Here is a 288358-nt window from a genome sequence, read left to right as displayed (position 1 = left end):
AAGGAAAATCTGTAAAAGTTTTGACAGAATGGAATAAGCAGCGGTTTTTAAGTGGAAACATCAAAGTAAGGCTTGGCTTTTTATTTTTTTTATTTTTTCTTATTACTGGACTTCTATCGCAATTTAACATCTGCTAACTGGACTGGCTTCTTTCTTATTACATCTATTTTTTCTTCTCTTTTTTGACTTAGCAATATTTTAGGTTGGAGGCTCCCTTTAGTTACTTTTCATATATATATACTTTTTCTTTTTTCTTTTTTAACTTCTATTACATTTTGCCTGGGAAAGGAGCGGGAAAGTGACAGTAAAAAAACTTTGTAACACTGCCAGCTAGAGGCTTGAAAATATCTTAGATGAAGCTGAGAAAGCTGAGAAAGAAATATCAGAGACTCCCCTTCAAGGACATTGCAACGTGATAAGATAGAGGGAAGAGCACGGGAGAGTGTTATTGCAGGTGTTCTTCTGGATTTCTATCAACAATTGAAGCTTGGTTTTGAAGTTTGTGGAGAAGAGAGTTATAATAAGAGCCTTGGATGATTAAATAAAGTGCAGTGTGTTCTTTTTATTTTATTTTTAAGTTGTGCTACCCCTCCTTACCAGCTTTACTGTAGTTTTTTTTTTAAAGTCTTTATTTTTGTAATATTTCTATTTTTGCTTTTTATTTTAAAGGGAAAGCCTCAAAACTTTTCTTTTTCTTTTCTTCCCCTTCTTCTCTGGGATTTTTTGCTTTTTCCATCCATACTTTTGGTTCATTTTTATTCTTTTATTTTTTAGACCTTTTAATTGGATTAAGGTGGTGAAGAACCTGAAGAATTTCTTTTTTTCTCCTTTTTCTTTTTTTTTAAAAAATTGTTTCTTCATTTCCTTTTCACTTAACTATTGATTGGATTAAGGCTTAGAAGAACCTAAAGAAATTTTCTCTCCTTTTTATTTTTATTATTATTATATTTTATTATTGGGCTTTTTTCCTTCTACTTTTTTCCTTCTATTTTTATTTTTTATCTTGGATTATAATTGGCTACTTCACAATTGGATTAAGGTTCAAAAGAACCTGAAGAAATTTTTTCTCCGCCATTTTTATTTTTTATCTTGGATTATAATTGGCTACTTCATAACTGGATTAAGGTTCAGAAGAATATGAAGATCTTCAATTGTTTAAAATGAGCAGGAAATTTATAGCTTCTGGCTCCTCAACTTCTACTTCCGCCTCCCCACCTGGAGGACAACGTTCAATCCAGACAATGTTGAAGCAAGACAAAGAACAAGAAAAAGTGACCTTACAGATGATCATGCAAGGAATCCAAGAACTTAAAACAAAATCAGACACTATTGAAAAGAGAAAAGAGAATATTGAACAAAGAACAGAGAAAACTGATGAAAAAGTGGAGAATATTCAACAAAGGATGAAACTTCCATTTTTAATGTGAGTCTGTCTGCCAATTACACAGCCACAGAAAGTGTCTGCCACCAAAGATGCCATCGCTTTTGATGCAAATTTTGCAGAGTTTAAGATGGCATCAGCGGTAAACTCTGCTTCAACTATTATTTTATTTATGTCCTTGTGGGACCTGGTATCACCAGGAGGCAAACGATCCTTTAGCTGGTGCAGCTAATGCAGAGAAGACCTTGTAAAGAAGGATGATGCAGTGGAGGCTCGGAATGACCTTGCTGCTGCTGGGTGACCTCTATTCTGACCTCTTATCATCAGTCTTAGGGACATCTTCCAATTCTGTTGGGGTTCCAGATATGGAGACAGAGGCAACCATACGAGCATCCACTGGTGGCACTAGAAGGGCATTGGCCAGGAAAAGGCCTATGTTATAAAAACACCTGTCATGAGATGAAGGGTGGGGCCGATCCTGGGGAGGTGCACTGTTCACACACCAGATCTAAAAATAACCCAGGTGCTGGGAGCACCTCAGCTTGCTCTACTGGTTTTCAAAAATAAAGAGCCACCCTGGGCTGAAGCTTCCCCTGAGGATTCTGATGTCACCCTATCAGGTCCCAGCTGAGCCCCTTTCCTCGTATTCCCCTCAATCAAAATGAGTTGAAGGAAACCTTTGCTTAGAGGGCCTGAAAAACCTTCTCTGTTCCAGAGGGACTACCTGAAGGAAGGTAGGGAAAAAATCTTGCTCATGCCTAGAGGGTTGAAGAAGTTGTTGAAAACTTTCAGCAATCCCCTGTGTTATGGCCACAGAAACCATATCCTTAATATCCTCAGACTGCTATTTAAAGGTGGATCCACTGGGCAGAGGCCAGCAGCTGTAGGTGTAAAGGTAGCCTCAGCCCTTTGCCTATGTCCATCCTGGGATAAATTATCCTGAGGATTGGATGCTTCTGGAACCCACACTGCCTGTCTAAAACTAGGCCCAGATTTACTCAAATCTTAAGGGGAAAAATACCTCAGCTGTTCTTTCTGGGGACCATGCCTGAAGATGACTGGTGGAGCCTAATTCATTTTTTTTAATTGAATTTCTTTCGTTACATCTTAAAACATCATGGTATCAACAGCGTTCTTGGCATCTGTACAGGTTTTTGGTTTAAATATCATAATACATTATATTACATTTGACTAATATTAAATTATAGCTTTAACTATGATTATTATTCTTATATCTTTATATAATTTACAAAATTTTGTTTTACTTTCTTAAGGGTTATTTTGGATAGACTTTTTGTCTCACTTCTTAGTTCTGTTTGTTAGCTATTTATACCAATTGTTCCAAATTAAGAAGAATTCAGAGTCATCTTTTTCTTTCAATTTCATTGTTAACATATTCATCTCAGCACTTTCTTTTACTTTATGTATTATTAGTTCTTCATTAGGAGTATTTGGGGTTTTCCATACCTGCGCAAAGGCTATTCCGGCAGCTGTTGTAAAGTGTAGCAATAGGTATTTTACTTCTTTCAGTAATCTATCTTTGATAGTTCCTAAGAGGAAGGTTTCCGGTCTAGTTCAATCTGATACCCAGTGATCTCTTGTAACCAATTTTTGATTTGGATCCAGTATGTCCTGGTCTTCGGGCACAACCACCACATGGGATAAAATGTACAATCGACTTTTTTACATTTCCAGCATTTGGGACTCATGTTGGGATAAACTTTTGCCAATCTCGTTGGAGCTAAATACCATCTATAAAACATTTCGTACATATTTTCTTTGTATGCTGTGGATAATTTATGTTCCATATTTTTTCCCATTCCTCTAATTCTATAGTGTATCCAAAATTCTGTGCCCATGCAATCATTGTGCCTTTGACTATTTCCTCTTCCATTTTAATCTTTTAATCAATTACTCTTTTTAAAAAAGATAGTACTGCTGCCAAGCATGTACAAATTTTAAATAGACGGAACTGTGTAATTGCCATGATGAAAGACTTTACCTTGTAAATATTTGTATATTTTAGTTATAAGTTTTTGTTCTGGTCCCATTAGTATTTTATCTAATTGGTTATGCCCTTTGTCAAATCCAAAATCTTTTAAATCTTTTTTATATTTATTTTGAATTTGCAAATATGGCCACCAATCAATTATGATTCCATTTTCCTTCAGTTCTTGATTTGATTTTAATTTTCCTTGGTTATCTAATAGTTCTTCATAGCTTGCCATTTTCTGTAGGTCTAATCTATTTGGATGGATTATGACTATCATCATTGACAGCCATCGTGGGATTTTCATATAATGCTTGCCTTTGATTTTTTTTCCAGGTTGTGATCAATGAGTCTCTTGTTAGATGTTGATTAAAATAGGAATGTATGTTGCTTTTGTTTTCCCACAAAAATGCATGCCAATCTATCAGGAGGTCATGTCCTTCTAATGTTAAGATTCTCTTCTCTCTTAATTTAACCCATTCCTTAATCCATCTCAACATGACTGCCTGATTATAGAGCTCCCATTCTGGTAATCCAAGACTGCCTCTGCTCCTATTATCTTGTAATAGTTTCATTTTGATACATGGCCGCTTGCCCAACCAGACAAACTTGGATGTCATTTTATTTAGTTCTATAAAGAAAGATTTCCCTAATTTAATTGGGATCATTTGGAATAAATATATTAGTTTTGGTAAAGTATTCATTTTCAGCGTTGCTATTCTTCCCAATATAGCCAATTTCAATTTGGCCCATAATTCCAATTCTTTTCTGATTTGTTTAATCAGTTTAACATAATTGTCCTCTTTTAGTGATGAGCATCTATGTGATATCCAAATTCCAAAGTATTTCACCTTTTTTACTATTGCAGTCCTATTATGTTTTCTAATTGTACTTTCTATTTTGTTATACAGTTTTTGACTACCATCTCAGTTTTATTTTTATTTATTTTAAATCCTGCCACTTCCCTAAATTTTTCTATTTGTTGCAACAAAATTGGTCCCGAATTCATTGGATCTTCCACTATAAATACCAAATCATCGGCAAATGCCTGAACTTTATATTCCTCATTTCTAATTTTAATTCTATGAATCTCTAGGTTTTGTCTGGTTGCAACTGGCAACACTTCTAAAGACAAGATAAATAGCAAAGGCGATAATGGACGCCCTTGTCTCACTCCTTTTGCAATTTCAAAATCTTCAGTGTGATCTCCATTTAGTAATTCACTTGCTTTTTGATTTGAGTATATTTGTTGTAATGTTTTTTCTATATTGGTGCCAAAATTCAACTTTTTAATTTGATATAACATGAATTTCCAATTGAGGTTATCAAATGCTTTTTGCGCATGTCGGAAGATTAAGTCTGCCTGTTTCTCTGGGTGAGCTTCATAGTATTCAATCAAATTTAGTACTGTCCTAATATTGTTTTTGATTTGTCTGTTTGGCAGGAAACCATTTTGGTCTGTATGTATAAGTTCACTCAAAATTGGTTTCATTCTTTCTGCCAATATTGTCATGAATATCTTATAATCCATATTTAGCAATGAGATTGGCCTATAGTTCACAATTAGTTGTTGATTGGTGCCATCTTTTGCAATTAAGGAGATGTATGCCTCGGACCAGGACCTTGGAAGTCTAGCTTGCATTAATGCCTCATTATATAATTCCAGTAATATTGATTCAAATATTTCAGATAAATTTTTATATAATTCGCCTGGTAGACCATCCAGACCTGGTGCTTTATTATTTTTTTGTTTTTGAATCGCCTTTTGTAACTCTGTTAGTGTTATTTCTTTGTTAAGAATTTCTCTGTTTTCTTCTGAGATTGAGTTCAGACCGTTTCCCTCCAAGTAGTATCTAAGTAGTATGCATCTTCCATTCGTCTCCTTCTCTACTTCATACTTGATAATACACTTCTCATAGATCAAGTTTTGTAAATATGCGACCTTGTGCTAAGGTGGTAAGTAGGTCTTTCATTAATGGCAATGGATATAACGGTTCCACACAGATGGAATTTAACCCTCGATAGTCTACACATAAACATAAGCTGCCATCTTTTTTTTCACAGAATAACACATGCACTGCCACATGTGATCTACTTGGAGTGATGAAACCCCCCTTTATATATATATTTTCTCATTTCTTCTAATTCTTTATGGGACATGGAGTACATTTGTGGCTTAGCTAAAGGTGCACCTGGGATCAACTCTATGGCAAAATCCATCGAGCGGTGTGGTGGTAAACAATCAGTGCCATCTTCTTCAAACACCTTGGCCAAATCTTTATATTCATAAGGGTGGGGGTGTATGGTTGATAATTCCTTTATCAATGCCCGCTGTGCTCCATGATGACTAGATGGATGAGGGCCAATTGCTAGCATCAATTTCTGATACCCTCCTTCCCATTTTATAGTTGGTTCCCATTTATCAAACCAAGCTAAACTCAAGATTACTGCTTTGCTCACATGAGGAACTGCCATGAAAGAAATCCACTCCCAGTATTCACCCATCACCATTTTAAGATATTCAGTTCTATGGGTTGCCAGAACCCCACCTAATATGGACCCGTCCACCTGTTCAAATTTAATGGGTACATCCAATTTAATGATGTTTAAACTTAGTTTGTCCATCAACCCTTTAGTTATCAAACATCTCATGCACCCAGAATCAATTAGTGCCCCCACCTTGATTCCTTGTTCAGTCCGCTTATTCCATAGAAAAACAGGTAAGATAAAAGGATGGATTGTTTTACTCACCATCTGATCATCGGGATCCCACCTTCCAAATCACAGTTGGCTGGAAACGTAGTCGGGATAGTGGAACTGTTATCTTCATCATGGTCCTCCGGTGATTTGCTTCAAACACCCCTCACTTTCTCCTGTCCATGCCACTCACTCCTGGTTGATCTGGTTCAGGCACTTTCTAGACCAACCCGAGGTATTCTCTCTAATGTCAAAGGAGGTATGGGGCATGCTACAGCTCTATGCCCCAGTTTATTACATCAGAAACATTTCATTATTCCTCTACCACTTGGATTAATCACCCCCTTTATTCTGGGGTTTTGTTATTGGATCCATAGTTTTACATGTTTGGGCATCACTTTCAAGTTTAGGTTTCAAGCATCAGAGTCCATCATCTAATTCTATTGATACCTGATACCATTCGGTGAGCCTAACATGTGAGCCCCTGTACAGACAGGCTTGATGCAACTTAGGGTCCAGACCTTCTTGAAATAGATTTATCAATAGACTTTCCGGTAATAATGACAGTTTGCTAATCACCCTTCGAAATTCATTGACATATTCTCTGGCCATTCTTCCTTTCTGTTTTATGGCCAGCAGATATTCTTATGGCCAGCAGCTCGTTTATCAACCGTTGTATCCTCGAATCTAGTTTGTAAGGTAGCCAAAAATTGCCCTATATCTCCTAACTCCTCTGCCCTGTTACAAAACAAATCGGCTGCCCATTCGTATCCCTCTCCCACCAATACTGCAGTGATTGCAAGGATCATTGACCAAGTGGAAGGATAACATTGACCATATAAGTCAAAATGATTCAATACCTGACCTAGAAATACAACTACTTTTTGTGCAGACCCATCAAAAGTAGCAGTCAAGGGATGTGGTCCCCATCTTCCTGGTGCCTGCCCTCCCCAATGAGGCCCATACTCCATCTCTCATCTTTCTATAGAGCCAGATCTTATGGAATAACTTTAGGATCCCACACTCCTCTCATCTAATCCTCTAGTACATAAATCTGACTGTTCAAAGTCCGAGTAAAGCCAACACTGAGAGCATCTGCCTCTGAGTGCTGTTTATATTTCCCATTCACACACACCCCCATTAATTAGCTAACATCTGCCCTTAGCAAAATGCCCAAGTTCCATCTATAGCAATCTCGTGCGCTACCACCCAACCCTCCAAATAACACCTCCCCCCTCGCCGAGTGTCGTCCTTCCACCCCAATCCATTCGATATCCCCTATGTGGAATGCTGACCAGCCAAAATGACACCCCGAGGTATTTCCTGGCTGGTAAGAGTGGGAGGCGCTTTGCTTAGAGCTTTGCAAGACGCCAAACAACTGATAAGGCAGTTTCCCAGCCGGTCGCACCAAAGCGGGGAGGGGTGGTTACGCCTGGCTTCATTGGCTGTCATCAACATCGATTTGGGACCTTCCAGGTAGATAGCTCTCCCCCAACCACAGCGATGTGTTGGGCTTCATTTCAGCAGCAGCGTTGTTGACACCTGTAGGCAAATAATGTTGATGTTTTGTTTTTGAAGTTTTGTCAGTTTGGTTTTTTGGCTGGAGAGTTTGTTCCATTAATGTTAATTGATAGCAACCTAATTTCTTCTTCTATTTTATTGTTTATATGTAATTTTCATTCCTCTCTTTGATCTTTGCTCTCTTTGCAATCTCGTCTTCACCTCTTCTCCTTCCTGGCATTCCATTTCTATCCATTCTCTTACTTCTTGGTCTGATTCTTTTTCTTGTGATTGTTGTTCTTCTTGGCTTTTGCTTTCTATATAATCTCTGCTATCTTGCTCTTCTTCTATGGCTAAATAATGTTCATAAAATTCTTGCACCTTATCCAAAGTGTCAATTCTAAACTTCTTTTCCTGCCAAGATATCAACATACCCTCAGGGATGAGCCATCAGAACATTATCTTATTTTTAACTAACATCTATGTTACATGCACTGATAACCCTATTAATTTTAGATTGCTGTGGACAGAAATTGTCTGTATTAATTAATTCTCTGTTCCCGCTGTTCATTTTAGATGTTTATCCAGAAAATCTGTAATTTAATGCCAAGTAACTCAGTCCCTTTCTTTGATAGATGCAAACAGTGATGAGATTCAGCTGATTTATACCAGTTTGGGAGAACTGGTAGCTAATTTTTTTTGTCTAGTTTGATGAACCTGCTAAATTGCCATTCCTAATCCTGTACCCCTCCCAGCCACTCCTCCCCTTGCCTGGCCTCTCTTGAGGCCATTTAGGCATCTCAGTGCTCCTCTAATTGGTCCCCCTCCCCCTTCCAAGCAAGTGACATCTCTGCAGGGAAAACCCCAAGGAAGCTCTGATAAGGCACCCAAAGGGAGAAGCTGGAGCTACTAAACAGATGGCCAAACTAAGTGCCCAAAGAACCCCATCTCATCACTGGGAGTCCAGGTGCCTTAGTGGATGGCAAATGAGGCCTCACCCAGGCTTCTCAGCAGATGAGGGCTTCTCAGGGGGCCAAACTGGCTCTACCCTAAGGAGCCCAGGGGCATCATTGAGGCTCCTGCAAATAGTAGCTGAAGCCCAGCTCCTGCATGGTGCCATGATCCACAAGCTGCTGCTGCTGCTGCATGATTACCCAAGTGGCGACTTTGTGGGCAGCAGCCTTCAGGTGGGCATGGTGGCAGTGTAGCCCTCCTTCTTGCCTTAAAGTGACAAATTCTAAATTATATGCCATCAAACAGTAGAGTTTGGTCAACCAATTTGGTGGCTGGCCTGAATGCCAGGCTTTGGAAAGTGTGTTGAGCATAAGAAACGGTGAATCTGCTTCCACAGGTCTATGGATCCTTGAAATTTATTGCACTTTCTGGGTGCTAGTGCAGATCTATAGCACAATTATTAGTCTGGGCGGTGGGTCCCAAGGAGAGACGAGACTCAAAGTAGTGACAACAGCTCTTTATTAGGAAACCAGATACTGAGACAAGACTCCCTGCCGAGGCAGCTCCTTTTATAGAGCTGGCTGTGGCTAGGCAGCCTATGACATGCATTTGAGCTTGCTGCACTTGGTTTTACCCAATCGCGGCAGCCGAATAAGAACCAATCAGAATGCTTAGTTCTGTTCAATCACGGCCCGGCTTTTCCGGACCAATAGGAATGCAGGCCTACAAGCCTGCTAGTATGGAACACCCCTCCCCTCTTGGTTCTGTCCAAGGGGTGGGGTAACGTAATCACACAAGTAGGCGGGTCTTCGTACCTGCCTACTAGACTTGCACAGTTCACAGTGTCTTTGTTTACCATCGGGTTCGGACAGGCTCTGTGTTGCTCTCAAGCTGCAAGATGGAACTTCCTGGAAGGGTGAGCTGGTCCTCTGGCAGCAACTCCCACCTGGTGATTCCGGGTCGGTTGAGTCGGTTGCTCTGCTGCTCCCACCTGGGCTCTCTGGGCTGGTGGAGCTTGTCCGGCTGCTGCTTCCAGGCAAAGTGCCCGTCTGCGACGACTCCCTTCTGGCTGGTAAGTATTGTTGGTTTTTGTTTAATGTCTGTGGGGAGTGTTCTACTTGTACAGATGTTCGTTCATTTTCTGAACTTGAGGTTCCCCCCACCTCTGATTTCTTGGCTAGAGTCTATGAGGGGGGAAGCAGCCAGCCTGGATCTTAACTGGTCGATATGACGTTTCCATGACCTCCCATTGGTGATCTCGAGATGGTAGGACTGGGGGCCTGTGACTTGGGTGATTTTCGCAGGGATCCAAAGTGGGTCCCCTGTAAAAATTTTGGCAAATACAGTGTCTCCTACCTTGAAGGCGCAGTGCTTGCTGCTGGAACCAAGGGGTTTTTCTGGAGTGTAAGCAGGGTGCAGGCAGTCTAGAGGTGACCTGGGTCTTCTGGTCATTAATAGCTCTGCTGGGCTCTTGTCAGTGGTGGTATTTGGTGTGATATGTTGTAGAAGAAGCATCCTGGTGATCTTCACGTGGATGTCTCCATGTTCCATTTTGTGCAGAGGTTTTTTTGTAAATTGGACCATGCATTCAGCTCTACCATTCACCACCGGGTGAGCTGGCAATGTCAATGCTTGTCGGATGCCGCGGTCTGCCAAGTATTGTTCAAAAGCTAAGGCGGTAAATTATGGCCCATTGTCAGAAACGATAACATCTGGCAGACCATGCGTTGCAAAGAGTCTATTTAATTTCTTGATGACAGCTTCTGTGGTGGTTGTCTTCATTGTGCTCACCTCAAGCCAATTTGAATACGCGTCAACAGTGATTAAGAAGGTGTGCCCCTTGGTTGGCCCTGCGAAGTCAATATGGATGTGCGACCAAGGGCCTCTGGGTGTTTCCCATTCTAATAGTGGGGCCTTAGGGGGAGCCAAGCGAGTCTCTTGGCATCTGTTACAAGCGGCGACCCAGGTTTCAATTTGCTTGTCCATGCCTGGCCACCAAGCGTAGCTCCTGGCCAGGCTTTCATGCACACAATACCAGGGTGCCCATCATGCAGCAAGTCTAAAACTTTTTTCTGTAGTGTCTCTGGTATTACTATCCAGTCTCCCCACAAGACGCAACCTTTTTGCGAAAAGAGTTCAGTTTGCCAGTTTTTAAACGGTTTAAAAAGTTCGTTTGGCTTGCTTTCTGGCCATCCCCTCTTCACCCAGCTGAGAACTTGCACCAAGCATCTGTCCTTCCTAGTTTCGTGGGCGATGTCTTGCGCGGTTACTGGTGGCATGGGGATCATTTCAATTTGCAAGACTGGTAATGTGGGTGCTGGGTCCTCTTGCAAGTCTGGCAAGGGCGAGTGGCTTAAGGAGTCAGCGTGCAAGATTGTCTTGCCATGGCGATGTATCAATTTGTAATTATAAGCGGCAAGAAATTCAGACCATCTTGTCATTCTAGGTGACAAGATGTGTGGAGTGGGTTTGTCACACGTCAATATGCCAAGTAGGGGCTTATGGTCTGTAATAATGGAAAATGTCCTACCATAAATGTATTCGTGGAATCTCTTTACTACTGAAACGATGGCGAGGGCTTCTTTGTCCAGCTGGCTATAGTTCCTCTCTGGCTTGGACAATGTTCTGAAAAAGAATGCAATGGGGGCTTCCGTTCCATTTGGTAAAATGTGGCTCAGGATGGCACCAACCCCGAAAGGCGATGCGTCGCAAGTAACAGTCAGAGGTAACGTTTCATTGTATTGCATAAGGACTGCATCTGAAGTCAAAAGGTTTTTTATCTGGTGAAAAGCGTGCTCTTCTCACCATCCCCATATCCAGGAAGCCTTTTTATCAAGGAGTCTATGAAGAGGTTCTGCGACAGTTGCTTTCTGGGGTAGGAAAATGTTATAGAAGTTAATGAGTCCGAGGAAGGCTTGGAGGTCCATTTTGTTCTTTGGTCTGGGGGCATTTTAGATGGCTTTCAATTTTTTATCTCTTGGGTGAATTCCTTGTTTGTCAAGGAGGTAGCCAAGAAATTCAGTGCATAATTGGCACTTTTCCTTTTTCACCTTGAGGCCAGCGTCTTTGAATTCCTGTATGACTGCCCTCAGTCATTTTTCCAATTGTTTTTTGGTAGGGGCTGCTATCAGAACGTTGTCGAAATAGGGCACAACTCCTTAAATTCCCTGCAACAATCTCTCCATTAGACTTTGAAAAATGCCTGGTGTGACGCTGACCCCAAACTGGACCCGGTTACATTTGAACGCCCCTCTATGTGTCACTATTATTTGGGCTTCTGCGGTTTCAGCATCGACTGGCAGTTGTTGATAAGCTTGAGCTAGGTCGAGCTTTGCAAAGATCTTGCCACCCCCTAGTGAGTGCAGGAAATGTTGGACTACAGGCACCGGGTAGGCGCTCTGCTGCAATGCGTGGTTGAAGGTGGCCTTGTAGTCACCACAAATTCTCAGGGAGCCATCGGGTTTGATGGGGGTGACAATTGGGGTCTCCCAACGGGCATGATCGATGGGTTCTAACACGCCTTGCACTATTAGTTTGTCTAATTGTTCATCTATTAAATGGACTGCTATCTTTCAGAAATGGTGTAAGGTCTCTTGCTTGGTGGATCTTGGACTAGATGTCCTACAAGATTCCTTCCAACTCTGTTGCCCTCCCTCTGTGGACCAGGCTGAGTGCCCTTCCTCCTCCTCCTCCTTCCCCCCCTGCAGGTCATAAATGTCATGAATAAATGTGAACCCTCCATTAGAGAATGAAAACCTGATGACTTAAGTAACAGAAAATTGTGTTTTCTGCACCTGGTGGTGAATCAGCATTTTCACAGCATGAATTTCAGATGTGTTTTCCATTACAAATCATCAGTTTTACAAAAGGTAATTCCTTCATACAAGAGTTGATAAGCATGTAACCCCAGCCAACAATATACCCCAAATGCCCAGAATTAGAGAAAGCAATTCTATCTTTCTCTGAAAATACATGTTCTGAGGTTTAGCCCTTAACCAGATCTAATATGACTGACAGACAGTAGTAATTACATCCAAGATGTAAAACACTGAAAAATATACTAAAACCAGAAGGTAGCTATGCTGTATAGTATTTTAGAATTAGTGATGGTAAAATCCCTTCTTTTATACTTCGAATTCCAGTCCTAGACCCAGTTTGTGGACACCTGCATTAATATTCTTCCCATCCCATAAAGCTGACAATGTCAATTTGATACCTTGGTTCAGAATTTGAATATATTCTAAACCAATCAGACTGGAATTAGTCACTTTAGCAGAAAAAGATGCATCTGAATCAATCTGATATTTGACTGCTATTCCAAAGTAGGTTTCCAGCTGTCCAAGCAAGATTGACAGCAGTTTCTAATTTTTCAGCGGTTTCATAAGTCAATTATTCTCTGGACCATGTGAGTATTGGAAACTTTCCCAGGATGCAACAAGAGCAGATTTTTGATTTTCAGAGATTAGATTGGCTTTGTGTTTTTATTTTTTTATATATAAAAAGCCCAAACTCCCAATAGAGCAAATTGAGAACCTGCTTGAAATGGACGCAAAGGACTACAAATCTATGCCACTAATTACAGTAGCTTAGGTGATTATTGACAGCAAGGAGCCTGGGTGAGCTGAGCAGCCAGCAGGCTAGGTGAGTGGGAGGCCGGGCAAGCAGGTGGCCAGGAGGAGAGGTGAACAGCTGGGAGAGGTGAGGAATGGCTGGGAGGAGAAGGGCAAAGAGAGGGAAGGCAAGGAGAGAAGAGGTACCCCTCGATGTGATGTTGAGTTGGCCATGACCACCCAGTCCCATGACCATCCAGCCACACCTACGCAGCTGGTCATTAGGGCAGAGAACCAGTTGTTAATTATTTGAATCTCACCACTGGATGCAAACCATCACTTTTGTACAGTTTTTCATTGGACCACTTGCAGACATGATGACCTTTAAGTCCAGCTTGACCTCTGGAAATTATCCAGGCATTTGAAAGAATATGAAAGTCTTAGCTTTAGTTTTTAGAGGACTTTTTTTTTTTTGAAAACAATTTTATTGATTTTTAAAAACAAACAAAACAAACAAAACATAAAAACACCAGCTCTCTTCCATACATATATACAAACAGTGTGTCGGTTGGTTCATCAGTTTTGTGCATTCATTTCGTAGTCTCAATTACAGTTACATTACATAATAACTCCTATTATCAATCCAAACTTATATATCCTATTATCACTATTAGAAAATCATTTGACTATAATTTTATTCATTCATACTTTATGAGATAACTATAATTTAGGTAGTTTATTCTATAACAAATCATATAATCATACCAAATCTATCCTAAAAACATTTTATAGATATGATGTCAAATAACAAAAGAAAAAGAAGAAGCAAAGATATTCCTTGTTATCTAACATTCTAAATATTCTATTATTATATTTTATCATCCAACCATTGATAGAAAAGGTCCCCAATTTTATAGAATTGTTAATCCTCTTGCTCTCTAATTTCAAATGTCAATCTACTCATCTCAGCACATTCCAATATTTTCTTAATATTTTTTTCCTGCAATGATATTTTCTCATTTTTCCAATTTTTAGCAAATACAGCCGCTGTTAATACATTTACAATCAGATATTTCAAATCTTTACTGAATGTATCTGGTAAGATTCCCAATAAAAAAAGCTCCGGTTTCAAATCTATGTGTTTATTTGTCATTTTTTCCAACCACATGCGGATTTTAGTCCAATATTTTCTAGCATCCTCACAAGTCCACCACATATGGTAATATGAGCCAGGTATCTGATGACATTTCCAGAATTTTTCAGATTTATTCTTGAACATTCTTGCTATCCTTGTCGGGGGAAAGTGCCACCTGTAAAACATCTAATACAGATTTTCTTTATAAGCTGTTGACATTGTCATTTTATAATTTTGCGACCATAGTTTTGCCATTTCTCTAAATCAATCCCATATCCAAAATTCTTCCCCCAAACAATCATAGTTTCTTTAACTTGTTCTTCCTCTAGCTTAATTCCCAGTAAATAACCATATAATTTTTTAATCACCTTTTCATCAGTACCTGTCAAAATCTTATCTAGATCAGTCTGTTTATCATAAAATCCCTCTGTTTTAGAATCTTCATCATATCTTGAGTGTATTTGCGCATATGAAAACCAATTCATCTTTATACCTTATTCCTCTAGATTTTGTATCAATTTAAGTTCACCCTTTTCATCCAATAGTTCCCCATATCTAACTGTTTGTTCCTTCTTATAAATTATAGGATAGGAAAATGCTTCAATAGTCGATAACCAAACTGGGATTTTCAAATAACATTGTCTTTTTATCTTCTCCCAATTTAACCACAAAGACTCCCGTATATAATGTCTTCTAAAGTAACCCTGTGGTTTAGTTCCCTTATACCATAAAAAAGCATGCCAACCCAACAGCAAATCATGACCTTCTAGTGTCAACAATCTAGTCTTTCTTAATGTTATCTATTCCTTGACCCACATCAAGTTTGCAGCTTGGTAGTACAACTCCCAATTAGGCAGGCCAAAACCTCCTCTAATTCTAGCATCTTGCAATAGCTTTAGCTTTATTCTCGCTTTCTTACCTTGCCATATATACTTCAGCACAATTTTATTTAAGTCTTCAAAATATCTTTTTTGAGCCTAATTGGTATTGTTTGAAATAAATATAAAATTCTGGGTAAAATATTCATCCTGATTGTTGAAATTCTCCCTATGAATGACAATTGTAAGTTTTCCCATTTCTTCAAATCTAAGGCTATCTGATGTTTAAGTTTAATATAATTATTCTCTTTTAATGTACTACATCTTGATGTCAAGTATATCCTCAAATACTTGACCTTGTTCGTGACTTGGATTTTCAACAGGTTTGCCAGTTCTTCTCTTTGTCTTAGTAGCATGTTCTTTGTCAAGATCTTTATTTTATCTTTATTTATTTTCAGACCAACCACCTCGCCATATGTCTCTATCTTTTCCAATAGCTTTGGACTGGTTTCTAAAGGGTCTTCCAAAATAAAGGCTAAGTCATCCACAAAAGCTTGCAATTTGAATTCTTCCTTTTTAATTTTCATTCCTTTTATGCTTTTATCATCTCTAATATTTCTATTCAACACTTCCAAGGTCAATACAAATAGCAAAGGAGATGGGGACATCCTTGTCTTGTGCCTTTTCTTATATTAATAAAGTCTGTAAGTTCTCCCTCCATCATTAACTTTGCCGTTTGCTTATGATATATGGCTTCTATTGCTTGAATAAATTTTCTGGCAAAACCCATCTGTTCCAGTAGTAGTAACATAAATCTCCAGTTCACATTATCAAATGCCTTTTGAGCATCTAGGAATATCAAAGCCATTTGCTTTACAAGATGTGCCTCATAGTATTCCAAAGTATCCAGGATTACTCTCATATTGTCTCTAACTTGTCTCTTTGGCAGAAATCCATTTTGGTCTGGATGAATGAAATTATTTAAATATTTTTAAAGTCTTTCTGCTAAAATTGAAGCAAAGATTTTATAGTCTGCATTTAATAAAGAAATAGGTCTATAATTCTTAATTTGCAGTGGATCATCCTCTTCTTTTGGAATAAGTGTAATATAAGCCTCTGACCATGTTTTGGGTATCATCTTCTTTGACGTAGCTTCATTCATGACTTCTAACAATGGGATGCTCAATGATTCTTGTAGTGTTTTATAGAATTCTTCCGGAAGCCCATCTGGACCTGGTGCTTCCCCATTATTTTGTTTCTTAAGTGCTTCAGTTAATTCCATCATTGTTATATTGCTTTCTAGCATTTCTTCAGTCTCTTTAGATTTCTTAGGTAGGTTAGCATTCTGTAAATACTGTTTGACTTTTTCCTCATCAATATTCTCTTGCTTATATAGTTGCCCATAGAAGTCTCGAATAATTTCCTTTTTCTCCTTATTACCATGACAAACTTGGCCTTGGTCATCTATTAACTGTGATATTTTCCTTGATTCTTTCTCCTTTCTCAATTTATATGCTAGCCATCTACCTGGTTTATTTGCATCTTCAAAATAATTCTGTTTAGCATTTCTTCTTTCTCTATTAAACCCATTTTATGTTTAGTTATGTCCAATTTCAATTTAATATCTTTTTTCTGTGGCATTTTCTGTAATTCTTTTTCAAGTCTTTTATACTCATCTTCCAAGACTTTAGTGGCTTGCCTTTTCCTGATATTCTTTTTTCTTATGTAATCTATTATCAAACATCTGGCATATGACTTCATTGTATCCCAAACATTCTGCATTGAAGTATATTCTTTTTTGTTTTCTCTAAAAAAAAAAGCCAGTTCTTTCTCAATTCACTGTATAAAATCTTTTTCCTTTAAGATAGTATTATTTAGCGTCCATCTCGATCTTTTTTTTTGTCCCTTCCATTTAATTGTCATTGGGTTATGGTCTGCCCAAGTATTTGTTTCAATATTTGTTTCTTGAATATTAGATATTAATTCTGTTGAGATCCAAATCATATCCAATCTGGACCATGATAAATGTCTATTTGAATAGAAAGTGTATTGTTTAGTTTTAGCATTTCTTTCTCTCCATATATCTTTTAAGGTTAATTCATCTGTCATTTTAAAGAAGGATTTAGGGAGAATCTTTCTATTTTGCTTTGTTGTTGTTGCTATATAGTCCAGTTTATTGCCCACAATTCCATTAAAGTCTCCCTTCATAATTATATTGGCATAGTCCAGTCCAGTTATTTTCATGTGTAGTTTTTTACAGAATTCTTCTTGTTTATCATTCGGAGCATAAATTGCAATCAAGAGTATTTTTATATTGTTGTCCATTATTTCCACCATTAATACTCTTCCATCTTCATCAGTATAAATCAATTTTGCTGGGATAGCCTCTTTAATATATAAAACCACTCCTCTTTTCTTACATTGAGTCAAAGAAGTAAATATTTTCCCTAATTTTGGCTGTACTAACAATTGTTCATGTTGTTTTTTAATATGTACTTCTTGTAAACAAATTATGTCAAACTTTAATTTCCTAATTTATGAAAAAATTTCCTTTTTTTAACAGCTGAATTAAGTCCATTTATATTCATTGTAATCAGTTTTTCTCTTCCATGATTATATTTTGTAGTTAGGTTTGACAGCTCTCGTAGATCTTGGTTCACGTTGTTCTTTGATATCTACCTGGCCACCTACTGCGCCTTCTTCTTTTTCAGTCCCCATTTGTTCCTCTTGGAACTCAATTAATGAGACCTCTTTCTCTGCCTCTTCCTCTCTCCTTCCAAAAAATTCTGCGTAGAAAAGTTCTGCTTTCTCAGTTGAATCAATTCTATGTCTCTGTTCTTGCCACGTAAACATTAGTCCTTCTGGAATCAGCCATCTATAATTCACCTATAATTAGTTTTATAATTATAGTTCATAACTATAATTCAGTTTTTAGAGGACTTTTGGACCTCTCAGTCTAGCTTATAGTTTTAGAAGTTCACATCTACATATTAACCTCTCTTATCCTGCACAGCTTTTAAGATCTGCCAGTGTTGACTCATATGTTCTCAAATGTTGTCATGTACTTTCAGATACTGATATAGGATACAACTGATTTGTCATTTTGCTTCAGGCTACTAAACGTATCTGGTTAATATTTTTTTCAAGCATCTATAAAACAAAAAAAATAACCTAGTTAAACAACATAAAGAATGTAAAACAGCTCAACATATCAGAAGTGTGATTACTTTAATAAAACCTATAAATAAAAATCTGGGTGGGGTCAGTCCCAAGAGATCAGGAAACTACACTGTGGAACAGAGATCAATATATTCAATTTAGTATAGTTCTGTAGATGGCTTACATCTCATCAGTGATTGATCTGCTTTCCCCATTTGTCCAAAAGGAAAACACATATTTTCTTTCTCTCACATATTATCTTTTATGCCTTCACAACCAGAGTACTGAGACAGCTTTGAAAGGAAATGTCAAACAATTACACTGGATTAAAAGGTCATTATATGAATTACGAATCAGTTGATGCTGAATTTTCCACTTCAGTACTACTTGAAAGTGCAGATTCTCCCTTTCTTTTCCTTTCTTTTTTCTCCCTCCCTCCTTTCCTCTCTCCCACCATTTTCTTTTTTACATTCAACTTTGAAGATTTGCATCCATTCTATAAAAAATATGTAAATTAATAAAAGACCTAATCAGAAGGAGAGTCCTTCTCTACCTTGAATGGATTATAATGCCCAAGGGCACAATCAGGATATCTGTGGCAATTAATACAAAACCAAGGGAAGGAGCCAATACTGCTAACTATATGCTACTACCCCCAAGCTCAGAACAATGGTCTTATCATAGTTAAGCAAACAGAACTTAATCTGAAATAAACCTAACAAATCCATGTGAAAAGCTTTCATTTTTATTTTTCCCTTCCATCTATTATGTTCCAAACAAGTTTGTAGCTTGGTCCTTAACCCTTCTGCCTAAATATTATCTTCAAAGAACAAAAAGAATTTTAGGCAGATCCCACTTTTTATTCCAGTTTTATGGTAAAATTTTCTCCTCATTAACTTATTTTCAGGAAACACTGCGTATTCTGTTGTATTTTTGTAAACACTTCTGACAAATGCCATATTTATTTAACCACATCAGTTGTGAGATTCAAACATTTTTACTACCGGTTCTCTGGGCATGGCTTGGTGGGCGTGGTGTGACTTAGTGGGCATGGTTTGGTGGGCATGGAAGGGGAAGGATACTGCAAAATCTCTATTCCCTCCCCACTCCTAGGGAAAAGTTACCCACAGATTCTCCGAACTACTCAAAATTTCTACTACCGATTCTCCAGAACTGGTCAGAACCTGCTGAATACTGCCTCTGAACCACATTTAATACTGACAGAGTGGTTGCATGTAAAACTAAAGCAATGTCTATACTTGTAAAAGAAATAGATTAATTGCAAATTAAGAAGATAATTAACTAATATCACCTTCATGTCTTTGGGGGATAAAAACAATTCTAGGCATTTAATCTTCTATCCATGCAAGTAGTACATTTCACACATTTTATCTTGTCTATATCTCTATCTCTCTATCTCATCTATCGATTGATCAATCTAATCTATATCTACATAATATGATCTTACAAGCCTTAAGGTTATTATATTTGTGCTATCTTCCTCCCTTCTCATAAGCTTTGGTTACCATTTAATTTGCAAAAAAAAAGTTCTGTTCAGTAGGTCTGTTCTGTCCCAGCTTCCCCAAAAAGCACTAAGCAAACTCTGTGTCCCGGCAAAACCTCTTTTATTAAATGAATGTGAATTTACTGCATTCACATTCAGCCAATGGCCTGGCAAACAGTCTTGCAAAGGTATAATTATTAGCTCAGATCTTATCTGTCTTGGAAAGCTGCCTGGTAAATATTTCCACATGCAGTGCTGACAGGGAAGGGCTGGGCATAGTCTCTAGCAGAGGTGGTATTCAGCAGGTTCTGACCAGTTCTGGAGAACCGATAGTGGAAATTTTGAGTAGTTCAGAGAATCAGCAAATACCACCTTTGTCTGGCCCCACCCCCATCTATTCTCTGCCTCCTGAGTCCCAGCTGATCAGCTGGGTCTTCTTTTGTTGCCCTGCATAGGAGAACAGAGCTAGAAAGCAGGTTAGTGGGATGGGGAGGGAATTTTTTTCCGGATTTTGTAGTAACCTTCCCCCAGGAGTGGGGAGGGAATGGAGATTTTATAGTATCCTTCCCCTGGAATGGGGTGGAAATGAAGATTTTATAATATCCTCCCCCTGTCATGCCCACCAAGCCATGCTCACCAAGCCACACCCACAAAACTGGTAGTAAAATTTTTTGAATACCACCACTGGTCTCTAGGTTACACAGACGAGGCTGAAACAAACGAACTAACTAACGGTTTCCTGCAAAAGCCCCTTTCCCTTTTGCTCCTCTTTTAATCTTTTATGGGAGGGGCTATTCAACATCCACCTGTGGCCTTACTTCCATGTTAACTCTGAGTTCTTCAGTGTTCCTTCTTTTTGACAGCTCTGTGCATGCGCAGGCTGGAAACCGGTTCCAAAAGCTCCCCCACTTCACTGCTGCCCGAGCTGATGACTGCCAGTTTGCCCTGGCCCCATCTCTGCCTCTGACGCAGAGCTTTCATCCAAGCCTTCCTTGGCCTCCAGGACTGCCCCAGGTTCTTCCCCAACCTCCTTGCTGTCTGACTCTGCTCCCAGCTCTGTCAACCACCGGTGGGCCACAACATGGTCATTGTTTAATCATTTAAAAAAAACCATTAAATCCAAATAATTATATTAACTATTTTTCATTAACTTAGTTTGAATTAAAAACAAATTCAGTCAAATCTCATTTTTGTTTTGTTCTCTTCCCCCTGCACTACCTCAGAAAAATTATATGTCCCAATAGAATTGAAAGACCAGATTGTTTTCAAAATAGGATACCTGATTCCTAGAATTGCTTGGACTTTTTTTACCCAAGCATTATTTATTTGAAGCATCTGATTTTGCCAGAAGTTCATTCATAAGAACAACAGTTAATAGTTACATTGTCCATCTAAGAAAAGAAAGCCAAAATTCTAGTTCTAATGCAGCTCTGAAACTATTTTTTTCTAGTCGCAATCTCTTCACCTGTCATGTTAAAATGAGAGAGTTCTACTAGGCATGACTGCTTGAACTCCTTGGATAAAAGTAGAATATAAAGACTTTTTCAGCCCTGTCCCCCAAAATTGGACATCCCAGTTATTTAGAATCCCTCAGAGATATATTGATGGCATTTAACTAACTGGTTTAAGTTGCATGTCATTGGAAATTGATTGCTCAACAGGAACATTATGCCTCAAGCTAAATTCCTGAGAACTACTTATGCTTGCATGGCAACAGTTTATTTCTGCTCTGAAATTATTTGCATTTCTGCTGTTATGGCAATTGATGGAAAGGCACTCAAGTTGTATTGTATTTTTTTTTATGTTTAATGGCCAGTCTCTAAGGGAAGGAAAACTACCAAGCTCTGGAGGGTTCTTGTCAAGTTCTATCTCAATAGTTATCCAAATGCTTCCACAAGCTAATTTTCAAGCTCTTGTTCAGTCTGTCTCCCATCTGCAACTAAGCAATATCTATTCTCATCTTAGGATACCTCCAAATTGTCTTCAGGCAGCACACTCAAAATTCCAGATTTCAGTAATATTAATGAACAAGGAAAACATATGTATTTAAACCTAAGGCCACAGACATGCTAGACAGAATAAATAAGAATTCTTCATTCATATGTAACAGAATAACAGAATGACAAAAGAAGACAAATTTCCACTATCTATAATCCTTGATCATGCTAATAAGAAACAATATCTAACAAGTTTTGGAGAATTCAGGTTTCTTATCACTTAAATAATTTATTTTTTGCTCCTTTTTTTTTAAAGCGCCACCCAGACAGTAATCTTAATTCAGAGTTACCTGGCTATTTAAACTTACAATCAGATAGCTGAACATGGCATGCTTTATTTTCTCCATTTTATAACAAATGTGTTGCATTTTCTAAGGAAGGGGATAAATTAAAGGGCTTTAATTATTGTGAGATTCCTTTTAGAATTTGGAATCAAAAGCAAGCAAGAGCGCAAACACAACCACACCCACCCAGCCATTGGGCATTGCTTTGGATAGTGAGATGGGTAGCATATAAATTTAATAAATAAACAAACAAATATTTGGGATTGAGAAAGATTAGAGTGAATTGCGAAATACATTTTGCAAGAACCTCTTATTAGTTGCATTATATAAACTATTTTCGATTAATATTTAAGACTAAAAAGAAACCTGGTCAGAAAGAGAGCATTTGGGTAAGAGAAGTTGGGGAATCTTCCTTATTCATATTTCTCAATTCTTTTTCTTATAGTTGGAATTTTAGATCTAACATTATATCACAAAGTCCTTTAGTGACACCTAGCGGTCTCAGCTGAGATATCCTGCCTATAAATTTGTTGCAGATGCAATATCGCAATTGAAAAGGGCCAGGGTGGGGATTTTATTTTCTGGGTTGTAAAACAAGGAGCAATTAGGCTGAAAAATATAATCTGGGAATCATATAAGAACTTTTTTATTTGCCATATGATTAATATTTCTGATTTGTTCACATCTTTTGTGTTAAACAGATGAAAATAGAATGTAATGTGTTTGTGGGTATTTACCAGAACCAGATTATATCCAAATCACCTTTTTATTCTGAAAGCCACAAAGGTTTCTCACTAGGGATCTTTATATTATCCAATTCCTGATCCTCTTAGCATGAAATTTCAGAGACTGAACCTAAATTGACTGCACTTAAGTATGTAATCTATTCTAAATTACATCCTCCTTGCAATCATGACACCTTGTTTCACATACATACATAAACCTATGTAAATGTTTAAAGAACAAAAGCAATATAAATTTTGAAAGAAAAAAGGAAAGTAATAAGTGAAAAAAGTGCAAAGAAAGAGACAGAAAATAGAAAGTTATACAGTTCTGATCTTCTTAACAGTAATTACGTTTATATTTTATCCTCTCTTTCTCTAAGGTTACAATATAATTTTCTTCTTTCGATAATCTACCCTAATTATCAAACCCATAAGTCATTAGTTTCTTGTTTCTCCATGAGCCTTCAGTAATCAAAATATGTTTTTCATCTTTATTAACAACTGCTTTTTTAAAAAAAACTCCATCCCCTTATTTCTGACTTTACTGGAAAAGACATTGGCATCCCCCAGTCTCAAAAGACTATGGCATCGTGCTCTGAAAAGAGGTCCTAAAACAGCACCTAGTGTGGCTAAAAAGGCCAATTCGAGAGTAGCAATCCCTGTTCTCTACACATGTGTGACTGGTCCGCATAAGTACATTATAACGCCACCTGTATAGTAGTCCAAAGTCATTCACAGGTTAAATCAGTCAGTTTTCAGTCCAGGGATAATCCAATAACAAAGTCCAGTGTCAAAAACAGTTTAGTATCAGACTTACATCAAATCCAAGAATAACAGTCAATTAGAAGGAACGGCAAAACTCTCCAACAGAAGGAAAACAGAGACTCACTGAGACATACTCTCTTCTGAGACTAAGACTAAGACAACCCAGGTTTCTGGCTCCATCTTATGGTCGTTTGAGAAACCACACCCAATTAGAATTTTTTGCATTTTCTTAAAGATACAGTATTAAAATGTTTATCCTGGTTTATATATTTTCAACCCAAATAACTGTTAGGTGACTTACATTCCTAACAGGTACTTATATGGAACTGCAATTGGGGAGCGGATATATCTGTGCATGATATCCAAGATGCATGTGATCATGGATACCCCTTCCAGCTCACTAGATATTGTGACATGCCCTGTCGGCGATGTGAGTCAAGTATTTCATCGATCTCGTAATGATTGTCATGGATCAGTCTTGGTGCAGACAATCTAGGTTCTTGTCTGATTATATCAGCTGGTTTTAGTAAATTGATGTGGAATACTGGATGAATTCATTTAAACTGAGATGGTAGTTGAAGACCCACCGCAACTGAATTTATAATTCATAATATGCGGAATGGTCTAATATATTTCGGTCCCATTTTTTTCTTATTCAGACCCAGGTGTATGTATTTTGTTGACAGAGACACCCATTCTCCCATATTATATGGTTTCTGGTCAGATCATTTTTTGTCGCTTTGAGTTTTCTATGCTTCCTGTGTTTTTTTTAATGTGATTCAAACTGAGTCCCATTGGTTCTGTATATTGGCTGTCCAGACATATTAGATGTCTCCTGGGTTTGTTCATCACGAGGCCACTCCAGTATAGGTACAAATTCCATACCATGGCCTATTTGAAAGGGAGAGTAACTGGTGCTACTATGCACCACATTGTTATATGCAACTTCAGCATATGCTAGTAAAGTTGTCCAGTTGCTTTGTTGATAATTAACATAACAACGGAGATATTGCTTGATGGCCACATTGGCTCTTTTGGATGCTCCATTAGTAGCTGGATGATAAACTGTACTCAATCCCTTTGTTGATCCAATTGCATATATAAATTCTTGCCAGAATTTTGACGTGAATTGCGCTCCTCTATCGGATATAATTCTTTTGGACACTCCATGTAACCGATATATATGTTGGATAAATAACTGTGCTAACTTTCTAGCTGACGGTATTTCTTTGCAAGATACAAAATGTGCCTGTTTTGAGAATAAATCAGTAATAGTCCATATAACTGTGTACCCATTATTATTGGGTAGATTAACTATTAAATCCATCCCAATGTCTTGCCAAGGTTTCATTGGTTCAGAGACAGATTACAATAAACCTGTTGGCTTCCCTATTTTCGTTTTATTTACCATACACACCGGACATGATTTCACATAAGTTTTGATATTCAATTGCATTCCTGGCCACCAAAATTGTCATTCTGCCAAATGTAATGTTTTCAAGAATCCATAATGTCCTGCCTGCTTAACATCATGGCATCGTTTAATACCACTGATCGTAACACTTTCGGTACATCGATTTTGGTTCCACACCAGGCAATATCATGTTTCTAATCCATTTGATGTTTATTATTTGTTAACCATTCATCTTCTGTTAACAATACAGGCAGATCTGGTGCAAGTATAGTGGTTTTTAATGACTCAGTTCAATTGATGATTGGTATAAGTGGTTGTATTGTGTTCTCACTTTGACTACGATATTGAGGAAGTCGAGATAAGGCATCTGCCATAAAATTCCTTCCTGATGGAACATATTTCAACATGAACTTCAACCTTCTAAAAAATAGTGCCCAGCGAACCTGCTTTGGTGATAAGCAATGTGGATTTTGGAGGGCTTCCAGATTCTTATGGTCAGTCCATACCTCAAAAGGTTTTGGACTGCCCTCCAATAAACGTCTCCAGGTCACTAATGCCCAATGAACCGCAAAAGCCTCCTTCTCCCAAATCGCCCAATTACATTCAGATGGGTTAAATTTCCCAAAAGTGAATGCACACAGTTGCAGAATACCATCCACATTCTTTTGCAATAGAACAGCTCCCACTGCCATGTCACTGGCATCCACCTGGACAACAAATGGTGAATTGATGACTGGATGTTTCAACATGGATTATTTTGCAAATAAGTCCTTTAGGTTATTAAATGCCTTTTGACATATATCTGTCCATGATAATATAGTACTTGAGTTTGGATTTTTAATTCCAACAGATTTGGTTTTTAACAAATCTGTTAAAGGAAAAATGATATCAGCAATCCATGGAATGAATTGTCAATAAAAGTTGGCAAACCCTAAGAAACTTTGCAACTGTTTCCTGTGGTAGGGGGTTTGCAATTTTAATACAGTTTCTACTTTCTTGAGGTCCATCTCAATACCTCATTCAGTCACCCAGGTAATCCAGTTTTTGAGTATGAAAGGTAATCCAGTTTTTGAGTATGAAACTTACATTTTGAGAGCTTTACATAAAGCTGAGCATCTAATAATTTTTAAAACACTCGTCTTACTAATTTAATGTGTTCTTGTTCAGATTTTGAATAAATCAAAATATCATCTAAATAAACTAAAATGCCTTTATGTAGATGTTCATGTAACACTTCATTTATCAGCTTCATAAATACAGCTGGAGCCCCTTGTAACCCAAAAGGCATCATGTTATAATAATAACTACCAAGTGGACAATTAAACATTTTCTTCCATTCATCTCCTTTCCAAATTCACACTCTGAAATACACTTCTCATAAGTCCAGTTTTGTAAATATGCGGCCTTGTGCTAATGTGGTAAGCAAGTGTTTTATTAGTGGTAACAGATGTAAAGATTTCACACAGATGGCATTCAAACCTTGATAATCCACACATAGACGTCAGCTACCATCCTTTTTCTCATGAAACAACATAGGTGCTGCCATATGAGACCTACCTGGGGTAATAAAACCCCTCTTTAATTTTTTTTTCAATATATTTCCTCATTTCTTCTAGTTCTTTTTGGGTCATGGAATACATTCGTGGCTTGGGCAAAGGGACTCCTGGAATCAATTCTATGGCACAATCCATGGTACAATATGGTGGCAAACAATCAGTCCCATCTTCTTTAAAAAAATCAGCCAAAATCTTCATATTCTTATTTATAAATAAATTTTATTGAATTTACAATTAAAAACATATCGACATTACATATACAAAAGGGAGAGAAAAAGAAAAAAAGAAAAAAAAACGCTCGGACTTATGAACCAAAAAAAGAAGAGAAAAAGAGATGTAAAAGAAAGAAGAAACAAAGAAGCGGAAGAGAAAAGAAAATACATTTAAAAACAGACAGATATCCTTTTTGACAGTCAGCAAGATCAAATTCTCCTACCTTAATTTAAATACACACATCTTGTCAATATCTATGCTTAAATTACCCATTGTTCATTAAGCAGTTTATCTCTGAAGTAACCAATTATACCAAGAGTTCCAATTATCATAAAATGTTGAAGACTCTTTATTTTTAAGTGCTATAGTTAATTTATCCATTTCTGCACAGCCACATATTTTCTAGATAACCATTTGTTCTGTAGGTATAAAGGGTGATTTCCAACAGTGGGCAAATGCTAATCTGGCCGCAGTTAGGATATGAATTGTTACATATTTCATCTTTTTAGGTAAATGTTTATCAGAGATCCCTAGTAGGAAGAACTCTGGTTTGTATTCGATTTGTTCTTTGGTTATCTCCTCCAACCATTTTCTAATTTTTTGCCAATATTTCTGAGTTTCTTTGCAAGACCACCACATATGAAAGTAGGTTCCTTCTATGCTTTTACATTTCCAGCATTTTGGACTAGTGTTTGGGTTCATTTTTGCTAACCTCGAAGGGGGCAAATGCCATCTATAAAACATTTTGTATGTATTTTCTTTATATGCTGCCGATTTTGTAATCTTAATATTTCTATTCCAAATCTTTTCCCATTCTGATAATGTAATACTTCTTCCAACATTCCTGCTCCAGGCTATCATGTTCCCTTTGACTATCTCCTGTTCTAATTCTACTTCCAGTAAGTATTTATAAAATTTGGATATGTTCTTTTTGTTTGATCCTAGTAAAATTTTATCTAGATTCTGCAGTTTGTTATAAATTCCAAAGTCTTTTATATCTTGTTTGTATCTACTATGAATTTGTATATATAACCACTGATCAATTTTAAATCCCCGTTCTTGTAATTCTTGTCGAGTTTTTAATTTTCCTTGTGGATCTAATAAATCTTTATATTTAATCATTTTTGTTATGTCCAAATTATTGGGATGTACCATTGCCTCCGTTGTTGATAGCCAAATCGGAATTTTTAAATAGTGTTTTTGCATATTTTTTTCCAATTAATTAATAATGACTCCCCAATGAGGTGTCTATGAAAGTAAGACTGCTTGGGTTTCCCCACTTCCCATAAGAAGGCATGCCACCCTCTCTGGAGATCATGCCCTTCTAATGTTAAAGTTCTTTTATTAAGTAGGTTCATCCAATCTTTTAACCATAATAGGATAGCTGCCGAATAATATAATTCCCAATTTGGCAGAGCTAGGCCCCCTCTACTTTTCGCATCTTGTAGGGCCTTTACATTGATCCTAGGTTTTTTCCCCTGCCAAATAAAGTTAAGTGTAATATTATTTACATCTTCAAAAAAGTTTTTTGGCAACTTAATTGGAATTGTCTGGAATAAATAAAGAAATTTTGGTAATATATTCATTTTAATCGAAGCAATCCTGCCCAATAAGGATAGCTGCAGCTTATTCCAGGATTCTAAATCTTTCTTTGTTTGTTGAAGTAGTTTATCATAATTGTTCTCTTTAAGTGATTTACCTTGTGAAGTTAACCAAATTCCTAAATATTTGACCCTTTTTGTTACCTGTATCCACATCATTGCTTCTAATTCTTCCTTCTGATTTTCTGTTAAATTTTTGGTCATTAATTTCATCTTTTTTCTATTAATTTTTAATCCTGCCACTGTGCCAAATCGTTCTAATTCTTTTATTAGATTATATCCTTTTTCCAAGGGTTCCTCCAGAAAGAAAACCATATCGTCAGCAAACGCTTGTAATTTATATTCTTCTGATTTGACCCTTACTCCTCTAATTTCAGAATTTTGCCTCACCCGTGTTAAGAGTGATTCTAGGGCAAAAATGAAAAGGAGAGGTGAGAGAGGGCAGCCCTGTCTGACACCTTTTTCTATATTTATTGGACCTGTTTGTTCGCTATTGATTAGTATATTAGCCTGTTGTGTATTGTAAATTGTTGTTATAATGTTTTCAAATTTAGTGCCAAGGCTCATATTGTAAATTTTTTGAATTAAAAGTGCCAATTTAAGTTGTCAAATGCTTTCTCAGCATCTAAAAACATGAGTGTGGATTGTTTCTCCGGGTGAGCTTCATAATATTCTAGTACATCAATAATGGTTCTTAAATTGTTCTTTATTTGTCGGAACGGAAGAAATCCATTTTGGTCTTCGTGGATATGTGGATTTAAAGCTTGTTTTACTCTATTAGCTATGATAGAAGTAAATAATTTATAATCGGCATTTAAAAGTGAAATCGGTCTATAGTTGTTGATGTATCTATGATCTGCATCCTCCTTCGGGATTAGCGAAATCAGCGCCCCCCTCCACGAGTCCGGCATCTTGGCTGCCCGAAGTACCTCATTAAACACTTCCAGCATCAGTGGTCCTACTAGTTCCAATATTGCTTTATATAGTTCTGCCGGAATCCCATCTGGTCCTGGAGATTTGTTATTACTTTGGTTCTCCGTTGCTGACATCAATTCAGACCATGTAATATCTTTATTCAATAATTCTATCCATTCCTCTCCAATTACCTTGTCATTCGTCTCCTCTAAATAAGTTCTTATTTTATCTTCATTAACTTCCTCCTTTTTATATAATCTTTGAAAATAGTTGTAAATGATATCTTTTTTTTCTTCTCTATCTCATGTTGTAAGATGTCATTTTCATCCATTAATTGGTGTATCGATCTCTTTCCTTTCTCTTTTTTAAGTTTATGGGATAGCCATCTTCCTGGTTTATTTGCATGCTCAAAATAATTTTGTTTGGACCTTTTCAAGTTAATCTCTATTTTATCTTGTTCAAGTAAGTTCAATTTATGTTTAATTGTTATTAACTGATTTTGTGTTCTCTGGTTTTTAGGGGATTTTTGTAGTTGTATTTCTAATTCTTTAATTTGTTGTTGGAATTTATTTTGTTGGGCATGTATTCTTTTATTTCTCATAGCATTATAAGAGATTGTCGTTCCTCTTATAATTGCCTTCATTGTATCCCAAATATTTTGTTTTGTAGTTGCTTCATTATTATTTTCTTTTAGGAAATAATTTAATTCCTCTTTCAGCTTGTTAATGTATTCTTCTTCGTTTATTAACTGGGTATTTAGTGTCTATCTTTTCTTTGTTTTTCTCCTATCTCTCCAAATTAATTGTATTGGGTTGTGGTCGGCCCATTCATTTGGTAGAATTTTAATTTCTTTTATTTCATTGGCCAATTCCCCATCCATCCAGGCCATATCTATTCTAGTCCAGATTCTATGTGGATTTGAATAATATGTGAACTGTTTCTCTTCTGGGTTTAGTTTCCTCCATAAGTCTATTAAGTTTAATTCTCTCATCATGTCCTTGCAGGGCATAGAGAATTCTCTTTTCCCTTTCTTGTTCTTATTCACATTACTATGGTCTTTTTGATGATCAGCAATGGAGTTGAAGTCACCTATCATGCAAATATTCCTTTTTTCGAAGCCTATTATTTTCTGATGAAGATCTTTGAAAAATTTCCCTTGTTCTTCATTTGGCGCATATATTGCTACCAATAAAAATGTGATATGATTAATCCAAATTTGTATAACCAGAGTTCTTCCTTCCGGATCCGACCAGATTAGTTCTGCTTTTACATCATCTTTCACAAATATTGCTATTCCTTTCTTTTTATGTTTGTCTGCTGGTGCTGTAAAGAGTTTTCCAAGTTTTGGGCAAATTAAATATCTTTCATCCTTTTTCGTTATGTGTATTTCTTGTAGGCATATTATGTCAGCGTTTTGTCTAATTAATTTAGTTAATATACTTTTCCTTTTAGGTGTTGAATTTAAACCATTTATATTAATGGAGAGGAGTTTTTTTCCCTATCTCCATTTATCTAGATCTGTTTAGTTTTTTGTCTAGTGATAATTCGGTTTCCTTCTTGTTGTTGTGAGATTGGTTCTTCTCTCTCTGGTTGTGATTTATCATTCTCTAAATTTTGAGGAAGTCCTTCTTTTTGGTTTCTATGGTGATTACGTTCAACCTGTGGCTTCCTTTTAGTTTCCTCCTTGGTGTATTGATCATCCATGCCTGTTAACTGATCATGAAAGTCTTGGGCCTGTTCTATAGAGTCTATTTTGATTTTTCTCTCTTTCCACGTTATTAACATCCCTTCCGGGATTAACCATTTAAAAGGGATTTCTTTTTTATTTAAATAATTGGCCAAAAATTTATAATCCTGTCTTATAACCCTCACTTTCCTAGGGATTTGTTTTAGAATTGTAATCTCTTTGCCTCTATATGTTATTGTTTCTTCTCTGGACATTTTAAGAATTAGGTCTCTCACACACTTCCTTGCGAAACGAATATGAATTTCTCTCGGGCAGTTATGGTGTCTAGCATACCTTGTGCTGACCCTATACACCTCGTCAAATTCTTTGATTAGATCATCTTTTTCTTTCCCTAACCATTCAGCCAATAGTTCTGCCATTAATTGTTCTAGTTCTTCATTTTTCGCTTCTGCTACATTTTGAAACCTTAAATATGTAATTGCTTTATCCATTTCGAGGTGGACCAGGGAGTCTTCGGTTTCTCTAGTTACATTTCTAAATTCCTTCTCTATCCTTTCAAAATTTGTCTCCATCCTTTCTGCCCTACTCTCTATTTCTCTTATCTTAACTTCGTTTTTCTCCATAGCTTGTTGCAAGGACCCTATCTTATCCTCCACCTTGAGTAAATCTGCTTTCATTTCCACTTTAAGCTTTCCCATCTCATCTTTTAATTGACTGATGTCTGCTCTGGTTTCATTGTGATTCTTGATCATTATTTCTTGCATCTTAGATATTGCTTCTTGCAGGGATAGTAGGGTAGCTTGTATATTAACGTTAGAGACATTAGTTTTTCCCCTATTAGAGATTCTTCAATGATTTTTTGGGTTGTTGGTGAAGCAGAAGTTAAAGTAGTTGTTAGGGTCGGGGTGGTCTTCCTTCCTGATTTCAAAGCCATAGTTGTCATGGAGGTCATCTCTCTTAATATTTGTTTTTGCTGTTGCACTATATTGGATATATTGTCCCAGATCACCATTCAGTGTTTAACTCCTAAAATAAAAGTTCTATTCTAATTCTTCAATCAAATATATAGATAGGCAGTCTGTACACCTATATTATAAAGGGTTATCTAATAATATATAATAATCTTTATAATTAATTTATATACTGAATATCAATATTAATCAATATTAATCACCAAAAATACATCAAATCCAACCCAATTACAACTTTAAGAATTAATCTTAAGTATTCTAAGTAATCTAAAAACACTGTTTTTCACTCTTGTTGTTACTATTTAGGACAATCAAATCAATTGTCACTAAAATCTATAATGACAATATACCTTTTTTTTTCCTTTGAGTAGGTAGATTTATCAGACTTTTTTAAGGGGTTAAGATAGAAAGAGGGAAGGCTGAAAGAGTGGGGAAAGAAAAGAGGGAAAAGTTTACCTTAATTTCAGGAAATCAGTAAGCAAGGGGCTAGAGGATCAAGTTGTAAAAATAGTGTCCAAATGGTAATCTTAAAGTATTACCTAATAGAAATTCCAACAAATAAAGGAATATGATAAGAAAAGAAAAACATTATAGTCAATCATCAAGCTAAAGGTTTAAGTTTTGAGTTTCTTGCCAGCACTCCGAGGAGCAAGTGGTATAAAGTGCTGACTAATCGCAATAAAAAGTCGATCCTTCCCAGCTTTCCGTTGGACTCTTCCTCCTTCCTCCTTTCCTTCTTTACCTTTCCCAGTTTTGAGTTCAATGTACAAATCTCCTTCGCTTATTATCCCCTCCAAAATCCATTAGCCATCTCTTCTTGATCGCTTAACAATCTGTCCTCCCAACAGTATTAAATAGAGCCGATGATCTTATTGAGCTCAGTTCAGAGAGATAATAAGTCACTTTCAGTACTATAGTTCTTCCTCCTCTGTCCCCTGCTTCTTCTCAAATATTGTCAAAAAGTTAATCCCAAATACCAAGTCACTCACGAATTCAAGTCTCCAATCTCCTGGTTTCAAATGTTCTTTCTCTCTCCCCAGGGGTTTCCCTTTCAAAAACTGTAGTACACACACTCACTCTAATGATCACGCCTTTCTGCCTTTTGTTTTGCAAGCTGCTTTTCTGGCTGCTTCCCTCTCCTGCTTCCATGAAAGTGCTGCTCACAACCAGGAAAAGAAATCTCTCACGCCACTGTCATTCTTCAATCTTCAGTATTGTATTTATAATCTTTCAACACCTTTTACTGCTCCGATCTTGCAGGCTGTCACTATCTTGCTTAGTCACCTCGGTGGCAGACGGGGCTTTGGAGCCGCCATAGGCTGGCAGCTAACTCTTCGGCGCTGGGCTCAGGAGCTCTTCTCTTCGTTACCAGGGGGTTGCCTACCCCCACCCTGTAACTCGAGATTCTCCTATGCTGACACGAACCTCTCCGGAGTTCGTGTATCCCCTGGGGATCGCTCCAGACGCTAGAGAAGGTAACCGAAAACAGCAACAGTTTTCTCCACCTCTGCACGCCCCTGTCCTGCCACCTCTACTCGCCGGCCATTTTCAAAAATCTTCATATTCAGTTGGATAGGATCATACCGGCAATAGTTGTGAGTCCTCTTTTAAGACATGCTGATGCTCGTTGTACTTCATTATGACGTAGTGTGTGTGGACCAACAGCTAGTTCCAATGTACGATACCATCCTTCCCATTTTATAGTTGGCTCCCATTTATCAAGCGAGGCTAGACCCAAGATTACAGCTTCATTCATATGCAAAACCATATGAACAAAAGAAATCCACTCCCAGTGTTCACCCATCACCATTTTAACATATTCAGTTCTGTGGGTTGTTGGAACCCCACATAATATAGACCCATCCACTTGTTCAAATTTGATAGGGACTCCCAGTTTGATGACAAATAAATTGGATAAGTGGATAAATCCAATTTATCCACCACACCTTTAGTTATCAAACATCTTGTGCACCCAGAATCAATAAGTGCCTCCACCTTAATTCCTTGTTCCATTCGTGTATTCCATAAAGAAATGGGTAAAATAAAAGGATGGATGAGTTTACTTACCATTGGATCATCAGGTGCCTCTCCTTCTAATTCACTGTCACCCAAAACTGTAGTTGGCATCCTGGAACTATACTCTTCTATGCGACTATCTGGCGATTTGCATTTCAGACTCCTCACTTTCTCTTGTCCACACCATTCATTTCTTCCTACTCTGGTTCGATTACTCTCAGGGCCAATGTGAGGCATTCTTTCCAATGTCAAAGGTGGTATGGGATATTACACAGCCCTATGTCCCAGTCTATCACATCAGAAACATTTCAGTATGCCCCTACCACTTGAAATTGGGACCCCTCTGGTTTGGGTTTTGATAACAGGATCCATAGTCTTCCGGGTTTGGACCCCGCTTATGAGTTTTGGTTGTAGATGCCAAAAACTATCATCTAGTTCTATGGATACTTGATACCAATCAGGTAGATTAATATGCAACCCCCTATAGAGGCAGGCTTGGTGTAATTTAGGATCCAGACCCTCTTTGAATAGATGTATTAACAAACTTTCTGGAAATAAAGGGAGCTTACTGATCACCTGTTGGAATTCATTTACATATTCCCTAGCCGTTTGTCCTTTTTGTTTTACTGCCAACAAATCTTTTTCTGCTTATTTGTCTGCAGTTGTATCCTCAAAATGACTTCTTAATGCAGCCAAAAACTGTCCTATATCCCCCAAATCCTCTGCTCTAGTTTGAAATAAATCAGATGCCCATTCGTAGGCCTCCTCTACCAGCACTCCAGTAACAGCAATAATCATAGACCAATTGGATGGGTAACATTGGCCATATAGGTCAAAATGGTTCAATATTTGACCCAAAAATACAGCCACTTTATGCACAGAACCATCAAAAGTAGCTGTTAGGGGAGGGGGTCCCCACCTCTCCTGTGTTTGTCCTTCCCAACGAGGTCCATATTCCATATCTCATCTTTCCATGGACCTAGACCTCATAGAATAACTTTCAGACCCTACATCTCTCTCATCCATTCTCCTACAGTGTAAATCTGAGTATTCCAGGCCTCTTCCAATATCAGAGTCTCGAAACCCCAGTGGGCTAAACATGTTGACAGAGCTACTGTCGGAAGCCAATGCTTGTCTACGACCTATAGACCTGCTATCCATCAGCCCCCTCAATGCCACTTTCCCCAAATTGATAACCTAAAGTTCCATTGTATCACTTCATGGAACCACCCACTGATCATCATCAGCTCCAGGCCACCGTTTGACTTTCCAGTCTAACATTTGTTTCATCGATTGAGGCTTACCCCCTTTAGGAACATGGCTCTGATCACTCAGTTGCACATCACTGGTTATTTTTGGTCTTACAGCTGGCTGCAATGCCACTGGGATAGACTCCTTCTTCTCCCCCATATATGCCTGTTCCTGCCTCTTCTCACTGCTGTCTTCACCATTCTCAGACCTCTCCTTCTCTAACCATTCTTGGTCTTTATGTTCTGCCATGATTCTCAAACAGCAGCCTCAATAATTTGAAAGGTGGTTTTCAGAGCACTGGTTTTCTATCAGCTTCCATTGGAATACAATGAAACTTTACCAATAAACTACTTTACTCACATTCTGTTTGTGGCAAGACTTGTTTATTATGGTCTGTTTCCTCCAACAATCAGCAATAATCGGTAAGTGCCAAGCATAGCCAGCGCTGAGAGCATCTGCCTCTTAGTGCTTTTTATAATCCTTTTCCCTTAATTACTTAATTACCTAACATCCGCCCCGGGAACACATAACATCCGCCCCAGTGACCCTGCGCACCCCCACCCTGCGATAGCCAAGCCACTGTGCAAATCCACAAACACCACCACCCTCCTTGGTATCCCACCCCACTGTTAATGCCACCAGCCCCAGTTCAAACCTCAAAGCCCTTATGTATGCTGCCACGTCAATCCAAAATCTTTCCCGCCTGGTCGTGCCTAAAGGAGGAATGCCAACCGCCAAACAGCTGATGGGTTTTTCGCAAGTGGGCGGTGCACTCAGAGGAATGCACACCACCACACAGCTGACAGGTCCATGATAAGCTTCCCAACTGTTCACGCTGACAGGAGGTGAGGAGTTGCAGCCAGAGCGTCAGGAACCAGGATCATCAGGACCAGCCAAGGTAATGTATCAGGCGATAATGGCGACGTTGTTTAAGCCTGACAATATGGACTTCTTTTGGCAATTTATGCCATCTAGTGTAGCTTGTGCTCACCTTATAGATGTCCATATCATTCAATATTTCATTCTTGTCTCACTCTAGCATTTCTGCTAGGATTTTGGCCATCACTAGCTCCAGGTTTTCTTCCTTGGTTTTCACAACATTTTGGAATCTGAGATATGATGCTGCCTGGTCCATCTCTAGGTGGATCAGGGAATCTTCCATTTCTTTGTTTATTATTTTCATTTGTTGATCGACCATTTTTAATCTTTTTTTCTGTTTGTTCCATTCTTTTTTCAACTTCTTTTATTGTGTGTTCATTCTTTTCTAAGGCCTGCTGGATTGAACCTACATTCTCATCTAATTTTGATATATCTGATTTCATTTCACTTTTTAATTTTCTCAGTTCTTCTTTGACTTCGTTTATATCTGCTCTCATTTCAGTATGGTTCTTCATCATCATTTCCTGCAGCTTTAACATTGATTTCTGTAGAGTTGGTAATGTAGTTTGTATGTTGATATTTGACACTGGTCTCTGTTTCTTTGTATATTCCATCAGCTTCTTATTAAGCCATACTCTCTTTGTAACTCTGGAAAATGTGGTGGCCCCTTCAGCTCAATGTCTAAAGAGACAGTGTTGGAAATAGTTGAGCCTAGGTACACAAAGTCATGGGAGACCTCCAGTTCTTATGCAGAATTTGTAATACAGGGAGGTGGTGAATCATATGTCCTTACCCATAACCTTTTTTTTCAGGCTGATTGTTAGTCCAAAATCTTGGCAGGCCTTGTTAAAACAATCCATAAGTTGTTGAAGATCTTCGGAAGAGTGAGCAGTAACGGCAGCATTGTCAGCGAAGAGGAAATCCTGCAAGCATGTCAGCTGGACTTTGGACTTTGCTCTCAATCTAGAGAGATTAAAGAGTTTTCCATCTAATCTGGTCCAAAGATAAATATCCTCTGTTGCAGTTCCAAAAATGTGTTTCAGCATGACAGCAAAAAAGATCCCAAATAAAGTTGGCACAAAGCCTTGCTTCACTCCACTTCAGATGTCCAAGGAATCTGATGTAAAAGTTTTTGTTAAAACAAAAGCTACCATGCCCTTCACTTTTTCATGAAAGGACCTAATGATGTTGAGGAGTTGAGGTGGACACCCAATCTTAGGGAGAGTTTTATATATGCTGTCCCTACTAACCAAGTCAAAAGCCTTCATAATATCTATGAAGGCTACAAAAAGTGGTGGTCTTTGTTCCCTACACTTCTCCTGCAGCTGTCTAAGGAAAAATACTATGTCAGTAGTGGACTTGTTGGCTTGGAATCAGTGGACTTGTTGGCTTGGAATCCGCACTGATTCTGGATAGACACTCTCTACAAGTACCTGGAGCCTCTTCAGTACAACACGGGCAAGCAGCTTCCCTACAACACTAAAAAGAACGATGTTGTGGTAGTTGTTACAGTCACCCCTCTCACTCCTGTTCTCATACAGTGTGATGATATTTGCATCCTTCATGTCCTGTGGTACTCCACCTTCCCTCCAACAAAGACAGAAGATTTCATGTAGTTCAGTGGGAATGATCTCTTTGCAGCACTTCAGAACTTCAGCAGAGATGTTATATTTCCTGGGTGCTTTCCAGAGGCAAGGAAATCCAGGGCCTTGTTTAGTTCTTCTAGAGTTGGTTCACTGTCAAGCCCCTCCAAGACAGGCAAGCACTCAATGTTATTTAATAGTTCTTCAGTTACAGCAGTAGTGCTGCACCCAGTGTACTATCTGCTGTGCTCAGTCCTGGATGACATTACCTGTAGCTGACTTCGAGGGGCAGATTTCTTCTGGACCTAAGGCTTGCTTGATGCCATCATACATCCCTTGATGTTGCCTGTATCAGCTGCTATCTGGATCCAAGAGCAAAACTGCAGCCAGTAATCATTAGCACATCTCTTGGTGGTCTGTTGGGCTTTATTACAAGCAACTAACAGAACCTGTAGGTTACTCTCACTGGAACAGGCTTTATATACAATTAAAGCTCTCCTCTTTTCGTCAATGGCTGGCATTAGCTCCTCCAAGTGGGCTTCAAACCAATCTGCTGTCTTTCTGGTCTCCTTATCAAATACTAAGGCAGTGTTATAAACAGCATTCTTTTTTTTTGAAAACAATTTTCTTAGTTTTTAAAGACAAACAAAACATAAAAACATCCAGCTTTCTTTCATAAATATACAAACAGTGTGTTGGTTGGTTTACCAATTTTGTGCATCTACTTCGTAGTCTGAATTACAGTTACATTACATAATAACTCATATTATCAATCAGAAATTATATACCCTAGTATCACTATTAAACAATCATTTGACTATGATTTTATTCATTCATACTTTGCGAGATAACTATAATTTACTTAGTTTATTTTATAACAAATCATATAATCATACCAAATCTATCCTGAAAACATTTTATAAATATGGTATCAAATAAAAAAGAAAAAAAATATCTCTTTATATATTCATTATTATCTAAAATTCTAAATATTCTATTATTGTATTTTATCATCCAACCATTGATAGAAAAGGTCCCAAATTTTATAGAATTGTTTATCCTCTTGTTCTCTAATTTCAAACGTCAATCTACTCATTTCAGCACATTCCAATATTTTCTTAATAATTTCTTCCTGCAATGGTATCTTCTCATTTTTCCAGTTTTTAGCAAATACAATCCTAGCCGCTGTTAATACATTTACAATCAGGTATTTCAAATCTTTACTATATGTATCAGGTAAGATTGCCAATAAAAAGATCTCTGGTTTCAAGTCTATGTGTTTCTTTGTCATTTTTTCCAACCACATGCAAAGTTTAGTCCAGTATTTTCTTAGTGTCCTCACAAGTCCACCACATATGGTAATATGAGCCAGGTATCTGATGACATTTCCAGCATTTTTCAGATTTATTCTTGAACATTCTTGCTATCCTTGTCGGGGGAAAGTGCCACCTGTAAAACATCTTATACGAATGTTCTTTATCAGCTGTTGACATTGTCATTTTATAATTTTGAGACCACAATTTTTGCCATTTCTCTAAATCAATCCTATATCCAAAATTCTTCCCCCAAGCAATCATAGTTTCTTTAACTTGTTCTTCCTCTAGTTTAATTTCCAGTAAATAACCGTATAATTTTTTAATCACCTTTTCATCAGTACCTGTTAAGATCTTATCTAAATCAGTCAATTTATCATAAAATCCCTCTGATAAACAGCATTCTTGAAATGTTCCCATTGTTCAGATGTGTTTGTTTCACTTCAGGCCTGGGAGAGTTTCTTTGAGTGCTTGAGCAAAATTTGCCACTCTCTCCTGATTGTGGGTCTTACTGCTGTTGTTTCATGGTCTTCCTTCCTTCTTCAAGTGACCAATCCCTTTGTTTGCAGTTTTATTCTGCTGAACACTAAGGAATGGTCTGTATCACAAACAGCGCCCTGATAGCTGCATGTGATTGTAATACTGGGAAGCTGGGGTGCCTGGTGAGAATCAAGTCGAGCTGGTGCCAATGCTTTGATCTTGGATGTCTCCAGGAGACTCTGGGTGGAGGCCTTGTATTAAAGAATGCATTGCTAACGCAAAAACCGTAATAGCAGCAAAGCTCCAGCAGGCATTGGCCATTTTCATTCATCTTCCCATACCGTACTGACCTAAAGAAGTGGGCCAAGAACTATGGTCAGCTCCAACTCTGGCATTAAAATCACTAAGGATAAACAATGATTCTTTCTTCTTAATAGTGGTAGCCAGATCGTTGTAGAATTCGTCTTTAGATTCTACTGAAGATGATCATGTCAGTGTATATGCACTAATAAGAGTAACCAGCCCTGCTGATGAATGAAACTGCAAGGACAGGATTCTTTCACTTCCTGCAGCAAGTAGAGTAATGTACCCTAATAGGTACATTACTGACTGCAAAGTCACCCTATATTTCCTAGTCTCATTTGATGGTTTCCCCTGCCAGAAGAACAAGAAGTGACTCTCCTTAACAAAGCAATGATGTCTGCTCAGCTCCATGTTGATGACAGCTGTCTTATGTGCATTGTCTATTTCCTGCAGATCATCAGACAGGGTGGGGGTCATTGTCTGAACATTCCAAGTGCCCAACTTTAGGGCTAAAGTTTTCTTATGTTTGTTGTGTGTTGTGTGGATTATCGATCTGCTTGTTGGCTTTCACCCTAAACCCCATGCACCCTGTGAGGTTAACAGACCATGGTTAACAGACCACAGCACCTTACTGGCTGGGGGCTGCCCAGGTTGAGGTTGGTGGAGCTGCCCAATGAAGTATGATGACTTCTCCCACCGTCAAAAGTAGCCCCTTGTGTCACACTCTGCACCAATCAAGCAAAGATTTATAACTGGTAACTGCCACTTCCCGTGTTGTTTCAATGCTGTATGCAAAGCTGGAGTGTCCTCTCCAAAGCATGATGCCTGGGTAATTTAATATGGAGAATAAACTGTTACCCAAGCAGCAGATCCCCACTCTCAATGGCACTGAAATAGTTCAATGGAATGGCAGAGCCAATACAATTAGTTCCAGCTACATCGCAGGAGTTACCAGAAAGTGATTGTACAGTCATGAACTGCTTTCAGCAGACTCTGGCTCTGGATTTTGCCTAGAGGTTGACTTCTGAAGCCTTTTCCTTTAATAGATATAGCCACAAGGCAGTGGAGGTTTGAAATCAGACTTTCCCTTCTCCTTTTATCTGCCGTTGGGGCATAAAGCCCTCTTCTACTTTCAAAACCATTGACCATCTTCTCCTGTAACCTTGGAAAGTGCTACCAGCCAGGCCACCTGGACCAAGGTTTTTTAAGGAGGTATTATTCCTCCAGCAAATAAGTCCTGCAAATAAAGCCACTTGGTCCTCAACCAAAAAGGACAATTGTTCAGCTGGCATTCTTTGGGAACTATCTGTTGATGGTCTTCAAATGGCAAAGGAAATGTTATGTGATTCATTCAATGAATGGCATGAATAAAAGTTATGGAATAGTGAGTGATTCTTCACATGAAAGTGCAAAGCTATAAAATCGAAAACCTAGGCATTGTTGGATATTTTAATTCAAGAGGAGTCCTTGTTAGAGGATGTGTTCCTGAGCATATTTTATCTCTCTCCTCCCTCTCTTTTTTTAAATAAACTTTATTGATCTTTTATAGCTTTAAAATAAGCAAAAATAAATAAAACAAGTAAAAAGTAACAATTTCTTAAATCCGATAATTCAGCAAACTGTGGCAATTTTCTTATACTGCTATGTTGTGCGTTGTTTACAAATATATACAATTGATGTGACCAGAAACATTTAACTTATATATTGTTTATCCTTAATTCATCAACCTTTTAACTATCTTTGTTCGATCCAGTCATACCATTTTCCCCAAATTTTATAGTATTCAGTCTCCTCTTTCTCTTTTAACATCGTTAGTTTGTCCATCTCAGCACATGTCATTTTTTGAATAACCAATTCCTCTGAAAGTATAGATGGGTGTTTCCAGAATTGGGCCAAAGCAATTCTGGCTGCTGTCAGAATATGTAATATTATAGATTTTATATTTCTCCCATATTTTTTCTTAAATATCCCCACTAAAAATAATTCCAGTTCTATTTCTATTTGTGTTTTATTAATCTCTTGCAACCATTTTTTGATTTTTAGCCAATATTTTTGGATCTCTGGGCAAGACCACTACATATGGTAAAATGTACCTTTCTTCTTCCTGCACTTCTAGCATGCCAGATTCATATTAGGATACATCTTCACTAATCTCGGAGGCAAATACCATCTGTAAAACATCTTGTACACGTTCTCTTTGTATACGGCTGATTTCGTTAGCTTATAATTTCGATTCCACAGGCTTTCCCATTCTGTCAAATTTATATTATGCCCTATATTTTGGGCCCAGGCTATAATACAATCCTTTTACAATCTCTTCTTCTAATTCCACCTCCAGCAGGTACTTATAAGTTTTTGTAATTTTTTTTATCTGGGCGTATTAGTATTTTATCTAATTGTTGTGGTTTTAAATATATTCCAAAGTCTTTAATATCTTTTTTTATATCTATTTTGTAGCCCACCAGTCAATATATATCCCTTGTTTGTGTAGATCTTGCATCGATTTCAAATTTCCTTCTGCATCAAGTACATCTTTATATATTATCATCTTAGCTAAGTCTAAATTATTTGGATGGATCATAGCTTCCATTGTAGATAAACTGGTATCTTCATATAGTGTTTCTTCTTGATTTTAGTCCAATTTTGTAAAAGGGTGTCTCCAATTAAATGTCTATGAAAATACTGTTGTTTCTTCATTCCCGTTTCTTACAAAAAGGCATGCCATCCGCTTTTCTAGGTTATGGCCTTCCAGACTTAGTATTCTCTTATTAGTTAAATTGATCCAATCCTTTATCCAAGTTAACACTGCTGCACTTTAACTCCCAATTTGGAAGACCCAATCCTCCTCTGCTTTTTACATCCTGTAATTCTTTTATCTTTATTCTAGGATTTTTGCTTAACCAAATAAATTTCAATGTAATTTTGAGTTCATAAAAAAAAAATTCTCTAGTCTAATAGGGATCATTTAAAATAAATATAACAATTTGGATAAGATTGACATTTTAATAGCTGCTACCCTTCCTAGTAAAGATAATTACAATTTAGCCCATAATTCCAAATCTTTGTTTGTTGTAATGATTTATCATAATTATTCTCCTTTGTTGTTTTACATTGCATGGTCAGCCACATACCTAGATATTTAATTTTCTTTATTGTTTGTAGTCCTATTATTCTTTCTATTTCTATTTGTTGCGATTTTGTTAAGTTTTTAGACAAGAGTTTCATTTTCTGTCTATTAATTTTCAGACCTGCTATTTCCCCATATCTTTCTAATTCATTAATTAGCTCCTTTCCTGTTTCTATTGGATCTTCAATAACAAAGACCATATCATCCGTGAAAGCTTGTAATTTGTTTTCTTCTTTCTTGACTTTTATTCCTTTTATTTCCGAATTTTGCCTAATTCATCTAAGGAGGGTCTCAAGTGATAATATAAAAAGCAGAGGAGAGTGTGAGCAGCCTTGTCTAATTCCTTTTCTTATTTCTAAGCTCTGGGTAGCTTCACCATTCACTATAATATTTGCCTTCTGATTGGAGTATAATGTTATTATGTGCTCAAAATTAGTTCCTAAATTCATGTTATAAACTTGCTGTATCATGAATTGCCAATTCAAATTATCGAATGCTTTCTGAGCATCTAAAAAGACAAGTGATACTTGTTTCTCTTCATAATATTCTAAAATATCTATTACTGTCCTCAAATTGTTCCTAATTTGTCTGCCTAGTAGAAATCTATTATGGTCTATGTGTATATATTCATTCAAAAGTCTCTTCAGTCTATTCGCTGTGATGGTTGTAAATATTTTATAGTTGGAGTTTAATAACGATATTGGTCTATAATTTTGGATTTGTCTTGTATCCGTGCCCTCCTTCAGGATTAGTGAGATGAGCGCATCCCTCCATGTATCCGGCATCTTAGCATCTATCATAACATCATTATAAAGGTCTAGCATCAACGGTGTTAATACATCTTCCATCGTTCTATAGAATTCCCCTGGGAGACCACCTGATCCTGGTGTTTTATTGTTTTTCTGGTTTCTAATTGCTTGATTTAATTCTATTATCGTTATCTCTTTAGTTAAATTTCCCTTCAGATCTTCTGCTATCAATGGACCTTATTCCTCTCTCAAATATTTCATTATGTGTTCTTCATCTATCTCCTCTCTCTTATACAAATTCTTGAAATACTGATGTACAATCTTTTTCTTTCTTTCTATTGTATGCTGATATTCTCCATTTTCATCTTGTAGTTGGTGGATAATTCTTTTTTTCTCTTTCTTAAGTTTATGCGAGAGTCACCTTTCTGGTTTGTTAGCTTGTTCAAAAAATGTTTGTCTAGCTATTTTAAGATTTTTAACCATTTCTTCATGGTCTACTAGGTTAAGTTTGTGTTTAGTTAACATCAATTGTTCTTTTAATTTAGTATTTTGTGGAGCATTTTGTAATTTAGTTTCTAGTTTCTTGACTGTTTCCTGCAAGTTATTTTGTTGAGCAAATTTTTCTTTGTTTCTTTTTGCTGTATATGATATTATGACCCCCCAAGTAACTGCTTTCATGGTATCTCATAGGTTCTGTATCGACATGTGTTGTCTATTATTTTCTTTAAAAAAATGTTAGTTCTCTCAATTTCTGAACAAATTCATTCTCTTTTAATATTTGTGTGTTTAGAGTCCACCTACACCTTGTTTTCTTTCTACCTCGCCAACTTATTTTAACTGGGTTATGGTCAGCCTGGCAATTTGGTAAAATTTTGATATCTTCCACTTCCTCTCCTATTTCTCCTCCTATCCAGGCGATATCAATGTGTGACCATGATTTGTGTGGGTTGGAATAAAAAGCGTTTTTTTTCTTGGTTTTCTCTTCTCCAAACATCTATCAAATTAAGTTCTGTAAACATTTCAAAACATGCTTTTGGTAATTCTCCTTTTTTCTTTCTTCTTTTCACCTTTATAATCCTTTTGATGGTCTGCTATTGCATTGTAGTCTTCTATGATACAGATATTTCTTTGTTCTAGTTCAATAATTTTATTGTGTAACATTTTGTAAAATTCTTGATTTTCATTAGGTGCATAGATTACTACTAATAATAATTTTTTGAGAACTATCCATACTTCTATCATTAAAATTCTTCCATTGGGATCTGTGAACATTAATTTAGCTTTTATCTCCTCTTTAATATATACAGCTAGTCCTTTCTTTTATCTGCTGGGGCCATAAATAATTTCCCTAATTTGGGATATTCTAAATATTTTTCATCCAGTTTTTGAATGTGTCTCCTGTAAACATATTATATCTATTAATATCTTAAATACACAATTTATCTTATCTCTATAAATATATAAAATTATCTAAATGAGTCAGTATATGGATATATAAAAATATACTAAATAATATATCAACTATATATATCAACAATAAATCTAATAAATCACTATAGGACCACCACCCCTTTTTGATTAAGTAAACAAATTAATTTAAGTAAACAATTAATTTTTTTGTTCAAATATTTATGCTATTATGTATCAATAGTTCTTTAATTAATTAAAGTTCTACTGGATAGAGATACAATCTCCTAAATGTTGATATATTTGCTATATTGGCTACAATTAATTACAATTAAATAAATACAATCCAAATTAATATAGAAGCTTATATACCAGTATAATAAAATCTTACTCAGTTTATCTACTCTTAATTTCTCTGGGATAACTTGTAAGAAAAAGGAAAGAAAGAAGAATAGAAAAGCACTCTCCTATCTATTTCTATGAATATAAACACTTCATTAAATCACCTGATTAAATCTCTTAGTTTTGTGATCAGCAGAAAACAGAAAAAGAGGAAAAGAAAAATAGAGACAAGCAAAAAAAGTGTTAGTAATCCAGCAGTTCACCAAATGAAAGTCAAAATGCTGACTAATAATTGTTCTTTCCAATGGATGTCTGCTGTCTCTTTTACTCCAGCCATTCCTTTTATGTTCGTTACTTCCTCAGGGGAGTTCAGTGCTTATTGTCCACACTTAACACGATCACATTTTTTTGTTCTTTTAAGTTGAAGCATTTTTCTTGGATCTTTACTTTCCCTTTTCTTTGCCCCTTTTCAGTTCATTAAGTTTTTAGTGTCTCTCTCAGGCAGACTGTTGCTCTGTTTCTCTCTGATCACTCTCACCTCGCTTATTCACTGCCTCTGTAGCTCCGATCTGTCTTTTCTTATCTCCTTCACCCTCTGCAGTTTTCAAACTTCTTTCCAAACTATTCCAGTTCTCTGTGATCTCTCTCTATGCCATCCAAATTGATCTCTGCCACAACCTGTCTCCTATATTCCCTCTTCCTTACAGCTGAGCTGTCAGGACCTCAGGACTGCCTTTGGTTTTTCTTGCCTAAGTGTAAAACCTTGGTTTTGTCCACATTTTGCCCTTGACCGTAAGTCAATTTGGTTGAGTAAAGCTCCCTTCAAAAGTCTACACATTCCAAATGATGGCAACATTCCATAGCCAGATTTAGTTGTGCATTAACATAAAATGACAGCAATCACTTTGATAAATAGCTCTTCAAATATTTGCTGCAATGTCTATAATTAAAAACTTTAAATATCTGATTGAAAACTTTATATATCCTGGAGTTCTCCAGCATAGTCTACCTCTGTGCACATTTCTGTTGGGATGGTGAATTCATGTTTGGCAGCATCATAGATACACAACTGGTAATTTATGAGCTTTCTCCATTCTTAAAGCAAGAGGTAGAATGATTATATTCTGTAGAATCCCTATACTACTACAGCAACTAGCTACATCATTTGTTATAGAAAAGGGGGAGAAATACATGATCCTTTGGACATTATTAAAGTGAGGTACCATTTAAAAAACCATGATCAATAATGAAAGAATCTGAAGTTGCTTGCTGAATGGCTATTAATATTCCTAGCAGAACATTAAGTGGCTAAAAATTCCTGAACCGGCACAAGAGCATTACATTTAGACTTAAGATTCTCTTCTGAGCACATGTTATCTAGGCAACTGCCATGGTTTGTTTATATTTTAAAAAAATTATAATTTAAAAGAATTGGTAAAATTGGGGTTTTTATTTATCTCCAGGAGATAAATAAGGAGATTCTAAAAGAAAGTTGTTTCCGTCGAATATATAAAATAGCTGCTGTTTTTGCCACTTATTTTCTCCAAAATAACAGGTTAGATAGATGCGCTCTCACAGATAAAAATGAACAGTCCATATATAATTTTGATACAGAGCTTGTTGACAGAGCATAAAAACAACATACTATCCATGTGGATTTAGATATATAGGAGTATTAAATATGTTATGGGGAGATATGGCATTCAGAATATGATCATTCTAAAAACAAAGTTTCACAATTTCCATTAAGTACAAATTGAAACATTGTGAATTTCCTTTTCATTAGAAAAGGCACATGACTTAATTCCCGCGTGAGTAAACTGATCCCTTCCATAGTTAGTCTTCTTGCCTTCCTAAATAAGGCTAGAAATTGATCTAACTCCTATCAGGAACACATTAAAATTTGAGGACTACTTAACAAGTTGATTTGATTTTTCTGCAATTTTTAATGTCATCTGTTTATGTATTTCATTTTTCTACAAAATTAATATAAATATAAGTTTGTATGCATGTTCAAATCATCTTCTTTCAACAGCATTTTTTTTATCCTTCCTCAATTTAGTCTTCAAAATGATTAACTTACCTGAAGCATATAATCAGATACATTTGAAAGGCTACATAGTACTCATTCAGATTTGTTACACTTTCTTCTTTCTAGTTTATTATTTATGTACTTCATTGTAAGAAAAAAAGTTGCCACAATACTTTTTTATAATTCTAATGTGCTAGGACAAGAAAGATTTCTATAACTTGGTATTTACATAATAGGAAGTCTTTCTTGCTAGCACAGGAATTAAGAGCTAACCACAAAAACCCAACAGCTATTGGAAATATAACATGAAGGGTAACATTTCAAAAGAACTAAACGTATGTCCTTAATCAAATTACCAAACTAAGGTTGGTGATGTACAGAATTATTTTTGCCACATGACTGTGTTGGGTGAAGAGAGTGGTATTAGTCAATTTTATGAATCCTCAGTGCTGACATAAATTCTCTAGATGCTCATTTGCTAAAGGACAGTTTTCCTAAGTAAGACCAACAAAGTAGTCTGTAACACATAAACACATTTTTTAATTGTTTATTTCGATACAAGTTCAGTGAGTTTTGTAACTGAACCAATTGCTCATTACAGAAATACAAAATGTCATATATCCAAATTCAAGAAATAAAATCCATGGTCACAATTTAGAGAACCAACCATACTTGCATGCAAAAGGTGGGTGCAAACACAGTAAGGAGTGACTGACCAGCCTCTCTTTCATTCTTGCCCCACCACAATCAATATTGCATTGCTAGCAGTTTTTACTGGAGCACAAAGGGTTTTACATAACACGTGGTTTAATTCACCTCAACATAATTACAGTGTAATGTCATGCCCACCATTTAATATAAAAGTGATAAAACCTTATGACCACATGAAATGATAATGCCAAAATGGGCAAGCTTTTCCAAATTCCACACCATAAAAGAGCCAAGGTTTAAAAACATACTACTTCCCTCTATGAAAAAAATGTTATCTTTGCAGTTACTGTGGGAATCATAAATTGAGGCAAAGATAGAATGAAAATGATCTATTGTGATATACTATCTCACTTGAATCTTTTCTTTCAAACGATCATTTACCTTCACACAGGACACAAGCAGGACAAAGAATTACCAGAACCCTGAATTGGAAATAGTTAAAACTCTCTTGTATCTTGGAAATGAGAGATCACATTGAGTTAGTAGAACAGAGGTTCCCCAAAACATCCCGGAAATAACTTTAAGACATCTCTAGTTTGTAAACAATCAATTAATAGATAATGAGAAACACATCTTCCCAAAGATCCAAAAACAATATTGGCAGCAAGGAAGAAATCATCCATCAACTGGTACTGTATAGATTATTATTGTTTCTATTCAAGCTCTATCTGAACCTTTAAGTTATGGACCTTGGACTATAAAAAGGTACAGCAGACCAATTTATGGTTGACAACATCAAAGGAATGGAGAGAATTACGAGTGAAGAGTAATAATTAAATTTCAATTAAAAGTTCCTTTGAAATTAGATTTGAAGATATCATCTCCAGAGAAATGTGTGGTGGGACAAATGCTAGGAATAAGCAAAATTATGGATAAGCAACAATTCTTATTGTAATGAAAAGTAACTTGGTTATTAAATGAATACACATGCACATGTTAGTGTATGCACATGTGCATGTATGTGTGTACTGAGTTTACCTCATATATGCTACTGGGACAAATCTATAATAAATTATAATGAATAATAAATAACCCTAGTTTTCTTGTTTGCTTCCTAACTACTAGAGTGTCAGATAAATATAATTTCAGTTAATACTTGAAAATGAGTAAGTAGACTTTTCTAATAGTGACTTTTAAAGCTAAATGACCAACTTCAACCTTTTTTAAAAAAATGCTCTTACAAAATGGAATGGAATGGAACCCCACCACCCACCAAGAAATAGTAGAATTAACTTAACTGATCTCAGAAAACTAAGTCGATTCAGATTACAAGGAAGTTAATGGCATACCATTTCAGCAGAGTTACCAAGAAAACTATCTGGATGTATCTGTGAAATTATATCTACGAAATCATAGAAAGAGTTGATTTCTATGTCTTGAACAGTTGCCTCTCATTTTCTTGTGATACAACATGAGGCTTCAAGAAATACTGTGCCTTCTAAACTATTGTTTCCTCATGAAGCTACAGTCCTCCTTAAACTATAGCACACATTCCTTGTGCATTAAGTCAAAATGAGTTCTCTATTCAGGCTTTCATGTACAGAATATGCTGAACAGAAAAGTTTACATTTGTAGTTTTTAGATACATCAAAATGAGTGTCTGCAAATGATGGGGATAATAATCACAAGTATCATGATGCAAATGGCAGAAATTATATAATTTGCATCACTTCCTGACAGCATTATTGGAGCTTATACTGGATACCTAGGTACACTGGCCTTCTCCAACTTACCCTTTTCTAGATGTATCACAAGTCAATTTTAAACCATAAACTGCCTCTGTGACCTTGGCAAGGAGATCAAGGAAGGTCCTCCACAACCAGTTTAAATTGCACGTGGCAACACCAACATTGCGGCATGTCAAGAACTCCCTCTTCATAAGAAACAGACAATTTTAAAAATATTACATAATACTGTTAGTGGGACATTTACATGAAAACACAAGCCATTCACATAGTCCATACAAAATAAGATACTGATATGTAGTACAAGTTCTAATTCTGGAAGAAAATCACATTAATAATCCAGCTTTCTATAAGAAAAAGTCATGGGCCAATTTGCACAGAACAGAATTAATTTCAACCATGCTTTCTAATTTTTTAAAATGAATAATTAGCAGTCATTTTTTTCAAACTTATTATTGATACATTATTCACACCATTCAAAGAATTTAATTCTGTTAATCAATAACTTGAATCTGATTAAAGAATCTCATTGGCTAATAGCACAGAATCCCAAAAAATCTGGGATGACATGTACTATTATTTGATAAATACAGCTCTAGTTATACTGGAATAGTTTTCTCTATTAAATATGCATTGCTAAAACACAGTGCAGTATAAATAGTCCTCCTGCATAACATGAAGTTTTTTTTCCTATAATCATTGTATCAAAATCTTCAATATATAAAATATTTATAGCATACGCTTTAAGAAAAAAGTGTACACTATCTCAGGCAAAAATATTATGGTAAAAGGCAACAGCATTGATAGCAAATAAATAATCCTTTCAATGTTGGAGAATTCCAATTATGCATACTGACACTGGAATTCCCATCCCCTAGAAATCCACTGATTTTAAAATCCATAATCCTGGAAGTCTTAAAGCTTAATGTTGTAGCATGAAACAAATAGAGAAACAAACTGACCAATGCTACAGGATATTAAGCTGCAAGAAGGAACCTTTTCAACTGCGAATTTGGTTATACAGGGCAGAATTCTTCAGCTTATGTTGTAAGATAACATTTTTTACATCCAACACTAGTGCATTTTTAAAAAGTTTAAAAAATACTCTGAGTTTTGATTAGCTGCACTTGATTCAAGTGTTGCTTGTTGTGGAGGTTTCAAAAGTTTTTTTTTCCCTTTTTAAATCAAACCTGTTGCTACACTAAGCAGACAAGTGCACCACAAAAGGGTAGTCCATGGAATAATTCACATTTCCAATCCAGAGGAATTATCTTATTCCAATTCGGGAAGTCATCCATTCTAGCCCTTGGCACAATCTGGGAGAAAAAAATAAAACTCAAGTCTTAATAAACATTTGCTTGTTAATCATTGTAGCACTATTAGTCTCCACTAAGAGATCGTTATTTAAAGACAAAATGACAGGAACCTAAACAAAATGCATTGTTCAAAAAGGGAGGGAGGGAGGGAGGCAGGGAGGCAGGCAATAACTTTTGTACCACTTTAGCATTTTGCCACCCTAGTCTGTTCTAGGCCAAGCCCAGGCACAATAACATAATGGTTTTAGTTAAAGGAAAAAGCAGAAGATTATCTGAGTACATTAAAATTCTCTAATCCAGGTCTCTTCAATTAACAAATACTTCTGAACAGAAAAATCTTGAACTTGTGGAACTTTTAAAGATAGTAAACAATAGTTAAGTCTACTATGGCTCATTTTAATATAACTGCCTTCTATCCATTGGCCCCACAGTTAAAATTATCCTCTAGTATATCATATAAATTTCCATTCTGCCTCATAGCCAAAAATATTTAATCTGAAATATCTGATTAAGTGGGAGAGACTTAGTAAGAGTTATTTAAAAGCTCTTCTTGAAAATTACTCAATCGAATATGTCCATATTTTCTTAAATATTTAGCTTAAGCTTTAAGAAAATAATGTCACTGTAATCATGCCCCTCTTTTCTATTAACAACTTATTTCCTTAATTGAAAAGCTAACATTAATCATGTAGTTTAGAAATATTTACTTAATTTGAATAAAAAATATAGAAGTTGTTAAGTGTCTCTGAAGTAAAATATTTTATCGCAGTACTTACCCTTCTCCTGTTAATGCACAACAGGACTGAATGTGCCATGGGTGATCCTTTATGGAACTAAGGGTTAGATACTTGGAAATTTCAGCAGCTGTCATACAACCTTTCATATCTTGCTTATTTGCAAAAATGAGAACTGCAGCTTTTTGTAAATCCTGTAAATTGCAATATTCAGATGACTCAGATAACTATGGTACTAATTTCTACACATATAAATCATATGTGTATGTATGTTATGTATGTACGTATGTATGCATCTATGTATGTATGTATGAATCAGATATATGCTACTATAACTTTAATTGTGACAATTGCTTTAATGTAAAGTGGTAATGCATTTCACCTGTGTCAGAAAGGGATAATTCTTTTAGGAAGTACTGCACAATAAACTTAGCAAACAACAACAAAAAGTCAACACCTTAAAACATGAAATTTTAGCCATTATTAAGGTTTGCTTCCCCATAAATAGAAATTACTTTTCCACTGCTGGACCTCTTAATATTTGCCAGTGAAATACTTTGTTCTTCCCAGAAGGCTGTTTCAGAGGTTTGACAAATTTTCTGTAATAACTGGGAAATAAAATCAGAACTCTGTTCTGCATTAGTTGGCAGGTTATGCCATCCACTTCTAAGCACTTAAGACACAAACTGAAGTTGACATTCCAGAAATAGAGGTTAAAGTTCTTTTTGTCCAAACTAGGTTAATGCTGACATCAAATTCATTCATAGAATTTTCTCAGCAAGAATCCTCCTTTGGGGATTTTTATGAACTCCCTGGTATAAATCCTGGGAATTCATAAGGAATACAGTCAAGGCTAAATGAAATACCTCATGAGCCAACATGTGGTACAGTTCTTCTTTTGTGACGGACAACCTCTCGCGATCAATACTGTCAACTACAAGGATTATAAACTGTGGAAAAAAGGAAGAGTTGAAGAAAAAACAGAAGGAATATGTTGTAAAACAGGCAGTATTCCAGCAGATGAAACTCCTGATGTACGTGCAACTGCATAAGTCTGTTGCACAAACAAGAGCACCATAGCTTCTGTTTCTACTCTTTCTTAAGTTCCTTCTCTTATCTGAAAGCAAATGGCAAGAGAATCTTATGGTACAACAGGAACAGGCACAATCAAAGCATTTGGCACTGAAACTCTCTAGAAATAATTTTGTTTTCCTCTTCAGGCTTTTCTGAGATCAAAGCCATGTGGTACCACTCATGGGCAAGGTGAAAAGATCCCTTCCTATGTCCTGAAAGCCTTAAAAACACAGATACTCCAAGCAAAATCTTTTTCTATGACTGTCTTTCCAGGAATATTCGGCCTTAAATCTCTCTTATTTGCTAAACTATTGGGCAAAATGGAACTTGGCACCACCCTCTTTTTATTAACAAAAACTATCTCAAAGTGAGATGCAGTATTTATTCTTGTAATCATTTTTCAAACAAATCTCCAACAGCACCAACATAAACAATCAACACTGAGCATATGCAAAGAAACAACCAGAGACTAGACATCATTAACTTGTACCAATTGCAAACTAGCTATAAAGATAGGAACCCAGTTAGTTGTTGCTTAGTTGCCTGTGATCATCTTGTTTCTGAAGATGTGACCAATGTCAGGAAATCTGCTCCCTAAATCCCAGTCCCCAATCTGTGGGCTGCAGCTCACTACCAGGACAAGGCTTATTTGTAACTGGGCTGTGGGAGTTGTGGGTTGGTGTGCACAGCCCCACTCATGTGGGCTGCTGGCACCAGTGCTTGCAGCCCCGTTTGCAAATGAAGCTATGCATGCATCTTCCACCTGCTCCTTGTACTAAACCATCCCCACTTCTCCCCAATGCCAGGCCGCCAACCCTGAAAGGTTGGGGAACATTGCCCCAGACCATGGTCACGAACCTGGAGTCCAACATACCCAACAATTACTGGCTATGAAACAGTGCACCAAAAGACCCCTGACATCATAAAGGGCCAAAAATCATAATAAAAGTCACCTACCTCTGTATTTGAATAATACGTATTCCAGGATGATCTTAGTGACTCTTGTCCACCAATATCCCACATAAGGAAATGTGTGTTTTTTCACTACAATTTCTTCAACATTACTGCCTATGGTAGGAGATGTGTGAACTACCTCATTCATTAAACTAAAAAGAAAAAGAAAAGACAATTATTTAAAAAGATCTGAAATGCAGCTACTAGAAGACTGACCAGAATGATATACAATAATTCTGACTCAAGTATATTTGTTTCTTTAAAAAAAAGGTTCGAAGGGATTTTCATTATGTCCTTATATTGTGCTAAGTTTGCTCATAACACCTTGCAATGTGCTTTTTAATATGTTTGCCATATACTAAATAATTAAAAAAATATTGCTCACCAATTATGGTTCACCATTGTTCAAAGAAGTTTATAAAAGGGATTTGCTATAATTTGGAAATGCATTGGAAAAGAGGTTGATGAATACAAATGTAGCATCTCTATAACTTTTTAAATCAGTCGTGAGTTTTTCTGGCATTGGACAATTACTTTCAACAGCTGCCATGTGATCCTGGCTAGTTTAGAGTTGCAGACAACTGTTACACACACCCTCCATAGCAAAATTGGATTCAAATATGAAGTGTTTCAGAATAGAATATCAGAATATTCTAGGTCATATGCTGAGTACCACTTATGATTACCAGATTTGATAGTTTGGTCTGCAACCAAAAGTCGATCAGAATCAGAAGGGGTTATCAGCTCACACAGTCCTATACAAAATCACATTGTCCTGTCAATGTCTGGAGGACTTTATGTTCAGACAACAGTTAAAAGATTTAGTTCTACTTTCTCATTACACGGTGAGGGTGATTTCTAAGTTCAGTTACATTAGAAGCTTTAACACTGTACTATGCTATGGACTTAATCATATATGAGAAATTTAGCAGTGTAAGGTATTTTCTTAAGAAGGGCTGCAATAAGAAATTCTGTTTGTTATTCTCTCACTCACTTTTTCTCAGCATAAATGATTCAACAACAGTTCCAGAATGTTCTCTTTCTGCATAGACTTCAATACTTGATCTTTGTGCTGATAGCCAGCATATCAATTACCTGCCAATATCCTTTAGAACAACTAATTCTAATCAGCCATAAAGGAATTTGCAATATAGGAAAGAAATATTCTAAAGAAAATTCAGTAGTATATCATATTTGAAATAAGCAGACCAACTAAAAGAGTAATAGGACATTATTCTTTCACCAATAGTAATAAACTGGATTATCAATCAAGTTCGGATACAAAAGGATTAAGAAAATACCTAAGATACTGGAAGAACTAAGCCGAGTTCTTGTTTAAAATGTATGCTCATGCTGAAAAACACATTCAAACTCTCAGACAGAGATATTTGATATTCAGGAATTTAAAATATCTTTCAGTTTTGGGCAGGTTTTATTTCTCAGAAATGTATTAATCTTACAGAAATACTGCAACATTGTCAGCTTTATGGATTGAAAGCTAGAAATATATACTTACAATTGGTACAGAATTGTAGTCTTCCCAGCATTGTCAAGTCCCACAATTATTACTTTGTGTTCTACAATGCATAGAAATGAGCAGTTAAAAAACTCATTAACACTAACAAGTAAGCTACATTTTAATTTAATATGTCCTACAGCTATCTTATTTCATTTATATGCCTCAATGTTATACAATGCTTTCATTATAGTTTGAATGACTGGAAATCTGACTTAAAATGATGTCAGGCAAGTGTTTTCCAGGATAAAAGAGATTTTGCTTCTATATTAATTTCCATACTTGCCAAACACTTCCCCAAGTATTATTTTTTCAAAAAAGTCTGGAGGGCAGATATAGAAAAGCACAGAGTGTTTGTTAGACAACCAACAGCCTCCTAATATTTGTTTTACAAATATCAATAGCTATACTGGAAACTCCTCTATTTACAACCATTTTAGTGTGGTCCTCTATTTACAACCATTTGTTTAGTGTAGTCCTCTATTTACAACAATTTGTTTAGTGAAAATTATAACAGCCCTGAAAAAAGTGACTTACAACTGCTCTTTGCACATGACTGTCACAATATCCCCATCATCATGTGATCAAAATCCAGGCACTTGGCAAATATTTTGGCATATATGGCTACAATACCCAAGGGGGTCACGTGATCACCATTTACAATCTTCCTAGATGGAGTCTGACAAGCAGAGTCAGTGGAGGAAGCCAATTTTTGCTTAACAACTGCATGATTCACTTAAGAACGTACTGATGCACTTAATAACTTTAGTGAAAAGGGTTATAAAATTGGGTGTGATTCATTTAACAACTGCCTTGCTTAGCAATGTAAACTTTGGTTCAATTGTGATCACAAGTTGAGGACTACCTATATACATTACTTTTAAACTTTTAAACTATTTAAACCAATCTATTTACTACTGAGAAAAGTATATACAAAACAAGGGCTCAGGAACTTGAAATTCCATCTCATGAAACATCACCAGATCAAGGTTGTGAGTCATGATTAAATTGAGAAGTCTTCCAACTACAGTATATATATGAAGCCGTATCAGCTTAATGCATAATACATATTCCATGAGCTAGCATCATAAAATCAATGTTATTATCTCACTTTTTCATTTCAATTCTTTATAATAGCTGAAATTATGTGTTCACTCATAAAACAAGGATTTTAACCATGGATCCCCAAGCTAAATCAAAATAGAAGAATTCCCATTTCCTGTAGGCTGAAAACAATCAAATTATATCATTTCTCCATGTTAACTAAGGAGAAGGTCAATCTTCTACTTGAAGCTATTACACAAGTCACCACAAACAATACTGTATTTGATTAATATCTTTGAGCAGCTTCTCATATCAGTATCTCTACTGAATCTTCTGAAGAATGCTCTCCTCTGATGATAAAACTGAGCATGAGAAAATGGTTTCTATACCACTCTCTCAGATCTATGGCCAGGCTGAAGCTTTTTCACACAGTTTAGGCAATCTCCCCCAGGAACATAAAATTTTTTTGAATCAAAGGTCAAATAATTCTTTCTGGGGGACATAACCCCAAAGGAGATAAGAAAAGAAATAAAATTGTTATTTTAATTTAATTTTAAAATTACTGAATATAGTTATAATTACTAAACATATGGGAAGTATTTGTTTGTTTTCTTAATCATGCTATTGATTAAGCAGAATGGCTGTGTGTGTGTGTGTGTGTGTGTGTGTGTGTGTGTGTTTGAATTAAAGAGATCAAAAGCTTATTCTCAAATTTGATATTACCAACATTTAAAAATGGTTCACTACTGTAACAGTATACCGTCAATGTAATTTGACAGATATTTAGCCCTCTGCTTTATAGAATTTTAAAATTTCATAAACAAATATTTGCATTCATTACAGATTAAAAAAAAAAGACTGGTACATTTTCTTAAACATCGGCCAGACTAATTTCAGATACATAAAAATGGAAGAGTGATGGAAAAAGTTCTTATATTTTTACATTTTAATATAGTAAAATTTCTCCCCAAGGAGCCAAAAGCCAAGAAACACAATAGAAGAAACTTTGCCCAGATCTCTGTTCTGCTTTGATTCAGCACCTCAATCTACCCTCACCATCAATGACATATGTCCCAAATACTTGATTACTTTAGATCTGTGTTTATCAATCTTAACAACTTTAAGTTGTGTGGAATTCAGTTCAGTATCAGTTGGTGAACTTTCACTCTGAGAACTCAGCCAGTTTGCATGTTAGCTGGGGAATTCTGGGAACTGAAGTCCACAACACTTAATATTGCTCAGAAACGGTGTTCTAGTTTAATGAGGAGTAGCGTACCGATTAGCTGTTAATGGATTTGAAACGATCTTTTCCAGCCTAGCCACTCACAGGAGGGAACAGGTGGCTGGAGATAGAATAAGTTATGACATTTTTCAGGATAAAACGCAGGCAATAAAAAGCGGGGGGGGGAAGCCCCCCAGTCAAACTCAGCAACGCGAATGTGTTCCTACTAACGCTATCTCAGCAATAACACACAAGGGATTTGTCAATCGTTTTCTCCCACGTCCTCATCTGGCAATGGCTCTGGGATGTGGTCTCCCATCCCAAGTCCACAACAGAGGCGAATCTTACTTAGCCTTCTACGCTACAAACCCGTCCCAGGCGAGTCTCCTCCCGCTGCTTCTTACCGGGATCGGTCTTCCCCGCGAGACCCAAGCCTTTCTTTGCTACCATGCCCGCCACCAAAGCCCAGGCTGCCCATTCGGATCCCGGCTACCCCCGGGGTTCTCCCTTTGCTACTGCCTCGCGGGGAGCAGCGCTGCTGCCGGGCTTTCCTGCTGGATCTAGTCATTCACCTTGCGTACAGAATAGATTCCACAGCTTGGCGAACAGAAGCCCCATCCCGGAACGGGAGCCAAGATCTCCGACAGAGTTGGCGAAGTGCCCCGTCCCGTATTCCCTACCCTACGCGGCCGAAAAAGCAGGCGGGATCGAAACCGCTTCGGCTCCGCCTCCGCCTCCTCCCTCCAGCCACACAGGCAGCAAACGGAGCTGCGCCCCTCCTTCCTGCCTCAGAGCTGACGTCACTACGCTGGGATTCGCGCAAGATGGTAAAGCCCCGGGACTTGCCATGACGTTGCCCCGAAGAGCGAAACAGGGAAGTCTCTTGGCCCTCAAAGAGCTTTCATTTGAGTGCCGCCATATGCGGGGCAACTGAAGGTTGCAAGCGAGAATGATTCTTTGTATTGCCCCGCGCGTTCAATACACAACCGGAAATGTTAGAATATAAATTCAATACTGATTCCGATCAGCGAGGCCGGATGACGGAAGTTCCAGACTATAAACGTCGTCCCTGTCCTCGCTTTAGGTGGCTACGTTTTGTCCTTCCCCTCTCCCCGCCTTTGTTTAATATTCCTGGAGGGGTGGGAACACCATTTCATATGGAGGAGAGTTCTTCCTCGTTTGAAAAGGAGAATACATTTGGGAGATATTTGATTCCCAAATTCCAGTTAACAAAAACAAAAGTTGTTTTTTCTACTTTTTAAAAAAATCTGATTTCTATAAAAGCAAAAGATATATGGGAGTGATCAGCTATCACAGAACATGGAAAGTAGAAACAGCTTTCAATTTATTCCCTTCCAGTCGTGTTAGATTATCCAGTGTTTCTCAAATTTAGCAACTTTTAAGATATGCTGGCTGGGAGTTGGAAGTCCGCATCTTAAAAGTTGTTAAGTTAAAGAAAGACTGAATTAAACTCATTGGTTTTCATCCTGAATGAGAATCCCAATCAAATACATTTGGTGGGGAACAGGCTCGGCGATCTCTATCTATTGTTGAATAAGTAATATGCCTGGTTTTGCCAAACTACACTTTGCAGGCTCCTTCCCTGTGGGCTGTGACTGTTGGGAATTTAGTTCACAACATTTGCAAAGCCATGGTCTACGAATGTACCTCCCTTCCCACCTTTAGATTCAATTTTTAAAATTTAAAGATGTTTTAATGCTCATAAATTCTATTCACTTTGAGTAGTTCAGATTTAGTATGTCTGATTATATATAGAATATATATAGAATAGTGTACTGGTCCATTATTTAATTATCATCTAAAATCTACTTTTATGAAAGTAATATATTTAGAAGAGCAAGAAAACATGTGAGCCATCAAATCAATGCTCTATATTTCTTTGTGTTTAGGGAAAGTATACTTAATAGCAATAGCACTTAGACTTATATCGTATATCACTTCACAGTGCTTTATAGCCAGGTTTGAAGGAGTGTTTTTGGATTCAAACGTTTTTTAAAAATGGATAGAATGAATGGAGGTAAAGATTACACCTAAAGTAGCAGCCATATCAAATTTAGATTTGATTGGTATTATCAAACTTTGCAACTTCTCAAATCCCATACTGGAAATGTATTCTTTAATATTAATGACTTGAATTGATAAATGCATAAACTAAAACTATCATAGAATCTTAGAACTATTTCTGTAATTTGTTTCCAACTGACGTTTTAGTTTGTTAGCTCTGACAAATAACCTACAGAAACTGTTTTGCTACAGAAACAAAAACTCTTGTGAAATCGAAAGATACATATCTTTCATTATACAAGTACTAGCATGACTGGGTTACTTTATCAGACCTAATGGTGTATTAGTCATTGTTACCTTTTTTGGTGCTAATCAACAAACTGTTTCTGTTTTGAAATTCTAGTGATTTAAAATAACCAATTAAAATTGAATTTCCCTTAGATGTACACTTCTATAGATATACTAATGTTCAGATGGAATATATACACATTGATCTAGAGCCTGACTGTATTGTATTTGATTAATTAAAGTACATCAAGATTTAATCAATCACTGTGGGATAAGAAAACACCAAGGACTCCTCCTATATACTCCAATGTCTGCTCCATATACATACAAGTTTTTGAAAAACAGGAAAATTTACTCAGTATTTTTATAATCTTTAGTCTTATTATGGTGACTGGTTGTCTTTCAGATATTAAAACTTTTTTTATCTGCCCTGGCCAACAAATGAGAGTTAGAAGTGTTCAAGGACTTATACATTTGAAGACTAGCAATACCTGGACAACTTCATTTCTACATGAGATATGTGTTTGCCAGATTTAATTGTACAATATAAAGTGTGAAATTGGAGATCCCTTTTTGGGGGGAAAGACTGTAGGCAGTAGGCTGTATAGTGGGGGAAATCGTCACTCAAAATGGTACCGGTGGAATCGGTACCTCTTGTGAAAGTATGCTGCTGCTGTACTAGTTGGAAGTATTAGCAATAGAAATTTGACTTATATACCACAAACATTTTACAGCACTCTCTGGGAGGTTTACAATGTCAGTATATTGCCCCCAATAATCGGGGTCCCCATTTTACTGACCTCAGAAGGATAAAACCTTGAATCCATTAGGATCGAATTCCAGGCTGTGGGCAGAATTTGTCTGCAATATTGCATTATAACCATCAGGGCTCCTTAGTATCTGAAAGAGTATTCTACTTCCACACACACATCATTCAAATGTTATCATTTTTTTCAACAGAAACCTTTATTATGACAAATAACACCCACCACTGAGTCGTAGACATTGATTCTCATAATAATAGTATAATGGAGAAGTGAAATATTGGCCTCTGCTTTAGGAATTAAAATGTATGAGCTGGAGTAGCACTTTATCTATTTCAGGAAGTTGATTATGTTAACCAATGCATGTAAGACTCTAATTGCAAAAAGCTAAAAAATTATGGGCTTGATTCAACAGTTGAGTACAGGAAAGCCAAACCTTCCCATCATCGCTCCTATGCACATTCAATGTTCTGGAGATGTCATTGTGATCACTGGGTGTCAAACCGGATTCCTCAAGGCAGAACCAGGTGCCTAAAACCTGCCTGGAAGGTAACTTGAAGAAACCTGAGAGCCAGGCTTATATATCTGGGATGCAAAAATCCAAAGGACCACGAGATGGGAGAAAAGAACTTTTGCCAGTCTTTTGCTGTCTTCTAGATTTCTGCAGCCCAGATTCAGGATGCCATCAAATTATGGGCAAACATCCTTCTACAACAGATTTATTGATTAGATGTGATGAAGTTACTGACTCCTGACAAGTATGTAGATACTATGTAGATGTTGATCTGTCCCTAATCTGGTCCAGTGGTACATCCATCACCATTGTAATGAAGTGCTGTCAACTTGCTGGTAGTTGATTCTTTCCTTCTAGCAGCAACCGAGCAACCAAACCTCCAATATAAACAGCAAGCTGAAAGGGGTTTGGTTTTTTTTGCAAAATTTACAAGACATACAAATGAGAGAGTTGTGCATAAAAATGGTATGTTAGGCTCTTCTTTCAAAAGCAATCTTTTTAAATCAAGGGTCTTCAAACTTGGAAAGTTTAAAACTTGTGAACTTCAACTCCCAGAATTCCTATGCTAACATGATTGGAGGAAAAATTCTGGGAGTTGAACTCCACAAGTCTTAAAGCTGTCAAGTTTGAAGACCCGTTTTAAATGCACACAACATGAATACTGTTCTGTAGCCTGGTGATTGTTCATCCTAACACTGTGCTTTTGCCTGCTGTCAATCCAACCAGAGAAGAAACAACAGATGCTGGTATTCCTCCAGTTGAAGCACTCCAGAGACCCAATTTCCCAGAATTCCCCATCCGTCTGGCTATTGGGAACACTGCAATTCATAATCCTAATGCATTTCGGGGGCTCCAGGTTCGCAAAACGCCTCATGAGTCTCAGCGCAGCTTGATGCCCAGTCGGCGCATGCCAAGTTGCAGCTACGCCTCTCCCTCCACCTCAGGAGAGAGGCGGCAACAGCGACACTGGCGGGGCTGGGCCGAAGCAGGGTAGGAGTTCCTTTGGTGCCCCGGATGAGGCCGAGCGGGTTGGCCGGAAGAAGGAAAGCAGAAGGTAGGATCGAAGAACGAGGAGGTGAGGAAGAGAAAACGTGTTCTTCGCGCTCGGGCTCTCCGACTACTTTTCCCAAATTCCCAGCTGGGAATTCTGGGAGTTGTAGTTCCGGCGCGTTAGAAGGAAAAAAAAAAAGGGGTCTGGCGCTCGTCAGCAGAGGGCGCCCAGGTTGTTAACATTTCTGAATTGGAACTTGATGGGTCTGGTCACTGAAACCTATTCAAAGATGGCCGCTCTTTTCTTTACGCCCTACCTTCCCTCCCTCCCGAAACTAGGAGACGTTTCCGGTTGTAGTGTTGCGTTAGTTCGGAAGAGCAAACTCTTGCTCTCCGGAAAGGAGAAAAGCAGCTGTACTGGCTTCTCCAATGTATTGGGCTGGATACAACTCGCAAAATACTCCATCCGTCCCTGACCAGATGGATTATATAGGGATGGAAACTCAGCATTCATGATGATGGGTCTTGGCAGTCTCTGTTAATGGGATTAGTCACAGAGTGGATGATCTCTTAAAATAGCATTTTAGGAAGGGTGGGGATTTTAGTCAGCAAAGCTGGAGGACGCCAAGGTCAGCAAGCCTGTACAGAAGAAAGGTGGTTCTAAGTGAAGAGAGGAGAATTGGATTAAAGCATGGGTTCTTCTTAATGACTCTGCATCCTAGAACTGCTATTGGTGAAAAATGAAGAAATGTTTTATTTGAAGCAGAGTGATAGAAATACAGAATCCTTGTATTCTGCATTTGAAATCCCCTAATAAAACTTTTAAAGTAAACTTAATATTTTCATAGTTTCCATGAAACATGTTTCCATGTTATTGATGCTCAGCTATTTATTTAAGTCTGATTCTTCAAAATATACAAGGTTCTTTTGACAAGGCAATGGATTTCTGTAAATGGGCATATAAGAGATGTCAGTATGCTTTATTGATCAAAAGAGACAGGCTCTCGTCTGTAGGCAGATTACCTTGAATAAAAACTGTGGAGTATAATAATGTATAACGTTATAATGTTGTTATCTATATGGAACATTAAGATGGATCCCAATAGATCATAGAAGCAGAATTAAGGTAGTATTCTGAACAGTTTGTTAAACTTTTATACCATTGAGTTTTATAGTGTAATATGTACATAACAAGTAATAAAAATTTAGCAACAGCAATTGGCAATAAAAAGTCTTAATTAAAACACAAATAACTAACACTATAAATGACCCAGCTGGAAATAAGACAAACATTACTTGGTATTGGAACTGGAACTATTTGGATCGTTCCAGTATCAGAATGTGAACCCTTTGAAGTAGGCCAGATCAAGAAACAAACACTGCAGGCATGCCAGAAATACTCCCTTATCATTATAGGAAATATCACTTTGTCAAACATTTTCATTGTCTCCTTTTAAGGATAACAGGTGGGGCTATTCTGAGTTTCTTCCACCCTTTCTACAGTCCCAGAGCCGAACAGTCATTTCATCTTTCTCACCTCTTCAAGGAGCATCACAGAGAAGAAAATATTTTATAGTCCTTCTCTAACCTCTGCAAAGAGCCACTCAGAAAAGGCCCTTGAAAGACAAAAGTTAGAAACCTGGTGAATAATGTACTACAGGTAATCCTCAACTTGTGATCACAATTCAGCCCAAAATTTCTGATGCTAAGCAGAACAGTTGTTAAGTGAGTTTTGCCCCATTTTATGATCTTTCTTGCCACAGTTGTTAAGTGAACCACTGCAGTTAAGTTAGAAAAAGGTTGTTAAGTGAATCTGGCTTTCCCATTGACTACTTGTTAGAAAGTCACAATAGAATAGAATAGAATAGAATAGAATAGAATAGAATAGAATACCCTTATTGTCATTGCATTCCATGAATATAATAAAATTTGAAAGCTCCAGCACAGTGCCCCCAACACCACATCACAGTCACACTACAGAGTAAACAACAATAACAATAATAATAATAATAATAATAATAATAATCAATAATAATAATAATAAAAACCTAGTCTAAAACCTATCTAAAACATTTAGTAAGTCAAATAGTTTAAAAAATGCCACTATATACACTATATACTATAAATCACAAATGCACTGTTTGATTCAAGACAATTACTGCCTCGGAAAAGAAACTCTCAGTCTATTCTCATTTTAAGACATCTATAATGTCTCTCTGATGGTAACAGTTCAAAATATGAATGACCAGGATGAAAACGGTCTGGAGAGTTTTAGTGCTCTAGAGAGGAGTCTGGTCTTTGCAATCTCTCATTTGCAACCAATGATTTTTTTGTGCTGTGTTTATAATTCTATAAACTTTTCTATAATTATCTATAATTCTATAAACTTATCTTCTTATCTACTACAGAGCATCCAGCATCCCACACCATTACATAGTATGCCAAAATGCTCTCGATGGTAGAACGGTAAAAAGTAACCAGCAACTTCTCACCCAGACCACTCTTTTTCAGCAGCCTCAGAAAGTACAGGCGCTGTTGGGCCTTCTTTGCAGTGGCCATAGTGTGGACTGGCCAAGTAAGCTTGTTGGAAATATGACTTCCTAGAAATTTAAAACTATGAACTCTTTCCACACAATCTCCATTGATATATAGTGGAAGAGGCTCTGCTTTGCATCTTCTGAAGTCTATAATCAATTCTTTGGTCTTTTTGATGTTTAGGGTGAGGTTGTGACCAGTCTGAGAACCTCTGACCTATCGTCTCCTCCTGATATGAGTCCCACCAACGTGGTGTTGTCTGCAAATTTTATTATAGAGTTAGTGGGACAAGAGGGAGTGTAGTCATAGGTGTAGAGTAAATACAAAAGGGGGCTCAGCACACAACCCTGTGGAGAGCCTGTGCTGAGAGCAAGAGTGGAGGAAAAATAGCTGCCAGTCCTAACAGTTTGGGGTCTGTTAGTAAGAAATTCCCTTATCCAACAGCAGATGTGAGAGGAGAGGCCCATTTCCAGCAACTGATCATGTGACCCGAGCATCTTGCAGCCATCATAAATATGAGTCAATTGCCAAGTGCCTGAATTTTGATCACATGACCAAGAGGATGCTGTAAATGTCGTAAGTGTGAAAAATGGCATAAGTTATTTTTTCAGTGCCATTATAACTTTGAATAGTCACTAACAAATTGTTTTAAATCAATTATCTGTATTGCTTTCCCAACCTGTTGCCTGTGAGATATGGTATATTGGACTTATCCATGGTCATGTTGGTACAAGCTACAACAATAATAGCTACTGTATAGTAGTATCCATAGTCATGTTGGTGGAAGCTACTGTAATATTCCAACCAAAGAACAATGCCACACTACATGTCATATTCTTGAAAGAGGGACAAATACCAAATCTTGAAATGCAGTCAAATATCATTCAATTTCATTTCAAGAGATGGAACAGGTCCCCTTTGTTATTTATAATTCAGAGTCACTTATATAGCAGTAAAGAGTCTAAACGGTACCTGATTATGACATAGCTTCTGTCATATTCAATCAAAATTCCCAACTTTTCATACTCCACTTCTAGAACTTGAGCTCCTAGTACTGTATACTGAGTAATAATTATGCTGGCTGGAGAATTATGGAACTGAAATCCACAAATCTGGAAGGTTAACAGAGTGGGGAGGAAAGAGAGGGTCATATCTGATTGCTCTAAGCTAAAAGGAGAGCCGTTTGGTCTAGTGGTTAAGGAACCAGGCTTAAAATTTGGAGACCATGAGTTCTACTCTGCCTTAGCCATGAAAGTCAGCTGAGTAATGTTGGTGTCTAACTGAAGAAGCTTCTTGGATGAGAAGCAAAACATTTTCAAAAAAAATATATCCAGTTGCCTTTTGAAAAAAGCACCTTTGGGACTTTATAGGTTTGTTGTGGGGAAAATAGGAGGAGGAAGGTCTGTTGGATATGTTCACTGCCCTGAGTTATTTGTAAAAATGTGGGATACAAATGAATGAAAACATTGAGATATAATTGGAAAGGTTTCTTTTTTCTGCAGAGTTCATAACCAAATACTGCATGTAAAGCTCTTTGAACACCTGAAAGCGCATGGATATTAGGCATTATTTTTAAACACTGTAAGAAGAGTCCTCTTTCAAGCACCCAGGGCATTCATACCCCCCCCCTTTTTTTTGAGCAATAGTTAACCGTAAAACTACAACTACAACTGCAATTGTCCATTCCACACCTAATTTCATGCTATGTGATTTCAGTTGTCATTTTCAGAAATAAAAAGCAAGTAAATCTGCAGTTTAGTAACAAATGATTTGGGGAAATAGGGTTGGGGTTTTGGTTCATCATATATTTCTTTTCAAACTTTCTATCCAGAAGAACTAATGTTATTGGTTAGTCTTAATTTTACCAGTTAGCAGTAAATTCTGTCTTCTGGGATTGTTTGAATAAAAGGCAGGATATAAAATAAATGATTAAATAAAAATGAAGACATTCCATTGAGTCCAACATGCTTCTAGGCATATCAAATAAATTGTAATATTATTTTGAGTGTCTTTGGGTAGGAAATCAAAATATAAATGGAATTAATTTAATAGTAGATTATTATGTTACTCTGTAAATAGTGTGATACCATCCTATATCATATGTAATCATCAGGATGTAATATGAAATAAAAGTTGATTAAATTTTAAAGTGTTTCATCATTCTTTGGTTGAATATTAATTATTCAATTCAATTCATATTGAGTTTAATCATGGTTTATTGAATAAGCATCACTGGATAAATCTACACAATATGCAAAACCATAAATCATGGTTAAAAATACGATAGATATTTGCAGCACGCTAAATTATAATCATACAGCTATATACTGGTTTCATATATGTAAAACAAGACTTATTGATGAAAGAACATTACTGATAGGAAGACATTACATTTCTTCAATAGGTCTCCTGATATAACCATATTTATTTGTGTGAAAAATTTATTAACATCCGATTTTGTTTTAAGCTTATTACATGCACATATCTGATGAAATAATACATTGCTTATTACAGATGTTTCCCTGAGAAAAAAAGAAAATAGACTGGAGCTATGTCTATTTTCTGTAAAATCTTACTGAAACCAGAGGTTGAGGAATATCTCAGGGCTACATTTAAAAATGCTGAGGTAAGTACTACTCTGGTTGATTAAAATACAATGCACCAAGCAAAATTAGGTTGCAGTTATCCGAATGCTGTCCTGTGGAACTTAATTTATAATACTAGCTCATATTCTACTGACACAGTGTTGTTTTCTATTACAATTTTTTATAATTACTGCATTCTTCAGGGCTATCAACAGCTACTGATTTATTGGGTTACCAGGCCATTGCATTGGCAACATGTCATAATGGAGGAAGGATTGATATTGTCCAAATGATGGTATTATAAATCATTAAATCGAGAACCTATATACTGCATGAGTCAAAAAGAGGGCTATGAAAATATTTACATACACCTCATATCCCGGATACAAACTGTTTCAACTCCTATCCTCAAAACGACGTTATAGAGCACTGCACACCAGAATAACTAGACACAAGGAAAGTTTTTTCCCAAATGCCATCACTCTACTAAACAAATAATTCCCTCAACACTGTCCAACTAATTACAAAGTCTGCACTACCACTACTATTAATCTTCTCATCACTCCTTATTGCTCATCCCCTCCCACTTGTGACCGCATGACTGTAACTTTGTTGTTGTATCGTTACAATTTATATTGACTGTTTCCTATTATAATTTGATTGCTTATTGTATCCACTTAACTATTATTAAGTGTTGTACCTTATGATTCTTGATGAATGTATCTTTTCTTTTATGTACACTGAGAGCACATGCACCAAGACAAATTCCTTGTGTGTCCAATCACACTTGGCCAATGAAGAATTCTATTCTGTTCTGTTCTATTCTATTCTAAACATGGACGGTATCTCTGAGTATAGTGATGTTGCTTCTAGAATTAATATATGTCACACTACCCATTTTAAATAATAGTGATTTTATTTTAATGTATTATTTAAGCTGACTTGATCTTGTTACAAAGTGAAATCTAATTATTCGGAATAAATATATAGAATTACTATTGCGTATATGGTAAATGAGGTGGATGTGGAAGAATACCCAAGGCTAATCTAAGGAAGAAAATGTCCGAAAAATTAAGACAATATTTAATGCCAGATACAAAACTGGGAAATAAAATTTTATTTGTCAAAATATAATGAGGTACCTTTTTCTTCAAGCTATTTATATTTTTAGATAAAATATATTGATACTGAAGATGTTTATTAAACAATAATATTATAGGTAGTCCTTGACTTGTGACAGTTCATTTAGTAACTGTTCAAAGTTACATTGGCACTGAAAAAAGTGACTTATGACCATTTTTAAACACTCATGACCAACCACTGAAGCATCCCCCATGGTCACATGACCAAAATTCGGGTGGTTGATAATTGATTCATATTTATGTTTATTGCAATGCCTTATGATCAGTTTTTGCAACTTTCCGACAAGCAAGGTCAATGGGGACACCAGCTTCACTTAACAACCATGTTATAACTTAACAATTGTAATGATTCATTTAATAACAATGGAAAGAAAAGTCAGAAAATGGAACAAAAGTCACTTAAATGTTTCACTTAGCAACATAATTTTTGGACTAAATTGTGTTCATCAGTCAAGGATTACCCATACTTTATGATTTAACTTAGCAAGCATATGGCAGATTTCACTATTACTTTCATGATATCTTTACATGTGTACAACTGGATTTATTTAATTAAATATATTTAAAAGAAAAATATTTCCAATTCTTTTGCCCACACACTCCCATCAAAGCCAGCTCTGTAGTAGTTAGCATTAAGTAATACTAGAATTGTTAATTAAAATGAATATTATCTGTACCTAGCAACAATTAACAATAAAACTATTCTGTCATGATGCAAAACATCAAGTGAACTTCCAGAAGAAAATTGTACTTTATAAATCCTGTCTTTATCTCAAGAAATTTATTTTAACTTGTTTCCAAATCTTGTTTAATTTATAAATAAGTTAACTTGCTTATTTAAATTTATAAGTTAAAGATTTATAAATTAAAATAACTTACAAACCTAAACTACTGTAATTTACCATAAAATGCTGTTGTTATTATTGATTATTATTATTTCTTTATATACTTTTATTTTAAGATTACAACATTTATTGGTTCATTGAAAGCAGAAGAGAAATATGAGTCCTTGTTAACTAACCTAGCACATCCACCAGCTTTTACCAGCGTTCGGGTAAACACACATTTGGGTTCTGTAGAATATATAAGACATCTGCTTTCCAAAGAGATCCAAAAGGTGAGTCATTTACTTCCTTCCTTTATTTCTTTGTTCATCCACTTATTAGTTAGGTGAGGATATAGGTAGTCCTTGAGTTATGCCCACTGAGGCTGGAATTTTGGCCATAAGTGAGTTATTGTGGTTGCAAATCATGTCAGAGCCTATTTTGTGTCATTTTTATGGTTGTTGTTAAGCAAATCATTGTAGTTGTTAAGCAAATCACACAGTCATTAAGTGAATCCAATTTCCCCAATGGGTGGTTTTTGCTATAAATTGGCAAAAGTTGCAAACTGGAATCAAATGACTACAGGAACTGGGCATGGTTAGTCTAGTAAAAAGAAGGGCCGGGGAGACATGATAGCAGTCTTCTAATATTTGAGGGGCTTCCATAGAGAGGAAGGGGGTCAAGCTATTTTCTAAAGCGCCTGTAGGCCAGACAAGGAATAATGGACGGAAACTGAACAAGGAGAGATTTAACCTGGAAATAAGGAGAAACTTTCTGACAGTGAGAACAATCAACCAATGGAACAGCTTGTCCTCGGAAGTTGTGGGAGCACCATCACTTGAGACCTTCAAGGAGAGATTGGACTGCCATTTGCCATTTGCCATTTGGGTGGGGGGGTTGGACTAGATGACCTATAAGATCCCTTTCAATTCTGATTATCTGTTATCAGCTGATCTTAAAGGCAAGCCAAATTGCCAAATGCCCAAATTGTGACCATATTGTGATCATAAATCATTGGGGCAGTGGGACAATTATAAGTAATTTTTTCCCTTTAATTTTGAACCATAGTGAAACAACGACTGTAAGTTGAGCACTACTGGTAACCAAGGGTGCTGCATATAAAATAAAGGCAAATTATAGGATACAACTTTAATAAAAATAATTAAAAATAATTGCAATTGGTTTTTTTAAAGTTTTTATTTTTTACAACAAACATACAGACAAAACAAAAACATAAAACCCTTTTCCAATTATATACATACAGTGTGTCAGTTGGTTACAATCTTTTGTGCTATCCTTTTTTTTTTACCATTACTCACAAGCTATATAAATTCTCACCTTATCAATCTAACTTGTGCTTATGTAATAACAATTATTAATCATTCATTTGACTAAACTATTTTTCCATCATTCTATATGAGATATTCTAAATTTCATTATAGTTCAATCTTATTTATCCAATGGTTATATATTTTATATTGTATTATATATCAATCTATTAACTTTTATTATAAAGCTTGCTAATCTATTTCTTTGTCATGTCTTTTTATCTAACCATTGATAAAATAAATCCCATATCATATAAAATTGTTTATCTTCTTGTTCTCTAATTTCAAATGTCAATTGACTCATTTCGGCACAGTCCATGATTTTCTTAATAATTTCCTCCTGCATAGGTATTTTTCATTTTTCCAGTTCTTAGCAAATACAATTGTAGCTGCTGTTAAAACATTTACAATCAAACATTTCAATTCTTTACTGTATATTTCCGGTATCATTCCCAATAAGAATATCTCAGGTTTGAAGTCTATGTGTTATTTTATCATTTTTTCCAACTGTGTGTGGATTATAGTCCAATATCTTTTTGCATCCGAGCATGTCCACCACATATGGTAATTTGAGCCAACTATCGTATGACATTTCCAACATTTATCCGATTTTTTCTTGAACATCCTTGCAATTCTCATCAGGGGTAAGGGCCACCTGGAAAACATCTTATACAAATTTTCTTTATATGCAGTTGACATTGTCATTTTATAATTTTGAGACCACAATTTTTGACATTTATCTATGTCAATCCCATATCCAGAATTTTTCTCCCATGCAATCATTGTTTCTTTTACTTGTTCTTCCTCTAATTTAAACTCCAACAAATGTCCATAAAGTTTTTTAATTACTTTTTCATCAGTACCTGTCAAAATTTTATCTAAGTCAGTCAACTTATCATAGATACTTTCTGTTTTAGCATCTTTATCAAATCTAGATTGTATTTGCAAATATGAAAACCAATTCATTTTTACACCTTGTTCTTCCAACGCTTGCATAGATTTAAGTTTACCCTTTTCATTCAATATCTCACCATATCTAACAGTTTGTTCCTTTTTATATATTATTCGATAGGAAAAAGCTTCAATAGTAGATTACCATAGTGGGATTTTTAAATAATATTGCTTTTTAAAATCTTCTCCCAGTTTAGAAACAATGCTTCTCGAATATAATGTCTTCTAAAATATCCCTGCAGTTTAGTTCCCTTATATGAGAGGAAGGCATGCCACCCTAACAGCAAGTCATGTCCTTCTAAATTCAAAAGTCTAGTATTCTTTATTGATATCCACTCCTTTACCCACATCAAACTCATCGCCTGGTAATATAATTCTCAATTGGGCAAAGCAAATCCTCCTCTTATTCTTGCATCTTGTAGCATTTTAAGTTTTATTGTTGCTTTCTTCCCCTGCCAAATGTATTTTAGCACTATTTTGTTTAAATCTTCAAAAAATTCTTTTCCTAGTCTGATTGATATTGTCTGGAATAAGTATAAGATTCTAGGCAATACATTCATCTTAATTGTAGATATTCTCCCAATCAATGATAATTGTAAATTTTCCCATTTTATCAAGTCTGTCGCAATCTGTTGTTTGAGTTTAAGATAATTGTCCTCCTTAAGTGTGCTACATTTTGGTGTTATGTGTATCCCTAAATACTTAACCTTATTTGTGACCTGGATCCCCAAAACTTCCTCCAATTCTTTCTTTCGTCTTGCTAAAATGTTCTTTGTTAAAATCTTTGTTTTATCTTTATTTATTTTCAGCCCTGCTACTTTCCCATATTCTTCTATCTTTTCTATCAGTTTAGGTGCTGACTCCAATGGATCCTCTAATATGAATACCAAGTCATCTGCAAAAGCTTGCAATTTATACTCTTCTTTTTTAATTTTCATTCTTTTATTTCTTTTTCTTCTCTGATGTTCCTATTCAGCACTTCCAGTGTTAACACAAACAACAGAGGTGACAATGGACAGCCTTGTCTAGTCCCTTTTCTTATATCTATAAAATCTGTTAACTCTCCATTTATCATAGCATTTGTAGTTTGTTTACAATATATCATTTCTACGGCTTGAGTAAATTTTTTACCAAAGCCCATTTGGTCCAACTGTAGCAGCATAAAACGCCAATTCACATTATCAAAAGCTTTTTGTGCATCTAAAAACATCAAAGCCATTTTTTTTTTGGGGGGGATGTGCCTCATGGTATTCCAATGTATCTAAAATTATTCTCATATTGTCTTTAATTTGTCTCTTCGGCAGAAATCCATTTTGATCAGAATGAATGGAATTGTATCTTTTCAGTCTTTCTGCCAGAATTGAAGCAAAAAAATTATAGTGATATAGGTCTGTAATTTTTAACTTGCTGTGGGTCTGTGTCCTCCTTCAGTACAAGTGTAATATATGCTTCTGTCCATGTTTTGGGTATTCTCTCCTTGTCATAACTTCATTCATAACTTCTAATAAGTGAAGATTCAATGTTTCCTGAAATGTCTTATAAAATTCCACTGGTGCTTCCATCAGGACCCGGTGCTTTCCCAATGTTTTGCTTTTTTAAAGCTTCTGTTAATTCCATCATTGTTATGTTACTTTCCAACATTATTTCAATATCTTTGGGTATCTGGGGCAAATTTGCTTCCTGTAGGTATTGTTGAATTTTTTCTTCCTGAACATTCTCTTGATAGTACAATTTTCCATAGTAATCTTGAATAATTTTTTTCTTCTCCGCATTTCCATAGCATACGTGTCCTTGTTCGTTTATCAATTGATTTATCCTTCTCGAATCTCTCTCCTTTCTCAATTTATATGCTAGCCATCTGCCTGGTTGATTTGCATCTTCAAAATAATTCTGCTTAGCATTTTTAATTTTTTGTGCTATTTCCTTTTTTTCCATTAGCCCCATTTTATGTTTAGTTATGTCCATTTTAATTTTAATGTCCTTTTTTGTGGAAATTTCTGTAGTTCTTTTTCCAATCTCTTGTAGTCATCTTCCAATATTTTAAAGGTTTTTCTCTGATTTATGTTTCTTTTCCTTGTATAGTCCATTATACAAGCCTCTTGTATAAGCCTTCATCGTGTCCCAGAGGTTCTGTAATGATGTATCTTCTTTTGTATTTTCTTTAAAGGAAAAAGTCAGTTCTCTCTCAATTTTCTGTTTAAAATCTTTTTCCTTTAATATCGTATTATTTAAAGTCCATCTAGATCTCCTTTTTTGTCCTTTCCATACAAGTGTTATTGGATTATGATCTGCCCGGGTACTTGTTTCTATTTCAAAGTCTTGTTTGTTAGAGAGCAATTCTATTGACATCCATATCTGGACCAAGCTGCATATTTATTTGAATAAAAAGGACATTGTTTATTTTCTGCATTTCTCTCTCTCCATGCATCTTTTAGGTTTATCTCATCTACCATTCGAAAGAAGGATTTTGGCAATGTCTTTCTAGCTTTCTTTGCAGCTTTTTGTGTTTTATAATCCAATTTGTCATTTATTATTCCATTAAAATCTCCCATCAGACAAATATTAGCATAGTCCAGTTCAATTATTTTCTTGTGTAATTTCCTGTAAAAATCTTCTTGATTATCATTTGGAGCAGAGATTGTTATTAAAAGTATCTTTAGATTATTGTCCATTATCTCCACCATCAAAATCCTTCCATCATCATCTGTATATATTTGTTCCGCAGGGATTGTATCTCTAATGTATAATACCACTCCTTTCTTTATACACTGTGTCAACGCTGTAAATAATTTCCCTAATTTTTGTTGTTTCAATATATGGTCGTGTTGTTTTTTAATATGTATTTCTTGTAGGCAGATTATATCAAATTTTAATTTCTCTAACTTATGAAATATTTTTCTTCTTTAGTAGCTGAATTAAATCCATTTATATTAATTGTAATAAATTTTCTCTCATCCATTTTAGACTTTATAAGAAGGATTGGGTTGCTCTAGTAGATCTTGGTTCTCATTGCTCTCTGGGTACACCACCTACAGCTCCTTCTTCTTTTTTCAATGACTGCTATACATTCCTCTTGAAATTCAATTAACGACTCTTCTTTTCTTGTATCTTCCTCCCGTACTCTGAAGTCTTCCAGATAGAATAACTCAGCTTTTTCAACTGTATCAGTTCTGTGTCTTTGTTCCTGCCAGGTAGACATGAGACCTTCTGGTATCAGCCATCTGTAATTTATTCATCTCTTAAGTAACTCTTTGGTCAAAAATAAATATTCTCTTCTTATCTCTCTCACTCTTGTCGGTACCTGTTTCAGTACCACTATATCTTTATCTTTGTACTTTAGTATTTTCTCTCTTGCTGCCTGCAGTATTTGTGATTTAATTATTTTCTTAGTAAATCTGATATGAACTTTTCTTAGCAGTTTATTTCTCATCAGATATCTTGTATAGACACAAAAAACCTCATCCATTCCATCCATCATCTTCTCTTTAGTTATCTCTAATGCTTCTGCCAAGATTTCTGTCATCATTTCAGCAAGGTTTTCACCCTTTTCTTCTTCTATATTTTGAAATCTAAGATGGAATTCTGATCTTCAAGAGTGATCTGCTCTTGTCTCTTTCAGCTTCACTCAGATGGTTATCCATATCTCCAATCTTCTTATCTCTTTGTACATCTTGTTCTTCAATTTTCTTCATTCTGTCCTCATATTGCATCATCATCTGTTGAATATTTTCAATTTTCTCATCTGTCTTTTCAGTTCTTTGCTCAATATTCTCTGTTCTCTTTTCAATGTTTTCCATTCTCTTTTCAATATTATCTGTTTTTGCTTGTATCTTTTGAATTCCTTGCATAATCATCTGCAGTGTCACTTCTTTCTGCTTCTTTTGTTGTAACATCACCTGTATTGATCGTTGTCCTCCAGATGGTGAGGAGGAAGAAGTCGGAATTGAAGAAGCTGAGGCTGGTATCTTTCTGCTCATCTTAGAATACTTAATAGGAAAAATGGGAAGAAAAAGCAAGAACAGCCAACTGCCACTCCAATAAAAAAATAAAAGCAAAAAATAAAAAGGAAAGGAAAAAAATCTTCATGCACTTGAACACCTTAACCCAATTGGTTCCAATTGTGTGGAAGAAAAAGGGAAAAAAAAGAAAAAAATGTAAAATGGAGAAAGGATGAAAAAATAAAAAATTTAGAAAAAATTAAAAAGACAGAAATCTATATATTCCCCTTGCTAAAAGGGTAGAACAAAAGGGTGGGGGGGGGGGAGAAAAAAGTAATCTTATTCCTGCATCAAAAGACTCAAGTCCAAATATAAAAATCCAACTGGGAGGAGGAGTAAAAAAAAAAAGGGAAAGAGAAAATGCAATTCTGTCAGTAAGCAAAGCACTGCCACTAAATTTCGAGGCTCTTTACTAAATCCAAAGCAAAATTTCCAGTTCTCTTTTCAAGGTCATTTCAATCTTCTTTCTTTCAATTTCAACTCCAGACTCCAGCTATCAGTAGTTCCTCAGAAGAGCACCTGCATAAACAATCTACATGCTCTCCCCACTATCTTTTCAATGAAAAACTGAGTCCTTGAATATAACACCAAATGTATCAACAAGAAAGAAAGAAAAACAATGTATCCAAACCTCCAGGTGGCAGCGCTACTTATTTCCCTTTCCTTTCCCTTCCCCTCTAATATTTACGCCAGGAATAAAAAAAAGAGAGTCTAAAATTGTTAAAAAGAAGGGACAAAAAAAAAAAACTTTTCCAAAGAGTTATTTAAAAAGAAAAAAATAAAAGTTAAAAAGGAAAGTTAAAAAATTAAAATTAAAAAGTTTTTACAAAAATCCAAAGTTCCAATAAAAAGGAAAAAAGCCCTTCAGGTTTAATTTGTGCTTAATCTCATTGCTTGACCGCTTTTATCTTCACTTTTAAATTTAACTTTTAGTCTTTTAGGGTGTTCTCTCAGGAAAATAATAAGTAGAAATTTATCTCACTAAACTGACACACTTTCTTTCCCGCTTTCTTCCGTTCCATAGCTGTCCCAGCTTCAGCAGCTTTAATGGCTCCCTTTCTGCCGCAGGAAAAAAGGGCTTTTCCTGGATCTACCAGGGACTTTGCGATGTCCCTGGGATTGACAGGATGTGTCCTCATCGTCTCTACGGGACGGTTTAGGTCCGGTGGGACCATCCCGCAATGGAGATATTAGTGGCGATCTTAGAGGTTCAAGATCGCACACTGTACCACCATGACGCCAACTCCGCCCTCCTAAAAAAATTTCAATTGTTAATGCTTTTATTTAGAATCTTTGTTGAAATATTGTGAGAAGTTTACATATCAAAAAGTCAGGAAGACATTGTGTTGCTGGTGTAACCTGTAAGTAATTAAATAAATTGCATACAAGAGTGAGAGAAAGCAACATCAAGAGAAGGATGTTTTGGACTATCTGCAGCTCTAAAACTCTGCTGTGGTGTGCTGAGGCAGGTAAGAATTGCTGTTAGATTGTACCATTGATTTTTTTTTTTAAAGAAAACTGTTGTTATGGCCCTGTGAAGCAAAATTGGTTTTCCTCAGCTTATTATGCTTGGTAAACCTAAATCAGGGGCTACTCAACAGACCAAAGAGGCATTGAATTTATAATTATTTTTCTCCAGCTCCAGAATACCTTATTTTAAGGCCTAAATCTACTAATAGCACAATGTCTTCTTCTCATTCAAGGATAGGATCTAAAATATTACCTCAGAACTTTTTTCTTTTTTAAAAAATAATTACCCTTATCTTTGTTTCAGAAAACATTTGCTTTATATTATTTGATCTTCAAAGCAGATGGTTAAGTAATTCTACTATATCTGTGTTGGCAAATCCTACTTGTTTCTCTAGAGATAAATAAATAATGGACATTTCAGCATTTAGCCGGAATCAGTGCAAAGCAAGGATATGTTTAGAATCAGCTTATGCTAAAGCTTTCCTTAGTAGGCTAGCATAGAGTGAACAGTGAAAATAATCAGCACTGTGGGTTTTAAAAAAATGCAACTACATTATTGTTTACATTCCATTCCATTATCAAGCAACCCCCAAAGGGATTCCATTGTTCATTTTGCTGTTAGATATATGTGGATCATTAAGTCTATCCTAAACAAAGGTACACAGCAGCATGCTATTTCTATGCTTGCTAATAATGTAAGAGAAAATCATTCCTTCAGCTATTACTATAGAATGTACTGTCAATTGTAAAAGACCTAGAATGTATTACATAACCCAGCTTTCAGATATCCTTTTGTACTTTGTTAATTTCTATAGAGAGAGGGACATAGGTGTTTTCACAAGTGCAGAAAATTTAAGTGCTATGGAACAATGGGCAAATGTCCACAATATTCCAATTCCATTTGGAAGCCTACTTATTTTTGGTAGGATCTGAAGCAGATTAATTTTTGAATTCTAAAAGGAAGCATGTCATTTCAAGTTATATAGTAGTGATATCCACTGTGGGATCAAAATCTGCATGATACTGACTCTCCTGTAGACACTGGTATTATATACAGACTTTACTTATTTGACCATAAATATTTCTGTCTAAATATTAGATACAATATTATAACTATAATGTCCTCGTCTTCAACTTACAGCAGTATGAAAATCTTAGTGTTCCAGTTCTACAACATCCAGAACTTCCTGACATGTTACTTATTCCTGTTCTTGGACCCAGGTTTGTGTGTGTGTGTGTGTGTGTGTGTGTGTGTGTGTGTGTGTCTGTCTGTCTGTCTGTGCGTGTGTGCGCATGTGTGTTCGGGTTTGATTTCATTCTAGGGAATTTCAAGCATTCCTAGACCAATCCTGATTTTGAATATGCAGATGATACATGAAAAATATATGTTCATTTATCACTGCTTATTAACATGGAATTAATAATATTCATTATTAATGAATATTAACATATTCATTTAAAGTCATAATTTGATATGAAGGAGATAAACCAAAGCAAATCTTGAGCTTATGTGTTTGCCTTCCATGGATGATCTCTCACATTTCTTTGATAAAATCTGACAAGCAATTTCAAGCAGGCCAGATTCACACCATGATTTATAAACAGGAGCTTTTACATGCTTGGACAAAAAGATAAACCAAAGATAAGTTCACAATATTTGAAATGTTTTTATTCTATTCAAAACAGCTATTTATCAATAATTTGGGTTTCTTTGATAATTATCTCTCTACTGGAGAATGAAAGCATAACTAAAATCTCTTTCCCTAGAATGTCAGTGTTTTAATATTTAATATTTAATATTATGGTGAAAACATGATGGGTGAAAATTGCAATTACTAGCAATTTGCAGAGTTTTGGATTAGATTATGAAGAAGTGCTTCAGAACACAAAAGAGCATTAATGCAGCACTTTTCTAAAAGTCATTAAAGCACTAAAGCACCTCAGTCTTTTTTTAGGATGGCTTGTCATATAGAGATCCTGCAAACAGATTCAGCTGCTGTAATAAGTTTCAGAGAGTGCTGTGTTTGTTCTACCATGTATTCTGAAGCAGCGGTCCCCAACCATTCCCATGGACTGGCAGTGGTAGCAGCAGGAGGGGGACAGGGGATGTCTTTGCATGCTCAACCTAAATCCCATGCATGTGTAAATGAAGCTTCACACGCTTGTCTGCCGCTTCCATGACTCAGTTCTCAACAGACCATGGGCTGGTACTGATCCACAGCTCAAAAATGGGAGGGGGGGCTGTTTTGAAGCATCTTCACTCAATAAAAACAGGAGCTCTAGTTGGTTATATATTTCAGAAATTTAGAAACACACTATGTGTGTGATTAGCTATCAATAATGTGCCCTCTCTAAATGTTACTACTTTTTAAAGAACTCCTTAGTTTTATGAAAACATATTTACATTTGTTAATGTGACTTTTACATACAATTATTATAAACTGCAACTTTAAAATTGAAAGGCTGCAAATGAAGTTAAAAAGCTAGAAAGCAATTGCACGGTTGGCAAATAGGAAAAAAAATCTAATTGTGAGTGGGAGTGGGAAGTGGTCAAGTTAGTGCTTTTTTAAAAGTAATATTAATAAGCTAATTTTATTTAATATCACTGTTCCATTGCAGAAAGGATCTGCAAAGATTGCCAAATGAAGTAGTTGTTGATGCACAGTGTGGAAGTGCTGTGCTTCGTGGAGCACATGTTTATGCTCCTGGGATTATATCTGCTTCAAAATGTAAGAGTGATTGTGCAAGTTTAATGAATATTTTTTATTATGGTCGTTGTCTAGAATTGCAAACAAAAATGAGTTAATATAAATTAAGAACAAAATAAGATAAAATATTATAATGGGGAGTGGGTTCATTAAAGTCTGCCTAATTTACAGGCAGCATAACAAAATTTAGCTATATTCAAGAAGACTGACACTATTCTGATAATTACTGTGCATAAAAACAAGATTAGAATTTGCTAGCTGTTTAAAGAAGTTATAAGATGGGTCCTTTAGTCCTTATGGAGGGTACAAGTAGCAGGAATGAGTTGTAGTTTCAACATCTCTTGCCCACAGGACCACAGTCTCAAATCATAGAAGATTTTGTCTGTGTTTATAATACATAAATATATATATAGTTGTTTAAGTGTTAACATGCTTTTCTTTTGTTAATACACCTTTCATCTTGTCTTTTTTATATTTGTATCCTGTTGTAGCCATTTTGATAAGTTATAATTTTTTAATGTTAAAACTGAATTTTCAAGAATCTCCCCACCAATACCCATTTCATCATTCTTTCCATATATATTTTCTCATGCCTGTTTAATTGATTATGCATAATCAAGTGGGTTCACATAGACATGTACATTTTCCCTACATTTTCCTAATCTGTCCCTTCAAGTCTTTCAAAATATAGGAGCCATGGTGGCGCTGTGGTTAGAATGTAGCATTGCAAGCTAATTCACTGCTCATGGCCAGGAATTTGATCCTGACTGGCTCAAGGTTGACTCAGCCTTCTATCCTTCCGAGGTTGGTAAAACGAGGACCCAGATTGTTGAGGGACAATGTGCTGACGCTATGAACTTCTTAGAGAGGCTGTAAAGCACTATGGAGTGGCATGTAAGTCTTATTGCTGTTGCTATCCTTCCAAGTTTCCCAGCATGGACCACTCCAGAGATCTAAGTTTTCATGATATGGCTGAAATAGAGTAATTTGAATGTGATCATTGGTACCTTGAGTTGGAATTCTGGATTGATTTATCTTAGGATCCAGATTTGTTTTCTGAACTATACATGTTATTCTTGGGAGTCTTTTCCAATAGTACAGTTGGAACGTGTCAATATACTTTCTAATCCTGCTTCTTCAAAATCCATATGCTTATTTACAACCTGCTTATTTATAGGCAGTAGTGTGATGCATCTTGGACAGCTGGGCCCACAATTTTATTTTCAGAGCTTTATTATGATCTCATTTTCATACTCATTTTCATAGATTTAGATGCTTCAGCCAAAGTATTCTACAGTCCCTCCTTTCCCCTTCCATAATCTGCAAGCCTATAATGTTAGAATATTATTTTTTCTTGAGGATTAAACATTAGGATGTATTCCTTTAAAAGTTATGTAAAATATTGCCAAGTCTGCATCTGGAATAGACATCAGTGATGTTTTTCCAGAGCTTATCTTGACTCAAGTACATTCTTTTGGACACATGGGGTTCAAATATGTGGAGTCACAAAATCCCCAGTGAATGTCTGCATCTTTGTTCTTGAGCCAAGGAGAACAAAAACCCAAAGATATCTTTCCCTCTCTTTTCCCCAGTCATGAAAGCTGGAAGTGTGGTTTCTGTGTACTCTGATATTGAAGGGAAATGCAAAAGAGGAGCCAAAGAGTTTTCCGGCAATAAAGTTTTCATTGGAAATGGGATTTCAGAACTGAGCCGCAATGAAATATTTACTTCTAATGGCCCATTGAAGTAAGTCAGAAGTGTATAACCATGGCTGAAAATCTGCCCCAAATTGCTTATTTTAATAGAAAGCTACAGCTGTTTGTAAGTCATCTCACTATCCAACTAATTTGTATATATACTTTAGCCCAAATTCCTGTTGGGTTTATTTCTCCAATGTTGAGGCTTTTCAACAAAAAATTGAATCTGGATCTTGCTTAGTCAAATAAATTATTCTCAGATATAATTATCAGAAATGGAGAAATCTCATAGGAACTAATCTTTGAAGATGAATTAAAATGATAATGTTTTCTGATACTTCTGATTTATTGGCTCTATGCTTCAGTAATACAGTAGTTCATAGTTAACCACTGAGGGTATTTTTTGCATAATAGTCTGTTGCAGCCTTGATAGTACTATAGGACATGGCTAGATTTAATATTTGTTAACATTGTTTTACTTTTTATATTATTAAAATATTTGTAATTAAAAATAGTGATAGAGTGCAGATGGAGATTTTGTCTACTAGTAAACAAAAAAAATATTCAATATAAGGCCTCAATAAAAGAGTCAGATCATAGCCACTGTAGTAGCAGTGTCATATAAGCTCATGGTAGCAAAAAATTGAAAGACAGTTCATAAAAGCTTGTGCTTTTCAATAAAATGAGTAGGAAAAAGTTCTACTAAATTCCTTCCAAAGGGACCCTATTATTACCTTTGGTTAAATAGTTAAACATTAATAAACATTTATAAAGATTATTAAACATTATATATATATATATATACACAGTAATTATATAGAAAATATATGTATTGAATTTATTCAGATTTTGTTTATCCAGATTTAGCTCTGGAACAATTGTATTGATTTAAAAAGCTTTGGGATATTGTTTACTCGAATCTTTCTATATTTTTCAATTAAATTAATAATTGTACCAGGAATAATATATGCCTCACTGTTGATATAGTCAGATTGCAACAGCTCAGTCTGTCCCTATTTAGTGCTCTAACTATTCTTCCCAGTGTGAAGCATTTATTCATGTTCATTGCAGTTATTTATCAGTTAACAGTACATTTTGATTTATACTCCCCCTCTTTTTTTGCTGTCTTTTAAAAAAATGTTAGAATATTGAAATGTTCAATCAATATTGACTTAAAGCAATTCTGAAGACTTTCTTTGGAATGAGTAGTTAACTTTCTCTCATTTGTTTTCTTGCAGATGTTTCATTACCCAAACTAGGTAACATCATCAGTGCTAATGACTAGCACCAATAATATTATCTAGTTTGGGTAATGAAACATCTGCAAGAAAACAAGCAAGTTCAAAGAACACCAAGAACCCCTCATGTCAACCCTGAGTTACAAATATTCTCTCTCCTTTATTTATTTTCTCTCAGCTATGCTGATAATCTTTAGTCTTGGAATGTGGGACAATTCTGGGTGGTTAGAAATTATAGCATTGATTTAACCTATCTAACACAATTATTTTCATGTTATATTGTTGACTTGGAAAGGATTTCCACTCCTGTCGTATAACAGGAATGTAAAAAGAGGTAGAAACAGTCTACAGAAAATAAGAATTAGGAATTTCCTTAGAGGACCACAAATAGATATTGATCTGGAATTGATATGGACCTTTAAGTTATGATAGTTTCATCATCATCTTCATAACCATTATCATTTGCATCCCACTTTTATCTTAGACTGAAAGTAACTTTCCCAATCTTTTTCCTGATTCTTAATGCTATATGGATCCTGTAGGCTTTATTGGACTCAGGGACTGATTGCAATCAGTTTTACACATTGGATTATTTAACATATAGGAAATAATTTTATGCTTTTAATGGTACAGAAACAACATTTTTAGAAATCTCACAAGAATTTCCCTAGGGTTCTTGAATAATACGTTGATGAGAGCTTTCAATAAAATTATACAAATCAACCAACTTAACTGTAAAGCCACATTCCTATGGAAAACATTATTTCGATATTATTAACAGTGACAGCAATCTGTTTTGAATTAAATCACACCTAACCCGTTTGAGAGAAGAAATTTTATAATAAGTTTAAAATATATGGATTCAAATGGCTTATTCTCTAATTAATGTTCCTGAAAGTAAGAACAGAATGTGTTAAATTAATTACATGTATTATCTGATATCCCCCAATAAGTAATGTACATTTAAATAATGTCAAACTAGAAATGAGGAGCAGACAATTTATTCATGTTCCTTTGTTATGTTTTTCAGAGGTTTGGGAATAAAAATGACTGAACCAATTTACCGTAGTCCCTCATTTGACAATATGTTATCCAGTTATGTATTTTTACAGGTATGTTATATTACTATTTTCTGAACATTAAGATTTCAATACAGATAGTCCTCGACTTACAACAGTTCATTTAGTCAGCATTCAAATGGTATTGAAAAAAGTGACTTATGGCCATATTTCCCACTTATGACCATTGCAGCATTCTCATGGTCACATGATTTTAATTCGAATGCTTGACAGCTGATTCACCTCTATGATGATTGCAGTGTCCTGTGGTCATATGATCCCCTTTTCCAACCTTCTGAAAAGCAGTCAGTGAAGAAACCAGATTCACTTAATAACCATGTTACTAATGTAACAATTCTAGTGATTCACTTAACAAATATGGCAAGAAAAGTTGTAAAATAGGGCAAAATTCACTTAACAAATTTCTCATAGCAACATAAATTTTGTGCTCGATTGTAGTCATAAGGACTATTTATACATTCCTGGGATCAAGTATACTGGCTGGATTTGCATATACTACATAGCCATTGCTTAGATACTATAGTGATATGGCTGAAATCATGGTAAGCCAGAAACAAACAGGCCATGTAAACTAATAAAAACCTTAACTTGAAATCCAAATGTACTTATGACCAGACTGTTTAGAATTTCCTTTCAAGAGTTCAGGGAAGTATATCAGCTCATCATTATGTTTTTTTCCCAAGGTTTGCTTGCAGAAAACATCAGGATTGGGAAGACTGCTTCTCCAATCCTTGCTGTAAAAATCAAACTTTATGGAGAAAAGTAGAATTTAATATTTAATACATTGTTGTGTTATTTGTACATTTAAAGTAACAATGAGACATTTCCCAATTTATTGTGTTTCCATTTAAAGTATTGTATTTCACAAGTCACCTTTTAGCGACCCCATAATCCCTTGCGGGATGGAGTCTGGGCAATTGAATGGAGCTGAGTGTTTACTGACCTTTCCTATCACCAATGCAGAGTTATATTCAGCAGATATATTTTCAACATGCCCAGAGAGAGAACCTCTACCTAGGATCGAACTCACAGCCTCCTGATTGTCAGGCGAGAGTTCTACCTCTAGGCCACTGCACCATTCGTTGTATTTCACAAGTTGCCAGATGTTAATTTTTAAAAAATATTAACCATGCAATATAATCAATTTCAAGTTTACTAAGAAGTTCATTTTCAATATCAGTATAATCTACTAAAGTATTGTTGGTGTAGTGTTTGAGTCTATCAATACTTGGCATCCATCAGGATTTTGTTTCATATAATGTTACTTGTTTTAAATGCTTTTAATTCAAAATGAACCAAAAGGACTCATCCTGCAAAAGATCAAGCATCATTCTTTTACTATTTCTAACAGTGCCTCTGGGTCTCATCTAGCCTCTATAGGCAGGCTTAGAAAATGAAAAAGGGGATGGGTGCATCCCAAGACTTGGTTTGGAAGTATGGCAAGGGAGGGAGAGAGGGAGGAACTGAGGAATGGAAGAGGCTAGAAAATACAATAAGGAACAGCCTTATCAAAAAATTCTCTGTTATGCCTACCCATATTTGATCCACCTGCCATAAGAAAAGTGCTTGACTTTGGAACTTTCAGCCATATATTTGTTTATTAAACTTATATATCACTGAACAACTTACAGCAATTTACAAGTTATAATGTGACAGAGAAACACAGTTACAGTTGCCCAACAAAGAGCAATATAATACATTAAAAGCAATATAATAAGGATAGGAGCTAACCATAGGAGTCATACCAAGTATCACCTACCTATCAAAAACTCCGAGGAAGAGAAAATATTGATTTTAAAGAAATAGCTTCTTCTATCAAAAGAGGCTTGGTTTTCATTATTTACAGTTTTTTCCAGACAACCAAATAACTTCAATTTGGAAGATTTTTTATAGAATTAAAACAAACATTCATGTACAGACAGTTTAGATTCTCAGAAGAAAGGTCAGGGTCAGAAGAAAGGTCAATATTTTTTTCAGAAAAAAATATTCCAGTATTTTTGTGATCTCTGGGTTATTAAAATATTTTTATCACTTCCTTTGTTAGAATTTGCCCTCATCAGTTGTGAGTTACGTTTTAAATCCTCAGTCAGGACAAAGAATCTTGGATATGTGTGCTGCTCCTGGGGGCAAAACTACCCACCTTGCAACTCTAATGCATGATGAGGTGAGTCACCAGACTTCCCTCCCTCCCACCCTCCCTTCCTTCTGTCCGTCCTTCCTTCCTTCCTTCCTCCCTTCCTTTCTTTTTCTTTCTTTTCTTTCTCTCCCTTCCTTCTTTCCTTCTCTCTTTCTGTCTCCCTCCCTTCCTTGCTTGTATTTTATTAGCATAGCGTCTTTCTTTTTTCTTTCTTTCCTTTCCTTTCCCTCTTTCCCTCCCTCCCTTCCACCTCAGAAACTTGCTTGTATTTTATTAGCATAGCTTATTTCACGCCTTGGCTGAAATTCACAGATAATTCAAAATAGCATAGCTTTCATATTTGAAATTTATGTATGTTTTCTAGTCGAATAAGCTACATAGACTTGCTAAAGGGGCATTGATCTTGTTAAGTTATCACAAATCTACTAATTCAAGCAATAAATTGCTAAATGAAAATAGGTGCTTTTTGAACATATGCCCATACATATGTGTGTGTGGGGGTATACATTTAATTAAAATTAAATAGCTTTAAACTCAATTTCTGTTGAATTTGGCTGGTTTGTCCCTCCCCCCCATTTTTGGAATGTGTCCCCATGCTACTAACCATATGCTGCCTATAAGCCATAAACAGCCACGAGTTCTAAAAAAAATTCTGGACTCTTATCTCGGAGAAAGAGTAAGCAGATTTTGACATACTACAAATTTAGCAAAAATATATTGCAGCTAAAAATGTCAGGAAACTAAGAACTTTCAAGCGGGTAGTCCAATGAACTGGGAGTTTATAGACTGATGTATGAGTCTTGGAGTATAATCTGAGTTGAATTGAATTGGTTACTCTTGAAGGCTACCTAGTTGATCCATCTGCTTATTGGGTTGAGGCCCTTCTTAGGTCATTAGCAGGAAAATTATTTGTGCTGTGGTGGTAGAGAAAGGGGGTGGTGCAATTGGCCTTGAAGTCTCCCTCCTCAAGATCATTCCTGGATCCACGCCATTTGGTAATGACCTGTCTCCAATCTTCCCATGTTAGTTGCATATTCCCCTGTAACAAAGATCATCTAACCCCATATCAGTCAGATTTCAGTATTTAATATGGAATCAGCCTCAGTTCGACTTGTATATAATCTGGGCAGGTTTGGATAGGGGTGGTGCATTCTTTCTTGTGCTCCTTGATTTCATGGCAAGTCTTTATGCATTCAATCTTAGTATCCTTCTGGATTGGATTCAAAGAATAGTAGTTTGGAGCCTTGTTTTACATGGTTCTCTTCCTACCTCCAGAGCCATTCTGGTTGGTGTTGGCTGAAGGGGAAAGAATTGTCCCCCAAACCCTCCTTTTTGGGATAATACAGCGTTCAACACTTTCTTCCCTCTTGTTCCAACAACTACACCATTAGTTTTACTGGCCAGTTAGGGTCCAGTATAATCAATCTACTAATGATACCAACTATATCTGTTGACCCCAGGCTGGCCAATTGAGCTGCCAAAGTTCTATGCCAATGCTTAAAGACTGTTTGGCCTGGATATGGAGGGATGGTCAATGAACTTGATTAAAAACTGTCAGAACTGAATGGTTGTGAATATTAGGTCAGCTAGATCTGGGAATTTTCCATTTTTCCTTGGATGGAATCACACTTTCTCATTCAAGGCTGATGTGCAATCTAGGAATCTTTTTGGATTCATAGTTCTTACTTGATGGCAGCTTTGGCTAAGAGGCCCTTTCAACATCTCCATCTAATATACAGTTGCATCCTTTTCATGGATCACATGGGTCTTCAAATATTCGCTCAAACCTTTGTCACTTCACAACTTGATTATTGCAATGCATGTTACATGGGACTGTTCTGGAAGACGACCTGGAAGTTTCAAAATGCAGCATCAGTTTGTGCAGTGAGGAACATTGGTATGCCCATGTGATAACTCTACTTATGTTAGCTGTGCTGTTTGGCACTGTGCTTCCAATTAATTCAGTTCTAATTATAATCCGGATGTTATGCTGTTATGTTCATTGAACCGTTTAGTTTTCCAGTATGGAGAAATTGCCAGCATGCAGAACACAATCCTGAAACACAGAAATAATGTTCTGCTTAAGTGTCTATGTGTGGTGTTGACGTTTTTATCCATTTGCATTCCTAAGTGTGTAGTTTTTAGGGTCCTCGCACAGAGACTATTAACATGGAAAAATTACAGCTTGACCTATGTTACAGTATTTGAATGAAACATACTATTTTGTCTTAGTGAAGTTTGCCATGAGTAAACTGTAACGTATTAAGTCAAGCATTGTTGCTTAAGAAATGAGGAATGGTGTGATGACTCTGAAATACATGGAGAAAGTCACCACGTTTTTCAGATGCAGGCATTGAAGGTGTATACTGAATTGGGGCTCAAACAGATTATATGTTGTGTAAATCTGGTGCTTTATGCATTGCACTTCAGTTATTTGAAATTATGTGTGTCAACTTCTATACTTTAGTAGTTTTAACAGTGGTTTAAAACTTCAAAACTTTTCAAAACTTTTGATTTTTAATTTTTAGGGGGAAGTAATAGCGCTGGACAAGATAGCAGACAGAGTGAAAAAGATTGAACAAAATGCTGCACTACTAAATTTGAATTGTATTAAAGCTTTTTGTTACGATGGTACTAAAGCACTTACTGATAGCAAAATAGATGGACAAGGTAATGTGACTTTTTGCTATTATTGTTCATGGAATAATACAGGTTGATATCAAGGCTAATTTGAATTTGATTTGGATGACACAGTAAGAGGCAGTGAGTAAAATTGTATATGTAATCCTTGCTTAACAAATCTAAGTGGGACTAGACTTTCTGTTCCTAAGTGATGTGGTCATTAAGCAAAGCATCGCATGGCTTCACTGCTTAGCAACAGTAGTTCTGGTTACAATACATTTAGGCTTATATATCGCTCTAAAGGACTTTACAGCACTCTCAGGATGGTTTACAATGTAAAGCATTAGTTGCATATTCCCCCCAACAATTTGGTCCACATTTTACCAATCTCAGAGGAATGGAAGGCTGAATAAACTTTGAGCCCCATCAGGATTGAACTCTAGGCTGTGGGCAGAGTCAGCCACAATACTGCATTAGGGCTCCTGGTAGTATCATGTGTAGTTATTAGACTGAGGACTGTGTGCCATTAGGCAAGGACATTACACTTCTCTGCCGATGGCCTTATGAGACCTAGGTTGGGCACACCTCAGCAGTTGGAGGAAGAATACAAAGGTCAGCTGGAAGGGCAGAAGGCTGCAGAGGTAGGCAGGAGTGCTGGGTAGCCAAAAGGGCAGAGATGGGAAGGCAGGTATAGGCAGGTGGGGGAATTGAAATATATGCTGCAGTAATAAATGCTGATGGGCTGCCAAGCAATCAAATTTTGATCATATGACTGTGGGACTGCTGCCAGCTGTAACTTCGAAGAGCGGTCCTATCTCCCATTTGCTTAGCAACATTATAACTCACTAAATGATCATTAAATGAGGACTACCTGTATGAAAATTTCTGAAGCTTACTAGTTTCATAGGAGCAACTCAGAGCACATAAGATGGGAAAAAATGAGGAAGAAGGATCTACTTTTATTAAAGGTCTATTGTATTTTTCATCATTGTGTAGTGCAGTTTGATGGCTAAAGTAGGAAAATTACTTGTCCAACAGATAGAGCGTCTTTTTAATGAACTTAATCTTTCAACATCAGTTGCTTCATAAACATATTTTGCCTTTCTACAAAGATGTAACTTCAAAATGTTAGTACTTAGATTCATTTTTCATCAATACAAGTGAAGTGTTGGTCTATTACACAGGATTTCAATACACATATTAAATCTTGACTTGACATCATGATACAGGTTTAAGGAGACTGGATCAACTTGTATACCAATTAAACAGGACACATTTTCTTGTTACATAGAAATAGAGTGAAAGGCAGAAACAACCATAATTAAAATTTTGTAAGCCACCTGGAGTCATCTATGCAGCTACAGTATATAAATTTGTTCCATAAATAATAGTGATAAATAAGAATTCCATCCAAATACAATGGCTATTTATAACAGTTAATTAAAAAGACTTTAAACCAATGCCAGTAGGGTTCAACTTGTTAAATTAAACTAGAATCCACTGTATTAACTACATTAAATTGATATGATTCATGGAATTTTAATTAACAATTCTCAGAAATTTTCATTAATAACAATTAGTTATGCAAAACATGTGAACTATAGACTTTGAAATATTTTTCTTTTTTTTTGCAGAAGGACCTCCATTCTTACCTGCGTCATTTGACAGGATACTTCTTGATGCTCCGTGCAGTGGAATGGGACAGAGGCCAAATTTGGCTTATTCGTGGTCTTTAAAAGAAATAACTTCCTATCAGCCTTTACAGCGCAAGCTTTTTAGAGTGGTATGTTTAATAGTAAAAGCTATTAAATAAAATATGAAGAAGATGGTTGGGAGTTGTCAGTTGATTATTGAGTTATTTTAAAAAAATACATTTTATTAAAATTAATACAAGCGATTGTCAAGCCTTTTCTCATATCCTTGTAGGCAGAAATAAGTTTAGTTTCGGGAAACAATTTTGTTAAAGAATTTTACTTTTCTGTACCTTGGTTGTACAACAATTCCTGAAAAAAATTGGGGGAATCAAGATATTTGCTGTATTAGTGAAATTGCAACTTCAACTTTTCATTTATTCAGCTGTCTTCTGCTATCTATTGGAAGACATTGAACCAAAATGAAAGTCTTTCATACAATTCTTTAGAGAAGTTGTCTTCAGGTTCTTCTTTTTCTCCTAAAGGAGAAAGAATTTGGGAATTATTGTATCATCCTCTGAGAATATCTCCTGCTAAATAATATTTACCATTCCATAGCACGGTATTGCTAGAAAAAGTTGGATGCAAATAGAGGCTGGGTTGTGGACGTAGTAAGAGTTCTTCACTTTCTGCAACATTTTTATGCTGGTTCCATTATGATTAGTAGTCATGAATCTTCGAAAACCAATATTAGAATTAATGTGCATTGTGCCACCTGTAGAGAAGCTTTTAAACTACAGGTAATCCTTGACTTACAACCACAATTGAGCCCAAAATTTCCATTGCTAAGTTAAATGGGTTGCATCCAATTATGTGACTTTTTTGCCATTCTTGTTAAGTAACTCATTGCAGTTGTTAAGTAAATCATGCAGTTGTTAAGCTTCCCTCCCTGAACTTGCTAGTCAGAAGCCAGCTGGGAAGGATGCAAATAGTGATCACATGACCCCCGAAATAGTGCAACTGCCACAAATACATGCCAGTTGCCTAGTGCCCCAATTTTGATCATGTGATTATTTGGATGCTGCAATGATTGTGTGAGAATCATTCATAAGTCACTTTTTTCAGCACGACTATAACTTCAAACAGTTCCTAAGTGAATGGTTGCAAGTTGAGGACTATCTGTAATCTATAAAAAATAGTGTTATTTGTGAAATACTACAAAGTGAAAATCTGATTATCATCCTAGGCAGTGCAACTGCTAAAGCCAGGCGGCATCCTAGTATATAGTACATGCACAATTACCCTTTCTGAGAATGAAGAGCAAGTGGCTTGGGCACTAGAAACTTTTCCTTGCCTCCAACTTAAGTCACAAGTAAGAACAAACTTTTTTTTGTAAAATTTGATTGATGTAACTTTGTTTCCCATTTTTATATTACATTGTCACTTGAAAACATCTTGTGGAAGAATTTGCCGTTACAATAATTTTAGTATCTATAAAGATTGAGCTGAGATCAAGAAGTGTCTATCATGTTATCAAGAATCTATCATTTCTTTTGTTTTTTTCTTGTAGTTAACAATTTTATCCAGCTGTCTAGGAAAAATATATTTTGTAATTTTTGAACTCTTTCCCCTATTCTGCTTATATCCATAGAGAGCCAGTTTGGTGCAGTGGTAAAAGCCTCAGGCTAGAAACCAGCAGTTCTACTCTGGTTACCCTGGTAATAATTTCAGGAATGTCACACTCGACTTCATTGAGGGTTGTGTTTGATGTCAGGGGCCAGGGTAGGCAGCTTGACGTCACTCATGCTGGGGGCGCTGTGGTGACCCAAGTGCTCTACCAGCAAAAACGGTCTCCAGAGCTCTGTTTCAGCTGCAATGCCTCCTGTAGCCCTCTGCCAGTGAAAACAGAGCTCCATTTTTGTTGGCAAAGGCCTGTAGGAGGCTATCGTGGTTGAAAACAGAGGCTGGGAGGGCCGCATGCGGCCCTCCCAAGCTCCAGAGGCACCATGGACAGTCCTTTGTTGTTTCCAGGGTGGCACCATGAGCCAGATCTAAGCATCCCACGTGCCAGATCCAGGCCTTGACTTTGACACCCCTTCTTTATTTCAATCCTAGGAAGGAGGCAATAGCAAACCACTTCCGAAAAACCTTGCCAAAAAACCTGAAGGGACCTATCCAGGCAGTCTCCAAGAAATTGAATATTTAAGGGGAAAAAAATAGAAAACATTTGATAAACTAGGATTTATCACAACACATATCAAACAGAACGAGTCTTTTCAGCCTTTTCAACTTCCTGTCCTAAACAGCTAAGAAACGTTCCTCAATTATTATGTGATTTCATTAAAAAACAAACAAACTAGTGTAGCATTTTGTAAAAATTAGAGATTGACTGGGTTTTTAAACAAACTCTGCATGGTTAAGCCAACTTGAACAGAAGTTGGATGGATTTGACTGAATGTTGCATTTATTTTTGAAATTAATTCTGTAAATCGTACAAATGCTAAAATGAAATACTTTAGGAAAGAAAGTAAACATCAATCTACTTTAGAAATGGAAAGCAGACCTCATAATTTCTCGGGATGGTTACATACCTTAGAGAAAAAAATCCACAATACTGCAATAGGCTATATTTTAGGATTAGGTTATCCCAACTCACGATTCAGTGTAGTTGTGGGAAAAATAGGAAGTAGGAGCATTAGGTTCATTGGAGATAAATAAAACAGTAAATGCAGAAGTTAAAAAACCCTAAACCCTGTATCTTCTACCTGCTTGGTGGGGCGTGGATCAGAGCCTGCAAACTGCCCAGTTGCCATAATATTCATAAGAATAGACCTGACAGTTATGTTGCATACCAATTTGCCTCCTGCAAAAGAAATGAAAATAGCAGAAGGGCAACTGAATTCTATGAGGCATATTCCCTTGTGTGTCTCTGAGAGTGAGGCTAAGTTTTAATACAGTTCTGTTACTTAACATAGGAAATGGCTTCCACCTACAACAAAGGAACTCAATTGTTTTAGATGGCAACTTAATATAATCATGTCCCTTTTCATCTATATTTAGTTTTTGCTATTAAGTATAGCAATTTTATGCTTTATTATTTTATTACTATGTTATTTTTTAGCATACTAATAAAATGATGTATATAGATATAAACTGTACCTACTGAGGACACTTTGGTTGGCATTAAATTAGGGTTTTTTATATTATGGCTGAGGAATAGTTTTCATTTTTTATATATATATAATTTTGAATCACTGTTCTTTACAGAGGATTTATAGCAAGACCATTTTCTGCTATAAAAATATTACAATAATGTTATTGCAAAGGTAGAGGACTGACCTTTATAAATATCAGCTTCTATTTTAAGTTGAATAGTGACCAGCCAAATAGCCAACTGTTTCTTTTATTTTCCTCCCTATAAGGAGCCCCATATTGGAGGAGAAGGCATGATGGGAGCTGGACTGTCACCTGAGAAGCTGAAACTGCTACAGAGATTTGATCCATCTGAAATTATTTTGCAGGGAATTGACTGTTATTCTTTGCAAAATGTCAACTACGAAGATTTGATACGTCTAGCAAACAAAGACTGTATAGGATTTTTTATTGCAAAATTTATAAAAGTGCAATGAAAATTACTTTATACATCAATGTAAATAAATATATGCTTTCCTTTTAGCCTTTGGAGTGTTCCAAACTGTGCTTTGTGCTCCAGCTATGTTGCCAAGCCAACAGACTGACGACATAGTTGCCATAGCAGCAGTAAAATCAGCCAGCTGTTTCTCCTGGGAGAAATCCGCAGGTTGGAGAAACAAGTCTACAGAAATGGGCCACTGTAATTTGGAAAGTTTTAAAGTTTCATTTGGTTTTACATTAACAGGTCACTAATTATGGAAAATTGTTTGCTCAGTTTATCCATATAGTTTTGTTTACTATCACACACAGTAGTAATCTTACTTTCAAACTATACCATACTGAGTTCAAAATAAAGTTTGAATGGATTTTAATACACTTTATAACACCTTACAGATTGCTTTTGAAGAACAATTTTATGGTATTAAAGAACATTTAATCAAAATTGGTATTAAGTGAGCATTTGACTGCTCTTTATTATCATTAATTTGAGAGTTTTCTAACTCCTTCTCCACAAAATTAAGTGTTTTGCTTAGCCCTATCAGCACAACAGTGCATGTTCCCTTATATCTCAGGAATGCTGACATTCCAATATCAGATGTGTTTGATTCTGGAGCAGAATCAAAGAAGAAATACTGAGCTGAAGAAGCAAGGGAAATCCTGACTTGTCTTCTGAATACTCATGTCCTTCTTAAATTTAAGTTTCACTTTAAAACCACTTATTGACGATTTTTGCCATGTTGGAGATAAAGCAATTGTACAATTGTGTATGCTTTATGAAAAACTCCCCAACATTTTTGTTTGATTTTAATATGTATATGTGTCAACATTACCCACATCAAGATTGATTTTATTTTTCTTACTATGGTCTCCTTACCTATTTTAACAGCACCCTCCCCTCCAACATAAGGAAGGTCCACTAGTTTCATACTGTATCATTTTGATTATACTTTTCAAGTTCTATGGTACTTTTTTGACACAAGAATAGCAGACCTGCATCTTTTATTGATAATTTAAATATAATGTCCTATTGAAATCTTACTATATCATGTTGGGCAAGGGAATAGAGAGTAATTTTGTAATGTATGCAAGTGATTAAAAAAATGTGGAATTTGGAGTAAAGTTACAAAAACATCTTAAATCTGCAACAAAAATAGGTGTTGGATACTTGTTGAAAAGCGATAGAAAAATAGAACAATTAGAAATATTAATCTGTTTCCATATGGAAGTAAAATGGAAATAAGGGGACAGAATGCTTGGAATAATTTGTTTAGGTTTTAAAATAACGTGGCCTTAGTGACGTTCAACTCATAATGTTTGCTGCATTTTCTCCAGGTAGCATAATCTAGTATGTTATTTATTAATAGTGAGTAGACAATATTAAAAAAAAACCTAAAGGATAATCTGATTTTTGTTAGTTGATATATCTGATATATTCTATTTGTATGCCAAGGAATTCAGACAAATGATTCCAGTTCTGAAAAAAATTGTCTGGGGAATCACAGGCCTTCAAGCAAGATTAGTACTCCAATGTGATTTGGTAAATAAAAGCCCTGTTCAGGAAAGTAGAATTAAAGATTAACAAAGGTAAGAATCAAATAGAATTCATCTTGCTGAAGACATAGAACGCTTTAGTGCTGCTGAGGAAAAATGAACTGGGAATGGTAGCATTTAAGCATCTAAGATTAAGTTACAAAGTGAGCACCTAGCAAAGCTCAACTCAAGAATCTTTTGATGAGATATATGGATATGTTATACAAATTAATATGTTATATAAAGTATTTTTGTTGTCTTTGGAACTACATTTATGATTTGCAAAAAGAAACAAGTATCACAAGTACTACACCAGGAATTTGGAGAGATAGTGTTGTACAGCTCAAATGTTATTATAGAATTCCATTAATTTTGTAATACCTCTTTTTTCAGTCATGGGCAGAAACCTAAAAACATGATCAGCTACTTCTTTGATAACAGAAAGAAGCTGTATTGAAAGGAGATCTGAAGCACTTCATCCTAAAAAAATTACTTAAATTATAAAGTCAAGCTTTTTCAATATGAAAATATAGTAATTTCTGTGTGTCAAAATTTTGAGCAAATAGCTTCCTAGTGGAAAACCCATTATCTCATAAAAAAGGAATGGCTACATAATTCCTTCCACATTTTTGAAGAGTAATTGGGAAAAATATGATCATTAATTGTAGTTAACTCTCAGAAACCTGAACAAGTATAAAATGTTATGGCTAGGTTAATCTCTGGAGGTTCCCTTAACACCTATTTTGAAATCTTTACACTGGTTGTCAGTTTGTTTCTCCTTATTTTGAAAGTCCTCACTCTTTTGTGCTTGAGGGAATGCAAGATTCCTCCCACTCAATCTTCAGAGACCCATCTCCAGCATCTGGCTTGCCTGGCTTTGAATGAATGTTTTATTCATTTTTGTTCCATCTTTGTCTGTGGAAGTCACTTCTCAGTGCAGTTGAGGGGCTCCCACCCACATGGCCTTAAAAACATACAGTACAATACTTCTGTCTACTGTCCTACAGTGAACAGTTGTTTATTTTAAATATTTTACCTCTATCAAAATAATGTATTTTCACCTAAGATTTTATGTATCTTATATTTTAACTTGCTGAGAGAGGCAAAGAAGTTGGTATGATCTCTCATATCTATATAGTTGGTGGGAAAATTATTCCTAAGCTTGTAAAACTTGTTTTTATTCATTTTGAAAGATCCCAGAATATGCGTAAGGGAAGATCTGCATTTTAGTTTTGCTACCAATATACATTTCTATCTTGAAGAACAAGAACCTAGATATTTGGGGGCTTTGAAAGCTTAGTTGGGAAATGACTCCCCCCCTCCCCCCGAACAAACTGAAGTAGCAGTAGAAGTCCAGATTATAGAAGTACTAGCAGTCCAGACTATGGAAAATAATTATTTTTCTCTACTCTGCCTTGGTTAGGTCTCACTTGGGGTATTGCATTCAATTCTGTTCATGCCATTTTTTAAAAAATACAGATTAGTTATTTTCTGTTGTTCATCACCCAGGGTCACTTATTGGTGAGATGGATGGCCATATAAATTTGAAATAAACTGAAGCAAGTCCAGAGAAGGACCACCAAGACAGTGAAAACCAAGTTCTATGAGGAACAATTAAAAGACCTAAGTAAACTTAATTTGAAGAAGAGAAAAATTGAAAAGGTACATGATAGTGGTCTTCAAATATCTTAAATGCTGTTACATTGTAAAGGGTTAAAAATTATTCTGAGTTGCACCAGAAAGTAAAATTAAAACTGATGGAACAAAACTTCAAAGATATAGATTAGACATTAGGAACAGTTTCTTGAAAATAGGAACTATCAATCAGTGAATTAGGTTACTGCATGAAGTACTTTTTACTACTTCACCTGACTTTTCAAACAATCTGGATAATCATCTATCAAAAATGTTCCAGTGCATATTACTGCAGTGTGCAAGGAATTGGACTTGATAACCTCTTACATCTATGGAAATTCTATGATTCTAGAAAAAACATGCAGAGGGCAGCAACGGTAAACCCTTTTATATTTTTGCCAATAAAACTACATGGGTATATCTATTAAATCCCAGGAAGCTGAGTTCAACTCAAAAGAGACATTACTTTTCAGTTTTTTAATTCTGCAATTATATTTCCTGATAATTACTCTTTGGAATTACCAGGTTGCACTTGCTTCTCTTTTCATACTTTAGTTATCTTCCTTTTCATGTATATATATATATATTTGTAGCCACAAGATTCCAATACAAAGTTTGGACTTGTAGCTTGGATAGTTAGAATGAAAAGTATGAAGTCAAATACTAATTTTTTTCTGCAATAGAGATTTTTACATATTAAGACACTATGTACATAATTAATTTACAAATACAACACTGAAATACTACCTGCAGTACATTTTGAAACTATGCCTACATTTGAAGAATTTACCCCAAATATTTCAATATGTTGCATATTTATGAAAGACAAAGTTTTCATACATGTTAAGGAGAATTTTCAGGAGAATTGAATACATGTTTTTAGCAACAATGATGTTTCTCTCCCAAAATAAATAAATCTTATTTACGCTTTGTATGTTAAGTCAATTTGCTTATTCCTTTGTTCTTATTCTTTTCTATAATACTTATTTAATAAAGATGCTGGGCAGAACTAAAGCTAGCCTGTCCATGCACAAGGAATGTATGTATATGTGTGTGTGTGTGTGTGTGTATACATATATATGTTTTCTTAAGTTTTCAGCGGGTACTTACATGTATGGTGCATTCAGCTTCGTTGAGTATTTTCCCGTCATTGTAGTTGTGCTTTTTAAAGTTGTAGCAGAATCTCATCTGCCATCATCAGGCTTCTGTATAGTGTTCATCTGTGAGATGAACACTATAACACTCATCTCACAGATGAACACTATACAGAAGCCTGATGATGGCAGATGAGATTCTGCCGAAACGTTGCTACAACTTTAAAAGCACAACTACAATGACGTGGGAAAATACCCGAACAAAGCTGAATGCCATACATGTAAGTACCTGCGAAACTTAAGAAAATATATATATATATATATTGTTCATGTGTGTGTGTGTATATATATATATATATATATATATATATATATATATATATATATATACACACACACACACATATATACATACACACACACACATACTGTAAATACTACAATTATTTACAGTATCACTTGAAAAATGCAATGACATTTCATTTGTAGTAGTATTTGTTTCTGACAAAAATGTAGAAATTATCATAATGGTTCAGCAACCCTGTAGCAGTAAAGCCCATGAGTAAAAGATAAATGTACAAGTTGATTAGAATAGAAAGATGGTCAAATATAGAAAAAAGCAGAGAAGCTACAAAATTTATTTTCCAACAAAATAACTCTCCACAAGTTGTGTAAACTTGTCTTACTAAAACAAATACTCTAGAACACAATAAGTTTACATTTCCAGTGAAACACTCACAGTCACATTTGCTTGTGTTTTTAACTTTCTGGGATCCTCAAAATATAAAATAAAATAAAAGCCAGCAGATTGATGCTTTCCCAATTACCTGTTAGTCGTAAATTTTCCCATGTCACTTGCCTGCAATCTTGAACTTCTGAGTTAAAAACAGCAAGAAAAAAAATAAAAGCACACAGATTTTAGAATAATCTATACTTGGAGCTAATTGGTGCATTATGATTTAATCCTAGTTTCCTCATTGAGAAGCCAAGATTATGCTTGAAGCAGAAAATGGTATGCTTCTTCTATAAAAAGAATAACCATCCATATCTCCTTCTTGACAAATCTTACACCTAAGCATAAACATATGATAATTATGGCAGATTCATAAGATATGGGATATCCTCAGGTAATTTTAAAAAACTTACTTTCTCTCTCTCTCTCCCTTTCTCATACACAACACAAACATCTTTCATACACACACATGCTTATACATTATGTCAACTATTGTCCGTCAAGCTGATTAAAAACTGCTGTCAAAGCAATTGGTTAAGTAGTGTGCACAGCAGGACCATTTATAGTGTCACATTATTTTTGCCATAGATTTAAAATGCAAAGATGATAGATTTGCAAGAAAAACCCAGCCTGTTATCTAAAGTGGTCAGTCCTATTTACACTAAGTATAAGAAAGTGTGTCTAGAGTGAACAGTGCTACCCATTTCCAGTTGCCCATAATTCAAAAGCAAATCTGCTGACTTGGCATTAGGATTCTAAAATAGTGTGATTAATTTATGGAAGAAGGTGTCTGCAGAAATAACATTTATAAACTATCTATACAGTACACAGTACCAGTATATAGAAAAGAGATTTTGACTTTAAGATCCCCTGTGTATAAGGCAAGACTGAATTCTGTTTCAAAATGTAGTCCACCAGAGGAACAAGCAACAGAAATCAATATGCAAGTCAAGTGCCTATAGATTTGTTTTTTAAAAAGAGCTATTGAGAGCTTCAATTTTAATATGCTGATTTTGGCTTGCTGAAAAATGGGGAAAATATTAAACATCAGCCATATTTTGTCTAAAAACATTACCACCCCCTTGATGGCAACAGATATATGTTCAAATGGCAGCTACAAGAATCAGTTTAGAAAAAAAATAGCATAGCATAACTTCAGAAACTCTGTAGTTGCACTATGCCAGTGAGTTATAGCATTAATCAAAATGAATATCCTATTTTACGCCATCAATTTGAAAGCACCAGCACTTTAAAATCAGCATACAAGGTACTACATTCTGCAGTGGAAAAAAAAATCAAGATTATAATGACCTTTCTCATACCCAATTTCAAAAGAAACACAAAACTGTCAGAGGCAGATGTTACTGATGGATATACACATCTCTCTTCCATTCCACAGTGTCACTACGTTTCTTAGGTACCACTTTTCCATCCCTGTCACAATACTGGTCCCTTGATTTATGGCGGCTACGTTGTTTGTTGCCTTCATTGTGGTCCTGCTCTTTGTCCCTTTCCTTTGATCGATGCCTTGATTCTCGATGTTTAAGCTCACTGACCCCATGGGGTTCATCCTTGTGATTATGATCTCTATGAGAATCATAAGGTTCATGTGAATGGTCCTCTTTTGGTTCTATACATGCTGAATCTTTGTTGTCTTGTGTTTCCGAGTCAACAGTTTCTTGTCGAGATAAACCACGGCTTGTTCCACTACGATGGTTATGATGATGTCCTGAAGAGGAAGAGCGATGCTGAGATTTTCTGGTGATTTCAACTCGTGTTTCTTCTTCTCCCTGTGAACCAGTTCTTTCAGTGATTGATTGTTCATTCCTCTCATCAACCTGCGATCCCTGATCAATATAACAAAATGGTAAATATTAGAAAAAATCCCCTTTTAAATCAGCAATGTCACAGTCTTCAACATTCTTGAGCAAATTTGTATTGAGCAAATATGCTTCAGAATTGTAGGTTTAAGGCAATTATTTATGGCTATCCACTCAGACTAATTTAATAATTCAAATTTTATCATCAGCATTTCTTTATAGAATAAGTGAAATTTCATTCCAAAAAGAAAGCAATCAATCCTTATTTATTTACTGATTTATCCTAACATCTGGCAGTCATGCTAATTTCTGTTTGATCACCTCTCTTAGTCTAGGCACTTCACACAAAAGAAAAAAAGAATCTGGCAATACAAGAATGAACCAGGCATGAAATAAGCCTCAGAACAAACTTAGAGCAGGCATCAATGGAAAAAGATCACTGCAAACAGCGGAACAAGATTTTTGTTGTTAAAGACAGTATTTTGTTGTTAAAATAAGAATTCAAGTATTCAAGCTCTATGTACACCAGCAATTGAAAATGGAAATAAAAAAGGACCAAGCACAATCAAATCTCATGTTTATCATCATAAAGTTTTGAAATTCTTAAAAATGGCAATTCATTACCTTAGCTTAGAGGTGTAGCTTTATCAGTCTTTTACTAATTTCAGCAATAAAATCACTTAAAAGCAAATAAAAAAACCTTTAGTTATTGTGAACATGCTAATATTCAGGTTATCCAGTCTGCATTATCAAACCAAGAGTTAAGTTAAAGCAAGGATAGAACTGTTCACATATATTATAGATTTATAATTTCTAAGAAAATAATTTCTTCTTAACTTTGAAACTGGTACTTGGTCTCCAGAGAATATTACATCTTGTTTAGTAGATGCAAATGGATTGTTAATTGAGAAGCTTGGGTTCAGAGCTGAATTTGAAAATGGCAATTTCCTCCAATTTGTTTCATGAGAGTCGATTTGATTTTTCTTGAAAAGGCCACAATGGATTCTATTATTGTTATTTTTCAAAAATATTTTAGAGAGAAATATTAATAGAATGATTTAAATGGCACTGCATCTGTAATCATTTCATATTTTTATTTCATATTTATTTATTTAGTTCCCAACTTTATTATTAATATGTTTCAGAAAATTCATTTGCCCTTCTGCTATTCTCATTGTCTTTTGCAGAAGGCAAATGGGTATGCAACATAATGGAAAACCTGACAGGTTTCTAGTTTGGTGAGTGTTGTAAGAGTTGGCAGATTTGCAGGGTTTTGATCCACTTCCCATTATACAGGTAGAAGATATGGGGTTGAGATCATTTATATATTTTAAAAAAATTCTGCTTTGTTTTTACAAATAACTTGAGGCAGCTAAGATACGGAGTACTTCTTTCTCCTATTTTTCCCACAGCAACCACCCTATGAGGTGAGTTGGACTAAGAAAGTGTGACTGGCTCAAAGTCACCCAGTTGGCTTTCATGCCTGAAATGGAACTAGAATTCATAGCCTCCTGGTTTCTAAGCTGGGTACCTTAATCACTAGAACAAACTGATTGAAAGCTACAGTTATATTTATAACGTAAATAACCAACCGGTGTATTGCATTTTTAAATGACCATACCTGTAAATTAACATTTGGGCCTGGGTTGATAGGAAGAGTGGCAGATGCCAATGTGCGAGTGAGAAGCTGATTGGCAGGGTGGCTGCTAGTAGGATGTGTGGCCTTCCAGTATGCTTCCAAATAGTCAGCTAGGTGTTCACAAGCATCTTCAAGCTGGTTCTCATCCAGAATCACATCAAACATTTCCTTATCAGAGGAAAAAAGTATGGACAAGACAAAACTCACAAACCACATTAAACAATAAGTGCAAAAGCAGGAAATATATGATTTTAGAATAATGAATTTAATGTTAATATGTGGCTTGTTTTGAGGACAAAACTAAAGCACATTTACCATTTAGGTATTTTATTTATAAATTTAGAAAAGAAAAGGACTGTGTGCTAAATCCTTTGATAAATTTACAGCAATAGTATTGAATGTTCCAGATATATCAAAAGGTAAAAGGGGAAGTTTTCCTTGTACTAGCCATGTCCAACTCTAGTTGGGGTTTGCTCATCTCTGTTTCTTGGTTGAGGGAGCATCATTGTCCAAAAACATTTTACATGGTCATGCGGCTAACATGGCTATATGCAAAAGTGCATGAAATGCTGTTAACTTCCCACCAAGTGGTACCTATTAATCTACTCGCATTAGCACGCTTTCAAATTGCTAGGCCAGAGTTGGTGCAAGGAACAGGAGCTTTCCAGGTGACAAACTTAGCATCTTTAAATGCTGATCCAATGTGCTCCCATATATCTAGACAATTTATATGTAGATTATATTATATTATCATTAACCAAAACCTCTAATTGGTTCGAAAATGGTTTGGAAAAGAATTTCCAACAAGAAATTAAGATTCAGGACAGGATAAATATGAAATGAAAATCAATTTAAAAAATTCATCTTTGATCAAAAATAAAGATTTTCTTAAATTATTCTATACATGGTATACGACTCCATATAAAGTGCCTATATGAATGAAAAAAACCCTTTCTTTGTTGGAATTATTATGAGGAAAAGGAAGCATATTTGCACTTGTCATGATCATGTCCCCTTATTGTTTTCTATCTTACCTGAGATATTTTTTGAAATTGGTAAATCTAAGAATATGTATCCAGAAATTGCTTTCCTAAATATTCTTTTAGTGATTAGGGCAAATATTTGCTCCAAAGAACTTAGTAATTATTTTTATCGACATTCTATGTCACTAGAATGTCCATAGCTAAACACTGCTAAAATAAAATTATGACATTGGGATACCAAAATGTCTGATGTACTGCCATAGCAGAGAAATTGACCTACACTTTATAACTGCAATTAGTCAAGCTAAAATTAAAGTTTTCTCAAATATATGGTCTGGTTTTATCTTATACTAACTGCAGGAACAATAAGTTTTATGTCAGATGAACATAATAGAAATACTAAAGAAATCATATTTGATTGCATGAATCTTTTTTCTTGTCTTCCTTTTTAATTATTTTAAGATTTTTTTAAAAAAAAAAACCCATATTTTTATCATTTTGATTTCATCTACCAAACAAAAGCAGAATGATTTCTCACACTGAAATACATTCAGATTATACACTGATATTCAAAAGTAATTGCATGTGAATACACATGTGTTCTGTACAAGCCTTCTCCTGTACAGTTGACATACTATACTTTGTTTCCCAACAAAAAACAGTATTTCTGTCTTTTAAGACAGGTCTGGCCAGCCTCAAGCCCATATACAGCAGATGGACAAAGAACCTAATCTGAAATCTCCAGGGTAGACAATTCTGATACTTGAGAGCTGGTAGTAGAAAATGTGTACAAGGTTTAGGAGGGAGGTGGGAAACTATGGTCCCTTTATGACCCGTGAACTATAACTCCCAGAATTCCTGAACCAGTTGAAGTCCACAAGTCATAAAGGGACCATAGTTCCTCACCCCGGTTTAGAAGATAATGTTTTCCCTGAAACTCCCAAATGAAAAAGAAAAACTAAGAATGTCAGCGGTACATACCGTATTTCCCCATGTATAAGCCACCCCTTTTTTCCAAAATTTTCAAGCCCAAAAAGTAGGGGGGGTGGCATATACAAAGCAGGTACACTTTTTATACGTGAAAAATGCATAAAATAATAAAGTAGGAATAAACTGGTTTTCCAGCAGTATGCTATACTTTTTGTAAAAATTGTATGTGATGATACGATTACGAGTGCGAGTACGCAATAGAAATGCATACGCTAGGCATCGGCCTGAATGCTTCGTTCCTACTCTCGTTCCGATGCGTAGATTGCTAGCGTCGCCGCACCGCTTTCGGCGTCATGACCGAAGTTGTAGATCTAGACGTCGAATTTTGTTTCTTTGTAAATTTTCTTTCTTCATAACTTGTTTCTCTAATAAAATATTTTTTTCAAAACTTCACAGTCCAAAAATTGGGGGGGTGGCTTATACAAAGGGGGTGCTTATACATGGGGAAATACGGTAATGACGTAATATCCTAAGCAAGATAGAAGGAAGAAATGTAGTCCAGATTAAGATTGCCCATTTAAGAAGAAAACAAAGGAGAGATGCTTGCTATTCTTTACCATACCTATAATTAGCTGATTTGACCATAACTGATTTGATTACTGCTTTTCACACAGGGTACTTCATTCACTGCCTACTATTGCATCCATTACTGAACCAAAGAGATTTTTGTTTTAATAGCAAACATTTTCCACAAAAATGATACAATTATAAAACAAGAAAGCTTGGAAAAATATTTTTTCTACACATGTATTTTAAAAATGACTCACTGGAGGGCACTGAGCCAGTTTATCAGCTGCTACCATTTGAACATTAAGGTGCTTAGCCTGAGATTTGCCTCTGGATTTTATCAGCCTTTGTAAAACCTGTGGAAAAGATACTATAGTTGAAATAGAAATTAATGAGAAAATGAAACAGTATAGGATACGATACTGCATACATACCTTTCATTTTATAATATTCTAATTCTAGTGCCTTAAAGTAATGATGACAACATTCTATGTATTGTTGTATGCATTCAGAAGACCTTTCTCCTTCTCAAATTTTGCTTCTGAACTATGAGGTCATAACTTATAGAAACTTACTCTTTCATCAATTCTTAATATACACCTTTTTCATTTATGTAATATAGAATACTCTATCTTTCAATTAAATAAGAAATGCGAAATTATATTAACAATTCATAAAAAGCTACCAATTAAATTATGATTATTTTCAACATGCAGTGGTTCAAAATGTCAATGTATTTAATAGCAACATTTAAAATCTATGTGTTTTCGTGATATAATTACATGAAAGAAAACAATAAGGGAAACAACAACTAGATGAATTATTTACCTTTGGAGAAGTAATCTTTACATATACTATAATGGGTGCTAGGGAAGTTTTGCTAAGTTGAGCAGGATGATTAATAGTATCAGCATCAAGTACTACCAACTGCAATGTTCTTGCTAATTCAAATATTCGTTCAATTTCACTCTGAACTTCAGCTGCAAAAAATACAGACATACTAGTTAAATAATTTATTATTTAGCAAATAATACAATGCAAATATAATATACATAGGAGGAACATCAAAAAATTTTCTTTGGCTTGTTTGTTGCATATTTTACACAATAGAATTATTCAAAATATTATGCTTCCGTTAATATGTTTTCAACATGTATGTACACTCCTGCATTGCCGATAATCAGTCACAATACCCTTGTTTTTACACATAGTATGAACAATTACCATTAACAGGTTTTTCATTTGGGGTTAGGGTTATTTAGGGTTAGGGTTATTTAGGGTTAGGTCATTTTATTCATTTATGCTGATTCAACATAATTCCTAAGTCACTGATGAACAGTATGTTTTTTCATCAGACTAAGTTTGGGGGCACTAACAAGCCCCTTTCCACCACTTTGGATACTTCTGCACAAACCAAATATTAAAATAAAGCAAAATGGCCTTCACCCCATTTTATCATTATTGTTGTTGTCACTATTTAATATCCAATTTTAGTACTCAATGAAATAACAAAATGCAGCTCTCTGTGTTTTTATCGATAGTCATTTCCTATACGTAGGTTTCCTACAATTTTTCTACAGATTCCTGTCAGCATTTTTGTAATAGTTAATTGTATTGACTGTCTTGACTATGCAACAAAAAGATAAAATATGAATTTAAAAAAACATTCTTATAGTTTGGTATAATGATTAAGACAGCAGGAGAACCCAGGAGAGTACATGTTCTACTCCTGCCTTAGGCACAAAGCCAACTGAGTGACTTTGAGGCAGTCACTTTCAGCCCTAGGAAGAAGACAGTGGACAATGGAAGCCAACTAGTCCCCAAAAAATCTTGTTAAGAAAAAGGACTATCCAGGCAGTCAATACTGATTCGAAGGCACAAAAAATAATTTTAAAAGGAGGCGGATTATATATATTTAAAATATATCTACTCTCAAAGTATTGTTTTGATTACAGATCAGATTTTGCTCATATATCTAAGAGTTTATCAGATGTTGTTCATATGCTAGCCTTGGTTTTTCTAGCATGAGTTTTTCAGGAAAATATTATTTGTATAAATGTGTGAATATAAATTTAAATGTGTGTGTGTATGTGTGAGTGTGTAATGTGTTCATATATGTGTACATTCCTTATATTTTAGGGAAGACCAAATCACACTTGTAAAAATGGGAAAAAATGCTAATAAACTATTATTTATTACTTCAATTGATATAGCCATTCACTCAGCAATTTGTTCCTCTATAATGACAAATTACAGCAAAATGAAAAGAGTCAGGCACAAATCTACATGTAATGGAAAAGGCACATTGCTTTGATTCTTAAATGAGTCCAGACCCTTGTTGATAAACTAGAACAGGGGTCGCCAACCTTTTGGACCTCAGGGGCCACCAAACTCATAATTTTAAATCCCGCGGACCACTAATATGAATCCAGAATGCCGCTTGCTGAAGTGCCTGGACTCACACTGACAGGATGGGGTCCTTCAGGCACTTAGCTTGGCTGCCTGTTTCTGCATCCTTAAATACTCAGAGTGTCATTTGGAACTATTTCCCACAGAAAACAAAACACTGAGATCTCTCATCTCTCTCTTTCCTTCTACTTCTTTCTCCCTTTCTCTTCCTCTCTCCCCTTCTTTCTCCCTCTTCCTCTCCCTCACTCCCTTTCTTCCTCTTTCTTTCTTTCCTTCCCTCCCCCTCTCCCTCTTTCTTTATCTCATTTATCTCCCTCCCCTTCTCTTCATCCCCCTTTCTCCCTTTCTTTCTCCTTCTCTCTCTTTCCCCCCTCTCCCTCTTTCTCTCTTTCTGCCTCTTTCTCTCTCTCTTTCTACCTTTCTCTCTCTTTCTGCTGTCCAGAGGCTGACAAGTCACGTGCTGAAGACTAGATGGTTGGTGGGGAGGTAGGGCAACAGGGGTAATACGGGTGGCAGATGGATCATATGCATGGGAAATTGCAGCATCAGAGCCCTTCTGGGGTGTATGCTGGCCTGAGAGGGGGTGAGGGTAGGAGGAAAGGAACCTCGGACCCTCCTGCTTCCATGTATCAGGGTCAAGCGGCTGCCAGAGATTCTCTCAGGTGAAGATGTTGCAAGGGGGAGGCACAAGCCCATCCCCTCAGGAGCTTCTCTTCCTCCTCACAAATGGGAGGCTCAATCCCCTCCCTTCCGGAGCTTCTCTTCCTCCTCGCCAGAAACCCTCACACTCAAAGTGCTCACCGCCCCTCTGGCACCTGACAAGCCTCCTCCTATCCGTTGGGCGTATGAGCGCATCTGGCGAAGAGGAAGAGGGGGTTGAGTCTCCCCCCCGCAACATCTTCATTTGAGGGCACCGCTGACAGCCGCTTCCTGTGGCTCAGGAGGTCTGCGCTCTTCTCACTGCTGCTCGGCCTCCTTGATGGGCAGGAGGCAGAAGCCACAACACGGGTTTGCTAGGGAACTGCAGGATTGCCCCACCTCCCCACCAGCCACCTGATCTTCAGCATGCTGCGGCTCACCAAAATTTTCTCACAGACCACCAGTGAGCTGCGGCCCACCGGTTGGTGACCACTGAACTAGAACACTGAAACAAACACTTTGGAACAGCAATATCTTCTGCTATCCTTGTTGCTTTATGTAACAAATAAAAACCAGAATATATATTCTACTGATTCCTTTTTTCCCTCTTTTTTTCAAAACAATCTGATTCAGCCCATAAGCTAGTTTAAATGATTTAAGCTTCTGGAGACATTGTAGAAGCTAGGAATATTGAAGATTCATTATCATCTTCTAATGTCTACTTTGTCCAACCTATAGGCCTTCAATTTGGCCTTCTTGGCATCTTAAAGTCTGCTGGAAAAAAAGACCGTAGGGGAAAAAAAAGAAATCCAGCGCTGGATTTTCCATCAAGGTTGGTGCACTCCCCTTAGTTGGGGAAATCTGACTCATTCATAGTCCTGAAATGCTTGATCTAATTTGACTGCTTCCGATCTTCATCTGTAAATATGATTGTTCAGAGAAGTTATGATTATTTTGGTTGTTCAATCTTTTTTTATTAAATACTAAATAAAGTATAGTAAACAAAAAGGAAAAAGAAAGCAAGAAAAAGGAATACAAATGGATAAAACAATATTTACCTATTTCATGGAGCTTATTTAATTTAATCTTTATTATTTTTATAAATAACTCAAGGTGGAGGAGAATACATCTAATCCTCCTTCCTCCTTCTGTTTTCTCCAAAACAACAACTCTGGTGGGAGGTGGGTTGGACTGAGAGTAATTGATTGGTCCAAGGTCACCCAGCTGGCTTTCATGGTTATAGGTTATACCCTCTTCAAGTCTGACCTGGATGACTGGGAATCTCCAAAGACATTATAGGTTATAATTTTTCAAAATATAATCAGATTTTTACAAATGAACAGAGCTGGAAGGGACCTTGTAGATCTCCAACCGCCCACCCAAGCATGAGATGTTACACCATTTCTGACAAATGGCAGTTTAATCTCTTCTTGAGAGCTTCCAGTGATGAATCAATCAAATGTGATTGAAAATGTTGTATCATTTAAAAGATTAAAAATTGTTATTAAGCTCTAAACAAAGCATGAACACAGAACTGTCAGACTATTTTGCTAAGAACCTACACTATCTGTCTTAAAACAAAATTCAATGCAGCAAAAACAAATCATGAATAACAGATACTGATTTAACAGTGAATATCATATAGTACCAGAAAAATATAATCACTGAAAAAATATGAAAAATTTAAATATTTCCCAAAATATCTTATTTCCAGAAAATTACAGATTTTTTTTTCAGTAGTAATGTGGTGTAAGGTGACAAAAGAGTGGAAATTATACAACATTTCATCAAATGTTGTCACTATGATGGCATTAGATATACCTAACTTTCACTGTTTTGTAATTAGACTTAAATGGCAATTGAGTTTCTTTATTGAACCCCACTGCTCTACTTCTTGAGCTTGAAGTACTGTTGTATTTTTCAAGCATAGTAATAAAATGGTGTTGTATTTATTATTTTTTAAATTATTTTTTTCAACAATTTTATTTTATTCAAAAAATTAAAACCCAACAGTAAAAAATTGAATAGAGACAAAGCAAAACTAAACAAAAACATTCTTTAGTTTTGTTTAGCCTCCGTTCAATTTTTTACTGTTGGATTTTAATTTTTTGAATAAAATAAAATTGTTCCTTTACAGAATCCCCCTTTCAGTTAAATTTTCACCCATTATCTCTAAATAGGTCCTGTTTCTTTATATCTTGCTCCGGACCTTTGTAACTTCTTTTCCTTTCCTTCTTCCCTCTCTACCTCTCTCTCCCGTTTTTACCCCTTTGTCTCTCTTCCTCTACTTCCCTCTTCTGTATTCCCCTTTTCTGTTGTTTTCCAGTATTATACTTATTTTTTGAATTATTTTTCTTTTCTTTGGTTGTTTTTTTAAGTCTTAAATTCTCCATCCTCTTCCCCCCCTTTTCTTTTTCTTCCCCACATAGAGTTACTTGTTCATTAAAGATGGCTTCTTCTTTGTCCCAGTCTTCTTGTTTTGCAGTCTTTTCTTGTTGTTTCTCATAGTTCCAAATCTCCATTTCTAAGAATTGAAAAGCGAAGCCAAAGGAACCCTTCTGTTTTTGTGCATCTTCTTTGTACTTTTTAAGCTCCATTTTCAATTCATCGAAAAGTGAAGCCATTGTAAAAAAATTTAAACAACCACTCGATTGATTTTAGTCATTCAAATATAATAGCCAAAAATCCAAAAGTCACCAAGTAATCCAAATACACACAAACTGTTTCTTTTTGCTCTTTTTTTTCCACTTTCTCTTCTTGGGGTTACTATTTAGTTGCAAAGTTTCAGTTAAAATGTATCTTTTAGAAGTCTTATTGAAATTTTACTTTAGATTAGTCCAGGCAGTCTCCTCCCTCTTCCAGATCCTGCCCTTATTTTTTTTTCTCTCCCTTCCTGCTTATAGAAGGAAAAGTTTTTAATGTCCAGAAATCTTTATTGTCCCTTTGGCATTTAGTTATATTTTCAGCTTAATTGCCTATTGATGCCAAAGCAGATTTCCAATTTCCTATTCTTAATTGTCAATATAAGGAAGGAGAGAGAAGAAAAAAAAAGCCAAACCTTTCCCTTTTCACTTTCTTTCGCTGCTTCCGACTCTTCTTTGGGAGCGATGTTATTTCTTGTAAAATTTAAATTCCAGGGTACCTTAGTTATTGCTTTTTCAACTTAGCCCGGTCAGCCAAAACTTTCACTTCTTATCTTCCTCCTGCACATTCTTTTCCAGTTGAGTACTTCTTTGAGGTGGCCATTTCTGACTACCACTCCTACCGCCTTCAAGAAAGGGAGTTTGACCAGCTGAGGAGGAGAGATGCGGCTCTCCTCAACCCTGCTGGCAGTCTCCCCCTTCTTCACCACCTCTACGGGGTGGCTTAGCCCCGAAACCAGCCGGCTCAGGGCGCTCCAGTGGCGAGCCCAGGCAGAAACCGCGCACGATCGCGGATTCCTGTCTGTCGCCGAAGCCCTTCAAACCAGAAGTCTGAATAAAATAAAATTGTTTAAAAATGTTTTTAAAATAAATGTAACATATCATACAGTGTGTCTTCCAATAAACGTGTCTTCTCTTTACTTTTATTTCATTTGAAAATTTGTCATTAAACAAATCCTAAAATTCAAAACACTTCACATTTTTAAAGGAAGAAAATAGTGTTATTCATATGATGCAAACATTAAAATACTTAAGAGACCCAACATTAATTATCTTAACAAGAAAAAAAAATGTCAAGAGGCTACAAAGACGATTTCAGAAGAGGAAAAATTGAATATTTTTAATTATAACAAATTATTTTAAAGTTTTTAAAGAGTGGCCTGATTAATACATCTATCAAACGATGTCTTTTTTTTTTTTCAAATAAGAAAGCTATTTAGTAGCATCTCATAAAGAAAATGACACAGGCTCATCAAGAAATCAGAAATTCTTAGAGAATATAATTCAGGATTGTACTGTGGAGTCTTTGGTGTTCTCTGAGCTTGGTTATTTATATATGTTTCATTTATCATAAGAAATGACAACAAATATAAAGAAATACCACTGGCTGAAAAACTCTGCCCCTGTGATTCTGGACAGTTGAAGCCTCTGGACATGTCTTTCTTCACTGCTGTTTTTATAGAGACATTGGCACAAAATTTATAATTAATAGGTATCCTAGTCATTCTGACACTGTTTATTTTCAGTGGCTACTTAAAGACGGATGAATCATAGTCACAGCACAGGTAGTTAAGATTCTGTGCGGCAGCACGAAGGTTTTCTCAGAACCTGATGAATAAATCTATTATAATTATTTTACACAATTAATGCACTTAATATCTAATGATTAGCCAGAAATATATGAAGTCTATGAGTCATGTTTAGCTCCCACTCCTCTAATCAAGCTGAAAATAAGATACTTTAAATTGCAATAGGCCAAATTGGCTGTAAATAAATAAACTAAAGTGGTTGAAAAATAACATGAAATACAGACTGAATTTTAAACAATTAATTTCCAAGAATGATTCAGTGTGGGTACCAGATTTAATTTGCATGCATATCTTTGACAAAGAAAAAAATCTGGATGAATTTTGACCATCACTTAATTGTGTACTATAAATGTTCTAAAAACTATTTAGAGATCACGGTATAAAAACAATCTACACAGTATAGACAGCAACAAGACAAACACAGCTTCAAAGCTAACATTTTCAAGGCAATGTACCCTTTTTGTGCATGCAACGATGTAGGTACATGTAGCCAAATTCCACAATGGAAAATAGTGACAGCAAACAGCAACATGCACATCTACAGTTTTGGACCAGTGCAATACAGAATTTAAGAATTCTGTTATTTAAAACTCTAATTATCAAATATTTTACACCTATTGCAGACTGATTGCTAGCATTTAAAACTGGAAACATCTTCCAGAAAAAAAATTCAATACAAACTATGATGGCTTATTTTGTCATTACAAAACCTTCTATCAATAGCAGATAGTGATTTTGTGAGATATAATGCGTACTAAACACGCACAAAAAAATAAAAATAACTAGCAATTTTATATACATACCCAAAACATCTGGTAAGGGAGGGCATTAATGAATGGAAAAACCCAAGAGAATCAGGATCTTGTCCAAAACATACAGAATGAGATAAACTTACAAGAGCAACTAGAAATGTGGTGTTCATGGGAGCAAATAAGAAACATGGTTGGATGTGAAACTGACAAAGAAATGAATCAAAAGCCACATATTTGGTTGAGAAGCATTACAGATACTATGGACATACAGAATTGCATTATATAGCTACTGAAATTTAAACAGTATTTTGAATGAAGCATATTTTTTTTCAAAAGAATTACTTTTATACAACTTTTTAAAACCAATCCTTGGTAGTATCTAATATATTTCCATTCAGTACATTAAAAATGCATAATGTCAATCTGTTCAAAATCAATGTATCTAAAAAATGGAAAATTAAGAAAGCAACATGCATTCCGTATTAACAAAGATGTATCTCATGAAAATGGTATATAAAATAAAACTGAGGAGTTTTTTGCCCCGAAAGATTTTCAGAACATAATTCTTGATTTTCTGAGAATACTGGCTGATTTTGGAATATTTCTTATTCACAAATACATTGTATTTTTGGTACACAATGCATCATGCAACAATTTTGATGAAGTTAATGTTCAGGCCCAGTCAGTTCCTAAATGGAATCCAATGTTATCTATGTGGAAAATAGGCGATTTTTAATTCCGCAATGAAAGAAAACAATTTTTCTGGAACTTGTTATGCATCATATACTGTAATATTATAAACAAATATTATGTCTTAGATTAATTACAATGAGCATATTGTAATTAATGGGAAACATAGAAAAAAATGTTGATTCTCCAGCCTAAAAAAACATTGGCAGTAAGACAACAAAATTAATACCACAGCTGAAAACACAATAACTGATCTGACAATAAATAGAAGCTATGCCCACACAGCCTAGCTGATTTCCGTGCCTCACCCGCTCTACTGACTTGGGCTGTCATGCATAGGTAATCATGTTTTTGTAGCTGCGCGCAAATGAAGGGGGCATGCACGTGCACGCTCAGATTTTCAGTTCTGCACTAGGTGAACCCATTGTTACAGTATGTGCAGCCCATCTCTGAGCTGGCTCATATTTAAGTGATTCTCCACTATGATTACAAGACCCCTTCTCACAGTAATTACTGTACTATTAAGCCAAGTACTATCTGTGCTATATCTGTGCATTTGGTTTTTCTTGCTTAAAAGCAGAATTTTATTTTTGTCACCATTGAATTTCATCTTGTTAGATAGTGCCTGATGTTCAAATCTGGCAAGATCCTTCTGTATCTTAAGCTTATCTTCTGGAATGTTGCCTATTCCTGCTTGGTGTCACCTGCAAATTTAATGGTTTCCCTTCTATTCACTTGTCTAAATCATTGACGAAGATATTGAAGAGTACTAGATCTAAGACGGAGTGTGGGGTATCTCACTGCATTCTTCCCTCCATGAAGATGCCATTCCATAAAGTTCTACAAGTTGAATGTGGTTGGTCAGCAAATTATGAATCCATCTAGTAGTGGTAATGCTGTCTATCAACCATTTTTCTATCTGATAGTTTGTTGTGGTCTACTTAATCAGGTAGCTGGTTATGGTCAACTTTATGCCTTACTGAAGGTAGTTGGTTGTGGTACTTGGTTGTGGTCTACTGAATGCCTTACTAAAATCCAAGTAAATTATATCCACAGCATTTGTCTGATCCATTAATTCTGTCACTTTGTCAAAGAATGCAATAAGATTTGCCAGGCATGATTTGATACTCCTTTTTCATTTTCTTTACACACTCAAAATAGTGAGAAATCATACCAGCATTTATTTTTAAGTTTTCCACTTTCTGCACATCTATAGATAAATGCAAGTCAGCAAGTTTGTTTAACAATTTTCAATCTGTGGAACAGTCATGTAGTTTATTATGGATATCCAAAATTGGAATATAATTATTGACTAGGAGAAAACGAAAAATATTATTTGTTAATACTGGTTTGTGATTGTAATAAAAAATGATTGATTGAAATATTATTTGTTTTCCTGGATGAACAATATAGCTTTCCTGGATGAACAATATAGCTTTTAGGTCAAGCTTGTTTGATATATTATTGATATAGGTCAAGCTTGTTTGATATATTATTTAAGAAATATCTACAATGCATAATCACAGATATACAAACTCTCCCTGCAAAAGTCGTTCTTTGATTACAGGTAGGTCTTAATTAATGTTAATAAATCCTACAAATTGGTTGCATTATTTGAATTTTCACTATTCAAAGTGATATCTTATAGAAAATGTGGTAACTGGTTCCAGCTTGATAGAAATAGGCAATGAATATTTAAACATATTTTTATTTTTATATTACTGAAATGTTATAGTAAAACAGAAAACTTATAGTTTAAATTTATAATTAATAAAGCCACAAAGTAGTTCTAGAAAGTAAAAATGTACTGCAGATTCAGGAATTCTAATATCTAGTCCTATTTTAGTAGGAACATCCATATTCGATTACATCAAGTTACTGCCCTAATGCAATATCATAATGAGCCTCTTCTTTATATTATTTTAAAAAATTTAAAAAGAAGTTGAAAACTAATATAAGCCAATACACTGTAAAAAAGAGAAAAGGGAATGACAAGAGAGAGTTAAAGTATAAGAAAGGAAAAAAGGAAAACAAAAAAGAAAGAAAAAAGATAACAAAGTAAAATTATATGTTTGCTCCTTAGTCTGTAGTTACAAGGTAATTTTTCTTTTTCTTCTACTATTTTCTTCGGACAGAATCTTCTTTTTCTGTATTTTGCAGACATGAAGATTAGCAGCATCTAAAACTCCAAACCCAACTGTACATGCACTAGCTTCAATTGTGCATGTGCTAGCCTCACTTTAACTGAATTTTGGGTTGCACTAAACATAACCTTTATCCAGTGGTGGGCTGCTGCCAGTTTGGACTGACCACCAGCTGGGCCCTTCCGACCACCAGCTGGGCCCTCCCACCCGTCCCAGTGCTATCCCTTCCTATGTATCTGTCTTGCTCACCCCACCCATGCAGCCCAGCTGCTTTCCGCACCTCGCCCACTCTACTCACCACAACTGCTATGTGCAGAAAATCCCTGTCTTTTTGCAGCTATGCGCAAAAGGAGGCACACACACACAAGCTCACATTTTCAGTTCTGCACTATACTGTTACAGTAGGTGCAGCCCACCTCTGCCTTTATCAGTCTACAATTTGCATTAACTTAAATCATATTACTACCATTATAAACATTATTAAAATACATACTAATTGTGATTTATCTGTAATCTCAAGAATGTCAAGAGTGATATGAAATCTTTGCTATGTTAGACATGTATTCCAGTACTGTTTAATTATTTATAGAGTATAGGGAACAAATAAATTTAACAAATAATTAATAAATAAATAAATATAAATGTGAAAATAGGCACTTCTTTCAATGAAATTCTAGAAAATATATGTGCTGCTTTTATATTAACAGGATTATGTATGCATAACAGTTTATACACTAGAGTTTATTTTGTAATTTCATCGTTTTCCCATGTTCTTTTCAATGAGTAATTTACATAGTTTTGAAATATATTTAACAGATTTTTAATTGAAAGATTTGAAAAACATGTTACTTTGAAACATGGACATAATTTCATCTCAACAAGCCAAGAAGGTAGTATTATACTGATACTAAAAGTAACTTCAAAAGATAGAAAAGTTAATTTACTGTTTGTATGTAATTTTTTTAATCCAGACCTAGAACTGCTGAAGAATTAATATGCTGGGATTATTACAATGAATATTTTTTTAAAAAATGATTAGGTTATGGCTAGTGATATCGCTATCATTTCATATGCTTACCTAAGCTTGACCTTGTATTGGATCTTTCTATTATCGCATGCTTGCTGGGATTGTTTAATACTGAACGCTTGGCAAGCGAAATGTCTGCTGTGACCCGTGTGATTGAAATACTAAATAAACACACCAAAAGACAATGTTGTGATGATTATTTAAAATTCAAGAGATAAAATTTATGAAAGCAAATGAATCAGATTGCAGCAATTGAATTCAATGTTACACACATATTTAAATTAACTGTTGTAGCTGCTACTGAAAGACAATTGCTTTTGTCTCTAGAGACATTTTTTAAACATCCATTCAGCATATAATTTGACATTTCCTCAATCAATCAATCAGAACAGCAATCTTACTTCTTCCAATCTTAGTTTTGATTTCTGTCCCATTATTATCACCTTTTTTAATCTCTCCATACTTCCAGTTTGAATCCACTGATAACTGAATAAATCTTTCACTATTTTTTAAATTTATTATTTGCCTTATTAACTCCTATCTTTAAAAATTACTTTAGAAATGTTCAAAAAGAAAAATGCTATGGAACACACAGAAACAGCATTTACCATAAAGTTTAATCTGCTGGATTCTGCATTAGATCTCTTTATGATCACACAGTGCTACCACTAGAGTAGGTAGGCAGCAAAGTGACAAAGATGGGAAGATTTGTGGAGGTTAAATGCCTTTTGTAATTTAGACCTATCAGGAGCTCATTTCTATGGGAGAAGATCCTGAACTATTTATAGTATGAATTCTGCCACCAATATGCATTCAACATCTCATCAGAAATTTGATTAAATATCTCTTTGCCATATTATTGATTAATCTTCAACGAAGGAGATTAAGACACTCTTCAGCAGCAGGTTTCACTGAAAGTATATGGCCACTAAAATCATCATGACCAATAATGAGGTGCTTAATCTTCCGCTTATTTATCAAATTTCTTCTTTAAAATATTCCTATTGATAGAAATATCTCATAATACAGGTAATCTTCGACATGACCACAATTGAGGCCAAAATTTCTGTTGTTAAGGAGACATTAGTAAAGTGATGCATTTTCTGCATTTTATACCTTTTTGTCACAGTTGTTAAGTGAATCACTGCAGTTATTAAGTTAATGATACAGTTTTTAAGTGAATCTGGATTCCCCATTGACTGTCTTGTCAAAACATTACAAAAAAATGATCACAGGGGACATTACAATCATCATAATTATGAGGCAGTTGCTAAGTATCTGAATTCTGATCATGTAACCATGGGAATTCTGCAATGGCTATAAGTGGGAAAAACTGTCAGAAGGCACTTTTTTCAGTGCCATTGTAACTTCAAATGGTAACTAAATGAGCTATTGTTAATTCATACACTATCGGTACTAAAATAGTACTAAATTATGTGATTTAAATCTGTGGCAACTAAATCTTATATCATTCAATGCCTAGCAAAATCTCCAACTCTTCATTATGAAGTTGAGGGTGGAAGGGGGATCTCTATACACTTTCTTCCTACCATACAAACTTTACAACATTTTGTTATGTTCCTCAGTGTTTTTTCATAAATGGAATTCTTTCACTCATTTTAAAATCATATCTATGTTTTATTACCATATTTCCTAGCAGATTTAATCTTTCTTAATTGAATATACGTATCCTTTCTCTTCTACACAGTGTCAAATTAGACATGCAGGTAGAATAATTAATGTGCACATTTTTGACACATAGTTACTCCTATATGACAATATACTTCGTTATCTATCTCTGGATCTAATAAATACTGCAAATAACTAACAGAATATCACAACCAGGCTTGAAATTAGGGAAATGCAGATAAAATTGGGCAAAACGTATTAATTTCACTCTGGTTTAGATTATATTCTTAATACTTACCGCCCTTCAAATCTATGTTTTAAAAAATCAAACAATGCTTTTTGCATCATATCTGTCACCTGGAATAAAAAAAATATATGCACATGTCATGACAAATCTGGATAAAAAAATGTAAGACTTTATACTTCTCTATTTTCAGTTTATTCTGATTCATAATGGGAAAAATTGTATTCTTTCATTTTTACTCACAATTTCAACAAGCATAGTTTTAAATAACACAAAAGACATTTATTATATTCCTACCTCATATCCCTTTAAAGAAGGCCCCACTAAAACGACGGGTCGCATAGAAGGCACTACATCATATGGAGGAATGTGCTCTGTCTGATAAAGATCAAAAAGATAATTCCAACATCTAATTTAGAAACAAAGTTTATTCTTCACAAATATTTACTTAATAGAATTGACTGATGTCATCAAAGTCAAAAATCACTTTGCCTGAGACTTTTATCTGAAAACACTGTGAAACTATTATATGAATATTATTGATATTTCCAAGAATGTAAATGTTTCTATCCAACCTTATTTGCAGAGTGAATTTAAATTGTATTTTGAATTGGAATAATTATTTAAGAGGGCCAAGGTAATGACTGTAAAAGGAACATATCAAAAAGTAAATGAAGATTTCATTGAATCTGCAAAAATACGGTTCCATTTATTATTCAAACCTAGGAAATACAATCAAGGATCCCAAACAATATCTTAATAATACTGTGAAGTATGGTCAAGAAACAAACAGAAAATAAAAAAAATAGTTTTCTTTCATCTATTAATATAAAATTGAAATTTATTAAATCCTAACAATACTATTTTGAAATGCCATTGCCTACATGTTGACAGCTAAAAGACTTAGTTCAATGATAATAGGAATCCAGACAAATATCTATAACTGCACTCTAAATATATAAAGAATCCTGTGCAGTACTTTTTTCTCTTCCTAGATGACCCTGGATAATATCAGAAAAGTTTTAAGACAATCCATTCTATTTTATAAATTACATGTTTACAGTTATATACCGCAGAAGTTATATAAGTAATTGATAATTAAATTTACACATTATTATCAATTATATGAAACTGGGAAAAAGGTCGTGTATTTGAAAGGAAATAAAAAAAATAAAAAAAATAACCACCCAGAATGCTCATTTTGAAATTTTGATGCTTTCTTGCAGAGTGCAATATATATCAATTGCAAAACTACCAACCTGAAAAACGCTTCAATATAGATATGCCAGGTTTATTTTTCAAGGGCCAATACAGTATAAATATATAAGTCAACATTACAGAATGATTTAAAATGATTCAATATATCCACAGCAAAACCACAAAAAGTAATAACGTAGAATACAATTATAAGGAATCAAGGACAAACATAATACGGCAACAGCACAAAATGCCACACAAGCAGCAGTCTAAAGCAACCTACCACATAAAACATATATCAATGTTAGAAAATTTTTTCATTCAATTCACCACATAACTGATAATGTGAGTAGAATGATATATAGTGCCCAAGGCATCAAAAGCATGTGAACTTAAGTTTTTAGAGTGCCAAATCTCTCTTAATGGTTAGAAGCAAAGCCTATTAATTCGTTGTGTTATAGAAATGAATTATTCTTGCTAGGTATAATCTTTTGCATGCATTATGTATCAACCTTGAAGTACTATGTCATGACCCTCTTTATATTTAGCAGATCAGTGCCCTGCTGTAATATGTCCATGTCTTATGGTAACTATCTATAAAAGCCTCACGCTAATCATAACCCTTGAAAATTAGGGTAAGTAGGTACAGAAATTACCTTATTTGATGGAATACTGGTACTTGTTAAACTCAATTGTATGCCAGTCTTCAGCTTTTCCCAGTTTTAATTAACTATGCTGTCAGTGGCAATATGTTAAGAGGCTAAAATGGACTACAACAGACATTCCTTTCTATATTACTCTTTCAAATTCATTCTACAAACTAATAAGGGTGATTTTTCCATCTGATGGGTATGCTTTGATTCATCAGTGAATTAATTAGAATGCTGTCCAAATTATGGTGAACAAATGTCAACATATCATAGCAATTACCATTGCACCTGGCAATTTTGTTGAGATTTTTGACAGCCCTCTTACAAAAAAAGAGAGAAGAAATTAACAATAATAAGTGAGTAGTGTTACCACCAATAGACTCCATTCCTCCAATCTTACTGCCTCTACTCAGAAGTCAGCAAATTTTAGAATTTTATAGCATGACTAAGTTTCAGTTAGTTGTGTACATGATTTCTGTGTAAAACCAATACAAGGAATAGAATTATATAAGAGATCTATATATGTAGATCTAAATGCAATAAAGAATATGTTTTATTCATTAAGGTCATACTTTGCCTCTCAGCAAGATTTACCACTGGACACTACTAATCTGATCAATTTTATTTTGCAAAGTAGTGCCAAAGTGTAGATGATATTGCCAAAGAAATTAATGCAACAATGGGTGTTTGTTGAATATTGTATTAAAAAAACAAATAAAGGGAATTTGTTCAGTCTGGACTGAATTTCTGATAAAATATATCTATCAACCTTCTCCAATTTAATACCCTCTCAATATGTTAGATTTCAGCCTCCAATCCTGCAGTTTGAGGCCACATTGGTTAAAAAATTATGAGAGCTGGCACTCACATTTAAAGTGCACTTGTCTAAAAGAGGGCAATGCACACAATAAGCAATGTAAGAATGTATTCGGTGAAAATAAAAATTAAAAATGATTTTATTTAAAAACCCAATTACAATTCAACTGCTTTATGGCAGTTATAATAAAAACTCTATAGGGCTTTTTGGAGTATGTTAAGAATCCCAGGACAGAGGAAAAGATCGTGATGATTTATGTATCTAATACCCTATCTATGGAGTACTTTTGATTAAGAAAGGTGCCACCAAATTCTGCTATGTATTAGGCAAGATACTACAATATGACTGCTGAGAAAAGGCAAGAACAATGGGAAATAATTTATATATGACAATAGGAAAAACTCACAGTAGACCGCCAAAACAAGTCTGCAGTTTTCCACTGGTCTTGCTCATTTGCAGATTTTGCACCTAGTGGATTAGAAGTTTAAATACTGACTAAATTAAAAATTGCAGGTTCTTTTTAAAGAACAAGATGAGTATCTATTTAGATTTAACAAAAATTAGTTATAAAGCTGAATCACAAGTAAAAAAATTCTGGAAAAATGACAAAGAGTAAGCATGCACTATTGTGGTGCATCATCTGGTCTTGAAGATTTACTTCCGTGGATGTTTTAAAATATTCCCTCAGCTGCTTATTATTCCATCAAAAAGGAAAAGTACCATAAGCATTTAGGACTCAGTCACTCACAGGGCCTAGTCTGCTGTGTTATGGGATCAGCCAGCTGTTTGATGAGTTTATTTATTTGTATTAAAATGATTGCATAATATAAACTGTATGTGATGATGCTAATGATGCCAGTGGCAGATTAAACAAAGCTTCTGTCAGCGCAAACTTACCGATTTCTGTTTCTGCTTAGCTACAGCAGCATGAAAAAGAAACAAAGAACAACAAAGGCATGCACGTTATTGTCCTGTCAAGAGACACAGACAGTCAACAGGACTCAAATGTAACACAGTGCAGTTCAGCAGGTGTACAGATGGCATCTTGGAAGTAGGTGTTACCTTCTTAAAGAAGGGCATTCTTTTCTCTTTGGAATGGGGTGATGTGACAGTGTTTGCACTGGGTTTGGGGGAGCGATGGTTTGCTGGAATATCAATTTCTTCTGCCTCTAAACCAGTGGCATCTATATCTATAGCTATATACAGATAAACAATATAAAATTATGAGACAGGAAGGAGACGTTCATATTAAAACAGTAGCGTTGCATGTCAGATCCATCAAACAGAAGGAGAAAAAGGGAATTCTAAAAAATATATTACATCACAATTAAGTATGTACATTCAGAGTAATATACAATATACACGGGCAGATAAACCAAGAATTTTATGTGTCAAAATACACCTCAAAAGTTATCTGCACGTATATATGATAATACTTTTTAAAATTACCTGAATATACTTCTAGATCAACCCTTCCTTGGATAAGCCAAACCTCAGAGTTTTATCCAAAATACCATGAAAAGCCTGCCACCCAAATATGCCAATTGTGAAAATTAAAATATTGTTTTGAGGGTTGACTTAATAACAGAAATGTTATACACGAATATATATGGCAAAAGCATAAATTATATCTAATATTTGCTCATAATTTTTCCAATTTTACTAACAACTCACATTTATAAATATACTTTACTGTAAACTGATCATACGTGTCTAAGAATGTGGAAATATTTGTACTGAACACTGAATTCACAAGCAGGTTCTTACAACCAGTGTTACTAGATGAATTTATGAAATTCCAAAAGCCTTAGAACAGAGATCAATCTTAAAGAATAATATATCTAATAAAGTTTTCTCAACTTTGTCAACTTTAAGATGTCTGGATTTCAAGTCCCAGGATTCCCCAACCACGTACTCGATTGGAAAATCCTGGGAATTGAAGTTCAGACATCTTAAAATTATCAAGCCTGAGAAACACTTATCTAATATATGATTGTCCATGGGCAAATACTATATACTGGAAATCATACGTCCTGCTGGAATCAAAATCAGAGAAGGATTAAGTTTTGGGCCAGGATGAAAACAAAAAAGTTAAGCCTAATTATTTTATTTTCTCAAGAAATGAATGTAGATCAGTATTGCAGATAAAGTAATTATAAATTTAAAAAATTTCTCTTATGTAAATATTAATATATTATATAGAAAGGGAGTTATATATAATAAGTTGGTTTTGTTTTAAACAGCTATAATTTATTTTTTTTAATAAGTGAAAATCTGATATAATATATGGGAAATGAGAAAATTACCTAGATATTTATTTGAACAAACTAAAGCTTTGCTCAAGTTTAAACAAACATATTTCACTTAAATATATTTGCATTATGTACGTATTAAACAAATAAGAACAGACTATCAATTTATTTTAATCCTTGAAAAGCATACAAATGACAAATGAAGTTTTTTTTAAAGAAATATATATAAGGACAATTTGGTCTGAAATTAAGCAGTACAAATTTTTTAAAATCGTGCCATTTTATGTAATATTGCATGATTGATCAGTCAGAAATTAAACTAGTATTATCCATGAATTCAAATAGAAATAATGTGTGTGTTCTATGCTTGAATGACACACAAAACCACTAGGTATGATTCATAAACCACGACCAGAAATTGCATTACACTAGCCACTTTTGAAAGGAATGGCTTCCAACTGAATATGGAATTCAACAGATTTATGACATGGTTTTATAATTAAGTTTGATGTGCAAATGTAAAACTTAGTTATTTGAGAAATTTTAACCAACAAATAACGCAACAGGTTTGAGGAGAGTTGAAATGTCTTTGTTTTTACTTCACCATGAGACATTTGGTTGAAAGAACAGAAGTTGCATCCAAGGTTTAATTCCCACTTTCTGACCTCTAGGAAGGCACACCTTGCCTCACAAAGTTAAAACAGCTTTTTTTAAAAAAAAAACTTATTTAACATATTTTAATATGGTGAATATTTAACATTAAGATTGCAGTAACATTGGATGATATTTTGGGAGTTTGTTATTAAACTATTACTATATTATGTATTATGTAGAAAGGTAGGAAGGGGCTCAGGTTGCATAAAGTTGGGATAAGTGAGTTTGAAAAATTCCCCTTTACTTCATGAAGGCATCCAGGCTCTACCACCACTATTTAAAGCCCCATAAGTTGTCCTTGACTTATGACCACAATTGAGCCCCAAATTTGTTGTTAAGCAAGACATTTGTTAACTGAGTTGTACATCATTTTACAACTTTTCTTGCCATAGTTGTTAAGTGAATCACTGCAATTGATAAGTTAATAACTTACCGGTTGTTCAGTGAATCTGAATTTCCCATTGACTTTGCTTGTCAAAAGGTTGGAAAAGGTGTTCACATGTCCTTGGGACATAGCAACGGTCATAAGTATGAACCAGCTGCCAAACATATGAATTTTGATCACATGATCATGGGGATGCTACAGAGGTCGTAACTGTAAAAAATTTTCATAAGTCACTTTTATCAGTGCCATTGTAACTTTGAAATGTCACTAATTGAACTGTTGTAAGTCGAGGACAACCTGTTTACGCTCTAAAGCTATTAGAAGTGATAGTTGAAGGAGAATTCAAGGACAGGAATAGCACATACCAGTGGTTTGGAATTTTGTTTTTAAAGAAATCAAGTTAGTCTTTTGTAACTAACATTAAAATGACAAATAAAAACCATACTATTCTATCAAAATTTAAGTGTTTAATATTCTATTTCATTATATAGTTTTGACTGGTTTTACTGTGATGAATATATATTTATGAAGCTTCTCTATGGGATTTATTAATTTGTGTTTTACTGCAATGGCTACTTTATTACTTGTTGTTAAGTTCTGTAGAATTCATGTTGATTGGAGACCACCATGTTTTTATCCAAAATATTTATAATATAATATTTTAATATTAATTTATTATTATTATATTATTATTATTATTATTATTATATAGAAATCAAATAATTCTTACAATTATAATAACCTTTTAAGGATACAGGCAAAAAGAATCAAAACCATAAAATATCATTTAAAGTAAGAATAATAAAATAACAATTAAAATCCACATTAAAAATAAATAATACATTTTGCAGTAAAACGAAATCCTGTTAATTATGTTATGTTAAAGGTAAAGATATTTTTCCCATATCTATTCATGTCTGACTACAGAGGATCACAGTTTCTTAGTCAAGGAAACCAGTGTTGTCCAAAGACATTTCTGTGGTCCTGTAGCCAGCAACACTATATACTAAGGTGCATGGAATAGTGTTTCCTTCCCACCAATGTGGTACATACTTATCTATTTGCACTTGCATACTTTAAATGGCTAGGTGTGCAGGGAGCTGGGGCAAGTAACAGGCAGTCTTATCCAGTGGCATTCAGATCTTGAATCCTGGCTGTCTGCTTTCCAGCTGATAACTCACCGTCTTTAACTGCTGAGCCATCATGCCCCCATAAATTATGTTAAAAGTACCTATTACTGCAATCATCTATTACTATAGCATCAAAATTAATTATTTCATGGTAGGAAACCAAAAATGTTTTAACAAAATTTGAAAACATTCAAAACAACACTATCAGGGGCAGTCAATGTTAGCATTTCCATGTTAGAGACAAAGAAAACAAAGAGAGACTCATAATCAAGGCATTAGCTCTACAAGCATATTACAATAAAAGTTATGGAAATGGATGAATTCACTAATTCCTTTTTTTGCATTTCCTAATTTGAATCTCTTCCCAGGAATTTTACTGGACCTTATTTTCTACATTTGCCAGTAAGATCGTAGAATGATATAATGTAAGGGTTGTTAGTAACCTTAGAGATAATAGATAACCTGTGGGAAACCTACAGACAGTACATTACAACAAAGACTTGCATTCCAGATATTATGTAAAAATATTTACATGACTGACCATCAATTCTGCAGTTTACTATATAAGATATAAGAACATGATATTCTGCATAAGAACAGTACAATTTCTCATTATTGATGCTAGTTAGGTTACAGTTAGCCATGCAAAGTTACACCTTTAGTGATTTATCAAACACACTTTCAATTGATACTGGATGTTGTCTAGTTATTCATTCGGTTAAAAAAATCAGTTAAGCAACCTTATGGCTTTATAATATTTTTCTTTCTGTTCAATTGTGAACAATTATTGGACACTGCCTAGATAAATTCCCGCAGTTTCCTTGATAAGGTTTTCCAAAAGTGGTTTGTCATTGTTTCCTTCCTGAGGTTGATGTTTACAGCAAATTGGTCTCACATTACTTTAACACAAACATGTGAATTAACTCTATCAATTCATTATTAAATGTATTTGCTGTCACAATTTTAGCATATACACAAAAATATATTATTTAAACTTTTTGAGACGTGAAGCTTGCTAATAAATTCTTGGGAAAATTAATGGTTGCCACCACTAAGAAGATTTGCCTCCTGACTGAAAAGTATAAAGTATATCAATATAGGCAATTAAGCGGATCACAATAAAGAACATATGACCCCTTACCAGATGATGGAGGTGTAGACTTTCTGGAACTAGGTACTACATCACCCAAACTAGATGATGAATTTCCTCCTGATTTACTAGAGTAAACAAATGAATAAACAGTTCTTCGATTATCTCATAATTTTCTTGAGTCAGCACCAAGAAATAATATGGTAGTTTTCTCCTTGAATCCTTACAGAATTATAATAATATGTATTATAGAATTCCAGTATGACAAACCACAAGGAAAATGTAAATAATCTATCTGTACAAATAATTATATAATAAAATGCTCTAATATATATTTAAATTGTCTCCAAATTTCAAAATCAAAATCACAATCAAGATAGACTTTTATTGCTATGTATCTGACAAAAATTAATCTGTAAATATTAAACTCTAAATATTAAATTGTTTTTCTCTTATTTTTTAATAGTTCTTCTTCAATATGATCAATATCCACAGGTGTCACTTAAGCAGCAACTTTATACGATGAGTAATTGTATTACTGCTGGATGTAGCTTGTATTTTCTACTGGCGATTTGTAAAGTCAAATATGGCTTCTATATCTGAACTAAGAACTTTGGAACTTTCAAGAAAATAAATTAACAGGCTAGGAGACTCAATAAGTTTACTTTGCTGGAAAGGCTTCAGCAAAGACTTATTAACTACAATGAAATTGGACACAGGAATCTTCCCGCTTCCTATCTCCAGAGTTATTACCGTATATACTCGAGTATAAGCCGACCCGAATATAAGCCGAAGCACCTAATTTTACCTCAAAAATTGGGAAAACTTATTGACTCGAGTATAAGCCTAGGGTGGGAAATGCAGCAGCTAGTGGTAAATTTCAAAAATAAAAATAGATACCTCTATGAAAAATAGATACTACTATGAAATATAACTAAAAAGGCATGTTGCTTTCATTAGTGTTAAGATGGCATGAATTAACATGGCATACTCAATTGCAAGTTAATTTCATTCACTCTTGGCATTAAAAAATGCCACCAGGAGGGAATTATTATCTAATTAAAACTTTCACTAGGACAGTTGAGAATAAGTTTGATGTTCACAATTTCCTCTTTGAAAGAGACCAGTAAATAGGGAACAAGAAGATGAAGAAAAAGAAGTGTGTTTTTTCACACTTTTCAAACTGCAGTGAACAAAAATGACATCATAGGAACAGGCTTTTTCTTAGTCCAAAGGTTTGTTTCTGATTTCTTCCCTGATTTAAGGGAAATTTGGGAAATGATCTCACTATCATGAAAGGTTTAATTGATTCACTAACGCAAAAGAAGTTGATGATGATGACATTGGGAGGCAGGAGTCACTCTCTCCCTTGCAAGAAAAAAGCAAGAGCCATTCTTATGATCTCTCTCTCTCTCTCTCCGGAATACAGTCAAGCCCTTTCCAGCACGCGTGATCCGCCGCCGCTGCTTTGCACCTTGCAAATACAAAATCCCGGGGGGGTTGCATTTGCATGGTGCAAAGTGGCGGGGGTGGATCGCGCGCGCTGGAAATGGCTTGACTGTATTCTGGGGGGGGGAAGAGAGAGAGAGAGAGAGAGAGTGCGCTCATAAGAACGGCTTTTGCTTTTTTCTTGCAAGGGAGAGAGTGACTCCTGCCTCCCACTGTCATCATCATCTTCTTCTTTTGGGTTAGTGAATCAATTAATTTGGGAAACGATCTCACTATCATGAAAGTCAGTGTTCTCTGCCCGTGGGGCGTTTGGAAGAAAACGCCCCGCGGCATATCCAAGCATGTGTAAGGGGAATCAGAAATCCCCGCGTTCAACACCTAGCACAGCAGAAGAGAAAACGCAGCTGTGAGCAAATACTGGGAAAACCTGACTGATCAGAAGGAAGGAGGCAAAAGAGGGAGGGGTGGTGGTGGACGGAGGTCCCACTGGTATTTGTGAAACACTCGGTTGGCAGTGCTTAAAGTCAACGTCCTCACTCCCACCCACCCACTCAGTCAAAGCCACGAAGTCCCCCAATCGCACAGCCCAGAATTGCCCTCGCCTCAGGGGCAGCAATGACGCCAGCGTTTCCGAGACAAGAAGCTCTGCCATGCAATGAAAGCACCCTGGCTCTAGGCTCACGGGCTCAGAAAACAACGTGAGCTGAGGTGGCTTCGCTCTGCTTGGCTTCGTTTCCTCAGCCCCAGCTGCTTTCAGTCCGCTCGGAAGGAGGGGAGGAGGTGGTGGTGGCGGCTCGCATTGTTTTCTGAGCTCAGGCTCGCGGGCTCAGAAACAACGTGAGCCGCCACCACCTCCTCCTCCTCCTGAGCGGACTGAAAGCAGCTGGGGCTGAGGAACGGCTGCGAGCTGAAGCCACCTCAGCTCGCGTTGTTTTCTGAGCCCGTGAGCCTAGAGCCAGGGTGCTTTCATGCACGGTGGAGCTTCTTGTCTCGGAAACGCATGCATTGCTGCTCCCTGAGGGGAGGGCGATTCTGGGCTGCGCGATTTGGAGACTTCGTGGCTTTGGGTGGGTGGGTGGGTGGGTGGGAGCGAGGATGGACGGAGTCCGCGAAGTGGGGCTTGCCTGCCCTTGCTGGCTGCCTCTGCTTCCTTAGGAGTAGGGAAGGGGGCTCATCTGGACCAAGGGTGAGTCTCCCCCTCAGTTTCCTTTGAAGGATCTTCCGTCGCTTTTGCCTTCTCCCTCCGTCTTCCCTCTGTTAAAATCCCCACACACACATACACTTATTTTTGGGCGGATAGATTTTGTGTCTGAGCATTCTCACATGACGGTGGGTCTTTTTCCTCCCCTAAAAACAGTTTAAAAAAGAAAGAACAATATATCCTCATGCAAGAACTTTTCTGCTTCTGATTACCACCATGCTTACAAGTTGCAAAGGAAACACGGAAGCAGGGAAGCGGCTGCCCAGCTCTGGAGCTCCACAGCATTTTTTTTTCAGAGGGGAATCTCACTCGAGTATAAGCCGAGGGGTTTTTTTTCAGCACAAAAAATGTGCTGAAAAACTCAGCTTATACTTGAGTATATACGGTATTTACAAGTCAGAAACTTTCTGTTGAATAACTGGAGCCTTTTTATTGATTAAAAATTTAATAGTTCAAGTAAAATTAAATCAACATAAAAAAATCACAAGGACTTTGAACAAATAGTTATGTGATTTCTATACTAAAAGATATACAGTACATTTTAGAGAACTTCTGGAAAAGAATTAAGGATTCTTTTTACACATTCCCCAGAGGCAGAATTTTCACTATAGGATTGTGCATATCATCTCTTGATCATACACATCTGGCTTTAAGGATGGGGTTTTTTTTAGAAGTAAGGATTCTTAAGAAAAAAAAGTTTTGTCAAAGATACATATAGGTCCTGATAGCAGAGAATATTTATATATATTGCAGAAATACAATTTAAAAGTTTGTTTTAAAGGGATTTGTGCTCCCTAATAGAATTATTTCCTACTATATAGTTCCCTACACAAACTATTACATTATATAGTTTAATTAGATACAAACTAATAGACCCAGGGTTTTTACTTGAGGCACAAAGAGTTCAGACTTGAATCAGACACATATAAAGGCATAACTCTCTTGAGAACTCTATAATATCGGGAAGGGTACCATAGAAGGAAAGAGAAGATAAGAACAGCAGCAAGGCAAATGGACTTGATTTGAGTAGCAATTGCTTTACTTTTGTAAATTTTGAAAGACCAGGTTATAGACAAATCATCTAGGAGAAAATTTATGTGGTTACTAAGGATCAAAACCAACTTGATGGCAAATAATCAACAAAGATATACAATATTTCAGAAGGCAATATTGTCAGTATGTTCAGAATATGGGAGGACAAGTCTTAAATTTTATTTTACAACATTCAGAAATATTCCAATGTCTGCCTCCTTCTTGTTTATCTACTGTGTAAATTCAAGATCATTTGAATTCTACAATAACAAAACTATATAGCTAAAGTCATGATTTCTTTTAGTTAGGAGGATATTATTTAAAACATTAAAATGCCAATATATACCACTGATAGAAAAATAGGGAATAAAAATCTGAACACTATCAAAATTAATTCTTTCAAAGTAATCAATGGCAGGCAGTGGGATTATTTAATTACATACTTGAATATTCTTTAATCCCTGACCTAAGTAATTTTGTATGCTTTTTAATAACAATGAAATTATATTGCAATGCCTACTCTAAAATTGCTGCAGCTAAAGACAGAGTGACCACTAAAAGGTGACCAAGGAAAATAAAGAAATAATGCTTTTCATATGATTTTCCATTCTTAAATAAATGATCAGCTAGTTGAAATAATGTGGCTGACTTCCTCTGTTGACAATAGGATGATAATGAAAAGCACGTTCCAATAACACGTCTGTAGTTTCAAATGTAAGAAGGATAGAGAAAATGAAGTACCACCATTGTAACATGAAATATTAACTTTTTCCCTTCGACAGCTTCATTGTTTAACATAAAACCTAAGGAAGGAATTCTGGCCAATCAAGCTTTCTGATTCTGTATTATAAAACAATAAACCAACTTTAGATTCATGCCAAATTTTGTTAACTCAATTATATTGCTGGGACATAGTGTGTTCAAGAGAGAAGAGAACAGAAGTAGTCTTGCATGTTCTTATAGCCGTTTCATGGGCCTGTAAAATGAATAATTCAGTGATGTCATAATGTTTTCCATTTTTCACTCAAGTAAAAATGGTATGTGAACATCAGCAAGATATAGTTGCATAAAGGCACTCAAAACCTTTCCTAGGATTAAAGGATTTAAAAGATCAAAATGAACTTTTTGAGGGCCAGACATGTATGATCAAGAGATACGTACAATCCTATAATGAAAATTCTGCTAAGCTGGAGGGTATGTAAATAGAAGTCCGCTTTCTTAGATTTTTTACTTTTCTCCTTTCAATGAAAGAAAGAAAAACTAATGTTTACATTAAAAGCTCATTTTGTTTGAAAATGACTGAACATTACTATAAACAAATGGATTTTTGTTATAAAACTTGATAACTGATCACAGATAATTTCACAGACATTTTTAATTACCTAGAGTAAAATTTTCCTTGCTTAGCTTTTTGTTCATGCTGTAGCCTCATGTTTTCTAATTTCACTGGACTTGGTATAAATCCTATTTCACAGCCTTCTTTTACCAATCGTCCTATCCACCAGTCATTGTTAAATTTCTGAAAGAAAGAATGTCGGAATTATTTTGCTGGTATTTGTCAGTATTAATGTATTTTTGGGCTGCCTATATAACACAATTTTGTCAAGCAAGATCACTGAGCTCTATTTACTTCATGCTTAAATGTCCACAGAATATAGCCTTATTTACATATGGAAATTAAACTCTATATAAGTAATTGTACAACCAACATATTTTCAAATTTCTGAATTAAATTTCTCCATGATATATAATATGGTGAATGTCACTAATAGATTTGTACATGGAATGTCCAGTTGCTGCATAATTCTGGAAATCAAAATCTACACAGCTTAAAATTACTGAGGTTGAGAAACAGTGGTCTAGATCTTTATAAAATTATTATAAATGCAGGGGATTACTGCAATTCAGATCCTTCCATTATTTTCCAAATAGTTTTTAAAATTTTCATCAGAAAAAAATTGCTACTTAATGTTTTCTGATTGGTAATGCTAACACCCCTGTTTCAGAAAGCACCAAAGTTCAGTTTTATAATCAGTTTGGAGTCAATTCCAGCCTCTAAAAAGGGGGAAATTAACATATTGCAAGGAGCATATCATTATTCTCCATAATACACAAATAGCTTCACCTTTAGGAAAGGACTAATTTTCATTCTTATAAGTACACTCCCCCACTGTAGTTATATGACCTATTTGTATATTTTATGCATATGTTTTGTGTGGGGGAAGGAGAGGGAAGGAGAGAGAGAAGGAGAGAGAGAGAAAGAGGATGCATACTGTCTATCTAAATTTAAATTAAAAATGCAAGTTGTACTAAATTTATATAATAGCAGGGATTAATGATTAAAATATAGAAAAAAATCTGTTAGCTACTTGCATTTTTTACCTTAATAATGCCTTCTCTGTTGCTTTTTTCAGAATTTATAATTTCAGTGCAATGAAAAAGGAGATGAAAGAAACAAGCAGAAAAAAAAATACTCCTAGCACTTAAAGGGTTTAACGCTCTTTCTCCCTTCTTTCTCACCATATACATATTCTCCCCCGCCTCCATTCATTACATAAGATTTATCTTCAAATAACAAGTATTTGCTGCTGCTTTCCTTTCCTAAACCTCACTTTAGAAAAAGGAATATATATTGTTCAGGATTTCACATTGATATTTACAGCTTTCACTTTTGTAAAATCTATAATGGTTTAAGAATGTACACCCACCTAGTCCAGTAGTCTGCTTTTAGAGTGGCAAACAAATTTCTAATAAGACTAATAGTTCGTGATTTGCAGAATTTCCACAAACAGGTTAGCCCCTTTTAAAGTTAACAAAACTGGCAGACAATTCCAAAGTGTTGGGTTAGGGTTCTTTTATCTTTATTGATTCTTCCATACAATCTCATTGGGTAACCTCTGATTCTAATAATTTTAGAGGGAGAAAATAACTTTTCCTTGTCCACTTTATCTATGCCATGATATATCTCAATAATTTCCCCTATCATTTTCACATTGAAAATCTCCAAATATTACAGCCTTTAAGCTGCTCCAGCCCTTTAAGAGCAGAAAGGACTGCCCTTCTTTGACCACTCTCTAGTTCCCCTATATCCTTTTTGAAAATATACCAGTTTTTATATACCAAAACTACATGCAATATTCCAGATGGAGTTACACCACTGATTTATGTAAGGGCATTGGCATTAAATATATCCTGCTCTGACTACTTAGCTTAATCACGTATTAGAAAGTTGAAAAAGGTTAAGGAAGATGGAAGCTCACTTCATTGAAAAAAATATACCTCTACTTAAATAAATGAAATTCCAGTATAGATATTATAATTAATCCACCTTTTAAACATTTACACTAGAATGACTATTGATAAAGTAGTATATGGCCAAAATGATCAGTTCTTTTCAGAAAGAATTAGAAAACTTTTGAAGCTAAGGTGTTACAGGAGCTAACTACATTATGCAGTAGTTCCAGTGTACAAACAGCATGCTTCTATATTTGTAACTGATTATCTGTTATAATGTATGTTGTACAATGCTGAGAATCAAAATTAAAAAGTGATTCATAAAGTGTGGTTGCAAACAAAACAGCTCCTTGCAGTTCTTTAAACACTGGGACTGCTATCCAAAAGTGCACTGAAGCATCTTTTTGGAATTGAAGTATTGTACAGTCCTATCACATATTTAGATTTGTGCTACTTAGTTGCTTCATGTTTAGGAATTACTCTTGGAAGAGAATATTCAAGGAAGGCCCTGCTTAAGCTGCTCCTCTAGACTATCTTCTAACGCACAGAAAAAAAATCACAGTGGAAAGCCACTTCCTAGTCAAGTCTTTGATGTAACAACTTTGTATGTAACAGCTTTTGCAAACTTCACTTTTCTGCCCTCCAAGACATTCTTTTAAGGAAGATCTCATAATCAAATGCACAACTCTAACAGACACTAGTCCAAAAATCCTTTCTTCATTCACTTAAGCCCTCATCTTTGTGTGAAACAGCCTCAGATTTTGACCACTACCATTGAGCTAAACATTATGGCTCTTTCAACTAGCAGAATTCATACCTTTGTACCTTAGTAATTATACCACTGATATTTCCTTTGGAAGTTCAATATTTCCTTTAAAGTTGTCAGTGCTCAGGTTAAGGTCTAATCTTCTTTCAGAAGGTTATCAGCTGCAAACAAATTGGTAGGGTAGCACTTTCTCAAATGTAAATTATTCTCTTTGCTCATGTAGCTATTTTGTGGCTATTTTCTTAGATGATAGGGGACTTAAAATACATGAAGTTACTATTTTAGAAACAATTATAAATGTAAAAGAAAGACTTTATTGTGAAACCATACTATATAGTTTTTCATTGTCCCAAAAATCTTTTAGGACAAAGCAAGAAAGATGATATTTCTCATTCTAATATTCAACATCTAATTTTATGAGTCACCAGAGTCAGGGTTCCTTTGTAAACAATATTCTACCCTCATGTATAGGAAGAACAGATGAATGGACAGTCTCAAATATAAATTAATTCTCTTTGGGAATTTTTCCCTCTGTATTGCCAGCTGTTTATAAAGCAGGAAGTAAATATGTCTCATCAAGCTGCTAATGCAACAGCAGTGAATGTAGTGTCATCCATCACTATGTCATTATATCTTACTCTGCTTCACAGAATTGAGATTTAAAATCTCACTTTAGGCTTTTCCTTTGGTTTAAGTTAGATTTTGCAGAAATAAAAGTGGTAACACACTGTCTTAAGGTTCAGAAATTATGGAGAGCAGTATAAATGTGGGCTATGACAACCCTATTTCCTCTCCTACAACCATCCATGACCCTCTTAAATCTCAGGCAGCACTGCATGCCCAACACAGTAGAACAGTTGGCAGCAGTCTTAATACTCCAAGTAAAATCTTTCATCTTCATGTTTCCTCATACTCACCTCATACTACAAACTGGTTGGCTTTAAATGGTCCTCTATGAAAGCATATAACCCACCCTCTTACCTTGTTTGGTCTCGGGCAACCTTACTGATTTTCTGGATCCCAATATGTCAATCAAAATAACTGAAAGGATTTGATGGGAGTTGCACCTTGTCAGATGTTATGCATGAGCAGTGGGTTTCCTGCCAAATAACTGTGCAAATTGCTCTATTATCTCTGTCACACTTAACAATTTTCTTTATTATATCTAAGGTATATAAAGCAACAAGCTTAATTAACAGTAGTATGTCAGAAGAGTATTGCAATAATTAATAATGTAAACTATTTTACTTCTTTAACATGTAGGAAATCTTTTGCTTCAAATGAGATCGCCATGCCTGGAACAGGGACATCATCATCATGGGCTGCGCTGTAGTTGACATTTGTCCGTACTGCAAATGCAACAGGTTTTGTCTATAGAAAAAAATGAGAGAAAAATGTATTAGTATTTTCTTTTTATCTTATTTATGACTATAAAAATGTAAAGTATTACATAACAGGAATCAAAAGGCAAAATGATTTATTTGTGTAATCAGAGGTGCCTTGCCTATATGCAAGAGAAGAGAAACCTGCTCATGAATTGTACACTTCCAAGGATAATGCTCCAAACTATAAATATCTAAATAGTAGTAATAATTGTATCTCAAGTTTTCACAAATTTTCACAAATATTCTGCAATGTGAATCTGCTCTATTTCTGTCCTTAATGTGTTCCGTTAATTTGTATTCAATTTTAGGCAATCTTTACTTAAGACAAGAAAATAATTTTGATATCTATATTTAGCACTGTAAAAAGTTGCAGTGTACATCTTGAATAATGTTTTGGCAGCTTTAGTGATATCTATGTATTGTTTGTTACAAATTTCTATGTTTCAAATGAAACAACTGGTATTATAAAAACCTGGGAAAAATAGAAATCCTTGAAAAGAAACAGCTATCAAAGTGTATGACAGTCTAAATATAGGCACATAAAGGTTCAAAACTTCTTGCACCCAATGAAATTGGCAAAACAAGTAAAAAATCTATAAAGCATATTAAAGCTGAAAGTTCGACCACCAGTGGAGCAATCTGCAATATTTTACATGCATAACTGTCAGTCAAGAAACGCAGCTGGCCTATACCACAGCAGTACTGCTAATGAGCAATGACTCTTAGATGAAACAATTCAGTGCATATTGGTTTCCTCCCAAGCTAAGAAAGACCTGCCCACTGTAAGCTGCTTATGAGGCTGCCCAAACTCATAAAGTCCATCTATTACTCTTTAATTATCCATGTAAGACACAGTGGACACTTGGTAACTCTCGTTCTTTTGGTAATGGAAAAAAAATTGCTCTGTAGTTTAAACAAGTCCCAACTTTATTATGCCTTAGGAGAGAGGCTTTTTAATGCTACTATTTTAATTTTATCCTATTTTTCATTTAAATTTTAGAGATGTGTCTATCGTATGTTTTCAAGCTACAAGAAACTTCAAAGATATAAATATATAAAATAAATAAATACATTTGGGCAAGTAATTACTGTGACTGGAGTCATATGCATTATTGAAAAAAACATAAAACAATAGAAATAACAATGCAACAATTATAAAAAGAAATGCAATTTTTTAAAAAAATTAGTTGAGTTAAAACCAATGCTAGTTTGGAATTTAAAAAATTATATCTGAATTTGAGAGAGTACAACAAAAGTAGTGACCTGATGCTAACAAACGGAATTGATTCTGCAATAGTTTATTCTTAAAAAATGACAATAAACATTTCCTTATATGTCAATTTACTGAAGAAAAATGCACAGAAAAAGTGTGGTAAAAGGCAGGTTCCTTATTCTAGCTTTGACATGGAAGGATATTCTGAGCTCTTGTGGAAATTATACCTATCTTCATTATTACTTCAATTTATAGATGTGCAAGTTCTCAGTTATACATACCATAATCCAATAATTTTTAAAATGTATATAGGAACCCTTAGACCAAAAGGTATAAGCTGAATGACCTATTGTTATAAGATGATGTTAAACTGAAAGGTCAATTAAAGTGTTTTTTACAAACCACTTTAACTCCTGACATCTTTTTATATACTATATGGGATTCTAATAAAATATTTATGAGAGGACTGTTTATCTCTGGCATCTAATAGAAACAAAGTCATATAAGAACAAAAGGACATTTTTGATAAATGACTTGAAGTAACTGAATCTAATTTGGGACTTAGAACAAAAGATAAAAGTAATTGTAACCAATTCAATCCAGTGGAAGTAACTAAATAAAACCTACAATAAGATAATTTTTTAAGCAAAATTCCTTTAAAAAGGCAATAAAGCACACATTCTGTTGGTTTATCAAACTCTGAAAAACAAAATAAAGAATTTTTACATACAACTAGATGAAAAGAGGAATATATCGACAACAGAAGAGATAATGGTGTATATTTAATATTGTTCTCAACTACACAGCAAAAGATCTTAAATCTGGGGGGAGGGAAGAAACAAATCTGACAGATTATGGAATTTACAGATCAACAAAAGGAAGTCCTTAATAAAGGAACTGTAGAAGATGAGACAAATGAAGCAACAGAAATGAAATTGAGTAAATTCTCAGGAAGTTTTTTAAATAATACATTATAAAATCTTCCAGGAAAATGTGATTAAATTGTTAACTTAATAATGTTCTTGGAGTGGAGTAGAGTAGAATGGAATAGAATAACAGAGTTGGAAGGGACCTTGGAGGTCTTCTAGTCCAACCCCCTGCTCAGGCAGGAAATCCTATACTATTTCAGACAAATGGTTGTCCAAACTCTTCTTTAAAACTTCCAGTGTTGGAACATTCACAACTTTTGGAGGCAAGTTGTTCCACTGATTAATTGTTCTAACTGTCAAGAAATTTCTTCTTAGTTTTAGGTTGCTTCTCTCCTTGATTAGTTTTCACCCAATGCTTCTTGTCCTGTCCTCAAGTGCTTTGAAGAGTAGCTTGACTCCCTCTTCTTTGTGGCAACCCCTGAGATATTGGAACACTGCTATCATGTCACCTCGCCTCTAACCCTTTTTTCATTACACAGACATACCCAATTCCAGCAACCATTCTTTATGCTTTAGCCTCCAGTCCCCTGACAATCATCTTTGTCACTTTTTTCTGAACACTTTCCAGAGTCTTAACGTCTTTTTTTTACATTGTGGCAACCAAAACTAAAGGCAATATTCCAAGTGTGGCTTTACCAAGGCATTATAAAATGGTATTAGCACTTCAGACAGATAATGAGAGTTGGAAGGGACCTTGTAGGTCATCTAGTCCAACCCCCCCACCCAAGCGGGAGATCCTACACCATTTCTGACAAATGGCAGTTCAATCTCTTCTTGAAAGTCTCAAGTGATGGCGCTCCCACAACTTCTGAGGGCAAGCTGTTCCATTGGTTGATTGTTCTCACTGTCAGAAAGTTTCTTCTTATTTCCAGGTTAAATCTCTGCTTGTTCAGTTTCCATCCATTATTCCTTGTCTGGCCTATAGGTGCTTTAGAAAATAGCTTGATCCCTTCCTCCCTGTGGCAGCCCCTCAAATATTGGAAGACCTCTATCATGTCTCCCTTGGTCCTTCCCTTTACTAGACTAGCCAAGCCCAGTTCCTGCAACCATTTGTTGTATATTTTAGCCTCCAATCCCCTAATCATCCTGGTTGCTCTTCTCTGTACTTTTTCTAGAGTCTCAACATCTTTTTTATAGTGTTGAACAAAACTGGATGCAGTACTCTAGATGTGGTCTTACTAAGGCTTTATAGAGTGGTATTAGTACTTCCCTTGATCTTGATTGTATCCCTCTGTTAATACAACTTAGGATTGCATTAGCTTTTTGGCAGCTGCTGCACACTACTGGCTTATATTTAGCTGGTTGTCCACTAAGACTCCAAGATCCCTCTCACAGTTACTGCTTTTGAGCCTGGTTTCACCCAGTCTATAAGTGTACTTTTGGTTTTTCTTGCCTAAGTGTAGGACTTTACTTTTCTCTACACTGAATTTCATTTTGTTAGATATGGCCCAGTGTTCTAGTCTGTCAAGATCCATCTGGATCTTGAGCCTATCTTCTTGGGTGTTAGCTATTCCTGCCAGTTTAGTATCATCTGCAAATTTGGTAAGTTCCCCTTCTATTCCCTCATCTAAGTCGTTAATGAAGATATTGAAGAGTACTGGGCCTAAGAAAGAACCTTGTGGCACACCACTGCTTACTCCCCTCCATATAGACTTAAACCCCTTAAGCACTACTCGTTGAGTACGGTTTGCCAGCCAGTTGCGAGTCCATCTAGTGGTGGTGCTATCTATTCCACTTTTTTCTAGGTTACTAAGTCTACTTTGTCGAATGCCTTGCTGAAATCTAAATATATTATGTCCACATTATTTTGCTGGTCTACTAATTTAGCCACTGTGTTGAAGAATGAAATGAGATTGGTTTGGCATGATCTGTTTTTAACAAACCCGTGCTGACTGGTAGTTACTACTTTACTTGTTTCTAGATGTTGGCAGATCTGTTTTTTTATTATCTTTTCCAGTATCTTCCCAGGTATTGATGTTAGGCTGATTGGTCTATAGTTTCCTGGGTCTGTTTTTTTTCCTTTTTTGAAGATAGGAACCGCATCAGCTCTTTTCCAGTCCTCTGGTAGTTCGCCGGTGCTCCAGAATTTTGAAAGATATGGTGCAGTGGTTCGGAGATGACCTCTGCCAGCTCCTTTAAAACTCCTGGATGCAATCCATCAGGCCCAGTGATTTGTGTTCATCAAGATCAGACAGGTGTTCTCTTACTATTTTTTTTGGCTTATTTTAACTTTTATTTCTGGTCTGTCTTTTACAGTTATGTTTTTGATGGGTGGAGCTATAGTTTCTTTTTGTGTGAAGATGGATGCAAAGAATGAGTTAAGCAGTTCTGCTTTCTCTCTGTTGCCTGTTACTTCCTCGCCATCTTGTCTCTTTAGTGGATCGACTGTTTCCTTGATTTTTTTTTCTTGTTATTTATATGTTGGAAGAAACTTTTTTTATTATCTTTGACTTTTGTTGCAAGTCTTTGTTCATTTTGAGCCTTTGCTATCCTCTTGACTATCCCTCTGTTAATGCACCCTAGAACCACTGAATTTCATTTTGTTAGATAATGTCTAATATTAAAGTCTGTCAAGATCATTCTTTATCTTAAGTTAAATCTAGTGTATTTATTTTATTTGTTTTTATACTTGTATTGCTTATACATTTCTTTAATTAACTTTTTATTATCTGTCTTGTTTCTAAATACTACTAAAGACAAACTGAAGAAAAAAGAATAAGTTATCTAGGTAGAAGTTTTTTCTATTAAATGTTGAAGAGTAAATCTCATGAACTTAGGTGAAGTTAGTGGTGTGGTCCTGTTTTAAACTCTCAACATGTCCCCTTTTGCTAAAGAAATTGGTTAGTGTAAAAAAGGGGGTAGATATTGTAAAATCTACCCTTTTTATTTATTGTAAAATAATAGATGAATTAACAGAGGGATAGAAACAAGATCACATGAAATACTAGTACCATTTTACAAAGCCTTAATAAGACCACACTTAGAATATTGCATTCAGTTTTGGTCACCACACTATAAAAAGATGTTGAAACTTTGGAAAAAATGCAGACAAGAGCAACAAAGATGATTATGAGGCTGGACACTAAAACATGTGATGAACTGTTTCAGGAATTGGGTGTAGCTAGTCTAGTGAAAAGAAGGACCATAAAAGGATGCCAGAAAAAAAGAGGGCCCAAAGCATCTGAATGCAAGACAAAAAACCAACCAATAGAAACTAATCAAAGAGAGATCCAACATAGAATTAAGCAAAAAAAAATTCTAATAGTGAAAACAATCCAGCAGAACAGCTTGCCTTCAGAAGTTATGAGTGCTCCATCCGGAGGTTTTTAAGAAGAGATTGGACAGCCACCTGTCTGAAATGGTATAGGTTTCTTGCTTAAGCAGGGAGTTGGACTAGAAGATTGCCAACTCTGATATTTTATGTTCTAAAAGGAAATAAGCAGTGGTGGGCCGCTGCTGTTCGGGCTGGTTCTAGTGAAACCAGTAGTCCCGACCATCAGCTGGCTCCACCCACCCACCGCTGCCCTATCCTGTCCTATATTTCTGTCTTTCATATCTCAGTTCATTTATGTAGCACAGCAGATTTCTGCGTCTCAGCTATTCTAATTACTGGAGATGCCCTAGAAGGTAAGCTGTTGAGGTTAAAATCGGTGTTTTTTGAGTGCTGCACACACGCTTGCTTACCAGACCACTTGTTAAACTGGTTGCAGCCGACCACTGGAATTAAGCAATATTGAACTTAATTATTTAACTTGGTATGTTCTACTAAACTAAATATGGTTTCTAAATAATATTACATAATACATCACCAATCTTTGCATTTCCATGAGAGAAAATCTGATTGAACTGTATGAGACTAGCATAAGAATGAATCTGAACAGCTGGTAAGGCAGCAAAGCAGACAGTTCTGAAAGTCCTAGGGTGATGTATGTAGTACCACAGTTATGTAAGCTGCATTGGTGGCCCGTTTGCTTTTGGGTCATTTAGGCATGGGAACTGGTTATCTGATAAAAAGTCTTGTCCCAATGGGACTGGCCTGCCCAATTCACACAGGAGAGGATGTGTTCTGTAGAATTGGATAAGGAATTTTAGATAGTGAGGTCCAGGAGAAAAGTCATCTCTGCCTTGGCTCCTTGCCCTCTAGAACAGGGGTCTCCAATCTTTTGGACCTCGTAGACCACCAAATTCATAATTTTAAATCCTACGAACCACTAATATGAATCCAGCATGCTGCTCACTGAAGCGCCTGGACTCCCACTGATGGGATAGGGTCCTTCAAGCACTTAGCTTGGCTGCCTTTTCTGCAACCTTAAATACTCAGAATCATTTGGACTTTTCCCACAAAAAACAAAACACCGGGATCCCTCATCTCCCTCCCTCTCTTTCATCTCTCTCTCTTTCTCCCTCTTTCTCTCTCTCTCTCTGTGTCTTGTCTCCCTTTCTTTTTCTTGTCTTGTCCCTCTCTCTTTCCCTCTCATCCCCCCTCTCTTTCTACCTTTCTCCCTCTATCTCTCTCTGTGTCTTGCTCTCTCTCTCCCCTTCTCTTTCTCCCCCCTCCCTCTCTCTCTCTCTGTTTTGTCTCTCTCTCTCTCCCCCTCCCATCCTGGGGGGGGGGAAGGAACCTCTGAACTGGTGCTTGGTGGTGTGAATCTGATTTCTGGAGGCCGACAAGTTGGTGGGGAGGTGGGGCAATCCAGCTGTCTCCCTGCTGCCTCCTGCTTCCCCTCATCAAGGAGGCTGAGCAGCAGGGGGAAGATCATGGACCTCCTGAGCTGCAGGAAACGGCTGCCAGCGATGCCCTGAGGTGAAGATGTTGCGAGGGGGAGGCTTGACCATTCCCTCAGGAGCCGCAAAGCACTCACCGCCCTTCTGGCACCTGCCAAGCCTTCTCCTTCCTGCTGGGCGTGAGAGTGCTTCTGGTGTGGAGGAAGAGAAGCACAATGGGAGGAGGCTTGGCAGCTGCCAGGGGGCAGCGAGAGGTTTGTGGCTCCTGAGGGCAGGGGTGCGAGAGATCACACCCTCCCTTCGCAGGCCAGGGAACAACTGGTAAGGGCTCCAATGCCATTATCTCCCCCGAGCTACCATCCCTCCTCGCACACATCAATCCAGACACAGGTGCACTGCCGACCACCAAAATTTTCTCACAGACTACCAGTGGTCCGCAGATCATTGGTTGGTGACTTCTGCTCTAGAACATTTTGCCATTGGAGATGAGTTCATGTGTTCACTAGAAGGGCTTGACTTTTGTCTTCCTAGAGGGGCTTGACACCTGGCTCTGTGGTTGGTTTGTTCTGTTATTGATGGAAGTACACAATGCTGGAGATAGTTGATTGAATAAGGGACAAAAGCCCATTCAAAAATCCATGCTCTATGTTGTTAATATTTATTTGTTAATTTTAATGCTTTTAATGTTTTTATATTTCTACATTTATGCCATTATAAGCTGTGAGAGTCACTTTTGATAGTGAGATGGCTGGCATATAAATATAATAAACCAACAATCATGCAAATGTATATAAATTTGATCTATCTCATTGAAAACACTGGAATTTAATTTCTACTATTATTAAAAAGTACAAGTAACTGATTGATTTTAGTTTAATTCCAAGGGTTCAATCCATTATGAAACTAGCTGCAGTTGTAATACATTTATCAAATATTCTGAGTACTATATCTGCATAACTACGTATGGTCTACATCACATGTGGTTATCCAAAGTATTCAGATAAGACTGTCTAGATTTTTTAACTCCACCCACAAAATTCCTGAACTAAAAATAAACTCAGTTAGCTTTTGAATGTTGCAACCTAAATCCATATAAAAAATGCTTGGAGAAGATCAAACCTGGTTGATACCCAGCTACACAACTGCTTCTGAATATGGTAACAGTGATGCCCAGAATATCAATTTCTGTGACTTGATTTAAGAAAAGAGTGGCTGGAATGCAGTATTGCAGGATAACTCACTGCCAAGAGTTTCTGATTGGCTTAAAATTGACTCGGCCTCCATCCTTCCAAGGTTGATAAAATCAGATTGTTGGGGGCAATATGCTGACTCTAAAAAACATTTAGAGAAGACTGTAAAGCACTGTGAAGCGGGATATAAGTCTAAGTGCTATTGCTACAGCCATTGCTAAAAATCTCCTTTTAAAGCACTGAAGCCATAAGCATTGCTATATTGCATAATACTTATTATTTCAACACAACATCCCAATATACTCATCCTATATTTTATTCATATATATTATACACATGAAAACATGTGCAAACTTTATGCATATTCATTTGCTGTATATATTAAACTGAAATGAGCAAGTGAATAAAATGAAATATTTTAAATGCATTTAAAAGATTTCTTTTCATATTTTCCTTGCAAAGGAAGCAAGGAATCAATGGCCACGAAAAAGTATTATTCAAGCCAGCTTTCAAATGTTTTGACATTCTCATTTGTAGAGCTGTACATTTTATTGAAAGTAAATTTGCTTTGGAATTCCTCTTCAGTTTGCATATCATATCACTATCATCTAAATTAATTTATTCTCAGTGATTCTGTTTGCATACAGCTACTGATGAATTATGATAAATTGAGCAACTTAAAAATGTTTTAAAAACCTACATGTTATCTTGGTATTTTATAATCGCTGGAGTGAAATAGGAAAATACCCCTCAAAATTGTGAAGCTCTATGGCAGGAGTTCTCAATCTTCCTAATGTCGTGACCCTTTAATATAGTTCCTCATAAAATTATGACTCGGTTCCTAAGACCATTGAAAATATGTGTTTTCTGATGGTCTTAGGCGACCCCTGTGAAAGGGTCATTTGACCCCCAAAGGGGTCGTGACCCACAGGTTGAGAACCACTGCTCTAGGGTATGTAGGATTCCCCACATACCTTGAACAAACTAGACTCAGAGCCTCCAGGATAATATCAGTCGGCAAGCAAGAGGTAACATCTTTCAATTTTATCTGTACGGATTCAGAAAAAATAACATACAAACATCACAAGTCTTTGAAAGCCAGTTTGGTCCGGGGGCAAGGAACCAGACTAGACACCAGAAAATTATGAATTCTAATTCAGCATTAAAACCAGCTAGTTGAGTTTGTCAATTATTCTCTCTCAGTTCATAATGTCCAGTTCAGGCAGTAAGCCAATTCAATCTCTGATGCAAACATCAATACTTGGTTGATTTGAAGGGGGAGAGGGAGGGGAAGAAGGGGGCGGCAGTTGGATACTCTTAAGAACAAGTGTTGGAAACCAAAAAGTCATTCTTGGAAATATTTGCTTTACGATATACAAGTTCCTCAGATGGAACAGATAACCATGCTAGGAACCTGAATATATAAGGCAATAAAGATTCCTTATATTAAAAAATAGAGATCAGGAATGCACTGTAAAAGAGGCACTTCAAATTCTTAGTATCTCTTCTGCTTAACCTAAGACTCATTTCACAGTCAACTCTATGAAATACATTAGCTGAACGAATTATATTAGACATTCTTGAAATATAAAAACCATTTTCTGCAATCATTCTTTTGTTTCTTTTTTATGAAGGAGTCAACAGAATCTAACTTAAGGTAGAGTTTGGCACTAAATGGCATGCTTGTTCAGAATTACAGGTTTACTTACATTAGCAATGTAAAAGAAATCACACAAGTACTTTTTATCTGAAAGGCAGTGTTCTAATTGAAGGCATTATAGGTAGTCCTTGACCTATGACAATGATGACAATTAAAACTGGAATTTTGATTGCTAAGCAATGTGGTTGTTAAATGAGTCATCAGAGGACTAGAGTCAATTTTACAACCTTTTTTATAGCAGTGTTTAAACAACTCACATAATCATTGTATCCCCAACTGACTTTGCTTATCAGATGCTGTCTGAGAAGATTGTAAATCACAAACAAATGACTGCAAGTTACTGCAACTGTCATAAGAACCAGAACTTCAGTCAAATGACTGCAAAGGAGGGCAGTAACTTTTTCTGAAGCCATCATAATTTTGAACCATCATTAAACAGATATATGTCAAGAACTACCTGTACAAGTAAGACTCTCATTATAGGTCCTACAATAACACTTATGTAATTATTATTATGATTGTCTGCATAGTCAGCCAAATTTTTAGACTAAATTTGTCATTTTTAATCATCTATCAAGTTCATCCCAAGGACCAGGGATAGGCAAATATTATTGTTTGATGGTACTAAAAGTATTGTTGCAGTATATAAGCTGTTCCAAGTTAAAGCTGATTTTTGCAATTGACTGGTGGTGGTTTTATCAATGCTAAAGGGCTTTAAGTGGTGCTCCAGTTATTTCGGAATTGCACTCAAGAAACCTATCACTATTGGTACTATCTTTGCTTTCTTTCACACAGTCACTCTACAGTCACTTATTTGCAGGTCTTTATATTTTGTGATTCCTGCCCCCTCCCCACCCCAGGTCTTATTCTTCTATTTTGTTGACTCTGGGTCCTGCAACATTCACTATCTAGTTTGTTTGCTGTTTTGCTTTTCTTATCACTAATTATTAAGTCTGGGGTGATATATTGCAAGCGCATAGCGCCGATGTGGATGAGCTTTCCCCACTCATAGAGGTTGTCTTTTGCCTGCTGTGAATGGGCATGCTTTTACCACTTGTAGTCAGCCTTTCAAGCTCGCCACTTTGCCTCCTTTGGGTTGGGCAGACCTGGCGCTCTAGGCATTGATGGCCTAATGGACTTGTGCGAGCTACTGGCAGCCTCGGTGGTGCCAAAGTGCATTGGATGAGTGAGAGAAACACACTCCACCCACGGCCAAGGGGGACAAGGAGATGACCAGCAGTGACCTGCTCTCCAACTGCAAGCCAAAAGGGATGGGACAGCGTAGCCCCACACTCTCCTCACCTTGTCTTCACTGGCAGTGGCAACAGTAGCTGAAGGCAGAGGCACAGGGGAGAGGCATGCAGCCCACCCTGCTGGATGCATTGGGTAGCCACCTGCCCTGTCCCAGCAACATGGGATGGAGCAGGCATGTCCGCTGGTCGGCATCACGTGCCTCCCCCCCCACCACTCTGCCTGCTGCCAGTGCTGCCACTGCCATGCCTCTTTCTTGGAGGGCCAGCTGCAGAGTCCCTGATGCTGGACACCTCTCCCCCTGCATATGCATACACACCTAAAAGGCTGGTATGGGCGGCAGTCCTAGAAATGGTAAGGGGCCAGCCAGTGTCGGTTCACTCCTGCCCTCCTATCCCGATGAACGTGTGTGTACTTAACCCAGCATGTTATTCTGGCAGGCACGCATGCACACAGGATGCGGGCGCACGGGTGCACAGACCCATCCCACCCCATCCCGGCATAAGTACATGTGCCTGCTTCCTGTAGGGCCTGGTCTGTGCGCATGTATGCTTGCCTCCTACTGTGTGCATGTGTGTGTACCAGGATGGCATGGGCAGGACCTGTATGTGCATGCACCCACTCCTGTGTGCAAGTGTGCCTGTCGGGATGGTATGGGCCAGGTCTGTGCGCATATGCACCTGCTGCCTCCTGTGCATATGCATACCTGCTGGGATGGGCGGGGTTGGTCCAGGCTGAAGTGATGCAGGTCAGACCCTTACTGTTTCCAGGATGGCCACATGGGCCAGATCCAACCACATTGCGGGCCACATCCAGCCCACAGGCCTTGAGTTTGACACGCCTGCATTAGATCTTAATCCACTAATTTTTTAAACCACTCTCAGTTTGAAGGTGCCAATAATTTTTACTACTTTCAAACCAAATTTCTAGCAAAGTTTCTAATTAATAATTCGGTCAACATGATCATGATATTGCTTCTAGTCAGTTTGTGAAATTTTCCTCTAGCCACTGATCAAATGATGAACTATTTCATCCCTTTACTACAAAGTGGAAATTTGCTGTTTGTTACATGTTGAATTTTTGCCTTCATGCAATTATTGGCAAAGTTTGTTCTGCAGCAGCTAAAATAATATTGTCAATTTCTTTCTGTAATGCTCCAACTCCCAGTAGGTTTTTATCAACTTTTCCTTACATATTCTTCAAGCACTGACTATGTATTGGTTTGTTTTTCCAATTAACAAATAAGATTTTCATTTTTTTAAATTAATTCATTTTTTTAAATTCATTTTTTAAAATTAATTCAATCTTTGTTGTTTTTAACAGCTTTCCTTGATAGATTTCCTTCAGCAAGGATTCCTGGCTTTTCCTAATGTAATCATTCAGACCATGCTTTTCTTTCTCTACAGTTTGTTTCACATTTTCACATTGGCACATTTTCATTAGTTTTCTTCTTTCAGTCCATGTAACCTAGGTCCAGACACCTTTTCAGTCATCTTCAAATGTATGTAAGACTTTAAGCTGGAAAAATACATGTAAAAAAAAAATTCATATGGTGAATTTGGAGACCCAGTTTCATCCAGTGGTAAAGTCTTTGGGCTAGGAATAAGGGAACTAGGTTCTAGTCCTGCATTTGTCATAGAAACTAATTGGATAATATGGGTCAGTCATTACCTTTAGCGCTAGTATTCCTATATTACAGGCAGAACATAATAAAGTCGTTTACTTGAATTCTATTTGTGTGGGGCTTGTTGTTAATGCCTGACAAGAACAGAATCAATGACTAATTCTGGATAAAGTTTTGTCACAAATTTGAGAAGAGAATGAGAAAAAACAAGTTGAATTATTTAAAAAATCCCATTTTCATTAAAAGGGAAAGTGAGAAGGGGAAATGGGAAAGGATTGTTGTGTGGAAGGAAGAGAAATATGCTTTTACTTTTGCAACAAATATGATCTGTGTTTAGCCTCCCAAAAAAAGAATTATGATGCTTTAATTTTCATGTGAAATGTATTTTAAATATTCAAACTATCAAGGCCAATTTGAAACATTTTGCAACAGTCACAAATAAAGCAAAACAGTAAAAAAACCCTCTTTAGATAAATGTATTTTAATGAGCAGCTGAGTTGATATGGATGAAATGCTTACTAATATAGTTTTGACAGGCATGGTTTGCATTATTCTCAGATTATAGTAATTCCAATGGGCAAAACATTTTAGCTTAAGTTTCCAAAGTAAATGATACTTTCCAAAACTGGACACACATTGACCTACTTTCATCATCCAATCTTATCTTATTAATCAGAGATTTGTAAAAGCCTCTTGCTGCATTAGCAATTTCTGTGTTCTCACCTTTCTACAAGCAATAATTAATAACTATTTCCTAATATCTGGGGAAAACAAATATAGTGATACAGCTATAAACCATACTTACTATTCTTATTTATTTTAAATATGATAGTCAAAATATCACTAGTTTGAACTTCCTGGTTTAGATACAGCCAATGTAAAGGGAAAAATAAGGAGTCTGTATGAACGAATGTAAAAGATGCATGTGTATTTTGACTTTACAAAAGAAATAGTCCAAGGCAGTGGTGGAATTCAAATTTTTTTACTACCGGTTCTGTGGGTGTGGCTTATTTGGTGGGTGTGGCTTGGTGGTCTTGTGACTGGGTGGGTGTGGCTTAGTGGTCATGTGACTGGGTGGGCGTGGACAACTCAATGTCACTCACATCAAGGGGTGCCTCACCTGGCCCCTCCCCTCCCACCATTCCTTGTCACCCAGCCTCAACTTATCTATAATTCTGTAAAAATGTTGTTCACCTTTTTTGACTTTATTATCTGCATACTATAGATGTACTTTCATGGACCACTGAAAGGAGAAAATGGCTCACATGCTTTACTCAAGAGTGTGATATAGGCAACAGGCTTTTAAGGGGCTGCCACAAAGCAAGGTGGGGGAATGTATTTTCCAAAGCACCAGGAGGCAAACAGGAAGCAATGGGTGGAAACTGAACTGAACTCTTTCTTTTTTTTTTTTGTAAATTTTGAGTTTTCACAAAAAAATACAAATAAAACATCTTTTTTGAAAGTAGCGTAATCCCGGGTTACATTTCTTCGTACAGACACAAGTTCAATTTCATGCTCATTTTTATGTTCTATTCCATCTCTTATTACTGTTTTACATTTTCTATATAGCTTCTCCCCTCTTTTAATTTTCTCAATTTTATTTTAATTATCTCGTCTCAATTCAAATCATTATATTTATACTTTTTGTCTGTCCTGTTTCAATTTCATATTATCTTTTCTCATTAAACAAAGTTTCTCCTGTAGTTGCTGATTGGAGTATGACACCTTTATATCTTTTCATTTTATCCATTTAACTCTTATTTAAGCTTCAATATATACCTTAAAGTTATAACATTCAATATAATACATAACTTCCATTCAGATTCTGCTTGGTACATTCTTAAAATACACACTATATTCTTTAAAAAAAAAAAAGATTATAAATATAAGTAATTAAAACAACACTTTCCATTCCAATTCAATTCTATCATTAATGTTAATATTAAAATCTTAACGTCTTTAACATTACTTTTCAATTAAATATCATACTTCTATGTGAACAGTTATAAGCTTTCCATAATTAATTCCCCCCCCTATTCAGTTATATTTTATAAAACATTAACTAATTAAAATGTTCCCATCCCTTCCTAATTCAATTCTCTCATTTATTTTATTTCATTTATTTTATTAACAAACATTTCACTAGATTACAGTAACTATTTCATCCCTCATTTTAATCATACATTGTTTTCAATTTTCTAGAATTGTTTCTATTACTAATAAAACAATACAATCTTATGTACCTTTAAAGAATCCCTTTTTCAGTTAAATTTTCACCCATTATCTCTAAATAGACCCTGTTTCTCTATATCTTGTTTCAGTCCTTTATAACTTCTTTTCCTTTCCTTCTTCCCTCTCTTCTTCTCTCTCTCCTTTTTACCCCCTTGTCTCTCTACTTCTATTTCTCTCTGTCTGTATTCCCCTCTTCTGTTGCTTTCCAATATTATACTTATTTTTTGAACTATTTTTCTTTTCTTTGGTTGTTTTTTTAAGTCTTAAATTCTCCATTCTCTTTCCCCCCTTTCCTTGTTAGAATTACTTGTTCATTAAAGATGGCTTCTTCTTTGTCCCAGTCTTCTTGTTTTACAGACGTTTTTTGTTGTTTCTCATAGTTCCAAATCTCCATTTCTAAGAATTGAAAAACAAAGCCAAAAGAACCCCTCCATTCTTGTGCATTTTTTTGTACTTTTAAAGTTCCATTTTCAATTCATCCAGAAGTAATGCCATTGTATAAATTTTTAAACAACCACCCGATTAATTTTAGTCATTCAAATGCAATAACCAAGAGTCCAAAGATCACCAAGTAATCCAAATACGCACAAGCTGTTTCTTTTTGCTTTTTTTCACTTTCTCTTCCTGGGGTTCTACTATTTAGTTGCCAAGTTTCAGTTAAAATGTATCTTTTATAAGTCTTGTTGAAGTTTTACTGTAGATTCCTTTTAATTCCAGGCAGTCTCTTCCCTTTTTTCCAGATCCTGCCCTTTTATTCTTTTTCTCTCCTTTCGGGCTTTCAAAAGCTTTTAAGTATCCAGAAATCTTTATTATCCCTTTGACATTTTGTTTTATTTTCAGCTTAATTGCATGTTGATGTCAAAGCGGATTCTTTTTCCGATTTCTTATTTAAGTCTCTTAGTTGTCAGTATAGAGAAAGGGAGAGAAGAAAAAAAACCCAAACCTTTCCCTTTTCACTTTCCTTCGCTGCTTCAGAATCTTCTTTGGGAACTATGTTATTTTTTTTTAGTTTAAATTCCAGGGTACCTTAGTTGTTGCTTTTGCAATTTAATCTGGTCAGCCAAAACTTTCACTTCTTATCTTCCTCCTGCACATTCTTTTCTGGTTGAGTTCTTCTTTGAGGTGGCCATTTCTGACCACCACTGCAATCGCCTTTGGGAAAGGGAGTAATGGCCAGCTGAGGAGGAGTGATGCGGCTCTCCTCAACCCTGCTGGCAGTCTCCCCCCTCTTTACCACCTCTACGGGGTGGCTTAGCCCTGAAACCAGCTGGCTCAGGGTGCTCCAGCAGTGAGCCCAGACCAAAACCACACATGATCGTGGATTTCTGTCTGTCGCTGAAGAAGCTCAAACCGGAAATTTCTAAACTAAGGAGAAACTTTCTGACAGTGAGAACAATTAACCAGTGGACCTGCTTGTCCCCAGAAGTTCTGGGTGATTGATCACTGGAAATTTTTAAAAGACTGGACAGCCATTTCTTTAAAATGGCATAGGGTTCCCCCAAAAGTCCCTTCTAAATGTTATTCTTTCCCAGTACTCAGAGTTTGGCATCCTCAGTTTTCCTGCCTGAGCAGGGGCTTGGACTAGAAGACCTCCAAACTCCCTTTCAACTCTGTTAAACACACATGTATTTATGCTCTGGACTAGACATTGAATGCATGTAAACCCTGAAAAATATGTGGTAGCCCTGGGCAAAAGAAAGGCAGTAGAATCACTCTAGGAGTAGGGACAGTGTAAAATATTAACACATGATAAATAATGGAACAATTAAAAATAATAGCACAGAGTTTTATCTCTCTCTCCCTTCTTTCTTTCTTTCTTTCTTTCTTTCTTTCTTTCTTTCTTTCTTTCTTTTTCTTTCTTTCTTTCTTTCTCTTTCTTTCTCTCCCTTCCTTTCTTTTTCTTTCTCTCACACACACCACTCTCTCTCTCCCTATTTCTTTCTTTCTTTCTTTCTTTCTTTCTTTCTTTCTTTCTTTCTTTCTTTCTTTCTTTCTTTCTTTCTTTCTTTCTCTCTCTCTCTCTGTCTCTCTCTGTCTCTCTCTCTCTCTCTCTCTCTCTCACACACACACACACACATCCCTGTCAGCCTTCATTCCCTCTCCTCCAGGCACTTTACTCACAAGAGGAAATGAATCCAGCATTAGAGAAGTTCTGCAGGTAAACGGACTTGCATTTGAAGCTCCTGCAAACTTCCCAATGGCTGGATTTCCTCCCCTCCCCCAGTGTTCTTTCCCTCTCGCTCCAGGCACTTTACTCACAAGGGGAAGTGAATCCAGCATTGTAGAAGTTCTGCAGGTAAATGGACCTGCATTTGCAGCTCCTGCAAACTTCCCCATGGCTGGATTTCCCCCTCTCCCCCAGCGTTCTTTCCCTCTCACTCCAGGCACTTTACTCACACGGGGAAGCGATACTTCTAGTGTCCATGAAAAATCCAGCCTTGGAACACTTTTTCAGGTTAACGGACCACTGCTCCATCCACAGTCATGTGTTTTCAAGTGGCTGCTTCAAAATGCATGGCTAGGGCGGGAGAGCAGTCCTCCTTTAAACTGGGGCAGTGAGCAGCGAGTGAGCAGAAACAGGGCGACCGGGTTGGCGGCGTGGCCAGCTAGATGTTGCTACCAGTTCGGCGACCCACGCCAAATTCTTGCTACCGGTTCGCCCGAGTAGGTGCAAACCAGCTGAATAGCACCTCTGGTCCAAGGAAAGAAAATGGTTAATCTCAGTGATTTATGCAAAACACTGGTGATGGATTGCTAAAATAGGCTAGGAGATGGATCATATCCTGTTTTTGGACTTAATTCAATATTAATAGTGCCACTTTAAAAACTTAACAGTATATCATTGGGAAATGTGTGCACCATCTTACCTATGCACAAATATTTTCAATCAAACTCCTGACAAGGCATTTCTGGTGATGCATACTATAAAAAATTTCTACAATGTTTTTTATTATAAAAGTTTTATTTAAGTTTTCACAAAACATATAAATACAAATAAAATTTCCAAAATTTTTATCTTTTTTGTTGTCACTTTGGTGCCAGAGATAAAAAGAAGTTTCTATCCTCTCAGCATTTAAAATCTTTCAAACTTTTAAAGTTCTTTTTTCAATCTATAAACTTCTACTTTTACCAACATATTTTTGCCATTTCCTCTGTTATTATTTTTAATATACTTTTGAAGTACCGTTTTGTTTTGTTGACAGGCAACCCTTAAAATGACAAATAGCACTGAAAGTATCCTGTAGACATCTTAGAAATAAAATATTCGAATAGAAAATGTCTCCAGATAATTATGTGGGTAGAACTGCTTCTTTTATTATTGAACTTTCAACGATTAACTAGAATTACTAAAGTCAGTGTCAAACTGACCTCCTACTTTAGTGTACTATTATATGCATTATAATAAGAATCAATATACTGTCACATCAGTTATGACTAATTACTAAAAGCTGCAAGAACTAGGCTTACAAACTAATTTTCAAGTGACAAGAAAAGTTTCTATCTCCCACTAGCAGATAACAAGAATTTGTATGTATGTATGCATGCATGTATGTATGTAAATATAAAAATAAAAATTTCAAGCAAGATATCTTAATGGTACTATTTTCCAATGACTACTGTATTTTATATGTGCAACATCTTTATGAATTAAAAATCATTTTCATTATGTACAAAAATATATTATATAGAGAAAGGACATAGTTTGAACCTTTGATGAAAACCACAGAACTAGTAAAAGAATATGTAGAACTCCATTTATAGATGGAAAACTAAAAAGCAACAAATATATTATTTTAATCATAGCTTTCCTCTTACATTATTTCTACCTCTTTCATGCGTTTACAATGGAGTGAAAAGAGTGGTTATAGGTGCATTAAATCTCAGCTAGACAATCTTCCAAGGCTCAAATATTTAGAACCTTTGGAATTTTCTGAAATAACCCTTGGCATGCTCTCAAAATAGTTACCATGAGTAACCAACTTATTTTGAAAATGATTAGAACAGTAGATACGTCTAATCCTCTGCCCGCCCCCACAGTCCATAATCAATTTACTAGAAAACATACCGGCAAAAAATGCTAACTGCTAATCCCATTGGTTCTTAGCATGCTCTCTACTATCCAAACATACCTTTTGGGGCAGAGGGAGGGAGAGGCCTGGTATATTTTTTTCGGACACGTGAACGTGCTTCCTAAGAGAACACTATTAATTTCCAAGAATTAATATAATGCTTAAATATAGGCCCAGAAACACTATTAGAAATAAATATGGCAGAATCAGATCTTTATTTTATTGCATGCCAGTTTCTAATTAATGAAAAACTGATTTCATTTAATTAAAAAGGACTGTCCTGTTCTGAAGCATGTAGTAGTACCAAATGGAGTTAAAAGAGCTGCATATCCCTAAGTGTTGTTGTGATTGTAATCATCATCATCATCATCTTATTTTGCTTTTCAGTTTTCTTCAATGATGTCATATAACTTTGATGTTTAATGTCCAGAGCTGAAATTTCTCCATAACTAAAGTATCTGAATAACATTTTGTAAAAAAAGGGGGGAGAAAGATTTTTCTTAAAATATAAATGGCTGAGGAACACTTTTTCTTCGACACCTATTTTGTTTTTTCTATTTTAAGCAAATGCAGTAAGCTGTGCATAGAAAAAGTAAGATTATATTCCTAGTATAATATAGAAACATAACAAACTGATGGCAGAAAAAAACCAGTAATCCATTGATTCTGCCCTTTGAATTTGTTTGTTTGCTTCTTAATTTTTTATTATTTTTATTTATTATTTTTATATTTTTTTATTTTTATTTTATTTTTTAATTTTTGTCACATATATTTATCACAAGCTTATTTAAACTCAGTTACTGATGACTGACTCAACTACCTCCACTGGAAATTGGCTTCGAGCTTCCACTACTCTTCCTGTGAAATAATACTGTCTAACATCAGTTTTAAATTACCCTCCTATCAATTTGTGATTATGCTCCCATATTCTTGTTTTTTGCTTAATATTGAAAATACAATTATTATTTCCCTTTCAATATTATTATTATTATCCCTTTCAATATACTATAATCACAATTGTCTTAATTTGTTAGCTGCTGTAATTGTTGGCCCAATCAACAAGACTTCTATGAATTGTTCTAATATCCAAATCAGAAAACACAACATATATCATTATTCTGCATTTTTAAAAAGTGAAAATGTCCTCAAATAATTAACTAAATATTTTTAAATCTAGAAGAAACAATTCATATATTGTAAAAAAATAAAATAAACAATGCAACAGGATTCAAGTTGAAGTTGAAGTATGTTTACAACTGAAAAAAATAAACAAAAATAGTAATAAAAGCAAGAGAAAGAGCAAAATTCAGAAATGATTTTACTAATAGCAACTTGAAGATACCATATTCAGTAAAGCTGTACTGTATGTGGTATTATAAAAAGCACTTCTCTTTAAAATGTTAAAGAAGTAACATCTTTTCCTGGCAGACATAGGGTGTAAGCTCCTCCCATATTGAAATGGGAAGTGAATTACAAGCAACTATGGGATCTAGAAAAGGGACAACCCCTTTAACAATTTGAACAAGGGTGATTTGTACTCTTTCCTTTGCATTGTATTACTTTTGAAGATTTTTTTCCAGTTTTTTTTCCCCCAGCAGATGGCAGGTAAAATTTATTTTATCTACAAGTTAAAAGAATACTTGCAATTTTCACTTATAATTATCTTCCTATACATTTGCAACATCTAGTTAAAATATTTTCCTGTCAGTCAGTATTGTTTTATTAACAAATAAATAAGTTACACCATTAAAATTTTGTAGTACTGAAACAGCAATGTTCTAGCAGCTTGATAATGTCAGTGCTCTCCTACTTCTCTTGTTTACAAGTTGTCTCACAGTCAGTACAATGTCAGATGTGGAATTTGCTCCTCAGTCATCTGAAGGGAGAACATTGTTCTGATACATGCAAATAACAGTTTTAAGTAGTCTTGTTTTGCTGGCAGCTGCTTAGTAGCTTTGCCAGAGGTCATAAATATTATATAACAGTTAGCCGTGCATCCAACTCAGTATTACTAAGCCAAATGCCTTAGCAAAATTCACATAGATTTACTCATCAGTAAAAGATGCATTAATTTAGCAATGAATGCTACTTACCCACTCGGTTTTGCTGTAAATCCTGCAAATTCAATTTGAATCCTTTTATGGACAATTCTTTTTTTTCTTAATAAAATTTGCTATAATAAATAATAAAAGTCAGTCGCACAATTTAGTTTTTAGAAAATAGAGAACTACAAGGACTCAAGTTGATTTAGACACATTGAAAGAAATTAATAAAAGTCAGACTACTCCATTTAAGAAATATTTTTCTTTATAAAATTGTTTATATATTCTGCCCTCAGAAATGGCTCTCATGATGATTCACAATTATAAGCATCTTAATAGAGAGAAATGTTTACTTTTAAAAACAGCATTAGAAGAATTTATTTTAAAATAATTCGAATTATGATTGTTGGCCCCTCCATCATCATGAGTCAGAAGCATGATGAACTAAGACTGTTTGCCTTCTAAATGGCCACAAACAGAATCTATCACAGAAAAGGCCTATCTTTGTGGGCATTTAGAAGACAAGCAGTAGACAGAAATATAGAAGACAATTTGGCCCAAGCTGACAGAGGCGGTCAACCATAAGATTATTATAATTATAAAAAGAATTATAATATAATTCATTAGAAATGAATTGTTATTAGTTTTAGTTGTTTATATTCTATGGGATTTTTTTCTTACATTGTTCACTGCCTAGAGCCAATCAGTAGAGGAAGAGATTACATATTTTGTTAAAATAATAACTAAAACCCATCAAAAATAGGTCGGTCATATTTTGCTATGAAAGGATTTAAATGTCTAGAGTTTTTTCTATTCAATGCCATTGAAAGACTATACAAGTATGTGAAAAAGTAAGTACGCTCTATTGAAATGTTTGAGCTTTCATTGTAGAGACATATTTCAACATAGAGACACCTGATTTTCATTTCAACAATACTGATAAAGTGGATATATTGTAACAAATATAATGTACCGTTTACATTTTGTAGTTCCTTGTGTAATTTAAATTTTTAACAATGTAAATTTCATATTTGGAAAAAGTAAATATACCACTATATTTATCATTACAGGTAATCCTTGACTTGGACCTTTCACTTAGTGGCCATTCAAAGTTACAGTGGACCCCCCAAAATGCTATTTATGATCCAGTTCTGAAATTATAGCTGCTGCAGTACTCTGCAGTCATTGGCTCTTATGAGATTCTGCAAAGCCCCCTAACTCTGCCATTTTCCCATCCTATGTCAATGCAGACCTTAGCCTGGCTTCTCATCACACCAAATCCTTCTATTCTGCTGCTTTAAAATGGTCTTAAAATGGTCTATTAAAAGCTCTGGAGATCCATTTCAATCATAGGTTGAGGACTACCTTTACCTCAAAATTCAAAAAGTAGAATCAAGTGCACCAGATCAGATGCAAGTGTTTAGACCATTGTGAGAAAAAATCTGAGATGAAGCTTTCTAATTCAAAACTAAGACATTTAGTTTAACTTGCTCTTTTTGTTGAAATGTGTGGAGTTACTATCTCTAGATGAAAAGAACTCTCTGAAGTCTTCAGAAAGGTTATAGATGCCTATGAGTCTTGGAAGAATTTTAAAAAGATTGCCCAACAATTTGACAACAATCATTCCACTATTCAGAATACCATATACCAGACTTCAAACAACTGCAAACTTGCTTAGATGCAAAATGAAGTTTCTACAAACCCCATCATTTCATAATATGACTAAAGGCAGCTCTCATCATTATCTATGACAAAGCACACAAGTCTCCCATTAAGAGGAAGATGCACTAATAAAATCTATCAGGGAGGTGTGCCCAGGAATAAAAGTTTGTTATCCAAAAAAACAATCAGGGCAAAATTAAAGTTTGTTCATGAACACTAAGGCTAAGACCCATACAACAATGTACTCTAGACAGACAAGGCAAGATAGAGTTATTTGGCCAAAATACCAGAAGACATGTTAGGGAAAAACCAAAGACAGCAGTTCACTAAAAGAGCCAAATACTAATTGTAAAGCGTGGTGATAGAAAGATTATGGTTTGGGACTCCTATGCAGCTCACAATTGCTTAATTCACAATCAAGTCTTAAGTCTTCATTGTATCAGAGGTTCTTCACGTGTGTTAGGTAGTTATCCCTTGACTGGTTGAAAGTGGACCTCCATTAGCTCTAAATTGTTTAGAGCAGTGTTTTCCAAACTAGGTAAAAGTAGTTTTTCTTAGAATAAACAACACAAGATCTCAATACCCAATCATAACAGAGACATTTGAGAAGTGCTGGTTTAGGGCTTCTGGATAAGAAGAATGCACACAATAATTTGTTTGCAGAAACAAGAAAAACAGAATAAAGGAGGAGATACAGTTCTCACACTTTGTCCCAAGATGGCGGCGCGTATGGTCGCAGCAGCTCAATGCTCCCGACGACTGTTCTTCTTTTTGTGTTTTTACTTCTTTTTATTCCTGCATTTTACTCCATCCTGCAACGGACTAACGTACTGTCGAGAAGACCTGATAAGTATAGGACAGCAACTCAAAACTGAAGTCACCTATGCTTATACAGAATCCCACAATATCCCATTGGAGCTAGCAAGATCTCCGGGAGCTCTGTGGATTGTTGTCGGATTAAGCAAGCGTAGAAGACAGTGTAGGGAGAGAAAACAGAACCGGGGATGCAGAGCGGGTTATGGATATTCAGCAGAGTTTAAAAACAATTCCAAATTATAAATCTCATCACTTGATGATATAAACCAGATTCAGAATATGGTGTATTACCATTTTCAAAGAAGCTTATATACTGCCATCTATACTTGGGCTTATTCTAGCCAGCACTCGTTTATGAATTCTATAGCTTCCTGGCTATTAGTTGAGTTCACTTTCATCCATAAATTAGCTATAGCTCTCCCCCCTGGGAAAACTATGTGAACAGCTTCACATCAGAACAGGAAATGCACCCCATATACAAAAAACAAGAGGATGTTTTATGATTACTTACTCACAAAAGACTGAAATATTGCAGCAGGGTGCCATCTAATCCCACATCAATGAAACATTTTAGAAAGACATCATTATGAACAGTACTAAAAGCCATTGAGATCTGAATCTGAGACAATAATTCTACCATTTGCTTTTCTTTTCTTCTCTTTACAGAAAATGGTATCCATCAAGCAATCCAAGGGAATTTTAAACGGAAGAAAAAGAATTCAGATCAAAAGAAGTACTACAATATGTTTCCTTCCTCTTCCCCAACAAAAAAGGGGAAAAAAACCAAAATAGAGTTGGAGGACAACCTCCACTGTAGCATTTTATTCCAGATATGGAATAAACTATCAAAAATTCACAAAGTACATTTTTTTTAATAATTCCAGGCCTAATCCTTATTATTTATATTGACTGTTTCCTAGTATGATTTGATGCTATTGTACCCTATGATTATGATTCTTAACTCTTGACGAATGTATCTTTCCTTTTATGTATACCGAGCATTTGCACCACAAAACAAATTCCTTGTGTGTCCAACAACACGTGGCCAATAAAGAATTTCATTCTACTCTTTTCTATTCTATCACTAGTTGCTTCAGTATATTACCAACATAACTCTTCTTAAAAAAAAGATTGGTAGCCAACATTGTGTGTACTGCCTCCAAATCTGGAACATTATTACTGTCTTTACCAATTGTCAAATAAAAAATATTGTAAATTAAAACTTGTAATTTAAAATTATTGTAAACTAAAACTTCTGATTTGTGCATCTTTGGCTTGATGAAAAAAGGGCATTGGTACCTGATACGCCCATTCTCTGTGAGCTGTGAAGAGCATCCAGAAATGGGAAGTGCTTCAGTATCTTCTGGAAAGGCTGGGCTTAAAACTCCGGGACGCTCCTCTTCCTCCACAGGGCTCCTCCTCAGCATCCCCCAGTTTTGCAAAGACTGAGTGCCAAAGTCCGGAACTCATCACCTAATCTAGATCCCTGACTGGAACGGAACCCCACCAGATGGAAAGAAATGGGTGGGGTTGGATGCTCTTCACAGCTCACAGAGAATGGGCGTATCAGGTAACTACCAACGCCCTTTCTCCTATGAGCTGTTCAGAGCATCCAGAAATGGGACATACCAAAGCTTGGCCTGTCCTTAGGGAGGGACTCCGTCTGGATCAAAATCCACTCCTATACTTTGTGGACCCTCTGCAGGACTCTTCTGCCAAATGAAGCATCTGCTGAGGCATAGGTATCAATTTTATAATTTCTGACAAAGGGAGATGGTGAAGCCCAAGCTGCTGCTCTGCAAATCTCATCTATGGAGGCCTGTGTAACCCATGCTGCTGACATTGCTGCACTCCTTGTTGAGTGAGCTGTAATGCCCTTAGGAACTGAGATGGACTGGCATTCGTAGCTTTTAGCTATGGTGGCTCTCAACCATCTACCTATGGTTGTGGACGACACCTTTTGTCCTAAAGTAGATGGATTGAAGAATAGAAATAGAGCCTCAGATTTTCGAAATGCCCCTGTGCAGTCTAGATAGATGCGTAAGGCCCTTCGAACGTCAAGTCTATGCCATTGGTGTTCCAGCCTATGAGCTGGTTTCGGACAGAAATTTGGAAGGACCAACTCCTGCGTTCTGTGGAAGGTTGAATTTACTTTAGGAGTGAATGATGGATCCAAACCGAGAATCACTCTGTCCGCATGAAACATGCACAGGTCCTTACGCATTGACAATGCCGCCAATTCGGAAATCCTTCTAGCTGATGTGATTGCAATTAGGAAGGCCACTTCATATGTCAGGAATTTAAGGCTAGTGGTTCTTAGAGGCTCAAATGGACCAGTGGTAAGAGCGGTTAATACCTTGTTGAGATCCCAGGTGGGATAGCGGTGAATTACAGGAGGTCGTAAGTTTGGAGCACCCTTGAGAAAACTGCGAACATGTGGATGGTGTGCTATGGACCGGAGGTCACCCCAGGTTATCACCGAGGCTAAGGCCGCCACCTGTCTACGTAATGTATTTGGAGATAGGCCCATGGTCAACCCCTCCTTTAAAACTATAAAACCCATAAATCAATCAATTTTGATATACAGATGCTAAGAAATGAGTGGGATAAAGAATTGGAAGTTCCTATATTGCCTAATCAATAGGAGCGTATCTTAACTTTTATAGTAAGAGGGTCAATATCAATAGAGAATATCTGTAGCTCAGAATTGAATTCTGAGGTCATAATGCTCTTTGCGTTTGATTGTTTTCTTACAGATATTTCATAACACAACTAGGTGACATTATCAGTGTTAGAAGATCTCTATGTGAATTCTCCTGTCAATACACGTGGGAGTTGTTTTTGATGGTTCCTTGATTAGACTTTTATTTTCTGTTAGCTTTTTTCTGTATTAGTATTTCTTTGATTGGGATATTGTTTACTTGATTACTGTAGTTTTAATGAAATTAATTTTGGCATTAATCTCTGCTTATCTGGATGTTTATTGCTAGAAAGAAGATCATTTGGTCTTTTAGCTTTCTGATTGTCTCTTTTGAATGGTATGTAGATGTCATTTATCTCTATGTCCAGGCTTCCAGGAATTGTCAATTTTTGTTTTTTACTTTAGCTTGTTCTAGATGCTCAGTTTCCCAACAGAAACTATGGTGAAGTCTGTCTATGGTGAACATGTGGTGCAATTAAGGAGGGTCAACAGACCTCAAATTATACAACAAAAAATATTCAGAATTTATTGAACTTCATTATATTTGTAGAAAAAGGATTGTCTAGGATAGAATTTTGTTGTAGATGTTATAAAAACAATACTTCTTTAAACAAATGTTTTTACAATATCCTATATTTAGCAAGTTTTGGGACAAAGTGGTGGGCTATATAATGATTGTGCAACAAAAGCTAAAATGTTCAGAGGGTAATATTCTCTTCAACTATATATCAAGTATATGAAATTTGACAACTTAACAAGATTTTATGTATATGTGTATGCATGCATATACATATGTATCTATGTATTAAATTTATATGCCACCCATTTCCACTATAAGGTGACTCTGAGTGGCTTGCAATTGAAAATAATTTAAAGATTAAAATGAATGAACAGTAAAATATTAAAAACTGTGCTAGAAGAACCAAGAGATGGATGAGACAGGGACGATAGCTTGTTAACCTGTAAGCCACCTCCAGTAAGCTCCAACTCAGGGCTTCAGGTCATCTGGCAACATAAGCTTTTAATACCCTTCTGAAGGCCAAACGAGAGGAGGCAGTTCTCATCTCCAATGGAATAATGTTCCACGAGGATGGGCCCACAACAGAAAATCCTGCCTTGATCCTGCCTCCTTCAATATCTGAACAGATGGGATCCGTAGCAGTCCTGTTTGTCTGGCACAAGTTGGGTTGGCTTGTCTCCTTGGGAACAGATGGCTGCTCAAATACTTTGGACCAATGCCATGTAGGGTTTTAAAAGTATCGACCAATACTGAATTGAATCTGGAAGCAAATAGCAACAATGGAGCTCATGCATAGGAGCTCCCAAGACTGTGAACCATTGCATTCTGCACCAGATGCAACTTCCAAATATTCTTCAGAGGTAATCCATGTAGAAAGTCTTGCAGTAATCCATCCGAGAGATTACTAAGGTATGAGTATGCACAGAACCTCAAGATACTGGTAAGGGGCATCTGGGGTACAATGCAAAGTTGTGCAAAGATCCTCCTAGCCACAACTATAACATTCTCTTTGAGCAAGAGTCATAGGTCCAGGATGACTCCCAAATTGCACATTGGATCTGTTTGAGGTAGTGCAACCCTCTCCAAAGTTAATATTCATAAACTGCTGGATCCAAAGATCCCAGGTATCAGAGGTAGTCAATCTTGCCTAGCTTTACCTGATGCCTATTGACACCATCCAGATCCTTACAACCTCCAGGCACTTAGAAAAGGCAGTCACGCTATTGCTTGGAACACCAGGGATGGAGATATAGAGCTGTGTATCATTGGCATATTTATATCTCATCTCATGGATTCAGATAATCTCACTCAGTAGCTTCATGTAGATGTTAAAAAGGAGTGAAGAAAGTCCGAGTCTTGTGACACCCCTTCCCCCCACAAAAGAGTGGACTTCTTAATCCCTATTAACAATAATTGGGCTTGGCCTTAAAAAAAAGGTCCAGCCCCTTTCCCCATAGCCATCCCCAAAGGACACCATGGTCAATCAAAAGCTGCTGAAGATCAAGGAGATCCAAGAATAGATGCGTATCTTCATTGTATTCTGGCCAGAGATTATCCACAAGCATTACCAATGCTGTTTCTGTCCCATAATTGTGGTACAAATGGGGTTCAAATAATCTGCTTCATCCAGGACCCTCTAGACCTGCAAGGAAACCACTTTTTCTACCACCTATCCTTCAAAGTGGAGATGGGACACTGGACAAAACTTGTCCAGGGAGCTTGGGGCCAATGATGATTTATTGAGGATGTGGCTAACTAGGGATACCTTGAAAAGTGCTGGAAACACCTCTTCCTGCAGAGATGCATTAATCACCTCTTGGATCTACCTACAAGTCACCTTCCTGAAGGCTTTCACCAATCAGGAGGAAGAGGGGTCCAATAAGCAAGAAGGTGCCTTAACAGATCCAAGGATCCTATCTACTTCATTAGGTTCAGATAATCTGGCAAATCCATTCCACAGGCATCTCCAACGGACTCAAATTGAGAATGGATCCAAGAGATTTTATTCATCAGGTGTTCTACACAGCTCTGTAAATGACTGTTTGAGCCCTCCTTCCCAAGGAGGGACTGGGTGAACTTGAACAGGGCCATTAGCTGAAACTCTGCGGATGCAATAATACCAGAGAAATAGTGATGTTTTGTCACTCTTACCATCACAAGGTAGGCCTCAATTGAGGCTCTAATCCATGTCTGGTTTGCTTCATTTTTTAATTTTCCTCCAGCAGTACTCAAGCATAAATAACATAAACGGATTCTCAAGTGCCTTATTATGCTAAAAAAGCTGATATTGCAACACTGACCATATAAATGAATAGCCCCATTCACTCAATGAGTTAAAGACCTGATTACACTTGCCACCTCTATAAGGTTGACTAGTTTGCAGATTTTATAATGAAATATGGAACTGATTTACACAAAATATAATTTTAAAAACAATTATACAAATATATTAGAAATTAATATATATGTATTTACGTAACTATGTAATTATATATAGAATTATTGTTAATTGCTACAATGATGTATTATATATTTTTGTTGTATTTTTTTCTATTTAAGCGCTTTTTATGCTTGCTTTTTATGTATGACATTATAACTATCTTTGTATTTTTGTTTTCTTTTCATTTTCAAAAGAAAAAAGTAATAAAAATAAATTTAAAATGCCTATGTTATCTATGCTCTTTAAAAAATTAATCAAGTGGATCTGTCTTGTAATTAATCAAATTCAGAGCATATGATTAGGGAATCAGTTTTAAAATAAAAACTTAGTTATTTTCGAAGGTAAATAGAAATAAGGAAAAATTCAAGGAATATTCAGAAAAGCATAGTTATTTTTCAGAAACAGTAAGAATGAGATTAGTAATGTAGATAGGAAGTAATTTTTGAGACAGTGATTTGCATCATGTGAGAAGCAATAATCATCCCTCTTCTCTCAAATATATGTTGTAATGTGATGAAAGACCAATCGTTCACAACTACATGCAATTTGTTATGTATACCATTTATTTGTATGGTAACCTTTGGATATTTGCACTGCATTATGAAGGCTCATGTACCTATACATAAAAGTTCATATAAATGAGAACTGCTCGTCCCATACAGTTTAAATATTTTTTGCTTTGCAAACCTAGTTTCTATATAGCAACAGCACCTTTGGGATGTACCTTTTTATACAGATTAGAAAGATGTCACCCAAAATGAATCAGGTAATTGTTTTATTAGAACAATCATTCCCCTGAATCATTCCCCCAAACTTCTTACTTTTGCTTTTTCCAGCTGTGTCTGGGCCTGTCGTTCAGCCTCTCTCCGCACCGCTTCTCTGTCCTCCTCAAGAGACACATCTGAATCAGACGGACGGCTGGTATAGGAGTCCGCTGAACCCTAAGCAAAAGAAAAAGAGGTTGAAAAATACAATTATGATTTTGTTTCAAAAAATCAAAATGTTTCTGTGAGGTTTCTTTTTCAGAACCAACAGAAAATCCTGCTTTTTTTTAACTGCAGTAACTGCAATTAGCCTCCGTAAGAAATTAATGCATAGAAACATTTAATTCTGAAGCCATTCTGAAAACCAATGTTCATTGTCCAGAATTATGGTTAATGCTTTGTCCTTCCTTCTACCCAGCAAATGATTTTTGATTTGCAAAGATAGGTTCTGCTGAATAGAATGAATGGTGCACTGCAGGCTAAAGGATGTGCAGCTGTTTTAAGAATAGATTTATATCAGCAAACTAGAAGCAATTCCATTTGACTCTAACCAGATCAAAAATACAAAGTTGGTAGGAATGATCCTTGAAAAGGATTGTAACTGCAGCTATGAGCTACAGATAATATCTTAACTGAAAAATACCTCTTCAAATGAAACCTTTTACTTCAGAAAATAATGGCTCAGATCTGTCTCAACCATTCAGCAAAAATAGAAAATATTTCAAATCAAATTGTGTCTGACAGTATGTCTTCAGTCAAGGAATAACCAACTGCAGGTAATGATGCCAAATGATTACATAAACAACATATATCTTTAATTCTATCCCCACCCCTTTCTGCTACAGAGGAACGAAAACCTGCTCATTCAAACGCAATAGATGCAAGCAGTGCCTTCCCCATCCCACCTGCAATGCAAAATATGCCAAGCAAATTGAAATGTATAGCTTACACAGATATCTGAATTCTTCAGCCTTCCACCTTTGGCTCTTTTCAGAAGCCTGATCCACGTGGCCTTCATTAGCCAGCCAGCTTAGTTATTGTCTGCAGCTGCAAAGCCCAGCACTGTTTTTCATACATGTGAACACTAATCACCGCAGAATCACAGTTCTTTGCACATCCATTCTCTGCTGCAAGATCTTTCTTTTCAGCTTAACTACCTTTCTATGTCTCTGTTTCAATGTAAGTAAATTCTTAATTTGTCATGCCACCAAAATACAAAGATGTTTTATTAATTTAAGAGAGAAATCAAGACCAAGTATAAGAGATACAGTACCACATTAATGTAATCAGCATAATAGACAGACTGATTTAAAAAAATATTTTGTCCTTTGGAGCATGCATTTCTGAATTTACTTCACTGTTCTTGCCCCCACCCCCTTTACTGTATAAAGTCAATGTTTACAAAAGAATCTTTGTGAACTCTGTGCAAAATGTAAGTTTTGAAAGTGCAAAGTTCATTTAGTCTCTTCAGAGCTTGAATGTCTGTGGGGGGAGCAATGTTTTGAAGCGTTTCACAGAACTGGGTATGCTCCATACATACAGCTATTTACGTAGATGCTCACATCACACTGTGTTGCTAGTCTATGTCAAATTATCATTTTATATTTCAAAAGTAAACTATTGAAAAGCAACTGTTTTTTAGAAATTAGAAATACTTAATACAATATTTTATTATTTGCCATATATTTGAGAACTGTTTGTGGTCTTTACTGAAGTTGAAAAATAGAACTGTATTGTATAAATAAAGACCACATTTAATTACTTTCAATGTTTTCATTTGATTAACATCTAACATAAATATTAGTAACACTATATTTGTCATCAATATTTTATTTTTATCTAAAAAGCTAACAACACATGCCTTACCACATATGTTAAAATATATATATACTGAAGGATAATAACTGGTTTCAAATGTATATTGGACACCAGAATGATGAAAATGAATGACATGTGTTTCAAATTTTTCAACTTTCAATTTCCAAGCTCTAGGGGTGCTCAAAAGTTGTGACGTGCCTTGAGGATTGTAAATATATTTTGGTTACTTTAATATAATTTAGATGTGCTTGGTAGGTAACTACATAAATATCATAACTTTTTAATGTTTTGTTTGTTTCATATTACTGCTTTCATACCTATCATCCATTAGTACTACAATTACTAGGAACATTAATATATCTCAGAGCAAGGAGTCTACTGTTCTGAAACAGTCATAGATTTTAGAGCTGAGAAAGAGATAAGAATGTTTCTACAACAGTTGCGACATTGGGATTTTGAAATCTAAGACCAAGCCAGTCTGATTTCATATAGATTCATAGCAATTGTGTTCCATTCCAGGTATCTATGTGTCTTGAATAGTAGTAGATTAGTTAATAAGACAAACCAAAGATTCCAAAACAAAAGTAAACATGAAATGAGCAGACCTTTAAGGTGTCAAGATTCACGTATATAAAATTCTGTTGGTCTGTGTTGACTAATTTCACAGCAACATTCTACACAGCCCCCTAATTAATTAATAGCAGTGGCAAAGGTTCAAAATTCTACTCCTTCTTAAATGGTGAAAATACTTAGATGATATATTGTCTATAATTTATTTTATATTGTTCAGAAAGCATCTAAGATTTCAAAGAATAGATCATGCACAGAGTTTCTCTTTACTTGACAGTGCCTGTTTTTTAAAAAATGTAAGTGGTTCTCCGATGAGTTCCATTACAATATAAGCTGGTTTACTGAATCATCTAATTATGGAGGAACTTGAGCACTCCAGTGATAAAATGACCTGTACTGATGGGAGTGTGCATGTCAAAAAAGAACAGTTATGACAGACTGATCAGCTAAATATCATCCACTAAAAAAAGAAATGGTAACTACTCCAATATTTACTACTAGGGAAAAGCAGAGAAATAATGACAACAGCACTATTGTTTGTGATGCATCAAGAAAAAAAGCTAAAGGCCCACCATTATTAGAAAACATTTCACTTTAATATAAAGAACTCACAGCACCCTTATTGGTCACCTGATCACAACTAGGCACTTAGGTGTCATATGACTGACATTTCCAACATTGTCTGCTGGATTCCCATAAGCAAGATTAATGAGGAAGCCTGCAAGAAGATTGCAAGTTGCTTTGGTCTGTCACCCCCACTTTTTATCCTGTCCATGGCAATCCTCTTACACTCATGGCTGGCACTGGTGCTTCCCTCAGGCTCACAGCCTGCACTATTCCTCCTGCAGTACTTCTACTATGCCATAGCACATTGGCTTCTTACCAGGACTCCTGTCCTTTCCCATTTAAAAATCTATGTGTCTTCAGGTTACAGCAATGGTGATTGCCATCTCTAAGGCATGCAGTTTACAACCTTATTGCTTTATAACAACAATTCTGGTCCCAATTTCTATTGTAGCTAAAGGAGTACCTAGAATTTCATAAAGTGCCTTAGCAGGATTTAGTGATTCAGGTTTTAGAATTTTAATACATACTAAAACAGATATATACTAAAATAATATTGTGGTGTTTAAGTATTGTATTAACTGTGTGTGTGTTTCTGTAACTTCCTATTATTTCACTAGTACCGTGTTTCTCCAACAATATGGTCTCCACCAATAGGAAGGCCAAGCATGATTTCTAGGCATGAGGTAAAATTAAGCCCCGCCCCCAAAATTCAGGCGTATTTAAACCATGCATTTCCCCACCATTTCTCAAATCGTTCATTATAACTACACAAGGTGAAGAGAAATGCGGGGGGTGGAGGGAAAACTTGGCTTTAGGAGTGCCATGCAGGTAGCCTAGGCTAGAATACCCTGATCTACTACCGGTAGAAGCTCTCCGAAGGCTCCCCGAAGCTCTATTGGCCAATAGAAACTCCCCAAATGCAGAGTCACCAGCTGCTTCTATCGGCCGGTAGAAGTGACCTCGGGGCGAGTGCCCATGAGTATTCCCTTCACCATGAGGCCATTTCTATCGGCCAATGGAAGCTCCCCAAAGGCAGAGTCACCAGCCGCTTCTATCAGCCGGTAGAAGCAGCTGGTGACTCTGCCTGTGGGGAGCTTCCATCAGCCGATAGAAACGGCTTTGTGATGAGGGGAGTGTGCATTAGTTGTCTTTGAATCTACCAGCAGGGCAGGAGAGAAAGCACACGCGTATCTGTGTCTGGATAAAAATTGTGAGATTGCGACAGAGGGAATGGGAGAAAAGGCCTTAGCCCAAATGTGTTCTTGTTTTGCTTTCCTGCCCATTCTCTGATCAATCTCTCTGGGGCAGCTTTTGGCCTAAAATTGCCCAGGTCTCCCTCAGCTAAAGGAGAGGGGAGGTCTCCAAAGACCATCCCTAACCTCCGCCTTTTGAGAGGACCAAACTCATTGCTTCTCAAAGTTAGACCCAGAAGTTTTTCAAAAGTTCTTCTGAACGCCTCGGACGTCCGATGAAATCCAGAAATGTCTTGTGATTGAACTCAATCAAAAAAAAAAAAAGAACCTGCACCTCGTCACCAAGTCCCTGGTTTTACGGCTCCTCTCTCATCCCGAATTATGCCAAAATAAGGGATTCCAAGGCTGGCATTGGTTAATTGGTTAATGACGGGCACTCTTTCAGGCGCTCAGAGAGAAAGAGAGAGAAAAGGAGGCATTGGTGAAGTTCTCAGACTCCCCCCAACTGTTAGCAGCACCACTCGTGAGCTGTGGCAGGATTGCCTCGGATCATGTGCAGAGTGCCTTCGCCATTCAAATCCCCCAAGACTCAAGGTTCATACTAAAATTAGGCCTTTCCAACCAGCCCCTGCAAATATTTGGCCCTCACCAGAGCAATAGAAAGGATGGTTTAGCTTCTCCCTGGCCCTTCTTCACTCCGGCTCCCTCCCACCCTCCTGTGCCATTGCAGCGACCCTTTCACACTCACCCCGCTTCCCCACTGCATTCCCATGAGGACCGCTCCCACGTCTCCTTTTGGGAGCCCGCTCGATCTCCTTTCTAAGGGTAGCCAAGCTCTGCTGCCTCCTCTTCCCTCCCCGACCCCCCCCCACTCCCCAAACCAGCGGCGGCAGCAGGTAAAGGGAGTTCAACTGCCCTGGGACTTTGGCAGGGTATCTGGAAAAGATCTGGCCTGGGGAGGGGAGGGCGGCATGGGAACCCCGCAGATGTTGAGACCTTCCCTCGCCAGAAGGGCTTGGCTGACCCGGTGCAGGGACGAGGGTTAGCAGGGGTGGTGTTTGTGTGTGTGTGTGTGTGTGTGTGTGTGTGTGTGAGAGAGAGAGAGAGAGAGAGAGAGAGAGAGAGAGAGAGAGAGAAACTCAGCTCATTTCCCTTCTGCTAAGAAAAGTTTGCAGCCGCTCTCCCACATGCACTCCCCTCGCCACAAATCCGTTTCTATCAGCCAATGGAAGTGGCTGGTGCCTCTGCCTTTTGGGAGCTTCCATCGGCCAATAGAAACGGCCTTGAGGAGAGTGTGCATGGGCCGCTCCTCTCAGGAGCACCCTGCCGGCAGCCATGCTTCAGCCCAAAGTGGTGGTGACTCTGCCTGGGGAGCTTCCATCGGCTGATAGAAACTGCATCATGGCGAGGTGAATGCACATGGGTGCTCGCCCCGAGGCTGCTTCTACCGGCCAATAGAAGCAGCTGGTGACTCTACCTTTGGGTAGCTTCCAGTGGCAGCCTCATGGAGAGGTGAGTGCGCATGGGGCGCTCTAGGTGGAGGTTTGTGGGGGGAAGAAATTAAGTCATCCCCGAGAAGACATCCTAGCTGTTTTTTGGGGGCTCAAAAAAAAAAAAGACCCGGCCTTATTTTATGAGAAACATGGTAGTATGTATCTTTATTTGCTGTAAAACACTTCCTGCATTTTAATTGCAAATTTGTATAGTATACAAATCAATGATTACAATAAAACCTATTGATTCAATTAGAATGGACAATAGAACAATCAAATTTTTCAAACTCAAGAAATGTATATTGCTACCTTTTTATTTAAAATAAATAAATTTACATGTAGAAACTTTCATGATTGTGTTAGATTAGAAAAAATAGTAATAGAAATAAAAATTGCAGAAAAAACATTAGCCACTTCTGATATGCTAATATTAGATTATCATTTTGATCCCTGAAAGTGAGCAAGACTAAAGAGTCTCTTGTTGAAAGTGTAATAAGTGTAGTAGCCACAGTGAGATGGATGGTATAAAAGTTTAAACAAACAAATAAGCACCCAAATAAAGAGCCTACTTAAAAGCCAGACTAATGTTCAAGATTAAAAGATACAAGGTAATGAACAAAGTCATCAGAGAAGATCCTGGAGATTGGAAAGTGTAAAGACATAAAATAAAAAACCAAGATTGATACAGGTGATCTTTGACTTATAACAGTTTGTTTAGTGACCACTAAAGTCACAATGTCACTGAAAAAAGAGACTTATGACAGTTTTTCATACTTATGACAGTTGCAGCATCCTTGTGGTCATATGATCAAAATTCAGATACTTGGTAATTGACACATATCTACAATGGTTGCAATGTCCTAGTGTCATGTGACCACTTTTTGCAACCTTCTGACAAGCACAATCAATGGGGAAGCCAGATTCACTTAACTGTTTACTAATTCAACAACTGCAGTAATTCACTTAACTACTGTGGCCAGAAAGGTCGTAAAATGGGACAAAATTCATTTAATAATTGTCTCACTTAGCAACAGAAATTTTGGGTTCAGTTGTGGTTGTAAATCAAGGTCTATCTTTATAAGATAACAGAATAATACCGAATTATAATACCGAATTACAGAATAAAGAATAACACAATTGGAAAGGACCTTGGACGTCTTCATAGTTTGATGTCCATGTTTCATAACACAAGCATAGTATCCATAAGATTACAAGAATTTAAATATATACTGGTAGATAATTCAAGTGAATTGATATCCAGTGGGTCATGAAGATATAGAAATGACTGAATAACAAATGGTCTATCTCCCCATTCTTAATACAATACTGTACATACTCACTATACCAGTGATGGCTAACCTTTTAGTTGTTGCATGCTGGAAATTGCGTGCGTGCGTGCACACACATGCCTGCACCCATAATGGAATGCACATGCGATCCTCCCAACGTCCTGCGCATGCGACCCATCCCCGCACTGTACACCTCTATGCAAGCACATGCGACCCCAGCCTGCGCCCCGCTCCCTGCTCATGCACACGCGTCTCCCACACGCACATCTCCCCCTGCGAATGCACGATAGATACTGCCTGGGGGGGGGCACACACACATGCGCAGTGGGTCTGTTCAGGGCGACGGCTTGCATGACAGCAGAAATGGCTCTGTGTGGCACTTCTGGCACGTGTGCCATAGATTGGCCATCATGGCACTATACAATACTAACATATCAATATACTAAAATAATTTAATGAATTAATCCTAGTGGTCTTCAGATCCTGTTAAATGTTTACAATAACTGTCACAATTTATATCAATGATGTAATTACACAAATGACACAAACTGTTGCAGATTTAATAAATATACTACCAAATTATATACTACATGAAAGCTTTACTGTATTTTATTTGTGAAAATTGTCGGAAGTCTGGCAAACAAGTACTTATCTTAGAAATAGCAATTCAAACCATCTCTCTTAATTAACACATTATAAAAAAGGCTAGAAAATTTATATTACTGTTTCCAGGATTTACCCTAGACAAGTATTAAACATACTTATAGATGTCTATATTGTTCTTTCCTAATCATGCTATTTACATGGAATTTGAGAGACTCAAGTCAATATTTATATGTTTTATCATTTTTTTATAATATATAGAATACACCTGTTTTAAAATGGCAACCAAAGGAATTGTGAATGTATATTAATTCTGCTTCACTACAATAGGAGTACAAACTTACAATGTCAGCATAATGTACATTTAATCTTGACCATGCTTACTGTATCTGGCTATATTATCCCTTTATATCATTTTTTGCATTTCTCTTTTGATGTGTTAGATGTTGTTTTTACTTGTCTGACATGATGCTCTCCTGATATTTAATAATGTACTGAAGTATCCATCCTAGCGTGAAGAATTTTTCACAAATAGCACATCTTCACCTCTTGCAAGAATTAATTTGGGCTGAAGTAACATGTTTTGATGGAGCAGGTTTAGATTTGTTCTTATAAGATCTTTGGCCTGGAGTTCTAATTATCAATCTTACATCCAGTTACTAGTTGTTTTTATGTCAAGGCACAATGCATATTTGTAGAGTTTTTCTCTACTTTAAAAGTGACAAGGAATCTGTTTGATCTTCAAGACAATTTTTCATAATTTTAGCTGATTACAACCTGTCCTCTATTCTGTTCTTTAGTTCACACTTTTTGATCTATCTAGCTTGACTCATTTGTTTCATATACCCAGAAATTTTATCTCACGATAAATTGCCCACTGTATTTAATACAATATTGATTTTATTGCTAAATCCTTTGCGAGCTTTTCCTGTATTTAATGGAAATCAAATTCTTTTGTGGACTACCAGTTGTAAAATTAATGCTTGCGCTGGTCAAAAAAGATAATCTAGGAATGTTTTTGATCTTTAGGTAATACATAAATTTACTTTGCTATGTCATCAGGCAAGAATCCAAAAGAACATTACTATGGTGGTTATATAATTAAAAACAGTTTACAATTGTTGTTTATTTCTTTATCAAATCCCTCTTCCCCCTGAGCAATTCAAATGATAACTATTACAACTTTAACTGTTTAACATAATTTGCCTATCATCAGAATATTTATTATCAACTTGCCTGTGATTGCACATTATAATTAAAAACATTTTCTTCCTTAAAATTATACAACCAAACTGACTGAGTGAAGGTTACAATAAAAATTGTTTTAAAATAAATTTTATCCTTATTTTTTTAAACCCGGGAATTAAGAAATAACACAATACCACTTAAAAAGCAAATTATAAGGAAAGAATATAAACAATTCACCATGACAAGTGAAATCTCTCAGGCTTTTATCCATTTTTCAGTAGAAGACTCCATAATTGCAGGTTTCAAATCTCAATAATTATATTAGTCATCTTGGCTATCTCAGATTTATTTCTTGGAACTGTTGAGTAAAATATTCTGCTAAAGACTGCTTTAAAGGAGTCTAATTTGTCATAATTTCTAATGACAGTTTCTATGCAAACACTATTCCTTTCTGAACAAAAATTTGCAACTCTTGTGGAAAATCATCTATGCTACAATGATATTATGTGGGATTCAAATTTGGGATTCAAATTTTTTTACTACTGGTTCTATGGGCATGGCTTGTTTGGTGGGTGTGGCTTGGTGCTCATGTGACTGGGTGGGCGTGGGCAACTTGGCAAGGTGGTGCGGCAGCTTGCTGCAAATGACGTTGAGTTGGCTACGCCCACTCAGTCACATGACTGATGCTGCAGAGGCAGGGAGATTTCCTACGTACCTTCCACCCCCTGCCCTTGGACTGACAAAAAAAAAACCAACTAAAGATCACGACTGCCTACCGAGTCTGCCTGCCAAATGGGTTTTGTTTTGGGGTCGTTTTTGTTTTGTTTTTTGCCAGAAGCCTCTCAGAGATAAATTTGCACCACCAAATCTTTCTGTACCTCATGGTTGCAGCGCTGCCTGTTGCTGCTGAGGCCATCTGGCTGCCCAAGTAAAGAACTGCACCGGCTCAGGGTGACTGAGAGGAGCAAGAGGGGAAGCCAAGGCGCTAGCCTCATAGCAGTCAACTTCACTGTCTCTCATTCTGGTTAAGCCCTCCTGGCGTACACAAGGAGCGTGAAGGGAGACAGACACTGTGCAGATGCATTTTAAAAGTCAGAGAAATTTGCCCAAGACTTCTTGTATATTCAGGGGCTACACCTCTCCCAACGATGAGTTGGCAGTGATCTAATGAAATGTCTTCCAGCTATTAAAGAGCGCCCCTATGGAAGAAGCCAAGAACAAGAGAAAAGTAGTGGGGAAAGCAGGGGCATGTGATGGGTCCTTCCGCAGTCCCCTCCTGGGTGACAGCCAGGGCTTCGGCACTTCCTCATTTCTTCAGAGGCTCGGTGTCTGCCTCCCTTCACACTCTTTGTGGAGGGACACACATGCCCGTTGCCACTACTTTTGCTCTCGGTTTTCAACTTCTTCCATGGGGGCACTCTTAAAGTCGACCTTTAAGTTGTCCTGGGACATCCAACCACCTGCCCGGAACCCTCCTTCCTGGACCACTCTTTCTTCCTTCTCCTGGTGGATGCCTCTTCCAACCCAGCCTGGCCCGGCTAGCTAGCAGGTGGCCCATGTCCCGGGGCTTCTTGCCCCCCTTGTTGCAAGATGCCTAGCAGCCACACCGAAAAAAGCATGCCCTGTTCTATGTGTCAGGCCCAGCAAGTCTGAACAGCCAGCATATAGAACAGGGCGGTGCTGGACCATTGGAGAAATGGAGCGAAGCCGGAGATCAGTAGCCGCCTCTTTCACAGCGAAAGAAGCCTTCCCGAATTGGCTGGCTGGTCTCCTTTGCCTATTTGTTCTGTATGGCCGAGGAGGAGGAGAGCAGCCAGCCAAAGGGGCAGCTGCTGGAAGCAACTCTTTTTTGGTCTCTAGCCGCCTCTTTTGGTGCAGAAAGCCTTCCCCAACCAGCCGGCTGGTCTCCTCCTCCTCGGCCATACAGAACAAACAGCCAGAGTAGGAGGAGAGCAGCTAGCTGGTTGGGGGAGGCTTCTTGCGCTGCAAAAGAGGTGGCTAATGATCTCCGGCTCCGCTCCACTCCGCTCCTCCAATGGTCCAGCACCACCCTGTTCTATGCTCTAGCTGTTCAGACTTGCCGGCACATAGAACAGGGCATGCTTTCTTCGGTGCAGCTGCTGGACCGCACCGAAAAAAACCACACAGCAGCTGCAGGCGTCTCGTGCCAAAAGGGGGTGAGAAACCCTGGGACATCCACCCACCCACCTGCTGGCTGGCCAGGCTGGGCCGGGCTGGAAGAGGCGCATCTGCCCGGAGAAGGAAGAAAGTGTGCTCTGGGAGGGCGGTCAGACATGTGCACTGCATGTGTAGCGGCTGCACAAGCAGTGTGCATGTGCAGTAGCCATGGGACATCCACCTGAGTTGTGCCATGGCCGCCACGTGGTAGAGAAAGCTAGGAGAGCAACCAGGACAAGTGGGCAACTGAGCGACCAGGTCAGGGTCATGGCCAGCCAGGGGTTACCACTAGTTCAGCCACCCCCACCAAATCACTGCTACCAGTTCGCCCGAACTGGTGTGAACCGGTTGAATACCACCTCTGATGTACATCCAATCCTACATTTTAGTTATATTGAACATGCTAGAAATTAACATGAAGCATTTCATAAATTGCTAGTGATTAAGTAGCAACCATTAAGCCATATTCATGTTCCAATGCAAAATATTTACATCCTTGTTAAATACTATTTTATATTTATATCCACAAACCAAGATGATTTACATTAATTTAAAAAAATGTTCATCAAATTAGATAAAGAACAAACTAATCAATTTAGAACAGATAAAGATGCATGTTTTCACATTTTTAGTAGGTATGTTGCAATAACTTACATATTACAAATAGTATCAAAGGCTTAAAGACCCTAAAAGATATCACCTACATCATTCAAAATTTGAAACGGGGGGGGGGCTGCATTAGGGTTTTGTTTGACCTTGAGGAAGGGGCGTGGGGTATGGCCAGAGAGTTGTGGCTTGAATGGGCATGGCCAACACAATGTCACTTGTGTCAGGGGCACCTGTGGTGGCCTGGGGGGAGGGCTGAGGGGATCCACTGTTTCCAGTGGAGGAAGGTGATACCAGGGAGAGCGCCAAAACCTTGTCCTACAGAGGAGCCTTATCATCACTCTAACCATATGGACGAACCCTGGATGGCAGTGCAGAATGTCCAGAGCCCTAGGCAGCAAGGGCCCAGCCCGGCCCTCAAACTCCCAGGACACCAGGACTCGAGCCCAGTCCCACTTCCCCGAGGGGCTGCCTAGCTGTGCGTACCTCCTCCTTCAGGCTACTACTGCTGTTTTTGCTCTCCTTGGCCAGGTTGCTCATGGTGTGTGTAGGAGGGTAAGGTGTGTGGGCCAGAGGGAGGCCCACTCCCTGTCCACAAAAGGAGACTCGGCTTTGTAACCAAAACATCCTCAGCAATAGAGGAGAAGTCAGGAGGAGGAGACAAGAGATGGTGAAAGGGCAGCAGAGCTGCTGGTGTTCAAGTACTAAGGCAGGACTTCGCTCAGACCCTCCCTCCATTATAAACTTCCTTCCTTCCTTCCGCCTTCCATTTTCTTCTTTTTCCTTCTCTCTTCCTTCTCCTTTCTTCTTCTTTCCCCTTTTTCCTTCCTTGCTCTTTTTCCATCTTTCTTTAGTTTCTTTGTCTTTTCTCTGTACCTTTCCCCTTTCCTAACTCTTCTTCTTGAATGCTCAAATGCAAAAAGGGGAAGAGGTGCTTGCAGCACCCCACTCCACCCCCCACCCCCCCGGCTCCATTTTTGGCTGTGACTGCCTCCTGCATTCCTTTGCCAGCAAAAACAGAGTTTGGGAGGGCAGCACTGGCAGAGGCCAAATGGGCCAGATCTAAGCACCCTGCGAGGTGGGTGAAGACTGCAGGCCTTGAGTTTGACACCCCTTGTATAGAGCCTGCACATCAATTTTGCGATGGAAAGTTGAACAATTTACAAAAGCATTCTGCAAGTAAGTCAATTTGTTTTTCTGGATAGTGACACCCTCTGGACATTTGTCCCTGTTTTAATCATCTCAAGTGTATTCTATTGCAACACTTTCTGCATAAATGTGCCTTGAAGGACGCTGTGTAGCTAGTTCAGAAAGCAATAGGATAGACTGTTATAGGCATAATATGGTATGTTATGTTATACTCTGCTCAGTGAGCTGCATTGGTTAGCAGCAAATGGAATGTAAGGTTGCAGGATCCAATCTGGGTCAGTCACCAGCCAGAGGTTTTATTTTCTGAACTTTTGGACTTGTCCTGGAATCCATCTTCAGGGAACTACCAGACTGTGTGCTTGAACTGTTCTGTCCTGGGGTTCGACCCAAATTGGGTCCTGCAACATTATCCTGGGATATGTTGTTTTCACTCAGAATTTAAGGTCCTGATTATCCTGTGAAGGGTTATGGGATACCTCCTGGCTTTCCAAGATATCACTGGATCTGTAATGATTGTTCATCCTTTTTGACATACCAGGAATGCTGGCAAGCTTGAGGTCCCACTAAGAAAATATTATCACTTAACAAAAGCCTTCTCTATTATCCTGCCTGCCCTCTGGAACATTATACCCCCAGAGATTCACATATCATTTAATCTGCTGTCATGTAAACAAGGTCTTAAAACCTGGTTGTTTCTCAGGCTTGGATTAGGTCAGTGGTGGGTCTTATGTAAGAATATAGCAAACTAACAGAGTGTTAGTTTTTATTTTTAAAGAATGGTTTATTATGTTAATTTTGTTTTATTGTTGCTGTTAATTTTGCATCTAATATTCTTAATATAGTATACTGCTAAGAGTTGCTATGGAGTCAGATAGCTTTACAAATTTAAATTAAAATATTCTCAAAACCTAGGACAATTGCCAACACACAGTTGAAAGATTAAAAAAATATAAAACTTTACAATCTTGGGTGTGCGAGTGCTTACATAAGCACTCCTGGTGTGTTTTGCTTGGAATTAGGAATATAATAATACAACAGGAAGTGTAATAAAAATTACAATTCTTAATAAGGACAGTGCAGAGGAATTGATTCAACTCTGTCTCCAGGATAAAACCATGATATGGAGTTTAATGGAAAGCATATACAGTTGTACCATTTCCCAGACCCTCATTTAATTCATACAATGTCATAAGGAGAAAGATTACGGTTAAAACTAAAATTCCAGAATGATGAGATTTCTCTAAATTCAATAAAGTTTGATGCATAATTATAAATATTTAAATATTTTTTAAAGAAACTTTTCTGCCACTCTTTGATCTTCAAATAATTTCATTAATTGTATAAATTTGAAATACCTCTTAAAACCATAATCATTTATAGAAATAGAATACATCACTTCTAGATAATCTTCTAAACATAAAATGTATACGGATGTCTCTTATTTATATATGTTAATAATTTGAATATTTTATGTGTATTTCTCACAAACCCTAGAGAGCTAAAATTATACCAAAAGAAACACAACGAGGTGACTTCCTCTCTACATGTAATGATAAAATTACTGTTTCATTGTTTTGCAAATAGTAGGTTTATATGGAAAAAAGAGAAGTTACTATTTAGTTTGCTGAGTACTATAATTTAAATTTCTACCATTGCATTTATAAATTATGTTACTGAAATTTAGAATTAATCTTTTACTGTAGTTGTAATTAACATTTAAACTTAAAGAAACCTCCTAATTTCTCTGTCACATTTCCAGCTGTACTTTGACATATAGTGATTCAAATAATTGCTTGTGTGGGATAATAGTATGAAAATATTTCTTTCTCAGTGGAGACACATTTCTGAAAGACATTCATCACCATTAACTCAACCCCAGTCAAAAAACTAACAAGCTAGAACAAAAAAAATGCTCAGGAGAAAAGTTACAAGAAAAATGAAGTATCATTAAAGAGAATTCTGTTTGTTTAGGACAAATTGTGCAAAGACAACAATTTCCTAGCAACTAGAAAAGATGGATATAAAAGATAATATATCTGATATAAGATCCTCTAAGGATCTAAAAGAAAAGAATATTATATTTAGATTTAGAAAAACTATAGAAGAAATTTACATGTAACAATATTCTGAGTGGTAACCAAATTGAAGACATCGATTGTTTAATTTTTCCATAGGCTGTCTTTAAGATTTCAAGCATCAACGTAAATTGCTTTAATTTTCTTGGGAATACTTAGAATTCAGCATAGTGAATATCTGGGATAGTCCAAATCTTCAGATCAGCTTTTTCAATACAGAAGCAGAATCTTGTGAAATATCATATATGAAAGCTTTTTTTAAAAAAAGTTAGATTTATAAATATGAGTTCTGGTACTGTATTAAAATGCTAACTTACACTCTCTTTTTAAATATACATAGGAAAATATTTATGACATTTTGTATTTTATTTCCTCCCATATTCCCAACTGCTAAAACTCACAACATATTTGTATATATAATAGAAAATATTATTGAAGACCAAATAGACATTTATACTTCAACATTTAATTACACGTTTTTCACATTAAACTGTTTTTATCCTTTTTTTTAAAAAGTAAAATTGCTCCTATAACTTAAACATTTCCCCAAATTTTACAACTTTACCAACATCACCTTTGCACATACATTCACAGCTTACCCTTTCATAATCTTCATCATAAAGGTACATTATTTTTGCCTTATACAGCTTCACATCACTTAATGGATTGTTTCTTTTGTATTTCTTTACCCTTTCTCTCAGTGTTTTACCATACTGATAATTTTCTAAAACTGGGATAAGAGAGTTCCAACTCTTATTCCCACGCTCACAAAAGTTTTTAAAATATCTTTCTACTCTATAAAAACAAAAGTTCTTGCTGTAAAACAGTTAAGGAACTGCAGATTTGGCAAGCTGCACCAGTATAAACAAAGAAAAGCAGCCACAAAGATAGGTTATCTTAACCTACTACTATAAGTAGAACCATACAGTTTACGCACACTGATAGGATATTCAAGGCTCTTGTTAATTTAATGCTTCTGTACTGATTGGCTGGCAGAATAGATAGATATAGATATAAAAGAGCAAGCATCCTAGTCACTCAACAAAGCATTATTTCAAATCACTTGGCAACAGAACTTTTCTTCACATACTGACATTGTACACAAATAAACAAACATCCAAATAACCAAACAGAAATTGATAGCATTTGGAACAGAGGTCAGAAGCAGCCACTACAAACTTTAAATGCTTCAAAGACTGACAGACCCATTAAATTTTATCCTAGAAAAAAGATCAGATAGATATCAGAGATTTTGGAGAATTCTTATTTATAACAGAACATTAATTGAAGTAAAACTATATGTATATTTTAAAGCTTATACCAGAATTGCTTTCAATATGTCAAAGTTGAAGGAATGACTCTACTGTTCACTCAGCATAATCAAATAGCTGTATCAATAGGAGGAAGAGTTGAATGAAATCTGAAAATTTTAGAGGTGTCATACTGAACAGAAATATAGTTGTTTTGATCTGTAGCTAGAAATGTGTCTGATACTTTACTCAAATGAGACAGAGTGGCTGTTAATACAGAAGATAATCAATTCTCAGATAATTTCAAATTTAGACTCAAACGGGATGCTATTATATCAAATGGGATGGTACTCCTTCAGAAGGAATTGGTCTATAATCTAGGGATTCCTTGGACTAGTTATGCGCAGTATTATTTATGTATAGTCTTTTAAATGTAGTCAATGGCAACAATCATTCACACTCTCATCAGCTATCAACAAGACTATGGTAATATGGTCTACATGGGACTGCCCTTCAAGAACGCCCAAACATTCATCCTGTGCAGGTAAAGAAGCTGATCTTTTCAGCTGAAAAGCTGACATTACATTCCTAGTTCAGGACCTAAGTGCTGTGTGAGCTCCCATTATTTGCCCCATCTCCTGCCCACCTAGTAGTCCAAAAGCATGAAAATATAATGGAAAATGTTAATGGATAAATAAGTATCACTTTGGTGGGAAAGTAACAGTATTTTGTGCACTTTATGCTAGACACATGACCATGAAAGGGACTAGACAGAGGAAACCTTTACCAAAAAAGGAGAATATTTGTAGCTCAGGGTTGACATGACCCAAACTAAGTAACAGTATCTAGTCATGTTTGACTCTAGGGGATGATGTTCATCTCCATTTTTTACCCAAGGGAGCCAGCATTGTCTGAAGACAGTGAGGTTACCTAGTTTGGGTAATGAACGGTCTGCAAGAAAACAAGCAAGCTCAGAAAACACTGGCCCCTCATGTCAACCCTGAGCAACAAATATCCTCATTTATTAGTATCACATATGGGCGTCAAATGCTTCAGACAGCAGGCAAATGGGAAAAATTTGCCTGCAGGTACACTTCCACCAAAGAACAACTTTTCTTCCTGTATGCCTATAACAGCATGTCCCCCCTACCCTTGTCAGGTACAAACCTCCAATCAATTGCACAACTGGGTGGAAAATAGACCAAGAAAGTGCAGGGGTGGGAAATGATAGAGTTCATGATCACAAATGCATATCTTAGATTAAGCACATATCTGCATACCATAGCAAACCTCAAAGAGCTTTTAAAACAGACCATCACACCAGAGCACATGGAGAGACTGGCCACTACCATCATGAGTAGATCCCACAGACATGCTGGGAAAGAAAAACCAAACTGCAAAGCAAACTCCCCAAACTCAATTCTAGAACCCCCAAAACCCAGAGCCTAAACTAGTGGTCAACATGTCCAACCACTCACTATCCACTGCAGAACACAGGATCCTACAAAAAGGACTAAGTACTGATGATGTTACCTAGTTTGGATAATGAAACAACTGCAAGAAAACAAGCAACCTCAGAAACAGAACTTTCCAAATTGCAATACAAAAATGTGGTAGAAAAGAATAAAACTCATGATATGTATAAAGGGGAACCACATCCCACCTTAAATTTATACAGCATGGGCTTCCGGTTTGAGTCTCTTCGGTGACAGACTGAAATCCGCGATCGTGCGTGGTTTCGACCTGTGCTCACCGCCGGAGCACCCCGAGCTGGCTGGTTTTGGGGCTAAGCCACCCCTTAGAGGTGGTGAAGAGGGGGGAGACTGCCAGCAGGGTCGAGGAGAGCTGCATCTCTCTTCCCCAGCTGGCCATTACTCCCTTTCCTGAAGGCGGTTGCAGTGGTGGTCAGAAATGGCCACCTCAAAGAAGAACGGAACTGGAAAAGAATGTGGGTTAAACTGAAAAAGCAACAACGTAAGGTACCCTGGAATTTAAACTAAATACCATTATTCCCAAAGAAGATTTTGAAGCAGCAAAGGAGAGAAAAAGGGGAAAGGATTAGGTTTTTTTTTCTTCCCTTCATATACTGACAGCTAAGAGACTTAAGCAAGAAATTGAAAAAAAAAATCCACTTTAACATTAATAGGCATTTAAGCTGAAAACAAAAGTCAAAGGGATAATAAAGATTTCTGGATATTTAAAAGTTTTTAAAAGCAGGAAAGGAGGAAAAAAAAGAATAAAAGGGTAGGATCTGGAAAAATGGACGAGACTGCCTGGAACTAAGGAATGAAACTGTAACTAAAGGAACTTACAGTGAAACTTTAACAAGATTCCCCAAAGATACGTCTTAACTGAAACTTGGCAACAAAATAATAGAACCCCAGGAAGAGAAAGTGGAAAAAAGAAGCAAGAAGAAACAGCCTTGGATTATTTGGATTACTTGGTGATCTTTGGTTTTTGCATCTAAATGACTAAAATTAATCGGGTGATTGTTTAAAAGTGTTTAAAATGGCATCACTCTTAGAAGAACTGAAAATGGAACTTAAAAAATGGAAAGAAGATGCACAAGAAGGGAGAGGTTCTTTTGGCTTCATATTTCAAATCTTAGAAATGGAGATCTGGAACTATGAGAAACAACAAGAAACGCTTGCAGAACAAGAAGGTCGGGACAAAGAAGAAGCCATCTTTAATGACAAAATAATTTTAAGTGGGGGGAAAAAAAGGAAAGGGGGGAAAGAGAGTGAAAGGTTTAAGATTAGAAAAAAACAACCAAAAAGAAGAAGAGCTTGAAAGATAAATATAATATTAGAAAGCAACAGAAGAGGGGATTATAGATGAGAGAATTAGAAGTAGAGACGAGGAGGTAAAAAGGGAGGGAGAAGAAGAGGGGGAAGAAGATAAGGAAAAGAACTTGTAAAAGACAGCAACAAGATATAGAGAAACAGGGAAAAGATATAAGGATTGAAACCATAAGCCTGTTTAGAGATAATGGGTGAAAATTTAATTGTAGAAGGGATTCTGCAAAGGTAACATAAGATAGCATTGCTATATTACAAATAGAAATAATTTTAGAAAATATGACTAAAATGATGGATAAAATATTCACTGTAATGTAGTGGAATGTTTGTTAAGAAATAAATAAATTAAAGTGAATGAGATGATTAAATTAGGAAAGGATGGGAACATTTTAATTATTATTAATGATTTATAAAAATATAAGTGAGAAATATGGGGGAAGCATGAATTATGGAAAGTTTATAAGTGTTCCAAGAAGTATGATATTTAATTGAAAAGATGTTAAAGATGTTAAGATTTTAATGAATATTAATGATAGAATTGAATTGGAATGGAATGTGTGTTTTATTTACATATATATATATATAATCTTTTCTTTTTAAGAATATAGTGTGTATTTTAAGAATGTACCAAGCATACTTCGATTGGAAGTTATGTATTATATTGAATGCTATAATTTTAAAGGTATACATTGAAGCTTAAATAAGAGTTTGAATGGATAAAATTAAAAGATTTAAAGATGTCATACTCCAATTAGTAACTACAGGGGAAAATTTGTTTAATGAGAAAAGATAATATGAAATTGCAACAGGACAGACAAAAGTATAAATATAATGATTTGAATTGAGATGAGATGTGATGGACTCTTGCCATATTTTATCTATTAGATTGTGTTAAATTCCAAAAATAAATTTCAATTTCTCCCTCCCATTTCTTTCTACAAGAAACAAACTTTGTTGTACAGTTACTATTTAAAAAATAAAGTATGTCAAAATTCATTTCAAAATCCATAAAACAATAATAAATAAAAATAAAAATTATAAAATTTGCAATTAGCTCAATAATTTCATTTATGACTGAAATAAATAAGCTACGTATGTTTTGCATATTAGCTAAAACCCAACTGGATAAATTGGGATCCTTTTCCTAATTTGAATTCTACAACTCATGGAGGATTGTTCTTTCCTTTTCTGGTAAAGATAGGCTATAGTTAAGTAATAAATCATACACTGTTTGCAATTATTATAGCCAATTCCTGGCCACTCCATGAAGGTTTGAAAACGTGCCCTTAAGAATCAGTCAGCAACCTGAATACTGAATGATAACAATTTGGTTTTCTATATAAGAGTCTCTGATATTCCCTGAAGCAGCCATCCATGAAAAAAGATGGCTTGGAATAAACACACACACACACACACACACACACACACACACACACACACACACGGCATTTAAATGTATTACTTATGTATGGATAGTGCACTCATACCTGTTTAGTTATTTTAAATATTATGTATACAAAAACTTCTGAAAATGATATCTTTGTTAATTAACATCACCAAATACTCTCTCATTTTCTCTCTATATAAAAAAAGCTTTTTACTTTTACTTACCGTACTTTAACTTTATTTTTACTTTTACTTATTACTGCACTGCTTCAATAATTAAAACCCCACATCTATTTTAGAAAAAGAGACCAATAATATAACATTACATGTGTGGGTAGCATTGAGATGTTCTGTGAATATTTATCTTTTCCTCTTCTCAGTATATGAAAAAATATTCAGTTTGGTTTGGTATTTATCTAAATATTGCTATGTCTGCTTTCACTGAAATCAACATAATGTGTTAAATGTAGTGTTACTTTATTTGAGGGAAGTAAGCATCTTTAAGCTTTCCTATTATAGATCTTGCTGTACATTATCCACTACACTTTAAATGGCATTTTGCTGGTCACTAGGAAGTTCAACTCCAGAAATAGATATTTTCCATCTTATCAGTGACAGAATGACACAGTAAGTCCTTACCCTGTCAATCCTTCTCTAGACACTTTCTCCTTTGTATGCAGCACTACCCGTATTTTAAGCATAGCTTTGTTATTCACAATGCCTCCCATAATAACTAAAATGCACATGCACAACAATGAAATAAAAACCTGCTGAAAGTATTCTGTGCATAAATTCGTTCCTCTCTGCATCAACACCTACTGAGTATGACATGTTGGCATAATTTTTACAAGCACGGTTTCCTTGAGAGAACACAGGATGTGATAGCTGCTACTGAAAATCTTCTCCCTAGTGTTTTATTTCCTCTTTTCATTACTTCATGCATTTTAATCACTTATGGCAATTCTAAGAGCAAAGTAATTTATATCTAATAACAGTGATTTAATTTTTATTGTACTATCTATTTAATACATTATTCATAGTTTTTGCATATGTCAATTAAGAAACCATTGAGATATATACTACAATATTGTTTTTATTTTGTTTTATTTTTATTAGTATCCATTATATACCCATATTTCTTAAATAGTTTCTTGGATCTGGGTTTAACAATAGCCTCCCAGTGTGAGGTCTTATTGGAATTGAAGGGCCACATTCCCTCCTGCCATCTCCCAAAAGAGATCATCACAAGACTGATCATTGTGTCCTATACCCTGATGTGAAAGCCAATCAGAAGAATCAAAATAATTTGCTTAATTCATGATTCATATCTTGAAGCTCCTTAGTAAACCAAGGAATACCATATAATAGCAGATTATACTCAGAGGTGTTTCGGATGACTCTCCCTATTTCCTGTATTTCTTATATACCTACGATCTGCTTCTTAAAGCCCTTTCCTTTAATGAAATTTTGAAAATGGAAATAAGCATAGATGGATATGCTAAGTAGAGCAGTGGACAAAACATGATCGAGTTTACTGTATATTTTTTAATTAACAAGCACAAAAATAACAAACCATTCCAGTTTTTGAGCATGCAAGACCTAGTCCATTTTCAAATAGTAGATAAAATATATGTAGTCAGAAAAGAGAGTAGCGCTTTTTTTCTTTATGAGTGAATATATATTAATCACAGACACACACACACACACATTTTATTACAGAAAGAAGAGATATAAGATACACAACATTTATATATGTCTTGATATAAGCATAACAAAACTGTATTTACAAAACTGAATTATTATTCTCATTGCTTCTTTCTATCTAGACTGAACATGATATGAATATCAATACCCATAGGCAAAGTTCAGGTATAAATATTATCATGCAATGAACTTTCCTTATAACTCCTATAGAGAAAAAATTGTACATACATCATATGCAATTATTTTAAAACATAGAAACTGGAATGCTTTACAAAACAATCATATTACTGACCCAAAGAGACTTTTATATGATTTGGACAAGAAAGGTATCTTATCACACAGAAACTAATGATGATCACTTACTGCCAAAAACGTTAAAGCCTTTCTGTTTTATATTACGGTCCTATCTATCCCCAACACAACTTTTTTCCTAAATGACTTTACGATAGTACATAGAAAATTTTTGATTCAGGGAATAGAATGAAGTAGAAAAAAATACAATTTTCCTCTTTTTGATTGGGAGACTATCCAGTTTTTATAGCTTCATCATATATTTCACCCAGACTGCAATACTTTAAGTACACTACATCCCCAAAAGAATAAAGGACATGCATGCACATAAACCTAGTAATTTCTTCATGTTAGTGCTGGTTACTTAAGGAACATAAATTGACTCCCAATTCAGCCACATTTTCTCCTCTTTTTTGCCCTGTCTACACTTTATTTATACAAATGCTGATTTCCAATTTTAGAGCTTGATGAAGAAAAGGAACTGTAAGAGGTGTGTAGGAAGAGTAGAGAGAGTTTAGTCTCTCTCCTTGTTTTTATATAACTCACATTTTAATAAAGAAATATTTATTTATTTATACATGTACAGATTGAGATATTTATTTCCTCTTGGAATCTCTCTCAATTGCTTTGATCACGTGTATTTTTAGCCCTATCTATTTATTTGCATTTATATACTGCTCATCTTTCCAACAGAGAGACTGGAGAACAATGTCAGATAGATAGAACTGGGGAGAGAAAATCTCTTCAAAATCCTGGCACCATAAGCCCTGTAGCAAACTGGCAATCAACACATCACACGAACTATACTTTTGAATTTTGCACAAGTTGAAGATTTAGATACACTTGCCTATAGTCCCTATTACTTTCCCATTCTGGAAGTGACTAGGGCATCTGATTATTTGAGGCTAGAGCTTCCTGATTGAGGAGTAGGCATAATATGAAGCAGTGGAAAGGGCCCACTGGCCATAATTGTCATCTGAACAGAATTCATGTATCTAGAAGAACACATATTACATGCAGTCTGTTTGGGGCAATGTAACCACTTCTAACAACAGATGGTGAATCTCCAGGTACAAAAGGTCTCCAAACCTAAAGGCACTCTATCTTATCAGGGTTTAATTGAAACCTATTCTTCCCCATCCAGGCTCCCTATACTCTATAGACACCGAGAGAGAACATCAACAGCAATACTTAGTTTACCACAGGTAGAAATATACAACTACGTATCATCAGCTTACTGATGATACCTGACCCCATGGTGATGTATTATCTCACCCAGCAATTTATGCAGATGTTAAATAGTAGAAGAGACCGTACCAAGCCCTGCATCACTTTCACAGTAGGAGTTAGGAAAAGGATTTCTCTGTAAAAGAATGTATGGATCATCTTCAGAAAAGAGAAAAGATGCTGCTGCCTAGGAAACAATCACACAAAAGAGGCAGGCACCTGTAACTGCTTAAGGATCAGAACTTAGAAACTTTTCTAAGAAAGGCTTCCCATACTGGATAAAGTAGGGATCCTTCAGGCTTGCAAGATTATCTTAAAATAGCCTTATAATAAAAATCATCTTGTTGTGATTCATGTCTGGTGATTCATGTCTGGTAGTTCTGCATTACATCCTACAACAACTTGAATCTCCAAATACCTATGCAAGGGTCCTTTTTGTAGACTTTAGTTCAGCATTCAATCCCATTGTTCCAGGCATTCTTCTAACTAAACTAAACCAGCTAGTGGTACCTGAACACATTTGTAAATAGATCATAAGCTTCCTAACAGACAGGAAGCAGCAGGTGAAGCTAGGTAGAATCACATCGAATACCTATACAATTAGCACAGCTCCCCCCCAAGGGTGTGTGCTTTCTCCACTTCTCTTCTCCCTATATACCAATGACTGCCTCTCAAACGATCCATCTGTTAAAATTCTGAAGTTTGCAGATGATACAACAGTATCATCAGTGGTTGGTCTCATTTGAAACAATGACGAATCCACATACAGACGAGAGACTGTACAACTTGCCTTGTGGTATGACTGGAACAATCTGGAACTGAATACACTCAAAATAGTAGAAATGGTGGTAGACTTTAGGAGAAACCCTCCCATCATGTTTTCATTACTTGACCTTTACAGTCCAGTGCAAATGATTTTTAATTGGCTGACTCAGGTTCTTTCCTCTTATTGGAACTAAACTTAAAATGTAAATACTATTGCAAAAAAAGTCTTTATAGCCATTCATTGTAGTTTGACATCAACCATGTCTTTGAAGTATTTACATGTAATGTCTTCAAGCAATGGTATAATGAAGCAATAATTTATTCCAACCAACACAGTCTATAATATTCTGTTTCCAAACTGTCAAACATACAGAATTTTTGTACAAATTATTTCCATTAGTTGAGTTTACACAATGGATTAATCCTAAAGCAAACACACAGCATTTGGTTCAAGCAATACATAGCATAGTGACTGTTTCGGAAGTACAGTGATCTTTTTCATTTAATTATATTACTGTTTGAGGGCCTTAAGTAAAATATTAAGTTTTTTTCACTGTCAAAATATGTTTGTTCTGAACCATTTCCTTAAACTATTGCCCCTTCTTGCTTCCCTACTTTATCTTCTTTTTTCAAAATTGTGCAACAGAATTCCTATGAGACAACTTTTGAAAAATATAAAAGAAGTTTATTCTGGATTTTGGCTCTCCCAAACAGCCGTCTTCCTTGTGATTTAGGTGACATTTTTATAGAATCCTATTTTATTGGATTGTTCTGTGTTGGCTGTAAACTTACCATTTCAAAAATATAATTATTGTAACTGTTGCATTCCACTCTTAACTTTCTGCTGTTAATAACATGCAACCAGATAATCAAATATATGTGATTTCTTATCTCTCTAGAAACAGACCCCACCCCCATGACAACAAAATTTTCATTAGTGGATATAGATTCTAATAATTCCCAATACCTCTATGCTAAACAAGAAGAATGTTTAGAAACACATTTTATTAGCTGATACAGCACATTTGAAAGCGCATGAATGGGCTTAAAACATTACTAAAATGATATTACTAAAGATTTTTATATTTTATTAATGCAATAAATATGAATTGTTAGCACTTTTAATACAAAGAATAGAATATAAATAACTTTGAAATTGTCCAAAAATAATGTAACTACAATTCATCAGAATAATTGCATTTTACAACATAAGCACAGTAATTTATCCTACTGTGCATACTGTATATAATTTGCTATAAAACATTCTTATACATTACAGTTCAATCATTGAATTCAATAGGATTTAATTGAGAAAAGTATTGGATGTGTTAGTCTTATGTAGTAATAGCAGCAAAACTACATTGTTTCTGCTTCATAATTAGATTATTTAAAAACTGATTAAATCCAAATATTATATTCAGTATTAATTGATATTTTAGATTTTATTTATTTTTTAAAATTGGTACAGTGGTTTTCAAAACCAAGTTTACCAGGAAGGTTTACAATGCATTTTTATTTATTAAATCTCTCCGGTGCATTGACTTCAAACACAGCACAACAATGTAACAAAGAAAAATAACTAGTAATAAATAAATTTGAAAAAAAAAATGATGAGAAAGACAGATTGGACAAAGATGAAGTACATGATCTCTACTCTCCTTCATCAAAGGCTTAAACAAGTCACATTTTTTAAAAAAGAAAAGAATAATTAAAATTTCAGAAGTGAAATATTTCAAATTAATGTTAATATTATTGCTTGTGGGTGTTCCTTAAATACACATGTATTGCTGATAGTTTCTACATATTTATCCATTTTTCAGTGAAGTATAGTCAATGTCAGGATTCCGGCAATTACTCCATGTTATGTCTCCTCTTGGAAATTCAAACGAACAAACAGAAAGCAGCTGTTTCACAATCAAATCAAACTGAAGGAAATAACAAGATAACGGCTGGCAGAAACTGTTAGGACTCCCCTTCAAAATTCAAACAAACAGAGAGCTCTTTGCAGTAACGTCCTCATTCAAAATAGTCATTTTGTTCCTGGCGAAAGGCACCAGCTCAGCTGTGTCCTTTTATACCCATTAAGGCAACATGCTAATTAACTGGCTTGCCCTTCAGATTAACGCTTCCTGGTTCTGACGTCAATCCACGATCTAACAGTCATCAGAGTCAAAACTCCCAACAGGACCGATCCTTCCAATCACAACACTATCCCCCACCACAGGGCCCTTCCCCGAGTCTGATGATTAACTTGACGATGTTTCGTTGACAACCCCACTCTGTCTCCCACAGCCAATGGAGGCGTCGCTCATTCCAATTGTCTCAGGTGGTCTACACATTGGAGACTTGGAAAAGAAATACCGTTCTGCGACCAAGCCACCAACGGATTGTGCAAACGCAACCAGGACATTCCAAGCACCAAAGGGAGATGAAGGTTCGAGGTGATATAAAAACTTATCGCCTCCTCATGATCCCCAATGATCATACGCACTGGCTGGGTGGCGAAACGAATGGGCCCAGACTTGAGCTCACGCCCATCCATGGTTTCCACCTTAATGGGTGGATGTACAGCAACCAATGGGATCCCATAGTGTGTAGCAAAGCTCAGTCCATAAAGCTGGTTGTAGCCCCTGAGTCCACCAACGCAACAGCGGGAATTCCCTCCTTCTGTGACTGTAGAAAAATTCAGTGTCCAAAAGTAAATGCCGAGAGGACCAGGATTTACTTCAGCAATTTGAGGTGGGATGTGAAATGTGTCCGACCTAGGGTTTCCTTGAGGTCAGGTCTACCCTGTTTTCCTGACGAGCCAAGAGTGGTTTCAGGTACGGGTCTGCGGGTCCCTCTCCGTTTGCAGGAATTAACAAAATGTCCCAGACCCCGCAATAAAGGCACAAGCCTTCCTGGAACTTTCTCGAACGTTCTCGCACCATTGCTTAGGCGGAGTGCGCCTAACTCCATCGGCTCCTCAACATTAACCGTGGGTTGGAAAACTCTCGGTGGCGTGGGTTGTGCGACGAGAAAACGAAGATGGTTCCATACCGAGCCGTTTGCATCCACATTGCTGTAAACGAGCTTCAATTAGTAAGCACTGAACTATCAATGCATCCAAAGTTAAAGCCCTCTCTGCATGGACCAGCTCATCTTTGATGGCATCAGACAAACCTTCCTGGAATGCAGCCATATGAGCAGTTCGTTCCAGTTAGAGTCCAAACACAGCAAACGAAATTCTGCAACGTATTCCTGCAGGGAACGTTTCCCCTGATTAATGTCCCATAACCATCTGTCCACAGTTTGTATCTTAATTGGGTTCTCAAACATCACTCTCATTTGTTGAAGAAAACCCTGGAAATCATTCAACAACGGGCTATCTTGAACTAACAAGGGAGTAGCCCAATTAGCAGCCTGCCCAGATAAAAGGCTAAGAATAAATCCTGTCTTAGCCCGATCATTTGGAAAGTTTTCAGGCCTCAAGGACATAAATAATTGACACTGCCCCAGAAATGCCGGAAACATGTCCATTTGTCAGGAAAATTTCTCCGGCATGGATACTGGGCTTTTCCTCTCAGGAGGGGCAGGGGGAACAGCAGCAGGGCTTGGTAAGCTGGAAACATAATTCAGCAATTGTGTTACCTGATTCTGAAGCGTCACATTGCTTTGCAGTAGCTGATTAATTTGTTGTTCTTGCTGCTCTACCAAACGCTGCAGTTGATTTAAATTCATCTTGCTTGAAAGATGGTTTGTTTGGGCCAGGAACAATAATGTTATGTCTCCTCTTGGAAATTCAAACGAACAAACAGAAAGCAGCTGTTTCACAATCAAATCAAAGGAAATAACAAGATAATGGTTGGCAGAAACTGTTAGGACTCCCCTTCAAAATTCAAACAAACAGAGAGCTCTTTGCAGTAATGTCCTCATTCAAAATAGTCATTTTGTTCCTGGCGAAAGGCACCAGCTCAGCTGTGTCCTTTTATACCCATTAAGGCAACGTGCTAATTAACTGGCTTGCCCTTCAGATTAACGTTTCCTGGTTCTGACGTCAATCCACGATCTAACAGTCATCAGAGTCAAAACTCCCAACAGGACCGATCCTTCCAATCACAACAACGCCAATTAAATCATGAGCCCCGAGCCACACTCCCCAAATTAAAGGATTTATTAGAAGTTAACATTCCGGCATTAGCATGGGCGTAGCCAACTCTGAGATATGTAATTCACTGCACCCTTGATCCTGCTTTCCCCGCCCCCCCACCCCTCTGGGTGTATAATCCAACGAAACACATCCATAGCCAAGAGTCATCAATCAGGCTCTCCAATTAAATTTTTGTGCGGCAGAAGCTTCAGTCATCTAATCAGTCTCTGAAGAAAATATGAATGGAATGTACTTTCGATTCCACACTGCTATCTGCCCTTTGAAACTCCCCCTTTCTTTCTGTTGACAACTATAAAACATATATACAAAATTTTTATGAGCTGACATTTGCCCCCCCTCACTTCTTGAAGGTGACCTGTGCAACACACACAAAAACGAATTGATTGCATATATGGAAGCTTATGCTCACGAAACCACCCCCAGGCTTGGTTGGATTTTCTGCATGGAACCTTGCAACAAGGCAATTGGCTTGGAATTTCCTATTCTTTACCCATGATGCCTCTGATAAGGGGTAGCCTTTCCATGATTAAATATTGGAATTGTCTCCTGTGTCACCTCGAATCAAGGATTCTCTGCACCTCATAATGGGTTTGGCCTCCTATGACCACGGGATCTGGGGGCTCATAAGGTAGGGGCCTCAGCGTTGATCTGACCACGGGTTTTAATAGGCTACTATGGAATACGGCATGTATTTTCCCTAACAATCGGGGCAACTTCAATTGCACCGTGACTGGGTTGGTGATCTTTATTATGAGGAATGGTTCCATGAACTTTGGCCCCAATTTCTTGCTAGGGAGTCTTCTCCCCCAACTGGAATGATCATTGTGGAGCTCGGTGTTTCTCTGCCTGTCTCTTATAGGTCTGTGCTGCTTTTGCCAGAGGTTTTTTGACATTCTCCCAAGTTGCTTTCAGAGTTGACATCCAATCGGTCAGGCTAACTCAGGAGGGGGGGAACCCTTGGATACTCAGGCATTGGGATGAAGTCCATGCCACTCACTACCTTGAAGGGTGTTAATCCCATGCTACTGTGAACAGCATTATTGTATGCAACCTCTGCAAAAGACATGAGGTCCACCCAACTGGACAGCTGATAATTCACATAGCAACTCAGATACTGTTCTATCTTGGCATTCAATCTCTCTGCCCTCCCCCAATTGGTGCTTGGATAAAAGGCTGAGCTAAGACCCTGGGATGACCCAATAGATTGCAGGAACTCCTTCAAAAATTTGGCCATGAATTGGACCCCTCTGTCTGAGATAATTCTCCTTGGTACTACCTGCAGGCAGTAGATGTGCTTCAGGAACAGCTTGGCTAACTGGTGGGCTGAGGGTAGTCCGCTGCAAGGTATGAAATGCACCTGTTTGAAAAATAAGTCTATTACAGCCCAGATCACCATTTTCCTCCACTTTTCGGCAACTCCACTATGAAGTCCATTGCAATCTCCTCTCATGGCCTTGTTGGCTCTGCTACCATTTATAGCAGTCTGGGGGTGGGGGTTTCCTGGTCATTTTTCATCAAATTTTTACATAACTCTCCACTTCTTTATGCCAGACCACCAGAACTGGCTCCAAGCCAAGTGTAAAGTCTTTAAGAACATAAAGTGGCCTGCCGGTTTGGTGTCATGGCTCCTCTGAAGAACTAGGGTGCATAGGGACTCTGGAATGTAGAGATTTGTCCCCTTCCATGCCAGGTTATCTCTTTTTGTCAAGGTGTGTTGATTGTCCTGGAACCAGGGATCTGCTAGCAGTTTGGTTTTGAGTTTTGTAGTTAGATCGTCTGCAGTTGGTCTTGCCGATCATGGCATTGTTGTCTGGTGGTTACTTGGGCAGCTATTTGGGTAGCGGGGATGATGGCATTTATGACCTCCTCCCTTTCACATTTGTACTGGGGCATGTGAGAGAGGGCATCAGCCAGAAAGTCCCCCCATGTGTTTTATCACGAAGTTGAATCAACTGAAGTATTGAGCCCATCGGATTTGTTTGGGTGATAGTTTTTGTGGGGTCCTAAGGGCTTCCAGGTTTTTATGGTCGGTCCCCACTTCCAGCAGGTGGCGCCAGGTTTGCAGTGCCCATCTCACTGTGAAAGCCTCTTTTTCCCATGCAGCCCATTGTCTTTCTGTGTCCGTGAGCTTGTGGGAGGTGTAGGCGCAGGGCTGTAGGCTTCCTTGGTTGTTTCTTTGGAGTAATACTGCTCCCACTGCCACATCACTGGCGTCTGCTTGAATGACGAAGGTTTGTTTGGGGTCAGGATGCTTCAGTACTGGTTCTTTTGCAAACAGTTCTTTCAGTGTTTCAAATGCTTTTTGGCAGGTTAGGTCCCACTGTATGGGTTGCCCTGGACGGGGTTTCATTCCTGGACTCCCTCTGCCCCTTCTTTTTGTTGACAACTATAAAACGTGTATACAAAATGTTTTATGAGTTAACAGTCAGTTTGGGGTTATGATGACAGTTGGATATATAATTTGTATTGCTAAGCAATGTGATCGTAAAGTGTAACCATATTGCTTAACAAAAGCAATTCTGGTAGTCCCAATTACCATTGTTTAGCAATGATCATACCAGTTGCTAAGAAAGGACCTTATATGCCCATGACTTCTGAAATTTTCCACTTATTTTGCTTGTGGGAACTATGGCTGGAATTGTGAGGACCTCTTATAAGTACCCATTCATTCAATGCCATTATAATTTGAACATTCATTGAACTAATAGGTATATAAGTAATCAGAAAACAGGTTCATTGAAAATCTTTTCTTTTGCCTAATCCAATTAATGCAAGGTGTACCCAGAAAAACTAATCATTGTCTGTGAATGAAAACTATGCTTTTCAATTTATAAAGAGTAAGCTTTTCATTTACCTGCCATTCTCTAGATGTACATTGTAAGGCTGGGAGGGAAATGCAATGTTGTATTGCATTGCTATTATTATTAGGACTATGCAAATCTTTTTAAAGGGGTTTTATCAGCGTAAAGTAACGCAAGTAAAACATCTTTTAACAAGATGTTAAAAGTGGTGCAAGGCTGAATAGCTGTTCTAACGCTGTTTGTAGCTGTCTTTAAGTGAAATGGTTGGGAACATATACACAGAGGTAGCCAGTAACACTTGTTGAAGTAGATGTGTGTCATTTACAAAAGATTTAACTGTTTTAAATTGAACCGAAAGGCTTCACACATGTTGAGAAGCATTGCTTTTAAACACAGGTGTCTAAAGCCAACTATGATTACTGAAGTATGTTGTTCTGAGTATTGATATTTGCTGCTGTATTCTCTAGGAGTTTCTTGTAGGAGAGTCTGGCCCAATATTAGTCCAAGATACTTTGGATGTGGGTTATAGGGGAGTAAGTTGTTATTTAAATACACCTTTGCTGTTCGATATGCTAGTCTGTTGCTAAAGTGGAATTAGGAGTAAGTTTCCAGTCAGCAAAGAATTCATACTTACCTGAATAAAAAGAGATTAAAGAGATTTGAGATTAAAGTATTTAAGTAGGACTGGAAATATATTGTTGCCCAGATATTGCCGAATTGTAACTCTCACCATCCTTTACTACTGAACATGACACCCTAGGACAAACAGAGTTTCCCTAAATCTATCTTAGATTATTAAAAAAAGAAATACAAAAATGAATATGGAATTTATTTTGCAATAATTCTTGGAATAGCAAGCTTGCCCAAGTTCCCAGACAACTACTGTATTTACAGACAGTCTTCGAATTATCACTCTAATTGAACCTGGAATTATTGGTTACAGGTAGAAGCATTATGTGACTAGACCCTATTTTTTGAGGCAATTATTAAGTGAACCTGGTGTTGTTAAGTGAACACAGTGGTCATTAAGTGAATCTATTTTCCTTAATGAGCCTTTTTTTGCGGGAGGTTAAACTGGAAACTTGAAAAAAAAAAATAACAAATTGCAGGACACTGTAAATGGCCAAAAAAGTGAGCCAGTTGCCAAGGAGCCAAAATGTGATCCTTGGATGTGCATGTGTGTGTGTGTGGTCATTGTATCTTTCAAAATGGATTAGCTTTTGAAAGGAGTGTCTGTTGCACTTACAGTAGTGGCCAAAACCTTTTGGGAATAGAACAAAACAGAATAGAATTCTTTATTGGCCAAGTGTGATTGGACACACACGGAATTTGTTTTGGTATAAATATTCTCAGTATACATAAAAGAAAAGATACATTCGTCAAGAATCATAACGTATAATGCTTAATGATAGTCATAGGGTACAATCAACAATCAAACCATACTTGGAAACAGTCAATATAAATCATAAGGATACAAGCAACAAAGTTACAGTCCTACAATCACAAGTGGGAGAGGATGGGTGATAAGGAGTGATGAGAAGATTAACAGTAATAGTAGTGTACACTTTGTAAATAGTTGAACAGTGTTGAAGGAATTATTTGTTTAGCAGAGTGATGGCTTTTGGGAAAAAATTGTTCTTGTGTCTAGTTGTTCTGGTGTGCAGTGCTCTATAGCGTCATTTTGAAGGAAGGAGTTGAAACAGTTTATGGCCGGGATGTGAGGGATCTGTAAATATTTTCACAGCCCTCTTTTTGACTTGTGCAGTATACAGGTCCTCAATTGAAGGAAGGTTGGTAATAATTGTTTTTTCTGCAGTCCTAATTATCCTCTGAAGTCTGTGTCTGTCCTGTTGGGTTGCAGAACCAAACCAGACAATTATAGAGGTGCAGATGATAATAATTCCTCAGTAGAAGTATATCAGCAGCTCCTTGGGCAGTTTGAGCTTTCTGAGTTGGTTCAGAAAGAACATTCTTTGTTGTGCTTTTTTGATGACGTTTTTGATGTTAGGTGTCCATTTTAGGTCATATGATATAGTAGAACCTAGAAATTTGAAGGTCTCTACTGTTGATACTGTGTTGTCTAGTATTTAAGAGGTGGTAGTATGGGATGATTTTTTTCTAAAGTCTACCACCATTTCTATGGTTTTGAGTGTGTTCAGTTCCAGATTGTTCCAGTTACACCACGAGGCAAATGTATAACCTCCTGTCTGTATGCAGGTTCATCGTTGTCTTGAATGAGACCAATCACTGTTGTGTCATCAGCAAACTTCAGTATTTTAACAGATGGATCATTTGAGATGCAGTCATTGGTATATAGGGAGAAGTGGAGAAAGCACACAGCCTTGGGGCCCCCCTGTGCTGATTGTACAGGTATCGGATGTGATTCTGCCTAGCTTCACCTGCTGCTTCCTGTCTGTTAGGAAGTTTATGATCCACTTACAAGTGTGTTCAGGTACCGCTAGTTGGTTTAATTTACTTAGAAGAGTGTTTGGAATGATGGTATTGAATGCTGAACTGAAGTTTACAAAGAGGACCCTTGCGTAGGTATTTGGAGATTCAAGGTGTTGTAGGATGTAATGCAGAGGCATGTTAACAGCATTATCTGTCAATCTATTTGCTCAGTATGCAAACTGCATGGGATCTAACAGCGGATCCGTGATAGTTTTCAGGTGGGACAGCACAAGCCTTTCAAAGATTTTCATAACTACCGATATTAGAGCAACTGGTCTGTAGTCATTCAGTTCCTTGATGGAGGGCTTCTTTGGCACTGGGATGATGGTAGAACATTTGAAGCAGGAAGGAACATAGTACATCTCTAGTAATCTATTGAAGATTCAGGTGAAGATGGGGGCCAATTGATCAGCACAGACTTTTAAGTAAGAAGGAGTTATCTTGTCTGGCCCTGGTGCCAGTTGTAGGAGGCTTGGCTGTTGTTGGTGTGTTTGAGATGTGGGTTGTGGAGATAGGTGGCTGTAGTTTCTTTTCAAACCTGCAGTAAAACACATTCAGGTCATCTGCTAGTTGTTGATTTCCTTCTGCCTGGGAAGGAGGTTTGCTGAAGCCAGTGATGTTTTTAAGAGTTTTCCACATGTTTGCTGGTTCATTTGTTGAGAACTGATTCTTTAATTTTTCAGAGTAGCTTCTTTTTGCTGCTCTGATCTCTCTCGTTAATATGTTTCTGGCCTGTTGTATAGCATTCTGTCACCTTTTCTGTAGGCTCCCTCTTTGGAACGATGTAGCTGCTTAAGTTTAGCTGTGAACCAAGGTTTATTGTTAATATATATTTTCAGGTTCCTTGTTGGTACACATAAGTCTTCGCAGAAGCTGACATATGATGTTACAGTATCTGTGAGCTCATCTAGGTCTGCAGAGGCATCTTCAAAAACATTTCAATCAGAACAATCAAGGGAGGCCTGGAGTATCAGCTTTTCCTCATCTGACCAAGTCCTCACTGATTTAATTATTGGTTTCATGGTTTTAAGTCTTTGTCTGTAGGCAGGTACAAGATGAATCATGAAGTGGTCAGAGTGTCCCACAGCTGCTCAGGGTAAAGACCTATGAGCATCTTTTACTGTTGTGTAGCAGTGGTCTAAAGTATTTTTGCCTCTGGTGGGACAATTTACATGCTGGAAATATTTTGGGAGCCCTTTCCATAAATTTGGTTGATTGAAATCTCCTTAAAAAATGGAAAGGAAACCTGGGTATTTTGCTTCAGCCTTCATAATTTGATCAGCAAGAGTTCGTAATGCCTTGTTTACACAGGCTTGTGGAGGAATATACACAGCTATTAGGAGAATTGAGGAGAACTCACATGGAGAATAAAATGGCTTGCAATTGATGTGTAAAGACTCTAAAACTTATATATTATACTTATATCCTGAAACCAGCTGTTGTTGATATATAAACATAATCCTCCACCCTTTGTTTTACCTGATGTCTCTTCAATTCTGTCTGATCTAAATGTTTGAAATCCTGGAATGTATATGATGTTGTCCCCATAAATTTGTGGATTTGTGGAAAAGTATCTCCTTATGTATTTAATGCCATTACTACCAAACAGGGAGATCTCGGTCTCATCACTCCAAATAACACTGTCCCATTTTTCTTCTGTCCAGGTAACATGGGTTTTAGCCCAGTTTAGTCTTTTCAAACTTTAAGAGATAAAAGTGGCTTTTTTCATGGAATTCTAGATTTTATGCCAAATTCCTGCAATCTGCGCTGAACAGTCCTTGCACTCAATTTCACATTGCATTGCGCCATTTCATTTTGTATATACCCAGATTATTTTCTTCTGTCACGTAGGCACAGACTCTTAATTCTTTTATCATTACTTGCTGTTGTGCACCTTTTTCTGCCTTTACTAGTGTGGTTTTGTAATGACTGAGTCTCCTTATACCTCTTCAAAAACTTAGAAATGCCATGGTTGGTTAAGTTTCCTCCAATTTTCCTTCTAATTTGTTTATAACTGCAGCCTTGTTCATTTAATAATACTATTTTACATCATTTTCTGGGTGACCAGTCAACTCTTTGCACCTTTGCTTTAATTTTATTATGTTTTACCAGCTTACTAAATGAAAGAACACACACAAAAAAACCCAGCCAACTTGATGGCGATCACATAACACACTGACAAATGTCCTCCTCTCAGCTTCAATACATGACATCAATAACTGAATCCTACTATGATCTGATTTGCTCACCTCTAAAACAAGATGACACCTGATTGGCTCTCTGAACACTCATGGTCATTGGCTACAATCAGATGAAGGAAAGCTTCATGATATTAACCTAAGTAAACTGTGTCTCCTTTTTCTGGTTATTTGGCTATATATTTTCATAGAATACAGATAATTGAACAAACTTTGTTGCATTACATTCTTGATTGAATTATCTTTCCATTAATGTATAATTGTATGGTACTACTCCAAAAAAAAGTGGTGTTATTAGCCATCAAACCTCAAAAATACACTTTTCCCAAAAGATTTCCACAATTTTGACCATTACTATAATAATCATTCAGTGAGTCCTTTTAAGTAGAGGATAAGTTATAATAATTAATAATTATTGTAATATGATTTATGTAATATGCAAGAATACACAGTTATTATTACATATAATATAAGACTATTATATATAGGAATGTTGGTTTTCTATTGTTTCGTTTTTATTTCGCTGTTCATAATAATCCTATTTAATTTCAGTATGTTATAGACTGAGTATCTCTTATCTCTTTAGAGGATATGTTTGGGACTAATTGCAAACACTATACAACAAATTTGTCAATTTCTTTAGCAAGGCAGATTAGGTTGACATGAATCTTACAGAGAAGCAAATAAATGAGTGAAATGTGCAATGAAGTCACAACAAAGGAATAATTTAATAATGAGATAATTTTAAAAATGCAACAAATTACTTTATATGAATGTTGACACATTTGTTTCCTGATTTCCACCTCAACATATTATATAAGTAATGGGACTGTATTAAGAATCAATATCTTTCAGGAAGGTTATTGTTTATTTAAAGTATTTTAACCCCTTCCATAGTCTGCATAGTGATTTCTAGATCAATCAACTACCCTATAAAACAGCTCCATTCTACAGACACTTAAGCCATACCAAAGCTACCCAGTTACCAAGGAGAAGAAAAATTTTAATGCTGTAATTCCGATAATGATTAGCTGTGAGGCAAACAGTTCAAGATAGCTAGAGGCATTGCCTAGAAAAGCTCCACACAGCAAATCTCTCAGATATAAGATTACCTCTACTTCAGTTTCTGTATAATAATTGAAATAAAGAGGTAACTTCAGACAGACCTACCGAATCACGGATGTACTATCTATTCTGTAACCTGTTTCTACAGTACCTATATTATTTACTTGAATAATCTCACACAACTTGAAAGGGCGTTGTCTTACTTGAACGTCTTTTCTCAGCAAATCAATGGAGAATCCACATATAGGTTGACACATGACTTTCTGCCCAGAGACTGAGTCCTCAATCTTTTGCCATGCCTCTCTGCCAACTGTCACTGTCCCAGTTTACGATGAAGGTGCAGTCATCTGATGGGACTCTTCAGTAGTATTGGCTCTGTATCTCCTGAACATGGGACCAGACAGTCACCAGGATGGGAGTGGATTCTCCATCGATCTGCTGAGAAAGGGCGTTCAGGTAAGACAATGCCCCTTCTCCAGCACATCGATTGGAGAATCCATGCATGGAACATACCAAAGCCTGGTCCTGAGTCCCCCTATTGACATGCACTTGCTGGAACACCCTCCTGCCAAAGGTAGCTTCAGCCAAGGCGAAAGTGTTCAGCATGTAGTGGCGCACGAAAGATGATGGGGTGGCCTGCAGATCTCCTCAATTGAGACCCGTGTCACCCATGCAGCTGTAATTGACACACTTCTTGTAAAATGGGCGGTTACTCATCTGGGTACCGGGAGAGCCTGCGTCTCATAGGTCTTGTCTCAAAGGGTGCTGAGGTGAGGGCTTGTATTACCTTGGACAGGGCCCAGGTGGGGTACCTGTGTACTACAGGTGGTTTTATATTAACTGCACCCCTGATGAAAATATGCACCACTGGATGGTGGGTGAAGGATTCCAAGTTCCCATAGGTCAGCACCATGGACAAGGCCACCACCTGTCTGCAAAAAGTACTAAGGACTAACCCCTTGTCTGGGCCCTCTTGCAAAAAGTCCAGGATGTGTGGAATATAGACCACCATGGGATCTAGACGCTTCCTAGTACACCATCTGCAGAACACTTACAAGGTAGAGTTGTAAATTCTATTGGTGGAAGGTCTTCTGAAAGCCTGGATTGTTCGTATCACTTTCCTTGAAAACTAGTCTTTCTTCAGGATTCTCCTTTCTCCTCTCAAGTGCCAGGTGGAGCCATTGAGGCTCTGGGTGCACCAAGACCCCTTGGCTGAGAGAGACCTTGTCCTGAGGAATCCTCCAAGGACAGGATATAGATAGGCTGACCAGATCTGCATACCATGGCTGTCTAGGCCAATGGGGAGCGATGAGTAAAATCTATGCCTTTTCCAACAGAAGTTTCCTGATCACTCCTGGTATGAGGGGAAGAGGAGGGAATGCATATAATAGGCCCCTGGGTCAAGGGCTGTGGATGGCATTGACTCCCTCTGCTCCTGGTGTTACAAATCTCATGAAATATCTGAGCAGTTGCAATTTTGCCAGAATGGCGAACAAGTTCAGGACGGGGTGGCCAAATCTCTTGCACATTTCCTGAAAGAGGTCTCGGTGTAGCCACCACTCAGAGTGGTCCACTGTGGTCCTGCTGAGATAGTCCACCTGTGCATTTGTCGCCCCCAAGATGTGCTCTGCCTTGACAGAAAGCAGGTAAGGTTCTGCCCAGAGACACAGTTGGTCCACCTCATGCATGAGGGACATGGAGTAGGTTCCCCCTTGGCAGTTGATTTGTGCCTTTGCAGCCATGTTGTTCATCATAATCAGTATGTGCTTTCCCTTTTCAGCAGCCCGGAAGTGCTGAAGGGTGAGGTGGATTGGTTCGGAGCTTCAGCCAGTTTATATTGTTTTTCAAATCTGCCTGAGACCATTGTCCTTGTGCCAGCTGGGACTGGAGATGGGCTCCCCATCCCCATTGATGTTGTCCTGTCACTCCTGGGAAAGATAGACCTCACATAACCTGGTGTCTATAACTGCACCTAGGTAAAGCAGGTGAATAGTTGTACTAAATCAATGGACCACCAGTGGCTGGGGATCACTGGTGCTCCATGAGAAAATTTTGGTGGTCTGAAGACAAATGTCACCTCCAAAACAACCCCAAAGCAATTAATCCAGGCTGTACGGGAACACAAGGCCCATGGGAACACAAGGCTTGCATCGCTTGCATTGCAAAGAACACAAAATAGTGAGGGGAGGGGGAAAGGGCAGAGGGAAGAACTTGCTCCACTCACCCCACACACCTTGCCTAGCCACCGGGCTGCTTCTTTCCACTTCTTTTCTTCTGCTTTTGGCTGCAAGCAAGGAAAGCAGCAAGTCTTTCTTTCTCTCCCCCAAACTCCACCAGAAATGAGTCTTTGGGACCCTGCAAGGCATCCTGCTCCAAGAGGCTGCGCCGGCGCGGTAAGTCTCACAAAGAGTCATTTCTGGTGGAGTTTGGGGGAGAGAAGGAAAGACTTCTGCTGCTTCTCTTGCATGAAACCAAAAGGACTCTGTCTGTCTGACTGTCTGTCTCTTTCTCTCTCTCTCTCTCTCCCAACGGAGCTGGAGGCAGTATCCTGCGATCCCAAATAATGATTGGTAGGAAAACGGGGGTGGGGAATTTTCCTGCAGACTTTTTGGGGGATTTTCCCAGGGTTTCTGGTCTATGGGATTTAAAATTATGAGGTTGGTGGTCCCTGAGGTCCAAAAGGTTGGCGACCCTTGGTACTAGATGACTCTTGAAAATTGATAGAGAAACCATGTTCCTGAAGAACACAGATTGTTGTCTCCAGGTCCTTCGGTGCTAAATGGATAGAGGTGGACTGAATGAGCATATCATCCAAGTAGCATTGGACATGCACCAGAATTGCTTTTAGGTGCGTGACCAGTTCTGCTAGCACCTTTGTGAAGATCCTGAGAGCCGAGGATAGGCCAAATGGCAGGGCCCTGTACTGGAAATGGCAGCCCAAGTAACAGAACCTGAGGTATCTTTGATGGAAGAAAAGGATTGGGATATGGAGGTATGCCTCCATCAGGTCGATGGACATAAGGAGGTCACCTGTCCTGATGCCCCCCATGATTGACTGCAGAGACTGCATTTTGAACCTCTGGTATGTCAAATAGACATTCAATCTTTTGAGGTCCAAAATTGCTCTCCATCTCCCCAAGGACTTCGGAACTATGAATAGGGTTGAGTAGAATCTGTTCCCCCGTTAGTCTTCTGGGACTGGTTCGATATCCTGGATGTTCAAGAGTTGTTGAATTACCATGACTATAAGATCCAGAGGATTGAAGTGTCTGGGAGGCATGGGGAGGAATTCCAGAATGAGACCGAATTGCAGTGTATTTATGACCCACAAGTCGGTGATGATCTTCTCCCATTGATCTGCAAATAGGGCTAGGTGTCCACCAATGAGAGGGTCCTGGAAATCACTTAGGGCAGTAAAAGGGGTGAGCTACAAAAGGGCCACTTGGCCTGAAGTCGTTGTCTATACCTATCCCTAAACCCCGATCTGTCCGGTTGTTGGTCAGATCTTGGCAGGTAAGGGCATTGAAATTGGTTATGGCTGGTCCCGGCATCCATCAGATAAAAGGAAAACTGATAGCCATAGGGTGAAGCACACCTGTCTGGTGAGTGAGGACATCATTTACCCTGAAACTTCTAAAGTCCCCATTCAATTTAACTAGCAAATGTAGCAATAACTCTTTTTTATAAATATGGGTTAGCAAAATGCACACCAACTATATAAACTATAGAGCAGCAATACATTTTATTTGCAACTATAGATTTTGGCAAAATTAATATAAATCTGTATCAGTTTAATACATTACTTCTAATATTAACAGTATTATCTGTCAACATCTGTTTTTGTATCTTCCTTCAAGACACTGAAACAATACAACTTGCTTTGTTATATTTCCATCTACATCACTCAACAAAAAGTATATGTTCTGTGATAAACTGATTCAATTGGGTTAACAAAGGTAGGACGAATCTAACTCCAGGTTTCTGACCTAATTTGCAATGTAATAAATACTGGATCAGATCTTCCATTATTATAAATGCATAACACATTTATATCTTTTGTATCTTTTATCCAAATAATCTGTTGGTATTGTTTGAAATGAAGTTTCTCGAAAGCATCCAAAGGGAATGGGATGTATGAAACTGTAAATATGACATTCTTTTTCCATCCTTAAGAAATTGCTTCTGCATGAACAATTTAAGCTTGTAAGAATAATTTTCAGACAACCTGAAACCATTCCCTACTTTACTTCACAAGAGTGTGAGAAAGCTGAAATGATTTATCAAAAAAAAAAAATCAGAAAAACTCAATAAAAATAATTTTTGCCAAAGAACTACGATTAACTACTGTTAATCATCAGGAGATAAGTTTAATATTACATACATGTAAATAGATGTACTATTTACAAATCTGAGTAATGAGTTATTACTCTAGATTTATTCTAGAAGGCTCAGTGGTTAAAGACACTGAACTTGTCAATTGGAAAGCTGGCAGCTCAGGTTTGAGACTTGAGTACCACAAAATGGGATGAGTTCCTGTCCCTGCTTCAGTTCCTATCCATTTAGTAGTTTGAAAGCATACAAATGTGAGTAAATTAATAGATACCACTTCACGAGGAAGGTGACAGTATTCTGCGTACCTTTGGCATATGGCCATGGTGACCCTAGGACCACAGAAAATGTCTTCGGATAACACTGGCTCCCTCAGCCAAGAAATGGAGATGAGCACCAGGCCGTAGAATCGAATACCACTAGAGAGGGAATCTTTTACCTTTTACTCTAGATTTAGATTTCACACATTCTAATTAACTGCAACCGCCCCATTTTAATTGCAACCTCCCAAATTTAAGAGTACAATCTTGTCAATTAGAAAAAGCTACTACAGTGATAAAGGAAGTTTTCCAGTGATTATGTAAATCTTTATTTCTTTTTAACATGCAAGTGCTTTTCAGAATTAAAGATGTAACCCTACCTTTCTAAATGTAAAGAAGATACCTTGAAATAAAATTCGCAGTGTGACTTTGAGAAAAAGCCTACAGGATACAAAATCAAGAGTTGCAGAATCTCCAAAACTTATTTATTAGGACACTCAATGAGCTTGCACTACCTTTTGCAAGATCTAAAACACTTTTTTGTAATAAATTACAAACTACTGTCCAGTTCATATAAAATAAAGTCCTGTCATAAATATTTAATGAAAAAATAAATTAAATTGTATTTAATTAAAAACTAATTTAGAAATGTGTTGCTTTAATTCTTTGCATGACCTGCAGTATGAGTAGCTCAGGCCATAATTTGTTTTACAATTATCAAATAGCTATCCCTTTGTGTCCATATCCCCTGTGGCATTATACACAAGTTGCGGGTCTATAATATAGGTGAATAAATTTAATTTTAAAAGTTGAGAGATTTAAGCATATGATAGAACAAACTCTAAAACAGCATTTGTCTACTGATGATAGCAGTAAATGATGCTGGATCTCAGCTTTCTTTATTATTATTTTATCAAGTCGCTACCGATACATGTTTGATGAAAAACACATTCAAGAATGGAAAGAAGGCCAGGTCACAACCAAGGGACACACACAAATAGCCCAAAGCCAAATAGTTGGGAGTTAGGGAACAAAAAACTCGCACAAGGTAAAGTCAGTTAATGATACTAATCAACAAACAATGTTTTCAGATATTTTAAAATAAAGACAAAAGAAAAAGTATACCTTCTGCTGAATGATGTAAAGTATGCATAGCAAAGAAAAGGCAAAGTTAATCACTTCCTATTTTTGTTTAGTTTTTGCAATAAAAAAGTGTTCCCTCAGGAAATTATTAACATCACGATAAAAAAGGCAGGAATATAGGTTGCAACTGACAGAAATATCATCAGGGAATACCATTCTACTGTGGGCAAGTTTGAATCTGCAGAATCAAATGAATTGAATGATAGAGAACTCAAGAAAGTACTCTGACTGGACCCATATAAAAACAAGGCTTTAAAAAAAAATCCCATAAAACTGAAGTGCTAAGAGTACTAGAGAAGTACTAGAGAAGAACAACTAAGGAGAGATATGCTACACTCTTCAAATATCTAACAGATGTCACAGAACTCAAGGTCTTTACTCTTTCAAAATGTATACTGTAAAATTATGATTTTAAAGTACAGATGGGCAGATTTTAGTTCAATATTAGAAAATTTGTTCTAATATTAAAAATAGTTGACCTCACCCCTTTCCTAAGAGGTCTGTAGGGGGCGTGCACCAACATGCCTACTATCCCTGTCCTGTTGTTTCTTTTATTTTTCTTATATGTATCCATGTATTCATAACTATGTTTTTACTTATACCTATTATTTTGTAAGCAATTGACAAACCAAATAAAATAAAATAAATAAAATAAATAGTTCAATTGTCAAAGGGTGGCATACTCAGCAAACAAGAATCACTTGAATTTCTGGAAATATGTTTATTGCTATTTGGATAATGTAAAAGAATCTTGAAAGCTCAACAAAGCAATACTCCATCACAACTTGCACTTTACTTAATTGCTCTCAGTTTCTTTCTGATCTTCCCCCAACTCCTAGGTTGAGGTGTTTCTTTCAGTTTCCTAGGGTCTGTTCAGCATCCTGTAACCCTATATCCTTTTCAGGCTACTTTTATTTCCCTCCATGGAATGCACAGACAACTATGAGACCTACTCCCACCACAGTATATGAAAAAGGGCCAGTGACTCAAAATCAAGGGAACAAGTCTGAAAAGGGAAACCCCGACAAAGCTGAAATGTGCCCTCAGCTCCTCTCTTTAATTCTAAGTCTAAATAGCAGCTTATGCATAACAAAAATAACCACAGAAGAATCTGAGAAAATTATTCTCATAGCAAAGAATAAATAAGAAAGAGAGGGAGTCACACAAATACAATGACGAAACTGAGTTCTTTTAGAAAGACTAGTTAAATTACAAAATCCTTAGAGTAAGAATCCAGTATAAATCAAATTGAATCACTTTGATTGCAAAGAAAATAAAGCCCTCATGGCACTGACTTCCTTGTGGCAAAAGAAAACATATTTTAAAACTCCCCAATATAATGATGAAAATTTATATTTGTAATCAAACAAAAGAATATAAAGCAAATCAGCATTCAGCTAGGCCAGGTGTCAGCAACCTGTGGCCAGAGAGCCGCATTGACCTCTCTCCTGCGGCTTCCTGCTGACTCAGTCACATGATCTGCTCTCCGCCCTGAGAAGGCATGAGCCTTTCCACAGAGCTGCGTGGCTGAAGCGCCCCTAGCATTTTCTCTGCACTGTCCATGACCGGGTGCTTTTTGCACCCTTCACAGGCAGCTCAGTGCTTTTGGAAGAAGAATCAGCTGTTTTGGGACAGGGTGAAAAAAATGCCCAGCATTCAGCACACCATTTTCTAGGGATCTCTAAGAACTATATGTACTATATATATATATTCTGTGTTCTTAACCATTTCATAAACATCCTTAACTCTAACTGAAAAACTGGTGGAGATTTATGCAAAACTAGTATATTTCTGAATCCGTGGAAAAAATTTGATTGTGGATTTAATTTTTCTTTCACCATCTTACACATTTTAGTTGTGTTAGAAATATCTGATTGCACAATCTGAGTGCAGGGCAGGGTTAAACGTATCCCCAAGAAGTCTTTGATGATTTCCTTGAAAAAAACCCAGTAAAAGCCAAAATTACAAAACTGTTTTAATTTGTCTGAATGAGAAATTATTTTTGAACTAAATCATTTTACCTTAATTCTGGCAATTCTGTATTTTTGCCCAGATTACCTTTAAGAATTCAGCTCTTAGGCATATCATTCAAATGCATGTGATTCTTGAGCTGAAAAAAATATAGGTCCCTGTACTCTTAACTTCCACAATCTCTAAAGAGTATAATAATGCCCAGCAAAATAAAGAATGATAAGAGCATAACAAATGTCAACTAAAAAATCCCTTATAAATTATTTATAATGTTTCAGATCATCAAATTTTGCTAGTCCTCCATAACTGAAATTAAAGGAGGAGAAAAATATGCATGTAATCAAGAGTGCAATTCCCAGTTATATAAACAGATTAACTTTTCTTTCTGGGAAAATGGAGTATGAAACTCAAGTCTGTATCAACTTTATCTATTTCAAATTCACATTCATTCTCATATATTTACTTCCTAATACAATTCCAATTACTATTTTGTTATATGATTGGCCCTTGTAATTCAGAATGTTTTTTAGAAATATGAATAGGCAGTCAAACTTAAAAGTGGGTTTCTTGTACACTGAATATTACAATTTAGTATGCAACTCAGGAGTAAAGATTCAGTTATTGATAGAAATTCTAAAATGCAATTCCCTGCTATTTTTTAAATATTATAAGCAACATTATATAAACAGAGATGCTATGTAAACTACTGAAATTACCAATACAATCCACACACATACACACAATGCACTATTTGCATATCTTTGCTACTGTTGTATTACAAAAGAAACCTGAATATAGTACAGCCTTATTTAAAATGTACCTGTTGTTAGAAGCTTTAGAACTTTCACAGAATGTCCTTGCTGTACTTATACAACCTAATATTAGCAATACTGAGTACAATCTAATATCCCTAATGTAAAAAAGAAGGCAACTATGTGATTAAGATAAGTAACAGATCCTATGTTTCACATGATTTATGGGGAAATAATAGCCAGCTATTAATAAGAGTTCCCTCATCTACAAGTCTTTTTTTTCCATGCTTCTTAGGGAACAGACTAAAAATAAGCTACTTTATTGTTTAACTGATACTAAGTTTCAATATTTGAAGTGCTTGTTACTCCTGAAACAAGATTGCATTGCATGGCTGCCCTGTCTAGTATGTTGTCAATACATATTCTGGTCTAAAATAGTTTAAAAATGATCTAAATACAAGCAGATGCCCCACAGTTGATTACATGACTGAAAATATGAAAAGGTTTAATATCTCACTATGAAAATTATAGCACAGATGTACAGTTCAAAGTCTATAGCAATGCATTTTATACTTTAGGTATGTTGTTCAAAATCACAACATACAAAATTACTCATACCACTAGCCAGAGCAGGACAATACCAAGTATAAGCAAGTATATATGTACTGTATCTAGTATCTCTATGATTATATATATATATATATATATATATATATATATATATATATATATATATATATATATATATATATGTATGTATGTGTATATATATATATATATATATATATATATATATATATATATATATATATATATATATATATATATAGTTAAGAGATAAAATATATTTGCTACTTGCAAGTCTACATTTTCAGTAGTAACCGGGATACTTTAAAAAATAATCAACCCTAAACTATAGCAGGTAAAGGATTATTAGCAAACTTTGTTAGTTTAAAACTAACAAAGTTATTAGGCCAAGAAAGTTAGTTTACCAACAAATATAAATAGGCATATATGCATCCACATAGAATCTAAGTAAACCTGAGCATATAATGAAAATAAAAACCTGTATTTATATAACGATTCTTTATTCACCAGTGTTTGTTTAGCAATACACATTTAGAATAATATTCTTGGTATGCTTTTTCTACTTACCCAAGATACATTTTTACCCTTTGGTGTTTTTAGCATGGCAACATGCAGAGCTGAGATGACCAGCAACAACTCCACCAGCATGGAAAGTCAGGTTTCAAATGTTTCTCTTATCCAAATGTATAAAGTCTTTTAGCCAAGGTGATGCAGGAACAGGTAACATCAAACAAAAGAACAATTTAGAAAATCGTTTTTCTTCTTAATATTTCATCCCATCAAGAACACTGAACACTAAACACACAAACTGGATTTTTTGTGTGTGTTTCTAAATATCTCAGAAGTTGATATAACATCAAAAACTTCAGTTTAAGTTTATTATTTCTCATGCTCAAAAATACTGTACTAGATTAATAAAATCTCTGAAATTTAACTTACCCAAGATTTATAAAATAAATGCTAAAGTCAAATAGTATTCAGAGCTTAATGAAATTGGCTTGCAGTAGAATTTATTGCTTAACTTAAATATTTCAGAATTCCAGGACACTACTGACATATAAAAAGAATTAAGATCTCAATTCCCATAAATAATGTAATACAAGCAGATACATTGTATATACCTGTTGCTACCTCCAGCACATTTTCCTTTACAAGGACTGCTGCCGCCTCACAGTGCACCTGTTGTTGATGTATCTCCACAATGAAAAGGCTGGTAACCTAACAACCAATAGGACTTGTTTTCAAGAGAAGCCCCAGAAGACAAAGCAAAAACTGAAAAATCCGACTCTCTGTTTCCTTCTTTTTGCATCCGTTCTCTTCTTTCACTGCTGTCTATCTAGATTACAAAAGCAGATCCTGGCTAAATTTTGCAACTATCAGTAGTGATTAGTGTGAGCTGATTGAAATCGGATTATACAACAAGACCTCTGCATTCTCACTAAGCAAACAGGCCAGACTATTTTCACCTAACATTTGGAAGAATCCATTTTCAGACACTGGCAAACCAGACATAGTTTCTTTAAAAAAAACTTAATATATTAGGTCCATTTTTTTCCTAATTAGAAATTAAAGCAAAGTTTCTGATGAACTAAAAGCAAAATTATATTTCAGAACTTAAGTGCTGATATTTAATCACTTGCAGTTGAAGTATTAAATCCTTAAAACAAGAATAGACTGACAAAATTATCTGCTATTTCCAAATCAACATAACTAAATGCATTAATGTGCATTTTTGGAACCCCGCAGTTTTGTTGTTAATTCTTTAGAATGTTTCATTTTAGAGCTAGCTGAAAATAAAGCAGGTCAGATACAGCATAGCACAAATGTGAAATTATTACTGAATTCAATGCAATGTTAATAAATGATTGAAAACATGCACTTATATAATTTTAGGACTTGTGCAAGAGGACTGATTGCATTTTAGATCATATTTATGCACATTTTTGAAAATTCAAAAAAATCCAGAAATTTTAAAGCAGAACCATTAATCTATATTGTATTTAATATGGCTATCAATTTAAATGAAACTCTGTTTTATATTAGTGCTCAAAGCATTATAAAAACAACAAAGCAATAAAATGAAATATTCCAAAACTGCAATTTAAAAATGTATAGTTTCAGGTTATTTAACAAACTAATAGATTTGACCTTTTAGTAAATAATAATGAAATAATACTAGTCAAGGGTAATTGTTGGATTCAGTGTTTGCTGAGCTTAACTACTTTCCTCCAGATATTTCATCAGATTAGTCAAAGCACTAATTATATTACTCAGACCTGGTAATGAAATATTTGCCTTTTTGGTTTTTAACATAGGCTAACTACTATGTTGAAGTTATCAATCCATTAAAAACAATATAAAGTACCAATACAATACAGACAGAAACTGTTGGAGAGAAGGCAGTACTCAGTAGCAAATCACGTAGTCTACAAAATTGTTAAAAGTTCAGAGGTAGTTAGAAAACTGGTAGGGAGCAAAACGAAACAGGCAAGACAGTAAAAATAGTGTTCCATGACCAAGTTATATCATAAATTAATTGGAGTCAGAATGTAAAATAATCACAAATGCCACACAAGAAGAGGAACTGAAACCAGTCTAAACTTCGATAAAAAAAATATTTGTGACTCAAAAAGGAAGACACTCAACAAATTTGTTAAGGGTTTTGTTTTTCTGATGAAACATTAGTCTTTTAGCAGGCAACATTTCTTTATTAATACAATGCCAGTAATTTATTCAGTTAGTGTTGATTTTTTTTAAAAAAAAAATCATATATAGGACAATATACTCTAGATCCTAGGAAGCTGATTATCAATAAAAGCCATTAGAAGTCAGCTTTTCTTTTTCTTTTCTTTTCTCCTTGCTGAGCAGGCAGTAGTCACATCAGTATTTTCCTTTGCTTTCTCCAGATTAGGTACCTTTTTATTAGCCATCCTTTCTTCTTCTGTTCTTTCTCCTTGCGTGTCCTTTCCAGACAAGCCCTGCCAACTTTTGGGAACTGTGCCTCCTCCTTTGCTCCATGTTAAATGTTGCTTCTGAAATTGTGCCAGGTACTTTGGACAAAAGCAGCAATGAGGAAGGGCAACGTCTGGCTGCCTTGTTGCAAGGACCTGCTGGCTGGGACAACTTGTGCATTTTTTAGGCTGTCATTTGAGTAATTTGAACTGGCTTATCATTTCATTTATATTGATTCACAATCAATTAATTAATCAAAAAGACATGTATGATCAAATTTACAGTAATGCTGAACGAGTAGCACTTTTACAACTAATCCTAGAATTATGGTCATTGGAGCATTCCCGTAATTACATGGTCATGAACTGGGCTGTCAAGGCTTGACTCATAATTATGATACTGCAGCAAGCAAAGTTGTGTGACTGCTATTTCCAACATCTCTTGCCAGCTTCCCACAAACCAAAGACAATGGCAGGAAGTTGGAAATCATAGTCACATGAAGTTTTGCTTAATGTCCAAAGCAGTCCTCACTGAAGGATGACATCCAAGACTGCTAGAACTGTTGCTAAGTAGTGTGGTCACATGACTTTGCTGTTGTAAATCAAAGACTACCTGTATTTTGAAAAAGTAGCCCAACCAAGCTAGATGTGTTATACAACTATTACACTATAATCCTACAGTGGCAATGCCATATTTAATGAGCACTTCCAGACTGCAAACATGTTCTTACACAAGAGTGATGGTGAACCTAAGACATGTGTCATAAGTAACATGCCACAACACTTTGGTTGACATACTAGCATTCACCAATCCCAGCTATTATTCTTGATAGCATGCTCTATTCCAATGCAATTTTCAAAGCCTGAATAGGTCATGCAAAAATGAGATGTTCTCTCACCCAGTCTCCAGAACCTTACAGAGAAGGATATGATCCCCTGAAGGTCCTGAAAATTGCACAAGAATGAGGCATGCTTTCATATGATTTTGGGAGGCCACCAAAGAGTATTCTTCAAAGCTGCTTCAAGAATGAAGTCTTATGTGACCCAAGTCAGCCTCAAGTGGGCCACCAGGACTTGCCAGCAGAAATACAAATAGCAACCAAAAGGGATCCTCAACAGATCCTTAGAAGTGTAGACTGTGGAGACAATTCCACCATTCCTTCAAGGCTTACTAGCATGAGGCAGCCTTTTTCGAGTGGCAGCAGTGGCTCTAGGGCTAAAGTTGAGGCATGGACCTCTACTTCAAGGCCAGTCCTGAAAATACAAAAGAGGGTTGATGTTCAGAGTGGCCTAGATGCAGGCGAGGAGGTGAGGGAGAAGATAGAGAATTGTTTCTTTTTTTTAATAAAAATTTTATTTGAGTTTTCACAAAACATAGTACAAGTAAAATTTCTGTTCTTGAGAATAGAATGGTCCCAGGTTATCACTTCTCCATACAGACACAAATTTAATTTCATATTTATCTTTGTGTTCTATTCCATATCTTATTACTATTTTAACATTTTCTCAATAATTTTTCCCTTCCCTTAGTTTTCTCAATCTTACTTTTAATTATCTCATTCCTTCCTAAATTCAAATATATATATATATATATATATGTTTCAATATCTTTCTAGTCATTATATTTATATTTTTGTCTGTCCTGTTTCAATTTCATATTTTTTTTCTCATTAAACAAATTTTTCCCTGTAGTTACTAATTGGAGTATGACACCTTCGTATCTTTTAATTTTCATCCATTCAACTCTTATTTAAACTTCAATTTATGCCTTTATAATTATAACATTCAATATAACACATAACTTCCAGTCGAATTCTGCTTGGTACATTCTTAAAATATGCACTAAGTTCTTAAAGAGAATATATATACTCTATTCCAATTCAGCTCTATCATTAATGTTAGTTATAATCTTTGACATCTTTAACATTTCTTTTCAATAGGGTATCATACTTCTAGGAACACTTATAATATTTCCATAATTTTTTCATGTTTCTTTCATATTCTTCTTCACCTAAATTTTTATAACACATTTATAATAATTAAAATATTCCCCTCTTTTCCTAATTTCATTCTCTCATTCTCTTTATTTCATTTATTTAAACATTACATTACAATGAGTATATTTATCTATCATTTTAATCACACGTGTTTCATATTTTCAAAGTTCATTTCTATTTCTAATATAACAATACTATCTTATGTACCCTTGCAGAATCCCCCTTTCAATTAAGTTTTCCCTGTTATATGTCCTGTTTCTCTACTTTATAATTTCTTTTCCTTTCCCTCTTCCCCCTCTTCTTCTCCCTTCCCTTTTTGACCCCTTCTCTCTCTAATTCTGATTCTCTCTTCTGTAATCCTCTCTTCTGTTTCTTCCTAATGTTGTAAATATTTTTCAAACTAGTCTTTTGGGGGGTTGTTTTTTTCAGATCTTAAATTTTTCACTCTCTTTCCCCCCCTTTCCTTTCTTTTCCCCACATAGAAATACTTGGTCATTGAAGATGGCTTCTTCTTTGTCCCGCCCTTCTTGTTCTACAGGCATTTCTTTTTGTTTCTCATAGTTCAGGATCTCCATTTCTAAAAACTGAAATATGAAGCCAAAAGAACCTCTTCCTTCTTGTGCATCTTCTTTGTTTTCTAAGTTCCATTCTCAATTCTTCCAAGAGTGATACTATTTTTAAAAACTTTTAAACAACCACCCGATTAATTTTATCCTTTAGATCCAATAGCCAAAAATCCAAAAATCACCAAGTAATCCAAATAATTCAAAGCTGTTTCTTCTTGCTTCTTTTTCCCACTTTCTCTTCCTGGGGTTCTCTTATCTTGTTACAAAGTTTCAGTTAAAATGTATCTTTTAGGAATCTTGTTAAAGTTTCTCTGTTAATTCCTTTCACTTCCAGGTGGTCTCCTCCATTTTCCAGATCCCACCCTTTTGTTTTTTTTCCTTCTTTTAAAAGTTTTTGAGAATCCAGAAATCTTTATTATCCCTTTGACATTTTATTTTCAGCTTAAATACCTGTTAATGTCAAAGTGGATTTTTGCTGGTTTCTTGCTTAAATCTTTTAGTTGTCAATAACAAATCCTTTCCCTTCCCTCTCTCATTCGCCGCTTCAAAGTCTTCTTTGGGAACAATGTTGTTCTTTATAATTAAAATTCCAGGGTACCTTATATTGTTGTTTTTCAGTTCGACCCAGTCAGCCAAAACTTTCTCTTCTTATCTTCCTCCTGCACATTCTTTTCCAGTCAAGTTCTTCTTTGAGGTGGCCATTTCTGACCACCGTTGCAACGGCCTTTGGGAAAGGGAGTAGTGGTCAGCTGGAGAGGAGAGATGCAATTCTCCTTGACCCTGCTGGCAGTCTCCCCGCTCTTCACCACCTCTATGGGGTGGCTTAGCCCCAAAACCAGCTGGCTCGGGACGCTCCAGCAGCGAGCACAGACCAAAACTGTGCACGATCACAGATTTTGGTCTGTCACTGAAGAAGCTCAAACCGGAACCCCTGAGAATTGTTTCTTTTTTATTCTGGGGGTGGGGGAGGTTTATACCAGCAGAATCAAGTTAGGCATGTCTTAATTTGTAACACCATGGACTAGGTTCACCATCAATGCTGTAGAACAATTCTTCTCGAAGTATGGTCTAGGGACTCCTAGGAGTCACTGAAATGCCGTCAGAGAAGTCAAATAATTAAATAATTTAAATTTTTTTCAATTCTAATTTCTAATACAGTAAGTATTGATAGATATCTACATAAGAGTAAATTTCTTTGGGGTCTTCAGTTATTTTTAAGAATGTAAAGGGCTACAGAAATCAAAATGTTTGAGAATCACTCCTACTTTCCTTAGATTCAGATATTTCTATCTCTATTTCTACTCACCTCTGTTTCTATCTTATTAAGAATTGACTTAAACTCACTCTTCGTTATACTCTCCCCTACTGCATTCAAAAACAGTGTGTTCAGTAATATCCTGATTCAGATGTAAAAGAAAAACAGAGCTGAACTTAATCTTTTATTACATGTCAGAATTATCTACCTAGTGTCAGCGTTCCAACTAAACTCTCCATCCCATCTTGAATTGGATTTGGGGCTGCCACCTAGATGTGATTCTTCCTTCTTTAAAACAGTCTTATTCAACTATGTTAAAGCAAAGACTATGGTGTTTTTTTCTGAGTCTTTTTCCACCTGTTTGATTTACATAATTATTATCAAATTTCTGAAATACTGTCTTAGGCCCTTATCTTGTAATGCAGTTTTCCAGAAACTAAACTTATTATATGAATCCATTTTGGACTGGTTGACAATTTAGATTTGGAACCCAAATTGCTGTATTTAGCATAGGCAATAGTCACTGATTTTTATTAACTTCACAACTGCAACCAATTGAACATTGTTTTCTAAATGTCCTTTCAAAGATAAAGTAATTTTTATAGCCAATTCAGAATTTAATTTATTTATACATATTTGCATATACAGTACTTCTTTTTACATTATATATTCTTACGTATATCTAAAAGGCACAGGATCTGAATATTTTACGTGCTTCATTTTATTTGTATTCCCCCACACACCTTTCAACTTTTAAAAATCATCTGGAATCCTTCACTGATTTAAGTTCTAATGCATGTCCATAGGAAAATGAGATATTTCATTACAAACATGGCATTTTGGAAGAATACCCTGGAAACAGCCATGTTGTTGCAAGATTATGTGTCAATGATTAGTGTATTCTTTCCCTTTAAACAGATCTTTGAAAAAGCTAAATATTATCTGATATATTTGTTAATTGTTTTATTTTAATTTATTTTAATTTTTAGTCCAACCACAACTCTGTAATGATAAGTTGCTTTGGGCCTCCATAATGATTGCAGGAAGCTCACAATGACCATGGCCCTCAGGATCCATATGTGTATGGAATCACATGTTGAATTTGGACCTCAGTTCAGACCAAATGCAATATGATTTGAATGTGAATCATATAGTAAGTATACTATAACTTTGTCAAAGTTAAATCACTTGCTTTCTATTATTATTGATCTGCACCTCGTGATCTAATTAAGTTGGTCCAACTCAAAGAGGCAAAAAATATATATATTTTGGGCTTGTGGTTTTTCCCAGTGAACTTACAAGCATTCTATATTCTTCACTGATCTCTGGAATGTTAGAAATGGAAAGATTACCAGATGAAAATATCTCAAAGCAGCCATTTCCCTCTTTCAATATCACAGTCATTAGTGACCATTTGAGGATACAACACATCCCCCAAAAGATAATTATGATTCATATTTGAAATTTTGATATCCACTCCTCCCCGCCATGGTCACGTGATTGAATTTTGGCACTTGGCAACCAACTTGCATTTATCTCTATTTGCATCATCTCATATGCGACTGCAGTTTATGATGCTTTTTGCTAGAAACCATTTTTTACTTCAAGTCATTCTTGCATTCTTGCTCACTTTTTATGTTCAGCCAGGAAGATTTTAGGGAGGAAAAGAGAGTGAGAAGGAAGATATACCATTGAGTTTTTTCCTGAGCCTGTTAATGCCTTGTACAGCAATGGTCAAATATAGTTACATAGAATCTTGGAAAATTCATATCACTTAATACAGGGGTGTCAAACTGGATTTCTTTGGGGGACAGATCAGCATTATACTTCTGTGGGTCAGACGAGGGTGATATAGGACAGACATCTCCTGCAGCACCCTGCAGGTGAAAATGGGGCATGGGAGGGTCGTGCACGGCTCTCATGGCCCATTCTTGGCCTGGACGCTCTCCTGCAGCACTTTGCCAGCAAAAATGGGATGTGGGGGCATACACAGCCACCTTCCTCATGGCCTGTTCTCAGCCTGGACAGCCTCTTGCAGCACCTTGCTGACCAAAACAGAGTGTGGGGTATCATGAATGACCCATTTTGGTTGTCAGAGGCACCGTAGGTTAGTCCTTTGCTATTTCCAGGTCGGCCCGGTGGCCAGATTTATGCATCCTGTGGGCCGGATCCGGCCAGCAGGTGTTGACTTTGACACCCTTGACTTAATATAAATGATGTATAGTTCTCATTCCTACTTTCAGAATGAATCAACTAATTTTGCTGTTTGGGCAACACAGTATATATCATAGCATTCACCAAAATATATTGGTAAGCTATACCTACTATGAAGTTCGTTTTTAAAATTTCCCAAATGTTCTCAGTTTACCATCTTATGTGGATATTACTATAATTGGTTATACCATACCTTAAAAAGATGAAGTAAAATTAGCATTTGAATGTAACTGCAAGTTCAATCACAGTTACAAGTTTGCCGCAGATATTGGACAAATCTATTTTTCTTCCTTCCTCCCTCCCTCCCTCTCTCTCTGTCAGAATGATGAGGTTGGAATAGATTATCTTTAGTCTCCTTAAAAACCATATCCATAGAATTTATCTGGTGTTTATTATCCATGAAGAATATAACTATATAAAGGACATAACCCATAATAAGAATTCCAATCATGGAAATAAGTAAACCTAGGGAGAAATATTTATTACTATAGTACTTATAAATATATATTGTTCCAAGTTAGATGAGAAATTTTTAAAAAGGTCAGATTTGTAGTTTGTGAAGAAGTGTATTTTTACTAAGTAGTTGTAATTTGGGAAAATATGATGAGATTTAAGCAAATGATCAAAATATTTGCAAAAGGCCTTACTTTAAGCTATTTTTAATATGAACCTATCTAAAGAAATTTTGCTAATGCCCAACAAAGGATAATCATAATTACAAGCTTGCAATCTGTGTGGCTAGCAGTGCTAATAATAGCAGTAATAATTATAATAATCTTTTATTATATCTTTTTCAGACTTTTATGTAGTCATGACATAAAACTACAATGCAACACCATTTCCATTTTGGCCTACCACTGTACATGAAATCCTAAATTTCATTTGTGACACATTGATGTATCAATTTTAGTTATTTCACCTAAATTAATCTGGCATAATGTAGCATTTATCCCTAAAAATAGTTCAGAAAATTCATTGGTTAAAAATAATGTGTAGTTCTTCTGAAATATGACAGTGCTGTTTTATATTGTCCACAAAGTTATGTGGGCCTTATTAATAGTAATGAAGAAAAGTTGAAGTTGCAATTGTATAAGATTAAATATTTAGTTTATAAAAATATTGACTACTATCTTTAATCAATAGTATGGCTTTTATTTCAATTGTTTCATTATTTAGATCATATTATATAGAATCAGTGTATAAGTCAGTTAATTCCTTTTTATTTCCTTATCTATTATCTCATAATTAGAGGAACTCATTATGTCAACTGTTGCATCACCCATTAAATATAAAATAAAAATTACCAATTATAAAGAACGAAATTCTATTTTAAAGGGTTGGAAAATAAACAATTTTAAACGATTTTGATTTTGATTGCTCCATAATAATAAATAAAATAAAATATGTTATCAAAAACACTGCATCATTTTTTCTCTAATTAAGATCTAATTATTAGTTTAAAAAATAATGAAACCCTATGTAGCCATATTCCATAACTTTTATTTTTCTATTGTATTTTTACAGTGATGAAAAATAAGTTATAGCATAATTTACTTAAATTATGGTATATGAGATAATTGTATGCCATGCACATTCTAATAACTATCCAATATTTCAATTTCATGTAATTTATACATATTACTGCTAAATTCCACAGGAAAATATATTTTTCCAACAGCCATTTTGCAATAGAGGATTGATATCTCTATTCTAGAAAATACTAGAACCTGATTAAACACTTATGCCATATGTTGCCACTATGCTGATTTCATTGGAAAATAAAGGAAAATGCAGTTTTCTCACATAGTAGAATGCTGATCCTAGTTTTCTCAATTCCATTTATTCCTTGAAAATTTTCAACTGGATTTATAGAGATTATCCTAATTGACATACACATACATTAAATTAATCTTGCCATTTTTGTTAGAAAGGTCAGTTATCAAATTGTTTTTATGAGCCCCTCTTTATTTATTATTTTTTTTCAGAATCACCTATTCAAATGGTTCTTAAGGTCTGTGTAAAAAAAAAATTGCTCAAGTGGCTGTTTCACCCAGCAAACATATCTCAAAGCACCTGCATGAAGCAAACTGCATCACCAAATATGCTATGTTCAGCTCAACAATCAGCACCATTCTAAAACAATCAGAAACTTACATACGAAACCCGTACTCGCCGCCGGTGTGCCAACCCACAGCACTGCATGAAGAGGACAGCAGATAACACTCAGTATAGGGTCTCACCGAGCTTCAGTCTGTCTTGTCATTTCCTCTGAGACACTGGCCATTCCTCTTTACTCTCCATCCCCAGAAAAGGAGAACAGGTACAAAAAACATTCAGCCAAGCAATTTTGTTAAATGTGCCCTTGCGGCTGATGAAACAGTGTATGTGAATGTGTGTTCCTTTAAGTAAATCAATTCCTTCTATTTCAGCTGAATATATAATTACAAAATGTCTCTGTCGTTAGCATCCCTATATCACTAAAATGCATCACAGAGATGAATCTTTTCCTAGTTTAAGGTTTTATATTACCTGCACTGAACTTAGAAAAGAATCACTCAGAGAATCCTATGCCTGTAGCTTTCAAAATTCCCTTTTTTGTGCATGATTTCTTAATGCTGCCGTTGCTGTTGCTGTTGCTGTTACTGCTGCTGCTGCTGCTGCTGCTGCTGCTGCTGTTATTTCAGGCTTCATTTCAATATAGAAACGAGAAAGAACATCTTTGATTAAGTGTTACCTCTGTACAATATTGAACACTTCTGTTCCTTATTTATTCCCCTCCCCCAAACATGAAAAATGATTGAGTCTAGACTTGAATTCTCTCTGGGTACTTTGGACTACAGAACCACTGCACAAATTGTCAGAAGCTTTGTCTTACAGTACGTGTTTCACATGAATTGCAGGCAGAGATTTTTTTTTACCGGCTGCAATACCTGACTAGCTTAGGAGCTGCAGCTGCATATTTTCCTCTTGTTGACAATGCCAGAAAAGATTCTAAAATCGTACTAAAACAGTCACGTATGACAATATATATTTTGAACAATTATGGAACCCAAATCAAAGGAGGTTTGTGAGCCATTTTGCCAAACTATTACTTTTTGCAAGAAACAAAAAATGAGACAATCCTGAACCCAGCAAAAAGAACTGTACCAAAGGAGATATGTTTCCAAAAGTCATAGATTCTAAGGTGAAACCACACACAGTATCAAGACATTTCTTCTAATTACAAACAAAAGTTATTTGCCTGTTATCATAGTCAATTTAATTTATTTTCAATTTATTTTTTCTATTTATTTCAATTTATTATTCTTATAAGAATAATATTTTGTAAAACATTGCATATCAGCATTTTCCTTCCAGAATTAACAAATCAATGTCAACTTTCTCCTCAAAGACCTGGTTTAACAAATCAGGGATTATTTTCTTCTTCTGAAAGTATTGCCATTTGTATTCAACCTTGTGAAGAGGCAGGACTTAGAATGAGACACTGTCCTCTAGATAAGCTCAGATTACAGACCGTGCCCCAACTATGACGATTCATTCAGCAAATGTTCAGAATTTCGACAGTGCTGAATGATGATGTGAATATGCCTCGTTCTTGAAGATCCATCCATCCCAGCATTGCCCACACTATAATATGATTGCAATCTGGGCACTTTGTAATTTGTTTGCACTTACAATTGATTTCAGCACCCCATAATCACACAGTCATCTTTGTAACCTATTTGCAATGAGAACAAATTTGATGTAGTAGTTACAGGACTTGGCTGGAAATTCTAGCCCCATTTTAGGCATAAAAAACAGCTGGATAATTTTGGGCCTCTCTCTCCCTCTCTATGACTAAACAGTGTGATTCTAATTTATGATCGCATTACTTAGCAATGGAAATCCCAGTCCCCAATTATCATCATAAATTGAGGACTACCTGCAGCATAAAAGATTATTTTTATTAACATGTTCAAATAGCAAATTTCCAATTACGAATCACATTTCCTTAGAAACATCTTTAAAATTTAAATGCAGAATTCTGCATCTGAATTTCATTTTTACATTCTATTACTCCATTTTAAGTTTTAGTCTGAAGTTTTGAAATATATCTACCATCACATTTTAAATCACCTGAGGGCATCAATAGCAGCCATAGCTGGTTGAAGCTCGACAAAAGGTAGACAATTATTAAACTGGCAGATAGGTGGAAGGAAGTGGGAAACAAAAGTGAAGAAAACTCCTATATCCCATCTTTAGAAATGTTTTCCCTTCTGTCAAGTTTGTTGGATTGGAAAATGACAACTATATTTAAAGTTAAAAGATAAACAATCACTGTGAAGCAAAAATATCAATCGCAATCCGGACATGCTTGAAAAAATTCCTATTTTTCCTTCCTCTTTTCCCCTTTTACAGCAGCCAACCAACTTGTAAAAACAGCAAAGATTCTGGCTTTACTTGTTAATTATGACAGAAAAATATTTTAAAATATATTAAATATACACTAATACATGAACTTTTTTAATCTCTACATTTTTTCTTAAATAAAATACACATTTCAGCCAAAAATTAAATCTCCCTCAAATAAAAAGTGTCTTCACAACTTGATCACCAAGTCAGAACCTTTGAAAAAGTAATTTGTTTTTCTAATTGGGTGGTTAACTACAGATACTCCTTGACTTACGAATATTCACTCAATACTTGAATTTATGGTGGCATTAAAAGAAGGGATTTATGACTAGTCCCTAAATTATGGCCACTGCAGCATCTCCATGCACTTGGCAGCCTGAACTTCCAACTCCTCCATCAACCCATCTATGCTCTTTTTGTCCTCTGCACTCCGTGGTCTAACGCCATAGCTAATCATTACTATGTTCTTTTTCCTGCTATTGACCAAGTATATCCAGCCTGGTCCATTGTAAAGTAACTGCTGGCTATACAAAGCTTTCTTCCCCAGGTTGCATAGAGTGGTTTCCTTGTGAGACCTTAGGATGATGACTTCATGTAGCCAATTGATGCATCATGAAGGGCCAGGCCCGGCATGCCTTGTCAGCTTTGGAAGCAAGAAAATGGCAAAGGTCAGCCTGGGATTGCAAAGTACAACATGCCAGAGGCTTCAGAGAACAGGATGGAGAAAGTAACTACGGCTTCCACATGGCTGTGCATGCCCCAAAGGCCCCTTTGTGCTGCCTGGGGAATGGCGACTTTGCCCTGGCTGTTAGGGCTTCCCAGAGAGGAGGGCTTCACAATGTGTCAGCTGCCCTCCCCCAGGGCCTCCCTTCTTCCTTTATGGCATTCCTTCATTCCTTCTTAGGATTCCGTCCTTTGTAACAATTCATGCATATAGAGAGTTAGGACAACAACCAGGACTGCCAGGATTGTTATTGCTAAGTGATGCAATCATGTGACATCATAATTTATGATTGTATTGCTTAACAACTAAAATTCTGCTTCAAATCTTTATCCACAACCAAGAATTACTTTTATTAGAGATATGTTACAGTGTATTAGATAAGCTGGTATTTGAAACCTTAAATAAGCAAAGAAGGGAACAGAGTTCCTAACTAAATTTATCTGAAAAGTATTGCAACTCTAGAAATATTGCAAAAGGTTTTCTAGGGATTCTTCTACTTACAGAATTGTACATGGATTTATTCAGAAAAGTTGTAATGACATTCTTAATAATCTTGATAAAACAGAAGTAAACTCTGTGACACTACATATAAAACTTATATGAAAGAAAACATAATTTATATATATATATATATATATATATATATATATATATATATATATATATATATATATATATATTTGTTTTCTGAGGTTCTCGCTGGTATTTGTATGTGGATCTTTGGTTGTTCGGGTTTTCTCCCAGTAAGATTCAAAGTGTCTGAACAGCGTTTGATGAAGTCTCATTCATCATCATCAGGCCTCTGTCTTTGGCTCTTGCTTTTCAGAGTGATGTGAGGTTGCAGCTGCTTTTTCTTTCTAAAGAAAGAAAGAAAAAAGCAGCTGCAACCTCACATCACTCTGGCAAGAGCAAAAGACAGCCTGATGATGATGAATGAGACTTCATCAAACGTGCCTAGACACTTTGAATCTTGTGGGAGGAAACCCGAACAACCAAAGATCCATATATATATATATATATATATATATATATATATATATATATATATATATATATATATATATATATATATATATATATATAGCATTAATTTGATAAATTTATTTTCTGCCTAATTCACTGTGAGATTAGGCCCTACAAAATAAAATGGAGAAATGAAAAGAAGTGTAAATATCACAATAGAATAAACAATGTAAAGAAAACAATGAAAATACAGCAATGTGAGAATAAAAGATGGGCCAGTGGAGAAGCAGGAAGTAAGGTGGGAGGTGGGGTTTGCTATCAATCTAGGAGTCACTTCCATTATAGTATTCCTCCATTGGATCCCTAAGCCAACTGGTAGTGCTAGATCTTCAGTTCTCATGAAACAATAGGAGTGTGGAGGCAGATCTCACCTGGGAAATAGGATGTTTCAAAGGTTGCTATAGCAGAGAAATCTCTTATTTTGGATCTCAATAGTCAGAGATCTTTGACCAATGGTACCTGCAGTAGGCTCTCTTTGTGAGATGAGACCTAGATGATGGTTCCCTTGTCATTAGGGACTTCAAAAATCATAAGGAAAACTTAGAACTGCATCTGGAAACAGACTAGTAGAGTTCATGGTAGGTATAATATGGGCAATTCTAGGGGTCCCAAGACTACTTTTGATGCTGCATTTTGAATCATCTAAACCTTCTAAATGGATTTCAAGCATAGCCAATGTACAGTGTATTGCAGTAGTCCAAATAAGAGATGACTAGGCTTGAATAACTGAGCATTGGGAGTAATGATCCAGGAAGGGTTGCAGTTGATGCACAAAATCAGAACTGTGTAAAAATTCTCCTAGTTATTCACTCCACTTGTTGTTCAAGCAGAAGTCATGAGTCCAGGATTAATGTTACAAACTGGATATGAATGGAATAATACAATCTCATCCAGGACTAAGGATGATTTAAAACTTGGATCTTGAGACTCCATGCACCCAAAGTAATTTGGTCTTGCCAAGGTTCAGTTGAAGCCCATTCTCCACTATTCAAGTCCTTATAGCCTCAAGACACCGTGAGAGGGTAGAGACAGTATCACTTGAATCACCAGGTGTGGAGATGTAGAGTTGAGCATCATCAATATATTGGTGATAGATGATCTCACATAGCAGCTTTACACAAATGTTAAATAGGAGACAGTACCGAGTTCTGTGAGACACTGCAAGCAAGAGATCTCTCATTCTCTTATCAACACTGATTGGCACCAACCTTGGAGAAAGGAACTGAACCAGTGCAAAACTGTATTGCCCAGCCTAAGTCACATAGATGGTCCAAAAGAGTACCATGGTCAATGGTATGGAACAGTGGTGGGATTCAATTTTTTTTAATTAATTTTTTTAACTAATGGTTCTGTGTTTCTGTTTGGTGGGCATGGCAGGGAAAGGATACTGTAAAAGGATACTGTAAAATCTCCAGAGAGGTGATATTTGCTGATTCTCCAAACTACTCAAAATTTCCTCTACTGGTTCTCCAGAATTGGTCAGAACCTGCTAGCACAATCATTCTCACTGTCCTTGACATCTTAGTGTCTTTCCATACCACCTCTGGTATGGAAAGACACTAAGAGGTCAAGGACAGTAAGAATGATTGTGCTATCCCCATCGTCCTTAAGAGTGACCAACACTGACTCTATCCTATAGCTGAGAGGAATCGTGAAAACATGGTCAGAAAACTGGTTACATACAGGACACTCTGAAGATGTGAGGCAACCACCTTTTTTACCTCCTTTCCTAAAAAGGGAAGATGGAGGAACTGGAGAAAAGTTGTCCAAAATTTTTTTTGGGGGGTGTTAGGTAGTTTTTTTAATGAGAGGATAAATCAGGATCTAATTCCTGGGAATGTCCTCTCTTGCAGTGAAGAATTAATTGCTGTATGAACCCACCTGCTGATGGATTTCACTGTCCTCAAGGCTTTCACCAGCCAGAAGGACCTAATTGACAAATGGCCGCACTGACACTGTACAATGCAACTTCCTTAGATCCAACAGAATTGAATAGTTCCCAAATTACTGGGCAAATCATCTCCTCAGGCATCCATAAAGACATGCACCATGGATGGATTCTAACTGATACAAATCAGAGTAATTTTATCTGACAGGTGTTCAACAAATTCTTCTGTGTGGCCCTGAAGATGATTATCTAATTCCCCCTGGCCTCAGATGGACAGGATGATCTGGAATTTTATATCTTGAAATCAGATTATGAATACAATACTAAATAACATTTATATGATTTTTTATAAATCTTTGTGATCATGAGTGCAAATCAAATCTTTACTTTGATTTTTTTGCAAAATTTAAAAATTACTTATGCTCAATCTCTACCTAGTGTTTCCTTGTACACATTGTAAATCAGTGGTTCCCAAAGTGGGAGGTACTGCCCCCTGGAGGGGTGGGATGCCTTAGGGGGGCACTGAGAGGCAAGGGGGCTGGCAGGGGGGTGCTAAGAGGCGGCAGGGGGGTGCTGGAAGTGAGCAGCAGGGCACAATTCAGGGGCGAGAAAAAATCCCACCGCTTTGGCGTTCGAGGCAAGGCCCTGCAAGATCACCCCACTGACTTGCACGCTCTGGTGCAAGAAGGTCAATGTGGTGATCTTGCATGGCCTCGCCCCGAATGCAACATTGGAAAAGGAGAGCAAAGCCAGAGTGGCTTTGCTCTTCTTTTCAAACATCCCGCTGCCGCCGTGTTTGGGGCGAGGCCCTGCAGGTCCACCCCTTTCACCAGAGGCACCTGCCCAAGCAAGTCCAAATGGAACGGTGCACAAAGTCAATGAGGTGAGCCTGAGAGAGGGAGAGAGGAAAGAGAGAAAGAGAGAAGGAAGAAGAGAAAGAGAAAGGGGAAAGAAAGAAAAAGGGACAAAGAAAGAGGGGAGGTGGAAGGAAGGGACAGAAAGAAAAAGAAATAAAGGAGGAAGGGATGGAGGAGAAAGATAATGAGATATCTACTCTAGTCCAATCACCTGCTCCAGCAGGGTTAGAAGGGAGTGTGTGTGTGTGTGTGTGTTATCCTTGTAATTTACCAATACATTTTGGTTTTGCCTTCTTCAGAATTGGCACTGTAATACATTGGGGAAAAGTATTTTTTTAGGGTGGAAATCTGGTCCAATGGATCCTGTTTAAAGCCTCAACAAAATGTGAGAGCTTCCTGATAGTCTTGGCAATGTTTCGTCCACAAAACCTTTAATTAATAGAAGCCAAAGATGTTTCAATGTGCTGGCAATGATACCGGCAAAGATGTTTCAATGTGGAAAAGGGCCTCTAAACTAGGCCTCATTTCAATCTTATGCATCAGGTTTCCCTCCCTCTCCCTCTCTCTCTCTCCCCCTCCCCCTCCATTCCTCCATTCCCCTTTCTTTGTCCCTTTTTCTTTCTTTCTCTTTTCTCTTTCTTTTCTTCTTCTCTCTTTCTTTCTTTCTTTTTCTCTCTCTCTCCCTCTTCCGGGATCACCCCATTGATTTGGTGCACCGCTCTGCTTGGACTTGCTTGGGCAGGTCCCTCCAGTGCAGTGGGCTCAATGGGGTGGACCTGCGGGGCCACCTAGAATGCGGCAGTGCCGGCATATTTGAAAAGTAGAGCAAAGCCAGTAGAGCAAAATTTTTGCTGCAAAGAATCACAAAAGCTTCTGGGTTTTGCACAAGAAGGGACACACATGTCAATGCAATTCAGCAACATAAAATAAAGAAATAGAAATAAAACAAATCAACAAGAATCGGCAAAGCATCTCTGATTAGATTTTATTCACTACTAGAATCTAATCAGAGATGCTTTGCCGATTCTAGTTCAATGACCTGCTCCAGCAGCGTTGGAAGGGAGTATGTGAATATATGTGTGTGCATGGCTGTCAAAACTCCAACAACAGGTCAAGTAGATCTGGGGAGGCCAGTCATAAATTAGAACACTTGCTAAGCAACCAACCATTAAGTGAAGACCACTTGTATTTGGTTTGCCAGTCACCAAACCACACCCACCCGGTCACATGACCAGCAAGCCACACCAACCAGTCACATGATCAGCAAGCCATGCCCAGCCAGTCATGTGACCAGCAAGCCACGCCCATCCAGTCACATTACCAGCAAACCACACCCTCAAATTAGGCCATACCCCCAGAAATTTGAAACCCACCCCTGGGTGGGGGGCATTGAGGATGAGTTTGTAGCACCAAGGGGGGGGTGGACTGAAAAAGTTTGGGAACCACTGTTGTAAATAGTGATATAAAGTCAAAAATATAAATCAACATGACATTCTTTGAATGTCATTGTATATTTGAAAAAGCCATTAGATGTACGTACAAGTTTCTGCAGACTTCAGCCAAAATTCAAAAAGTTTCATAATTTGACTGTATTTTAAAAATTAATTTTAGCTTTAGTAATTTAAAGTAATGTTGAAAACATTACTCTAGTTACATCAAATAATAAATAAATAATAAAGTTAAATTAAATGTAATGCTAAGTAAAACATTTTTCATATAGATAATTTATGAGAAAAGTAACTATTATCCTCCCCTTGTTACAAAAGGGGGGCTACAACTCTCAAAATATACAGCAAGTAGAACATATTGATTGATTGAATGAGTTAATATCTCATCTTTATTATTTTTATAAATGACTCAAGGCAGTGAATTCCTCTTTCTATTTCTCCATAACAACCTTGTGAGGTGAATTGGGCTGATTGATCCAATGTCATTCAACGGATTTTTCATGCTTAATCCAGGAGCGGGCTTCAACTGGTTCTCTGTCTGGTTGCTGGATGGGTGTAGCCATAGTGGGCATGGCCTAGTCAGCCTCCTGTATCATGGCAGGGGGAGCATTTTCACCCTCTCTGGACTCTAGAGGCTTTTTTCAAGCTTCCAGGAGGGTGAAAACTTCCTGGACTCTGGAGGCCTTCCCGGACTTCCAGGGTGGCCATTTTTCACCCTCCCCAGGCTCTGGAGACTTTCCTTGAGCCTCTAGGAGGGTGAAAATGGCCTCCCCTGGCTCCGGAGGCTCTCTGGAGGCTGGAAACAGTCCCATTTTCAGCCTTCCAGAACTTCCGAAACTTCCAGGAGGCCCATTTTTCCACTCTCCCCGAGGCTGTTGAAGGGCCCTGCACTTACCTGGGATCCAAAACAGGCCTCATGGGTACTCCTGCGTGGGGAGGGGTGGGCGGGTCAGCCCGGGGTGGGATTTGTCAGTTCGCCGAACCAGCCATAAAATTAAGAACCAGTTTGCCCAAACTGGGGAGAACTGGAAGCAGCCTACCCAATTAGAACTCACAGTATCCTGGTTTCTAGCCTGGTGCCTTAACGAAAATATCATATTGGGAGTTATAGGCATACTAAAGTTAAGTATGGAAAAGCTACTGCAGCTAGACAGTCAATATCACACACACACACACAAATCAGCATGAAAAGCACCATTTACTATTTAAATGGTATATAGAAATGTTGCATTTGTTTGAAAACTATACTTTGTCCAACAAGAGACTTTCCATTATCCTCCAACTTCTGAAAATCAGAAGTTGAAGTAAAGTCGCAATTCGGTATAAAGCTAATTTTAGATGATTACCCATTAATTTTTGAATTTATTTATCTCAAATGAGAACTAAAAGGGTCTATCTTAATAGTTACTGGATTGGATCATTTCAGAGTGCTCCTTTGTAATTTATAAAAGACTACATTGTTATAGATTATAATTTTAATAAAGTTAAAATCATAGTGTTTCATTTAATATTTGGGAACTATAATGTGTTGAAAGTAAACACATCAGAGCCAACAGTAATATGATAAATGAAAACACGAAAGGGAATAGATACTATAAACAAAATGTAAAATATGAGCACTTCTTTTTAGATTGTATTCATAATCAAGCCAATTTGCCCCCCCAAAAAAAATTTACCTACATCAAATTATATTCTGATTTTAGTATTTCAGTTACATATAATGCTAGGTTCTGGTATCACAATGAGTCAACCATCACTTGGGATTTTTCCAGGATTGCCCTTCCACATAATTACATCGCCGATAATCTTTTTGGTTTGTCTACCATTGGTGTAATATGTGGAAAGTAACCCAGAAAAGAAGGCAGGCAAGCAAGAAGCTAATGATAATAAGTAGCATTGCTAAATATGTGTTGCCATTAAATGATTGGTGTCCAAAAGATAATGAGGCTATTCTTGAGCTATTCAAGGGGAAAAGGGCAGGGGGACAAGGGCAGCAATGAGGGGAAAAAAGTATTGTCTTGTACAATAAGCTCCATCCCTTTTGTTCACAATCATGACATCACATGTACAAAAGGACAGAAACTTTTTTTTAAAATAAAGTTTAATTGAGTTTTAACAAAACAAATAAAACATTTTGTCTGAGTACAGCATGGTTCCGGGTTATCACATTTCCATACAGAAACAATTTCATATGCATATTCATCTTATGTATTCAACTTCATATCTTATTACTCTTTTTCCAACTTCTCACTATTTTTCCCTTTACTTCTCTTAATTTTCTTTTATGATTATCTCATTTTCTTCTTATTTAATTGTATTTCTTTTACCTAAATTTCTATATTTTTTTATTCATTATACTTATACTTTCGTCTATCTTGTTTACAATTTCATTATGAACATTCTTAAAAAGCAAAATTCCCTCTATGATTGCCAATTAGAGTGCAACACCTTTAAGTCTTATTGTTATTATCATATGAAATTTCATTAAACATTAAATTTGTGCATTCTAAAATTATAATATTCAAATTTCTAATATCTATTTTATATTATCTAAAAATCATCATTGAGACTCTGCTTGGTACTTCCCCTTAAAAATGTAAAAAGAAAAATTCTAAAATAGCAAAAACAATACACACACACACACACACACACACACACACATTAGTGAACAAAATACTTATTCAAATTCATTCTAGTACTGGTATGAGCCTTGTAAATCTTTTCAATATTTATCAATCTTTGAGAACAGTTGAAATATTTTCTTCCTTTCTTCATTATTACTTAACAAGCATATCATTGGATAATCATACAGTTTTATCTTATAAGTTATTTACTATTAATTAGCAAAATAATTATTCTAATTCATTCTAATAACGGGTATAAATTTCCTTATAAATCTTTCACATTTCTTTTCAATATTTTTTCAATATTTTATCAATCTTTAGAAACAATGTTTCCCTCTCTTCTTTATTATTGCATTAATTATAAACATACCATTACATAACAATACAGTTTTATCTCATAGATTATTTACTTATTTCATTTCTAACTCATTACAGTATTCTACTATCACAACACTATCTTTTGTACCTTTGCAGAATCCTTACTTTTAACTTAATTTAACCATTGTCTCTGTGTTTTCTAGCTGAGCAAATACCTTTAATCCTAGTACATTTCCCCTTTTTCTTTATTTCCTGCTTTTGTCCTTCATGAGGTCTTTCCCTTTCTATCTTCCCCCGCTTTTTCTCATCCCCCCCTTTTTATACCCTTCTCTCTCTAATTTTCCCTTCTGTGGTTTTCTTTTCTGCTTCTCCTTGCTGTTATACTTCCTTTTCAGAGTATTTTTCTTTTTGGCTGTTCTCTTTAATCTCAAACTTTTAACTCCTTTCCCCCTTTTTACCACATTTTGCATTATTTGATCATTGAAAATGGCTTCTTCTTTGTCCTGCCTTTCTTCTTGCTCTTGAAGCTTTTCCTTTGCTTTTCATAGTTCAGGATCTCCATTTCAAGAAATTCAAATATGAAGCCAAAGGATCTTCCTCCCCTTTCTCCATCTTCTTTCTGTTTTTTAAAACTCATCTTCAATTCCTCCAGGAGTGATGCCATTTTAAACACTTTTGAACAACCACCCAATTGATTTTAAGTAAAAACAGAAGAAGGAAGGAAAGGCCAATGCCAAAAGCTATTTTTTTTATATCACCAAATGATTCCAAACTGTTCCTTCTTGTTTCTTTCCTTTACTTTTCCTTTCTGTGGGTTACTGTATCTTTTAATAAGATTTCAGTTGCAATGTATCCTCAGGAGTCTTTTCAAAGTTTCACTGTTAATCCTCTTTATTGTTCCAGGTGTCACTCCATTTTTTCATTATTCCACGTTCCAACCCTTTTGCCTCCACTCTTCTCCTTTTTAGGGCTTTAAAATGACCAAAGAAAAGATCTTTATTCTCCTTTTGATACTTAAATTTCAGCTTAAAGTTGTCTATTAGTGTCAAAGTAAATTAATATAGATTTCTTTCCATATCATTTGTAATTGTCAATATAAAGGTAAAAAGGGGTTTTTAACCTCCTTTTCTCTCTCCTTCGCCGCTTAAAAGTCTTCTTTCAGAAGTATCCCTCTAAGTACTTTTAGTTTCAGGGTACCTTGCTTAGATGTTCTCTGTTGTTTAGCCCGGTCTATCCTGCTTTCTTCTTTGTCTTCCTCCTGCACAATCTTATCCAGTCAGGTTCTCCTTTGAGGTGGCCATTTCTGACCATCGCTGCAACTGTCTTTGGGAAAGAAAGTTTAGACCAGCCAAGGAAGAGAGATGCAACTCTCCTCCACTCGGCTAGCAATTTCCCCCCTCTACGGGGTGGCTTCAGCCCCGAGTCCAAAGGATCGGGGCGTTCCAGCGGTGAGCACAGATCGAAACCGTGCACGATCGCAGATTTCAACCTGTCGCTAAAGAAACCCAAACTGGAAGTCCCAAAGGACAGAATCTTTGATGTGTTGGTGCAACATTACTTTGTTTATGTGCTCCTCCAAAACATACCACCCGATGGCCAAAACAAAATTTATCAATAGGAAAAGGAATGAAATTGGCCAATAAATTTAATAAAAAATAAATGGGTGCCCAAAGAGAATCATACACCAGGATTTTTCAATCAGGGTTCTGTGGAATCCTAGGGTTCCATGAAAAGTCACTTGGTTTCCCAGGGACATCATTATTTACTTAAAAAATTAATGCAACACACTCTCAAGTGATGAGGCATGGTGGCGCAGTGGTTAGAATTAGTATTGCAGGCTAATTTTGCTGACTGCCAACTGCCAGCAGTTCAGCAATTCAAGTCTAATTAACTCAAGGTTGACTCAGCCTTCCATTCTTACAAGATTGGTAAAATGAAGATCCAGATTATTGGAGAAAATAGACTGAAAACTGCTTAGGTTTACAGAGGGCTGTAAAACACTATGAAACAGTTTATAAATCTAAGTGCTATTGCTATGAGCAGAGATAGAACAAAAATCTAACTACAATTCCTTGTGAGTTATCCGGTAGTATGCTGTAAGATTGTTTATTTGGTTGAATACACTCTTAACTTTTCAAGCAAGATAGGGGACACCATCGATAATAAGTAAATTCTATATTATGGGATGGGACAGATAAATTACAGGAAGGGTGAAGTGCATTTTTCAAGGAATCAATGGACTCCTCCAACTTAATCTATGATGTCATTCTTTCCCATTCTTTCTCCTATGTCTTTTCCCTATAGTTTTCATCTAGTAATTTTATCCCAATACTAGTAAGTTTAATCATGATAATGATAATAAAGAATTTAAATCTTCTCAGGCATTTCTATGGGCTAAAAATAAAATTGGTCTTTACATTGAGCATTAATGGGCTTTATGCGGATTGATCCAAGTTGTCCTATTCTATTGTGCCTCATCTGTGGCAAACAACTTAGAAATGCTGCAATGGCTAATTTAAAAGAAACTTAATTACAAATCATATGATAAGTAAAAGTTCTGATTATTTTAAACAGCTATTGAAATCATAAAACAGTAAAGTTTTTTTTAATAAAATTACAATCTTTAAAACGGGCCAAGAAGTAAATTATTTAGTAGCAAAACTTATTACATAGCAAAGGATAAGTTACAATTTGGGTGAGAAAGTAATTATGCCAGCATATAAAATAGTAATGGCAAAATGTTAGTATCAGATGCAGTATGGGTAATTGAAAAAGTTCCAAACCGTACAATGAGTGAGCATATTGATGACATGTCACATGATGCTGAATAACTTTGTGTGATAAACTGGAGCTTTTCTATTCAAGTTGATGAGTTCAGATTTTCACCAATAAATGTCATTTTAAGGCATTTGTAAGACTTGTAAATGATGGTGAAATTGTAGAAAACTTTCTGCTGTAAAGAACTATATGAAACATGCATTTAATATTTTGTCTGGAAACAAAACATCTATCCTGGATAAATTTTGTTGGCATCTGTTATTGATGGTGATCCATTAATGGTTGGCAATGGTTGTAAGAAAAGGAAACCCTGATATGGTTACAACACATTGCTTTATTTACAAGGTCTTCACATCCAAAACTCTGGGAGATGGAATAAAAAAGTTTGGAACACTGCTATAATAACAACTGTCAATTTTATTACACAAAGACCATTTCATTCAATAATGTCTTTAAAACTATGAAGAAAAATTCTTAACAAAGTATTTGAACTAAGGGTAGAAGAGTATTTTTTAAAAAATAGTATTCTACCATGTTTTCCTGAAATATCTATCCCCAAAATAAGCTCTAACCTGATTTTTTTGGGGGGTGGATCTAATATAACTCCTATCCCAAAAACAAGCCCGCGGAATGGGTGTGGCCTATCGTCTCCTTGGTGCAGCGCAGATACCTGTAAGTCTGAGTGTGAAGGCAGAGGCATCGGGGGAGAGATCCGGACATGCTATGTGGCCATCTGGATCAGGGGAGGTTTGCACGGCACCACTGGCAGCAATGGGAGGCAAAGACCTAAGGAAAGGGAGAGAGGCGATCCCAACTGGGATAAGTTCATGGGAGGCTTATGCAGCACCACCAGCAGCAGAAGCACGGGGATGAGAGAGACAATCCCAGCTGCTGGGCTCACGGTAGGCTTGCTGGAGGTTATGCAGTGCTAACAGCAGCAGTAAGAAGGGGAAGCAAGCAATCCCAACAAGCTGCCCACTCCATCCCACTGTCTCTCGGCTTACTAGTGATTGCATCAGGCCTCGTCCCCCCACTCCCCAATGCCTCTGCTGCCAGTGGTGCCACACAAGCCTCCCACAAGTCTCCTGTGAACCAGACAGCCATGCAGCACATTTGGATTGCCTCTTCCCCCCACCATGCCTCTGCTGCCGGTGGTGCCACACAAGCCTCCCACAAGCCTCCCATGAGCCAAGCATCTGAGCAGCATGTCTGTCTCCTGTCTCCCTTCCATGTCTCTGCCTCCCATTGCTGCCAGTGGTGACACACAAGCCCCCTATGAGCCTCCTGTGAACTGCGCAGTCATGCAGTACATCCAGATTGTCTGTCTTCCCTCCCCATGCCTCTGCCTCCATGCTCAGAATGAATAGTATTTGTGCTGCAAGGCATGCCAAGAGCTTGACCACTGAAGCTGCGGACAAGCAATCAGTGGGACAGGGAGGGCGGGGCCAGCAGTATCTGCATTTCCACTCCCATCGGCTCCCACATTCGCAGTTTCCTATACTTAAATAAGACCTCCTCGAAAATAAGCCCAAGTGCTTATTTTCAAGCCCAAAAGAAAATAAGACCAGATCTTATTTTCAGGGAAACATGGTACTTTTTGCTGAGTACTTTGAAGATGGAGAATAATTGCAGAAACTAGCCTTTTTAGTGGACACCTTTAATCACATGAACCAGTCAAAGAAGTATCTGCAACTGGAGAAAACATTTTAACTTCAAGTGACAAGATTCTTGGGCTTAAAAGAAATCATATTTTTATTTCTATCTATCCTGCCTTTATTATTTTTACAATTAACTCAAGGCATACAACATGCCCTCCTCTTCCTATTTCCCCACAACAACAATGCTGTGAGGCAAGTTCAGCTGAGAGAAAATAATTGGCCCAAAGTCACCCAATAGGTTTTCATGGATAAAGCAGGACTGTAAATCAGGGTCTCCCAGTCTCTAAACATTAGGCCAAATTAGCATTTTGGGGAATATTTATGTATAGAAAAATCATGATGCAAAATACGTTTTTACTGCTGCTTGGGCTTGAGCATGAGAAAGGATACCAGAAAATCTCATATCTAATTGAAAAACACATGGAAGTACTCCAGAACAAAATTGATGAGTGCTTTCCCTCCCTTTCAGTAACAAATGTACAACTGGATAAGAGTTTCATTTTGAAGAAAGAGGAAATACATGCACTCAAGATGAGATTCACTGCTGTGCCCTGCTGTGCCCGTGGAAATGTTCTGGATTTCCATCAAAGAAATATATCCCGCAATTCATAAGATGGCATCAAACATATTGTTGCAGCTTTCAACTTTTACATATATAAACAAACCTTTTCTTATTTAACAAGTTTCAAAAGCAAAGTCATAAGTCATCTTATTTCATTTGAAGATGAAAACCATTTATGCTTATTTCTAATTCAATCCAGAATTGAATTTGTGTGGCAAAAAACAAGCACAGGTTTCATATTAAAGATACAAGTTTCATTCTTTATTTTTAGTTTGGGAACACTGGTAATGTGTATATACAGCCTACACACAAAGCAAATATTAATTTATAACTTCTGGCTTATACTTAAATCTGAATGTGAAGGGGTTTCCCGAGACTTGAAAAACATTTTAAAGGTTGAGAAAGGCTAATGTATACTATTATGCAAAGAAAACCGAAATGAAATCCAGTGAAATATCTATTAGATTAAATAAAAAGATCTTATCAATATTGTAGTTTTGATCATTTAAGACGACAGCTAACACATATCATGTGTATTTGATTTACAATAAATTGCTTAGATCAAGGGTGTCAAACTTGATTTCATTGAGAAGCGCATCAGGATTGTGTTTGATCTCAGGAAGCTGGGGTGGGCATGAGCAGCTCAACGTCACTCATGTTGGAGGTGTCTGTGATGGCCGAAGCACTCTATCAGTGAAAACAGGCTACCAAGCTCAGGTTTCGGCTACGACAGTCTCCTGCAACCCTCTGCCAGCAAAAACAGAGCTCAGGATGGCTGCGCAGGCTACTCCTTTGCTGTTTCCAGGTCAGCCTTTGAGGCCTTGATTTTGACACCCCTGGCTTAGATAATAATAGGCTTATCAGATCTCAGATGAAAACTACAGATGACCACTAGGATTACAACAAACTGTTGGATTCTCTGCATCAGTTTGTTGCTATCTAGTGACTATCTGGAATGCTGCATTCCAGATTTGGTAGTTTTAAGCTAGTGAAATAGAGAATAAAGTTCCTTTAAGCAAGATTTTAGTTTTTAATAGTCTGTCAGCAATAAGCATTATACAGAATAAAAATAGATTAATATCCAATGTGCAAATGAACTGTGAAAATATTTTCTCAAACCTTGTAGGGCCCTTATATAAGTGGCTTAACAGTGGCTTATAATATTAAATATTTACCTGCATTTCTTTAGTTCTACAAGTTTACACAAAACAAAAATAAGGCAACAATCTACATTTCCTGTAACACTGTCCAGATCTAACTTGAGCTGTCTCATTTTCATCTGAAGATCAGTGCCCAAACACTGTATCAAAACTTGCTAGTCTGAAATTAAAGAAGATTTTTGTAACTTGATGCCTGAAAATATTTCAGAATACGTAGTTATTTCTTGTAAAAATCTTATGTATATTACCTATGAGAAGAACAAAATATTAAAAGTAAACGCGGATGTATCACTCAGCATATTAAATTAATTTCACATGAATATTGTTTATTTATCGCCTTTTAATATTTAAAAATTCAGATAAATTTTGTTTGAAATTATACTATCTGATTTTTCTTCAAAACAGCTTTGAGGAAACAGCAAGTAATATTTTCCTACTATTAAAATATATTAAAATGCAATAATCATTTGCTTTCTTCAGTTTATTTTAAAAGATTTGCCTGAGTCAAAACTTTTGCCAGGAATTCCTCCCCTGGAAGACTGAGAAGAGAAAAACTGAGGAGGGGGGGAAGAAGAGAAGAAAAATAAAGAGAGAAACTGAAAGGCAAAGAGTTTTCAGAGATAAATAATAATATCAGCACTTCATCCTTTTTAATTGTTTTGTTTATTTTTAATGTAATTAATCTACCCATTTTTAAATACCGTATATACTCGAGTATAAGCCGAGTTTTTCAGCACATTTTTTGTGCTGAAAAAAAATCCCTCGGCTTATACTCGAGTGAGATTCCCTTTGAAAAAAAAGTGGAGCTCCGGAGCTGGGCAGCCGCTTCCCTGCTTCCGTGTTTCCTTTGCAGCTTGTAAGCATGGGGGTAATCGGAAGCAGAAAAGTTATTGCATGAGGATATATTGTTTTTTCTTTATTTAACTGTTTTTAGCGGGGGGGAAAGACCCACCGTCATGTGAGAATGCTCAGACACGAAATCTATCCACCTGAAAATAAGTGTGTGTGTGGGGGGGATTTTAACAGAGGGAAGACATAGGGAGAAGGCAAAGCGACGGAAGATCCTTCAGGGGAAACTGAGGGGAGACTCACCCTTGGTCCAGATGAGCCCCCTTCCCCGCCCCTAAGGAAGCAGAGGCAGCCAGCAAGGTGGCGGCGGCGGCTCGCATTGTTTTCTAGGCTCTAGGCTCGCGATCTCAGAAAACAACGCAAGCCGAGGTGCCGCCACCACCTCCTCCCCCTCCTCCCGAGTGGACTGAAAGCAGCTGGGGCTAAGGAAATGAAGACACCTCGGCTCGCGTTGTTTTCTGAGATCGTGAGCCTAGAGCCCAGAAAACAACGCAAGCCGCCTCCGCCACCTCCTCCTCCTCCTCCTCCCGAGCGGACTGAAAGCAGCTGGGGCTGAGGAAATGAAGCCACCCCTCGGCTCGCACTGTTTTCTGAGATCGCGAGCCTAGAGCCCAGAAAACACGAGCCGCCGCCGCCTCCTCCTCCTGAGTGGACTGAAAGCAGCTGGGGCTGGGAAATGAAGCCACCTCGGCTTGCGTTGTTTTCTGAGCCTAGAGCCAGGGTGCTTTCATTGCACGGCAGAGCTTCTTGTTTCAGGAAACACCGGGCGTCGTTGCTGCCCCCTGAGGGGAGGGTGATTCTGGGCTGCGCGATTGGGGGACTTCGTGGCTTTGGGTGGATGGGTGGGAGCGAGGATGGATGGAGTCCGCGAAGCGGGGTTTGCCTGCCCTTGCTGGCTGCCTCTGCTTCCTTAGGGGCGGGGAAGGGGGCTCATCTGGACCAAGGGTGAGTCTCCCCCTCAGTTTCCCCTGAAGGATCTTCCGTCGCTTTTGCCTTCTCCCTATGTCTTCCCTCTGTTAAAATCCCCCCCACACACACACACTTACTTTCAGGCAGATAGATTTTGTGTCTGAGCATTCTCACATGATGGTGGGTCTTCCCCCAAAAACAGTTAAATAAAGAAAAAAACAATATATCCTCATGCAATAACTTTTCTGCTTCCGATTACCCCCATGCTTACAAGTTGCAAAGGAAACATGGAAGCAGGGAAGCGGCTGCCCAGCTCCGGAGCTCCACACCATTTTTTTTTTTTTCAGAGGGAATCTCACTTGAGTATAAGCCGAGGAGGTTTTTTTCAGCACAAAAAATGTGCTGAAAAACTCGGCTTATACTTGAGTCAATAAGTTTTCCCAGTTTTTTGTGGTAAAATTAGGTGCCTCGGCTTATATTTGGGTCGACTTATACTCGAGTATATACGGTAGTAGAGCTGCTATCACATAAATAATAGAGTTGCTCTACATTCTCTCAGTAGATATATTCTGTTACAATATTATTTCATTTAAATCATTATTGTTGAATACCTGTTTTGACAATTAATTTTAAAGACAGAAGGGCAGAAAATGTAAATAGCTCTGGAAAATACATATAGAATTTCTGTAAGAAAAATGTTGAGCTGTTTTAATGACCTTACTCAACTAGAGCAAAATTTTCAGCCTAGTATTATAAACTTGGAGACAACAAATTATTATAAATAGCACCTTTTGCTATTTTTATGTTATATTTTTGTTGTTTTTAACTTTTGTTGTATTTTACTGTTTTTTATTTTATTTTTTAAGAGTTTTAAAATCTTTAAAATTCCATCCTCCCTTGTTGTTTTATGTAAATAACACTCCTTCCTCATCCACTTTTCCTAGGAACAATAACTCTATGAATTGAATTGGGTTTGGAAACTGGCTCAAAGTCACCCAGTCGGCTTTCAAGCTTAAAGTGAGACTAGAACTCAGTCACCTGGTTTCTAGATTGGTATCTTGATCACTAGACCAAACTGAGTTGCACGGTTATTATATGATATGGACAGCCATATAAATAAATTTATTCAATAAACAAACAAATAAATAAAGTAATTATGTCATAAATTATTGGACAATCATTTATCTGAGATGGTATAAGAACCCCTACCTTAGTCAGTGGTTGGACTGAAAACTCTCAGGGCTCCTTCTAGCTCAATGATTTTATGATTCCTCACTTCTATTCCCCAGTACCAGTAGTGGCTAACCGATGAAAGGTAAATATTCTTAAGAATTCAATTTCCATGCTAAATTCTTTCTGAGAAACTTCAATCAACAAAAATATTCAGATAAAAAGTAATTAAAAGTTATTAAATTGAATGATATAATTCATTTCTGTTTGAGTTTCAATGGCAATTATGTCAGCCTACAATTATCAAATCTGCTCTAAAATGTATTAACATTATCAGTTTTGATAATGTTAATATATATTACATAATTTTAATGTAAATTTTATATTAATTACTAAAATGTTAGAAGATAGAAATTGGATAGATGTGTATAAAGAAGAACTATATACACACAATTATACATTTGACTTTAACAGACAGAAACAGAACTAATCTGTAATATAGCCATATTATTAAGAAAGTTTTTTTTATTTTATTTTTATAATGAACTTTATAATACTACATCACTATAAGGAGATGGTTCTGTCAAGTTAAGTCTGACTTCTTGTAAATGAATATATACAAATATCAAGACAGCATAATGGATAATCTGATTATCTCCTTATGGGACTTTTCCCCATTTCCATTCTAGCCAACTGCTCAGGATTTCTCAGATGGTCCCTGGTCCAAATAGGATTGAATGCTTAATTTTGAAATAAGTCAATGTCAAATATTACTATTTGCTGAGGATTACATCACCATTGTAATTAACTTGCTTTAAAAAGTACAGCCATATGAGTGCTCTAATGCTGATTCAAAAACTAATTGAAAAAAATGAAATGAAATATATTAAGTGAACACACTAATGTTCAGTCCTCTTCTCATCCAAAGCAGCTCTCTCACATATAAATTAATGTGAACAGAACACCAAGAGAAGAAAATACAATAAAAATGTACTACATCTATATACTGTGTAACAAATGCGCACCTTCAAGTCAGTATTGACAGCCTATAGGTCCCTGTAAGTTTCCTTGGCAAGATTATTGATTTGCCACTGCCACTTCCTAGAGCTGAACGACTGTTCCATCATCCAGTAGGTTTTGTACCTAAGAGGAGGCTAGAACTCATGGTCTCTCAGTTTCCAGCTGATGCCTTAACCACTATATAAAACTGTCTCTTATTTAATAAATAGTGAAGATAACTTCTACTAGCATCGGAAGCTATGCATCCTCTGAAATGAAATTCTAAATTAAATTATCTGCAGTACTGTGATGGGAAACCCCTTTGGTAATTGGCCTTAAATAATTCACATGTCAAAGAGCTATTTCTATATAATCCAAAAATCTAGCCATAGATTTTGGAATGATTCCCATTCTTTCTTACAGAATTTTTCTAGCAGAGAAATGTTGTCAGTTTTCTTGAATTACTGCAGATTTGAGATCTTCATACAAATGTTCAGTAATACAATAATGCATGCAAATTGTGGAGACCATTCCTAAATTTTTATTCTTCTTTCAAATAAGTACTTCATGGTGGATTTGGAAGTATGTTTCAAGTGTTTTGTTTGAAATACCCAAAGCAATTCTAAAAGCCAGGAATAGCAAAGTTGATAATTGGCGGCAGAAAACATTTGGAAGGCTATTTTTCTGCAAAATAAAGTGTCATAACTGACTGAAAGGGTATCCAAACCTTTGAACTATTTATATTCATTATTTTCTTATTTTGAACATGGAAACAATTACATATAAATACTAAATAAGGAAATGTGCATGTGAATTTTCAGAAAAAATACATATCTAGGTTTTTAGATTTCAGGGGTTATATCAGCATTTGTTCATACAGGAATCCATTGAAACATAAAGTTCATACAGGAGTGCCAAAATGTTTGAAACTCTATATGTAATTACATCTTGGATTCTCGGGTATATTTCTATACAGTTAAACACACACACACGCATGAAGAGAGAGGGAGGGAGGGAGGAAGGAAGAGGGAGAGGAAGGGAGGGAGGGGGAGAGAGAGAGAGAGAGAGAGAGAGAGAGAGAGAGAGAAACCCATTTTGTTTAGTACCATAATTTGAAAAATAAACAGACAAACAACGGCAACAGCAAATTGTGAGATCTAAATGCTACTTTGGAGCTAAATGTTGATGATACCTATGGTATTTAGCACAGAAGGAGTATTAATCACTGCATTATTGATTTATTTCATTCTTCTTGGATTGACTTTATATTTTTCTTCTGGAATGTATTTGGTTGATAATGTTAAAACACCAACTGTACATTTTTCTTAAAAAGCTGGTGATATTTTCCCACAACATTCTATATAGATCATATTATCAATTCATACACAAAACAGAAATAATTACAAAACCTTCATTTCATAGTCACTGCGTGGAGAAATAAAATATACTGTATTTAGTTTTGGTCACTAGATGGCAGGATTGGCCACCTAACTGTCACACTTCTTAAATGCTGTTTCTAACTACAGACACACATTCAAATGCATCTCAATCTGTTCCCTCCCTTTTCAATTATTGAAATCCTTCTACTCATCAATTAAAACCTTAGTTGAAAAAGTTACATAAAACCCTTTAAAAGTTATTTGATTTTTTTTTTAACAAACATTTTGAAATTAACTTTGGTGCCAAATATTCAGCTATTCACCATAAACTATTGTGTTCATGCCACAATTGCTCCCATGATTGTTTATGGCCATTAGCCCATAGTAATATTGTCAAGGCTTGTTTTTCTTGAAATATTATTCCTTCTTTAAAATACACCAATTAAAGAATTTCTCAACTGACTGTATTTCTAAAACATTTACAAACCTTGTAGCAATGTAGAAACTGCTACAATATCTGAAGAAATCACATTTACTGATAATTCCAACCAAGCTACACAATTTGAATTTGCATTTATACACTGTAATCTGATGTCAAATTCATTCACATCCGTCCATAAAAAACAAGGAAAGTAAAAAAGCAATTTGCAGATGTTTTCAAATTTTACTTTTTTATGTTGGCAAATTTCATTGTTTTACTTCCTAGAGTGGGGAAATAAATTGATAAAAGGTGTCTATAATTTTACCATATTTATTTATTTTTATTTATTTGTCAAAAGCTTACAATATAACAGAAACAAGAATAAACATAAGTTTAAATACAAGAAATAGGAGCTAATAATTGGGGACAATAGGACAGGGACGGTAGGCACGATTGTGCGCTTATGCACACCCCTTACAGACCTCTTAAGAATGGGGTGAGGTCAACAGAGGTTAGTTTGAGGGTAAAGGAGTTGGGGTTTAAGCAGGTGACAACAAGGTAGTGAGTTCCAGACATTGACCACTCTGTTGCTGAAATCATACTTCCTGCAATCAAATTTGGAGTGGTTTACATTTAGTTTATATCTGTTGTGCACTCTAGTGTTGTTGTTGTTAAAGCTGAAATATTCATTAACTGATAAGATGTTTTGATTTTATGTACTATGCTTAAGTCCAATCTTAGCCGCATAGTTCAAGGTTGTCTAAGCCAAGAATCTCAAGTCTGGTGCTGTAGGGCATTCTGTTGTGAACAGAGAAATGTAGTACTCTTCTGGTAAAATACTTCTGGACTTGCTCAATTGTATTTATGTCAGATATACAATGCAGATTCCAGACAGCAGAGCTGAATTCAAATATTGGTCTAGCAAAAGTTTTGAATGCCGTAGTTAGCAAAACAGTATTACCAGAGTAGAATTAAATTTACAACTCTTAAAGCCTTTTTGGCAATACTGTTGCAGTGAGCTTTGGCACTTAGATCATTCAATATAAGAACTTCAAGGTCCTTGATAAAGTGAAGGTCATCAACAAAAATATACATCTTATATGTAGGCTAAACTTTAGGCCAGGATTTCTTTCACATTCAAATGGTTTCTTTAAAACAGTGTTTTCCAAGCCTGGGTACATTACCCTAAATTGGGTAAAAGTCTTTTTTTTTCTTTTTGGGGGTGGGGGGGTCGAGTAACAACATACTAACCATTACCTAATTACAGCAGGACTTCTGTTAAGCAGTAAAAATACCTTTTTGATTAGTGTTTTTGAGTGATGAAGGAAAGTTTGAAAAGTATTCTTTAAACTATTAAAATCTCTCAATTTGCAACTATTAAAAACTAAAGAAATATCATTCAAAATCTGCTTTATAATTAAACATAAACATAAAACTGGCTTAATCCAATGAAAGGAGAATTCTATGCACATTTTTTTAACTTTGCTTTCTACTCATTTGCTGTAACAGCATTTTCACTTCTTTAATCCAATTCAGGTTTCAATTTACCTACTACCTTGTCAGTTATCTTGAAATCAATATTCTCTATTACACAGCTTGCCATAAAAAAACAGCAAACAGCAGCCTTCCATACAGCATAGCAACAGGAAAAGTCTAAAATGGAATAGCTTAGTTTCTATAGTAACTATCACAGAGACCATCTGTAATCAAATGGATCAAAGCAAGGAAACTATGATGAGTAATTCAGCACAATGGAAAACTATTTGTATATGAGAAAACTTGCAAGACTGTTAATGATTTTGATTTACTTTATGGCAAAATACTTTAAATAAGCATTTCCAAATCATGAACATAGTAATTTTTGAAATGTTTTCATTGTTACATAATCCATTAAAGAGGGATGAAAAACTGAAATTAGGAAGGGATGGTATGAGAAATTCTCCCTCCAGAAATATGAAACATGACATATCATATAATATTACATACATGTATGTACACCGAGAGAGAGAGATTCTCAAATAATACCTCAATAGAGCTAGATTTCCCTGATTTTCCTGCCATTAAAATATTGTTTATCCATACCTTATCTTACTCTATCCTTTCTTTCATTTTCCACTGAAATTTTAAAAATTGCCCACATAATTCATTATAATAATTAAAACCAAAAAGTACATTGCTTAGTTCTGGATTTCATGAAATCAGTACAGGAATAAAATATGAAATCAACAATGATATAAATGTGCCAGAATTATATAATTATATCTAAATAAAATATTGTATGGTAGTGTGCTTTCCTAGATATTATTCTCTATAAACAGACATGCATGGAAATATTCCATAGAAATTAAATACCTATGGTAGCTCAAAAATATTCAGGTGTACTAAAAATATATAATATTAAAATATATTTCATAATTTCCAGGCTCCATTGCCCCAATGCATTTTGCATTTTAGCACTAAAAATAGCCTGAAAAAACTATGCTAATAAGCTGGGGCATGACTAATTATTATTTCTTTGTGTGTGTGTGTGTGCGCACGTGCATGTGTGTGTTTGAATGCTATTGTGTGTTGGGCAATCATGAATCAACAATGATATTCCTACAAAGGCAGAAGTATGGATTGAAACTGTTAATTACAGTTAGCTTTTTAATGGTAACATTCTCCAGACTTTATAGCTGTTTTAACTTTTGTTTTACATAGCCAAAGTCCATTTATTTAAAAGGCAGCAAGCACACAGTTTGTATGTATCAATAAATTTTAAAAAATACATTATTGTCATCAATTGATTTTGTTAGAAAAAAAGTAATAGCATATGCTCTTCCCAACAGAAGCAGAACATTTCATTCCGTATCTTCATTATTGTCATGTTTATTTATAAATTAACCTTTATGAAATACATTAATTATAAGAAATATTGTATGAAATTATGGTCTTCTTGAAAGATGCATACTTTTTTCCAGTAACACTGCTTGAAGAAAGTGTTTTCGAAAAACTGCAATAGGTTTGGGAGTTGATTTTGCGTCATCTTCAACCCAAAAAAATCAAGCAGCCCATCTTTAATAATAGCAGCCCATACCAGTACCCCATCTGCACCTTGCTGATGTCTGAGTCGAAATGGAGCCCTGGGCTCGTTACTGACCCAGCCATGGGCCTATCCATCTGGTCCGTCAAGAGTGACTCTCATCTCATCAGTCCATAAAACCTTTGAAAAATCTGTCTTCAGATATTCCTTGGGCCAGTCTTGCCATTTCAACTTATGTTTCTTGTTCAGTGGTGGTTAGCTTTCAACCTTCCTTACTTTGGCCAAGTTTCTGAGCACTGAACACCCTGTACTTCTAGGTTCTTCAAATAGGCTGCAGTTCTGGAATATGACAGCACTTGGGAATAATGGGTTCCTAGTAGCTTCACGTTTGATTCTTCTCAAATCTTTGGTAGTGAATGTGTGTCTTTTATTTTCAATATGTTTCTTGAAACCCTGTTGACTATTTGCAACAAAAATATTTGATAGTTATGTGATCATATCTCAGTATCTTAGCAATTTCAGGAGTGCTGTATCCCTCTGAAAGACTTCGGGAGCCCATTTTCATTGGCAGAGTGCTCGGGCCACTACAGGCATGAGTGGCAGCGTCAAGCTGGCCACACTGCTCTGGCCAGAAGTCAAATACAATCCTGATGCGGCTCTCAATGAAATCAAGTCTGACAGCTCTGCACTAAGCATTTAGGTTTATACAGTATTTATCTAAAGGACTTAGGACTGTATATTAGCACAATAATTTTCCAAAAACTGAACAGAATGGTTCCAAATTTGGTGTGGGAATAGAAGATGGGAGAAAATCAAGCTCAAAAATGGGGGGAGGAATAAAAAAAGAAGGATCACAACTTGCTATGACACTTCAATTCCTATGCCCCATCTCAATTCAAAATGGAGCTATTATTAAAGAGTTTGAAACAATTCCCGAAAACTCTTGTACATTTTTCTGTCTTGCTTACTGCAACAATTTTCAAATAAAATGTAAGAATTTTTTTCTGATATGCTGCAAAGATCCAAAGATCAACTAGCACTTCTGATACCCTCTGATATTCTCAGGTTAATAATTTTTCTTAATTCTCACCTCTACAAGATTCTGTTTTCCCAAATAAACTATTATGTTTAACTTATTTAATATTTAAGACTGCTTCTTTTTACTGTCCAAATCAGCAAACATGAATTTGTCTGTTAAAATTAATTTTGTGTTGTAAAACATTTCTTAACCAATCAGAAAAGTTGTATTAGTCCATATGAAATATTGTTATGTATTAGTGCAAATTAAGTAAGTGGAATAAGATAATGAAAACACACCCAAAAAGAAGGGTGTTTGTCCAGCTAAACTGATAAACAAAATGACCTAGACATCTTCAGATTTATGTTTTAAAAATTCAGAAACAATTCAGTAATTTATATTAGGATATGGCTGCCAACTTATTCATACTTTTAAAGGACACCTCTCCTCATAAAAGGATTAAATGTTAAAATCTTCCTAAAATAATAAACTTAATTTAAACTATAGAGTTATGCTATGTTTCTGTTATCTCGTCATCTTCAGGTTTAAACTTAAGAGTTTCCAAAAAAGAAACTTTGAGGGGGTCTTTCATGCTCTTGAACTTACATCTGTTTTTTGCAGATGTTTCATTATCCAAACCAATTAACATTAGCAATGCTTCTCTTGTGCCCAGATATTTATAGGTTTTTGATGGCTCCTCCTTGGTTTTTGTTTTTTTTTTTGGAGGGGGGGCGGATTCCTGTGGATTTTCAGTGGATTTTGTATTATTTTTCAAAAAGCTGTAACCTTTTGAATGATTTCAGAGATATTTGCTTAGCTAAAAAAGAACAGTGGAAATGAGATGGATTTCCAATTTCCTGACTATTTCCCCATTGATTTTCCTTGTGAGAAGCATTAAAAATGACTATAGTAGCACTGAGATGACCAAAATTTTGCCAAATTTCAATCCCACAGAAGTAGTGAATCCCAGATTTGAGAAACAGTCTTTTAAATTAACCCATTTGTGGTATATTATTTCAGTTTCATCCAATTAAAGGTTACAAATTGGAGAGTTTTAGTAAAATGTATTTTCCTCTTTTTTTTACAAATCCTTTTTATATCCAATTCACTGCAAACACATATGTCATTCAGTAACTTGCAAAAACAAACAAAAGGCAGATAATGACACATATATCATAAGCAAGGATTTTCATTACCTATATATCAATAACAATATATCAAAATACACAGAACTTTCTAAAAATGCTGAAAAAACGTTGTGAGCAATTAGCATGGAGATTAGCAAAGGAAGTATTTCAGCTATAATGCTTTCATAAACAGCAGTTGAACACGGATGGAAATCAAGGTACCGGGTTATCCGTTCTGAATTCTGCACTATTGAAGAAACAATTTTATCAAGGGATATGAATTATCAAACACTATCAAAGGCCTTTGCATAGTAGAATTCCAATTAGAAGATAAAATATTACTTCTCTAGTTAATATTGTGTGAAATAGGATTCCCCTTCCGAATAAAATTTAAGGTACTATAATTGGTCCATACTAATTAAAAAAACACAAAACCAAATTATATGCACAATTCATATTATATACTTATAAAGGGGAATTCTTTAGTTTTTGTCATTTGATCATGTTATATTTTATACTATATGGTATCATCTTTAGATGCAAGACACAATATTGTCACTTACAAGGTAGAAGATGTTCAATGATAGCTGCTTTTATCCCCATTTCCCTACGCATTCCCATTTTACCCCTATTTGTTGATACATCCTCATTTATTCCCTTTTGCCTATGTATACATTGTTTCCCCATTTGCCTATACATCCTACTCACCATGATAGAAAATGCTCCACCTTTAACAAAACGCTCCATCTTACTCGAAAAGCTAAAATATAGATGAGGTAAGTCTTTCACCAAGTGAAAGCCACCCCAACACTGTTCTTATAACAGCAAGAATATCTCTCTTTTATACCTTTATATAGACGAATATTTGAAAGTACAATTAAAATAAGTCCTTTCTTCGGACTTTTTTTTAGTATAGCAAGACAAGAGACAAGTTCAATTTGTTTCATTTTCTAGTAAGGTCTGGAAAATGTTAGCACTTTCTGTTCATTATCTACTGCCAAGGGGACAGCCTGACCTTAATATTACTTTGTTAATTTCTTTCCCGTCTAGTTAGTGGAAATGAGCATGGAGGGTTTTTTTAAATCGTGATTACATGTTCAGTGGTCAAACATTTACAGGAAAATCAAAACTTGCATGTATTTTTGCTTTTATTATTTCTTTAAAAATAATTTTGAATATAGATTTGTTGGGTTTGCAAAACAAACCAAAAATTATAACAATACCTATGTTTTATGTTAGTTAAGAAATATATGTATGTTTTAAAATTATTTAAATTAAATATTTCTAGTGTTATGCTTAAAAAAGAGCTAGAAAACAAATGGCATAGTGGATCTGAAGTGAAGAGATTGATTTTAGTCATTTTTTTTCTTCTCTATGTATTTTCTAAAGGTTAACTTATCTTTCTGGATTGTTTTAGGAATAACATGAGGCTAGATCACAATCTATGTTCATCAACTTGCAACCCAAGAAAAAGGCATGAATAAATAAGTAACACAAAATGGAGCATTAAAAGTCATGCATAAGACTAAAACTTAATAGCTTTGAAAAGCTTGTTAAACCTCATTAGCTGAGAATATATGACACCTGTTAGAGAAGAAAATGTAACATATATAGGTACATCTGTTGTCAATTTTAAAAAAATAATAGTTCCATGTTTGAAAAAATAGTTCTGAAGGAACTCTGGTTAGCTTACAAAGATTACTCCTTTCATTTTATCTCCCCCAGCATCAGCTCTGTTAGGTGCACTGGGCTGAGAGAGTTACTGACCCAAATTCCCACCAGAGAAATTGCCATAACAAAAGCTAATCTTGTCTTTGGTTCTCCTCAGTCTTTGCCCAAGGCATTATGTTCATGAGACTTATCATCAATGTTTATATAGAATCAGCTGATTCTAGATCTCTGATAGAAAAATAAAAAATAGATAATATAGAATAACTTTCCCTAAACTATTGTCATCCAGATCTACTGGACCTGCTAATAATACCTGCAACTCCAATGTAAAAGGTTAGCTGAGTAACACTGTGAACAGCCGCACTTCTTGATGATTTAAATAATCTGTGCTACAAATATTACGTTAGCATTTCTACATCTAATAAGGCATTATTTTATATTCATAAAGAGTAAAGGGTATGAGTTCAATGCCTAAGAATAGCCTTCCTTATATTTACATTTATGAACATTTTAGAAACAACAGAAACCTAACATCATTTTGCCTCATCTTACTATTAGCAATCTGAAATAAAAATTCAATCCTGAGTATTAACATAAATCCTTATCATATCTTGCCCAAAGAACTGAGAGTCCTGTAAGATTCTCCAGTCCAACTACAAAAATCAGAATCCTCCCCATCCCACATACAAAATTACATTTTAAAATTATTTTATTTACAGTGGGTATGCAGTAACCTAAACTTAGACATAGTTCCAGACTCTCCTAAGGAAGGAAAAGGTGCATTGGTCTTACCGGATGCTACAATAGTTGTAAATGTGAGGATCAGTCATACTTTTTTCAGAGCTGTTTTAATCAAACAAATGGTTGTAAGTCAAAGACTACCTAAATTCATTATATATGAATATTTGTATAGCTAAAAGACTCCCTGTCTCCAATTACATCTACTGTCCTATCTATCCTAGTCTGCAGATCCATCTGCTAAGAAGTTCCATCTGAGAGGTCCCAGAGACAAGCCTTTTCTGCCATATAGAATCTCATCCCACCTCCAAATCAGTCCCAATCATAGTGACCTTTCTAGAAATCCTCAAAATGTGGCTTTTTTTCAAAAGGTCAGGAGACTCTCCTGATAACAGGGAGCATGCAAATTGCTTGCATCATTTCAAAGACTTTGATGCATTCTTTCTCATGGTAGTGAAGGAAAGTGTGTGTTTAGTCTACTAGGAATTTTTAATAATAATTATTTTCTTTGTATTTTAATTATAATTGAGCATTTTTCTATTTTCTATATGCCATTGTTTTGAGTAATGCTTAAGTAGAAAGGTAGAGTGTTCAGTTACTAAATCAATAGAAATATATTGCTCATAACCTAGCACAGAAGCTCATAAATATTTCAGTTGAGCATATGTATTTGTCACCATATGTACAATGTTTTCAGACAAATTCCTAGCAGTCTATTTTAGTAAATCAAAATGATTGCTTGAAGGATTTTCTCCAAATGCAATATTCCTTGTCACATTTATTAGCAGTTCAATGCATACATATTACAAAACTAATGAAATATTAAAATTATAATCAATCATTAATTCATTAACTTGTCTTCTTATATTTGCATATACTACAGAATAAGTAAGCTCTACCAAACTCAGTGGGGCTTAATTCTCAGAAAACATATAGTATGTATTTGTAAATATGTTTATTAATTAAGGATCTCATAGATTATTTCCAAAGCATGGACTTCATATAGTAGAAGTCCCCTACTTGTAAAGTGTTTTTTATCAGGGCAACCTGGTCTACCCAATTGTAGGATGGAGCATATGCTCCGTTCGTTAGTTCACCTTCTTGTACCTCCTCTCTTACACCTCCTATGTCTAGAGTGACTCTTAGAACTATTTTGTTCTTCTAGTTATAAAAGGCTCATTAGATTACCCTTTTCATTTTTAGATGATAAATGTCAAGTGCCTTAGAAAAAAAACCTTGTTGGAAGAATTACTGTTATTAGCATGTGAATGAAAATGGCTTGTTTTTATAAGACAGCTTCTCTGCTGTTTTATAAATGTTTTTGCTAAAATTAAGTTGAAATGAATATGTATCCAGTTCTAATATCATGCAATATTGGAATCTTTCCCTTATATGGTACCCTCAATACACATTTAGCCTCAATTCCAACACATTAGTTGCACAGCCAAAGGAATAGGACATGGGAAATTGGGAAGAGCACAATATTTAATTTTATGTCACTAACCAAAAGTCTTTATGTGACTAACCAAAACAACAATTATGAATAATCATATTATTCTAACCATAGCCAACTGATATAAATAATAATCTTATGCATTAAACAGCATTATTTTTCCTCTTTTTAGTGATTTAACACCTTGATAATAAAACCAATGCTGGTAGATATTACTTACAAAACAGTTATGTAAATCTTGGAAATTAGATCAGTTTTAGGAATCAGTTTACAGAATTGTAATACAATTGCTTAGATAATTCAGAGTAACTACTAGTTTTGGTTCACTAACTAGATGTAGGATAGCAACATTATGGAAATCAATCACTCAGCAAAATAAAAGCAAACTATACCAGAATAGTTTACATAAAGTTATTTATATTTTGTTTTCTTTTACTCCAGCATTTTCAATCTCCAAGTATGAACTATTCAATATAGTGTTTTCCTAACTATCTGAACAGGACTTGCTTTTTAAAATTAATAGATAAATATAAAGTAATAATTACAAGATGTTTTTAGTAACAAGTACAATACTTGTTACTAAAATAATATTGCTGGTTACTACTTATTGCCGTAGAATTTCTTAAATCTAATTATGCAGTTCTCTGATGTTTGCTCCTTTATCTATCATCTCATCTGCAGATTTGATAATCTTATTTTCTAATCACTCATTGAAATCATTTATAAATACATTGGGATGTATTGAGTCTAAAATGGAACCTAGTGGTATATCTCTTGATAATCCCTTCCAATTTCACCACAGCATTTTAACATTCACTCTTTAGAAACTATTATTCAAACAGTTCTATATTCATTAATGGAAACATAGACCAGCTCACAAATGGGATTGAATTGCATGGGATATTTTTCAAAATGTTTTATTGAAAGTCAAAGCATACAATACTATCTGACTTGAGAGTCAGTAATACAGGTAGTGCTCAATTTATGATCACAATTGAGCCAAAAATTTATGTTGCTAAATGAGAAATTTGTTAAGTGAATTTTGCCCCATTTTACAACTTTTTATGCCACGGTTAAGTGAATCATTGCAGTTGTTAAGTTAGTAACGGTTGTTAAATGAGTTTGACTTCACCATTGACTTCGCTTGTAATGAAATCAGAAAAAGTGATTACATGATCCCAGAACACTGCAACCATTATAAATATGAATCTGTTGCCAATCATCCAAATTTAAATCATACGGCCATGGGGATGCTGTAATGGTCGTAAGTGTGAAAAATGGTCATAAATCACTTTCTTTCAGTGCCGTTGTAACTTTGAATGCTCACTTTGAACAATAACTTTGAAAGGAACTATTGTACGTGAGGACTACCTGTATATTGGTTGGCATATGAAAAAAATATTGAAAATTATATAGCATATATGTTTAATAGATGGTGATGATAATTGGAGAATAGCTAATATTGTTTCATTGTTTAAAAAGGGAACTGAGCTATAGATTAGTTAAACATCAGTATTTGAGAAAATCCTAAAAAAAATAATCAAGCAGTACATAGCAAGTATATAAGTATATAGAAAAGAACAAGGTGATACTTGAAGTCAACGTTTATTTCAACAAAAGATAAATGCAAGTTCTGTATTTGGTAGGAAAATTCTAAGGGCAAGGAGACTAAGTAGCAGTATTTCCAAAAAGGAACCAATTTCCTTTCTGGATCATCAGCAAACATGATGATGCAGCTACCAAAAAAGTACACTTCAACAAGAGTGCAAGATATATTTTGCACAAAGAACCAAAGACAGCTTGACAGTCTGTTCAAGTACCTGAAGGTTTTTTTTTACAGAAGATGGGCAGACTTGTTCAAGACAGACAAAACAATAAATTATAGACCTAAATTACATTTTGGTTGGATCAGCTGTTTCATAATGGAATTGACTATTTCAGGAGCAACAAAATAGAAATCTAAGTACTTATTATGCCTATATAAGTCTATATAATCCTTACACAGTATTATACAATACTAACAGCACTTTAGAGCGTCTACTCTGCAAAAGCAACATTGTTTGGAAACCTTTCATGTGAGTTTCTTATATGTGATCTATTATTTTATGTTTTATTGCTTTGTTGTATTATTTTACTATAATTATTTGGTAAAATCTGTTTGTTTTGTATATAGTTGTGGAAATTTTAAATTACTCTATTTATAGTTTATGTAAGCATCACAGAATGGCAAGATAAAATGTATTAAACAAACCAACATCTGCGTAGAAGGGAAAACACTGATATTTTCTTTTTTCAGGGAAAGGTAAGTGCATTTAGAAACTTTATAACCTCGTTTTTTCTTTTCTTTCTTCTGAAATAAAACACAAACCATTTTTCCAGTTGCTTCTAAATTTCCAAAAATTAGATAAATTTTTTTAAAAAATTCAACTGTTACTGAACTATCTTATTCAGGATTCAATCTTTCACTTGAATGAATATATTGAATTGACTTATCAAACTTTTGTCTCTTCCATCTTTTAAAAACCTATAAACTATAAAAATCATGTGATATCTTTCAATATATGATATGTATAAGCTGTATAATTGGAACATATTTAATCAGCAGATTCCAAAATCTTCATTGCTTTCTTTATCAAGCAAAGGTTTAGAAGCGGTTTCCGTGTAGAAAATCACATTATCATTTTAATCAAAGCAGTCAGGATTGCCATCTTAGCTAACTACATTAATTCCATGCAATATCTTTCAATTATTAGCAAATACATAATTATAAGTCCATGTTGTGAGATTTTTTTTCAAAACATATCACTTGTCAACAGAATGTTTTTAAGAATATTGTTATACTTCAAAATTGTTATACTTCAAAAGGAAAAACAATGGGAAAATTGAAACTACAATTTGATGGATAAATTTATTAAAATAAGGGATCTTATTCTTTGCCTTCTGCAAAGGCTTCAATGGGCAAAGAAATGGGTAAATATACAAACTATCACAATAGAGGAAAGGATTGTGAAATTAATGTAGTTGGCTAAGATGGCAACACTGACTGCTTTGATTAAGGTGATGATTTGACTTTCTACATAAAAACAACTTTTAGACTTTTGCTTTATAAAGAAAAAATGTTTTGATTTTGGAATCTGAGGATTAAATATATTCTGAGTACATAGCTTAATATATATTTTTATGATAGATTTTTATGTATTTGTTTAATCTGAAAATAGAGGATATTTTGTTTGGTATAGAAATATCTAGTAATATCTGTATTTTTGAAATTTTAATATCATTCATTTGTAGTTACATATTTTATTCAGATTATGATATACAGTATTGCTGTTATTATTTGTATATGTTACTATATTTAGTTTCTATATATATCTTATTAAAGTAAAACAAGAGTATTTTATTATATAGTTGTATCTGTATTGAGAGTTTGAAGTAACTTTCTATTTTTATTGTTATTTTTTGTCAGCAGAAATTATGCAATACTATAATATTATTTTTGATCTCTTGAGAAGCAACAGAACCAAATATTACCCAAACAGAGAAAAGTAACATACCTGTCGAACAAAACTGTTTGAGGTAGTGTCAGAAGATGTACTCCCATCTGAGCCTTTAAATCTGTTTTTTCTTCTTGCACCTTTGCCATAAGACTGTTAAAATTAAAAAATAATTGCTATAATTTTATATGGCATTTAAGATTGAATATACTATGTACACTCTAATCATGCATACTTATTTTGTTTATACATTCAAGTAAAATTAAATAAAAATGTTTTAACTTTGTATAAATTTAATAGTAAAAATAAGGAAGAGGGATAATTTTTGTATCATTTAATGCAATCTTGTATATTAGATTTTTCTAACTAACAATTCATAACAAAAACACAGCTATATTGAAAAACTATCAAATTTGCATATATCTTATGTTTTAACAAGGAGTATAGGGATATGCAGGGTTTAGAAATAGAATATCAAGAAATTCCTTCTCTATTTTTAGCCAAAAGAAATACAGCAAATACCTCTTACTTCTGCATGAGAAGTTATCTATTTTACCCATATCTGAAGCCATGGTTTGGTTATTCATGATTATATAAACCAATTAGCTATATTGAAAAAAATCCCTGTATTTTTAATTTTGTTTTAATTTTACAAGGTAGTCCTTTTTTGTATTTACTTGCTTTTCTATATACAACCATAAAATGGATACAATGCTGTAAATGCGATTACCGGTATTAACTGTCTTTTCCCATATTTCACATTATTTTCAGGTATCGGTTTGCTAAGATATATTGTATCTGTGATCCGAAATTATTTTCCAACCAGATTTTTCAATATTTCATCATTAGAATTTGTTTTTTCAGAACTATTTCTTAAAGTTACTATATAACTTACTTTACACCATTATATCTTAATTACTGACATTTGAGTGGGGGGGGGGCGGGGCGGTGGGGGGGTATGTGGGTGTGTAAAATTTAAGAATTATCAGAAAAAGGAAAATAATGTTCAAACCCACATAGTATCATCAACTGGCTAGACCTATTAAATGTATTAAAGTATGTACTGAACTATGACTAAATATTTTGCCAGCAAAAAAAAACTCTGCTTATTTCATAAAACATGATGCCTCGGGACTTGAAGTACATAACAGATATCTAGTATTTTCTGTAGAACTGAATAATTTTTTTCTAGGGAATTTCCTGAAACCATTTTATCACCATTTCTTTTTCAGTGTGATCAGTTTGTTCTTCAAACACACTCTCATTCACCTACCTGATGGTGGTGATGCCACATTTTCTCTTTACAATTTATTTTATTATTATTTTCTCTTCAGACAACAACATCCCCTCTTTTTCAGACCTCGCTATAATTACATTAGTCTGAAAACTAATCAAAGGGATGACTAAAGTAATGTTTCCACATTTCACTCTTATCACTTAAATAGAAAGCAACATTTTAAAGTGCTATAATATGACAACAAAATCCAATTATGGATTATACCTGTTTCCTATAAGTAATGGGGTATAAGATTAAATGCATACCCTTGGCAAAGTTTTTGGCTTATGAATTTATCAAAAAGCCTTTCTTTAGGGATTCTCAAATTTTGCAATGATATATAATCATATAATATATATATATAATCCTCAGGAATAAACAATACATTTCTTACTACCTATGAACAATAATTTATTTATTATTTATTTCAGGTTAGGATTGGGAAATAAATAAATAAATAAGCAAAACCTTTTTGAAGCTTCCCTTTGAAGGTAAACATATTTTTCATTTTCTTTTTATATGAGATAGTAGTTGCTCTAGAACTAGCAATAGTTGAAAAAAAGTATTGTTGAATTTTGTAAATTATTTTTCTTTGCAGGTTCCTATTTGTTAGCAGATCAACTTTAAAATAAACAGTAATCCTTCACAAATTGTCCATGCCCCTCACAAGGATTGCAACCCCAACTTTAGAACTTTATGCTCTAAAGTTGGGAATTTCATCTTTCTGCATTTATATTTAGGAAATATATAATAAACATTTGGGAAAAAATTAATTATTCTTCTTGATTTCCACTGCCACATCTTCCTTGTTCCCTAGGCAATAATACAGACATTCTTTATTATGGATTATCACACACTATTATACGTGGCTCATAGCAGGTTTTCTTTCATTTTAATTTTGCAATTAAATCTACAATTTAAACCCATAATTAATCTCTAATTTAAAATAAAATTCATGTTTCCATTATACTGTTATATTTGGGGAGCTCTTTAAGGCTCATGGTTTCCACATAGAAGATTTTAGATCCAATCCAAAATATATTTAGTTAAAACATAGTCACCTGTGCACATCCCTCGGCATGTTCATACAAAGATTCTATATTCTATGAAGCTGTAAAGAGCTTTACATTTCTGTGAGACCCTAACACTGACTGAATTTGGCATCTGAACTGATTTACTGAGAGCCAAATCACTCACTTTTCTAATTATACAATGAAACTTTCAGGTCTAATGAACATTTTGTGTCTTTATGAAAGAATCTAATGCCTCTCTTCTCAGTTTCAGTGGGCTTCAGACTGCTTCACGGGTTCTAAGGGAATACTGTCTTGATTAGCAAAGAAGGAAACCAATATGCAAAGTGACAGGTTGTTTCAAGGTGAAAACACCTTATAATGAGCTCCAGTTCCTTCAGCTCAGAATGTATTTTGTCTGAAGTTATACTTTTCTTCAAGGCAGCTCATCCCATGGTTAGAGTAATTGGGAAATGTGCCCGGGTGCAAAACTGATGATGCTAATGCTAATTCTGTAAGTCTCAATTGGATTTTTTAATACAAAGGGAATGATAGCTTAGTAGCCAGATGGCTTCACTGACATATCATTTTTCTTTAATTCTTTTTTTAATAATGAAAACATGAACAGAGGACAAACTAAAATGGAAACAGAACAGAGAGGGTGCTATTTTGCAGCTAAAACATACTTGAAAGGTAGCACTAGAAACATATTTTGTTTTCTTTTTTATGAAATATTTGTTGTTCCAGAACTAGCAATATTTGAGAAAACATACTGTTGGATCTTTTAAATTATTTTACTTAGCAGGCTCCTATTTGTTGGCTAGAGGTGGAACTTTACTTGTGTTCCCAGGATGTTCTCGATATTCTGAAGACAGGTGAAGTAAAGATATTGGGAGCCCACTGATAGGTCCATTTCAAACTGTTTTTGAGACATGGTGAGAGGAAAGGGCACCAGGTGTAAGTGCCCCATGAAGAGCTACCTTCTGTCAGAGGAAACAGTGATGTGTTTCAGCAGAAGGTTATGCTCCTAATAGGCAGCAATAACTATACAACCTTGAACAAGTAATTTAAAAGAGCATTGAAAGTACCATTTTATAATACTATGTAAATTCCTTTGCACCACTTGCTTGTGCAGAGCAATTTCTTCTTGCTAATGGTTCTTTAAATTCAGCTCTATGAATGGAATCCTATGCCAGTTTTCTTTCATACTTGTATTGAATTCTGTTAACAAAATCAGGAAATAACTCCTCTCATTTCTGCAGTTTTCCAGATTCTCTAGCCTTGCCTTTCCATATCTCATTCCCTCCAGTAGCCTTAAAAAATATTTAAAAGTGAAAGAGTCTAGGAAAACTATGTTGTGATATGTTATTATTAGAAGTTTTTTAAATTACTAAGAATATCCTTTGAAATGGATCTCAAAAGTGCTGAGGAGACTAGTGATGGTTATATTACAGTATTAATTAACACACTACAGTATTAACATTAAAACTTTATTTTAAGCAAACCAGGCATATGCACTGGAAAACAAAGTGTCTATATTATATGCCCTTCCAGTTACCCAACATATTTTTCCAGTTACTATAGGACTGAATTAACATAATCATGATTTAATCAGTTTATTGAATGAACCATAATTGGCTATTTTTCTAAAACACACTAAGTACTAAATCATATTTTATAAACCATGACTCAAATCATATAGGTAAGACAAAAACTAAACAAATTATATTATGGTTTAGTAAAATGATGAACCAAATGTACTTTCAGACTTACAGTTCTGAAAATATGTATCTTTGGGGAAAAATCTTGGACGCCTAGGTAAGTGATGTTATTTATAGTTCAAAAATAATGCAAAACTATGCATATTTAATCATGATTTGTGAACAAACTATAATACATGGCTCATATATCTTAAGCTAAAAACAAACAAAGCTTAATTCATGTATTCATAAAAAACATTTTTCTTGGATTTTTGCAGATACTGATCAAAAAGCCAGGTTAGGGGAAAAATCCAATTGTACTTCAAACATTAAAGAAATTTATTTTTATTCAATAATTGAAAGGTTCCAGGGTTCTGTACAAAATAATTATCACAATTATACAATTCTATAATTGCAACAGTATGCATGACCATGTAAATGACAATGCAAATTATATGAAATGAATTGATTTTTTTTTTAAAGTTAGTTGCTCACTGGTAATTTCATTTAAAAGATTCCAAAAGGGTGGGACCCCAAAGGTATAATAATTTCTCAAGAAGTAGGAATTAAAATCCATGACATTACGTAAATATTAAAAGGTTACTTAAACCAGAAATTGTCATATTTAGAAGACTAAACTTAGTATCAACAAGATATAAAGGACAAATTAGTGGACTACATCTATTTAAAAACTTAAATAAGTCCAACCCTCAAATTCTAAAACCATTAAGACTATGATTATACAAAAATGTAAATAGATAGGGATGAGAAAGTATGTGGGGTGCATATGAATGAAAACATTTTTTTAAAAAGACATTGCTGATTTGGTGACATATCACAATCAACTTGGAAAATGGATGAGTTAAAAAAAGAAAACTTATAGCTGACACTAGTTATATAAAAGGAGAGGTGAGCAAGAGATGGCAAGCAGCTCTAACAAAACAATATGAATACTAATAGCCTGCAATATATAGGTATATATTTTCTGACTCCAATATGGAAATATAACAATCTGCATTACAATAAAGGAAATTCAGAGCTAATTTATAGAATGGCATGAACAACAAGAGACACAGAATATTTATAAGTCTGAAAGTCTTCCAAGGAAAACAAGGTCTTCCTTTTTTATCACATTTATATGATATATGCAGAAAACTGGATTATTTTCATTCAGAAAAGAATATAAATATATTTTCAAAGCTCAAAGGAAAATATGTGCATCCAGAGCAACTCTTCAGTTGAAACTGGACATAAGTACTTCTTTGTTATTTTTAGGTCAGGGTTTAAAAATGCTACAGAAATTCAAAACAGGCACTAAAGGAAAAGTCAAAAAGATTCAGAACTCTTCTACCCACCAAAAAACTTTTTTCAAAGGAAAATGTGGTAAGTAAAATAATTCCCTTTGAAAAAAGGTTTTTGGTGGGTAGAAGAGTTCTGAATCTTTTTGACTTTTAGATATGCAAAGCAGCTCAAGACCTAACAAAGCCACAAGTGTTCAATCATCTCCCTGACCTTATGCAAAAACTGTTAAAATCAATGACAGCATATAAATATTAAACATTACAGAATGACATACCCCTTTACCTTTCCATTCCCATATAGTATATAAAAATTTAGCTCATATGCAGCATTCTGAACAGAACTTAGAAATAACATTTATAATTTATGTACAGATAATTCTCAGCTTATGATCACAATTGAGTCCCAAATTTCTGTTATTAAGAGAGACATTTGTTAAATAAATATTGACCCAGTTTATGACCTTTCTTACCATAGTTGTTAAGTAAATCATTGCAGTTATTAAGTTAGTAATAAGGTTGTTAAATGAATGTGGCTTTCCCATTGACTTTGCTTGTCAGAAGGTCGCATACCTTCTGACCACAGGACACTGCAATCCACATCGATATAAACCAGTTGCCAATCATCTGAATTTTGATCACATGACCACATGACTGCTGTAAGTGTGAAAAACGGTCATGTCACTTTTTCAGTCCCATTATAACTTTGAACAATTATTATAAGTTGAGGACTATCTGTATCATTTAATTTGAGCTCAACAACAATTACATATTTGTCTTCTACACCCTTTTGTAAAGGAACTGATTAATGGAGTAGCTACAAAATGTAGCTTATCATAGCTGATACTAGAATCAAAGCACAGTTGATACTTGCTGCTTGGGACTACTTGGAAAATTTAGTTTGGACTGTGCGATTGAAAAACATTGCAGAAGGGAACAATGTTTAATATGGGTCATTAATTAATTGTTGGCATTATGTATTACCTAAGTGTCCTGCAATACTAATAGACTGCAATTAAATTCAAGTATTATTTTCTCTTCTCTATTATTTTCAAAAGGTATATCTAGGACTACCTTTAGAAATGCAGAAAAGCTGTTCAGAAATTTCAAAACAAGTGGACAAGTAGAAGAGTATTTTCAGATATTGCTGAATAACAACTCTCAGTATCCTTTGCTGTTGTCTACATTTCTTGAGGGCCAACTACAACTTACAAGATATGCAAACTGCAATCAGTAATTAATTTTCATTGAACAAGTATTTAAATCATGTCATTTTCTATGACAATTTCATAAAAATCAGCAAGGTCCATAACCAAACACATCATTGTGCAAAACTATTTTTTTCATTCCTGAAAAAAAATTCAGTTTCCTATCAGCTATTTGAATATCACAGAATTACTTTGAAGTAATGGAATGAAAATTGATGCCTTTCAATTTCAGTAAAAACACAATGTTCTTCAGCAAAAATGTAAGAGATAAATGGGACAGATTGTGTAATGAACTGATTTATTGTCAAGTTCCCTTTATAGGTTTGCTGATTGCTGATGGACATCATTCACTTGGATACCTCATAATAGATGGGGTAACTTTTCAATTTCATGGACAACAAACAATAATTTGTGTAGTAAGAATTATCAGAATTATCTAGAAAATTATTTACAAAGCATTGTTGACAATTTCTTGTGATCTGATCCTAATTATATAATCAAAAGCATTGAAAGAATTAAAAAGCAATTCTATTCATCAACCGTATGCTCTATTTAGCTCTAAGTTCAGCAGGAAAAAGTTTACCTGTGAAAAAGTGATCGTAGTTATAGAAGAAATTGTAATTTAATATTTTATATTAATGTTTCCTATTAAGATCAAAATACTTTAGAGAAAAATAAACTATAGATACAGGTCTAGATATTGTATAGTTATATATACATAATACACGTACACACATAAATTATAGGAAAAGTTATACTAAATAAAAGCATAATAAATATACCTTGAACAAAAGATATATTGTAACTAATCCCATTTATCACACACAAAAAGATGTAACTATTTATAAATGAGTTTACTCTGCTAGCAAAATAAGTGCAACTAGAGTAGCTTGATGGAAATACTCGGCATTTTTATCATTTACCAGTGAAACAAAATGTTCTTTTGGAAGACCTTTTAGCCACATTATTAGAATTACCTTACTTATGTATCCATATATTTCATAATTTTAAATTAAGATTTAGGATACTTTATTACTGCCATGGTAAACATATGGTAGGTTATTCATTTCCACTAAAATAAAAGTTAATCACAGAATAGATGAAAAACTCTTCACGTACAAGATAAGCTAATGTACTATCATGGAACATTGTAATATTTAAAATATAGATTAAAACAAGCAGATGAAAATTAAATGCAACTTATTAGCATGAACTATGTCTGCAAATTTGACTATGCAGTTGGTAAGAAATACTTATAAATTTGCATACATGTACATCCCTTTCCAAGAGCAATAAGAAATAGGAAAATAAAAATGGAATGTGAGAGCATGTATACTTCTCTTGTATACATTTATCTTACTTCAGCTTCGAAAATGATACACTTTCCTGTCAAATGTAGAGTTTCTCAATCACTGAATTAAAGGAGCAATAAAGCTCTAGGTTTCACCATACTACATAGAAAGCAGAAGGTAGAAAATTGCTAGAGCATGACAAAGAAACTATTCATCTTTACATGAATACTTTCTAAGGGTGGAACTGATTATCCAGCTATGTATCTTGATACTTCCCATTAAAATTTGTTAATTCTTAATTTTTAGTATCTATGTTGAACACATTACAGATCTTATCAGCTAGTGTCCAAAAATTGTGTTTAATTGGAAAAGAAATTTATATGCTACTGCTTTTTCCAGCATGTAACTCATATGGAAAAGCATGTTTTCCATCCTTTTGGTTTAATACATAAAACAGTTGCCCGTTTCCATCCATTTGATAGGTTTGAACCTTTTAGACTATGTGCATTTCATTAAAACAAAAACTTGCTTTTAAGTTAATATGGCAGGGTCTTGGCAAGTCCAAGGTTTCTTATATAACTAAAGGCAAACATTATTAAGAAAATCCAAATCATCCTGGCCTAATCCATAAATATATGCATGAATTTTATTTCTCTACAGTGATTACAACTTTGCACAAAGGTAGAAAATAATTGACAAAATATTTGTCTTTGACAGAACATTCCAACATGCCAGTCATCACCTGATTTTCAAATCAAGAACATGTGATGTAAAAAAAAAGTAATATCCTCTCAATACTCTCAGAATCTGGGGAAGTTATTGTTTCTCCAATGCCACTTGAATGCATGCTTCTAAGTAATCTGGGATTTGCATTCAGGTGTTTATTTGTTACTAAGTCTTGTTAGCAAGGAATGTCAGACTTATTCCCAATATGGTATTCTTGTTAGATTTCAGCTCAAAGCTCTAACAGATATATCTGTTAAACAACTCTGCACAACTGTGGCTTTATAATATAACAAACACTAAAATCACAGCTACCTCTGCCATTGGCATACTGGTCAGAGCTGTTTAAATATCCTTGAGATCATCCTGGAAAACACCTTGGAATTGATGTCATTTCTGTATCTAAATTTAACCTGTTTAGAAACAGAGTTTTTTTCTAATTGCATAACCTAGCCCCAAGTTACTTCTCAGTACCATCTTGTCCCACCAAATTAATAACAATAATTCTGAGAAAGTATATGTTCAGAAGCTACAAAAGAGCACTTGGGACTAACTTTTATCTTTACTCTTTGAGTGCGGTCAATAAAGGAAGCTCTTGCCAAATAATTACCTCTAAGTTAGTTGGAGGCTGAAAATGATAGGAAGATATTAAACATTTCCAGAGACAGAAGGCTGAAAGCACCTGATGAAGTGAGATGTGAAATGCACTAATGCAAATAACAGATTCGCTAAAAATGCAAGGAGAGTCTTATTTTTATTGCAGAACCTTGAAATGGTCTTTAGAAATGGCAAGAATAGCCATATATGACTGTCAGATGATGACTTCTTTGCTCACTTTATCACTGAGTAAATCACATGTGGTCAGGTTCACACATTATACTTGGTTAGCAAACAGCCACGGCTGGATTCATGCAACCTGCCAACCCACAATCCAGGAATCTACCTTGTGGCTTTGTGTAACCTGTACCCAAACAATTCGTCTTCCCTTAGTAAGCTGAACCATGGCTTAGTCAACTGGCCTAAGGTGGTGGTGGCTTCGCCCAATACGAGGGGGTGGTTACTTTGTGGCTCCGTGTTTCGCGGCAATTCAGCCACCTCCACGCACGTGGTAGCGGCTCCTCATGGGTGCCCCCTCGCCGTGGCTTTCCCACCCTCCCAAGTCGTACCTGCAGTGCCGTAACGAGCACCGGGGGATTCTCCAGGAAGTCCATCTGCATCTCTTGCGCCGCCGCCGCTAGTTCTGTGACAGGAGGCGATTTGGACAGGTCACTTTGGACCATTGGAGAAAGAAGGGAATCAATTCCAAGAAGAATCGCTTCTGTGAAGCAACGGCAAAGGATTCTTTACCCCACCCCACCCCACCCCCTACCCCGAGGTTGTTGCCGCTCCTCCTGCTCCTCGAGGAAAGCTTTGCTAATCCCTCAGGGTCGGGCCATTTTGAAATGTTTCATATGCTTCGCCTCCCTTTGGCTGACCGGCTGCGGAGACGGCGAAGGGAAGGAGAGGGCGGTGGTTACAAAAGACGGAGAGGGGGGGGGAGGTTGAGAGTGGGGAGAGGAAAGGCTCTGGGTTGTCGTCCAGCGGCCCCGAGCGCCTCGCCTCGCCCTAAGCCTAAAGAAGCGCGGCTCCAGCTTCGGAGAACGACTGCTATTACGGCTGAGGGGGAGGAGACAGGGAGGCGCCTGAGGGAACAAGAAAGGGATAACCGAGACCCTTTTCTCTATTCCACCCCCTCCCTCCTCTCCCAAGTAAGAGAACGAAGCAGCGCTCTGAGGGCAGCCCTGAAGTGACGGCTTGGCGGGTTTTGTTTTGTTTTTTTCCTCCTAAAATAAAGTTAGGCGAGGAGCCGCGACCAGCAGTCTTCCTTTCCTTCTTGTCCTGCCGCAGGGGCCGATATAGGCGGGAGCAAACTGCCCAAGAGGCCTGCATGGAGTTCCCCCTCTTGGAGCCTCCCCTTCGGTTCCTTTCTCCAGGGGGCGTGTGCAGACTTGGGGAAGACGGCAGCGGTTCTCGCCTCCTCCTCCTCTCTTGCTCTGGGCGCTGGACGTCGCTGCTGGGAGGATGGGGCCCACCCGATGCGAGGGTAGACCCGGTGGGAGTCGGTTTGCTTTCACTAAAAAGAGCGATTTTTGAGATTTTCATCACAGGTTACCCTGTTGGCCTGGAGAAGAAGAAGCCGCTATATCTGAATTCGTGTATTGCACAAAGCTGATGAAATGACCCGAACACTTCATTCGTTGTATGAACAACCCATACTGTATGCAAAGGGTGTTTTCACTTTCCACGTTTGCACCATTAAGGCTGGTCTCTAAGCAGGGCCGATTTTTCTTCTTAGGGCATTAAATTTTAGGGAACCTAAAATTGAACATTTCCAGAATGCACAATATGAATATAAAATCTGATGATCTTTTCTTATTGCTTTAGATTTTTTTTTCTGTAATTTTGAAAAACACCTACAAATTCAGTTATGCAGTAGTGAATAGCCACTAGCTAGATATTGAAAGTCACAAAAGGTAGAAGCTAATTCAATTTAAGATGACAATGGGGACTAGAATTCCCATTATAAGTAAAGTAATTAAGTGAGTTGTGCTAATTTTATGACCTTTTTGCAGTTAAGTCAATCATTGAAGTTGTTAGGTGGATCACATAGTTAAGTAAAGCCACCTTCCCACATTGACTTTTCTTGCTGGAAACCATCTGGGAAATTCACAAATAGTAATCATATAACCTTAGGATACTGCAGTTACCACGAATGCATGCTGTTGCCAAGTGCTTAAATTTTGATAATGTGACCATAGGAATGATGCAACGGTTGTAATTGTGAGGACCAATGATATCACTTTTAGTGAGGTTATAACTGAACTGTCACTACATGAATGATTGTAAGTCAAGAATTACCGTATCTATTATTGAAACGAAAGCATTGATAGGAATGTCAGCAAGTCATGTGACTATTGGCTTATCAAATTTGTACTTGGAAAAGCAGTAACTGCACGTGGTGTGCCAGCAACCAACTCAAGGATTAAAATTGGGTGGGATGCTACCAGTTCTGCCCGACTCTATGGAACCGGTAGCTCTGAAGAGCAACAGACACCAAACCAGTTCTGTGTTTGCTGCTCTTTGGCCCACCTGCCTGCCCAGGCTCTTACCTGTCCGTTATTTTCTGTTTTTTCAACCTCAGCTGCTTTGCATGGCACAGCAAAGGTTGAAAAAGCAGGAAAAAGGTGGCTTTTCAAACATGCACCTGCACACAGCGCTATTCAGCTGTCTGGGCAGCACCGCTTAATGTTTTTTATATGTGCGCACAGCATGTAAAACAAGTCACCGAACTGGTAGTAACACCGGTTGAATCGCACACCTGATTAAAATGTTGCCACATGACAAAAACGGGAGAACATTTTCTTAGAAAAGGAAAAAATGTTCAGGACTGAAAATGTTTAAAAGTAAAGCTCAAAAATTTGAAGAAAAAAAATCAAGTGCTCCCTTTTCAAAATTTCTAATAAAATCAGAAGATAAGCCAAACAATAGGAAGCACCAGAATATGATTTTGCCTAGAACACCAAAATGTCTACAGGTAGTGCTGCACTGAGCATAAAGCAACACAGAACAATTATAAATGAATGTGCATTATATATTGGGATAAAATGTAATGGGCAAATTCAGTGTGTTATTCATTCCAGCAAGATTGATCAGTTGATACTGCATGTTGTATGAGCCCAAACAATTGAGTTAAAATTATGATAGGCTGAATTGTAATATAATTCCCTTAACCATGACTTACTATACTGTGTGAATGCAGGCTGCCTGATGCTCTTATCTAAAGTTGTTTTTTTTTTTTCCGCTGGACTCCACAGTGTCTCTTTGACATATTTATGTAATTATTTATTTAAAATACTGATATGTCTACCCATCTTAAAACCAGAACTCCAAGCAAAATTCACAGCATGGTGCAGAGTTAGCCTCCTTATCTGTTACATTAGCCATGCCCTCACAACAGAGCCTCTATATTATTAGCAATTTATTGGAACAGCAAACTGAAATTGGGCTGGAGGGTTGGAGGACAAAAGGAATGTTGTCTTCTTATGAAGATAGTCAAGTGAGTATAATGATGGAAGTTGTAAATGTTGTAAGCAAAATCCACAATCTTCCCAGCTCCAGTTGGCCATGAAAGATTGCTATGAGATTATGGCATCCCACTCATTTGTTTGGCCTCTTATCCTTCTATCATTTTTGCTTGGTTGGGATATCCAGACCAGTGGTAGTATTCAGCTGGTTCACACCAGTTCATGTGAACCGTAGTGACGATTTGAGTAGTGACAATTTGGGTTGCTGAACCAGTAGTGACTTCTGGCTGGCCACACCTCTGACCTGGTTGCCACTTGCTTGCCCCACCCGTTCAGTGCTCAGTCACCTCCACGCACCTGATACTCGCCCCACCCAGTCACTCCTCACCTCCTATGCAGCACACTGGGTCCTTGTTGCTTGCCTTTCTAATCTGCCTTCCCACATAGTGCCTGTGCCCCAACTGTGCAGCCCTGATCTGCCTGCTCACAGGTAAGCCTGCAAGTTGCGCTAGCCCTCCCCAGCTGTCTGTGGAGCTTGCCTGGGGTCCCCCACTATCCCTGGTACTTGCCACACCCCCTCCAGTCCATAGAGCTTTCTGGGGGGCCCCACCATCCCTGGAGCTTGCTTTCCTAGGCTCGGCTGGCTGGCTTCCCCGCCAGTGCGGCCCCATCCCAGGCAATGGCCCTGGCTGTGGCCTAGCTAGCTTCTTCCCACCATTGTCACCAAACTCTCCTGGCTGGCTAAGCCACCAGGCAGCACTCTTCCAGGTCTCCCTACCATGTGGCAGCCGCAGCACAGCTCTCTGGGAGGGAAGGCAGATGTCCCGGGGCTGCCACCGCTGCTCACTTTCTTCCTTTTGTTCTCTGGGATAAGGAAGAAAGTGAGTGGCCATGGTGGAGGCCCTTCGGGGGGGCAGGCAGATGTCCCGGGGTTGCCTCCTGAAGCAGCACCACTATCAAACACTGTCGCTGCCACTCACTTTTTCCCTTTCATCCCGTGGGAGAAGGAAGAAAACATTACATGTGCAGCCCCAGGAAATCCGCCTGCCCCACTCTCCTGCCGCCACAGCAACTTGCTTCCTTTTGTCCCCGGGAGAAGAAAAAAGAGTGGCGGAGGTGCTTCGACTGGAAGAGTGGGCGGATGTCCTGGAGCTACCTCCCACAGCAGCAGCACCCGCGGCCACTTGCTTTTTTCTTTCTCCTGCTGCTCTGGAGCTCACCAGATCAGTTTGTCCCAGACCAGGTGTGTGTGTGTGTGTGAGAGAGAGAGAGAGAGAGAGAGAGAGAACAAGAAAGGAAGGGAAAGAACAAAACAAAAAAGGAAGGGAGAGAAAGAAAAAGACAAAGCAAGAGGAAAGAAGGAAGAGAGAAGGAAGGAAGGAAAAAAATAGGGGGAGAAAGAATGTGGCGTATGTGAGAGACAAGAAAGAAATAAGGAAAGGGAAGAAAAAGACAAAGAAAGAAAGAAATAGGAAGGAAGGGAGAGACTGGTGTGTGTGTGAGACAGAGAGAGAAAGAAAGAAATAGGAAGGGAGAGAGTGGTGTGTGTGTGTGTGAGAGAGAGAGAGAGAGACAAGAAAGGAAAGAAGGAAGGGAGAAAGAAAAAGACAAAGGAAGAAAGAAATAGGAAGGGACTGTGGTGTGTGTGTGAAAGAAAGAAAGGAAGGAAGGAAGGAAGAAAAAGAAAAGAAAGAAAGAAAGAAAGAAAAAGAAAGAAAGAAAGAAAGAAAGAAAGATAGGAAGGGGAAAAAGTGTGGTGTGTGTGTATGTGTGTGAGAGAGAGAGAGGCAAGGAAGGAAGGGAGAAAGTCACAAAACCCACAACTCCACATCCAACCGACCCCATTCCAATCCAACATCACTCAAAACTAGGCATGCATGCCCCTAACTACCTCAACTCCAACCGCAACTGGCCTTAAATGCAAGCTACTCAATGCAAGAAGCCTTGTGAATAAAATACCTGAATTTCTCCTCTTACTAAATATGGCTAAATTCAACATTATATTTGTCTGTGAAACATGGCTCAATGCATATCTCCCTGACTCCGTTACAACAGTGAGAGACTATCATGTTTACTAATCAGATCGTGAAATCCGTAGAGGAGGTGGCATTGCTATCTTCTATAAAAAGTCCCTACATCTAAAAAATATCCAAGTTACCCAAGAGCTTGCTCTTCCTGAGAACATCGTCGGTGAACTGTCCTTAAATATCACATTTCAGTTCTTACTATGTTACAGAGCCCCTGATTATGACATCGAACATGCAGGCAAGCTAAATACACTACTAACATGGGCAGCATCCTGCCCACACGCCTTTATCTTTCTTGGTGACTTCAGTCTACCTCATATTAACTAGACCCTTAATGAATGTACAACTGAACCCACACATGCAACCTTCTACAATGCAGTAACAAATCTGGGACTAGAATAACTAGTAACCAACAATAGTAGACTAAACAACTGCCTCAATCTCATCTTCTGCAATAGTCTGAATTCAATTTATGGAATACAAATTAAAGAACCCTTTTCCAACAATGACCACAACATGATTGACTTTTGTCTCAACATACATCCACACAAAAATAATCACAATGATGGAATCCCCAATTATAACTTCAAAAAAGGCAACTGTGAGCTTATAAACAACGATCTCTCATCCCTTGATTGGCAATTTCTATTCTCTGGATGCAATACTGTAGAAGACCATAACAACATATTTTTACTTGATCGAACTATCAAACATCATCAAACTATACGTACCATTAACAACTCCCAAAACCAGAAAAAACAAATGACCCAAAACAATAAGGAAGCTTCAATCCAAAAACAAATCACTTTGATGAAAAAACAAATCTGGTCACGTTGCCAACTTCAAAAGCCGATGCAAAAATTTATGCCACTAGATAAAAACTGAATGCACCAATTATCACATTAAACAAGAAGAAAATTTCTATGCACCAATTCCACCTGCGCTTTCTACAATTTTGTAAACAACAAACTAAAAGACTCAAGGTCCATCCCACCCCTGAAAGGACCTAATGGTAAAGACTGCAATGATGACACTATTAAAGCGAACTTCTTTAACACATTCTTTGACTCAGTATTCGTAAAAAGCAATGGATCATGCCCAGTATTTCCTAGTCAAACCACAGACAATTACAATGATCTAATACATATCAATTTTACAGAAGATGCTGAAAAAGCACTGCACAATCTAAAACATCTCTAGCTATTGGACGAGACGGAATATGTGCCTACTTCTTAAAAAAGCTACCCACTGCCATAGCCAAACCTCTAAGCAAAATCTTTGAAAAATCTTTCAGGACCAGCTCCTTGCCAAAACTATGGTCACAAGCCATGGTCATCTCCATCTTCAAAAAAGGAGACCCCAGTCTAGTTGAAAATTACAGACCAATCTCTTTATGCTGCATCACCTGTAAAGTCATAGAATCAATTATTAACCAATCCATCATCCTCCACTTAGAAACAAACAACCTACTCTAACAAACAATTTGGTTTTAGGAAATCTGCAACTCTTACAATGCAAAAACATATGGACTGCACAACTCGATCAGGGCAAAGCAATAGATGCAATCTACATAGAATTCGGTAAAGCCTTTGATTCAGTGGTACACGGCAAACTATTCCTAAAACTAAAATCTTATGATATCTCTGGACACCTGCATTACTGGATAGTAGCATTCCTGTCAAACAGACAACAAATGGTCAAAATTGGGAGCGTCCTATCAAATTCTGTACCTGTCAACAGTGGTGTTCCCCAAGGCAGTGTTCTAAGACCAGCTCTTTTCATACTCTACATAAATGCCTCTGTGATCATATCAAGAGCAACTGCATTCTCTTCGCTGATGATGTAAAGCTATTCAACACCACAGACAATACTGCTACCCTTCAAAAAGACCTTGACTATGTATCAGAATGGTCAAACAAATGGCAACTTCAAATCTCAACAAATAAATGCTCTTTCCTACATATTGGCAAAAAAAATCAGAAAATAAAATACAGGCTGAATAGTCAAGACCTTGTTGATGATCCAAACTCTGTCAAGAATCTTGGAGTACTCATCTCAAAGGACCTAAGTGCTAGCACCCACTGTAACTACAAAGCCAAAAAGGCATTAAGAGTTGTTAACCTAATCTTATGGAGCTTTTTCTCTGGTAATATTACAGTAATAACTAGACCATACAAAACATTTGCTAGACCAATACTCAAATACAACTCATCAGTCTAGAACCCACATTACGTATCTGATATTAACACAGTTGAGAAAGTCCAGAAATATTTCACAAGAAGAGTTCTCCACTCCTCTACTCATTGCAGAATACCTCATGCCACCAGACTCGAAATTCTAGACCTAGAAATTCTAGAACTATGCCGTCTTCGGTCCGATCTAAGTATAGTATATAAAATCATACATTGCAATGACCTACTTATCAATGAATACTTCAGCTTCAACCATAACAACACAAGAGCAAACAATAGATACAAACTCAAGGTTAATCGCACCAAACTTGATTGCAGGAAATACGATTTCAGCAAAAGAGTGGTCAGTGTCTGGAATACTCTACCTGACTCTGTGGTTTTTTTCCCCAAACCCCAAACCCTTTAACTTTAGACTGTCTGCTATTGACATCACCCCTTTCCTAAGAGGTCTATAGGGTGCATTAGCACAACAATCTGCCTACTGTCCCTATCCTATTGTTTCTTTTATATATTTTTTAATTTTTCTTATATGTATCCATGTATTCATAACTATGTTTTTACTTATACCGATTATCTTGTAAGCAATTGACAAATAAAATAAAATAAATAAATAAATAGAAAGAGACAACGAGGAAGAAAGGAGAAAGAAAGGAAAAAAAGAAATAGGAAGGGAGGGGGAAAGAGAAAACTCTGCTATTTAATTGTTCCATTATTTATCATGTGTTAATATTTTACACTGCCTTATACCTAGACTAATTTTACTGCATTTCTTTTCCCCAGGGCTACCACATATTTTTCCGGGATTTGCATGCATTCAATGTCTATAGTCCAGAGCATAAATACGCATGTGTTTAACAGATTTGAAAGGGATTTTGGAGGTCTTCTAGTCCAACCCCCTGCTCAGGCAGGAAAACTCTGAGGATGCCAAAATCTGAATAGAGGTCCTGGGAAAGGTGTCAGAATAACAGAATAACACTTAGAAGGGTCCTTGGGGGAACTCTATACCATTTCAGAGAAATGGCTGTCCTGTCTTTTCTTTAAAACTTCTAATGATTGAGCACCCAGAATTTCTGGAGACAAGCAATTCCACTGGTTAATTGTTCTCACTGTCAGGAAATTTTTCCTTAGTTTTAGGTTGCTTCTCTCTTTGTTCAGTTTCCATCCATTGCTTCTTGTTTGCATTCTGCTTTTTTGAAAAATACATTGCCCCCTCTTTCTTTCTGGCAGCTCCTTAAAAGCCTGTTGCCTATTACACTCTTGGCTAAAGCATGTGAACCATTTCCTCCTTTCAGTGGTCCATGAAAGTACATCTATAGTATGTAGATAATAAAGTCAAAGAAAGTGAGCAACATTTTTACAGAACTATAGATACATTGTGGCTGGGTGTGACAAGGAATGGCTGAGAGGGGAGGGGCCAGGTGAGGCACCCCTTGACATGACTGACATTGAGTTGGCCATACCCACCCAGTCACATGATCACCAAGCATGCCCACCCAGTCAGTGGCCACCTAGCCACACTCAACAAGCAAGCCACACTCTCAGAACCGGTAGTAAAAAAATTTGAATCCCACCATTTGATCCTGGCCTTATTTTTTTATGTGTATCTTATTTTTTATTATTTGTAGAAATAACTCAATGACAGTGAGCATATCCAACATACCTTCCCTCCCATAACAACAATCCTATGAGTTGGATTGAGCTGAGAGAGACTGGTCACAGTTACCCAATTGGCTTTCATGGCTAAGACTATATTTGAATTTATGGTCTTTCATTTACTAGCCTGGATCTTAACCACTAGACCAAACTGGCCGTTCATGCTTTTTTTCCTTATATTTTCATACTGATAGAACTACTGATAATTGAATTTGCAATGGAAGCCAATTAACATTCATTTTTCTACCTGAATCTCATAATTGGCAGGATTGTTCCAAAATAGTAGAATCCTGTCTATGGTCTGTCAACTATATTCACAGAACATACAAACTAGCCCTTATTTATTAAACTTGAAGCACTTAGTTTATGAATTAATGAGTCAGATGGAACCAGAAAATTGAGTAAACCAAGTTGATGATGAGGTAATATATCATGTGAACACACCACAAAGGATGAGTAAACAGCTGTCTCTTGTTCATTCATTCTATCTCAGTAGTCAAGTCTGTGTGGTCTGAAAAAAGCACAAGGAAGAAATGGATGTGAACTAATGGAGAAACAGGATGTGAACTAATGGAGAAACAGCAATCAATAAAGAACCAAGAGATTTATGCAGAACTATCCCAAAGGTGCTTTTCTAAAAGGCAACTGGACTTTCTTGATCCTTTCCTTGAAATTGTTCTGCTTCCAATTCAAAAACTTCTTCAGTTCTGACCAGAGGAGCTTCTTGGATGAGAAGCTAAATGTTTTTAAGTGTGGGGGTGGGATGGAAACTAAATAAACAAACCCTAAGGTAGTTCGGTTACCTTTTGGGACCACCATGACCTGGATGATTGAGAATTTACAATCTATAATAGTAGGATATATAATGTACATTGAAGCAATCATACTATTTTAGTGCACCATGTTAAGGCTACCATATCTATATTATATTGAAAGATTCTAATGACCATACAATGGCAGAAAAAGGATACTATAAATCCTAGTTCATTGCTGCCTACTCTGCCTATCCAGAATTTTGCATCCCAGATGTGGCAATTCTGTTTTGTATGATTCCACATATTTAATCATACCTGGCCTAACTTAGCTCAAGACTTAAAAATAACTTTATTGGTTTTAAGCTTTATCTGATGGAGATGCCAAGAAATTGTGTCAGGGTCATTTAATTTAAAACCATATGTTCTTGATTCAACTATAAACTAACCATGCACTCACCCAGTACCTATTATGCAACCACATATTTGCTAATCTAATTATGTTGGCAAGCATAGAGCTATTCCAATTCTAAACTTGCCCCCATAATAGTACCCATCTTTGCTTTAGAATCTTGCAGTCATTTCATCTACTATGCTATAGAATGAGTTTGTTATTCTATCTTAGGATGCATTGATAAATTAATGTAATACAGATGATTAAATTATTATATTTTTAAGAATGGTGATATTTTTGTTCATATATTAAAATATATGATATTATATAATGATACTACATTTGCTTGCTCTTATTTTCTTATACTGGTATTTTCCACTTCAGTTCCATTGCTCATTTTTCCTACAATGTGCCAGTAGCTTCAGGAGGGTTATTTTTACTTTTTTTCAGGAATGGATATGACAGCAGTTTTTAAAGTTTTGTTGACTTCTGAGATACACATTCCTAAATGCAGAATAAAGTAGTATGAAACTTGGCCAAAAAACTTGTGTATTCTATGTTCATTCTTCCCGGATACATATTTGACCTACAGTAAGAGGCATTTGACACATTCAACATGCCATTATATGATGCAACTGTAAAAGGAAATAGTCAGAAGGGAGTAGTCAGAAGGGAAGAATGCAAAGCAGACCTACAAAGATGGATTTTATCATCATTCATAAACTTGTGCAACTGTTTATCTCTAAAGTCAAACAGGGAACCTTACAAAATGCAGTTACTGCCTTTCAGGTATTTTCAAACATCTAAGAATATTACAAGCTTAAATTGTAAAACTGGGCTGAAGAAGAATCCAATGTTTTATTAAATTAAACTGATATTAATTAACCACATATTTTAAATGGCTTTTTCCTAACTTTTCACCCTTTTGATTTTTAATATTAAAGTGATATTTAATCTGATATAAAAGTACTTTAAGATTTAATCTAGCCTTCTCTAACTTGTCTGGTTTAGATGCTGTGTAGAAATTTTAATTGTCCTAATATACACAGAGAACACTTAATTTGCACATTAGACTAAGCCAAAGTGTTAATTGGTATCAACTTCACTAAGCATGCTATATGAAATCACCCAGTTTTTGTTCATTTATATACCATAATTAAATAAGTTAGAAATTATCTGAGATATTGACTACATGTGATATAATTAGTAAGGCACATATATGTATTTATTATTTTAATTTACCATTCCAACAATCATCCCTTAAAGAAATAAAAAACAGCCCCTCCCATAAAGAATAATTTAAAATTTCTAAGAACTATGACCAATAAAGGACAAATATACAAATCATGTCAGTGCATCACAACTTACCAAGATGCCTTCCTCCTGAGCCAGATGGAAAAGCCGGACTGTAACTGCCTAAATCAGAAGGGAAGGTAGATTGTATCTCCCTGGGAGAACCATAGAAAATGCTGTACAGCTTTCCCCTGAAATCTGATAACGCCTGATCCTACTATCCTTCTAAAGTAAGGATCGCCAATTCCTGATCGGTGTACCGGCACCGGTCCATAGAATGTCAGCAACAAGGCTGTGCAAAAGCAAAACCCTATCCGCGGGATACAGCTGGTCCAGGAAAAAACCTTTCTCTGGTGCTCAAAACGTTGGGGGCCACTGTTCTAAAGAACATTTAAACCTAACTGTTCCCTGGCATTGGGATAAATGAGTTCAGGATGGCAATGTGGGTGCATCAGAGAAGTGTGGTTACAACATCATTTTTTTCTGTTTTTCTGATTATGTATTTGTACACTGCTTTATTGATAGTGTGTATGTGTGTATGTATGTGTATATGTATATATATATATACACACACTGTGTGTGTATGTGTGTGTAGTAAAGTGTGGTAAAATTTTCTCTGTAGCAGTCACCTTATGTAGTATCCCAAACAATTTTATAATAGTAGACTAACTATGACTTGTTGTCATTTTTATTTATTTGTTATTTGTTAACTAATTTGCCACCTATTGTACATGGGACTACCTCTAAGCATATTACAACAATAAAAAGCAAGAAATGAAAAGAGTGTAAACAGAAATAAGATAATAAAACAGTAAAATAAACAATATAAAAGAACACAATGAGAAATACTATATGATTGCCAAAAAAAGAAAAATGGAAGGGTAGAAAGCAGATATCTCTCTCCACCCCCCTCTGTGTGTTTGTGTGTGTGTGTGTGTGTGTTTGTGTAGCCTGCCATCAATCGAGCAACCACCGATGTGGACCTCAAGCCAACTGGCAAGGTCAGATTTTTAGGCTTTTGTGGAAGAATAAGAGGGTGGGGATGAACTTACCTTAAAGAGTAAGAAAGGGGCAGGCATTGCAACAGAGAAGGCCCTACTTCTGGATTCCCAATTGATGAAGTTCTTTGACTGACAAGATTTAAAGTAGGCCCTACCTGCCAGCATGAGTAGAACAGGATTGTCCTAACAAAACAAGGCCGTTCATCAGGTAGTCTGAATTATGCCATTAAAAACTTTAAAGTTCATAACTGGAACCTTGAGCTGCACTCAGAAGCAGAAGCAGTAACCAGTAAAGTTCTCAGAGCAGAGGTGTCATATGGGCCAAACTAGGGCCCCAAAGATGGCTCTTGCTGTTGCACGATGCACCAGTTGAAGCTTCCAAAAGGATTTTAAGGGTAGCCCCATGTAGAGCACAATGCAGTAATCCAGATGAGAGATGACAAAGACTTGAATGAAGTACAGAAAGTCATGATCCAGGAAAATTATTTTTTTATCATGCTCGGGGAAACGATGGTCATGGAAGACCCTGTATCCACCTCCATGCGACAAAAGGAAACCTCAAACATGATAGTGACATGGATCTTCTTAATATAGGAGAGGCTGGCTTGCCTGATGACTGTTTCTGCCCATCAGGTGCCTTTGGAGATGGTGAAGCAGTCCTCTCCGTGATTCTATTGTTTTTGTTGTGATATTCTGGGGCAGGTTTGGTTTGTTGGTTGACTGGCGCAATGTTTGTTGGTTGACTGGATAAATGTCCCTTCTTTTCGCACCTTTGGCAACTGGCATTCTTAAACTTACATGCCGTTCTCGGTTGATTGCCACCACAACCTACACATGCTGTTTGTTTTTTCTTGATGGCCATACCTTTCCCTTTTGATGATATAAGCCGATAGATGTCCTCATCCTCATCAGTTGCTTCCCCATGGTCCATATCGTCATGGTGCACAGCAACTGTTTTGCACGATGCTAGCAGACTGTTCGATTTCTAGATCGCAGCCATTGATTGATTTGATGTTTCCACTGCTTGTGCTTCATCAAGTGCCATCTGCAGGGTGAGGTCTGTCTTTGCGAGGAGATGCCGCTGTAACTTGATGTCCCTCACTCCGCAAACTACTCTGTCCAAAAGAACGTCATCTAAATCTCTGAACTCACAATACAGCACTGACTTTTGAAGAGCTGAAACATATTTGCTGATGGATTCGCCCTCTGCCTGATTGTGATGATGAAAAGTGTGTTGCAAGCAATTTGCAAAGATTTGTGCGCATAGTGGTTCCATAGCTTGCTCTGCAGTGTGTTCCATGGTACTGACTGAACGGCCAGCAAAGCGAGGAGAGCCCTGGCCATCTCAAAGATGTCTGGGTTGCAGAAGCTTAGGAACAGTGCCCTTCTCTTGTTGTCCAATATTTTGGTAAAGTCATTGGCTTCGAGAAAGCATTCAAAACAAGTAATGTATGAGTTCAATGTCTCAGAGGCTGGGTTGTACAGAGTAAATGGCTGGTACAGCCATTTCCAATTGCAAACCCCAGGCAATTTGGGCTGATGCATCTATGAATGGCATTACAGTGAACCGTGGATCATCTCCAGTGACTCAGCTCTTGAGGGGCCTGTGATCAGCTCTTTGTAGCCTCAGTGTCCATTCAATCCCATCTTCTTTGCCAGTATTAAATTCGGGGTGAAGAATGGAAGTGAAGCCAGAATGATCTTCAAAAGAACTTCTTTATTAGGTTCATATGATAATGGCAAACAGCCTAGCTGACAGCACTCCTTTTATAGGAAGCTGTCAACTTGCTAACCAATCAGAATGAAGTATTTTCCCGCTTCAACAGGGGGCCTGAGTAAGAACTTCAACTACTCATTTCAATACACATCAAAGACCTCCTGAAAAACTGTTTATAAATTTGTCAATTATTTCATTCATGCAGAGAAGCATAGGAAAGTGCATTAGAAAAAATTGGACCAATGCTTCATTTAGATTTATACAGTTTATACTGAAGACAAATCTCAGCAAGATCTTGGTGCAGAATATATACGCCTGCGTAAGATGGCAGTAGTTCTTTGCCAGAGTTATATCAGATTAAGTTAACCATTCCTGCTATTTGTATTGTACACATCTACCATTATGAATATCAATTTTTCTTTCAAAGTAAGGAGATAAGCAGAAGAGGTTGGACAATGACTATATGACAAAAAAAAAAAGCTTTCAGTTGATTACCCAAGACCAAAGTTATTGAAAATCACATATCTTGTTTTAGTTTTACTTTCTTTATGACAGAATGGATCAATACTATAAAATTAGTACTGATTTTGTATTATGGACTTTGTAAATGGACTCAGGACTCTATCAGACAGCCAACTAATTCTGAAAAGAACAGAAGATATCTGTATTTGAGATCTGAAATACCTAGAGAGCGATCTATGGGAGAAAACGTTGGGCTCAGTTTGCTGCTTTCTTTTGTAGTAAACTTTCCTGTGTAGAAAGCATATAGACAAATGCATGCATGAAATAAAACTGCTGCAACATGTGTCAGCTGCAACACATCATTGCATATGCCTTTTGCTAACAGAAGGGTTAGAGAGAATTTTAAAAATCTTACTTTGCATGATTTCTAGAAGTTGATTACTTACAAAATAACTTTTCAGCCTCTTTGGCTTTGTAAAAGAAAGCCCTGACAGCTGTTACTTCACAAAATATTCTTTTCCTGCAATTCTTTGCAGAAATCTTCACACAATATGGTCAGTTATGGCTATCCAGCTAGTGTTTTAGAAGAAGTCTAGTTCAGTATGAATTTAAGGTGACCCATTTAAAAATAGGAGGAGGATACCTATTTTGGAAAAACAGAGAAAAGACCTTTCAATGTATTCTTGTTATTTTGGATGCACTACTTTTTTTTTTAAGAATTAGCACTGCTGTCAGTTTTCATATCCTGAAAGCCTTAATATTTTGACTAAAATTGAAACTAGTCAATTGCCTAACTCTTTTGCCATATATAAAACCTACTGTCAGTATATGTAAGCACAGTGGATTGTGAAGAATATGATTGTCACACCACAAATAGGGATTTTAACATTACCATGGCTTCCAAAACTTGTGAATCAATTAGAACTTAGAAAAATACCAAGGCCTATTTAATTTATGCACATCTCAATGAATTATCCACTGTTGAGCTTATTCAAACATTTTGCTAAGCCATAAGACATAGATCGATTCCTACTATGTGCTATCTGATCAAATTACTGTCAAAGTATTTTTTTTCTGATTTTTCTTCATTGCTAACCTCCAAACTGTAAGACTCTGATTAGAGACTTCCTTAGCACTGATGTTTAGACTATTTCTGAGCCTCTAGGCTCAGAAGATATTGAATTGTATTGATAGATAATACTTTAAACAAATAATTAAGCACTTTTTGTATAATAAAATCGGCTGCAATCTATAAAAACTGGTAAATAGTTTCTGCAAATAAACAGCCCAAGTACTGTTATGAAAATGTAAATATTCAACTTTTGGTTTATATTATTTTTCTTTGGTAATAAATATCAAAGCTGACATAATATCCATGTTTAAAATCTATTAAAGCAGATTAGTATTTCTCACTGAATAGATTAATCCAGTTGGCTTTCAATATGACTAACTTTCACAGTATACCAACAGTGATAAATTATACAAGAATTCTGGGGTCCATGATTTTGCAGACTTTTATCATCTAAATGAGCTGTTCCCAATCTCATCTCCCTCTGCTATATTTGGACCACATCTCTGAGAATTCCATCCAGCCTGACATATGGGAATTCTGAAAGTCGTAGACAAAACATAGACTGGAAAATGCATTTCATAAATTAGATAGACCTTTGATAATTCGAGTTCCTGCTTATTTATGAAAGCTTAAATCCCAATATAGCTGATTACTCTTGAAGATGCTATCGGACTCCATGCCTGTTTGCTCTATACTGCTTCATATATCATGAAATTGCCTTTTATGTGGAAGTTCAAATGTCATACTTGTAGATTTCATTATTTAATTTCCATGAACTACAAGTAGTCTTCGAGATACAACTATAAAGGAGCTTGCCCATTACAGTTACATAGTGTGATAGTCCAGGGGTGGGATTCTCCCAGTTCGGATTTGTTCGGGCGAACCCTTGTTCTGATGATCAGCTGGCTTCTAACCAGTTTGCCCAATGAGCATGTGGGCCCACCCACTCACTCCTTCTCTTTCCTATGCTTTTTGCTAGAGCACAGCTGATTTGCATGCAGAGCAGTTTGCCAGGCCTTTGTTTTCTTCAGCTGCAGTTGAAGGTTGAGTATTAATCTTTTTAAAGCTTAAACTCCCGAGGGCTCACTGAACCAGTTGTTATACTGGTTGAATTGTACTCCTGTGATAGTCATTAGATGAACCTGCCATGTAACCACCCTCCCATCACTGCTGTAAAATGAAGATGCAGATTGTTAAGTGGAGCATTGGGTGCCTTTTGGGTGGGAAGGCAATTGGAAGCCTAATGCAGGCTCAGGCCCACCTGACCTGATCCTCCCAAGGTCTCCTTCACCTCCAAGGCACCCCATGCTTCACTTCCCACACCTTGGGTCTCAACAGGCCTTTTCACACTCCCACTTGTTCTTCTCAGGCCTTAGGCCTAATTCCCACCCCATCAGTCCAAACACCCTTCTCCACACTTTACCTTTCCAAGAACTCCACAATCTTCCAGAACAAAGGAATGGCTTTCTTTTTTGTATGCTTGCATGGCACGGTTCTAAAAGCAGCCATAATTTTGCCCCACCCATAAAATGGCAGCCAAATTTGGGTTGCCACCACATGACTGAGAGACAAACTATTTTGTTCTGCTGCCTTAACAAAGTCTGTACACTGCAGCATTCAGAAGCTTCTGCAGTACTTTGCAGATCTCTCTAAGGTAGCAAAATGAAACAATTTTCTGACAGCCACAGAAAGGGCAGGAGAAAATGGCAGCCTCATACAAATGGGTCAGACAAAATGGCAGCCACATTTGGATTGCTGCCAAACCCAGAGACACATGGCTTGCTCTCCTTCCCATCATGAGGTCCAGAGAGTCTCAAAAGGTAAATGTGAGTTATGGGCCTGTGGGGAGGAACTCAAGTGTTGCAGAGTGCTGGTGGGATAGGATGGGGTAGAAGCAGGAAGGCGGTGCAACGACCCTATGGTGGGTCATAAGAGTGAATGACCACACGTCCACTGCAGCCATTTTAATTTAGAAATGAGGTCTTATGTAGCTTTTGGTGTTGGATATGTCATAACAATTTCTAACAATTCATTAAATTGATGTCGTACCTCAAGGATTACCTGTCATATTACACAGCTAGGGTTTAGTTTCTACATTCAATGCAATCAGTCCACAGAAATTCAGTTGCTTAAGAATCATTCAGGTTTACTTAATATTTGTACTGCTCAATGATGCCCAGTGAGCCATGCTACCAAGTAAAGTGTTAAATGTATTAACGCTTTACTTTTTTGTAAAGTATTTTTTTGTAAATACTTTTTTGTATGCCTGGATATGCTATTGTGCACTTTTTCTCTATTCCCTTGTGATATCAATGATAGTTTATTCATTTATTTGATTTGATTTGTCAATTGCTTACAGGATAATAGGTATAAGTATAAACATGAGTAAGAATACAGGAAATAGGTACGAATAAATGGGGAGAATAGGACAAGGACAGGAGGCACGATGGTACACGTATGCATGTTCCTTACAGACCTCTTAGGAATGGGGTGAGGTCAATAGTGGATAGTTTGAGGTTAAAGGAGTGGGGTTTTGAGGATGTAACAGCAGAGTCAGGTAGTGTATTCCAGGCATTGACCACTCTTGCTGAAATCGTACTTTCTGCAATCAAATTTGGAGCGGTTAACATTGAGTTTGTATCTGTTCTATGCTCTTGTATTGTTGCGGTTGAAGCTGAAGTAGTCATTGACCGGTAGGACATTGTAGCAGATAATTTTGTGTACTATGCTTAAGTCCAACCATAGGTGGCATATTTCAAGATTGTCCAAGCCCAAAATTTCAAGCCTGGTGATATAGGGTATTCTGTTGAGAGCAGAGAAGTGTAGTACTCTTCTCGTGAAATACTTCTGGACTCGCTCAATTGTATTAATGTTCGATATACAGTGCGGATTCCAGACAGATGAGTATTGGTCTAGCAAATGTTTTGTATGTCCTAGTTAGCAATTCAATATTTCCAGAGGAAAAGCTCCATAAGATTAGATTTACAACTCTTAATGCCTTTTTGGCAATGCTGTTACAGTGAGCTCTGGTGCTTAGATCATTAGATATGAGTACTCCGAGATCCTTGACAGAGTGAGGGTCATCAATGAAGTCATATCCGCCTTACTTGTATTTGGTGTATTGATTTTTTTTACCAATGTGTAGGACAGAGCATTTGTTGGTCGAATTTGGAGTTGCCAAATGTTTGACCATTCAGACACATATTCAAGGTCACTTTGAAGAACAGTAGCATTGCCTGTGGTGTTGAATAGTCCCATAGTGTTTCTGTTCTTCATGGTCACAAGCACACACATATCATGGCAGAAGCAGTAACAGAGCAATAACTAAGCAAACAATATTTTTTGGCTTTCAGAGGGCAAATATATGCTTGTACTCCCTCCAAAATTGTAAACCTGATTTGGAGATGTAGTAGGAGCTCCCACAGACAGGAAAACCATGAAGACTATAATTTATGAAAATACATTGCAAAGAACAATAATGGTATCCTGGAAATCTATATAGTGATTCAATTGTTACTTTGAATGTAACCAATTGTTCTAGCTTTAAAATAGTTAAGAATAGATACTCAACCTTACTAATCATATTTATAGTGATAGATGGAATTAAATATTGATTCAATAAAATAAAATGCAATTTCTATTTTAATTTAGGTAATATTCAATAAACAATTTAAGGGTGGTTTATTTTGTTACAGCTCTGCATGATCCATATTAATGGCATATCAAATACTTTGAAATATTAGCTCAGCTGGAATCCTTTTTTTACTGTGATGATAATTCAGAGTCTATTCTGTTGTTACAATGGGAACATCTTCTATAAATATTATTCTCTGGTAGCTAAAAATGTTTAGGCTTCTATGGAGGTTCCTCTCATTTGAAATCTTGACTGTAATGAAATCACAAATATAATTAGGAAAAATAAAGTTATTGCTATTTTCTGCTTTGAGTATACATGTTTTCTATTATAATTCATAACTAAGACTGGACTGGAAAGGGAGGAAAGTTTCCACTAAACAAAATTCAATGATTGTTCATTGCATCTATGATATTGCATGACATGTCAAATAGCCAACTGTAGCACATAAATTGAAAGCAAGGACAATGGTGATAATCTGGAATCTTCCTGGAAAAACTGGTAATTAATCTCAGTTTTGCTTATTTTTTTACAGTTAGCTAGAATAATTGCTATTCTGTTTCAGCATATTGAAATGTAAAACAACAGACAGCTATGAGGTGAGGTGTTCTAGTTTCCCAGATACTATTTAGGAAGGCAGGAAAGAATTAAAGTAAGCAAAAAGAATACAAAGGCCACAGCATAAAAAAGCAGATATTGTGGCTGGAAAAAAAAAGATACAGTCATGATTTCTGTTAAGTGTTTTTGTCTGATTCATATTGACCAGTTCTTCTGGAAGGCATCAATCTAACATTGGTGGAGATTTCTAAATCTCAATTCCAGTCATCCACAGATAAATTTCCTACCTGCTTATAAAGAAGTATTAGACCAGAAAAATTGATTAAGAGAAATAGCAGAGGTGTCCAGAAAAGAAGTCAAAAAGTCAAAATGATAGTCTCATTTTAATCATGTGGTTAATGTCTGACTATTTTTTATGTGTGTCATAAGGTACAAGCCTTCAATCACAACGTTATATATGATTGCAGGTTTGTCAAGAAGAAAAGGCCAGTTTCTGATTTATTTTTGGTAGTCTGTAAGGCAGTTAGTAAAAGTATAATAGAATGCTCCTGGTATATCACAATTACTGCATTTTGTTTTAACTTTTCTTCTTCCTAAAAATTCAATATACAGTTTAACATGCACACAAATAAATATAGCACAAGCATTACATTTTAGAGTGTTAATTTCTAAAATATAACATCATCTATATTTAAATAATTGATTTGTTCATGTCTGATTCCAACCACAAAATGTGTAATTTTATATAATATGAAGGCTACACTTCACTTCAAAGACCTTTTATATAAGCATTACTGAAATTCATAGAAAAGATGTTGGACAAATATAAATCTTTTCTAGATTTATATTTTAATCATCTGTTCCTATATAGCTAGTAATGAGAAGCAACGCCAACCTAATAACAATCCAAGGTTCTGTAGAAGAAATATCAACCAGGGTCACTGTGTTTGAATATGAGTCATTTCAGGAAGCTAAAAAAAGAATAAGACATGAGAGCCAAATATATTAATCTCTGGGAA

The 288358-nt window shown here is 36.2% G+C and overlaps 4 protein-coding genes and 1 long non-coding RNA gene across 14 annotated transcripts; 2 read left to right on the top strand and 3 right to left on the bottom strand.

Moving 5' to 3' along the window:
- Nucleotides 1-28436: 28436 nt before the first annotated feature.
- On the bottom strand, nucleotides 28437-33361 carry LOC148123944 (uncharacterized). Its single transcript, XM_087915544.1, has one exon. The coding sequence runs from the start codon at nucleotides 31607-31609 to the stop codon at nucleotides 30671-30673; it is 939 nt and encodes a 312-aa protein (XP_087771670.1). The 5' UTR covers nucleotides 31610-33361; the 3' UTR covers nucleotides 28437-30670.
- Nucleotides 33362-47829: 14468 nt separating this feature from the next.
- ARL5B (ARF like GTPase 5B) lies at nucleotides 47830-58266 on the bottom strand. The gene is given in 7 exon segments (XM_026716082.2): nucleotides 47830-51010; nucleotides 51787-51938; nucleotides 52611-52694; nucleotides 53776-53853; nucleotides 53855-53924; nucleotides 55289-55349; nucleotides 58127-58266. Coding segments are annotated over 7 exon segments (540 nt in total). The 5' UTR covers nucleotides 58173-58266; the 3' UTR covers nucleotides 47830-50961.
- Nucleotides 58267-62171: 3905 nt separating this feature from the next.
- Nucleotides 62172-94155, top strand: NSUN6 (NOP2/Sun RNA methyltransferase 6). 7 transcript variants are annotated; one of them, XM_087915542.1, is made up of 14 exons: nucleotides 62172-62220; nucleotides 65115-65246; nucleotides 66173-66251; nucleotides 67185-67296; nucleotides 69359-69514; nucleotides 78110-78189; nucleotides 79588-79697; nucleotides 81269-81422; nucleotides 83642-83723; nucleotides 85735-85854; nucleotides 88356-88497; nucleotides 90084-90232; nucleotides 91327-91452; nucleotides 93503-94155. In XM_087915542.1, exons 4-14 carry the CDS (start codon nucleotides 67222-67224, stop codon nucleotides 93707-93709), a joined length of 1401 nt encoding a protein of 466 aa, XP_087771668.1. In that variant the 5' UTR covers nucleotides 62172-62220; nucleotides 65115-65246; nucleotides 66173-66251; nucleotides 67185-67221; the 3' UTR covers nucleotides 93710-94155. The 7 variants fall into 7 exon arrangements, with proteins under 7 accessions (XP_087771668.1, XP_087771667.1, XP_087771665.1 ...); XM_087915541.1 differs by lacking the exon at nucleotides 65115-65246; XM_087915539.1 differs by lacking the exon at nucleotides 66173-66251.
- Nucleotides 94156-98580: 4425 nt separating this feature from the next.
- CACNB2 (calcium voltage-gated channel auxiliary subunit beta 2) lies at nucleotides 98581-268138 on the bottom strand. 4 transcript variants are annotated; one of them, XM_026716101.2, is made up of 14 exons: nucleotides 267687-268138; nucleotides 258074-258166; nucleotides 165548-165667; nucleotides 135515-135637; nucleotides 131649-131785; nucleotides 126636-126712; nucleotides 122136-122269; nucleotides 118707-118787; nucleotides 118464-118522; nucleotides 116588-116697; nucleotides 105473-105624; nucleotides 104905-105000; nucleotides 102147-102332; nucleotides 98581-100552 (listed from the first exon to the last, which is right to left on the bottom strand). In XM_026716101.2, the coding sequence occupies exons 1-14, from the start codon at nucleotides 267798-267800 to the stop codon at nucleotides 100067-100069; spliced, it is 1968 nt and encodes a 655-aa protein (XP_026571886.1). In that variant the 5' UTR covers nucleotides 267801-268138; the 3' UTR covers nucleotides 98581-100066. The 4 variants fall into 4 exon arrangements, with proteins under 4 accessions (XP_026571886.1, XP_087771664.1, XP_087771662.1 ...); XM_087915538.1 differs by lacking the exon at nucleotides 122136-122269 and adding an exon at nucleotides 121480-121541 and having other exon boundaries at nucleotides 267687-268042; XM_087915536.1 differs by lacking the exon at nucleotides 122136-122269 and adding an exon at nucleotides 121971-121990 and having other exon boundaries at nucleotides 267687-268040.
- On the top strand, nucleotides 259719-264920 carry LOC148123943 (uncharacterized). Its single transcript, XR_015740028.1, has 3 exons — nucleotides 259719-259780; nucleotides 262067-262117; nucleotides 264356-264920. It is a non-coding gene; the product is annotated as an uncharacterized LOC148123943 (long non-coding RNA).
- Nucleotides 268139-288358: the final 20220 nt, after the last annotated feature.

Source organism: Pseudonaja textilis, chromosome Z, assembly GCF_049901715.1.
Source record: "Pseudonaja textilis isolate UNSWEBS1 chromosome Z, rPseTex1.2, whole genome shotgun sequence".
Taxonomy (NCBI): Eukaryota; Metazoa; Chordata; class Lepidosauria; order Squamata; family Elapidae; genus Pseudonaja; species Pseudonaja textilis.
The sequence above is the reverse complement of the archived record's forward strand: the minus strand, read 5'-3'. Positions and strand labels throughout refer to the sequence as shown.

Excerpts from the sequence above, each read along its gene's own strand:
- LOC148123944 (XM_087915544.1), bottom strand. The coding sequence starts at position 31,609 with ATGCAAGAAATAATGATCAAGAATCACAATGAAACCAGAGCAGACATC.
- NSUN6 (XM_026716080.2), top strand. The coding sequence starts at position 67,222 with ATGTCTATTTTCTGTAAAATCTTACTGAAACCAGAGGTTGAGGAATAT. Across the intron at positions 79,698-81,268 it reads GATTATATCTGCTTCAAAAT|TCATGAAAGCTGGAAGTGTG; the intron begins GTAAGAGTGATT and ends TCTTTTCCCCAG. Across the intron at positions 91,453-93,502 it reads GCCTCCAACTTAAGTCACAA|GAGCCCCATATTGGAGGAGA; the intron begins GTAAGAACAAAC and ends CCTCCCTATAAG.
- CACNB2 (XM_026716101.2), bottom strand. The coding sequence starts at position 267,800 with ATGGTCCAAAGTGACCTGTCCAAATCGCCTCCTGTCACAGAACTAGCG. Across the intron at positions 135,638-165,547 it reads CACAGCTGGAAAAAGCAAAA|ACAAAACCTGTTGCATTTGC; the intron begins GTAAGAAGTTTG and ends TTTTTTCTATAG. Across the intron at positions 122,270-126,635 it reads GTCTACACCTCCATCATCTG|CTATAGATATAGATGCCACT; the intron begins GTAAGGGGTCAT and ends ATCTGTATATAG.